This window comes from Odontesthes bonariensis, chromosome 9 (assembly GCF_027942865.1).
Source record: "Odontesthes bonariensis isolate fOdoBon6 chromosome 9, fOdoBon6.hap1, whole genome shotgun sequence".
In the NCBI taxonomy this organism is placed as follows: Eukaryota; Metazoa; Chordata; class Actinopteri; order Atheriniformes; family Atherinopsidae; genus Odontesthes; species Odontesthes bonariensis.
The window spans coordinates 26,382,133-26,670,490 of NC_134514.1; the positions used below are offsets into that span (position 1 = coordinate 26,382,133).

Consider the following 288,358-nt stretch of genomic DNA (forward strand, 5'->3'; position numbering starts at 1 on the left):
AATCACCGGAGAGACCAGACAGCAATTCTAGCTGGATATGTGTGTAGACCGAAGAGCAAAGCAAGCAGTCCCCTGCTTCCGAGCAGCAATTCAGGTGCAGCTATCGGCAGGCAGCAGCACGCTGTGATACGATCCACCGTGCTCTCAGCCAATAGCAGTGGTCGACACTTGCCTCTCAGAAGCGAACAGTAAGCGAACATTATTATATATAAAAAAAACAAGTCCAGTAATGTCCGATCTGGAAATTTCAGACTCACCTGTCTTCGCGCCCGAGCAGTAGTTCGAGCAGGGACAGTCTCCGTCGGCACACCAGGTCCAGCGATGTCAATAGTTGGAACAGCTTCAGCTAAAAGACGTCTCCTATTCCCAACCATTCCCACATTCTCCACATTTTTAGTGAAACCGTTGTGATGGAAATGTACGGAGCACAACACGGATGTTGAGGACACTTCAAAATCACGACGATGCCTCCGTACAAACTGTATCCACCGTGCTCTCGTCTTTGCCTTCTCCTTGTCAGCCTCAGTTCCTGTAGTTTTTGGTTTGGGAAACATGTGCAGAGAGATCCCTTCAGTGAAGCTGCTATTTTTGCAACTAACACCATTTGGCCCTCCAGCAACACAATATTTTCTGCCGTGCTTTGATGTCTTAGCCATAGACGCCGCCATTACAGTTAGACTACGAGAACTTCTGTGTCAACCCTATGACGTCACGCATTAAAAAAAGAATTCGCACAAAAAGACAAAATGTGGCTCCTTTTGAGCCCGTTTTAACATGACTTCCCGGATAAATTATTATCCAGACAATATCTCATTTTAATCGCAAGGCTTGGAACCTTTAGAATCAGCAGCAAAAACTGTGAAATTCCAACAATTAAAATTCGTTTCATAAGCACTTTAAGTTGTAGTCCACTGTTGCTGTGGAGCAACAGTGGACTTGAAAAGTGCTTGATTAATATCGCTCACCGTCTGGAAAACCTATCCATAAAGTTGTCTTTGATGATAAATGGGAGCAGTGTAAACAGGAGATGTGGGGTATGTAAATTAGTTTGTGAAAACCAGGCTTAGAAACCAGTGTGGGCAAGAACGGCTGTCCGACCTCCTTCAAAGAAATAACTGCAAAAAATGTTTGCGTGCTCGCATCATATTTCTGTGCCCCTGTTGTGCCCCTGTATACTATTGGGTCAGCTGACGCCCCTGACTCCCCATATTCCCAGCATGGAATAAGTAGCTAGCTAACATAACCAATGTTAAAAAACAACTTAACTGTGTCAGTTAAACTTTTTTGTGGTCTGCTGAAATTTTCTTTGATTTTTCACACCTCTGTTTGGCTTGTTGTCTGTGTCTGTGCTGTGGTGTTGTAGCGTTTACTACTACTATGCTGCAATGTTTCATCAATGCTTTACACAGTCCACACTTTCATTTGTTTGAGAAATAAATGAACAAATTTAAAAAAAAAAAAAAAGGTTTTCTTTGCCGGTAGGTATTTTTTTTTTTATAAATGGTCTTAAAAAGGTCTTAAAAAGACTTAAATTTGACTTGAAGAAACCTGTAGGAACCCTGTGGTATTAGCCTGGAGGCACGGCTCGGCCTGGATGGTTCACATTCACATCTATAGATGCACTGGGATAAATCAGCCAGGAGGCAGCTTGTCAGAATTATTAATATCCCCAAGCTATCAGACTGACAGAAAGCTCCAATTAAGATTTACTTTGTCAAAATTAGAACATAAAGTTCTCTCTTTGTTATTGGCCCTGAAAGCCCGGTCTAAGTGGGCAGCCTGTTATGAATGGGTACACTGGAAAAAATCTAAGTCTTACCAAGTATATTTGTCTCATTTCCAGTCAAAATATCTCATTACACTTAATATAAGACACACCTGCCTAACAAGTACTGTTTCAGCAAGATATAGGGACTTGTTTGAAGACAATACATCTTGAATATCTTGTTAAATGAAAAAGTCTTGAAAACAAATTGTTTTGAGTCACATATCATATGAAACAAGCTTTTTTTGACATTTGAAGAGTTTTTTAAGCTAATTTCCAGATCACTTTTATCTCAAAAGTCCTAAATATCACATCTTATTTCAAAAAATCTTGACAAGCCGATTTTCACTGGTTCCACTGGCAGATTGTTTTTGCTTATTTCAAGCAAAAAACGTCTTGTATTTGCTGTTTTTTTAACTTATTTTTGGAGGGGCATTTTTTCCAGTGTATTTAAAGTTTCGTAAAAGCACACGCCATATTTCTCTGTGGCTGATGCAGCAAATAACTCCCCCTTGTGATGTGAAGCAAGAAAGGCTCGTTGTTCACTGTGTGGACACCATAAACACACTCCCAGTTTTGGAAACGCACTAAGAAGTCTAATAAAGTCTCTGCAGCTTAAATTCCCTTCAGATCAATGCATGATGTGACAAGAGGGTCTGTGAAGTGACTTCAGTCAATAGCAGCAGTGTTTTTTCCCATGTCGAGCCTCTCGGACTTCAACATATTTAATCAATTACGATCGCAGCGAATGCCACTGTAGCTTTCATCTCTGGTCTGCATCTCCTCCAGTGGAACAGAAGTCCCAGCGGGGTCGTACAAAGACAGCTTTCCTTCTTGTGAGCTGACTCCATGTCGACATCCGCCATAGCTGCCCGAGTTGTCGGCAAGTTTCATCTCGTTTTTAACCAGGTTCTCCAGGTCTGGGAAGGAAAATGAAAAGAAGAAAAAAGAACATTAAAGGAGAACTGCGGTATTTTCAACATTAAGCCTCTTTTCTGAGTCGTCTGCAATGTTTTAGAACCCCCCTCACCGCTTTTTTGATGTTTACTGCTGTCTCCGGTATTTGCCTAATTTTGATTCTTCTCAACCTGCTTCAGAATGGCAAGTCATGTGCATGACTAGAAAGGTCCGTAAAAGCACAATAAACGTCCGTTTTCAAAATAATCAACTCACTGGAGTGGTTACTGGTGTGCACTGGTAATCCATATCAAATTTCGTTGCGAAAAGTTGCTTCTGTCGTGTTTTATTTGGCAGCTCGTTCATGCTTGCACTATTTTCTTAGCGGTGGCGGAGTAATATCAACGAACATCCAGTACAAAATGTCAAATAAAACACGACAGAAGCAACTTTTCGCCACGAAATTTGATATGGATTACCAGTGCACACCAGTAACCACTCCGGTGAGTTGATTATTTTGAAAACGGACGTTTATGGTGCTTTTACGGACCTTTCTAGTAGTGCTGGGCGGTATACCGGTTCACACCGAATACCGGTTTATAATTTCATTATGATATGAATTTTTAATATACCGCCATACAGGTGTATTTGATTACACAACGGGGGGAACGCTGCGTTGCGCGACACTGTCTATTTTTAACGCTATTTAAAAAAGTACTCATATTCGTTAAGCTGCATTTCCTTTCCCTGCTCTCCCTCCGTCTCTGTCAGTCACTCGTCTCTCTCACATAGCCTACACACACACACACACACACACACAGCCCCTCCCCTCCGTGCATACCGCGTGTCTCCTTAATCTTAATCTTTTGACTACTGGTGTTTTATTTTTTGTGGGAACTGGTCAAAGCTAATAAATGCTTGTTGGTAATGCTAAGTAGTCATCTCCTACATTTTTCAAAAATTGTACATTTCCACTTTTATTGTTCACACTTTTCACACTTATCTTTGCAGTGTGCACTTTCAAAACTTCATCAGTTAATATTTTATACAAAATGCACTACAACTGCAGCACCCAAACTTTCAGAAACACATGTAATAGTAAAACATCTTACTGTGGCAATGTCTGCCTGGGCCTGTGATAATGTTGAAGTCACCAGAAACTTGAGTGACTTGCATAAAAAAAATCAATTCTCAATCTTGCCATTATGGTGCTAGAGTGGTATAGAGTGCTGTGAATCAGATGGGATTTGCCATTATTCACCACAGAATTGGTTAAAATGCAGGAAATTGCATCTAAGAAATACAAAATTTTCTGGGGGAGGACCCCCAGACCCCCCACACAAATGAGGTGTACCTCAACCTTAGGTGGTGGTGGAGTGGCAAATTATGTCCCCACCAATGTCAACACCATTATTACGCCTTGCAGCAGATTGTCTGATCCCTCTCTGGTTGTTGATTCGCTGGAAACGGCCTGTCATTAAGTCAGTCGGTACGTCAGTCGATACGTCAGTCGGTACATCAGTGACGACGGTATGCCAAGGCGAAATCTGATTGGTAACGCAGCGCTGTCTCACAACACAGCAATGTAGTGTTATTCGTTTCAAGTGAATTTAGGATTTGCCATGTCTAACTAGTGACCCTAAAATCGACTAGAATGGAAGAAATTGCATTTAAGAAATGCAAAATTTTCTTGAGGAAGGCCCCACACTCTGGACTATTGCATATTCATAAAATGTATACATGTATCTACATCATATCTACACAGATATATATATATATATATCTGTACTGTGCAACTTCTGAGAGGCGTGTTGTGAACCGACCCGCTGAAATCTCACTCCAAGGTTTTTAGAAAAGTTGGCAACCCTGGTTGTCGAGGTCTAAACACTAGCAGCTGTGAATCAAATAAAGTAGGTTTTTTTAAACTCTTACACTGAATGTTTGCTGCTTCAATCCAGATGAGTATTGAAAAATATTTTCCACGATTGAAAAAGAGACGTGCGTGTTGAGGATGAGGACCAGCCTGAACCGGAGGTATCAGTCTGAAACAGAGCTGAACAGTCCGACCAGTGTAATTAGCCATGTTATTAATTTGTTTACAATGAAGATGTGAACATTAATACAATAAAGTTCTGTGTGACCAATTATTAACGAAGGAATTATTTTGAAGAATTTTTATTTTTATTTTTAATTCTGTTCTCAATCTGTAGAAAATGCTGTGAACACCTAATTATGCATGAAAAAAATGATAGCGTGAAAGTGATACCGTGAAAAAATACCCTGATATGTATTTTTGGTCATACCGCCCAGCACTACTTTCTAGACATGCGCATGACTTGCCATTCTGAAGCAGGTTGAGAAGAATCAAAATTAGGCAAATACCGGAGACAGCAGTAAACATCAAAAAAGCGGTGAGGGGGGTTCTAAAACATTGCAGACGACTCAGAAAAGAGGCTTAATGTTGAAAATACCGCAGTTCCCCTTTAAAGATGGGGTTTTTTCCCTCCAAAAATGTTTTGAGTCATTCCATACGGTCCCCTTATTTTCTGAAGCTTAAGATTCAAGATTCAAGAAGCTTTATGTATCCCGAGGGAAATAGCTGTGCAACAGCAAAGGGAACCAAATATGAATCAATGCAGATTTCAACATGTTTCATAGTTGTAGGACTGCACATGCAATGTTTTCAGTTACTTACACCTGAGCACAGTCTTGCTGACAACACTGTAGCCATGGTCTGGGTTCTTGCTCAGATCAATGTAGTAGTAGAACTTCAGTTCGTGAGGGTACTGCGAGTGCGACAGATTCTGAAGCATGGGAATCATCCTGTTGGACATGGGCCCCTCTGCCAGAGCCTGGTGCATCATGTAATTGCACCAATCATCATGCACAAAGCTGGGAGTGATAAGCAGAGCCCGTATGTGGCTGTTCTGCACAGCCTCGCAAAACTCTGTAGAAATAGCACCTCCCGGACAAGTGTCCCTCTGCCATAGAAAACACCTGAAACTGTGGGGCGCAGCTTCAAGGAACAAGACCAGACGCGTGGCCTCTTCGATGTCTCTGTGGGCAGAGCTGTGGCACACAAACACGTCATATTTTCTTTTCCATCTCAGCTGAGAACTCAATGCAGTCTGTATCTGCTGGGGTTTCGGCGGGGTTGTCCCGGATGACGATGAACTCAGCTGCGACGCAGGTGAAGACGACGATCCACTGCTGACCGATGCCACAGAGTTCTGGGTTACTCTGCCTTCTCTCTCACATTGCGTTGAGGACGTTCTTCGTGATTTCAAAAGCTTCCAGAGCCTTGCTGAAAGATAAAGGACAAGCGGAATATAACTCTGACTTGGCCGCACATTTTCAGAGGCAGAGGGAGTGTATCGTCCCTGCAGGAAAATGACACAAGAATGTGGAAGTTGTAAAATGATAAAAATAAGTTTCTAGCTCTGCAGAAGGAGGAGCATTTAGACATAATTTCCTTCTCTTACTTCCCAAAATGCTGTGTAGAGAGTTTTAGAATCTGTTCATTATTAGAGGCCACAGGTTCTAGTGATCCAGGACTTGGCCGGCCTTTTGAATAGGTTTGTCCTTTTGTACTTCATTCAGCTTTTGTCCCAGCACACTAAAGTATCAAAATTGGGCATTGTCTGTCTGGCCAATAAAACATCCACAGATTGGTGACCCCATACATAAATGGACATAACTCTCCAAAGGAAGAAGATCTGACTCTGGCCCTTCCTGTGGACAGCAGTGGAATTTCAAGTGCAGTTTGCCTTTCACGTGAACTCCCGGTTATCAATATTTATGAATCTCTCCAAGCCCAGCTAAAAGCAGCGATCTGAGCAGTGGAATCAGGATTCACATTGTGTCAAGCTGACTTGTGTCGTTCTGATCAGTTCACATCCGGCCCAAGAAAAAGCTAACGAACGAGTGAGGGATCATGCACTTGTTACAGATATGACGCAACTCAAATATATTAAAAAAAAAAACATCCTGGTAAGGTTTACCACCTTGACTTACCATGCATGTTGTTAATACCACCATGTCTGTTCACCTCCTCTCCAGAATGCCTCCAGTAAATGCGTAGTTAATGCTCCATTAGCAAGATTTTCTCTTGCTACAGACACATCCCTCACAGACAGCAGCTCAACAGACAGCAGAAAAGTCTCTGACATCACAATCAGAAAAGGGGGAAGTTGCAGAAAGGGACGCCCATGCATGTGCAATCAACTTTAAAATGCAAACTCCCTCAGAATTTATGCCTCGCTGAGCAAACATGTGACCCATCGGTCAAAACAATTATAAGGAAAAATAAATACAACTAAAATATATTCAGTATATACCAGATTATCTGGGTGATGTTCACTTTTTTTTTTAAAAGGCATTTCTTTTTTCCCTTGAATACTTTTCTCTCTAAATGTCGCTCTACTTTGAAGAAGTGGTTACAGAAAGGAGAAGGGGATCTTCCACTGCTAATGTAAATCTTAAGGTATACTTATCCTGAGTATAAAATGGTGTTCAGTCAACCTCATCGAGAGTGTCTTCCTGTTACGCAAAATTAGACACTGACTTGTCTTCCGTTTGTAAGCAGTCATTAAAATTTAAACGTCTAAAAGAATCTATGAAATTTAGACATTTCTATTCTATATATTTGTCTAACTTTAATTAGATGCGTATCAAACCTTTTTCCCCCTTAAAATCCAGAGATGCTGCCTTCTCTTGGCCTTAGTGCGTTTAATTTTGGACTGAGGTGGAGAGAATAACAGTCCTTTGGTTTGATTGGTCGAAATTTCATATTCATATTACATATTCTTTTAACAATAAGTTTTATTATGTTACCATCCAGACAACCCTTTCCTTTTTTTCAAAACGACAGCGCCAGACCACAGTCAACCCTGAACTCTGTGGGCGGTCTAGACGTGTCACCCATTTATAACAGTTTGGTGGTTTACAGTACCATATATGGGCCTATTTAGCTTTAGCTGATCAGCTAATAGCTTTCAAATCCACTGCAAGTGTTGGCCATAGTTCCCAGACACAAACATGTTGCATCAAATTAAGAATATAAGGCATTTTTTTATTTATTATAATGTTGGATTTTTATCACTTTTCAAAATAATTGAAGACTTAAGTCATTTTTAAATCACTGCATCCTGTTTCTATTTAAATTTGTACAGTTGGCAGACATCCCAAGTCTCCCGGAAGTTCCGGGAGTCTCCCTGATATTGATAGTTAATCACGGATGCCCGCGAGTCGGATAAAATATTTTAGACTATTCGAGGGAGTGTTTTTTTGTTTTTTTTTCAACGCGAGTGAGTGCGTGCAGGCGGGGGGAACCTGTGCGTATCTGTCCAAAGCGATGCTCTGTTCAACCAGCGTTCAGGGCGACTGCTTGTCAGAGGGCGCGCTGATTGGTTTAGTCAGCTAAATTATGGCGTGATCTTTGTGCCACCAGGTTGAGCGTGCAGTGACACTGATTTGAGGGCACAGATCTATCTGAAGGAACAATCATTTTAAGCGTGTGCATATGAATCTCACACACGCTCGTTCATAGGTGCTCGGACACGCGCTCAACTCTGAAAAACTGCTCGCTCGAACGGCTTATGGCTCTAGCATGGTTGCCGCGTCTGCTAGCGCGAGCGGTGTTGATGACGTCACGAGTTTGTGCCCGCCAAATATAGTGGCGCAAGTCGTTGCGCCAGTAGTTGCAATTTTCTCCGTCACAGAGGTGGCGCTGCTACGTGAAGGTTACCGCTACTCTACAACCACGAAAGTGGAGAAGAAAACAATGAAGAGCAGGAACACTGTCATTAATGATACTGCTGCAGTATTCGGATTATTTAAATTTTTTAATTCAGTTAAAAGAGGTGACGGTCTGAAACCCCTGGCATCACCACTTTTTGAGTCTCTGCCCTCTTCTTTCCTTCACGCATCTGTCCCGAAGCTTCTTCCACACATTCTTACAGAACTCTCCCTCTTTCCCCAAAGTTCTGCCCATCTCTGTGCAGCAGTTTTGAGAGTTTACATGCTCCCTGTGCTGTTTCACTGCAGTTTCGTACAGCTGCCTGTACAAACGCACCTCCTCACTGAGCCGGTCTCACAACGGTCCATCCGGTTTTTCCTTGGTGGCGCCGCCAAGTTACAAAAATCTACTGGTGCACGACAACGCGCTGCGCCGTCTTTTCAAGGGAAGCGCCATGCCTGATACGTCATTTTGACGTCACGGTCCGCCACCGCCGTGACAGACGCGTCAACCATGCTAGCACCTTCACTCTGCTCGCTCGCGGCTCTGTCTCTGCGCTCGCAACTCTAAGTTGTATGTGCCACACCACCAGCCAATCACTGCAGAGTCTGCAGTGCAGACTCAATTGAACTTCTACCATCACCCTAAAGGAATTAAACAAGATGTTATATTTTTTTGTCAAACCAGTAACCGTTACAGATTAAACCAATAACACAATTGATCAGTTTAAAGTTTAAAAGTTTAAAAAAACCCACTGTGGGTCAGCTGCTATAGTTCATAACTTACAAGGTAAAAACAACCACTTCAATACTTCAAACATTTAATTTCCTAAGCTGGTGTAGTTTTATTTTTCTACCGTTTTAGATTTTGATCAAATCAAAATCAAATCATATTTATTTGTATAGCACATTTCATGTACAAAACAATTCAAAGTGCTTTACATCAAATAAAAGCATTGCAGCAGGGAGTGGAAGAAGCATTAAAAATACATAGAATAGAATAGAATAGAATAGAATAGAACTACTTTATTCATCCCAGCTGGGAAATTATTTTGCAGTAGCAGCGTACAGACAGTAAGAATAAGAATAGAAATAAAATAAATAAAATAAAATATAATAAAAATAAAATAAATAAATAAAAATATATGTACATCAAAGTGCATAGGGTTATGCAGTTATGGTATTGAGATACCATAATGACACTTAACTGTTATTGTACAGGGTGATGCCATGTGGCAGGAAAGATTTCCTGTATCTGTCCCTTCGACAGCGGAGCTGAAGCAGTCTGTGTGAGAAGGTGCTCCGCTGTCTGTCCACTGTGTGGTGGAGAGGGTGCTGTATGTTATCCATGATAGATAACAGCTTCTTCCGTATCCTCCTCTCCACCACGGTTTCCAGTGACTCTAATTTTTGTCCCAGTACAGAGCCAGCTTTCCTGATGATTTTGTCCAGCCTGTTAGAGTCGCTGGCTCTGATGCTGCTTCCCCAACACACAGCAGCAAAGAAAATGGCACCGGCAACAACACTGTGGTAGAAGGTCTCCAACATCCTGCTGCACACATTGAAGGATCTCAGCTTCCTTAGGAAATAAAGTCTGCTCATCCCCTTCTTGCACACAGCGTCAGTGTTGGATGCCCAGTCCAGTCTGTTGCCGATCACCACTCCCAGGTATTTGTAGTCATCCACCTCCTCCACCACCTCCCCCTTGATCTTCAGTGGCTGTGAAGGCGTCTTCTTCTTCCTCCTGAAGTCGATCACCATCTCTCTGGTCTTGCTGACGTTCAGCCTCAGGTGATTCTGTTCAGACCACTCCACAAAGTTGTCCACCAGTGTCCTGTATATAAAACAAATAAAAAAGTTGATGTTAGGTTTCTTTCTCTAAAATATTTGTGACCTATCCCTGACACTAGGGCTGGGCGGTATGGCCTAAAATGTATACCCCGGTAAAATTTGAGCCACTGACGGTATACGGTATATATCACGGTATGGTACTTTTGTATATAAATTACAACAGAACAGTTTCTCAGTGGTTACCATAGCACCAAATAAACACTTTCAATCAGGATGTTTGCAGCAATATTAAATTAAATGTATTGTGCAAAACAGAAAACACAGGAAACATAAAAAATATATACATTATATTTATATTTAAAAAAATAAGAAAGGGTACATTTCTTCAAATAAACTCTGTGAGAGAAAAGCCGCTGCCTCTTGGATAACGTAACTTTCATAGGCGCCATCCACTTATTCAACATGCTCAAATATGCGTCATGTTTCAGACACCCCATTTGTGCATGTTAAGCTAACTGCTTGTTAATACGATAAGTGTTTTATTACTTTGCATGTCTTCCAAAAGAGAAAATAATCAGGATTTTGAGGATGTTACCGTTACACACCAGCTGAGACGCAGGGTAGCAAAACATTATGGGCGTGAAAACGAAACTTAGAAAATCGGCTCGGCGCATGCGCAAAACCACAAAGTAGCAAATCTCGACAAGTAGGAGAAGTCGACAGAACACCGGCTTTGACTCGTTTCATATTCCGGAGCATGGTTAGCCCGCAGGTGGTAAAACAAATTACTCGTGTTACCTTGTCTTGCGATTACTGTCGCCCGGCATATCCAAGCGGATGTTCAAAACTTTGCATTACTGCCATCTACAGGACTCATGAGCTATTGCGGTATAAGGTATGGCAAAAAAATCCCTACCGTTGGTGAAAAATACCGCATAAGGTATGATACCGTGCATACCGCCCACCCCTACCTGACACCCTACAACAGTAATCAGTAACTAGCTAGCACCCAACTAACATGATTATTACAATTCTTCCTCTTTATTTTTTTTATTATTTATCACACAAATACCAGTCTGTGAAAACTACCAGTCTGTGATTGGCTGGTGGCGTGGCTCATTTACATACAACTAAAGGCTCTAGCATGGTTGCCGCGTCTGCTCGCGCGAGCGGTGTTGATGACGTCACGAGTTCGTGCCCGCCATAGGACCCTATATAGTGGCGCAAGTCGTTGCGCGCCAGTAGTTGCAATTTTCGCCGTCACAGAGGTGGCGCTGCTACGTGAAGGTTACCTCTACTCTACAACCACGAAAGTGGAGAAGAAAACAATGCCGCTGTCAAGAGCAAGAATACTGTAATTAATGATACTGCTGCAGTTTTTGGATCATTTTAATTTTTTAATTCAGTTAATAGAGGTGAAAGTTTGAAGCCCCCGGCATCAACAGAGTCTCTGCCCTCTTCTTTGCCTTTAAGTATCTGTCCCGTAGCTTCTTCCACACATTCTTACAGAACTCTCCCTCTTTCCCGAAAGTTCTGCCAATCTCTGTGCACCAGTTTGGGGAGTTTACGTGGTCCCTGTGCTGTTTCACTGCAGTTTCGTACAGCTGCCTGTACAAACGCACCTCCTCACTGAGCCTGGTCTCACATCGGTCCATCCGGTTCGTTGTGCTCGGCGCCGCCAAGTTACAAAAATCGACTGGTGCACGACAACGCGCTGCGCCGTCTTTTCAAGGGAAGCGCCATGCCTGATACGTCATTTTGACGTCACGGTGCGATACCGCCGTGACAGACGCGGCAACCATGCTACCGCCTTTAGAGTTGCGAGCGCAGAGACAGAGCCGCGAGCGAGCAGAGCGAGCAGTTTTTCAGAGTTGAGCGCGTGTCCGAGCACCTATGAACGAGCGTGTGTGAGATTCATACGCACATGCTTAAAATTATTGTTCCTTCAGATAGATCTGTGCCCTCAAATCAGTGTCACTGCGCGCTCAACCTGGTGGCACAAAGATCACGCCATACCCCACACCCCTCTCTCCACAGCCCTTTTACAGACAGCCGTTCCACTTCCTATTCGCCCCATTATAAAAAATTTGGCTGCAGTTCAGTTGATTTTGTCTGGGGGCGCTGGCGAGCCAGTGCAGAATGACCATTTTCCATACAGTCCCTGACAAAAGTCTTGTTCACTTATCCATTTTGTAGAAACAACAGCTTATAACCTGACTTTTAATTAATCCATTGGTTTTAGAAATGGCTCATATGAAAGCTAAAACCCTCCCAAATAATGTTTAATATACTAAAATAAATTTACTTCACTGAAGAAAGATTGATCATTTAATGAACACAGAAAGGTCAGATTTTGACAAGACAAAAGTTTTGTCGCCTACAGATAGTAATGTGAAAATTGAACAAATAATTTACTTCAAATACAAAAATATGTTGCATAACATCAGTGAATTAAGTAGTGGTGCTGTGAGATCCATATTCAATATCTTGTATGACTTCCATGAGCTTGAAGGACTGCGTCCATGCGGTTCGACAAGGATTCATACAATTTATTGATGAAGTCATCAGGAATAGCAAAGAATGCAGTCTTACATGCCTCCCAGAGTTCATCAAGATTCTTTGGTTTGGTCTTCCATGCTTCTTCTTTCATTCTACCCCAGACATGCTCAATAATGTTCATGTCTGGTGACTGGGCTGGCCAGTCTTGGAGCACCTTGATCTTCTTCGCCTTGAGTAACCTTGATGTAGAGATGGAAGTATGCGATGGAGCACCATCCTGGTGCAAAATTTGACCCCTTTTATGGTTGGGAATGTAAGAGGTAGCTAGTACTTCTTGATATTTTAGGCTATTGATGTTGCCTTCCACCCTGCAAATCTCTCGCACACCCCCATACTGGATGTAACCCCAGACCATGATTTTTCCGCCACCAAACTTAACTGTTTTCTGGGTGAATCTTGGATCCATGCGGGCACCAGTAGGTTTCCTGCAATATTTGCGGCGGCTGTGATGTAATTCAACCGAAGATTCATCTGAGAAATCCACCTTCTGCCACTTTTCCAGCGTCCATCCTTTTAGCAGGCTGTGGGCCTTGGCAAAGGCCACACGTTTTTTTAATTGCCTTTTGTTTAGTGCTGGTTTCTGGACACTGACTTGACCATGGAGGCCATTTCGAGACAGAATTCTACAAACTGTTCTGGTTGACACAGGGACTTGAGGTTACCAGGCCTGGTGGAGCTCTGCTGCAGTGGAAAAGGGGCTGGCCTTGGATTTTCGAACCAACAAACGGTCCTCCCGAGCAGTTGTCTTGCGGGGTCTGCCGGAGCTGGACTTGTCAAAAACATCTCCAGTCTTTTCAAATCTTTTTCTTATTCTTTGTACTTGACGCTGAGACACATTGAAGGTGTCAGCCACCTCAGCAGTGGATCTGGTCTTCAGCCTCTTGATAATCAACGCTTTGGTCTCAGGGTGAATCTTAGGCATGTTGTCAGAGGTCAAGTTGCAGTTGATGTGAAGGTCTGGTGTGCTGGGGTTCTTTTTAAAACACACCCACTAATTGATTTATCAATTATTGATCACAGGTGTGGCTGTAATCTAGGATTGGGGACATCATATGACAAGGTGACAAGACTTTTGTCTTTGCAAAAACTGACTCAGTGGGCTTTACCAAGCTGTAAACGTTAGAATGCTTTTCAGCAGTTTCATTTGGCTCCAAAACATTATTTCAAAAGCTGTTAGGATTGAAATTAGCCATTTTTTGTAACAAAAAGTTGATTAGACATATATTTGAGGGGCACTTAAGGTCAACTTGTACCTAAGCGACAAGACTTTTGTCAGGGACTGTAGGGCTGGCGCTAATAACTCAAAAAATGTCCCCGCTAGCGGCTGAAACCTGAAAATAATACTGTGATTTCTGACAGAGGGATGTGGATTTATATCGAAAGTACAATAACCTGGGAGTTATAGCTTTCTGTTTTCTTACAGGTCTGGCATTTGCGAGTCAGTATCCGCTAGCATCTAGCTAACGGAATCTGAAGAACGCACGGCTGATTACGACCGGCTGCTTTACGGCACTCGTCCACTGTGCCAGAGTGCTAACCTGGTGCCGCTAACAACAACCAAAGCTAAACCAGAGGCTAGTCAGAGAGTATGTAAAAGGGCTGTGCTGAAATCTGTAACTATTTGAGCTAACCCCTCTCTGCTAGCTCAGCGCTAGGACTGACCATGCCGTAAAGTGATGCCACATGCGTGACGTCACTCGGGATGCAATACTGACAATAAATGTGTATTTTAAACAAATCTAGTGAGTCTAAAAAATCAAACCAAGTGCCGTTTGAAAGGATAATTTATCCTGCCTTTAGGAAAATTAAAATGAAAAAATATAAAAAATTCTATCAAAAGCAATGGCTGCATCTAAGGTGGATTTCATAGTACCACCATAGAGTTCGGCGTGCTCTGCACTGCTTCGTTGGCGCCCCTAGAGTGCAGTACCACCCGGAAATAGCCGCCAGTTTTCCCTCTCCTCATAATAGAGACTCTCGTGCCTGTGCAGTCGAAACGCGCGTGGTGCACGAGTTATTGTATTGCCTGCACGCTCTCACTCGCATTGAAAAAACAAAGGACACGCCCTCGCATAGTCTAAAATCCAGGATATTTTATCTCACTCGCGGGCATCCGTGATTAACTATCAATATCAGGGAGACTCCCGGAACTGCCGGGAGACTTGGGATGTCTGCAAACGTGAAACGTGAAAGCTAAAGGGTGTTGTATTTACGACAGTGTAACCGTACATTACCTCCAAGCCTGTAGGGGGAGCTCCATAATGGGCTTTGAAGAAATAATACATTATACATATAAGATAAAACACAATAGACAGAAGTTATATATCAGAAAAAAATAATATCTATATCTACATATATCTCAGAAGAAATAAAAATCTATATCAGGATTGATACAAATTTGTCTTTATTAGATTTCTCAGAATCTGCCGGACCCTGCAAATGTAGACCAGAGCATTTTCCACCAGAGTACCAAACTGAGTGGGAAGATGGCTCATAGACGTTCCCTCCTCAAAGCAACTTCCGACTTCTTCCTCATATCTTTGTCTTTGGGAAACCTTCAAAATAAAAACGGGAGATTCGACAAGTAAGTGGGGTGGATCTGAGACATGAGAGGTATCTTACGTTTGTTAGGATGAAAGAATTACATGTGAATAAACAGCCTGTGTCATCTGTAAAATATGCTGGTCAATGTTATACCACCAATATTTGCATTATTTCTACAATAGCATTCTTGTGTCAGTTGTAATCTAACCCTGTGTTATGGAATATATGATTCATAAAGTCTCCGTTGGCCTAATAGCCGGGTGAACACCGGCTATAAACATAGCCTAGCTTAACGTTTGCTATTCACAAAATACAACCAATAATAATGTTGAATCTTACTTGTGAAAAGTAATCCCCCGACCCTGTTCGCAATCGTCCGCCGATTTGCACAGGAATACGCCGCACAGTGCTCTGGCATGTTGAATACTCTATGGGTGTCTATGGGTAGGATGACCGGTCCAAGAATGATGTTTTTTTGCAAGCAGTCTCCGGACACTGCTCTCAGACAACCATTTCTTGCCATTTCTGTGAGATATCATGATGTGTCTCTCCATTAATGAACATATCATTGATTATATTGATGTATGGCTCGAGTGAGGCCATTATAACGTGCTTTGGACCATACCGTGGAACTTTCTGTAGCTTCCACTTTTGGTGCGAGGACCGGTCGGTTTCATCTTTCACCATGGAAACTGTCACTGAGGATCATGGGAACGCTAATACAGCCTTCATGCACGTATGCGTAGAATGTGCGCACGCAACACAAAGACACCGTGAGAAATGGGGAAACCAATAAGCCGAAAACGTAAATTAGATTTATTATTTCGTTTTCCCTGTTTATTATTTGTCCTGCTTTGAGCTGAAAATAGGAAAACAAACACCAATATTAAATTTTTTGGTTAAACAGAAAAACGAAAGATTGACTCGGTTTTTCGTTTTTCTGTTTGCCAGATGAATGGAACAATTGAATGAACAGATGATACACGGTCCATCTTTTAACATCTGTGTTGGTTTTACTTTTATAGCACACATTGGAAAGTACCAAATGGTTCTTGAGTTTGATATCATTCTGCCAGATAACACCCATTAGATAAAAAGATCCACTGTCAAAACAAAAGCTTTATTGAAAGATGGTCAACAGAAGTAACGACTGCAATGAATACAGGGACAGAGAAGCAGAAAATGAAAATGAACGACTAAACAAATGGAATCTTATTAATATTCTTCTTCTATTGTTGTTGTTGATCAAAAAAAATAATAATTATTAAAAAAAGCAATAATCTTGATAATTAGAGTTGTTTCCTTCATTCTCGCAGTGACAGAAATGTCTGCAGCATGTCTGAATAAGTGCATTTTAAAGTGTATAGTAAAAAAGGATTAAATCACGTTCTGTAACATTTGTATTTTATAGTTTTAGCAGTAAATAAAGATTGACGGAGAAAATTTGTCTGTGGGTTTCCTAGAAGGCAAAGATAAACAGTCCAAGCAGCAGATGGAGCAGGCTCAGCCTGATAGAACATCCATCACTGGTGGTTGTGGTGGTTGTGGTAGTTGGTGCAGTGGTTGTGGTGGTTGGCGCAGTGGTTGTGGTGGTGGTTGGTGCAGTGGTTGTGGTGGTTGGCGCAGTGGTTGTGGTGGTTGGCGCAGTGGTTGTGGTGGTTGGTGCAGTGGTTGGCGCAGTGGTTGTGGTGGTTGGCGCAGTGGTTGTGGTGGTTGGTGCAGTGGTTGTGGTGGTTGGCGCAGTGGTTGTGGTGGTGGTTGGTGCAGTGGTTGTAGTGGTGGTTGGTGCAGTGGTTGTGGTGGTTGGTGCAGTGGTTGTGGTGGTTGTGGTGGTTGGTGCAGTGGTTGTGGTGGTTGGCGCAGTGGTTGTGGTGGTGACTGGACTGTTACACAAACTGGTGGTACAACAGGTTGGTCCACTGCTGATGGTACCAACATTTGTCATGAAAGGTAGAGTACCGAGACTGGAAGCTGCTGCACATGTGTTCTGAGTCACACAGCCCAGTGCTGGATATGTTGTGGATCCACTTGTTACTGAGGATTAAAAAGTACAGTTTAAACATACAAGTTATCTTTCTATTAAAAAAAAAACTAAAAACAGCACAAAACAACATCAGGGTGTGGAACACTTTTCAGCTGCTGTGTTGAATTAGAAAATCAGAAACCAGATTCAAAGATTAGATTTTTAAAACTTTTCCAGATGAAAACTCACCAGTTGCTGAGAAGCAGTTGTTCTCTTGTCCTGAACACTGTATGGCAGCGCTGCATTGAGAGGTGGAGGGGTCACAGACAGCACACTGCAGACTGTTAGCTGGCTGAGGAGAAGGGACTGAAACACAGGAGATCAGAACAGGTCATTTCTGCAGGAGAGACGTGTTAAACACCCCAGAAAGCAAACACAATATCACTCTGAAGTTTTCTGGTCTGCACAGAGCAGCTCACACTGAGTGGACTTACAAGGTAGAGTTTGTGAGTTGCAGCCGTCTGTGTTGCAGCACTGAGCAGATGCTAATCCAGTTGCAAACCCCAAGCTGACTGAAAATGCCTGATTTCCTGTGATTGGACACTGGGAGGATGGAGCACAGTCCTTGAAGATCTGCTGTGCTGTAGATCCAGATGAAGTGGCTGTACAGTCAAAGTGCAGTTTGTTAATGTCGATGGAAATCACACATAAACTCGGTGTACATTTACTGTCCTTCGCTGGATATTAAAGTAGGACATGAGGATGAGAATACCTGTAATGGCCGCTGTTATACACATTGTCTCTGACTTGCACGTCTTTGGTACTGTTAGTGAACACTGCAGATTTGCACAGGCCTGACAGACCAGGGCTCCAGCTGTAATCAAGAGAATAATAGTGTTTGAAAAATCATGTCACATTTTTTATATGGATATTTATTTATTCGGGCTGGGCGAGTTAACTCGTTATTATCGCGTAAACTTGTTATTAATTTAACGCCGCTAAGAATTTTATCGCGCATTAACGCAGGTTTTATTATTTATTTCATTATTGTAAAAGTCTGCTGCGGAACAGGAAAAGAAAGTAATTGGCGGATCCACCAAACATGGAGAAGGGTACGGAACTTTTACTCGGCCATTTTCATTTTAAAGTTCTTCCAGACGGCGGAGTCGACAGAACCAAAGTCATCTGTAAACACTGCCAAGTTGAATTGTCTTCTCAGCGTAGTAGTTCCAGTTTAAAATATCACTTAAAGGCAAAACACACAACTGATAGCAGCAAGTCATTCAAGGAAACAGACAGTGGAGCGAGGCTTCTACATCAAAACTACATAAAAATGCTGATGTTAAAAGTGTGTTTGCACAACAAATGTTATGGCACTTTCATTCATATGGCAGCACATTTAAAATAAAACTAAATGCTAAAAGCTATACATTGAATTCATTTTTGGATTTTGCATTCAAATGAGATTAATCAGGGAAATCATGTGATTAATTAGATTAAACATTTTAATCGTTCCCCAGCCCTAATATATTTATACACATAACTCTTTACTTCCTGCATTAGCTGTTATAAAAACAATTTAAAGTGGAGTTACCTGTGCTGCAGAGAGCCCAGATGAGAGTCAGGGTAAGAATCAGCTTCATTGTGATGAACAGGTGAGAACTTCTGCTCCTGGATGATGATGCTACACCTCAGCAGCGCTACAATTTATATGCTGCACATGTGACCTCATCAACTGGGTGTATTCTCATCCTGATCTTTCATATAAACTCGTCCTCTTTCTACTGAAGTTAATACACCTTAACACACCTTTATTAAGTTCGTCAACAGGTTTTCATATCAGATGGTTCACACTAACAATAGAAAAATAACTTGAATACTCCCATTCATCCCTCCTGAACAGGTTTTCAAATATTTGTATCGCACTTTTGCGTCTTGCTTTAAGTCGGGTTGCACAAGATGAACAAGAAGTATTGATGACTCTACGTCAGAGTGACGCTCTTTAGATATTTCTGTGCTCTTCTTCAATCAGCCTTTAAACTTCTATAGATAAGTTTTTCCGTCCCGAAAAACATCCTGAAAGCATCTGATTGTGAAATGTCTTCATCACATTAGAGCATGTCAGAAAGAGATTTCAGTATATTTGGTGACTGGAGGTGGATTTTATGTTTAAAGAATTTTTTATGCTCACACGAAGCTCTGCTTTTTATTCCTCTTCTTAATTTAGAGTATTCAGATTAGTCCAATTCAGTGTGTCAGCGTTACATTTTTTCACTTTATCCTAAACCAATTTCCTGTTTGTATTCATCAGTATTTTTCAAACAGTCTGATGATAGAAATAATGATGTTTTCAACCTGGACTTTATTTGTATATCTCTGTTACGATGTGTGATCCTCATACAGAAATATGAAAAATCTATCAAGTATATGAATAGGTTTTCAAGTGCTTTCATAAAAACAATTGCTGAGTTCAATTTATACTTATTCATCTGAAGGATTTCACAGTTTTAAACTCAAGACAAACAAAACTGTTTCTACAGGCTTCTTATGCACGTGATTGCATAAGTATATATATATATATATATATATACACATACACATACACTCACATATACACCCTTATATCTACATTTGCCTACACATTTACATAGCCTCTACTCATATACCCTCATTTATATACTTTATATATACTAAATTCTATTATACAACCTACACTGTTTTGAATAATAAAAAATAACCTGATATCCTCTGTTTCCTGATTCTTTTTGCAATAAATCTACTATATCCAATTTCATTTTCATCCTACTAAGATTTCTAATTAAATTATTTCTCTGAGCCTGAATAATTCCTACAATATATCATAACATGTTCAATTGTTTCATCTTCCCCACACTCACATTTCCCTGATTGATGTTTTCCTATCATATATAGGTTTTTATTTAATCCATTATGTCCAGTTCTAAGTCTTGTTATAATTGTCTCTTCTCTCCTACTTCTTTCTGTTCTTAGCCACAGCTGCTACTCCAGGGCCTGCTTAATGTTTCCTGTATTTTCCTTCTACCAGCAGGAGGAGGGGATGCCATGCTGCCCTGACACACCAGTTTTCTATAGTGTCTTAATTATCTTCCATCTATAAATACTTGGTTTGCTTCCCCATTTCTTTGCCAGATTGTTAGCATTAACAGTGGTTATTCTGGTGTTCATAGTTAAACTATTGTCTTGTGTTTTTTGGATTAAGTCTTGGATTACGCTTTACATTTTGGATATATCCTTAAGTGTTTATTTGGATTACCTGTGTCCTGTGCCTGAGCTCACCTATGAGTTTGCTGCCTACCTCTTTCAGTCCACTCCACAGGTGATGTTTGTGAGTGCAAGTCCTCAATAAAGATAACTTTTTGGAATACTATCAACTTCACCCGTTTCTGTGTCTCACGCTTTCATCAAATTGTGACTCTTGCCTTTTTTAACTTTGCTTTTACAAGATTTCCTTTTCGTGGTTTATAAAGTAAACTGAAATTCAGCAACAGAGGTGCCTCGGGATGCTGTGATTAAACAATGGAATAGTTTCATCCAATTTAGATATAACTACAGGACACTGATGCCTTACAGCACATGATCTAACGTGGCCAGGTAACAGACATGTCATAAAATAAAATGCCTCTGCTTCAGAGCCATTATGAAAAAACAGCGACAGTCCTGCCTAATGAACAATCCCTTTCGTACACGCCGTACGTTAATGCGTGATAAACTGGTGAGAGTATGATGACCAAGGGGAGACTCACTCAGGACTGGGAAACACCCAATCTGTCTCCGATCTCCCTCTGAAAGGTTCCAGTAGCCAAAAATCCAAGGGTGGTGAGGACCTGGACTTGTGGTGGAATTGGGTTTGGTCGGTGTGTTTCTCTCTAGAGTTGTGGCTCCAGCAAGCTGCATATTTGCAGCAGCACAGTCCTTGGCAATCTAAATCGGGATGTCAGCCATTCGTCTGTCTGCACGGTCTCGGAACACTCGCTCTCTTCCAAGAGCCTGACGCGGTAAGGCATCCAAAAGAAGCAAGTCAGCTGCTGGTCACGCTTCCCATTGACATTGTTATATACAGAGTCAAATTAACCTTCAATTAGTGCATAATTTAAGTCAAACAGAATAATGTCAGCATCATTATGGGGTATAATGTAGATATTTATTTATGTTTGCTTCATAGTAATTAAATATACAATCCATTAGTCAAGCAAACTTGATCGGAATAACACCGGACTATTTTAGGAAACTCCTACGACAGATCTGGATCACTCATAAATTCTGTTCGTACCTGAAAGAAAACGTAAAATACGAAAAAATGGTTGAATGCGCAAATTCTCGTAAATCACTCCAACGGTTGTTGCATGATGTCACGCCATGGGACTCTTGTTTTTAGTTCTATGTTTAGGTTACGTTTTTGTGTTCAGTTCATGTCTTGGTTTTGAGTTTTAGGTTTTGCCATTGTTTTTCCCCTCACTTCCTTCACTCAGGTCATTAGTTTCATTCACGTCACCTGCCCTCATTGTCACCTGCTGTACTCACTCTCCAATCACTCCCAGCCCTCTATTTAGTCTCCTGTCTCCCCTGTTTGTTTGTTGGATCTTTACCCCCTTACCTTGTTACCCTACCTACCATGATATCGTGCCTTGATTTTGACCCCTCATGCCACGAAGCCACGGCTATATTCAGTTAAGTATTTATTTATGCCATGCCAAGTTCTTTGTTTATTTTGTCACAGTTAGTTTTTTTAATCCGGCTAAGCAACGCCTCTCGTTTGAACTTTGTTTTTGTCTTGTGTAATAAATCCAAGTTTTCCTTTTGGAAAAAGTCCGCATCCGTGTCCTACCTTCCCCACACCAAAAACCTGACACATGAGGCCCATTGCTTAAACCTGAGAAAAGCTTTTCTTGAAAGGTTGTATTTCCTCTTAAGTTGATTTATTTTTAATTTTTTTTTTTTAAAGAACAATGTATATTATTTAGCATTTACACCGGCATAATCCAAACTACCTTGTTACCAGAGCAATCACGTGCATAAGAAGCCTGTAGAAACAGTTTTGTTTGTCTTGAGTTCAAAACTGTGAAATCCTTCAGATGAATAAGTATAAATTGAACTCAGCAGAATTAATTGTTTTTATGAAAGCACTTGAAAACCTATTCATATACTTGATAGATTTTTCATATTTCTGTATGAGGATCACACATCGTAACAGAGATATACAAATAAAGTCCAGGTTGAAAACATCATTATTTCTATCATCAGACTGTTTGAAAAATACTGATGAATACAAACAGGAAATTGGTTCAGGATAAAGTGAAAAAATGTAACGCTGACACACTGAATTGGACTAATCTGAATACTCTAAATTAAGAAGAGGAATAAAAAGCAGAGCTTCGTGTGAGCATAAAAAATTCTTTAAACATAAAATCCACCTCCAGTCACCAAATATACTGAAATCTCTTTCTGACATGCTCTAATGTGATGAAGACATTTCACAATCAGATGCTTTCAGGATGTTTTTCGGGACGGAAAAACTTATCTATAGAAGTTTAAAGGCTGATGGAAGAAGAGCACAGAAATATCTAAAGAGCGTCACTCTGACGTAGAGTCATCAATACTTCTTGTTCATCTTGTGCAACACGACTCAAAGGCAAAAGAGCAATTAAAAAAATATTTGAAAACCTGTTCAGGAGGGATGAATGGGAGTATTCAAGTTATTTTTCTATTGTTAGTGTGAACCATCTGATATGAAAACCTGTTGACGAACTTAATAAAGGTGTGTTAAGGTGTGTTAGCTTCAGTAGAAAGAGGACGAGTTTATATGAAAGATCAGGATGAGAATACACCCAGTTGATGAGGTCACATGTGCAGCATATAAATTGTAGCGCTGCTGAGGTGTAGCATCATCATCCAGGAGCAGAAGTTCTCACCTATTCATCACAATGAAGCTGATTCTTACCCTGACTCTCATCTGGGCTCTCTGCAGCACAGGTAACTCCACTTTAAGTTGTTTCTATAACAGCTAATGCAGGAAGTAAAGAGTTATGTGTATATATATATTAGGGCTGGGCAACGATTAAAATGTTTAATCTAATTAATCACATGATTTCCCTGATTAATCACGATTAATCTCATTTGTATGCAAAATCCAAAAATGAATTCAATGTATAGCTTTTAGCATTTAGTTTTATTTTAAATGTGCTGCCATATGAATGAAAGTGCCATAACATTTGTTGTGCAAACACACTTTTAACATCAGCATTTTTTTGTAGTTTTGATGTAGAAGCCTCGCTCCACTGTCTGCTTCCTTGAATGACTTGCTGCTATCAGTTGTGTGTTTTGCCTTTAAGTGATATTTTAGACTAGAACTACTACGCTGAGAATACAATTCAACTTGGCAGTGTTTACAGATGACTTTGGTTCTGTCGACTCCGCCGTCTGGAAGAACTTTAAAATGAAAATGGCCGAGTAAAAGTTCCGTACCCTTCTCCATGTTTGGTGGATCCGCCAATTACTTTCTTTTCCTGTTCCGCAGCAGACTTTTACAATAATGAAATAAATAATAAAACCTGCGTTAATGCGCGATAAAATTCTTAGCGGCGTTAAATTATTAACAAGTTTACGCGATAATAACGAGTTAACTCGCCCAGCCCGAATAAATAAATATATATATAAAAAATGTGACATGATTTTTCAAACACTATTATTCTCTTGATTACAGCTGGAGCCCTGGTCTGTCAGGCCTGTGCAAATCTGCAGTGTTCACTAACAGTACCAAAGACGTGCAACTCAGAGACAATGTGTATAACAGCGTCCATTACAGGTATTCTCATCCTCATGTCCTACTTTAATATCCAGCGAAGGACAGTAAATGTACTCCGAGTTTATGTGTGATTTCCATCGACATTAACAAACTGCACTTTGACTGTACAGCCACTTCATCTGGATCTACAGCACAGCAGATCTTCAAGAACTGTGCTCCATCCTCCCAGTGTCCAATCACAGGAAATCAGGCATTTTCAGTCAGCTTGGGGTTTGCAACTGCATTAGCATCTGCTCAGTGCTGCAACACAGACGGCTGCAACTCACAAACTCTACCTTGTAAGTCCACTCAGTGTGAGCTGCTCTGTGCAGACCAGAAAACTTCAGAGTGATATTGTGTTTGCTTTCTGGGGTGTTTAACACGTCTCTCCTGCAGAAATGACCTGTTCTGATCTCCTGTGTTTCAGTCCCTTCTCCTCAGCCAGCTAACAGTCTGCAGTGTGCTGTCTGTGACCCCTCCACCTCTCAATGCAGCGCTGCCATACAGTGTTCAGGACAAGAGAACACCTGCTTCTCAGCAACTGGTGAGTTTTCATCTGGAAAAGTTTTAAAAATCTAATCTTTGAATCTGGTTTCTAATTTTCTAATTCAACACAGCAGCTGAAAAGTGTTCCACACCCTGATGTTGTTTTGTGCTGTTTTTAGTTTTTTTAATAGAAAGATAACTTGTATGTTTAAACTGTACTTTTTAATCCTCAGTAACAAGTGGATCCACAACATATCCAGCACTGGGCTGTGTGACTCAGAACACATGTGCAGCAGCTTCCAGTCTCGGTACTCTACCTTTCATGACAAATGTTGGTACCATCAGCAGTGGACCAACCTGTTGTACCACCAGTTTGTGTAACAGTCCAGTCACCACCACAACCACTGCGCCAACCACCACAACCACTGCACCAACCACCACAACCACCACAACCACTGCACCAACCACCACAACCACTGCACCAACCACCACTACAACCACTGCACCAACCACCACCACAACCACTGCGCCAACCACCACAACCACTGCACCAACCACCACAACCACTGCGCCAACCACCACAACCACTGCGCCAACCACTGCACCAACCACCACAACCACTGCGCCAACCACCACAACCACTGCGCCAACCACCACAACCACTGCACCAACCACCACCACAACCACTGCACCAACCACCACAACCACTGCACCAACCACCACCACAACCACTGCACCAACCACCACCACAACCACTGCACCAACCACTGCACCAACCACCACAACCACTGCGCCAACCACCACAACCACTGCACCAACCACCACCACAACCACTGCGCCAACCGCCACCACAACCACTGCGCCAACCACCACCACAATCACTGCGCCAACCACCACCACAACCACTGCGCCAACCACCACAACCACTGCACCAACCACCACAACCACTGCACCAACCACCACAACCACCACAACCACTGCGCCAACCACCACAACCACTGCACCAACCACCACCACAACCACTGCACCAACCACCACCACAACCACTGCACCAACCACCACCACAACCACTGCACCAACCACCACAACCACCACAACCACTGCACCAACCACTGCACCAACCACCACAACCACCAGTGATGGATGTTCTATCAGGCTGAGCCTGCTCCATCTGCTGCTTGGACTGTTTATCTTTGCCTTCTAGGAAACCCACAGAAAAATTTTCTCCGTCAATCTTTATTTACTGCTAAAACTATAAAATACAAATGTTACAGAACGTGATTTAAACCTTTTTTACTCTTTAAAATGCACTTATTCAGACATGCTGCAGACATTTCTGTCACTGCGAGAATGAAGGAAACAACTCTAATTTTCAAGATTATTGCTTTTTTTAATAATTTTTTTTTTATCAACAACAACAATAGAAGGAGAATATTAATAAGATTCCATTAGTTTAGTCGTTCATTTTCATTTTCTGCTTCTCTGTCCATGTAGTCATTGCAGTCGTTACTTCTGTTGATCATCTTTCAATAAAGCTTTTGTTTTGACAGTGGATCTTTTTATCTAATGGGTGTTATCTGGCAGAATGATATCAAACTCAAGAACCATTTGGTACTTTCCAATGTGTGCTATAAAAGTAAAACCATCATCTGGCAAACAGAAAAACGAAAAACCGAGTCAATCTTTCGTTTTTCTGTTTAACCACAAAATTTAATATTGGTGTTTGTTTTCCTATTTTCAGCTCAAAGCAGGACAAATAATAAACAGGGAAAACAAAATAATAAATCTAATTTACTTTTTCGGCTTATTGGTTTCCCCATTTCCCACGGTGTCTTTGTGTTGCGTGCGCACATTCTACGCATACGTGCATGAAGGCTGTATTAGCGTTCCCATGATCCTCAGTGACAGTTTCCATGGTGAAAGATGAAACCGACCGGTCCTCGCACCAAAAGTGGAAGCTACAGAAAGTTCCACGGTATGGTCCAAAGCACGTTAGAATGGCCTCACTCGAGCCATACATCAATATAATCAATGATATGTTCATTAATGGAGAGACACATCATGATATCTCACAGAAATGGCAAGAAATGGTTGTCTGAGAGCAGTGTCCGGAGACTGCTTGCAAAAAACATCATTCTTGGACCGGTCATCCTACCCATAGACACCCATAGAGTATTCAACATGCCAGAGCACTGTGCGGCGTATTCCTGTGCAAATCGGCGGACGATTGCGAACAGGGTCGGGGGATTACTTTTCACAAGTAAGATTCAACATTATTATTGGTTGTATTTTGTGAATAGCAAACGTTAAGCTAGGCTATGTTTATAGCCGGTGTTCACCCGGCTATTAGGCCAACGGAGACTTTATGAATCATATATTCCATAACACAGGGTTAGATTACAACTGACACAAGAATGCTATTGTAGAAATAATGCAAATATTGGTGTAACATTGACCAGCATATTTTACAGATGACACAGGCTGTTTATTCACATGTAATTCTTTCATCCTAACAAACGTAAGATACCTCTCATGTCTCAGATCCACCCCACTTACTAAGAAATACAGACAACAGAACATCTGACTGTAGAATAGTTTGCTAACAATCTGACTGACAATTTCAGCAGCTTTGGTTTATTATCAACAGTTTGTTAACCTGAACCCTCTTAAGAAATGTGAAGGAAGAAGAAGGAAGAAAATAAGCTTGACCTTTTGAATGTTTTTGTGTTGACTTTGTCGAATCTCCCGTTTTTATTTTGAAGGTTTCCCAAAGACAAAGATATGAGGAAGAAGTCGGAAGTTGCTTTGAGGAGGGAATGTCTATGAGCCATCTTCCCACTCAGTTTGGTACTCTGGTGGAAAATGCTCTGGTCTACATTTGCTGGGTCCGGCAGATTCTGAGAAATCTAATAAAGACAAATTTGTATCAATCCTGATATAGATTTTTATTTCTTCTGAGATATATGTAGATATAGATATTATTTTTTTCTGATATATAACTTCTGTCTATTGTGTTTTACCTTATATGTATAATGTATTATTTCTTCAAAGCCCATTATGGAGCTCCCCCTACAGGCTTGGAGGTAATGTACGGTTACACTGTCGTAAATACAACACCCTTTAGCTTTCACGTTTCACGTTTGGCCGGCGTTCACAAACAGAAATGCACCACTAAAATCAATCCTAGTGATTAATGCATGTGCATATTCTCTCTGAATGTAATTTGTGAACAAGTTGGAATATGATGTCCCATTATGAACATAGCGGGGCTTTTTTTCTTGACTAAGTGAAACACAAAGTGAGATGTGCTGAGGAGAAACACGCGTTTAAAGCAGTTGATGCTTCGCGTGGAATACTTTCACAAGTGTCACATTTTACAGGAAAAACCGGTTCAACGAACTGCGCAAGCGCATGATCCGGGGAAAAAAACAACTTCCGGAAGAGCGCGTCTCTTCCTGGTTCAACATCTGACGTGTCTAAAACAGTTTTCCACCGGTGTGGGGTTTGTACTCGTGGGGTATTTAATATACGTTGACTTATTTTTCTGGTAAGTTTCCATACATTTGTTTCGTTGTTCACCAGGCCATTTGTTTATTGCATTTCAACTGTTACCTCTTGTGGGTGTTCTCTTTTCAAAAACGCAGATACGTGGTGGCAAGATGCTGGATTTCTTCACCATCTTCAGCAAAGGGGGGATAGTGTTGTGGTGTTTTCAGGGAGCCGGGGTCACTGAATCTTTCACGGGGCCTGTCAACGCTTTGATCCGCTCGGTGATCCTTCAGGTGAGCCGCACAGCGGGGGTAACTTTTGGCTGCGATTGTATCGGTTTATCTTTTAGCTAAGCTATTGCTAAGCTAGCGCTAATAGGTAGCAAACACCAGCCTATTGCGTAATAATACTGAACTAAACGGACTTATTATAGGGTGAGGTTAAGTGAAATCTGCCCAGCTTGGATTTCTCAAATGAATTTTGACACTCTCTCTTCAAATGTGACTTCTTTCACGTTTTTAAGCGGACGCAGTGAGCTAGCATTAGCAACAACACATGTTCAAGTTCTCATTCACAGTCATGTTTGTTTGCTCTTACAGGAACGAAGTGGCAACAATTCGTTTACTCATGACTCCCTGAGTCTAAAATACAAGCTGGATAATGAGTTTGAGTTGATTTTTGTGGTAAGTTGCACAATAAAGTGAAGTAGTTCATCACACCACTGAGGAGCAGACGGCTAACCTTTACTACTGTCAAACTTTAACATGTGGATGAGCGTTCTCTCTGTTTTATTTTCCTCCCCCCTTGTCCAGGTGGGTTTTCAAAAAATCCTGACGCTGACCTACGTGGACAAGTTTATAGATGATGTTCAGCTTCACTTCAGGGATCGTTATAAGAATGAGCTGGAGCAAAAAGGAGCTTTGAAGCTTCTCAACAACAGCTTTCAGTTTGAGGAGGACTTCATAATGCTGCTCAGGTCTCTCAAATCTGATGTTAATGGATGTACTGTAAAACTGTTGGCACTGATGTTACTTTGTACAGGGAGCAGAGCTTTGTCTGGTGTTTCTGAATGTTCTTCACATTTTTGTGCAGGAACTTGTTCAGAACTTCGAAGGTTCCAGTTTGCATGTCTTGAATATCAGAGGGTACACGTAAAGTCTTAACGTTGCATTCATTATATAACATATTTTGTTGAAATGTGAGGTGCTGCTGTTAACGTGACTCGGGAAAAACGTAAGATGTAAACGGGTGTAAACAGGACCAGGGCCCTACTTTTGTGTTAGTGGCCAATCTTAATCAGATGTGCCTCACTTATTTTCAGGAAGCACGCACGTTTCTGTAAAGTGGGGTAAAAAAAATTTTTTGAAATCATCTGTCCCACGAAGCTGTGAGATCCCTCTAAACCAAGTTTCTTTTTGTCTCGCCCATGCTGACTTAAATCGACTGGTTACGACAAGGGAGGCGGAGGCGAGCAGTAAAGCTCGAAGCCATCATCAAATACGGTCCTTTAATGAGTCCAATAAGTCCCAAAAAACTGTGAAGTCGATGATTGAAACAAAGGGTGGGGACAAGGACAAAGAACCAGGTGGCAAGAAGAGTAAAAATGCCAAAAAGGAGGGTAAGTGTTTGTGGTGGAACTGAAGTGGCTCTGCGAAACGGCTCGCTTTGCAATCTCAGACCGCTGACAACTGATATTTTCCAGCTCCTGCAGCTGAGCCTGCCAAAGGGGATCAGGGCAAGGCCTCATCCTCTAAAGAGAAGACGGTTGAGAACGGCAACCAAGGCTTGACTCCTGAGGAGATTAAAAAGAATAGAGAGGAATTCCGCAAGCGCATGGCGGGACCGACTGAAAAACCCAGGTAAGGCCGATTGGGTCATGCTTTCATACACATGCTTAACGGACACAAATGATAGCACAAAATCGGCAAGGCCACAGTAGCTGTTCTTTTTTCCCCCCCACAACTGTGTTCTCGTGTCATTCTTCTCACAGCAAGTCCCCAAAGCCTCAAAAGCCGAGGGGGAAACAGATGCGCGTTTGGAACAACGCTGGCAGCAGCGCTAAGGAGCTGGACTACAGCAACAGGAACGGAGGCGGTTCTCCCAACGGTGGCGAACAGAACCCAGACGCACAAATCGACCTGGTATGTGCACCGCCGAGGGGCAGAAACCTCCGCGTTAGTCGCGTCGATAAAAGCTGAATTCATTTGGATACTTCTCAGGGAATGCAGCTCAGCTCCATGAAAGGAGACCTGCTGTCTGTGGACTACGAGTCCAGTGAGGACGGAGAGATGGAGGAAGACGACGAGGAGGTGGTCGTCAGCGAAACGAGCAAGACGAGGTAGCGAAGGCGTCTCTCTTCATAGTTCTGTGTCTTTAGCCCTATTCGGACGGGACTATTTCAATGGGGGGACGTATGGTAATGTTGGTTAACCAGACGATGCCAGGAAGAAAAAATGACCAATTCGGACGGGACAAGAAATCCCTGTACTATTCATCTAACATGGGAGGAGTTGTCGGTTACGCACAACTGTCACATCCTGGATGCCATGCACGTCTTCATTTCACTTCCTAAACCCCATCTGTAAACAGACATGGCGCCGACCAGGCCAAAGCAAGCCAAAGTCCGAAATTGGATGCGTGCTTGCAAGCAGCGCTTCATCCAGAACCTCCATGTTTGCAAACAGACACACCTAATTGTTTCTCTCTTTAAAAGGATGTGACGACATATTCCGTACTTATTACCGAAGGTCGCATTCGCACGGGATTAGTATTACCTATGGTAGATACTCCGGACCGTTTCACAGGAGGTAGAATTCTCGGCAAAGTTTACCGACATACTCCGCTATCTTTACTGACATGGTGCGTTCGGACGGGACTAGATTTCCCGGTTATTATTACTTTACCCCAGGTCTCCCCATTAAACTAGTCCCGTCCGAATAGGGCCTTTGTCCCAAATGTGAGTTGTACCCAGCTCTGTTCTTTTTTCCTTTTTTTTTTTAAAATCTCAGCTCCAAAAAGGGTGGCGGTTTCGGGGGGATTTTTGGGATGCTGAAGGGCCTGGTGGGCTCAAAGACCCTGTCCCGAGAGGACATGGAGCCGGTGCTGGAGAAGATGAGAGACCACCTCATTGGTCTGTCCTCACGTCCCTTTCACTCTCTCACCTTACCCTGCGGGACGCGCCGGTAGGCTGCGTGCTAATCATTGTCCTCCTCTCCCATTCTGTAGCAAAGAATGTAGCTGCTGAAATTGCCTCCCAGCTGTGTGACTCTGTGGCCAAAAAACTGGAGGGCAAAGTCATGGGCACATTCACCAGTAAGTACCCTTTCACAGCCGTCTAATCCTACCCACAGCTCGGTATCGCTCCCCACTCTTCTCATCAGATAGCTATAATGATTAATGCGCGTATTCTCTTCCGTCGCTCTGTCAGAAAGCATCGGTCTACATGTTGGGAAGAGTAATTTGATTACAGTAATGCACTTTGAATTGGTAATACAATTCCAGCGGCAAATGGAATTAAACTTGATCTTCCCCTCAGTTTCATATCCATAGGATGCATTTTTAAGTGCTGTTCAAACTAGATTAATGTATGAAACTATAAAAAAAGCCATAATGAAGTTAAGGTAATGGGGAATCTTTGTTTGAAGACCGTTCCTGCACATGTTTTATTATTTATGTTTCATGATATTTGGCCTCTTGCTCTGAACACAACTGTCCAACACGCACACACACAACCCAACCTTGTTCCTTGCTTCCAAATCCCACATATTCATGTGTACGTGTCCATGAGTACCGCTTGCATCCCTTTTTTTGAATTTATTTTTTCTGTGTGCAGCTGTGGCCTCAACAGTAAAGCAGGCCCTGCAGGACTCGCTGGTGCAGATCCTGCAACCCAAGCGCAGGGTGGACATCCTCAGAGATGTCATGGAGGCGCAGAGCCAGCGCAGGCCCTTTGTCATCACATTTTGTGGCGTCAACGGAGTTGGAAAATCCACCAACCTTGCAAAGGTCAGCTCGAATGTCAAATTGTTATACGATCGAGCCGCTGCGAGCGAGTGCTATCGTCGAGCTGAAAGCTCTGTGCCTAAAATCTCTCCCCCTTCACGACAAACAAGAAAGTGCGCCTTACTCAATGAGCTCACACCCGGTGGCGGTTGGTCTCTGCTGGTTCCGGGGGGGGTCATGCTATACCCCCGTAGATCTGTTTTTTGTACTTGTATCTTCAGACAAACGGTGCAGTGTGTTGCAATCGAAAGAAATGGGGACTTCCTTGTTCTTAAGCACCACGGATAAACCGCGCACTGACTTTAAAGGGATAGTTCGCCTCTTTTGACATGAAGCTGTATGACATCCCATATTAGCAATATCATTTATGAACATTGACTTACCCCCCGCTGTGTCATGTGAGGCGAATTCCAGCAGAGTTTTGGGGTCCACGAAGGTAGTCCGGCTAGTTGGCTGGGGTCAAAAAAATAAAGCGTTTTGCTTCTCAAAAAAATATCCGTTCAAAAGAGTAATACATTTGCATCACAAAATCGTTGTCCAGGAAAAAGTCAGACCTCACTTCGCTTGGCGCTATTTTTGCCTCCCTTGATATCAATGCGTCCAATGAAAAACTGTGCAGACCGAGCAGTCCCCTGCTTCCGAGCAGCAAACACCGTAACAGGTGCGGCTATCGCTAGGTGGCTGGGGTGACTTCAGTATTTTCTGTTTATTACTCATCCAAAGGATACACAATTTTTTATTATTTTTTTTAAATTATATTTTTCCTCTATGATCATAGTAGTGTCATAGTAGTGTTGAATGATTCTAAAACAATTTGACGCTTTCTGATGGCCGCTGTCGGGTATTACAGCGAATAGAGGCGAAGACTCCCAGGTGGAATGGCCCTTCAGCATTATTGGTTCAGAGTAACGACATACTTTTTTTTTTTTTTTTTTTTTTTTTTTTAACCACACTGAAATATTTCAAATCATGTTAAAGGGATAGTTCGCCTCTTTTGACATGAAGCTGTATGACATCCCATATTAGCAGTATCTTTTATGAACATTTTCTTACCCCCCGCTGTGTCCTGTGAGCCGAGTGCCAGCCTCGTTTTGGTGTTGACGAAGGTAGTCCAGCCGGACTACCTTAGTCAACACCAAAACATGTTGGCTGGGGCTTAAAAGATAAAGCGTCTTGCTTCTCAAAACAATATGCGTTCAAAAGAGTAATACATTTGCGTCACAAAATCGTTCAACAAAAAAAAGTCAGACCTCACAATCGCTTGGCGCTATTTCTCTCTCCCTTCGTATCACTGCGTGCTGCGTAGACCGAGCAGTCCCCTGCTTCCGAGCAGTAAACACTGTAACAGGTGCGGCTATCGCTAGGTGGCTGCACGCATTGATATGAAGGGAAAGAAAATAGCGGCAAGCGATTGTGAGGTCTGACTTTTTTTGTTGAACGATTTTATGACGCAAATGTATTACTCTTTTGAACGCATATTGTTTTGAGAAGCAAGCCGCTTTATTCTTTTAAGCCCCAGCCAACTAGCCGGACTACCTTCGTCAACGCCAAAACGAGGCTGGAACTCGGCTCACAGGCCGCAGCGGGGGGGGGAGTCAATGTTCATAAATGATATTGCTAATATGGGATGTCATACAGCTTCATGTCAAAACAGGCGAACTATCCCTTTAAACTCCGTGAAGTCCTATTACCAGTACGATAAGTGTGGTTGTTGGCAATGACGTGAGCGTGAGCTGGCGGGCGCACATGAACTTACACACGTCTTAGTTCAGAGCCTAGCTTTTTCTCAGACAACGTGCAGCTGAACTCCCGCTTGTCTCGGCCCAGATCTCCTTCTGGCTGATAGAGAACGGCTTCACCGTGCTGATCGCAGCCTGCGACACGTTTCGTGCCGGAGCCGTGGAGCAGCTGCGCACTCACCAGCGCCGCCTGAACTCTCTGCACCCTCCAGGGAAGGACGGAGGGCGGCCCGTTGTGCATCTCTATGAGAAGGGCTACGGGAAGGACGCAGCTGGAATTGCTATGGAGGCCATCGCCTATGGTAAACGCTCTCTGCTGGTACTTGCCAATGACGCTCGATTTTTGCCGTATGTCAGTTGTTCAAAAATAAAAGTGCGGCTTTTCCGAATCCCGTCGTATGTTAACTGTGCATCTTTGATCCCTCCAGCCCGCAACCAGGCCTTTGACGTGGTGCTGGTGGACACTGCTGGGCGGATGCAGGACAACGCCCCCCTAATGACAGCCCTGGCTAAGCTCATTACAGTCAACATGCCCGACCTGGTGCTGTTTGTCGGGGAGGCTCTGGTGGGCAATGAGGCCGTTGACCAGCTGGTAAGACCACTGACAAAAGCTGAGCATTCCGGCCCGTCTATTTGGGTCGTGGGGTGGGATTTATTCAGATTAAAGGATCCTATGTGGATCAACAGTAAGAAGAAGTAACTCCAGAATAATGATTTCAGTTTATTAAACTGTCCAGCAGAGGTCACCATTGCTCCGTTAATCTGCTCTTTGGTTGAATAATCGTGTTTACACAGATGTGCTCCCCCCCCCTCCCCTCTCTGCCTCTCTCCATCTAAACATTACAAGGCAGAAACCAGTTTCATGTCATGGTTTCATGCATTTAAACTCTGTCCTCATCAGTTTTAACCTGAATGATTCAGCTTTCTCTTTCCTTTGTGCTCAGGTGAAGTTCAATCGGGCTCTGGCAGACCACTCCATGTCTGACAAGCCTCGGCTCATTGATGGAATAGTTCTCACTAAGTTTGACACTATTGATGACAAGGTATCATTATATATGTATATGCATATATGTTTACACATTTTCACCATCTGTACAGACGAGCATATTGCAGACAGTGGTTTGTGAGTGGCTGGTTTCAGGCTTATAAATAATGTTCCGTTGGAAAGCTGATCGCTGTCGTGCGTCATCCTCCCTCCCCGACAGGTCGGCGCTGCCATCTCCATGACTTACATCACAGGCCAGCCCATCGTGTTCGTGGGCACGGGGCAGACCTACAACGACCTGCGCAGCCTCAACGCCCGCGCCGTGGTCGGCGCCCTGATGAAGGCTTAAGAGCAGCCGCATGTCCTGCCGTTCAAACTCAGCATCGCGAGGAAGCCACCAGTCCATCTTTGCCGCGCTGCCGTGAGATGTTCCAGCCCTGCTCGCCTGCCTTTTCACGCTCCTCTCCTGCACATCCAAACCAGGACATGAAACTGACAGAAGGGTCTTTGTTTGTTTTGTTTGTCCCCACTAAATCCAGAGGAGCCTCCCTTTGCATTCTTTTAAACTTTTGGTTGCAAAAATTAAAAAGTACCTCAGATCAGCTCGAGTTCTAAAAATGGCAACGTCGCAACTAAAAGATATTTCACCCCGGCCGAGTCGATGTTTTTTTTGTTTGTTTTTTGCTGGTCTACACAGTAAAAATTTCAAACGGTCTCTCGGTTTCCTCCTCCTCATGTGTACGAAGCCGGGTAGTTGACCTGTTCCAGAGGAAAGCTTAGTGACCGTAGTGCCTCTGTCATCTCTGTTCCTAGCTAACGCTTTAATTAAACGGATGAGTCCCGTAGCAGTTGGGGTCAGAAACCGCTTCTACACAACAGTAGAGGGTCGGTGCATCCATTAACAGTCTCGCAGAGCTCCTCACCTAACACCGCGGTCGACTCGTCTCTCTGATCCTTTAGGTTATCAGTGAAAAGTGTAAGTAAATTATTTACCTTTTTGTTTTTAGAGCTGTCAGATTGTCCATAGATTTAAGACTTCACCATATGGGGTTAAAATGAAGCTCTGTGGCCCCTCTATTCTATTTATTTTCCCCTTTTGATTCTTTTCTTTTTTCTTCATTTTCGAGAGGAAATACAAGTCTTAATGATCTCTTGCCCCCCCTCCTTCACCTTTTAAATTGTGGTAGTGCAATATGAAAGAATCGAGGGTTATACTGAAGATTTGAACTAATTTATGAGAATGTAAACATTTCTAAATAAAGCTGATATATGTTGAGACGGTCTGGAAAGTGGAACTAAGCTCTGTAAGATGTCGCAGAGGGACTGAATGGATGCAGCAAAGGCTCGTTGTTACACAACAAAAAGGACAAATGGGATACCAAAAACTTTATTTTGAAAACAGTATTTATAAATATGACACAAGAAAACACAAAAATATAAAAAAAAAAAAGAAAAACACCATTTTATTTCCAGCACAGAGTGAGAGGTTGCTACTCGCAGGAAACCGTTTCGTAATGAATGCTGCTGAAATAAAATCCAACATGAGCAACTATTAGTATGCAAATGTTCCTGGTTGCAATCCATCAACACGAAATCTCTTTCAGTTAGAAGGCATGCGGTGCTTATTGGAGCTTGCAGCCTCTACAGCGCAGCTAGTTCAAGGTTGTGCATTCCCGTTCAACTGTGTGTCACATATCCAAGCAGCAAAGTTGGTCAAGTTGTAGTAAGAACACAGCACTCTTCTGCATATGTGAAACTGGCGTTAAGCCTCTCAAACGTCGAGATTTCAGCAACATTTTAATATAAAAGGAGGAGATCTGAGGCCGAGTAGTGTGGCAGAGCTGAAGCTTACCTCCCTTTTAAATAAGAACTCCATTAAAAATAGGCATCTATTTTATTTTTTTAAGTCTGTGGTGGATTACTAAATCCGATCAATTAAACTAGACTGCATACCAGCAGAGGAAAACAACTGATTGTGTCCCTTGTCAACAATGATTGTCTGAGCCAAAAACAATAGGAAGAAGTTGAATGAAAAGAGCATCAACTGACCATACTGCAGAGTCAGCTTTGCATTTGTATGTGTGTGTGGAAGAACCAGATGAATAACAGGCCTGGATTTTCTACCTACCAGCAATGCAGTGAGGGAAAACAAAGCAGGTTTTTATTTGTTATTCTGAAAAGGTCTCTTGCAAGTGGCAACTTCTCAAAGTCAAAGAGAAGCACTCAGTCCTAACCTTGAAGAAGGCTTTTCTGTGCGTTAAAGCCATTCTGCAGTTCCTCGTTTTGTGAGGGAGATCCTGTGGATGATGATTTAACAAAAAAAAAAAAAAAAAATTATAAAAATGCGACACGTATTGAGTTCATTTCAGAAAAAAGAAGAGCGAGCAAATTAAGCAGGTAGAAAAATTTAAAAAATGAAAAAATAAAAGTCTTCCCCCTGAGCTAAATTTCGACTGACTGGCTGTCATCGTCCTTACCCCAGCCGTTGGTGGACACGTCCCGGTTGCAGATCTCATTGGCCAGCCTCTCAAAGTACTCCGGTAGGTCGGCGTACTCGTCTCCGTAGGAGATAACTTTGATGCCCTTGTCCAGCATGTTGTCACGCAGCTTCTTGAATTCGCCGACGTCCTCCCGCCGCACGAGCATGAAGTGCTCCAGGTCCGACTTGTGTTTGACCGCCTCCAGGAACAGGGCCTGGAAGGTCGTGTCGTCCACCGTGCGCCCGCAGCCCAGAAACACAAAGGATTTGGTTTCGTACAGCTTCTGGATCTCGCGCTGTGGGAAAAACAACGGTGACGTGGGATTAATGTCACGGCAACCAGGCTGACACTCCAATGAGAGGTACTCTCCTTTTCTATGAGCTGCACCTCTGGACTGTCTTGACTTACCGTATCCTTTTCAATGTTGGCAACGCACAGAAACTTACAATAGTGAACAATGGCGACACTCACCATAACCTCAGTGTTCCGTAGTACATTCTGGTAGCCAGCAGGGTGCAGCACAATCCCACTGGGGTTGGTGTAAACTCCATGGATATGCAGGACACTTAACCTCCGTTTCTCCTGAGCCCACTCCAACACCTAGACACACATGAGCGCACACACACGCGCGCACTTAACGGACCACTGCACAAAATCCTGTTCAGGCCGGGCAGGGAGTAAAATCACTGAACAGCAGTGAGAGGATATTAGCTCTGATGGAGACGAGGCATAAATACCAGCACTGAGAGGCAAAGCAACAGGTCTCTGCCAGGCCAGCCCCCCCCCACCACCACAAATATGCGCTCTATAAAAACCATCATGCTAACATTAAATTAGGCGGATCATAAATGACACGACAGGGATCTCAGGTGGAGCCTCTCTATAACATTTCCTCCACCTGCCAGAGACAAAGGGAGCTCTATCAGAGCGAAGCATTATCAGGGTTTCTCCCAACAAGCAAACAAGGAACTTTACTGACAGTAAGTGTCATAAATGTAACTGAGTTCAGACACACGCTCACGGAAATGGTGAGAGCAGATGCACTCCTCCCCCTTAAGCTGAGCTTAATTACGTTTCATTCTGATGCGAGAGAACAAAGAAAATCCAACCCGAATTCAGTGTTGATCAAGATTTTACCGCTACAGCATATGTGTCAAACTCAAGGCCCGCGGGCCAAATGTGGCCCACGAGAGCTTAAAAGGTCTGATTGAAGTGAAATACGTGCAGTGACCAAAAACTACATTTCCTACAATGCATGCCGATTATGTTACGCGCAAAGTGACGGCATCCCGCCACTGGACTGCAATGTTTCCGAATCGATGCAATTTTCCCAACAAGTGGAATTGAGAAATACAAATGATGATCCCAAAATGTCCAGGAAGAGAATAATTTTTCTTTTTCAAGAAAGATTGGAAGGCGAATACGTGTTTGTGCTTCAAGGAGAGAAAAAACTATATTTCTTTTGTGTTATGAGGCGGTAGCGGTTGTCAAAGAGTACGATCTACGTCCGCATTCTGAGACCCAGAGCTGAGTCTGCCAACATTAGGCCTCAAGAAAAACGACAAACTGCCCCGAGAATTAAAAAGGCAAACTGCGATCGAATGTGTTCGCGAAAGCCACAACCAAAAACACTGCGGCAGTAAAAGCTAGCTTTGTTTGATATTTCCAGTTTTGAACAAAGTAAATGTCATAACTTGTGTCTGATGTTATTTTTCTTTATTCACTTGGATAGTTTGATTGTTGATTGATGGAGTGATGTGGATTTCATAACCTGACAAATGAAACTGATTTCTGATAAATTAACAGAGCAACAAGCAAACATATTTTTTTTTTACATCTATGCAAATAAAAATGTAATATTTGTAACTTGAATAAGTCATAAATTAAGAGTTGTTTAACATTAAGGAGTAGTTACATTTATAAGTTACATCTGGCCCTTTGAGGGCAACGATTATGCTGATGTGGCCCTCGGTGAAAATGAGTTTGACACCCCTGCGCTACAGTATGTAACACACAGGCGTTCACATCAGTGACCTTTGCACTTGTTTGGAAGAACGAAAAGAAGAGAGAGAGAGAGAGAGAGAGAGAGAGAGAGAGAGCACACACTGCAATCAATCCCACAGCATAATCGAAGCAGCGTTTACCTTCTTTTCATCCGTCAGGTCCAGAGACTCCAGCTTGGTGCCCTGATGGGCTGCGTAGATCTCCAGCAGGTTATCGAAGTTGGTGGTGAGGACCAGTGCGCCGCTCTCCATCAACTGCAGCACCGAGCGCAGGAGGTGTTTCCCCGCGTGCTCCATCTTGCACTCCAAATCGTCGAACACTTCGTACAGGCAGTCTTTGAAGAACGTGGATCGCACGTTTCCGGTCCTCTATAAAGCGACGCAGGAAAAACACGGGTCGTTGTTAGTGGAGGAACACCAGCCGACACCAGCGCATATGGAAGGAATAGTAAGGGTGAATTTGCCTCAGAAGCCGATGTGTTTGACTTGTTTAAACGTGCATGTAATTAAAGTGGAGAGAAGAAAAAAAAAAAAAAAAAAAAAAAAAAAAGCGAAAAAAACTATAAATCTCCGGAGGCCATTTCTCAAATTGCCCCACTTGTCATATGAAGCAAACTTTCACAAAGCCACAACAAGAAGCCTTTTAAAGGAATTGGCTCATGATACCATGTGACCTGACCGCATCAGGTCTCTTAAAATAAAAACTTTGTACTTGAGCCAACAGCTGATTGTTGGCGTGTCTGCTGTGAATTTAGGCCGAGACATGCAACTACTTAAAACAGAGAAGAAATGAAGGAGTTTTAGCTGAAATGCTAACGAATGAATGGGTTTAAGTGCGGAATTATAGTCGGCCGCGCACTCTTAAGACAACCGTGCTTTGTACGAGGCTTTTCCCCTTCAATTTGCATCTTGGGTGGGGCGGGAACGTGTTCACGAGGGCAGCTTGGGATGCGACTCGGTTAAACCGTCCCGTTCCCCTCTATGATACTGTCGCCGCCTCTGCGAGCAGCGATTGTCAATCCACCTGCTGAGACCTCATCCTCACCACGCAAAAAAGAGGCAGAAAGAGGCAGGCGGCTAAGAATAGCAAAAGCTTGTGCAAAGACACAGTGACCAAGGTGATCCTAGAGCCAAGGAAATGTTCTGCCGACTTCAACAGATTACAGCTCTAATGGGCTAAACGGCAGGAGTCCTTTCCACAGGAAGAAGCTCATTATCCACATCTAGTGTCCACACACTGCGCCCATCCCGAACCTGATCACCGTGTCCTTGAGCCATCTCAGAACTTATGTAATAACCAAGTGGAATACACATAAACAACTCCGTCGCTAAACATCCAACTGGAGCTAATAAATTGCTCTTCCTCCCCGTGGCGCTCCGATGGCCTTTTTACACGGATTTATTGGTTTGCTTTTGTTACTTTACACGAAAAACAGCGTGATGACGGGCTTTAGGTGATGTGAACTTTCTATCCCATCTCAACAAATCATATGTTACACCTTAAGTATGCAGGAACCGCGTCAATATAAGCTGATGACTGAATGTTGCCCCTTTTTTTTTTTTTTTTTTTTTTTTTTTTTTAAATATGCTTGAACCTGGGAAACAACAGTCAGTTCAAGTGTAAACTGCCTCGTTTTTGCCACGGTCTGGTAAATTCATGACAAAAGCAGTTTCTCTGAGGTTTTCCCTTCAGATTACCCTCATTACTTCGACTGCACCTCATTCCAGACAAAAGCTGATACACAAATCCTGGGAAGTGGGTTAAACTCTCTCAGCCGACTTGTTCCTGGAATTAACCATTTCAGATGTTGCGGCCAACCCGGTTTTCGTGGAACGAGCAGGGTGCAGTTATTAAAATGTGGTTTGGGTGGCGGTCTGAGGCGTAGTGGGTACAGCAGACGCCCCATGTACAGAGGCTATAGTCCTCACTGCAGCTGGCCCCGGTTCGAATCCCACATCGGACGGCCCTTTGCTGCATGTTATTCCCCCTCTCTCTGCCCCCTGTTTCCTGTCTCTCTTCACTGTCCTATATAATAAAGGCATAAAAAGCCCCAAAAATAAATAAATAAAACGTGGTTTTGGCGCACCCTAGGTAGCAGCAGCTCCCGGTGATTTTTTTCACCTTTTTCTTCCTTTCTATCACTTTTTCTTAGTTGTGTGTTTCTTTCTTTTAGTATTTATTTATAAACATCCCCTACAATGGCCACTTTTTGTTTCGGGAGTTTTTTGGTTTGTTTTCTCCTCTTTTCATCACTTTTTGTCACGGTGAGCCACGCACAGAGGAGCCACGGCATTGTTTACACCCGCGACCAGCTGATAGCCCTGTGTAAACCTGCGCTACTGCCCGGAGCGAGGCAGGACATCCCGAAGGAGCTGCAGAGGAGACGCCGGGGCTGCAGAGCTGGAGTCTGGCGGAGAACCAGGAAGAGGAGATTTAAGCCTGCAGTCCCAGCAACAATAATTGGCGACGTAAGGTCACTGGGGAATAAAATGGACGAGCTCGGCGCGCTGATAAAGACCCAGCAGGAATACCGGGAGTGCAGCATTATGTGCTTTACGGAGACATGGCTGCACGCGCACGTCCCGGACCACAGCGCAGCTCTCCCCGGCTTCACGACCGTACGGGCGGACAGGGACGTTTTACTGAGCGGTAAGAAGAAGGGAGGAGGGATTGCACTGTACGTGAATGAGAGGTGGTGTAATCCCGGACATGTTACCGTGAAGGAACGTCTCTGCACCCCGGACATTGAACTGTTAGCTGTGGGATTACGTCCGTTCTATTTGCCCCGTGAGTTCTCCTACGCCATTATTGTCACTGTTTACATCCCTCCATCAGCTGATGCCGAGGCTTCTAGTGACGTCATCCTCTCCACTGTCTCCAAACGCAACATCCAAATGCGTTTGTGAGTATAAATGGTGACTTTAATCATGCAAACCTGGACTCAACTCTGCCAACATTCTTTCAATATGTTGATTGCCCTACAAGAGACAATAAAACCCTGGACCTCCTGTATGCAAATACAAAGGAGGCATACAGGGTCACCGCACTCACCCCCCTTGGCAGATCTGACCATAACCTGGTCCTCCTGGCACCAACGTATGTCCCCCTGGTTCAGAGGCAGCCTGTATGCACAAGGACTGTGAGGAAGTGGACTCATGAGGCTAATGATGCCCTACAGGACTGCTTCGAAACGACTGACTGGGACGTGCTTTGTGTGCCACATGGAGAGAACATCGATGGCATGACAGACTGCATCACGGATTACATTAAGTTCTGTGAACACAACACACTGCCGGAACGGACTGTGGGCACCCTGGAGAGGGCCAACGAGCTGAACACCTTCTTCAATAGGTTCAGCTCCCCACCCCCACCCTCAGCTGTCTCCTCCACTTCACACCTCGCCCCCACCCCCCCCACCACACATCCTGTGGACATCAACCCCCGACTGCTCTCAATACCATTGTCCTCCACTCCTCAACCCCCCCTGCTGAGTGCATTGCGCAGAGTAAGAATCAATTCCAAGAATTGATTCTTACTCTGCGCAACCTCGCTCTTAAGGCTGATTCATACTCGGCGCGACCTCGCTCATACTAGCTGGTCGCAAATGGCGCAAACGGTCACGTGTCCCAAAATTCCGCCACGCCCCCCTTCGCAAGCTAGAAAATCCTCGCGCGGCGCAAGGGCGCGCACACAACTTTTTTTCTGACTTCACGCGCGCTCAACCGGAAACAGCTGACCAAGAAAAAGAAAAAATGAACACTACAGAGACCACGGTGACCGAGAGGATGCGCCTCTACAAACATCTGTACGACACGTCTATGAAGTTACACTGGGACAACGTTTGACAAAGTTCGTCTTGTTGCAAAGGACGAACATTCCACCTTCTCTTCTGTTTTTGCCGCAGCCGCTTAGCTCTGAGATACATATACAGTTCTACACCCAGAGTAAATTCATTCCGCATCAGATGTGCCAGCCTCTGCTGACGTGACACCACAGGTGGCATTGTGTATGCTTTCTTCGTATGCTTTTCAGCTTGTTTCCTCAACAGTGACGCCCGCTGGTCTGGAGAGAACTGCAAATGTGACGCATTCTCGGCGCAAACTGCGCTTATGAGCTGAAGGAACTGTGAAGGGACTGGCGCTTTCGATGACGTCATTAATGGTTCTCGAGCCAGAACAGTTGCGCCGAGTATGAATCAGCCTTTACTAGCTGGTCGCAAATGGCGCAAACGGTCACGTGACCCAGAATTCCGCCACGCCCCCCGTCGCAAGCTAGAAAATCCTCGCGCGTCGCAAGGTCGCGCACACAACTTTTTTTCTGACTTCGCGCGCGCTCAACCGGAAACAGCTGACCAAGAAAAAGAAAAAATGAACACTGCAGAGACCGCGGTGACCGAGAGGGTGCGCCTCTACAAACATCTGTACGACACGTCTATGAAGTTACACTGGGACAACGTTTGGCAAAGTTCGTCTTGTTGCAAAGGACGAACATTCCACCTTCTCTTCTGTTTTTGCCGCAGCCGCTTAGCTCTGAGATACATATACAGTTCTACACCCAGAGTAAATTCATTCCGCATCAGATGTGCCAGCCTCTGCTGACGTGACACCACAGGTGGCATTGTGTATGCTTTCTTCGTGTGCTTTTAAGCTTGTTTCCTCAACAGTGACGCCCGCTGGTCTGGAGAGAACTGCAAATGTGACGCATACTCAGCGCAAACTGCGCTTATGAGCTGAAGGAACTGTGAAGGGGCTGGCGCTTTCGATGACGTCATTAATGGTTCTCGAGCCAGAACAGTTGCGCGTTTGCGCCGAGTAAGAATCAGGCCTCACCTCACCTCCGGACTGCTTTTACCCCACTGAGGCATCAACCCCCCTCCCCCGCCTGACTGTGAGTACTGGACAGGTGAAGAGACAGCTGGAGAGACTCCACCTAGGCAAGGCTGCAGGACCTGATGGCATCAGCCCCAGAGTTCTGAGGACCTGTGCCAGCCAGCTGTCTGTGGTGTTCCAGCACCTGTTTAACCTGAGCCTGTACCTAGAGAGGATCCCAGCACTGTGGAAGACGTCCTGCGTGGTTCCTGTCCCGAAGAAGACGACTCCTTCTGGACTCAATGATTACCGACCAGTAGCTCTCACATCTCATGTGATGATGGTGCTGGAGAGACTGGTCTTGACGCATCTCAGACCGCAGGTGGCTTCTTCCCTTGACCCTCTACAGTTTGCCTACCAGCCTCACCTGGGGGTGGATGATCCTGTTGTTTACCTGCTGCAGCGTGCTCACTCGTACCTGGATGGATCGGGTTGCACTCTGAGAATCACATTCTTTGATTTTTCGAGTGCATTCAACACGATCCGGCCAGGTCTACTGAGTGACAAACTGCAGGTCATGGGGGTCGACACATCCATCGTCTCCTGGATTGCCAACTACCTGACAGACAGACCACAGTATGTCCGGCTGGGCGGTGTTCTGTCTGATGTGGTGGTTGGCGGTACAGGAGCTCCTCAGGGGACTGTGCTGTCTCCTTTCCTGTTTACCTTGTACACCACAGACTTTAAATACAACTCAGAGTCATGCAACTTGCAGAAGTTTTCGGATGACTCTGCAGTTGTTGGGTGTATAAGGGATGGACAGGAGGGGGAGTACACAGCGCTGGTGGAGGATTTTGTGGATTGGTCTGGCAGAAATCACCTGCTTCTGAATGTGGCAAAGACCAGAGAGATGATCATTGACTTCAGAAGGAGGAGGACGGCTCCAAAGCCTCTGTGTGTTCTGGGAGAGGACGTTGCAGTGGTGGAGGATTACAAGTACCTGGGAGTGCACCTGGACAACGGACTGAACTGGAGGACCAACACCGATGCTGTTTACCAGAAGGGGATGAGCCGACTCTATTTTCTGAGGAAGCTGAGATCCTTCAACGTGTGCAGCAAGATGTTGGGGATGTTCTATCAGTCTGTTGTTGCCAGTGCACTCTTCTTCGCTGTGGTCTGCTGGGGGAACAGCATCAGAGCCGGTGACACCAGCAGGCTTAATAAACTCATTAAGAAGGCTGGTTCTGTCATTGGCTGCAAACTGGACTCATTTGAATCTGTGGTGGAGAGGAGGACACTGAACAAACTGTTATCCATCATGGATAACCCCACCCATCCTCTCCACCAGCTGCTGGTTGGACAGCGGAGCTCCTTTTCCAACAGGATCATCCAGCGCCGCTGTCACAAGGACCGATTCAGGAAATCCTTCCTACCAGCAGCCATCACCATATTCAACACCTCCCCTCTGGCTGGAAGAGAACTTCAACCTCAATAGGCTTGAAGTCTCCCCTAAAAAAACAATAACAAACAAAAAATACTGTAGATTTGTACATAGCGAATGTTTATTCACTATTTTTATTTATTTTATATTTATTTTATTATATTCTATTTGCTTGTTTTTTTTTTTACTACTTTAATTGTTTTCATATCTTCACTGTAATTTGCTGCAACAAAACAATTTCCCAAATTGGGATTAATAAAGTATTTATCTATCTATCTGAATCTGGCTCTGACAACGCTGCGATTACGTAGCTGGGTTTCCATTAACCGGCAAAGCCAATCCGACATCATCGATTTAAAAGCCGCAAAAGGAAAAGTTGCTAGTTTGACACCTTCTAGTGTTGCCGTGGTGTCAGGCCATGTTGTAATTAATGTAGGAGGGAAAAACCTCAAGCAGGAAAACGACAACAACGGCTGCGGTGGACATCCCCGAGAGAAACATGCAGAGAGCCGTTAATAAGAGAATTACTCTGGGAACACCCGAGATATCGCACCATATCTGGGAAGCTGTCGGTCAGCTCAGACCTGAAGCAGCAGGTGAGTGCTGGCGTTTTAATCTTCTCCGTTTGGAGACGAAAAGGTAAAGTTGTTTCCGGCCTTCTTAATGGAACATTTCTATCAATCTTTTTTATTATTATTTATTTATTCACAACTTCGAATCTATCAAACAGCTCCGCACTCATGTGAAACAAGGTGAAATATTTGCACATGGGTTTTGTGAATGGACCGTCTGCATGTCTGCATCCTCACTATGCTTAGATGGAGCTTTGAAACTGAATGGAAAATCTGGGCTTTGGGAGGTGGTGGTGGTGGGGGGGGGGGGGGGTTCTGGTTCACATTATTCTGTGCTTGTTTTTTGTTTTTTTTATTTTTCCCCTCAGACCTGCTGTGCTGGACCCTGCTGTGTCTGTAGCCAACGGGAGTGGGCTGTGGATCGAAATAAACACGATGGATAAAGCCATAAAAGCGCTGTTTGTTCCCTTTGTTACAACAGGCTGAGGGCTGAAACAAAGCGCGTTTTATCAATGTCAAAGGTGCGATGAGACATGACTAACACAGGAGGCAAACGGTATTAAGACTCCCATCTGCCAACCCTGCTCCAGACCAGACTGGTTCAGGAGTGAGAGGAGCTCAGTCACATGTAACCCCCCTCCCCTCTCTCTCTCTCTCTCTCTCTCTTCTCAGCGATTTCTTTGCCAACGATCAAAATGGTTTAAAGCTGCAGGCTTCAGTAAAACAAACCAGAAATTGACAACACATTTCCCTCATAGATTGTTGAAGTGTTAGTCTCTCTCCTTTGTCACATGGTGCAACAGTCTGTTGTTGATGTAGCTTCAAGGCTAAATGGAGAATGTCTGCCTTTGACTGAGCAAATCACTTTATTTAACACAAATCAATTTAAAGGAGATTGCGCGGAAGAACACCAAGCAAAGTTGCTACCATTGTTGTAAACTCACACAGAGTGTGGGAGTAGGGGATGGGATGGATCCTGGACTCGTGTATGAATCCAGAAGTCTCATAAGTCAAGTCAAACTTCTCTCGGTATCATTTCTGCGGTGCCTCGGTCTTTGAAAACCTGGGTCAGTTCAACTAATGACTTGTGACGAGACCGTTTCTAAAAGAGAGAACAGAACCACCGTCTTTGGCCGAACCACATAGTGAAGACAGTAAAACTACCAGTCGAGTAGTTTTCTATCAGCGTGACGGACGTGTGAGGCTAGTTTACCGTTTGTTCCGAGGTCAGCTGTTCGGGCTACTTGCTGTGTGCTGTCGCAAATGTTAATAACGCACTTCGAGAGTGAATAAGTGCAAAAATGAGCCGCATTGGAAAGAGCTGCAAATTCATAGTTTTAAGTGGAAGAGTTGTAACGCCTCTGTGGTATTCTTGAGCAATAAACGCCAGACGTTCATTCAAATCTGTGGAAAGTATGCCGACTAGTAAAAGAAGGGCGGAACATGTTTCATTTGGAGTTACAAATAAGGCTGCGGCTACACGAAAACGTTTTTCACTGTAAACGATACTTTTTCTTATCGTTTCGTTGTCGCGGCCACACGGAGCCGGCGTTCCCACTACCCCAAAACGATAGTTTTTGAGAACGGGTTCCAGAGTGGGAAAGTTTGAAAACGGCCTCGTTTCGTTTCCATTGTTACAGCTAAAACGTTTTTGCGTCAGTCAAACGTTGACGCTGTGAGCCAATTTTAACACTTCTCTATTGTCTCACAGCGTGGCGTGACACAGTGGCGTGTGTACTGCATCGTTTCATCGTTTTCATCCGTTTTCGTCTGGACCTGAGTCTTTACAGCAGCGCGTTGCCGTGTGGTCGCAAGAATTTTCGTACCCGTTTTCAAAAAAAACCTTGTTTCGTTTTCGTGTAGCCGTAGCCTAAGCATTATGAAAAAGGACTTTGCTTGAAGACTGTGCACGGCATGCATACGGTGTCCTCGGTGCAGGTTTGTGTCGTTTCATATGCTACGAGAATGCTGACAGCTTCATTCAAGGCAAAGCTAACCCGGCTTTGTTGGGGGATTCGTTTTTTATGAAGCACTGAATTTATCTCAATTCCAAATGTACTCGTTGCTGTTGTGAGCTGGAGGCGTTTTAATGAGACACGGTTAAGGCGACGTCACGTAAATCTGCGGAACTTGAAACAAAAGGTCTTCGGTGGTCTGTCTGCCATGTGTTTTTGCATGCGTGTGCAAGAGTGAATTAGAAAGGGAAGGGAAGGGAAAACGGCTCGGTCTTACCGGGGAAAGTTTCTGAATGAGGTCATGAGCCACATGCACCAAATTCTTGTCTTCCTGCATGTGCTTCTGGAAACGCCGACTTTCCTCCTCCTCCAGCAGGTCAAAGTCATTGGCTGCATCGAGTAAGGCCTGGATGAGGCCCTTCCAGGAGCGCAGAGCAGGGACCTGAGGGGCCACTGCAGAGCTTACCCCGGTGCCGATCACCAGGACGAGCTCGGGAGCGCGCTTAGTCTTCAGGCTGGGCAGTAGTTTCCTTTGGGGCAGGCAGAGATTGAGTGATGACGGTTCCATAGACGGTGCTTCCCAAATCCTTCCAACAGCATGAAGGTTAAACAAACAATTTTCAAGCATGCTAGCATGCAGTGTCACACTTAAAACTCACCTTTAAATAAGACTGGCAAAAATGACAAACTGTGATTGTGATTGATCCGTTGACAAAAATTGCCGAGTAAGTCATAGGCACAGTGTCTAGCTAGGTCTAAGGAAGCATCTGAGCTTACCTGGGCTTTTTGGCATTCGAGTCTGCATCCTGAGGATCAACTGCAGGTCGCTTCTCGGTTTTCACCACCTCAACAGAGGCCATTCAGCTCCTGAAACGGAAACACGACCAACCTCAAACTGTGTCTGAAGGCTTCCGTCGTTGCAGTAATTCAAACACTGACGAGCTCGATCAACACCACAACAATCCTGGATGCTTAAGGCTGCCAGTTAAAGCATCGCTGTGGACATTTGAGATGTTTCACCCTCAACACGAACACACTGAAATCTCACAAGTTTGGAAAATGAGCACCGACATGCCTGGACCAGGACAAGAGAGCACACAGTTGGGTCGAATTAGGCGTGTGTTAAACCTGGAACTGTGTTTACTACCAGCAAGAAATATTTCACTCACTTCCTTCCAGGCAACACACCTTACCTGATGAAATATGCTGATGGGCATTTAACGACACCTTTTAACAGCATACAACAATGACGCTGTTGTATCCTGAAAAATGTCAACCAAGTGACTAGTTTTTGTTCAATTTCTATAGAAATGTCCATTTATTTATGTCATTTCTACTTTCAATCGGTCCAAAGAGCCAAGTGTTGAGTATACGCGTTCATTAAACATCTTGAACCCAGATCCAACAAACATTTCTGAAGAATGATGGCACGTCTAAATTACACGTTTCCACTGTGTCACCGGAGACATTACACACAACAGTTAACGAGTTTAAACATTACTCCCCCAGTTAAAACTCACGTATAACCCAACAATTACTCTCGGCGTACTTACCTTGGCACAGGTAAGGCAATATCCAGTGTTTACTCCCCCCTTTAAGTGGATATCCTTTGATTTAAAGTCGGCGAAACTCGATCCCGTAGTCGCTTTGGGTCACTGTGAATACTTTGGAAATCGGTTAAACTTTTGGGTCTTGTAGCCTGTTTGATGGTGTCGGTGCGAACCTGATAAGTGAACGTCAGCGTCTGAACAGTGACTGACAATGAATCACCGAAGACAGACAGACAGACAGACGAAGCTCGGCTAACGCGCACACCGCTAGCTTTTTTTTTTTTTTTTTTTTTTTTAAACTTTACCTTAAGACTGTTTAAAGGAAAAGACGCCGCGGCATGTGCTGCTCATCCTTTTCGTACAGTCCCTAGCACTACGTAGCCGTTGTTAGCGAACCTTTTAAACCGACATTGCTGTGATTTAGTTTCTACTGAGAACCGTTACGCACCAGAAAGGCTCGCGACGCCTGCTGTTGTTACGTAGCCGTTCGGCACATTGTCCGCGCGTGTAGAAGTTCTGAGAGACCGTTGAAGTCGCCACCTGCAATGATTTACACCGGATTTTATGATGCCTTCAGGTACTGTACGAACAGCTGCTTTTGTCGTCCAGCACGGTACATTAGGCTTTGCAGCCTGCCACAACGGACCTATCACATAATCAATTGTTTTTATTACTATTCAGTAAAACCGAAATGACACTCGAAAAAGATACTCATACTTGTTTTAAGATCTTAAAACCAATGAAAATCCCGGAAGTGAGACTCAGATGGTTATTAAACGGTGCATTATTGTTTAACTTCACATGATAACGCACATATGGCTATCACCCCCCCCCCCCCCCCCCCTCCTCGTATGACAAACTATATCAATATAAACTTTAACTTCAAAACAACAAGGGACTTTCTCAGTATTTTAAAGCCTGGAAAGGCAGTTTTACAAAGAGCATTTGAATCAGCGGTGAGCCTGACCTTTTATGGCTGTGATACAAACTGTTATGTGCATCAAACTGATGTTTACTTCGTCAGGAATGCACGCGCCGCTGTCAACGACAATTACTGAGCAGATTGATGCATTTCAAAGAGTTGTTGTTAGTTATCATTCAGATATATTCAGGATCAAGTTATGCAATGTTCAGTAATTAACCAGTCCGTTTGTGTTCATGGTGTCACGTTAAAAGAAGTAGAACTTTTCGCAGAGTTTGGTGTTTTCGTCAGCTTTGGACTTCTCAAGTTACGTGCTTAAACTTCTGAGAATGTTTTAAAACCAAAGCGTCGAATCAATCAAAATGCAGTTTTGATAAAGCTGACAAGCACCCTGGAAAGCCCGCACTTTCCCAGATGCCCCCCCCCCAAACAACATCCACGTTGGATGTTGTCCTCTTTTAAGTTTTTCTCAACAGGAACACGTCGGCAGATCTGTCTCTGGCACCGCTACTCGACCGCCATCTTCTGTTTGAGACACCGAACTGCACTCGGGCTCATATCAAAGCTTAAAATGTGTGCCTAATAGAAGTACACATAAATCTGTAACACGTGAGTCCCAATTGATAACTGCTATGGCGGTGACATTCGTGCAGATACTCGTAAGATATTGACGTCATTATCTCCGCTCCAAACACCTTACTTCCCATTAAGGTTTGGCAGTGTAACGCAGGCTATTCAAACACTTTACTTTTAACACTGTAAACTCTAAGGGAGAGGGTTCACATTGCTCAAGGACAACCAATTTCACTGCATACAAGTCGGTATTAAATATCGCTTTAATTCATGAATGAATCACCAGATACATATTCATTCTATACACGGACGTGTAGTTGAAGATACAATCAAACAATGAAAGGCAGACCGTTTGTCAGTCGTCAACATTCAAAGAAATCTTTCGGTCAGAAAAAAAAAAAAAAATCTCATCTCAAATCATCAATTCATACAGAAAATGACAGCTCTAAGATTTCCTGAATCCGTGTAAAAGGCTTTGTGTTCATGTCAGAACAGGGAGGGGGGGGTGATACTGGTCACATCTGATAACTTAAATCAATGATCTTCCTCTCTCACGTGTGATCCAAGTCACCGGTTTGTTTGCAAAGCTTGTAAATAGCTGTTTAAAGGTCAAAAACCCTCGGAGGGACAGTCCCTAAACGGAGCGGCGGTGTCTCAACATCCACCCGTTCCCTTTCAAAATGCAGCAGCTGCTGTCTGACTACAGTATCGCAACATGAACCTGAAAGTAGCAGGAAGCACAACAAAAAGCTTTAGGTTCCAAGGCTGGCAGGTCTGGAGCTGGTATTTGTGACTTATGTACCGTGAGTGTGAGATAACCGTTACTGTGACTCGCGTACACTCCTGTGAGAGAGCAGTGGATCATAAAGTGATTTCTCTTCTTACAGTGAAGTATGGCCTTAAGGATTAGCAGGTCTGAACAGGCTGGAGCTAAACATTATTCTCTTCTTTGCTGGAATCCCTCACAGAAACTGACAGCAGAAGTATACGAAGGAAGCCGAAACTAAAGGGAAAAAGAAAACGTGGTTGGCGTGAATACGCAGCAGCTCTACACAGATATGGAGCCCTCTCTGAAGTTGGTCTTCCCAATCAGAACATTGAGAAGCGTGGATTTGCCCTGTTTGGTCTCCCTCTGAGCCTGAACGATGAGGTCGCTTAGCCGGTCCTCGTCTTCCCGTCCCACGCGGTAGCCCTTACCACCATAACCGTCTGCCACCGTGTGATAATCTGCAAAAAAATGACAAGGAGATGCACGTTTCCAGGATACGGGGGCGCGGTTTGTGTGTATTCAAACAAGAGGATGACATTGGTGGAGGAAAAGGCACCCACCTGAAAATGCGAGGCCACATGCCACGTTGCTGCCGAGCATGGGAACCTGCTCTCTGGCTATCTGACTCCAGCACGCGTCGTTTCCAACCAAGGCTATCACTGGTGTCTGGGGAACAAGTGAAAACATGTTAACAGGATTATCAGAAGATATAGAAGAAAATGACATTGATTTAAAAAAAAAAACAAACATAACATTTCTTGTATCTAGATGGAGCGGAAACCGATTTAAATTTGAGAAAAAAGACAGTTCGATACTTCCTTTGTTAGACATCAGTTTAGTTGACAAAAAAACCAAAAAAAAAAACTAAACAACTATGCTTTAAGACAAAACAACAGATTCTTACTGCTTTGGTAGACAGACTCAACGTGCACTGGTTGTGGGCACAGAGCTTAACTGCCACAGGCAAGTGGGTAGCTGTTTATGTCGAGCCCCGATACACATCAGCATGCACATTTTTAAAGGGTTCTACAACTTGACAGGTGCTTTTAGAAATGAAACTGCCAGCTCCTGTGCTTGCATACCTCTGGATAATTAGACATCCGCTCCAGGCTGAGTAATCATCTGCATCTCACAGATAACGCAAATATTCAGACTGATGTATTCACCTTGTGTCTAGTAAACGTGTCAAACTCTGCAACGCTGTACCCCAAGGAGCCGTCGCCGTAGACGATCCACACCTGAAAAGCGTGTGAAATATCATCTCACTGTTAAAAGGATTCAAAGTCATGGAAATAAAAAAAAAAAAACTTCCATCGGCAACGTCATACCTCGGATTCGGGCCGGCACAGTTTAGCCCCCAGGGCAAAACCGCCTCCGACTCCCAGAGTGCCAAAGGCTCCTGCGGGAACAAGGGCCAGTAAGAGTATGATAAAAGAAAGAATCAAGAAATCAAATAGATAAACTACCTAATGTCTGATTAGTTTGATCCAACTGGGATGTCTACAGAATTTCACCTGGATCTAGCCAACGCATCGGTCCTCTTGGTCTCATTATATAAGCCGCACTCCCGACAAAATCTCCCCCGTCTGCTACAATGATGCTGTCCTCGGCCATCAGGTCATCCACAAAATGGAGGACTTTCAGGGGATTTAAGTGGTGTTCGGTCTTCTCGTCGGCTTTGGCCCTGAGACGAAAAGTACGCTGCTTTATGTGACGGAGAGAGAGGATATTGTAGGGACGGATCGCGCTAATGCCTGCGCATTCATCAGAAATCGACCAGAAATCTCCACCCCTGCTTACCTGTTTGCATTTTCTTTGGTCAGATCTCCAGCTCTGAGGCTCTGAGGCCATTCCTCTGGACAGCGGTGGCCTTTCAGCCCTTTGGAAAGGTGCACTAAAAATGATCCAGCGTCACCTTAGAGAGTGAGAAAAAAAACAAAGAAACAATCAAGACTTTAACTGGACTTCCCAAAAAGAGCATTAAACATCTGCACGGCGTCTTTTAACTTATCTAGACTGTCGCTCGTTTTTAATCATTTTAATTATCTTATTTGTTTCTCTTTATATTCTTTTTTATTATTATTATTTTTTTGACTTATGGGTGTATTTGTTATTGTGCTCTCACTCTCATATTATATTGTATTACATACATGTATATTCCCCACACAGAAAAATGACTTTTGACCTGAAGAGTCAAACTGTCATCCAACCATAAACTTGAACGCACCCTGGATTGCTACAGCTGGTTTCCAGAACATGTCAGAGTTTTTCAGCAGCTGGGACTTGTCTCTGTTCACAGCGATGATCTTGCTGCGTCTGCTGAGAACTCTGCCGTAGCTCAGCCTGAAGTCACACACGGTGCCTGCGAAAACACAACAGGCGACGGTAACTTAGGGAATTCCGGCTTTTCTTTGACGACTCGGGCTAGTGCAGCGCTCGTCTCTCATCGTATTTGAACAGGAGTTGAGCAACTCCACTTTGCTATTCCCTGAAAACCTGAAAATATTTGAGGGGTTAATATCTTAAAAAAAGAAGAAGAAAAAAAAATCAATCATGAAACTATCCTCTGTTAATCCTTTGTCAACTTGTCATCTTCAGTCGTTCTTTTAGAAAGTTTCATTGTTAAATAATGAGTTAAGAAATAAGGAAATGCTAATGAACCTGTGAAGTTCACTGACTGCATACAAAATATGGACGGAGCCACAGTCGTGTCTCCCAATGTTTTGTGGATATGACAGAGGAAAAAGAGAAAGAAACAGTATCTGGTATGTTAAAGCCTGCTTCATCAGCTACTTCACTTCAAATGGGCGCATGCCCAAAAGTCATGCTGCATTTCAGGAGGACTTTGAACTGAGATCATCAGTTTCAACAAAAAGAGTCATCAGAAGGAAAATAAGGCCTCTTATGTGTGGAAACACAATGTCCCAGGTAAAATTGTATGCCTGACCTGCTAAGAGAACCAAGTCAGCCTCCTTTAGAGCATCCCGTCTGTTCTGTCGGATGTGGATGGGACTGTCTTTACCCAGCATGCCACGGGACATGCCCCCGAGAAAGCAGGGGATACCCAGATTCTCCAAAGCCTTCCTATAAAACAAGGAAACATTTGAGCCAAATGACCTTTACATGAGTCTTTATTGCACCGTGAAACACCATTTAAAAGCTATCTGGACACTGAAGACAAAACTAATATAAGCTGCAATACTCGGTGGCTCTTTTTTTTTTTTTTTAACCCTGTCTGGATAACTTATGGCGAACACATTAACCTGCTCCAGAACAGTTTCTGTTCAGAAATTTGGATCAAATCGTCCGTAAGAAGCAGCGATTCCTTTCCAGATGATACGCCAGAGACCAAAAGCCAGACGGGAACCACATTTAAATGTTGAAAAGAAGAAGGACTGAGTACATGTTGACGCCTGACACTGTAAGCAAACTCAAAGTGCTTGACCGGTGCTAAATTATAACTGTACCGTCAACCATCTGAAAATCAATCATTCAGCAGTAATTAGGTACATTTAGACGCCGGTGGAATTTTTCGCACTTTAATCAGTAAACGCAGAGTTGATTCGCTTCAGTTGTATCTTTCCAGCATTTAAACGAATGAAATGTTCCACCCTGGGTGTTTCAGCTTAAAAACAAAAACAGGAAACAAACCAAATTTTCGGACCAGAATTTAGTGTTAAATCAACAATTTGCGGAGTGCAGACTCTCCACTGCGGGCAAACATTAAACACCCTAACCCGCTGAGCTGTGTATTTAGCCAACAAAGACCCTTTGAATTCACAGTACAACAAACTGTAACCTAGGCGACCTGTTACCGTGGCAACCATGCAGGTGTTGGTGTGCGGAATACATGCACACATGCAAGTCTGTATACAGTACCAGAGAATATTCGATCAATGAAATTAACTTCGATTAGATTTGTGGCCGTTTCCAAATTGTTATGAGACGCATTAGAGCTAAATGTAGTTCTGGGGATATCGAGCTAAAAGTTTAATATCGAGCTAAAAATGTAATATCGAGCTAAAAATGTAATACCTCGCGTTCATGTTAGACACAAATAACCGGCAGAGGAAGTACTTTGCGCAAATAATTTCAGTCAACATTCCATTGTTGTTTTGCCGTAGCGACTTTCATATTCTTCCCTCCATTCAAACAACCTGCTATTTGCGCGAATAAAAGTGTCAGCAGGTGATCAGTGCATTTTTTTTAAAGCGAGCACACCCAGAGCCCGAAGAGGGAAGCCTGGGTTGACTGCTAGAAATTGCCTGTTGTGATGCCCATTATCTCTGAGCGGACCTTTAGGTTTTGCTAACACGAAGAAAGCCTGGCTGTGTTGAACCTGCTCGCCCCTCTGGAGTTTTATTTTTTTAACAACATTTCTAATATCAACAATCAGGGTGTAAAGATTCTGAAGCGGAGACTGAAATGTCCATGCGTTGTGTTGCGGACCCATCTTTTAGCTTCAATGTCTGTCCCCTCAAACTCCCACAGGGGACGTTACGCCTCTAATTGAGCAACGGTTAGTAAAGACTGACGGACGGAAAAAAAACAAAACAACATTTTCCTTCACCTGACATCATCGACTGGCATTGGTGGTAGGGTCGCTTGGCTGCCCAGAAGAATAACTGGCTTCTTGGCTCGACTCACCAGCTCGATGCACTTTTGTACCTGGTTTGTAACATATAAAAGGGATTTATGCATTTTCACAGTGTATCCAACAAGAGAACAGTCTAATGTACTGTAGCTATAAACTAAGTTATCACAGCATTGAGAGCATTTAGGTACCATCAGAGGTTTAACACCAGGAGCAGGACTACCTGATCATCTGTGGCCTGAGGGATGTGAACAGGAAGTGGAGAAACATCTCTGGTTTCCCAGGCTCCAGCGAAAAGGTTCAAAAGGTGGTTGTTGAGGTACCTTACGAGAAATCACACCATGAGGCTGAATAACTGTAAATCTTCTATCTGCACACAGTACAACTTCATTCTGTTCATCCTTCTATTATACATTAACAAAACAGCATTAAGCATCCTGCTGACATACCATGAGACAATACTTCCCATCAGGCCTTTGGGAGGGTTCTTAACAGCGAACTCTTTGGACACCAGATGGTACGGGTACAGTGTGTCAATGGGGAATTCTATGAAAACAGGACCGGGCGTTCCCGACTGAGCAATGGCAAGAGCCTTCCTGACCGTGGGCACGATCTCCCTGATCGTCCTGATGGAGGCACAGAACTTACACAGCGGCTTGAAGAGAGACATCTGGTCGATGTCCTGCAGCGCTCCTCTGCCCTGTGCCACAAACAGCTCAATTCAAGAAGCACCCCAAACAGCATCTGGCAAAAGCAAGACCCCCTGTTCCCAACTGGGGACTGTTTAGTTACGATTTTTTTTCTTTCTTTTTAAAAAAATAATTCTATCTGCAAATTCAAATTGTATCTACATTAGTATCTGAATACAATCCACCTGCAGTAGTGTACTAGCAGCTCCTCCCATGAGCAGCAGCGGAGATTCAGCCATCTGAGCGTTCTTCACTGCCGTCACTGTGTTAGTCAGACCGGGGCCAGCAGTCACTGCCGCTACACCAACAGTACCTGGTGGAGAAGGCAGCAAAACGTCCGTCAACTCAAAAGCTACAAAAATCATTTAGAGTCCAAACAAAGGCACACCCTCTGCCAGTGGATAGCCCTTTAATGCGGGAGACGCACCTTAACAACACATCCAAAATCCTTTATTCCCCATAACCGCTGTCAAACACGACATGTGCTAGAATAAGATAGAAAGTCACATTTCAACACATCTTTTTGCGTGCTGTGAGTTTGCACCTGAGAGCCTTGCCACGGCGTCAGCAGCGAAGACAGCAGTGGCCTCGTGTCTGGTGTCCACAATGCGGATGCCCAGCTTCTCACAGGCCACAAGAATGGGTGAGATGTGCCCACCAACAAGGGTGAAAAGGAACTTGACGCCATGTGCCCGGAGGACCTCTGCCACACTCTCACCACCATTCCGGGGGCTCTTTGTTTCAGTCTAAATTGAGTGAGGCGACATGAAGAAAGACAGATGATTATTCCAACAGTTGTTGTTGTCTCACTGGTTTAAAAGAATCAACAGTTGTGTAAACTAGAAAAGTGCTCCATCTTAGATTAGCTATACTGTGAGATGATTGCCTCTCCTGTCACACTATCTTCACTCTGCAAGCCTTTCATATCTCACAACTGTAGAATATTTTCAGGCCTGGCCTAAGGTGAGGATGTGCCCCTTGGCTTTTGTGTAATCGCTCTAACAATCAGGGTGTTTTGATGGTCTGTGTGACCTAAACAAACCGCGAGGCTGGTCTAAGTTTACGTAGACAGAGCTCAGCTTTCAGGTTAGAGACCACAGGTGAGTCTTTTGTGGTGGACACATAATGAAGGTGTATTTACACAGGGTCAACTCTGCAATGCTGCTCTGAAAGGTAACACGAAGATAGAAAGGAATAGAAAAAGCGCACAGAGGCTTTCATGTGGATGGAGACTGGTGAACACTCACCTTGTGAAACAACTGGTAGAATACGCCAAGTTTGTAGGCAGCAAGCACGAGCCCACCCACTACAATACCAACAGAGCATCCCAGAACGGTCCCGAGAACTCCAAACGACTCCATGTCGGGATGCGGAAGCAAAAGCTTACTTGTAAAACAGGTAAAAGTTAGCTACGCTTAATTTTGTAACCTACTTCCAGTTCAGTTCGGCAGCTCACTCGGTCAGGCTATGCTAAGATATTGTGGAGCTGCGCATACAACAGCTAATACGCCCATTTAAAAGTGCATTTCTTTTTCAAGCCCATTCATTACACGGCTGGTTGATGTTCAGTCAGAGGAGAAACGCTTTGAAGGGCATTCTGTCAGCTCCGAAACAAGTCCGAATGACACAGCGCTCCTTCCGCCACAGGAACATCAGCGGATACATATTATATTCACAGGTAAAGCTGGCAGAAAGCGTACGACCATTTCCGGGACATATTTTCAGAATAAAATCACAGTATAAGCGCACATATTAACAGCATGCGTGTGTGGCTTATACTGTATATTCAATCGATTTATTGTCACGAACAAAGGTCACTATAACATCATTATTATATTAAACGCGATACATTCCACGCTGAGAACCAGTAGGACAAACATTTGCCTTTAATGTGAAGGTAATATCCGTTTTCCGGCTACTTCACAGTCCTCCACAGCGTTTAAGTGTGTTCAGTGTATTTCTGGGCTATGTGCTGCACAGTTTATGTGAAGGTGGGGTATTATCTTTATACGAGAGCGTTATTCACGTAACAGACAAGCGTCTACTCCAATGAGGGACCTTTGAGGGTGTTTCAAGCCCTCAAAGGTTCAAAGTACGTCAGATCTAAGCAGAGCAAAGTTCATACTGAAATGATACAAAAAGTCAAATATGAAGGTTGAATTGTGTTGCAAGAGTTTATGGTTGAGAGGCACAAGAAAATCGAATCAGCAACAAAAACTTTTTGCCACATATGAAAAGACGGAGGATTTGGATATTAAAGTTGTTAAATTGACTTTTTTAAAAATAATTTACAGTTTATGTCAGTACCAACAAACCATCATTTCCATGTGTGTAGCTACATGTGTGTGACAGTGGGTTTCTGCACTGTTTTCACAACAGTGTACAAAAGGGAAGTTTGTAAACATCAATAGTCTTTCCATGATCGGGATCTTCGGCAAATAGTATTTTGCCGTCCAATCTTTGTTCCTCAAAAACAATGATCTGAAAGAGAGCAGGAAAAAAAAAACATGTTTAAAAAAAAAAAAACTTTACTGAAAAGATACACATGGGACTTATCATTATCACCACTACTATCATTCAGATAAATCACACCTGCAGTTTACAGATTATACCTGATTCTCTCCATTTCTGAGCCAAGGTCCTGGGAGATAGAGGAAATGCTGGGGGCCGATTAACCAGTAACGACCAAGGTTCTGCCCATTGACAAATACAACTCCTTTACCCCATCCCTGAGGACAAATACACTGTTATGAATGAACAAAGAACAAATGTCCCAGGAAGGTATAAAAAGTTTTCCAAATCCAAATGGGATGCCTTTTGGAAAAAAAAAAAAAACTATCATGTTCCACAATTATTACACTAGTTTATTACACAAGGATGTACAATGTGATAAATAAATAAAAAAAACAGTAGATTTTCTAGCCCTATTTGACGCAGTTTACCACACAAATTAACAAGCTGCTGTATTCACAGGAAGTCTGATGAAGGTGTCTTTAGGCGGGCCATCCACACAGAGTCTGGCCTGGACAAATGCAGGGACAGACAGTGACTTGAAGTCTGTTTTCCACGGACCTGTATTCGTTAATCTAAAACAAGATCAACATTTATTTCAATTAAACACTGTCATCGCACTTTCTCAGACTGCTTTTCAACTTCATCGTGCAGCCAAAGGTACGAATCCGGATGTATATAATCCATATACTCGCAAAACACAAGGTGTGTGTCAGTACTGTTAGCTATTTTGAAGTAATAGTTCTCATTATTTCACACGAGGAAAAATCCGTTGATGCTATGAATGGATGTCCTTAGATAAGATGAAAAATGTTCAATTGAAATATCAGACCTTTTGATGAAGCTTGGCTTCAGATCCAAACAGAAGATGCTGAATCCTCTCAGGGGTGCGTGATTCAATACGATGTCTCCCACGATACCTGCGATACACGCCGTGAGCCAACAGCATGCAACGCGGCAAAAAAAAGAAAAAAAGAAAAAAAGAAAAAAAAGAGCAGAGTTGTTTACAGACCAAAAGCTAGGCTAGCTCTTTGGCTGTTCTGGACCACAAAAGTCAGAAAGTTGATCCATTATTTATCAATTTGAAACAACATTGAATCTGCGGTTAGAATAGTCGTTTTATAGCTTCAACTCAAAATGACAGGGTCCTCTCTTATGCAATGCAAAGATATAACAAAAACAAAAAAAACTCATAAAAAATACACAGTGGACATTCATGGTCAAGAGTGAATGAAATGATGTAAGATAAATGCCCCAGCATATATTGTCTGATGCATGAATACCTTTGCGCTGCTCATTGAGAGCTTTCCCATAATTCACTCTTCCACAGTTCTCCACAAGTAAGGCCAATGTCCTCTCTCCCTTTGACACACAAAGAGTGTTACTCGCAGAGTCATTAGTCAAAAGCTCAAGTGGCAGTTGCTTAAAAGTGGGCTTGAATGCCCAACGAATAATATACACAAGAGGGAGGAACAGCATACTCACACAGAATGGAAAAGTAAGGAGAAGCACTGAATTTGATTTTAGAAAAGAAATAAAAACAATGAGTGTTTCAAGACTATGGCCTCTATGCTACTGTCATGAGTCCAACATTTTTAGTTCAAAAGTGTTCCTCGGGGTGTTTAGAGCAGCAGTCAGCACAGCCGAAGCTTGAAAATAGAAGCAGGAAGTACTGAATGAGCAACATGCCTGACTCCTTTTTCCTCTGTTCCTCATCTGGGAGCTTTCAGTCATGCTCAACTTCAGACTTTTGCAAAAAAAAACAAAAAAAACCTTCCCCCTGAGAAAGTGTGCTGCCTTTAGATATTTCTATGAATGAACTCAACAATAGTTTGTATCGGTAAGTCTGTAACACGTAGAACCTTTAATCACGAGGGGGATCTTTTGTTTTGACCTTGACAAAGACAGCTGCGCTTTCAGCGACTCTGTCCTCACCCGTATTGGTGTGATTCAAAGTTTTATTTTATCTGCAGCAGTGCTCCCACACCAGATTTGGTCACACAGCCGTTGGTCTCGTCTTAGATGTGCCGCTGTTGTTGGATGTTTGGAAGTTACCTAGTACTAGTGTGATCATAACTGTGTCTGTGTGACTGAAGCCTCTGCTGCCTGATGTGCTTTAATCGTCAAAAAATGATCAAATACATTGGCCGTGCGCTAAAAAAAACCATTTATTAAACACATTCATTTGTTGGACTGTGAGCTTAGTTCAGAGTTTCCCTTGTTGGAGTGTGAACATGAACATGTGTCGCTTTAATCTCTGTGAACTAAACTTTCACCCAGTTCTTGTGAAGAGTAAACTTGCACAACACAGACAATAGGTTTTCCACTTCTGACCTACGGCCTGTTGATAACACGGCAACACTTTACTTAAAGCACTTCAGTCGCTTTGTAGTTGAGTTTAGGCTCAAATGTTATTTTGTTACGGTTAGAGAAAAAAAGTTTAAAAAAAAAATGGGTAAAATCCATCTTTTCTTTAACACAACTGTTGCCCACATGGATGCTGGCTGTCTTTGTTGCTTGTGAAAAAAAATGGATTTTTAGACATTAACTTCCCCTCATGGGGCATATTTGTTAGTGGAATCTCCACCGAGTCTCTCTTTTTTCTCACATTTTTTATGCACTGTCATGTTACTATCACCTCTCCCAAAAAGACCAGGAGAAACTCATCCATGCATTCATCTCCAGTAGACTCCATCACTGTAATGCTCTTTTAACTTCCCAAAAAGAGCATTAAACATCTGCAGCTCATCCAGAACGCTGCTGCTGGAGTTTTAACCCGGACTAAGAGAACTGAACACATCACACCAGTTTTAAAATCTTTACACTGGCTTCCAGTCAGTCACAGAATAGATTTTAAAAGCTTGCCGATGGTTTACAAATCCCAGAACTGTTTAGGGTCAAAATACATCTGTGATATGTTCAGAGAATATAACCTATCAGAGCTCTTAGATCCAAGAACTCAGGTCAGCTGGTCCAGTCCAGAGTCCAGACTAAACATGGAGAAGCAGCATTTAGCTGTTATGCTGCAAACAAGTGGAACAAACTGCCAGTGGAGATTAAACTCTCACCAAATGAAGACATTTTTAAATCCAGGTTAAAAACATTTTTTTCTCATGTGTCTATGCATGAAATCTGCACGCTATCTTTTAATTTATCTGGACTGTTCCTTGTTTTTAAATTCATTTAAATTGTTTTATTTGTTTCTCTTTATATTCTTTTACGTATTTTTAATGCTTCTTACACTCCCTGCTGCAATGCTTTTATTTTATGTGAAGCACTTTGAATTGTACTTTGTACATGAATTGTACATGAAATGTGCTACACAAATAAATTTGATTTGATTTTGATTTGATTTGATAACATGATGACTATTGACCTTATTAGTTGCACAATGAAATGCTAGCTCTTTTCTTATGCATTACGTGATCGTGCAATATTTTGTCGCCTCTGCTCCAAATGATTGAACGATAATGTAGATCCCGAGGATGACATGCACAGCTAAAACTCGCCGGTATACCTTGGCATCAGGGAGGGCGACTTCGTGATTCTTGTAATCCAAACAACCAAAACACTGTCTGTCCACAAAAACCTGGAGAACATCGACAGTCACAATCACAGTATTATATATGTGTGTCTATTATGTATCGAGTATATTAAAGAGAGAAAAAAAATATGTTTTTTTTTTGATAAAAATGTCTTTTTTATAGATCCCTTTGTATGTCCTCACCAGCGCTCTGTCTCTGATGTTGTTCCTGGAGTTCAGGACCCCTCCACTGGTGATGGTGGTTTCATACAGTGTATAACCATAGGACTGCCCGTTGTTGCTGTTGACTGGGAGATTTTCCATGTTCACCGGCCCTTCTGATCTGTACGGCTGCATGGTAGACACACATAACACAGACGTCACACCCTACTCGACCTAATCTCTCGCCCCCTATATTCCTCTTCTAGGTTTGGATGTAGCCTTTTTCAGCTGTCTCGCCAGACGAGTGCTTGCCACCTGTAACCTACCTTGTCTGCGAAGTGCAAGCTGTCCCACAGCGATAGGTGCTGCTGCACAGAAACAGGCTCATAAGCTCTCCTCTCCTGAGGAGCGGGCACTTCAGGAAGAGGCTCAGCTGGAACACAAGTTGGCAAAAAACATTTCATTAAGGCTAATTATGCCTCAATTAGTTATCCAGGATAATGATAACCAAATGATTGTTAAGTGTGCATCTGCTAAGCACCCGGATGCTGAGGAGCCTCACAGTGGTATTGGTGGAATAAATTCCTCAAGAGTTGATATTTTGTGGTGCAGTCTCCGGCTTCAGATAGTGGAGCATCGTAATCTGCCGAGAAAACCATTTACAAAGCCAGCGTTAAAAAAAAAGAAAAGGGATTTGTGGCCCCAAAACACATTTATCATCTTTCCTCAACCCTCAATCTCTGAGCTTTAAGATTATTCCCATCATACCATAACTTGTGACCTGAGGTTTGTAGGTTCCAAAGTCCATTGCTCCATTCATGAAGCCAAAGTTGGTTCCACCTTGAAACATGTACAGGTTAATGGAAACGCCTCTCTCCAAGATCTCAGACACCACAGCCAGCATGTCTGTCAGGGGGACAGGAGTCGCAATTTTCATGAGAGAGTCATGAGAGTCATGACATATCACAATAATAATAATAATAATAATAATAATAATAATGACTTGGTTTTATATAGCGCCTTTCAAGTAACCCAAGGTCGCTTTACAAAAAGGAGATGGGGCTAGGGAATAGAGGAAAGAAGAGGGGAGGGGGTAGAAATGGGGATGGGGCCAAGGTGATTAAGGACCATAGGCCTCAGTGAATAAGTGGGATTTGATGTGCTTTTTTCAAGAAGGGATATTGACAAGAAGGGGTATTGACCTCTGCAGTTCCGTTCAGCCGAAAAGATCAAATTCAGACAAATTCAAATTCTGGCTGGAGGGAGAGTGGTCAAGAAATGTACCTTCTGCGTGGAAGACGTGATGATGCTCTCCCCAGACATCATACCATCCAGACCAATACTCCATCACCATTAGAGGTTTCTGAGGCTACATGGAACGGAACACACATACGAAGCGGGCAATCAATTCCTTGCACCACGGGCTCAGCAAAACACTGGTTAGGGCAGGCTGAGCAACGAATGTGGTGGCAGTGACTGACACCGGTTGAAGCGGGGGTGGTCACATTGATTTAGTTAAAGCAATAGAAGGGTCTAACGTCCAATTCTGTTGAAAAAACGGGCACAGGGTGCTATGTCCCTCAGTCGTACAGTCTTTCAAAACTTCAAGTCTTTGAAACATTTGGTCAAAAAATGCCTCCCGATGGCGCACTCCTTGAAGACAAATATATTCTCTCAGCCTATCAAACACGAGTAACAATATAACAATAGTTCAAAATGACAGTTTATACTTTGTTTTCGTTTAAGGACGTCAAAAACTGGATTGAGACGGTCCATGGTCTGCTACAGTGAATTCATGCAAGTTAAGGAGCGCTAGGAGGAGCAAAGGGAACTTCTTCTTATTGTTATCTCTTCTATTTACTTTTAAAGATTGTCTTACTCACAGTCTTTATAGAGGTTAAAAAAAAACTCAAATCAGTACTTGTAGATCCTAAGACGCAGTGTTGGTGATTACCGTGTCCCGGGTGTCTGAGAAAATCAACATATTCATGCTTACAGGTAAGAGGTAAGCAACAATTGAGTGCTAATATCTGACTGCTACCATCACCAAAGACCACACGTCACCAGCACTTACCTGCATGTCAGCCAAGTGCTGTATAGCTCCAAACGACAGTCTCTGAAGGTTTATTGTTTTAAGAACTGAAATGAGCAAGAAAGCGCAATCAAAAGTAAATAGAGGAATGCCATCTTTTTTCACTTGTTATGTCTTTATTACCTCCGTCCATCCCTTCATATTTTAAGCCCTCCCAGTTGTCTGAAGTCAGCAGGAGCTCACTGATCCCTCTGGTCTGGAGACACTGCAAGAGTTAAAAGATAACGCTGAACCAATTAGATTGGTCTAGTGACAAAGACAGCCACGATGAACTTACATTCTTTATAAATGGCATGTAGTCCTCATCTTTAGCATATGATCCATACTCGTTCTCAACTTGGACCGCAAAGATCGGGCCTCCCTCTTCAAACTAAGGAGCACACGGTGTCTCAGTGAGATGTTGAACCGCTCTTTCAACGTGAAATGTAATGGAGGGAAAAAAAATACAGGGACCCCGATTTACCATCAGAGGTTTGACAACTGCGACAAGCTTGTCAAAGTACAAGTTGACGGCATTCACAAATCCAGGATAAGTTGTCCTTAACTGCATGTCTTTGTCTTGCAGCAACCAGCTGAAAACAAAAAACACGAGAACATCTTTGGTGCCACGTTGCCTGCTCAATTTAATCAAATTTAATCAACTACATTCATCCTCCAGGGTAGCCATTCCTAAGACAGACGTTGTGTGAGTCGTCACTGTTTGTGTGAATTGAAATTGTGTTTTCTCCTCCCTTTAATCAGTTTCTCATTCACTTCCTGTTTCATTTTTAAACGGATTTTGTCCCTGCGTTCTGTTACTTTTGCCTCCTGTGTTTGGCCCGCATCTGTTTTGTGTTCAGTGAATTACCCCACTGTTCTGCCATCCACAATTGGTTGTGATCAGCCATTGCTCACTCTGTATATTTACTCCCATGATTCTGTTGTACCTCCCCGGATTGTCCAGGGCCCACTGTCCACTGTTGTGGCTTCCCTGTGAGCGTATGACCTCAGCTCTCTCTCGGTTTTCGCCATTTTTCGTTACACCCAAACAAATAATACAAAACAGAGGCAAAGATGTTCTAAAAGTAACAGGCGGATGATGTTACCTTGGCAACCCGCCTAAATCCCATTCGGCGCAGATGTACGGCCCGGGGCGCAAGATCACCCAGAGACCCATCTCTGCTGCTAGACTGATATAGGCCCTGCAAGAGACACAGACATGTTCTGTTCTCTTTAAAAGAAACAATTCCTCAGGGATTTGCTCTTCAAATACTAAGTATTCCTACAGAAATAGTGACAAGGATATTGGAGTCTTACCTGAGGTCTAGCTGATCCTGAAAGTTGAACGCTCCTCTCTCAGGCTCGTGCAGGTTCCATGGCACATATCTAAGAAAAGCAATGTTTCTACTGATCTTATGCTACAATGTGGCCCAGTGGCACAAGAGAGCCTTGTATGCTGTTCATTTGTATTTCATTTTAAGGAGAACTTTTTCCTAAGGTATCGTATGTAAGCGTTTAAAGGGATAGTTGGCCTCTTTTGACATGAAGCTGTATGACATCCCATATTAGCAATATCATTTTTGAACATTGACTTACCCCCCGCTGCGTCCTGTGAGCCGAGTTCCAGGCTCGTTTTGGCGTTGACGAAGGTAGTCTGGCTAGTTTGCTAGGTTCCCGAAAATAAAGCGTCTTGCTTCTCAAAACAATATGCGTTCAAAAAGAGTAATACATTTGCATCACAAAATCGTCCCTCCAGAAAAAGTCAGACCTCACAATCGCTTGGCGCTATTTCTCTCTATCTTCATATCACTACGGACTGTGTAAACTGTGAAGACCGAAGTGCAGACCGAGCAGTCCCCTGCTTCCGAGCAGTAAACACTGTAACAGGTGCGGCTATCGCTAGGTGGCTGCACGCATTGATATGAAGGGAGGCAAAAATAGCGCCAAGCGATTGTGAGGTCTGACTTTTTCTGGAGGGACGATTTTGTGATGCAAATATATTACTCTTTTGCAAGGCCGGCCTGTGGCATAGGCGGTATAGGCAAATGCTAAGGGCGCCGCACATCCAGGGGGCGCCAAAAATTAAAAAAAAAAAAAACAACAAAATCCGCAGTTACGAGTAAAGGTTCTGACTGATACTCGGTGTGTATGTCTCGTCATTACAATTATGTCTTAATAAAAAAAGAATAAGCCCACATTAATTTAACTGCATAGCAAAGCCTACTAAGTAATAGTAGTAATAATACTAGATGGGCGCCTATATTTCACCCCTCCCGACTATTCAGACTTTAGGTGCCTACCTGTTACGTGGTTGTGTTTTTTGATGGGTCAAACGCAACTAGACTGTGAACACGTCAACATGTCGACACGTCCAAATAAAATGTCTGGGAGGAAAAAAAGAAAAGAAGAGGAGGAAAAACGCGACATCATCTCAACGTCTCACTGGACTTGCTATCATAAGCATAAACCATGTGGTCTCAAATCAGTTGTCATATGATGACGTTGTGGATGACTTTGCTGCAAGAAAAACCAGGAGAGTGAACCTGTAGAAGGTTGTGTGAGATTGAGGAGGTTGTGGTGTAGTTTAGTCATTATTTAGTAGTCATTCAAGTTAAGGCAGTAGTACCAAAAACACCACTAGAGGTCTTTGTAAGATCATTTAAAAAAAAAAAATTAAATCCTTGTTATTTTTTGTGCCTACTGGTTTCGTTCATATCTTATTTTGCACAGTGTCTTATTTATACTGTATTCTTAAGTTAATGTAATTTGTTTACACTTTTTATTTTGGGAATATTTAAATCTAATACTTGAAGTATTTTGAATGTGCAATTGCTTTATTTGAATAAAAGAATGTTCAAGACAAAGCTATTCAGTGTCTTGTGAGCATATGTACACTAGCAGTGAAATGTAATGCGATGCAAGGGGGCGCCACCTAAAATCTTGCCTAGGGCGCCAAATTGGTTAGGGCCGGGCCTGCTCTTTTGAACGCTTTGAGAAGCAAGACGCTTTATTTTCGGGACCCTAGCAAACTAGCCGGACTACTTTCGTCAACGCCAAAACAAGGCTGGAACTCGGCTCACAGGACGCAGCAGGGGGTAAGTCGATGTTCATAAATGATATTGCTAATATGGGATGTCATACAGCTTCATGTCAAAAGAGGCGAACTATCCCTTTAAATTGAGTTTTTCTCTTGTAAAAGAACCTTTAATTTGAAGCATAAAGAAAATGAAGTCAAAGCCTACGTTGTGAGAGTGTTGAGACCACAGGCCTTCATCTTCAGCAACCGGTCCTTCCAGTAGGGTCTGGGGACACGGAAGTAGTGGACAGAGCCTCCCAGGATGTGGAAAGGCTCTCCCTCAAGAGTGAACTGAGATGAGTCAGCCTTCAAACCTCCCGAGCGGTTCATTGTCCTCACTTTGAGATGAAACCTGGTGGCGCAAGAGCAGTCGCACAGCAGGAGACCGAAATAAATAAGTAAATCAAAATCTGTTGAAGTTGGCTATACAGCGTGTGTCACGATGAGATGGTCCAATTCCGAACTGTATGAAATGATGTTAGTTGTTTCAAAGTGACTCAACAGCAAGAAATTATGCGTCTGAAATGTGCAGTAATAGTAAGATAGATGCGAGACAAGACAAAGACCTTTAAAGAAAGTACACCAAAAGCAGAGCCTTACCAAGCCTTAACTAGAATGTCCCAAATGTTGGAGAAAATCCAGGTTACGTCAAAAACACTGTCACTCCTGTGCCTTGATGCTGAGCATGCCAGAGAGCAATCGGGGGTCGGATGGTGCTGGGAGGCCTCAAACACCGCGGATAAGGGAAACTATTGTTGTTTCAGAACAACAGTGCAATAGTGCTCTCTCTCTCACAGTCAGAAAATGAAGGCATTATATTGAGCACTGTTATGTTGCCTCATGATACAGTTTTCAGAAAAAAATGTACTGGTGTCCTCTGGTGGCTTTAAATGTAACCATACCGTAGAGAAAAAACGACAGCGATGTGGTCAGAAGTTACTGTCCGCAGGCATAAAGCGTGCACTTAAAAACGGTGTTTTCTCTTTAAACGTACATGTTCAGACATGTCATCAATCGTGGAAGTTAGTCTCTATATTTTTATATGCACGGTCTGCAGGGGTCATGAGATGATGAAGGAAGAAAACAAAGTTCTGATCTGTTTTCAGCCTCTGGCCTTTTCCTCTTCTCTTTGATTGAATGTAAGACATTGATTTATTTGTGCATTTGCTTAAAAAAAAAAAAAAAAGTTTAGATAGTTAAATCATGAACAAGACATTTAAAATATGACCAAATATTGTTTTTTAAAAAAAAATATGACCAAAGCCAAAAAGTCTGGAAACCACAGGCTCAATATTTGACAGTGAGCTGGATTTTAAACCATACTTGATCTTTATTGTTACATAATAAAGATCAAATGAAACAAGTCGGTATCTTCTACAGTAGGCCTACATGTGTACCGCTTAGGAGAACCGTGGAGTTTTTCAAAAGGTTAAATCATAGTAGTTTTTACATTAGGAGCTAAACGAGAAGGTGTGTCTAAACTCGGATTTTTAGAAACTCCCCATTTTTTAATAACTTTTTCTTTGTTGTCATCTGACTGAGAGTGAAATTGTGTGCCTAGGGTTGGGGTTTAAAAAGATATGTTGAATGCACGTTTTAGCTCCTATTTTTTTCTAATCAAACAACTTTTGAATATTAACGTTGGTGAAAGGAATTTGCAATGATGCCGGTGGGGGATATTTAAAATAAAAAGTAAAACTTGAAATATTTGTTTGTTTGTCTTCCGCAGTGCAGTTTTGCGACGGTCCCTACAAGGACAGTAGCTGTCGGTGGCCACAGTTCGAGCGGCAACACCTTTTGAAAACAGTGGCAGTTGAAAACAGTTAGCATCAGGGCTGAGTGGGAACTACTTTTTCTGCGACCATATTCTTTTGGTTTAATTATTCACCACAGAAGTCCGAATCCGAATCGTGCTGTAAACTGCCAATGGAAAAGTCGTCAGTGTTTGGCGTCCGTCTGTCCTTAAAACAACGATACGTTTTGCTGCTTTGCGTCACTGGCGCATTAATAATTGCTTATCAGTTTACAAGGTAAGAGGAACGCTGACAGTCGAATCAGTCGTTCGCCATTAAAGCCGCGCATGGGGGTGAATTTCAGGATGAAACCCGCCCACTTAAACTTGAAGTGTACGCTTTGTGGAGCTTCGAAACTCCTGCCCCCCATCCCCCCGGCTCGCATGTATTTTCATGGTTAGCTCTCAGTGTCACTACCCATGAACTTTAACCTGGCTCGTCTTGCTGACTGGTGACACGACCGCGTAACTGGTCGTGTCACCTGAGTCACTGAGGTGAGTTTCAGTTCACCAAGTCTCACCTGATGATCCCAACAGTATCATTCTGCTGAGTTATGGAGACTTGTAAGGGAGAGCTGTGTAACATTTTAAACTGACCAGTTCTTTAATATGTATTTGACCTCAAAGGCCCCGCATTAACCCAAGGGTGTGGTTTTCCTTTAATGACTGATACAAAGGGAAAGATAACACACACAATACAGCACATAAGACAAGAGCCACCTTTTTTCCCCACAGTGATTCTGAGGAAACCTTCTGAACAGATAGCAGTCTTTAATAATCAGAGCTCAGAGAAATGGAGTATGTGATGTCTCAAACCCCCTTTTAAAGCTTTTAATCCAGTTGCACTTGTTTGACAGTGAGTACTTTTTAAAGCTTTTTTTTTTTAAACTGTGTTTTGCCCCCACAGGAATTGTCCTGAAGAAAGAAGAATGAGCCGTGTGGAGGGTCTGAGAGCTGACTCGTCTCAGTTCACTTTGGAGAGAAAACCTTTTCGCATCCTGGGAGGCTCTGTCCATTACTTCCGAATCCCCAGAGCATACTGGGAGGACCGACTGCTGAAGATGAAGGCCTGTGGCCTCAACACTTTGACAACGTACGCTCCCAATGTAACACGCTGCTGGGTGAATGAACATCTGAGCACAAGAGTGTGAAGTGTCAGATAGCTGGCTGAAAAAAAAAAAAAAGGGGGTTCAAATCCGAGCAAAGCAAAGCAGAACGGGCAAATATTATGAATCTCATTCATGAGAAGATTGAAGGATAAAGGAAACGAATAAACCATTGAAAGTAACCGCGGTTGAAGATCTGAAGGCAAACAAAATAATCTGTCACGTTTTTTTCTTTTCAGCTATGTACCGTGGAACCTGCATGAGCCAGAGCAAGGGGTGTTTGACTTTGAGCATCAGCTGGATTTAGAGTAAGAATCAAAAAGGTTTCACACAGAGTCTCAGTTGCACAGCAGAGCCCGTCCTCCAGGGGGCACTATTGCATTGCAAAATGTTCGTTCTCTTTGAGGAAACGTTTTGGTCGGTCGTTCTTGTTCAGAGCAGTGATTGTGACTTTCGTGATTATGATGTGTTGCTTGCTGTCAAAAGTAATATGACAAGCTGTCGCTATCCCACACTGCAAAGAAAATGATTAAAAAAAACAAATTGAGTGAAACATTAAATAATTAATTCTATTTGCTTTGCAGTTGAACATTGGATTTATTTTCAGTTAAGAACAATTATCTGTCCCCATGTTGTATTGGCTGTAGTAGACATTTTAAATAATTACTCCTGAAAAATAGACTTCACCAAATGCAGCTTTTACACTGATATTGTATCCTCTCCTAGAGCCTACCTTCGTCTTGCAGCCAGCTTGGACCTCTGGGTGATTCTGCGTCCGGGGCCGTACATCTGCGCTGAATGGGATTTAGGTGGACTACCCAGGTAAAAAAAAAACAAAAACCCCATAACAAACAAAAACCAAAAAACATGGAGTTGTAATCAGAAATAACCTCATATTTAGAAGAAATTTGCATTTGCCTTATAATCTTTGTAACAATGTCATGCGCAGTGATAAAGCAGCAAGCGGGATCCTAAAGTGATCCTTGTTATTGAAATGGAAATAGATTGTTTAGTCAGGTAATTTTTTAGCAGTGTCTTTGCTGCAAGCTAAATCCAATAAAATAATTTAATCTAAGAGCCATGTGAATAAAGAGGAAGTTTTAGCAGCCATGTTCCTAATGGTGAGGAATTTCTTTTGATGGCCCACCTGACAGGATGTTACCCACAGTACCACACACACACCAATCAAGGCATGTCAAGATTAGAGATCAACGGTATGTTCCCCCGGAAAAAGTCACAAATGACTTTAAGTGAAGGCTGTAATTAAATCTGACAGGCCCGTATCCCTTTTAGGAATGAATCCATTTTCCTCTGTAATGAAAACAAATTAAGACAGATAATCAGGTAATTATCTGCAGAGAAACGAAAAAAAAAAGGACTGGTGGAAGGTATATTTGGAGGGGCCTCGCTCTTGAGGTGGTGTTTGCTTAATGATCATCAAAATGGAGTGGTTGAAGGACCACACAGTGGAAGCACTGCTTCCTCTCAGGTTTGAAGCTATGCCGAGGTCGGTGCTTTTGCCTTTCGAAATGTGCTGTGTAGAGGGTTCCCAACAGTGTTCTTATTAACTCTGTTTGATTTTCAGCTGGCTTCTGCGAGACCGCAACATGAAGCTGAGAACGACCTACCCAGGATTCACTAAAGCAGTCAATTCCTTCTTTGATCAGGTCATCAAGAAAGTTGCTCCACATCAGGTACTATTCACACTAGTTTGATTTTAGAATTTAAAAGGGGGAATGATGGTGCCTCATATTCCTCATTATTTTGGCTCTGTATGATGGATGAGGACTTGGGGAATCTGTCAGATGTGCAGCGAGCAGACTATAACTGCTAACTTCAAATGCCAGCATAAATTCTGTGGGGCAGAAGAGCCACATTATCATATGATATCCATGTGTCCACACCGGTTTATTTACAGGCCAATTCTGACTTTCTGTCAGAACTCCATAGTGACATACAGCGGTGAAACGTTACGAGGTTGATAGTCGTCATCCCTGTTTGATGGTTGGTCGTATTTATTCGGACTGTTGACGCAGTAAATGGTGGCGTAAAGACGACTGGGACCAGGCTGACAGATCATGTCCTTCAGGAACCTGCCGTTGTTCCTGTGGTCGCTGCTTTCCTGCCGAACGAGGGGGAAACCTTTGACACAGACGGTGTGACCTAATACAGGTTGCGCAAGACTTTCTCTGGACAAGATTGTAAAAAAATCTTGTCAATATTTATCGCCACCTGTCGTTCTAAGTTGCGTCACTTTAATCGCCACGCGCTGATTAACCATCCATTAAGCTTTGGACTTTTTGGGATTGCTCATATTTGCTTTTTCCGCCGGTACTGCAGAACATTTAGTCATTTTCTATCTCAGCCACGGGCCGCACTGCTCCCGATGAATCCGTTAATCCCTCTTGACCTCCTTGGTGCCACTTGCTTGCCCTATAATGAATTGCTCCTGGCTGATAAACTTTATCAGTCCTTCCCTGTCCTTTATCCTCCACGGCACCAGTCTCTCTCTTTTTTTCCAGCGAACTAAAGAAACCGCCGGCACTCAGCTGCTGTGTTATTTGACGATGGCTGTGACAAGCTTTTGCCAAACAGTCGCGCAGTTGAATCCTGACAAACAATGTGGCAATAGATTTGAGATTAAAGTTGAGCCTAAACAGACGCTAATAGATAACGCACACTCTTCCCCCAACCGGTTGAGGGGCGGGTGTTGTACTTCAATAACGTTATTTCTTTGAATGACATAACTGTGAGTTACATTATCATCATACTTTAGTCTGACTAAAGCATTCAGATTTCTCTGTTATTGTCATTTAAAAAAGGAAAGAAAAGGTTAGGGAGATGATGGTTTCAGACTTGCGTCACCAGTCAATGGAAACTCGGCCACTGTTGTCCCGGACACGTTGTTTTCCTATATTCAAATGGAAAACAAAACCGAGGGTGGTTATATCTCGTCATCTTTCAGTGTAAAAATGTGTGCACTGCATCTAGGGGAGCTAATTTAGGCATTTTTTTGTTCTGTCAAGCCGCGCTGGAAGCTACGGCTGTCTGTGGCCATGAAACAGACTGAGGCGTCGTTACCGAATTTGCCCGACTTCTCCTATTTCATGCTTTGACAAGTCAAATTGTGTGATCCGAGAAAGGTCCCATTGCTCTGCAAGATGACACTGGATCCATCTTTTTTGCTTGCCAGGCATCGCAGTATTAAACAGATGACAAAACAATTTTCCTTATAGAGTGCTGACCTCAATAACTCCAGTGTAGCCGACGCGCATAAGCAGATTTCGTGGAGAAAAATGACTAAGTAATAAGACCAGAAGACTTCTACGTGTTCTTGCAAATTAAAATGCGTCCGAGTGGCTCCTGAATGGAGTGCACAGGAAGCGGAATGTAATCCAAAAAAGTATGCTGTGGAAATTGCAGGGTTTGAGGATCCCAAATGATGCTCCCTACTTATCTGTAACGAGGGTGTTTTTGTGTTGATATCCATCATGTCCTGAGTTGGATTTTTCCACAACATTGACAAGTGAATGGGAAACAACATAGAGGCCCAGCAGAAAAGCCTATGATGCAGACACAGCGTGTATCATTTTCCATCCGCAGTACCAGGGAGCTGGTTAGGTGAGCTCCATAGGTAGTCTGTAGGAAAACTTGTGGACATTAGCACCTACAGTCCCTATATAAATTTTCAGGGCCGTGGTGCATGTGTGAAAATGGTGAAAGTGTCGCCTGCAGTGGCTGCCATCAGAGCCTTATTTGATTTGTATTCGACTCCACTGTAATGGTGTTATTTTTAAAGCTTATTGCTCTGAGAGTAGGAAAGGTCACGGATGGTTGCCAAGCCTCCTAATCTGTGTCCTCTTTTTATTGGCCAACTAATGTGCAGTACTCCCACGGCGGCCCAATCATAGCAGTTCAAGTGGAGAATGAATACGGCTCCTATGCCAAAGATGAGGAGTACATGCCTTTCATCAAGGAGGTAAAACGACACATTTCTTTAGAGCGGTTCAAAAGAATTCAAACTTTCCGAAGGGGCGCAGCTTCACTGTTTTCTTTGCTCCTCTCCCTCTCGAGGCGTTACTGTCGAGGGGCATCGCAGAGCTGCTGCTGACCTCTGACAATAAGGACGGGCTAAAGCTTGGAGGAGTGAAAGGAGGTATTGTCGGATCAGCTGACAGACCAACAAGTCTGCGCATAGACACAGTTGAACACACACACACACACACACACACTGTATGCTTGTTGGTGTGTTGTTTTCACGCACAGTGGTTGGAGGCCTTATCCGAGGGCAGCGCGGTGTCACGCAGCTTCAGTTCTGAACCAATTTGTAGACAAAGGATTGAGTGTAATGCCTTTTTACACAAACTTTCTTTTCTTTCTGACACTTACTATTTCAACACGAATATGTGAGTAACTGTGGTTTTTCAGGCCAATAGAAGGTTGTTGTTTTTTTTAATTTTTATTTTCCTGCTATTGCATTTTCATCACAAACAGTACATTAACACTATACATATGATATAATGGACAGGATCCCTAAGGGCATTTCATGGTAAAACCCTCTTCTGGGAAATTCATGAAATATTTGATTTGTATCTTTTTTTTCCAATTGTTAGCTGGGATTTGCACGTTGTATATGAAGCAATGTGAGCAGATTAAATCCAGGGGTCATTAGAACATTCTTCTGTCTTTAATCTTTGTGAATTAAAACACACCTTGGATTATACGAACACCACCGATGTGTTTATTTGGACCTCCAAATAATCCTTGATGATATTGTCCTTTTTCTTTTTTTTTTTTCTTTTTTTCCCCAAAGCACTGGAAACTCTAAATTTTCAGAAACTGGATCCGAGTGAAGTCAAGTATCTGGAGGGGATTCAGGTAAGTCGCGTTTGCGTCGCGCACGCCTTAAACTGCCGGCTATGCATTAATTTCAGCATCGTTTCATAAATTTCGTGAAACTTGGCGAAAAAGTCTGAGCACGGGCAAGGAAAGAACCATCGCAAGACATCATCAGAATCAGAATAATAGAGTAAACAAACAAGGAATTTGACTCCGGTTAAACATGGGCGAAAGCCGCCATCGGTGTTCTGGTTGAGGACTTCTGCTTTGAATATGCAGAGCGCCACCTACAGTCTCATTAAGGCGAGATCAGGCAGCTCAGTAAATTTCGTGAAGAGCATTGGATGGAAGCAATCCTGACTACTTGCACGGTTTGGGCTGCGCGGCTAAGGCTGGAGCAGTCGAGGTATAAAAGCTGCTGGGTGAGTCTCACTGGGCTGCTTTTCAGTCTAATTTTTCGGACTCGTTTCGTCATCTGACACGAGCACCGCAAAAACATGTCAATGAGAGCAGCTTTATTGGTTAGATTTTACTGTTTATACAAAGATGCACTTTCCCAGGTGGTTATTCAGACCGCCTGGACTGTTTTGAGTCTAGTTGAGCTTATGCATTCAGGAGTGACTCGACTCCCTGCTGCATTATATGGGTGTGTTCGTCCAGCTTTGAGAAAATTTGATATCCTACTTCGTAGTCAACACCCCATGCAATATTTAGGCCCTGAGAGTTTTTTTTCAACACAGATGAGTCTTTTTTTTTTTTTTTGGGTGGCCCTTGGTGTGATAGACACATTGCATGGCGCAACAGTAAGAGTTGGAAACTTGTGAGACTTTATTTATTTAATATTTAAATACTTTATTTAAATAGATACTGTATTTATTTAATACAGTTTGAGCGGGGACAGAGATTTGGAAATACCAAACAAACAAATTAACACTAAACCGTTTGACCCTGCAGCCTCAGAAACCCAAGATGGTGATGGAGTACTGGTCTGGCTGGTTTGATCTATGGGGCGGACTTCACCACGTGTACAGTGCTGAAGGTAAGATGTGCTTTATTTTTTTTCCAAAGATCATTAGCACTCATGACAGGATGACAGTTTTTCTTTAGTTTGTGTGGAGTTGCCGAGAGTCACACGAGAGCGAGACAGGATATTTGCTGACCGATTCTTTGTTGAGGGGTGAAACGGCTCGCCTCTTTATGGAGGGTCGATAGCACTGGCTACTCTGAAACAAGGGCAAAGAGAACTATTGTGCTGCAAGCCACTACAGAATTTCTGAAGGTAAAACAGACCGTGTTGAAGGTAAAACAAAGACTCTGTGCCCTAGGGGGGAAAAAGGCTTTAGACAAACCTTTTTTAGCTGTGAATAAAATAATCTATGTACCAAGGGAAAGTGTGGGTCAGGGCAAAACCCCCATTGGGGAGGCTGTGTAAGATAAATTCCTAAGGCTGAGCGTAAGACAGTCCTTAGTATCAGGGCTCATTCACAAAAGGCCCAGAGCCCACTTAATGCAGCCAGGAAGTATGCCTCAGCATATGAGTCGTTCTTACTCATTTTGTGGCTTTGTTAGAGATTTATATGTTTGCTATGCAAGGTGGGTTATGAGCCAAGTCCCACAAACCAATGGTGGGGATAAATAATATTAAATTGTCTGGCACCACCCGATGAGCCAGGAACTAATAACTGAATCCCAGTATTAGTCTGGTCTGTAGATCTGTATAAATCTGGGGCCGACATGACGCAAATGGAGCTGATTTCTTTTGAAAAATGTTTTGAATGTACTATGGTATGTACAAAACATCCAAGCTACTACGACCCACTACATATACACTAATATCCTGCTTTGCTGGATATTTCTTTATTTATTTTCATGGCTTGAATGTTGCAGGGTAAGCATACTTTATGTCAGTGCCTCAGTCGGGCACTGACATAAATAGCTGTTTTATCTTAATTGAAACTCCTGTCGATTGTCTGTGTTGTTTAATTGAAAATGGCAAAAATGCCACCGTCCCAACTTTTCATTTTGGATGTTATTACACGCAGAAAATCTGTTCATCTTTCAGTTCTCGGCAGGTCCATCTTATTATTTTTCACGCCATAAGTATGATGAACAGTTCTGGGTTTAGAAGTGTTGGTTTTATTTTCTGTTAATAGACACGTGTGCCGGTGGCTTTAAAGCTGGGGTCACCGCGTTGTGGTTGTGGGAACCGGCATCTGAAAGTATCAGAAGGTAGAAAGAGTCACTTTCCAATACAGTATGTGTCTACTCTACACTTTGCCTCGTATTTCAGCTGTGGTCCAAATGCCCATTCGATAACTGACGGCACTTTGGCACTACTACCTTAAGAGATCTATGAAATATCCTATTCCAAACACAGTGCAGAGCTTCATGCCTTCGTTTTCAAAAATGGTTCTAAGAAAAGATGTAGAAAGGAGCCGTTTTGCTTCCTTTTGGGTTTTCTCCTCAGTGGGAAAAAAAGGCAACGGGGAAAGTGTCACCATGCAGAAAGCGTCACAGCAATGACATGAATATTCAGAGTGGATTCGTGTCCTTGACAGTTCAGTGCTCTGCAGAATGCAGCCTGCCCAGCAGTTGGTCACAGCTAGTGCCACCACCACGGGGGCGAGTCCGGCTCTGTCACTCACCCTCCCCAATTGTTATTCAACAGGGATGCTGCCCTTGATTCAAGCCATTAAACTCTGTCCAATTTTACCACTAAAGTTCCATTTGAATGCGTAATTACTTGCCCCCTCCGATGTTCGCCGCAAAATGTAGGTAACTCATTGGTGTGAAGAGGTTGGCCACTTTAATTGGTGGAAGAATTGCCCCCCGTGATGAATTATAGGTCCCCATCACAGGGCGTGTGGTTGACGTCCACATATGTTTCAGATTAGTTGGAATTAACATAATAAGATCTGACTTGTTAAAACCTTTTTTTTTTTAATTTTTTAAAGCTTTTTTTCTGGTCATACAACAACATTCCGTAAATAACGCCATTTTCAATATTTTTTTTTTATTCCTTTCTGTTTTTCACAGACATGATATCTGTCGTCACGGAAGTTCTTAAGATGGACATGTCCATCAATCTCTACATGTTCCACGGAGGGACCAATTTTGGCTTCATGAGTGGCGCGTTCGCCGTTGGAATACCAGCACCTAAACCCATGGTAACCAGCTACGGTACGTGTAATGGATCAATTTTTCCTTTCCACTTGTAACAAACCGTGCTGTCAGTGCCAACGGGAGAGTTGGCTTTTACAGACTAACGAACCAAGGTTTAACAAGGTTCTTCCTTTAAGAGTCTGATTCAGAACAAACAAATCTCTTACGAATGAAGCCGGAGCCAAACGTACAATTACTCGCACAATTACTCGCACTTGTACTCACGGTTAAAAAAAAAAAGAAAAAGGGTTTCCGTCAGCATTTTGATACACAGCATGCAAATCCAAGCATGCAGAACTGACACATATTAACACAATAGAGATCTAGAAGTCGGTGCCTGTCACAATATTGTGTTTGTCACCAGAGGATATAGCCACTCAGTGTAAAGTGTAGCTGAGATTTGATATTTTCGGCTGTTTATCTCGTTAAGATAGCTGCTGTTGTGGAGACTTCTGTGCCTGTTCCACCATTCATTTAATAAGCACACGCCTCCAAGTCTGTGAAAAGATTACATTTATTACAAATATGATTATTTGAGTGTTTGACACACAGAAGAATTCATTACCTAAAGGAATGCATGGGAATGTTAGATTAAAGATGGCACATTGGGTTTTGTATTCTCGTCCAGGGGGCTTAACATTGTAATGACTTCATTTCTTCAGAAAGGAGGAGAATTCTTCCAGCACCACCTCTGACCTTCAGCGGTCTTTCTATTTGTGTTTGCTCCTCTGAATGTCTTTTACCCCTTTTGCCTCCGAAAGGCTCCGTTTTCTGTCGAGATAAAGCGGAATGTGTTTCAGGCCGCTGCCGTATCAAGATGTTTGATAGGGGAGCGCAGAGAAAGCATCTGCCACGGTAAGAGGCATCCCTGCCTCTCTCTAGCTCCCGAGCCTGCTGTTCTGATAGCGCATTATCTTTCAGATTATGATGCTCCATTATCCGAGGCTGGGGATTACACCACCAAGTATCATCTTCTGAGGAATTTATTCAGCCACTACCACAGTGAGTGTTGTATCTTGTTGCCGAGTTGGTTCCTTGCATCTTCTGTCTCTCTTTCTCCCCCTTCCCTTTCATCTCCCCACTTAAAGCTAATTCTCCTTGTAGAACCTGTTCTCTGTTGGCTAATGTAGTATAACTTTGCATATGATTACGAGCACGGATTAGATTTTGGTGTGGGTTTTTGCATGTGCGTGATATTTCTGCCTTGATCAAAGACCCTCAATTAATGCAAATGTGGAGATACCCTGCAAGCCTTGTATGGTGTTTATTGTTTTTGCAGTTTCCTGTTTGTAAAGCCATATTTTTTTTGTGGGGGGGGTTCTCAAGTGTTTTGTGGCCAGGAATGACTTTTGGCTGGGTGGGAATAAATCCAGCCTAACAGAGTGATTTAATAATTTGCCTTCTTTTGCACTGTGGTGATTGAAGATGGCTTGAGAGGCTGGCTGAGCGTGATTCGTCCTTCTGTTTCGTAGTCTGCAGAACAATGAGCAGTGGCCTGAATTCGAGAGCGAGTCTTGAGAATGCTTTGTGTTCCTTCTCACCAACCACAAGCACGTGACCTAATTCTTTAATTTGATCAGCTTGACGGTTTTATTACTGTTTGGTTGTTGAATCGTGTCCACTTTTTTCCGTTGGTCTTACCCCCGTGCTGTTGTTTTTTTACGCATCGTTTGGCATGAATTTAGGCCGGAAAAAAAAAAAGTCTTAAAACTTAGACCTTTAACACGCACAGAACGAGCCACACGTGCTTGCCTGTGCATTTCTTCATACTACTCGTTTACCTGTTGGCTTGACATTTATGTATTTATTTCTTACAAGAAAGGTCCGTCGGCCATACTGAGCGCACGGCGGTCTGAATGAGAAACAAAGGGCTACAGTTGCGGGAAGTCGTTTACGTGCATGTTGTTTGGCAAGACAGCACAGTGGACAGCGGATGACAGACCTCGACTGTTACCGTGACAGAATGTTTCGCCGTTTTCACCAATGTAAACGAGTTGATAGAGCCAAGCGCCACAATAGCCGCTTTCGGACTGTAGGAGCCTTTGGCAGTTCCTATAACCTTTTCAAGAACGGGGCCGTTTTTTCCTGCATTCGCACATACATGAACTCGGGACCATGGCCCTCAGTTCCTATAACCATTTTAGATCCTTCTCCAAGGCTGGGTCTTTTCTGGATTCTATAGGAACACATCTGACGTAGGTGTTTAATAAGTTAAACGTACACGTTGTCTCCTTTGTCTGCGGCGCTCTGCTCTCCTTCCTTCATGAAACGAAGAAGTATCATCTGCAGCTCGATCCTGACTCTGTGTGCTCTTCCAGCCTCGATGTTAGACGCCCGATCTGATCGTCCATGATTAATATCACCATCATGCAGACCATGAACACGGTGGCCTTCCCGCTCTCCATATTAGCTTCTTGGTGGTGTTTTTTTCTTCTCTCCTTACTTTTCGCGGGTTTTGTTTTGTTGTTGAATGGGGCGCTAAAGTAACACGTCACTGTCGCAGATGGTTGCGTCGCAGTAGTCCCGACTCATGTGCGAATGCAAACTGAAACAGTTCCGCTGGGGAAGGATAGTTATCAGAACGAAATTCGATAAGGACCGTTTTTAGACCGTTCTTAGAACTGCTTTGTCTGAATGCGGCTATTAACAGCATAAGGTACATGTAGAAATTTACCCATCACACATTCTTGCTGTGGTAAATGTGACACATTCAACTGAAGCCTCCAGCTTGTGAGCGTTGGAGAGGGCTATTTAGAGGCATTGGCCATTTTCCTCAAAGCTTCTCTTAACCCATTGGCGCCTAAAGCACCTGCAAAAAAGGCTGCTCAATGCCTAAGCCAGTTTTTAGAAAAGGTCCCCAATGCCTGAGGGTTTTTTGAACTAAAAACAATTCATTGAAAACACCTAAGAAAAATTCAATATCTCAGCCTCTGAAACGCATAAAGACATGAAATAAGTTGCATTTTAAAGGTTCAATTCTCTGCTTTTATTCCGTCATGTTCATTCAGCATTAACACCAACCCATTTTCATTAAAAAAATGAAAAAGATGAGTCAATACACACACAAACACACACACAGACACACACACCCATTTTATTCACACACACTGACACAAACACACACACACACACGCCCACTACTACACAACACTACTTTCTCAGAGCGTGGTGCATGAAGCACTCGCGGTGCAGGGGGATATTGCACTGCCTGCATCCCATCAGTGTAGTCCCTGGGCGCTTGGTGTTCTCTTTGGCACACTCCCTGCAGGTCTTTCTCTTTTCACTGATCTTGGCCAGATCATGCCCAGCTGAAGCTGTAGATGTAGATGGGCTGGTGGGGAGCAGCTGGTGGGGAGCACTTCTTTTGGTCACGGGGACGCACAGCTCCATCGTCAAGTCCTCCAACCAGGCTTTGTAGCCAACCTTCCTGTATTTCCAGGCATCTCCTCCAGCAGATCTGGCTGCCACAAAGGAATTGTAGCATGTGACGGACAAAAAATAAAAAAACAGCCTCCTCCACCACTTCAAAGACCTGTGTTCCAGTGTGTAGTACCCTGCCATCTGGTCGAGCAGGTCTACACCCTTCATATGTAGCTGGTAGTCAGCAAGGCAGGCTGGCACCTCAACCTCCACCTGACGCTGATCCTCGACCCTCCTTTTCACAGTCCCCAAAGCCATGGGGTCATGGTGGTTGGACAGGACCATCACTGCCTTGGTGTCCTGCCACACACACAAGGTCAGCTTATCCTGTTGAGCCACCCGATACTGACGCCTAGCCATGCCAGCGTGCTTGCTGAGCTCTTTGTTTTTTGGTAGGCCCCTTCTGTTTGCACGAACCGTGCCACAAGCCTCAACCCCCCTTACGTTCAGGTCATCGAGCAAGGGCACACTGGTGTAAAAGTTGTCCATGTAAACAGACAGGTGTGATCCATAGTATGGGCTGACCAGGTCGGTGACGATACGGTGCGCCAGGTTGAGCTCCGCCTTGCCCTCTATGGCCCCCGTATAGACCTGAAAGCTGGTGACGTAGCCAGTTGTACTATCTGCCATGACCCATACCTTCACTCCCCATTTGACTGGCTTCATGGGGAGGTACTGCCGGAAGGCCAGCCGCCCTTTGTACTTTACCATGGACTCATCCACGGTCACAATATCATTCACCTCATAAAGGGCCTGGTATTGGTTCAAGAGGAGGTCCAAGAAGCACCGCAGTTTCCATAGCCTGTCTGACTTGTCCACTGCAGGATCAGTGTTGTCTTGGAGATGTAGATATCTAAAAATATATGAGTGAAGATTCAAAATTCAATTTTTTTTTCGCTGGCTGGATTGTATTACTTTTTTTTTTATTAATGTTGGACATTTGGTTAGTTTTGCTTCATGATTCAGGATAATACCCAATGCTGCTATTTATTATACTACTATTACTATACTGTTACTATACTATAACTAAATCATAATCATCATTACTATTATTATCATCATTATTATTAGTAGTAGTAGTAGTAGGCACCACTTCAGCTACATTAGTGGCCATGATAGAGACGTCATTGCAAAATAATAATATCAGCAATAATAATGAATGATAAAAAAACCCTGCAATATATCTTGCATTGTATACTTCAGTGACATGACTTCTAAAACATCATAGTTGTCATACTGCAGTTATTCGCACCGGGCTCTCTTTTTTTTTTTACATAAGGGCAACGCCACTCAAATAAGAATGAGAAGTCGTCAGAATGAAGCGCAAGAATAAATAATTACCTCCAGATCATGTCGAAACGATCTCGTGCCATCACTCGGGCGACATTTGTCTGATACAGCCACTTGCTCTGCTTCCAGTAATCCCGGCGAGTTGGTAATTTGATTATTCCAAAAGTTAGGCAGAGACCGATGAAAGATTTCATCTCCTGCTTTGACACAGGGCTCCCCTTCTAGTTGGATGGTGTGTGGCCGCGCGCCTGATCCGCATATAAGTTTGTCTGTGTCACCAACATATCCCAAACTTCATCAGTGAAAATATGTGAGAACACATCTAAAGGACTTGCATCTTCAGATATTGGCACCTTCAGCCCCGGTGTACGAGTAAACTTTTGTTGACGTCGGGTGCGAAATCCAGCGGACTGCCAGTCTACTTGAAAGCCAACAAATTCCTCGTCCTCGTCCTCTCCAAACAAATTCCACTCCTGCTCTCTATCTAAGGGATCTTCCGGCACATCTCCTACTATCTCTTCCTCTAATAAATTCTGTTGATCATTCCCTTCCAACTCCACATCACTTCCATCGCTGTCACAGTATGTCTCGTTAACCGCAGCCATTGTAGCCGAGCTGTCAAATTAGCTACAAACGCACTATTGCAGAACAGGCTATGACATTGTTTGACGTGTTATTGTCGACGAATCGCATAACATATTTTTGGTCACATGGTCTTAAAAAAATCGAAAACACCCACCTCGTGTATTTGAACCAATTATTGTGCATTACATGCTGCATGCGTCTTGAAAATAATGATAAATGAACAATGTTGCGTTATGCAGCTACCGGCGTTAGGGGCAATGTTGCGCTACGCAACATCCGGCGTCAATGGGTTAAGCGAGCCAGCTTTTACCACTTGGTGATGAGGAAATGCTGTCAGGCCTTTTCCAGAGGGACTCCTGGTGTCCCTGCGAGCTCCTAATACCTTTAAGAGCAGTTTGCAGGGCTAGGGCAGCCCTTCTTAATGGCTGTAAAGAGACTGTTCTGTAAGGCGGAACATGGACTGGATGCTGACCCAAAGAGACTCAAAAGCACGAACGGGTTATTTTTCTGATTAACACTGAGTGATAGGCTGGAAAATAGAAAGAGTTGTGTTTTATGTAAAGAAGTGCTTTTGCACCGAATCGAATGGCTGAATTTTTCTTACAAACGGATAAAATGCAAGCGGCACTCATTTCTTTTGTCTTTGCCTTTCAGCCGAGCCTCTCCCTGATCTGCCCCCGTCTCACGAGAGGAGGTCACACCAGCCTGTTGTCGTCCAGAAGCACCTGTCTCTGTGGGACACTCTGCATTTCGCTGACAAGGTGAGCAGCAGCTGCCCAGAGAATGACAAAAAATAACACACAGTGGCATGATCTCCTGAAGGAATAATCATCTGTTTGGAGCAGCAAAGCTAAAAGCCGTTCGCAGACACTTAATACATCCAAGTAATCCGGCTTCACCACAGAACCAAATCAAAACGAAAAAATTAAAAAAATAAAAAGGATTGTTGCGGTAATTTTCTATCAAGTTCTGATATAAGAGGGTCACACGCGTCAGACTGAACGAGTGGCCCTCTTAATATTTAGCAAGACATTTCCTCTCGCTACATTAGCAGCCTTCGCAGGGAGCAGCTTGACTATAAAGCAGCTTGCTGTTGAAATAAAGCCTTCAAAAGAGGGTGGAGACGAAAAAAAAACAAAAAACCCAATTGGTTTAACAGCCTGTTTGGAGTTGTCACAATGCCCTCTCACGTTCACGTCCACTCGTCGAGTTCACACCATGCTCCTCTGAGGCATTTATATTCGACCCGGGTGTCTCACGTCTGGCGGTTGCTTTACAACATTAATTATTCTCTCCCAGTCGCAATAATTTGCTTCCTTCTGAGACGACAATTACTTTACCGCCCTGACCAGCCACACACCCTTCTTTAAAAAGAAAGCGTTCACTCTTCAGTGACTGAGTGGGTTGTCTTGATTCGATATTTTATCTTTGTTTTTTTTCGTAGGTATGTGCTAAATTGTGTTGTAACTGATAGCGCTTGTATGGTGTTGCGGAAAGTGCGTCATTTATCTCCAAAGGGTGTGAAAGATTCTTTTAAAATCTTTAGTTGGCTCCTCCGAAACATTTAATCTCCTCTTGACGGGCGCTTTGTATGTCGTATGTTCAATAGTCTGTCTGGAGTTCTCCTTTTGCACTCTGTGCAGCCGTTGAAGTCGGCGAGGCCGGTGAACATGGAGAACCTCCCCGTGAACAGGAACAGCGGTCAGTCGTACGGCTACACGCTGTATGAGACGACCATCACCAGTGGCGGCGCCCTCAAGTCGAAGAACAACGTCAGAGACAGAGCGCTGGTGAGGACAGGACAACACGCTCACTCAGCGCACCCACAATCACACGTTTGAACTTGTTTTGCGAGAACATTTGTGTTGAGAAAGCTGCAGTCTGCTCGTTAGAAGTCACACCCCAGTGATCGGTGTACTTGTGGAGTACTTTGGGCAAACTGAGGCTGTGACCAGTTGCACTGCTGTTCATGGAAAGGCCTTAAACTTCAGAGAAAGGCATACAGTGCCCCCCATAATGTTTGGGATAAAGTCACATTTTTCTTAAGACAAGATGATTTTATACACTTTAGGATTCATCGTGCAGCTGCCATCAGCAGTTCCATCATCAGTAAAGATAAGCGTGCCAGTACCTGTGGCAGCCATACGGGCCCAAACCATAACACCCCCACCACCATGTTTAACAGATGAGCGGATATGCTTTGGATCTTGGGCAGCTTCTTTTCGTCTCCACACGTTCCTCTTTCCATCACTCTGGTACAGGTTAATCTTGGTCTCATCTATCCAGAACTCCTTTTTTCTAGAATTCTGCAGCTCCTTTAAGGACTCTTTGGAAAACTGTAATCTGACCATCCTGTTTTTGTATCAAACTATTGGTTTGCATCTTGCAGTGTAGCCTCTGTGTTTCTGTTTCTAAAGTCTCTGACAAAGGCACGCCTGCCTCCTGAAGACTGTTTCTGATCTGTTGGACAGGTGTTTGAGGGTTTTTCTTCCCCATAGTGAGGATTCTTCTGTCATCAGCAGTGGAGGTCATCCTTGGACTACCAGTCCCTTTGTGATTACAGAGCTCACCAGTGCATTCTTTCTTCTTAATTACCTTCCGGGCGGTTGATTTTGGTAATCCTAAGGTTTGACCGAGGTCTCTAATGCTTTTATTCTTGTTTTTCAGCCTCATTATATCTTCCTTGACTTTCATTGGCACAGCCTCTCTCCTCATATTGAACAATGTCACCTACAGAGTCCAAATTGTAGAAGCAAGCCGAGGTGTCTTATCCCTGAACTTATGAAGCAATTAAACACAAATCACAAACACCTGGGAGGTCAATTATCCCAAACATTATGGTGTCCTGAAATGAGGGGGATTATGTATAAAAAGGGTTTGTAATTGTCAGAAATGTGTGGCAATGACTTTGAATTAAAGTCTGACAGAGGGGGAACTCCAAGAAAAATGTGACTATGTCCCAAACATTATGGACGGCACCTGTTATATTTCATCTTAGTGCAGTTTGTTGGTCATCCATAAACTTGGAATAAATACGGTGCCATCAAACGGTGCTTATGAGCTTTTCCCTTGTTATATCTTCCGTGTAACGTCACATTAACAGCATGTTTGGAACGTTTACGACGGGTCTCTGATGTGGCTGTTTTGATTTCTCAGAAAGTTCTCTTTGCATTCAATTTTTTATCTCCCTCTAGGTTTTCGTGGACAAACATTTTGTTGGCGTTTTGGACTACGAGGTGCAAGAACTTGCAATATCTGAAGGGAAGGTACGGAGCGTTTGTGTCCTCCGGAAATTATTTTATACCCAGGCTGCCGTTTCAAAGGGATAAAGGTGTTGATATTTAACAACTCGCAGCATGTGAAAGCTTCAGGGGACGCTAAAGGATGATTCTGGCACCAAGGGCCCAGCGTGAGGCAAATCTTCAAACAAGTGTTTATCCTGATAAATCACAATAGTCAACTTCAGCCTCACAGAAGAGTGCAGACACAGATCGGTCACTTAAATCTGACCGCCTGAGATGAACTTTGTGTTCATTTCTGTTGTTCTTTAATGCAGCTCATGTTTCATGCATTTTTGTGCCGAAGGGAAGAAGAACTCTAGGTCTACTTGTGGAGAACTGTGGAAGAGTGAACTATGGGGAAACTCTGGATGAGCAGCGCAAAGGTACAAGTAGTTTACAAACCGACAGCTCGATGCGTAGATGCTCCAGTGAGCGGAAGTCTTACCGAAAGATCCACATCTGCTGGTCATTAGAGATGTGGGGAGAAGCTGATTAACGGTATCTTAAGATTCATAAAGGAACTAAAAGCAGCTTTGACTCACCTTTCAGGTCTTGTTGGAGATATTCAGTTAAACACGGACCTCCTACGAGACTTCATTATTCACAGTCTGGATATGAAACCAGGCTTTGTAAACAGGTTTGTGTCTCAATTATTCTCCTTTTTTCTTCCCATGTTTGTGCTCCTCTGTCATTACACCGGTCTGCTTCGGATTTGATCTAGCTGATTATCTCCCCGCTTAATACAATTACAATGGGAACATGATGGCAGAATTCAGACAGCAAGACCCACCCTCCTAATTCAGTGTCTTGTGTCAAATTCTAGGAAGTGCAGTGGGCTCATTAAATGTCCGTCCTGACTAAAATCCAGGCGGGAGCGTGCAGAACGAATAAGGGCTTTTCTCTGTATCCTCTGGTGTTTAGTTGTTTGTTTTTTTTGTCCAAGAAGAGCGGCACGACAATGCTCTTATCTTTAACTTCACAATGATAGAATTGAAAGCACAATTTAAAGTTAGGAAAAAATAGTTTCAGCTTCTTTGTAGCTGCTTAAAGGGATAGTTCGCCTCTTTTGACATGAAGCTGTATGACATCCCATACTAGCAATATCGTTTATGAACATTTTCTTACCCCCTGCATGCTGGATTAAGCGGGTGTAGAAGATGGATGGATGGACGGAATAATTTCTCCGTATATGTCACATGAACTGAAAGTTGTCAATAAGGAAGTCGTGAAAAGCAGTGCAGCATTATGTCACACTGGCTCTGTCCGCAGGGATCCTACATGTTTGGTTAGAAAGGAAATCATTATCGGGGCAGGCAGTAAAGCGTGCGGTGTTTGGTGCTTTCTGCACAGTGTGCAAACTTCATCCGATGCCTCACTTTTAAGGCCAGACGAGATGAATGAGGGATTTACACTGAAACGAGTGGATGTGCGTTTGATGGCAAAGATTCTCTGCGAAGCTGTTTTCTCCACGTTGTTAAGCATGGGGTGGGGAGGGGGTCCTTAATGCACCAGTCATCCCATATTAGTCAATAGGTATTGCAGTTTCAATACATGAAATCATGAGGGGAAGCATTCGAGTAATTTTGCAGGAGGCAGTGTCCCCCAAAGCACAAGCTATTTCCCCTCATCACATCTCCATGATAAGATTAGAATAGTCTCCCGTACGTTGCTGTTGACATCAACACAAATGTTTTGCCATGTGATTTATCTTTCTTTTAATAGATAATACATGTCCGTTTGTTCAGAGGTATATATTTGAGCTCAGTAGACTATCTGCCGCAGCTTTATGTATTTTGAAGACTTTTGGAGCCTGCCAAACTAAATTGTTTTGCTTCCGCACCCTTCTGAAAATGTCGAGGCCCGAAGCCCTTTATGACTGAGTGCTTAAAAATTCATACCTGAGGAATGAATGTTGGTCTTATGTCACGGGCAACCTTTTGAATTTACTTGGAGGCAAGATGTAACCTATAATGTGAGAGAATATTAATATTTCCCCTGCTCTCCATGTCCAAACCTTTACTTGGCATTTACTGCAGGCGGATAAATATTGAATGAAGGACATGATATAATGCTGCCTAACTAATGGCTCTCTCAAAAGTCCGGTTTTATATTTATAAATATTTGTGGTTTTTTTTCTCCTTCCTTCTACAGACTTGAGAGCTCAGGCCACTGGATGCCCATGCGCCAGCGGCCCTCCTTCCCAGCCTTTTTCCAGGCCAGTCTCCATCTCAACGGCTCTCCTAAAGACACCTTCATCAAACTCCCCGTAAGTAGGAGTTTACAGCCTCAGAGACGGCCACGAAGACGGAGTTACAGTTGAGGCGTCTGTCACGGCTGGCGCATCGATTTGCGCCACTATACATTGCGGGCACGAAATCGTGACGTCATCAACACCGCTCGCGCTAGCAGACGCGGCAACCATGCTAGAGCCTTTACAGCCCCAAAATGTAACCATCCGAGTTAACCAAAGCCATGGAAATTAGATGTTTTTTGCTTACAAAAGAGTTCCTTTTGAGTGGTTGGAAACATTGTCTACATCATCTGCATAAAGCATTGATTATAAAAGAGCAGTCAAAAGCTGACGAAAGACCTGAGGATCGCGCCTTCAGTGCATCTATTAGCAATTTTGGCAACAACCTAGAAGTTCTGTTTAGAAAGAGTTTTTTTTTTTTCCAAGCTCAGTGCTTTACATTCATTGTTGTAATAGCCCCCATCAGGAACCAAGGAGTCTGACTTTACTTCTGAGTATTGTTGTTATTATTATGATTATCATTAAGGTCAGAAATGTTGATTTCAGCGGTCTTTGCCAGAGAAACGGCTCCCGCTCTTCATTGAGTTCTGACTCACTTCTAACTCACTGGATTTATTCAGATAGTTGCGTTTTCCCCTGTTAGTACATTCAAAGGATTTCTTCCAAGATTCTTTACCGAAAATTATTCAGATGTTCTGTTTCTTATGTGCGCTTCTGCATAATGCAGTTATTGACCGAAAACGACAAGAGCCTGTTTAACATTTCCCTCGTGCTGTGCAGCATCCGCATCTCTAAAAAAAATAGTTAAAGGGGAACTCCGGGGCATTTAAAACATGTTTCCATTGCTAGAGGTTGTCAAATACTGATAGTAGGACACAGAGAGGTGCAAATCTGCGCTCCCTGTGTGGAGATTGCGCTGTTCGCACAGCGTGTCATGCGAGGCTAATACGTGGTGGCTAAGGGGCAAGCGCTAACCCTTCCACGTAAAACAACAACTTGCACACTGCAGAAACGTCACACCACTTTATAACCCATCCGACAATAAAGTCACAAGCCTTACCATCAAAACCATATGCATGGTTCTCACATTACTGGCATGGGGACGTTACAAAACAACTTTATAAACAGCATGTCACTCACCGGCTGGTTGTAGGCTCGCACATGTGAAAGCCCAGAAGAGTCGATGGAGAATAATCCCATATACAAAACAATTATCTTCTCTAGAAAAACTGCGTTCAAGTATTTAAAACATTACAACAATATTACTGGGCATGTATTGTTGTAATGTTTTAAATACTTGAACGCAGTTTTTTTGCTGCGTATATGGGATTATCGTCCATCGACTCTTTTGGGCTTTCACATGCGCGAGCGTACAACTAACCGGTAAGTGACATGCTGTTTATAAAGTTGTTTTGTAACGTCCCCATGCCAGTAATGTGAGAACCATGCATATGGTTTTGATGGTAAGGCTTGTGACTTTATTGTCGGATGGGTTATAAAGTGGTGTGACGTTTCTGCAGTGTGCAAGTTGTTGTTTTACGTGGAAGGGTTAGCGCTTGCCCCTTAGCCACCACGTATTAGCCTCGCATGACAGGCTGAGCGAACAGCGCGATCTCCACACAGGGAGCGCAGATTTGCACCAGTCTGTGTCCTACTATCAGTATTTGACAACCTATAGCAATGGAAACGCGCTTCAAATGCCCCGGAGTTCCCCTTTAAGACTGGGGTGGTGGGGGGGTTATTTTTATGGTACACTGATTTTCTCCTTCGTTGTGAGCAGTAAGCGGTTGTGTTTTACAGGGCTGGAGTAAAGGCGTTGTGTTTGTCAATGGCAAGAATTTGGGCCGCTACTGGTCTATTGGTCCCCAGCAAACACTCTACGTCCCCGGTCCTTTGCTTCGCAGAGGGGACAACCAGGTACTGCACACGAGCTTTACCCATATCCACATTTATTGCTTTTTTATTCTTAAGGCGGCTTGCCTCTGATGGACAGATTCTGTGTTGGGAACACAGCTTGTGCACGTCCCATGCATGCAGATTGTGTCCCCCGTGCTCACACCTGCGCTGCTCTATTAAGCATTCACTCTCTTTTTTTTCTTTTCATCCGAATCTGGTACATGACATTTTAGATGACCGTATCTCAAAATGTCCCTCAAATAGAAACAAAATAAACACGCTCATTTTTAGAGGTTTTTTTTTTTTTTTTCTCCAAACTCCAAAATATTCAGTTAACAATGATCTACAAACGCCGCAAGAGATGGAACTGATTCATTTTTTTCCCCTTTTGGATGATCATGATCTCAATTCCTTCTGCAGCCATTCCCATTATGTTCTCAAATTTGAGGTGCTCTTTAAAAAAAAAAAATTCTACCTATGGAATTCATAGTTTTATATTTTCAAAACATTTATCATGTCTAATACTATTCAGCCTCACAGGTATATTACAGGTCAAGAGTCACCGTGCACAGATATGTCTTCATCACCCTTTAGCTTTGATGAGGTTGAACTCCTCAACAGCTTCTGCTTAAGGTCTTAAGCTACATGTACCAGATCCCAGTGTTTGGCCCTTTTGCCTTCTCCCTCTGTGCTTTTCAGAGTGTACATATATTGCAATTAATGCTCAACCACCCACTCTCGCTGTCCTACCGTGACCTCGACTGAGATGCTGTTTTTTTTTTTTTTTTTGTGGTCTCAGGTCACAGTGTTCGAAGAGCAGGAAACAGATGGCAAGATCCAGTTCTCCAGCAGCCCTGACTACGGCATGACTGTCGATGTCCAGTGAAGGCAAGAGTGGGGTGGGGGAGCGTGGGAGGCCGGGACTTGAGACGACCGGCGTGAGCTGCGTTTCCACAGGATCGGCCGCCTCATAAAGATGAGCAGCGCTCAGAAGTGACAGACATCGGAGGAAACGGGGTTTCGCTCGTACAACAGTTTAATCGACTTTCTCACTGCAAGTTGTCTTCATGAATTTGTGTTGAATCCTAAAGCACGTCTTTAACCTGCCTGCGTCTACTAGATAATTGTTAAGCGAAAGACAGTGAAAGATAATTCTGTTGATTTTGTTAAACTTTCTATTTCGGGAACTACTTATTTATCGGTTACATCACTGTCTGTGTAAAAAGAGTGTGAATAAAGCCTTGCTCGACCACAGAGGTTTACTCTTTGCACTGCTTTCCCAATTCTCTGATGATGCCTTTGCAAAGAAATCAAACTCATTCTTTTTATTTATTTATTTTTTTTTATTTTACAAAACTCTTCCGGATCCCATCCCAACTCTATCACATAAGATATTTTTTTTTTCTATTGGACCGTGTGATGCAGAAAATTCCAGTTGTTCCTAAACAATACCCAGTGGCACCGATCAAATGTATAAAGTTGGAGTTTGGTTAAAAACCCACAGAGGACATCACATCAGTTTACAGTGAATAATGCCGTCTTGCACAGCTTACATTTCAAATAGTAGATGAACATCGATCGGTTTAAAACTCTGGCCTCGAGTAGGAAAAGTCCCTGACTGGGTTTCAGGGGTTGTGAAGGTTCCACATTCTGCCAGACATTTTCAAAGCCTGTAAACAGCTGTCGGTCCCGGAGTAGAAAGGCTTCCCGATGCATGTGTTTCGTTTCGACCACGCGTATCCACGGAGCACAGAACACACAGGAAGTTTCCTGTCGAGAGCATTTCATTTACATCTCGGACACGCATCACAGGAATGAAGACGGCCCCTTGGTTTCGACTTTACTTGATCCCGGTGACAGTGACACAAAGCGCTGACACTGGGCCACTCGAGGCAGAAAAACAACACTCGGAGCCGGATAAGATTCTTCTCGTTTATTTATTTCTCTTGAATTCCGCTAAGATTTTCTCTGAGACATAATTGCTGTGGCAAATAAACAACCCTTAGAGTCACATGCATAAAATATGAATCACATGAGGCTGGAAGATGACAGTGGAGATGAGGAAAAAGGAAGGACTTGGTGTGTAAAGTGTATTGTGCCTTAAAGAAGCCCCCAGAGGGTGATGCTCATTAAACATGTGCTGCAGGAAGGTTGGCTCTAGTAGTCTTTGCGAGTATTGGATATTGCTTTATGTGTCATCAAATCCTATGTGGGGCAAAGTTGTGACGACGTGTTGGAGGTGAAAGCCCTTTGACTCGTTCCGCCGCTTCAGGACGCGTCACAGGAGTGACGTCGCACAATCTTACTCAAGCAATCCAACCACAAGCTGATCTGGGCATGACCACCACAGGGCATTAGTTTGCCTGCACCGAGACTAAAGTAGCATTTAGAAGATGAGAGCGGAATTCTGCTCACTTGGAAAGTATACAACAGGTTGAAAACGGGTGAGCGCTTTTCAAATGATAAGTCTTTTTTTTTTTTAATCCAAGCTGGCACGCCCCTTGGTTTGTTTCAGTGCTGCGTCAATTTTTTTTTTTTCAGGTGGATTCTTCCGTTGAGATGGAAAAACTTCAAGGACGTAACAGCAGGCTGGCGGCACTGAGCTGTTATGGAGCGACATGACAATCCATGTGCGCAGTGAGGTGTTTGTGAGCATGCCGGAGGGGTTTTTTGTGGGGTTTTTTTTGGTTTTTTTTAGAGAGCAGCTGCGAGACTGCAGCTGTTGCAATTAGATTGCACATCCAAACTTGAAATAAATATATAAATAAATATATTACATTTGAATTAATTTTTGAATAAATAAGGGGAGGGGGGGTGGCCGGTGATGTGGGCGGCAGATCCCCACGCAGTGTAATATCATGCGGTCAATGAAAACGGCCCATGTGGTGAGAGATATGAAGCAGCCACTGTCTGCGCGTGTATCTGATCGTTCTCCGAGGGAAATTCTGTAATAACGGGGGCTCTCTGGCTTATGAGCCTGAGATGATCTTGGTGAGTTTTCATTGTGCAGGAGTTCATATTGAGATGTGTGTGTGTTTGTGTGTGTTTAGGGGAGGGTGCACTGAGATTCTGGCAACAACACAAAGACTGTGTTTGAATGATCTCCAGTTACTCCTGCTGGACAGTGTTGGATAAGAATCACCACTGTGTATTACAGATGGATGATTTGTCAAACAAACAATTATGCTGTGAGATGTGGAATACGTTTGTAAAAGCGTTCAGCCTGATGTCTTCCGTCGGAGGCGGGGGACTCTTCTTCTTCCTTTGTTCTTATACAAAAAGAAAGCATCAGATCCCATCAGCACTGAAGATGTCAACACCGCTACCAAAGCATTAGTAAAAAATAAAGTGTATTTTCATTGTGCTTTTGCTGTAGTCTGCTCTCACTCTGGAGCTGCAGGGGTGATTAGTCTGATCTATGTGGAAGCTATCCTTGAAAAGGATAAAAAAAACAAAACCATTTTCAGAGCCATGCATTGAAGTTGATCCTTTTTTTTTAGTGCTTGTAAAACTGCTTCATCCCTCATGTTTTTATAGAGATATACTGCACTCATTTCACAGGGAAACCTGGAGCAGACTGTTTGAGTGTGCATAGAATGTTTGCTTTCTAAAACTCTGTTTTTCTGCTTTTTAAAACTTCCATTCTACACGAAAGCCAGCACGAGGGATCGGGTCAGCATCTGTGAATCTGTGGGTTGTGGTAGTTGTTTCATGAACTATGTCGAGCCTCAGAGTTTTGAGTGTCACGTAGGTGGGCTCGTGTTAAATTGTCTGTGAGGGGGGTAAAAAAAAACAACAAAAAACATGATCCTCTCACTGATTAATTGCTTGATGATATCCCTGCCAACAAAAGCCAGACTGAAACAACACTTACATGTCGTCATGCAGAGCTATTGAATCTGTGCTGCTGCCTGACCTTACAACCACACGGAAAGCACTGGGTAGATGTCGAATACAAGTCAAATTGCCAAATAAAAGACAGAAAATCAAAAACTCTAACGGCCATCTTATAAATCCTCCAAATGTTGACATTCTCATTGCCAAATTTAATCAGAATACAATGACATCTGAGCATTTATCCTATGAAATAGATGATAACCCCTTTGACCAGAGCTCTGTGTCGAATCAAAAACTTGAGGGAATATGTTATATGTGAAAGCTATGGAGAACCATGCATTCAGCTGGTGAATCAGAATGGGCTATACAAGTTTTTTTATATTCTTGTTTGCCGTCAAGTCCATTTCATCCTTCTGGTTTGAATTTAAAAATGTAGTTCTTCGCTGGAGCTAAACGCACGTCTCGAGTATGAAGTTAAAAGTTTGAGCTTTCATGTGCAGCTAGGCAGAAACGACAGGCTTGCTACTTTGCACAAAAACTAGCAACTTGATGATTGCAGTCGCCTCTTTGTCTTAATTGCAGCAACGTTGTTGCGCTTTTGCCCTGATTATTTTTTTTATGCATTCATAACAGCTGGCCATTCGCACACAACCTGCTCTTCTTATGATTGAAGTGCCCTAGTCGGTGTGTTGGTAGAAAATACACTTGGAAAATGCCTCTTATAATGTGAGCGGATGCAGTGCCTGAGGAGGAACGCCTGGGTTAACAAGGAAAGAACAGAACTTATCTCTGAGTGGGGGGGTTCAGGTTTTGTCAGGCAGGCCAGCACAAAGAAAGCCCCTCAGATCACAAGTTGCTGTTTTTGTGTGTGTGTGTGTGTTCTGAATGTGTCACAAACTGGACTTTCTCCTGGTGAAATCACAAATGTACGACTATTCTTTCTACGTGTTGAACTTACAGTAAACCTGTGCCTCGTGGTGCATCATTCAGAGGAACTTCACTGGAGGCAAACAGAAGGGCAGTAAATACAGTAGCTACAGTGCGTTTGTCAAAATTTGCATTCATTTCTCTGATTGTAGTTATATTCAGTCGCTTCAGTTTCATAGGTGTTGCCACAAAGGAACATTTGTGTGGTCTTTCAAGTGCTCAAGAAGATCAAGAATCTGATGTTTACATGTATGTTTCGTACAACCTCCTAAGCACAAGGGACAGTTTCACTTTAAATGCATGGATGGCTGACAGTAAATGCATGAGTTTTAATGACACTATAAAATGGACAATGACAACCCAACAGTAAATAAAGGTAAGAGTCAGTAGTATCGAACTAGCAGGTCGTGTTCGCAAAACGCCTAAACCAGTTAAATTAAATTAAAGCAAACATTTCGTACTTATCAAAAGAACATCCCATCCTTTTGTTATGTTTTGCTTAAAGGAGGATCCACACGAGACATCCTTGTCCTTGGATTTGTGTTTTTTTTTTATCCAGGGCTGACGATGTAGACAACGTCCTCGAATCCGAGTGGAATTGCTCCTGTGTGCCGTGTGCAGGTCCAGGCCCGTTGGAGTTTTATTTCCTTCAGTTTTATTAATTCAAGGTGAAGGTGTTTTTTTTTTTTTTTTATAAACCTGCCTGTTTGCTCGAATCTGCTGGCTGTAACGCTTTTCATATTGTGCTGTCTCCTTTCTCAGGTTGTCCTCAGCGGGTCATTTGTCATTCAGGGGAAATGCAGGTCGAGACAGTCCAAAATAAACCCTGTGAGGGATACTTTGATGTTTTCTCTTTTGCACTTCAGGTAGACCTGAAGAGTGCTGCCTCTTACTCATCTGTGCTTTAATATATATATATATATATATATATATATATATATATATATATATATATATATATGTCCTGTTTTGGTCCATATTTAAAAAATGTCAGACTCAGTCAAGAAGGTTAATTCCCCCTTAAAAGACCCCGCGCTTCTTTTTTTAAACTTCATTTCATTTTTTTCCTGATGATTAAGACATCAGCACTGGTTGCACTTTCTAAGAAACTCGACTGTTTTTTTTTCCCCATCAGAGGTCCACGGCCAACCACCTGCAGGAGAAAGGATTAAGATAGGCTGAAAAAGAGCATTAAAAGGCTAAAGTAAGTTCATTAAACCTGCTTATGATGTGATGATATCTAATTATGGACAACAGCTGCTTTAATGGTGTCTCGACAAAAGGACTTTAAAAAATAACCATTCGTGTGAGAGGAAAAATTGAAAACATCTGCTGTTTTTGTTATCGAATTGGGCTCGGCAGAGTGACAATAATCCTCACATTTCCATTTCACTCAACTCATAAATTACATTTGTTGATGGGTGAAGAGGTTCAGCTCAAAAACAGTAATTAGTTCAGTATCATTAATTACCGTGGATGGAGGGTGGGTTGGGGGGGCGGTCAAATCTCCACATTAGGGTCTGTGAATCCTTTTTTCCCCTCGTTTACCAGGACCGGCTTCTCTGTTCTTGTGTGCCAGACGAGTATCTGGAGAGAAAGCAGCGTGGAAACACAAACAAACGGCAACATTAGTGACACGCTGCTCCCTTAATGCACTCGTTCGCTCTCCGCTCCCTGTCAGCTCCCACCGTCTGCCTCATGTTCTTCAAAACAGTCGGACTTCGGCGGTACATGCGGCACCCGGGGCCCGTCTTTGTGCGTAAAGAGCTACTTGAGCGCGGACCCTGCATTAGAGGAGAGCAAAGAGGGACCGCAGGAGTGCGTTTTCCAACAAATGTGACACAACCCTCTTCTGCTTGCTCTTTGTTCAGTCCTCTCCTGACCATACGATAATGGCAAGATGTTTGGAGTATGTGTAAGGTTTTGCCTTTGAGGTAGAGCTACTTTCCTTTGCGCTGTGTGTGTCATTGTTCTATAATATTGCTCTCTGGAGCCTTCATGTTGGTGATATGGCCCGAGAGACGGGACGGAAAACCAGAACTATAGCAAGGGGTACCAGGGAAAGAAGCTAAAAGAGTCGAGCTCATTTCTTCCTCTCTTGTGTGCCGGTACCCTCCCTCCTTTCATCTCGCCTTGGCAGCATCATGAATTATGCATGAGCTGTGCCAGGAGCCCCTCCCCACTTTGCCCAGGTGTAGTGGGGGAGGTTAACAGTCACGCTCGCATTTGAAGTGGTAGATTATGAGGAAGAGAGATGCACATGCACGGCTTTCAATTTTTTTTCTCTCTCCCTCCTGCCCTTCTGTCCGTCCCCGAGCTCATCAGTAATCAGTGTGACGTCTCTGCCTCCCCCACCGAGTCCAATTCCGCTCCGTGAGCCGTCGCCTGAATCCGCTCTTTTCATTTAGCCCTGTGAATGGCAGGGGGAGAGCAGGAGAAAAAGCTGGCTGAAAGTACCTCTCTTTCCTTTCCCTTTCTTGTCTCTCTTTTGTCTGTGTGTGTCAGGGAGGTTGTGGTGAGGATATTGGCTGCTGAAGCCCTTTGGCTGACTCTTCCTCGCCCAGAGAGAGGCTCAGCGAGGTGACCCCGACCAACAGCCACAAACAGGACTGATGGAAGCGGTGTGGAGAAGATTGTTGCTTACGTTCAGTCTCCCTTGCATTCAAATCTCAGAGAGGTTTAATCAGCAAGTTTGGGTGTCCAGCAGCGATAGAGCCGGTTTATTAGTGATAAGTGAAAATGAGTTATTTCTTTTGCGAACGAAGATCAATTATGCCATTATGATCCTTTATTTATTTATTTTTTTCAAATAACAGATCTCTCAATATAATAAGAGAAAATCAATATGGTTGGACATCATTGTGTCTTCTTTTAAAGAAATAGTCCGACATTTTGTGACATTTTGTGCCTATTTGCTTTTCTTGCCAAGAGTTAGAAGAGAAGGTCAGCGGTTATGCTTCCGTGAAATTGTCAAATTAATTTTTAGTGAACCTTTTTGAAATTATGCAAAACAGAGAAAAGGCAAATTAGGTGTTCCAACAACTGGTTTGGAGGTGATTAAGTGGGCTGTGTTGAGTTGCCAGAGGGAGATGGTGTCGGTTACATCATGCGTGGCTGTAATACACTGGCTACAAATGGAAACCTCAGAAACCAACAAAACCAGTCACCTTAGCCACAATATGAGTAGAGAATTGAGACCTTTTTTAAAAATTTGACAGTATTGCTTTTTTTATCAACTTTCCATGATACTGTAATATATAGACTGTTGACGAAGTTCACTCGTATTACAAAAATAAACAACCAACATTCATAAAGGCAGGTTGAGGCATGTTGAGGCCTGATCCCACGACCACTTGGCCCTTCCTCTCTGGTAAGGTACCCTTTTTCTTTTAGGGATCAAGGAGTAGTTGGTGTCCCACCAAAGTCTCAGCTAAATAGGCTCGCTCCTTAATCTCTTAAATAAATGGGCACCTTACCTCTGCAAAAAGGTGGAATTTGCATGGGGCCTGAACGGAAAATACAGCTAGCAGTCAGTTAGCTTAGCACATGCGCAGTAAATAGAACAACTGTTCTAAAAACAGCACTTCTAAACGGATTATGTTTAAGTTTTCCTTTTTGATAATTAACAGTTCTTTGTCTTGGATTTGATTTGTTCTATATGAATTGTTCAATTTGTTGCCAATAGATTCTACTGCCTGTAATGATGTTAGTGGCATAAAGCTGCAAAGTTTACCATTCCATAAGTTGTTCATACTGGTGGGCTACAGTAAGTGTTGGGAAGTTCTTTTGCATCATTTTTGACTATATTTCAATGGTACTTTTCTCATTAGCTTAAGATTTTGTAATATTTCATAGATGAATGCATTGAGCATGTGAAATAAAATGTTTTACTGAAGAGGAACCAACCTGTCCGGTTTGTGACTCTTTACGGAAAGCAGTGTGTAGGTTAGGGTTTCTTTGATCTCCAGATTTGACACAGATTTTCACATCCTCACAAACAGTCCAGCAGATCGCATCATGTAAACTGCTTCAAATCCACGACTCTTAAAAAAAACGGCTGTTACCTTAGTGCAATTGGCTGCTTTTGGCTCCAGGTCGTTGAGGGTTACGAGTTCTCGGAGCAAACTACTCTCCTGGTAGCCTCCCTTCACCCCCCGGAGCTTAAAATACGCCTGTGGCTTGAAGAGGATGAGCCTCAGGTTGATGGCAAAGCCAGCCATGTCAATGGCGAAGGGCCGATGGGGGTCGAACACTGTCTTCCAGCCGTAGACCTTTCCGGCTGCATTTACCTTGGGGGACTCGTAGCGCAGGCCGCCCACAAAGGCCACAGGCCACACTGAAACTTTCCGAGTTGATCTCATCTGGCGAGAGGAGAGTAGACAAGAGAAATGGAGGGAAGTGAGCAAATTATGGATCTGAAAAAGCTTACATGACAGCGAGACAGTAGTGGTGCCTCAGCAGGCAGCATTGCAGCAGAGCATGGACAGAGGCTTCTTAGGGCTGCTGCTATGATTTATTCTGAAAGATGGTGAATATTGACCGCGCTGCTGTATCCTGTGCAGCTGACACACTGTTAGATGAAGGCAGATGACACATGCTGTTCAACAGCTGCCATACAATGAGATAATGAGGCACAGCCATCTTTAAAGAGAGTAAACACGGACGGAGCCAAGAGGGTTTGAAGAAGCTAAGCCATTAGAGCAAGTGGCCATGGTTGCTGGTTGGCTGAGAAGATTCTTTAAGGTAGAGAAGCACTATCCTCTTTTCTTCCCCCCCCCCCCCCCCCCCTTTTTTGTCCTTTAATCTTCTTGGATCAAACGATTATGCCGCCCTCTCTTTTGTCTGATGCTTGGTGAGTTTTTGCCACTCTGGCAAGAGAAACCGGCAGTCATAAAAAGTGCGTTTTTCTAATGAGGGAAGGAGAGGGTTTAGAAACAGCAGAGTCGTTTAATCAAACTCAGTGGAGCAGAAATAATGATGCCTCTCAAGTGAAGGGTCTGTTCAAAATAAAGGTGCGTGCCAGAGTCTCTATAGTGTCCGGTAAGACGATGGAACAAGTAAGCAGCATGTAAAAAATATCGATATATATATAACCTTATGTCTGCTGAGTGGTCAGGTCAGGTAATCGGGGAGGGGAAAATATATTTTTCAACCGGCATCACGGAACTCATCGTTTTTCTGTCTGCTCTATTTCCCACATGCTTTGTTAGCCAATGCCCAGTTTCTCCGCTCCCCTTTTCTCACATCAACGCCTCCTACGTGAACATTCTTTTGCAGTCTGGCCCAAAGTAAATCTAGCCATCGCCAAGCCAAGATGTCACCTGCACTGCATCCCTCAGAGATGCAACTTCAAACAAGGGGGAAAGAAGCAAATCTGTGTTTTTGCAGGCAGAGTCAAGAGGTGTGTTGCTCTCCAATCCCCACTGAAAATGTGAAAATGAGCATTCTGCCCGCTGCTTCTGGAGGGAATATCAGCCGGAGTGAAACAACACAAATCCCTCTTTTTCTGGCAGTCAAGCAAATGAAAACGCAACCAACTTTCCTCAGCTCCATTCTGAGTGGGATGTTTTTGTACACAGTGGCTTGTACACAGTTGCTACAGTTTGGGAATAGCAAGCCAACGTGTGCAGTTAAGCTCTGTTTCCTGTTCCAGTTAGTGAGAGGCCTACAGAGACATAGTCCCATGTTTGAGTGTTGAAGCAGTGACAACTGGAATTAAACAACAACAACAAAAAAGGAGACCCAAATTGGAACGGAAAAAGAAGGCAAGCGTTCGTGTACAGTAAGCAGCCCTTGAGGGTACAGAGGAGACAAAAGAACCGGGAGTCTGTCACTCTCGTTGCTAAGCATCCTTAAAGTCATGGATGATGACACAGTCCAGATAGTATTATATGTTCTTATTAAGTTATTGGTATGTCCAATCCACACGCTCAGGTGTTCTTTGACATGTTACTAAACCTCTAATTGTCCATGTGGTACGATCAGTGTGTCTATGAGTGGGCGACAGAAAAAAGCACAGAATGTGTAGCATCAAAAAATGCTGTATAAATTTGGCATGCGTAAAGGTAGTCAGTTTCCTGTAAAATAACCAAATGTGTACATGTATTCATACAATTCACAACATATTTGTATTATTTCTTTTGTGATTTACTTCAAATCAACGTTACATTTTCAAATGCATTGAAAGGAGTCAGACATTTCTTAAAAATAAATACATTTTCAAATAATGGAAAAATAACGACTGTAATACTGACACATTTGGAGAGAGAAAACTGACTCCTTCAATTCGTTTTTGGAAGAAAAGCTAAACATTCCATATGAGGCCTAGTCTAGATAATTAATGCAGATCTTTACAGATATGTACTCTGACTGTATGATTGTCAAACCTGGGCACCTGTGAAGGTATTATAATGAAGCTATTCCTCCAGTCATACCAAAAACACTATAGATTTATATGTAGTTACTCTATTGGTCAGAGGGGGAAATTGTTTAGCAGTGTAGCACAAGTTAGTAAGCAAGATGTGCTAGTAAACAATGTTTTCTCATCAACCGCGGCGCATTGCACATGTACCATTAATAAATGCATTTAAACATGTTGTATATATCAACGTCATTAAACAACTGTACATGGAGATCTACATCTTTGTCAGAAACATGCCAATATTGTAACGTTGGTGTTCAATGAAGCAAACGAGTGAGGAGAGGACTGGTGTTGTGATGAAAACACACCTGCAGGTTGTCCAAATGACAGAAAGTAGTCATTCAACTAGAAAGCTTTCAATTAGCAAAGTTACGTCGTAACAAAAATGGTAATCTTTCAAAAAGTAACAGCAATAACTCCCTCAGAGATCTTCATGACATAAGCTGTTAGCATTACCGAGTACTAAACGGAAAAAATGAATAGGGGCCCAAAACAAAGTGCCAGGGTTGACTTATTTCTGTCTTTTGGGGTTGGTAGTGACTTCAGACACCCAAACACAGCACTCAAGCACAAAAAAAAGTTGATTTTTTTTCATATTAGTCCCCTGCAAGAGGCTATATTATGTTTTTTGTGTTTTACCGTCATTCTTTGTGTCATACATCGCATTTCTATCTGCATGAAAAAGACGATCAAAGACAAATTCTGAAGTATACACTAAAGGGAGTGATTTCATGATCGACACTGGCCCTGAACAACCTGAAATCCCTCATTTATAGCTGAATCTTTCCATCTATTACCTACTAAGCTGCTTCAGAATGAAACAAGGCTTGCTTGCTTAGTGTGGAACACCTTGAACAAAGATCAAGCATTTCCCTGTGCTCTGCTATTTTTAACCAATCAGCTGACCAATCAAAGCTCAGCCTGACGGTAGAGGCACCTTCAATGGCATTTTTTTTGTGTCTTAAATTGCGATGTGTGAAGTACTCACGAGTAGTCAATGTTTTACCTTCAGTAGACAGCAGTGAGAAGGCTCACAGTTTGGAGAACCTGATGGACCAGCTAAGTCAAAAGCTACTCGAAGGGTTTCGCCACATAAAACAACTTAAATCTCCTAAATTTCATGGCGTTTTGAGTGAACTATTGTGCATCAGACAGTTTCAAGGATCGGGTGTGCGCAATATAGTGATAAAGGAAACAACAAAGCCAAGTGCTTCGATCTCACATATTAAATATTTTCGTCTCCCTCCAGCTGTGGACTAAGTTACCAGCACTGTTAAACTGGGAAACTTTAACGGTTTAATCAGCGGTAAAGTCCTTTACTGCTGATTGTTAAGCAGACATTACCTCGGTGCAGCGAGAGCACACCTGTGAGGGAGGATAGATTCAGTTCACATGGCATTCTCTCCAAAGATGCGCTGTCCTTGTAGCTCTGCAATGGGCTGCAGGCACTATTGGTGTGTTGCCAGGTCTGCTGCAGTGGTGCCACATTTCAGCTTTACAGACAGTTTTCCCTATTCCTTTCCATTTTAGGTAGACAGCCCAAGTTCTGCAAATTCTCTCTCACCAATATGCACATTTCATCCATCATGAATTTCTTATTTCTAATCTGCCCGAACACACCTGAAAATGGAAAATGGATGAAAAACTGTTGAACAGTTTAACTTCACAATTAAATAAAACACAATTCTTGGGATTTTAAGCTGTATTACGCCGCTACTGTTACATAACACATGAACCTTCTCATTAGCTTTACACTGGCTTCAACTAATCCGTTGTCAAAAGGAGCCATTGTTGACCGTCGTTACATCTAAAAACCCAGACATAGCTGTCAGTATAGAAAGGGGCAGAACTTTTCTGTTTTGGCAACAGCTGGAGAGGTAAGAGGTTGGCAAGATTGAGTCTTGTGCTATTTTAATCTCTAGAATTTTAATAACTAAAATAGGTTTCTGTCTGATGTGAGCCCACACACGAGGAGTCGCCTATTCCTACATTTGGAGACGTGCGGCATATTAACCTAACATCTACTACTGTTTTTGTCTATCAGGCTGTCACCTTCTCTTTTTCTCTCATTCTTTTTCCATCTCCATCTCTCTTTCTCCTCAACTCACTCTCTCTGCCCCTCAGTGCTGTTACTCTGGCCCATAAATAGGCATGTTGGAGTTGATGGAGGGCCTCTGAGGGAGACGGAGCACTTTGGCCGATTCCCAGAGAAAAGTAATGACAGGCCCCGTCAATACAAGGTGCACCATTTACCACATACCCCGTCTGCACTACTAACAAGACTTGAGGCTAATACTCGGAGGACCTAGACCGTGTCCGCTCAGGTAATTCGACTGATGTCAAGATGGATGGCCTGAGATGCACTGATTACGTGCCCAAACTTCTCTCCACCAGCTCCAGGTCCCTGACTGTGAGAGCTAAGAAACTGGCTTTATGAAAATAAGAATTTATAGTTACGACTTAAACAACCTTGTCTTTTAAACAATTTGCTGAATGTACTTGAAATTGAAGTTAATACCAAAGGTGCGTGAGCCGCAAGAAAACATTTACATTCCTGTGGCAACATCCTTGAGTGGATGATATGATTGACCCTCCAATTGTCACGGTTATATTTAGGCTAGAAAGGTTAATGTCGCATTTTTCGAATAAGCAAAAAGATAATCATGTATAAAATTTGTAAATAGTTCAGTGGGCAGGTTAAGCTTCAATATCTGCAAATGTTGCATCTCTTTTGTGGAAAGGCTCACCTGAATGTTTCAACGCTCCAAAGATTTGTTTGTTGGCAAGATATTTGACATAAAATCTTAAATCTTAAATGTTTAATTTTCTTTTTAAATATTTTTTGGGGGCTTTTAATGCCTTTAATGATAGGACAGTTGGAGAGAGACAGGAATGCAAGGGGCAGAGAGAGGGGAGACATGCAGCAAAGGGCTGCTCGGTGCGGGATTCGTACCAGGGCCAGCTGCAGCGAGGACTGTAGCCTCTGTACATGGGGCGGCTGCTTAACCCACTACGCCACCAACCGCCCCAATGTTTCATTTTCAAACAGAAATGTACCAAAAACCCAAAAGCCTATGCAATGAGAATTAAATGAGACGTATTATTAATTTCCTCTTCAGTTGACACAGTTTTTGAAGTCATAATGAAATGTCTGTGACATCCTTTGCACTCTTCTCAAGCTTGTTTTGCCACCTCTGTTGACATCAGGCAGTTTTTGGAGACAGAGTGAGCCACGCCACACCTTTCCATCCCTCCCTTCTGTGGGGAGGGCCTAATTTAGGATTGTTGCACAGATTTGGCTAACATGCAAATATATGGATACAATGCTTTGGATACAAATATATTGAATAATATATATTGGATGATATAATAATAATATATAATATATAATATAATATATTGGATACAAATTACTGTTATACTAATACACTCGAAGGAAAAGGGTACAGAACCTAACCTGAGAGCTCACACTGGCACACAAAGCAAACTGACATCATACACAAAATGAATAAATTATGAAAGTATGTGAAAGCCGATTTTTATAAGCAATTGCATTTCTTAAAGGATAAAACCATCATCTCCAAGGTCACTTCAGCAGTGACAGGCACACTGAAGTATATAAGATATCCAAACACTGCAAAGCATCTGTTGGCCATATTACAAAAAGGTACATTTTCAGCTAACATGCTAACTTTGCTAATACCCAATAAATCACAGAGCCAAAATATTTCTTGGACACTTATATATCCTTCATCAGCCATTCAACCACAGACAGTTTATACTGATCCCTCATTTAGGCACAATCTCCTTGCCACAGTCCATCACAATCCCCCTTCTGAGTAACGTTTGACATAACTATGCCTTTGAAGGTCCCCCTACCATCAGGCCCAGCTTTGATTGGTCAGATGATCGGTTACAAATGGTAGCCTGCAGGCAGCTGCTTGTTCTTTATTCACAATAAAGTCACGTGTTGAACTTGCCACGCTGTTTAAAACAGTTTCACAAAAATTGGTTGCACTCAATAGCAGTTTTTTTTTGCTAATGCTTGAACGCTGTCCCGAAAAGAATTAAGGCTCTCAGCTTGGCCCTTACATCCTCTGAGGCTGGGGGTTGATTCAACAATGTTATCTGCTCTGTGCAAATGAGAACAGATCAGTTAATGTGTGAAGCTCAGTGCATGGTTTTAGCTTGACAAAGAAGTCTGAGCCCCCTGCAAATCGATACGGACTGATATATTTTCAGACCTAGGTGGCCCAAAAACAAAGGGGCATGCTTGTGCTATACCAGAGCTTTTGAGTTTCTAGTGTCCTTACATATGGGCTCAGGCAAAGGAAAAAAAAAAAATTTTTTTTTTTCATAATATGCACTCTATAAAGTAATACAGTGTTATTCATTATGCAAAAATATGCAACATTTTTCACAGACAAGGACATTTAATTTTAACTATGCACTGTGCTCTACCAGCACTGTTAGTAAGACAGTGGCTCGCGACCATATGATGGGCTTACACATAACTATGCAGATGTCAAAAGAAGAAAAAAAAGCCAACTGTCCAAAATAATTTTCAACCTCCAAAATTTCAAGTGCATTATCATAAACCTACCATGAGTTTTACATATGACCTTTAAACTGGAATAACTTCCACATCTTCCTTCTGTGACCTGTATGCAGCCTTGTGCTTTATGTCTGCATGGTACGTCAGACCAGCAACATGAGTAATTGTCATGTTCTTATTGAAACATCAAAGCCCCAGAAACTGTGTCTGGGACATTCTAAGTGTGTGCTCGGTCTCTCCCACCCCCTCTAGTCTTTGTGTATTTGTGCAAAAGCATAAAAGCAATTTGGCTGAGCAGCAGCGATGACACTGTATTCCGGCACTAACCTCCTCAAACAGCTCCAGGCTGTATGTGTTATCATCATCGGCGAAGTAGACAATTCCGGCTTGGCTGCTGTTGGCATTGAAGGTCTCCCTCAGCCACCGCAGGGCCAAATTTCGCTGCATGGTCCCTCTGGGGATTCTGGGGTCCCGAGTGTCACCCCGCAGCTTATAGTTCCTGGGCGTCTCCACGTTGAGGTGGGTGTAGTTTAACCCCGTCTCTCGGAGGAGCCGCGTGACGAGAGGCGTTCTCCTTTGGGAGTCCTCCACCAGGATCCAGTGCAGGTTGGGAACATGGAGGAAAGTGTTTGCTAACCGTGTCAGCTCCGCCTTCTGCACGGGTCGACTATATGTGGGGGTGATGATGTGGATTGTTGGCAGCACATCAGACCAGGGTGGAGGCCGCGTATACACATACTCTGTCCTCACCACCTCCACAATGTCCTTATCCGAGGCACAGTATTCTTTGGAGTCCTGGGCTTGGCCACCTGCCTCCCTCTTGCCCTCTGCACCTTCATCTGCAGAACATGGGATAAGAAGACATGTAAGGCATTAGTGCAACCTTGAGCTGCTCTTTGTATATTTGCCTCAGGTGACTTAAACCCAATGGGGGTAAAGTGTACCTGAGAGTCGGTGGTGGTGAACTGCAAGCCTCTCTGGAATGATAAAGATCTCTTTTACTAGGTGGTGACAGGCTGCAAAAAGTGAAAGCAGGCACCGTGAGAGGATAACACAGCTGACGGACAGAGAGACAGCGCAAGACGAGGGAGGGAAAAGCTGAGCGCTGCTATTCCCAAAGCATTGTCTTCAGGCTGTATGTCAACATGTCTTCTTTTTATGTCCAGACTCCGCCACAGAGTCCCTCATCCTCTGCCCTTACCCCTCAATTTTTCCAGCACGCTACTGTGATACGAACCCAATATTGAGTTACTCTTTATTGCTAAATTACGTGAGTTTTCAGAAAGGTCCCTCAGAAATTTCCTTTGTTGTTGTTGTTTTTGTCCCAAGTCTGCAGTGTGTGCTTTTTTTCCGGTAAAGGTTATTCTACAAAACTCCCAATGTTTATCTGTCTGTGTTTAAGAAAATACAGCTCATTTTGAAGGCTGTCACAGGTCTGCTAGTCAAGGCTTGCACACACTTAAGAGTGTATTCCAGTGGTTATTGCTGTGACAGCTTGTCAGAAAAAAGTTTGGTTATGATGAACAGCATAATTATAGAAGCATCAAGGTTGTTAATTCCTTTTCACTGTGCCACGGCTAATGACGGTCTTTGTCAGTGCTCTGCTCATGCTCCGTTCGCACCTCCAATGTGGAGAGGATTTTTCAGCAGCTCAAAGATTAACGCAATCTGCTGATAGCCAGATGTTCAGCAGAGGATGCCAGGCAGCACGCTGCCAAAAGTAATCTCTAGCTTCTCTTCACACAAAAGGAAGCCTGTGGGCAGAGTTTGGTCAGATAGTATAGGCCAAAAGCTATTCTTTCAGACGATTTTCTAGTTAATTGTGTCTCCTGTATATCCCATGAGATAATAACACAACTCAGCTGCTCTTAATTGTCAACACCTTTATCACTAGGTTTGGTATTTGTCGAGGGGGATCAGACTACTGCTATCTGAGTATGTTTAGATTACTTGCAAAAGCAAATGGCTTCAAACAATGTGTGTATCATCATTACCAGCTGCCTTGGGTCATTTCAATAAGCCTGGTTTGTTTGTTAACCCCTGTGTGCCCTCATGACACTGCATGAAATGAGCAAACAGCTTCATCGATTTGGTTACGCTCTAATTTGGCTGTGTTTACTCTGCAGCATACTTGACATTTTAAACTGTTGGTTTGTGGTCTCTGGAGATGATCGGTGGACCTCTAAGTTTGTATTCATGGCTCAGACTGGTGTGCAAACATGATATTACACATGGACACAGGGTACTCCATTAAGCTGATCAAGGAGGCACATTTTTTATTTATGGATGGATGTGCAGAGGCATGTGGGTGGTTAAGTTGGGATAGGACATGTTTTTGTACTGCAGTGGGCATGTTGTTATTAACACCGGAAAAAAAAAAATACATGCAAATTAGATATAGTTACAAAATTCAAGTGACTGAGTATATGAAATCAAAATGATTTATCAGTGTGGTTGTGTGATGGTAACTTCTAAGTCTTCATTGTGCACATGAACAATCCACTCTGATGAGGTTTGCAATGACTGGACAAGTGTTATTGAGGTTTGATGAAGCTGGTGGTCATGGCTCACGAGTGCCTCTACATAAACAGCCTGTTGTCTAAAACTAAAGGGCTGTGTTTGATTCAAGGACCTGCTTGAAGTCTGATATTGCAAGTGGAGTGCGTACCCTTGCGGATGGCGAGGAGTGGGGCTATAGCGCTTTGGTGCCAAACAGTGATGAGCAGAGTCCAGGGTAACACAATCAACACGATGGCAAGAATATCTCTTCTCTTCGGCATCTCCAGGATTGGTTGTTTGGCTCGGCATTACCTGGAGAAAAAGATGGTGTGAATATGTATTTTACAACACAAAAGATTTAAGCAAAATGCACAGTGAGAACCTTGCAGGAGATATACAAAGTCAGTTTCTGTGTATATTTGCATAAATGGATGAATAACCTGCATTAAGATTCTGCAAACACAAATGGGAAGACCATTTATTACTTTAGTAACGGCATATGATGAACCGGACTTTTATGAAACTGAAAATAACTGAATAGGACAGTTTATTTCTGCCTTCAAATTTAAAAGCAAAAATAATATTTGCCCCATATGTATGCCGGTAGTACAAGAAGTACAATGAGATGATGGAGCAGCTGAATGCTATAACATCCAAACAGAATCTAACTTAAGAAAAAACAACAACTAACTGAAGCAAGGTCAAAGCCACTGAAGGAGGCCTTTGATCAGGACCTCTGCCAATACGAAGAGCTCATCAGTGTCACTGAAGTCATGGTGACAAAATGCCCGGTAATGAAACTATTCAATGGCCAAATGGCAGGTAGCGATGTTAGCAGACTGCAGGTTGACAGTGTGGCAGATGTGCTTCTCCTTCTCACTCCAAAACAGTTCACCTTTGCAAAAATATAATTGCAGTGCAGTGAATCAGATATTAATGAGACAGTCCCAGCAGTAATACATTGCTGGATGGTAACATTGCATATACTCAAGGTTTCTCTTTATGGAATGGTGCTCATGATAAAAGCAGTCAGATCATTTTCTGGTGTTTTGAAATAAAGGGTAATTTGACCTGCCACGCAGGTTGGTTTGGGGTATGTACAGTCTTGTTTAATGAAATAACTGTCAGACCAGGTGATCATGTAAAGAAGCCATGACACTAGCAACTCATTTTTGGTCTTGACATACTTAACAATATTCTAGTCATAAGATCAACGGAGCACAGATCCCTAATGTAGCAGTAGCCACTCGCTCTAAAGCCCCTCTGTGTGGTCCAGAAAGAACACAGAAACTGCCTATTTTCAGCTATCATCACTATGTCTTGAGTAGTTCTTATATGTGAGGTGGTATTGTTATTTATCCTTTTAATTAATTTGTATCTTTAATGTCTGCTATTTGCTTATTTAAGTTAGATAAATAAGCAATCAGTTAGATGTCGCTGCTGTGACACAATTCTTTCACTTGCAGGACCAAGAAAGAAGCTGTTTCTATCATGTTTTCACAGTAAAACAATTAATGGGAAAATGATAAATTGATGGCTAGTTGGAGGGTCAACTCAGGCTGGGTAGATGGGCAGAATTATATTACAATGGTAGAAATCCTGATGTAGCATCCTAATAATCAATAACTGTTAACATGAATCACTCAGCTAACCAAGTTAGCTGTTGCTAGCCTATTATCTAGATAAGATGAGTTAAGCTAGTAACATGACTTGCTGTTCCATCTGACAATGTTTCAAGCTGATTTTTTTTTTATTATAATGAAACCCGTGTATATTGAATGTTAAAACTTTAGTTTTTTTTAGTTACATCACAGCTGATTACAAAAAAGGTTAGCTAGATATGCTCCCCCCGCTAATCACTTATTTTTATGTGGTTAGCAGAAATTAAAAGTATGTTTGACAATGATTTATAGGCAGGGAAAAGGGCACAGAAATGATACACTGACATTCACAGTCCTGCATGTGAATTATTTTAGATTATTTTAGGTGCTTAGCAGGGACTCTATGCATGTGTCCCTAAAGATGAATGTTTTAGCTCAAATCCCCAGTCTTGCCTGGGATCCCTTCCAGCTTAATTTATGTGTATTTTCTTTAGATATAGGAATATACTAAAGACACAAGTCTTAAATGGTGGCTTGGAAAGCCTGCCAAACTGCCCTCCAGGAATTTACAGATTGTTTCATAACAATTCAGGAAAAGAGTTTGGTCCATAAACAAGGTATCTCCCGCTGTTAAGAAACACTGAGTCTTTGGGTGAAAATGACCCCCTTTGTTGTAGACTTTGCAACAATGCAGACTTTTTCTTTCCAGCTTGCATGGAAAAAAATAAAGCTATAAAACACATTTGAGAAAACAAACTGGTAACCTACGCCCTTTTTGAGTTTGTCATAAATTTATATTTTTACATCGACGCATTTTGCACCATTGTAATCCAGATTTCTATCTCTTTTGCCAATGATTTGTGAGCTGCGGCCAGTGAAATAGGATTGCCATTGCAAATAGTGGAAATAAACCTCTTAAGGGTGTGGTTGTACTTTTGAGACTGGGTGGGGGGCTCATTATTTTATAACTCTGTCAAATCTATCTTACTTCTGATGTGGAGAATGCATGGTAATTATTTTATGATGTTTGCGTTAAACATGCTCCTAAAGGAAATTTGAGTCAAAGGCAGCAACAATACATGGTTCATTCCTGAATGATCAAATTCCAAACACAATTTGGCATGTCTAAAGACTAGAAAAACAAATCTTATTTCAGATTGGATACTTTAAGAGAGCTACACAACTTTCAGAAACTTCCATGATTTAAATAATCCAGCGGGAAATTTTGGAAAACCGTTTGCTCAGATAATCCACCTTGGTAAATCAGCCTTTTATTTTCAGCCCAATTTAAGTATCAAAGGTGCACAAATCCTTCAAACTCTTAGGCAGTTCCAGACTGTTTTATCTTATTAACCTTTATTTAGCCTCTAACAAAATTCCCTCCAGTTTTTCCTCTTTTTAAAGGGGATGACCCCTCAGACTAAGGTTTTCATACGGTGGATCACATATTGCTGAACCCAGAGACCATGCTGAATTGAGCAAAAAGGGGCATTTAATTATGCTGCTCTGTTTGCATGGCATCAATTTTAAAACCACCTCAAATTTAAGGAGCTGATATCCTAAAATGAATTGTAAACAACGTTGTGTGACTTTAGAGGCAGACACTCAGATATACTTGTAACCTGAGATATTTGTCTTGCTGCTTTTGTTTGATTAAGGCATTCTAACTGTACTTTTAGTTATAGGGAAACTATGTATGCTTTTTTGGCATCTGTAAAGGATAGCACTCTGAAGCCTTCCAGGTCTAGGGCATACTGAAAAGAACACCTCCAGGTCCATTTGGATAAGCATGGTGAGGTGCTTGGACAGAGGTCTTGACAGGCCTGCTCAGACTGCTGCCCTCGAGACCCAGACATGGATAACCAGAAGAGTATGAATGGGTGGGTGGACATGTCTACTCCCGGTGCTCCATCGCTCAATTACACTGAATTTAAAGACGGCAGACCACTCCTTCTTTCCAAGGTGTCCGTCTCTCCTCATATTTAATAGGCTTTTGGAATTATGCCGAGCCATAACTGGAGAAGTGTAGTTATTAAGTGATCTGCTCAATTAGACAAAGGAGAAAAGGAGGAAATGTGGGCACAGGTGTTTGCCCTATTCGTTTTAGGTTTGCACATGAGAAAACAAATCGCCACGTTTCCCACAGTGCTCCTGCTTTCACTGCAGGGAAAGGTGACAGTATTTTGAGGATTAGCATAATGTCAATTATGTTTTATTGAGCGTTCAAAATAAATACACCACTGATACCTAAGCCTAAAGTGTGAATGTTTTTTTTTCTCTTTTTTCTTTGGTCTCTTTATAAATGCCAGTTGCAAATGAAAAAAAGCTATTTGGGTTTTTCCATCCTAATTTAAAATACAAGTAATTTACACATGATGCATAAATGAACAATAAAAACGTAGTGCGTTAGTGATAGCATCCTTGGAGAAACTGGACCTGTTAATACCTTGGTATGATATCATATACTGAGGTATTGACTTTATCCATATAAAACTACTTTCACTCATCCGACATCAGAACATCTGCTCAGAGAAACCATCAAAAGGCCACCAGATCAGCTCAAATGCACCTTGGTGATTATTCTGTCACTCTCTTGAACTTTTTTGGTGGTACAGAACATAATCTTTCCATAAGATATCCCCTCACAAGCTGGGTTTTCATTCACCAGCGAGGGAAGTCTTAAGCAATCTTTTGCTAAAAACTGCTATAAAGAAACATGAATCAAACAAATATTTGATTTTTATCATGATTAGTATCATTATTACTAGAATCTTTTTTATTTCCACAATTTCCTTATCTTGTTTAATTCGCCTTCATATAGTATTCGAAGAGATTATTAGGGACCGAGCAGTGAAACTGCAAGGACCCTATTGTATCTGTAAGGATTACCTGCCAGTCGACGACATGAAAGAATCTAAACTTTATATTTTTGGGAGTTGCTCATTGGCTCTGTAGCGCCCCCTACGGTGCTTAAAAATGGTCCCCGCAATGGGATTAGTTTCGCGTGGGACAACGAAATTTGGTACACTCATTCATCATGCTCAGACGCACAAAAAACTCTCAGGTCGCCATGGTCCCACGTCCACAGGAAGGCGGCCATTTTGGATGGAAAGTGAGTTTTCGTACCATTTTTGACCGATTCCACGCCTTGTATAAGATCGAACTTGTGTTACAGATTTAATGCTACAAGCTTCAAACTTGGCCAGGTTACTTTTAAGACATGGGGGCAAAAATTCATGGAGAAACGTTTCCAAACTCTGAACGGTGTGGGCGTGGCCATGCGGTGAAAATCGTGTGATGGCGTTTGTGATTTGAAAGCCTTATCATCATCTCAAGGTCATGAAACTTGGCACACACGTCCATCTTGACAACCTTGTACGTATGTAAGGGGTATCGTGTGTGGGTGGAGAAAAATGGCTCAGTGGCGCCCCCTAGAAATTGAAAAAAAAACATCCGCATTGGGGTTATGCTGTGCTTGTACGTATGCAGAGGGCATCGTGCGTGTGGGCAGAGCTGTGCGTCTACGACGTCCAGCGCATGCCCAACGTGCGCACATCCAACGTACGCACACCTCGGTCCCGCTCACAGCTGCTTGCAGCTTTCTAGTTCTTGTTTCTTTCTTTCTTTCTTTCTTTCTTTCTTTCTTTCTTTCTTTCTTTCTTTCTTTCTTTCTTTCTTTCTTTCTTATTCTTTGCAAAAGGTATGCGAAAACTCAGGAAATTTTGCGAGCGCCACCTGCCAGTCGACGACATGAAAGAATCTAAACTTTATATTTTTGGGAGTCTCTCATTGGCTCTGTAGCGCCCCCTACGATGCTTAAAAATGGTCCTCGCAATAGGATTAGTTTCGCGTGGGACGACGAAATCCGGTACACTCATTCATCATGCCCAGACGTACAAAAAAGTCTCTTGCTGCCAATGTGCCACGTCCACAGGAAGGCGGCCATTTTGGATGGAAAGTGCGTTTTTGTGCCATTTTTGACCGATTCCACGCCTAGCATATGATCGAACTCGTCCTACAGATTTAATGCTACAGACTTCAAACTTGGCCAGGTTAGTCTTAAGACATGGGGGGAAAGAATCATTGGCCAACTTTTTCAAAACTTAAAGGGCGTGGCCGTGGCGACGTCTCAAATTTATGACTCGCCTTAAAAAATGAAGTCGCTTATAACTCCCACAAACATTATCCAATCTGTCCCAAACTTCATACGGTGAATGCTGGACCCAGCCTGAACGCGGACATATAAAATAGTGACATCCACCTACAGCGCCACCTGCTGGTCGTCAGAAACATCTTTTTTTTCCCACAACTCGCATTTTATCGAACTCCTCCTACAGATTTAATGCTAAACGCTTCAAACTTGGCCAGGCTACTCTTAGGACATGGGCCGAAAAAAATCATCGGCCAACTTTTTCAAAACTTAAAGGGCGTGGCCGTGGCGACGTCTCAAATTTATGACTCGCCACAAAAAATTAAGTCGCTTATAACTCCCACAAACATTATCCAATCTGTCCCAAACTTCATACGGTGAATGCTGGACCCAGCTTGAACACGTACATAACATAGTGCAGGGGTCTTCAACGTTTTTCAGGCCAGGGACCCCCAAACTGATGGAGAGTTGGAGCAGGGACCCCCCTACTATTTATATGCCATACAATTATGTTTTATATTTAACGGGGCCTAGTGCCGTGTATAAACATAGCTACTCTGTTATTGTACTTTCAATACTAAGCTATTCAAATAATACACAGGTTAATATATTCATGTTTTTATTTTAAACATGTGCAAGGTACAGGGTGGCCGGGCCACTGCCATTTATAAACAAACATCTTGCATACAACACTGAGCTATTCAAATAATCCACAGATTTTAACTTTAAACATGCATGTAGATGGGACAAACCATCTGTGGATGTCACACGGTGGCACACAATTTGAGAAAAAACTGTTTGAAATAAAAAATAAAAAAATAAAAATAAATGTTAAAAATCATCTAATCAACCTAAGATTTTGCGACCCCCCTGCAGTACCTCCGCGGACCCCCTGGGGGTCGTGGACCCCCTGTTGAAGACCTCTGACATAGTGATATCCACCTACAGCGCCACCTAATGGTGGTCGGAAACGTCTTTTTTTTTCCACACCTCACATTTGATCAAACTCCTCCTACATATTTCATTATAAAATCTTCAAACTTGGCGGGGTTACTCTTAAGCTAGGGGGGAAGAAAACTCTTGAGAAACTTTTCAAAACTCTGAACGGTGTGGGCGTGGCCAGGTGGTGAAAATCGTGTGATGGCGTTTGTGATTTGAAAGCCTTATCATCATCGCAAAGTCATGAAACCTGGCACACACGTCCACCCTGACGACCTCGTACATATATAAAGGGTATCGTGTGTGGGCGGAGCAAAATGGCTCAGTGGCGCCACCTAGAAATTTTCAAAAACCCCTCCACATTGGGGTCATGTGCTCGTACGTACGCAGAGGGTATCGTGCGTGTGGGCAGAGATGCAGCTCCAGCATCCAGGGCATGCCCCAACGTACGCACATCCCAATGTACGCCATCTCGGTCCCGCTCACAGCTGCTTGCAGCTTTCTAGTTATTATTAGAACTAAACAGTTTTCACAGGCTGAGTAGTACTCCTCATGACCTGGAAATTAACAAGCCCATTTTCTAAAAAATTCTGCAACCTGAAAGACAGGAAGGTTTATTGAGTACAGAAGCAACAACATTCGTGAAGATTCTGAAATCAATCAGTCACAGGTGAGGGTGTCAGGATTGGGTATAAAAAGACCATGTAGTAATAGTCCTAATTCCATAAAAGGACAATTACCAAAAAGTCTGAGGATTAATACAATAATATGAATTGATAATAAGACTCCGGATGCTCACCCACAGTTAGAACTGGATCATGGCACCGCTGGGGATGCTCGACTGGGAAGGCCACACTGCATACTGGGTGGGCTACCTAACAATGGCATTTTCCATGACAGGTCGCCGCTTCCCTTTTCTCTTCCTCAGCTGTGTCACAAACAGACAGTCAACACAGAGTCCAGTCCTGAAAAATAAGAGCATTTTTGTGAGCATGAAACGGAACGTCATCCAGATTTAAAGCGCTTTGGAGAGAATCTAAGAGTCAAGAGCCTTGCAGAGATCTTTGGTCGTGGACACTTTCATGAGAAATGGGCCTATGCTTCTGCTATTTATTATTTAACATCGGACAGCTGGAGCTGAAACTGCAGCAGTAGACGAGTGCACCTGCATAAAGTGGGGAACATGAATTTAGATGCACATCTATCAAGTTCACACGTGGAATCTCTCTCCTGGTGGTGAACCCCTGCTGTGTTTCACAATGCAGCCCTCTGCTTGTGTGTGAAATCGTTAATACTTTATATATTAACACTCAATTACCTAATTCATTCCAATCTGAATTGCACAGACAAAAGCTTTGTTTTTTTTCCTGTTTTTTTTCTGTGCCTAATATGAAAACTGGAAGAGGTTTAGTCACAACTCTATTGCCTGCCAACAGTCTGTGGTGGGGGAAGTGACAAAAATAAACTGGCATCATGTCTTATTCAAATACATCTGAGGAAATGTTTCTTCCGTGGAGGCTTCACGCAGGCAGTGATGTCCTCATGCTGCATCAGCATTTGAGCTTGATGAACGCTGTATTTTTAGTCCTCTTTGTGACAGAAACTTCAAATATGTAGATATGTGACCCAGTAATGCAGAAAGGCAACTTTGTGGTTGATGTAATTAATTAAAAAAAAAAGACAATTAAAGAATTCCACAAACTATCAGATAGCCCTGACACGTTGTCCAGCTTATGCAGTATTTCCCTTGTGAGTTCTGTTCGAACAGAAACTAACTTCACAGCACACAAGCTAGTCTATTGCTGCCACATGCTGTCATGTATTTAAGCTCACAATGACACTGTGATTTCTATACCTAAAGGAAACAGTGTAAATCCAGAATCTGTCAAAACTTAGACCCAAACATTCTTGAGAGGTAATTACTTTCAATAACAAGGCAGCTTGGCAAAATCTGCCAGCTAAAAGAAGATGGAATTCATAATACCATAGTGCATACTGTTATATACCTGTTATAATATCACGTTGCCGATTAAGAGAAAATCCCCACAGGCAAGAGAGAGATATGATGTCACTATTTTATATGACGCCTTTATTGTTCATTCATTTTACAGGGACAATATCTGACAGTGTAGCACAGCTACCTGCCCTTGATGGCTGACGTTGTGGCTGGATAAGGTTACTGCTCTGTCTTTAGCAGCATTTATGGCTGAATATATGATGTTATTGATTTGTCTTTCAGTATTTCCAATGCGGTGCTTTTATGACCGATGTCTTAACTGTACATTACGAAAAGTCAGCAATACACAAGCTTCAAATGGTTAACCAGCAAATCCCAGCAAGTTCAAGCAACCCCAACATGTGCTGCTATACCCATCAGCCATTGTGTTACAAAAATATGTTGATCCACTCAGACCAACGTTTTCTTTTATTTAATATTAGACAGATTGCAACTAGATTTAGACAGTTTCAGTACCTAATGTATGAATGTGAAGAGTCATCCAGGTCATGCCAATTCTTGAAAGCTTTAATAAGGCCAACTGGACAAACTCATAGGAATCCTAATGATATTTGATCCCTGACTTCTCTAGCAACTGGATGAATTGTCCTTTTGAGGAATCAGTAATGGTTGCCATGAACTGGTTAATACATTTGCCTTCTGATTCTAATAAAATTTGAATTTCTTCAGATCAAAATTCAACTTGATCATATGCTTTGGCTTATGGCTAACTACCTCAGCTGTTAGGCTGGTGTCATGGTGTGCCATGTTAGAGGCCTACTATGCTATAATATTTAGCTGAACACAGAGGTGGAAAATGCAAAATTCTCATTTTCAGTAATGGATGTGAAATCATGACTGTGAGGTTTTTGAAACTTGTTAAAGCTGCACAGTAGCAGCAACACAGTTACCAACAACCAACCCATTTAGCTATTTGCAACATTATTTAACTCTCTTTAGCTCTGAGCTAACACTAATCCAGCTAATACTATTGTGTTTAGAACAAATTAATAAAGCTAGAATGCTAATATGATACACCAAGATGAGGACCATTGTCCCTGTAAAACATTAGCGTGATAGTACTCTTTTAATGTGTTGCTTTTTAGTTAAAAGCTCTGTTTTGCCAAGCTGGTGGCTCACAGAATGAGCTACCAGTTCCTTGTATGTCAGCCAAAAAAAGACACAGAATGTTGCAAGATTATAGCTAGACCTCTGTGACATGTTTGATCAGTTTATGAAATGAACCTTTCATCTTTAAAACTACAACTTTTTGAACCATTTCAATGACCTGTTTGATCTGCAGTAGAGAAGCAAGTTTAACGTTACACTAGTGTTTGAAGAGGATATTTGTAAAGCACAATATGTTGTTCGCATATTAACAACAGATAATTAGCATTATGATGACACCATCACCCCACATTTGCATTTTGCTTGGTTTCATCCCTTTACATCTGTTTTCTCCTTTGTTTTTCTCTGCGCTTACTTACATTGTGTATTTACATAGCCGGATTCCCAATTAAGCTGCTCTAATTCAAACATTTGTCAGTTTCTGTTGTAGCCCTATAGCATGGAAATACTGAAACTGTAACTGAAAAAAAGCCTATTAAGATTGAGTGTTTAGCCATCTGAAAGCATTGTGAGACCTCTGCTCCAATAAAATCTTCTTTTTATAAGCACAACATCATCCCACGAAACCAACATCCATTTAAAGCGATACAATGTAACTTCTCAAAAAGCCCACCCTGGAGCTTCCCCTACAGGCTTGGAGGTAATGTACGGTTACACTGTCGTAAATACAACACCCTTTCGCTTTCACTTTTCACGTTTGTTGACGAACCGGTGAGGAGTCAGAAGGTGCAAGCTATGTCGACCGAGAAGGTAAGAGTAATCAAATGTACCTGGGAGCGTGAGAGGGGTCTATTTGTTTTTGCGGTAGGTGTGCCAGAAAGCAAGTAGAAGTACTTCCGCTCAGCTCCCGGGCCGGTCCAGCAAAGTTACATAGCGCAGTTTTTCCAACTCAGACCCCCGAAGGGCATAGGAGACAGGCCAATCGTAATGTTAAAACTCATTCTAGCCGCACAATTTTTTTCAAGCTGTTATTTTAAGGTAGAAATGTTACATAGTATTGCTTTAACTTAAAGACAACTTCTGTGCAGTGATTTTGGGCTATATTTAAATGCTCTTGCAGAACATTACCGTATTAAAGCTGCAGTCTGCAGGATTTGTTGTTGTCATACGTAAAGTCCTAATTTTTGGCATTTTAAGAGTTTACATGATCTATCAGAACGCTTGAAGTTGAAAACGGTGACCTCCGTAGTCGCAAATTGCAAGAAATGCTTATTTTTTAACCGAAAAATAAAAAGTTATTCAACTTCCTGTCCCGCCCCATCAAAACACATGAGAACTCATGCACGTAGACGTGCACGCCAGATGCGCTTACACGACTCCTCATTCATCAACTCACCTGTCATTTGCGATCATGGAAGACACAGTAAGTAGACTAGCCCGTAATGAAGTTCAATAGTCTAGATAAATAAGCGTGGGGACGAGCCTACCTTGTATCACGCATGCACAATCGGTGATTGACAGGCAGCAGAGCCCAGCTCGTAACCTGATTGGTTACCTTTTACCGGTCCGGTCTGCAATTTTCTAAACAAACCTGCTGGCTTTGGAGGGACCTAGCGGGACATATAGGGGACCTAGAGAACTCTTTTTTTTTTTGTATTGGGGTATTTAATGTACTACTTTCAGAATCCCCGGACAGTTCCAGGCATTGTGCTTGAAAAAGAGTTGCAGACTGCAGCTTTAAATGTTGCCAACTTAACAGATTTTGAGGCCAGATTTAGCTACCTTTCAGGCCCCTTGGTGGCTTTTTTAAAAGTTTCTTTATTATTTTCTTTCTTCAAAAAAGCAACTAGTGACACATCTAGCAACTTATAGGGCAATCTTATCTACTTGATCGGGAAGGGAGTTGCCAGAGCTGGTAGGATAGTCTGAAGTATGAGTCAAAACACTCTTGAACTTCAGCCCTAACACACACACAAAGAAATATCAGGCTATTCAGTTGAATCTTTTTTCTGTATTTACAACAACAAAAATGTACCGATAGCATCGTAGTACAATGTGATCACATAGTTATGCGTATAAATAGTGCAACACTTTGGGTACACTTTAGTCCTATAAAAGCTTTTAAAGCTTTTCCCAACTCATTTAACACTAATGAAATAACTTGCTAAAAGGTAAAAGGTAGAATGGTAAAAATTCAGGCCATACCATCACTGTATGTAGCATGAAATGTAGCAAAAACATTAACAAAATATGCATAGCATAGTTGTAAAACGTGATGTGACTTGACATGTTATTTATGTTATTTCATGATACCAGGCTGCTGTTTATAAAGACATGAAATTAAGCCTTTAGTAAGCCACAAGCACCCAGCTGCCAATGTTTACTTCCTTGGGGCCTGAACTGTGTGATGTAGTAAGATTACGGAAAGTCAGTACCACAATGCAGGCTTCTGCAGCCAATGACAGACAGCGAAGCTTGACAGCCTTTCACATTGGTACGAGCTAACCAGCTGTGAAGGGTACACATGCCACTGATTTATAAAGGATTACAGCAACAGTGCTGCACGTGAAAGTTGTTGAACTGATTGTTATTGTAACACCATTAACTTCAGATGGTTAAACACTGAGGTGAAACAGTACATTTCTCGAGTGGGTTTAAGTGTCAGAGAAAATTATACGTGCTGATACTATTGAAAGGTGTCTATTGTCCTTTTCATGATCAGTAATTTTAGACTGGGGGAAGAGTCATGGATCATTTTTGAATATTGCTCCAGTAAAAAAAAAAAAGGCATCTATTCAATTCAAAGTCATGGTGAAATGTGTTTAAATATGTCACTGTTGGACTGTAAAAGCACTTTAATAGGGATCAGCTAGGATCTTTGATAATTCATCTCTCAAACTCTCACAGTTAGAAATAAATCACATCCATCAGGTCAGCTCTGATAACTCATACGTTCCCCCTCCTTCTTTTCCTTTTTCTCTCTTTCCCTGAGATTTGTAAAGCTGAGGCTTCTAAGACGATGCAGGGGCAAGTCTCCAAGTTTGTAATCAGTCTGCCTGACTTCCGAGCTCCCGTGGCTCTGCACATCTCCTATATCCCGAGGACCAATAATGACATAATCTTTTCCATACTTGCTTTGCTGTGGCAGTTTTTTGATGTACTCTCCAATCAGCGGGATGGAGAGACTCTCAGGGGATGGTACATTCCGCAGTGTCCAATTTCTTGCTTTCATTTGTGTATTCATTGGCCTATGACCAACTTGCTAAAGCCCAGAACAGTTTTCAGGGATATCTGGGGAGCCTTAGAAGACAAGTTGCTACAATACATCATTATTGATGTTACTGTCCCGGCCCAAAAAAGCGGCGTCGCCTAAAGGTGTCATTAAATGTGAATTTTAAATCTGCATTGATTCAAACAGACTAAATTGCTTTTGAAGGACAGTAAGCCAGGAGTAGGTGATATGTCTGGGTTTTCTCTGTTGTTCCTCCTATGTTTATGGATTCAACAGTGCAGTGAGCCAAAGTTCTAGGTTACTGCTTGTAAACTCAACATTCTAACCACAGATTTATGAAAGATGGACCTGTGCAGCCAATGCCAATTCTCCCATTAAATATATCTACAAAGGCAACACAGTTTGTTCAAGTCATTATCATGTAATTAACCAAAGTCACTCTTTCTGGCTCTTTTAATACTAATTTAACCATTATTTAGTTATTAGTATTATTAGCGTATTAGATGTTACATGATCATTACAAACTTTACTCAAATTGAATCAATGTACATACTTCTGACTTTGTGATACAGGAAAATTTAGACTTAAACTTTCAATGTTGACACAATTGAATGCTTTCAAAAAAGGCAAGCTAAAAGATAGAGACAATAAACAAATATGAATATACATGGGTTTGTTTGCCTCACATGCGTGGTTGAGAACAACATTGATCTTTTGCTTTCAGGACCACAGTGAGGCTTGTGGTTTTTTTCTTTTCTTTTGCTTGTCTTTTCTTCACAAACTAATTAAACTTATTTTTAAACAGAGTACAGCAATTTGAGACATTCAGTAGAGTTGGCAATTATTTTATCTCATTACTCAAACGGTTATGGTGAGAGCTTTTAAAGTTGGAAATGATTTTACAGTACCTGAGAAGTCACGTATTATCATACTGTATATATCTTTGACATTGGAAGATACAATTCAACGGATTTATATAGGGCCAATGCACAACGAAACTCATCTCAGGACACTTTGCAGAGGACGTAAACCTTAATTCAAGTCCCATCAAATACAATTAAATCTAATCAAATTCTATCTCATTCAACCCAGTTAATTGTCTTTTAGATTTTCCTTTTCTCTGATTGATATCATTCCTATTCAGGCTTTTGGTGCAACAGTTGGTCACCGTCATGCTAGTTTAGTCACCCCAATCAATATGTTTCACACCAGTCATAGAGTTAGTCTCTTTAAAATTTGATCCACTCCACATGAAACAAGAGTCTGGATTGAGTGGAGCTAATAATAGCAATGGAGGGTTGACAGCTATTTTATGATTAGCCTATTGTGGGGCACCTGTGACAGCTACCTTGTTTATGACTGGGCCTTTTAAATCTAACAGCCTGAAACTGTTTTCTTGCTTCACAAGACCACCAAGCCTAGTCACTTCAAACGCAGTTTGATACAAAAATTAGCCAGAGTGTCAGCAGATGCTGCTTCTCATGCTTGATTTAGTGTTGCTTTATTTTCCGGAAAACTTGAATAACCCATTAGCTGTAAGCATTGGCCTTGATTGATGGCCCCAGTCCATGTGTGGATCTGCCTGCCTCAGCACTCGTAAAAGATTTAAGAGCACAAACCCTCTGGCAGGTTCTTCTCTGCTGATAACCACAGGGGGTTATCCTTGCACAGTCTGCCCTCAAGTTATCTTAACTAATTTATGGTCCGGCTCACCCAGGGCACTTTTCCAATGCTGGACCTGGGAGCAAAATGAGGCATCTCAGAGGTGGCTGACTGGGCAGAACGAGCTCTGCCAGGATTGCAGAAACTGCCACTGAGACCTGGACCTGCCGCGTTGGGCCAGCACAGCTTGGCTCTGATCAGGCTGGAGTCAGTCGAGATGTGGTCTTAGGCAGGCACGTGGCAAGAGCAATAACAGCACTGTCTAATGGTTTCATCGCACAGTAATGAGAAGACATTGTGCTGATTGATGATGTATTGATTTTAGATTTTAAAAGTCTATAATTGATCAAATCAAAGCCTATCTCAGACTTATTCCATTGCAAGTTTAACATACATTAACTGTTTCCTCACTGGGAGAGAATTAGATAAGATGATTGATACCAGCAGCAAACTAACTTTAGCTCTAAAAACAGCTGGCGATGGTAAATATAAAGCTGTAGTCAATTATCTTTCGTTAGCATAAACAGCCTGCTCTATCTGAAAGTAATGAAGAATGCCAATAGGAATCTTATAACTCCTTATAAATACATACAATATAGGCTGTTTTTATAATAATAATAATAATAATAATAATAATAATAATAATACATTTAATTTAAAAAAAGCGCCTTTGTCAACGCTCAAGGACACTTTACAAAACATTAAAAACACAATAAATACAATAACACAAGTTAAAAAAGAGGCTAGAGGGAGAATGCAGCATGAAACAGATGGGTTTTGAGTTTTGATTTGAAGAGGGGTAAAGAGTCAATGTTCCGGATGTCTGGTGGGAGTGAGTTCCAGAGTTGGGGAGCAGAGCGACTGAAAGCTCTGCTCCCCATGGTGCTGAGACCAAAAAGATGGAACTTTGGAGCGCCAAAGGCCTGTTTGAGTCAAGTTGAGGGTATATATGCAGGAGGGATTCGATCCCCAATCTCATTATATGAGTGCGTTAGTGTGGGTTTGAGAAGCTCGATTTCGTACTCTTTCGATTAAACTTTTAGAAAGTCTGATTGTAATCGGACTTTTTTGTATAACATCCTTTAAATGTGCCAAATGCAACAAATTAAAGTTGAAATGTTATTCAACTTCAGTGATGCTTGTAGTCAGATTTAATCAGCCAGCTGACTGCATGTTGAGGCAACAACTACAAGCTAATGATGTCAGCTAATGGTGTTTGTAAATGAACTTTTTGCTGCTCTTGAAAAACGCTGACCAGATTTAATAAATTGCAACCCTTAATTGCTAATTTTTTATTTTAAACTATCGGTACTGGTCATCAGAGGCCCTTTTACTTTGCAGCTGCTGTGGATGGACTCTTATTGCTGCAGTGGTTATACTGTAAATAAAAAAATTTCCCAGATTTATTTTTAGTGTGATAATATCAGTCTCAAAAGAATTTTGTTTTCACAAAGTCTATACTCCAAAGGTTTTGACAAGTTATTTACCATTCATAGTCTGATTTATTGAGATTTTACCATTAAAGCATGCTTTTTTGTTGGATTTTGTTCACTTTGTAAAACCCTTTGAGTCTCATACAGTATGCTAACAAATTCAAGGCTATTAAACCTGATTTATCCAATCGTATTTCTATGGATAAGAAAAAAATAGCATATTTAAACATGAATTTTAAGAAAACTTGTAATACAATAAGTAACTGTCACAAGGTAGGTATCATAATAATATTTATCCATTGATATTTTTCATCTTATTCTTTCATTGCCTGCAGCTGCTCTGAACAGTGAAAGGGACTGAGCTTAAAATCAGTTTTGGTATGGAGGGCAAGGCATTGATTTAAACTGCATCTGACATGTCACACACTGTGAACAGGCTTATTATACTTTAGCATAAGGTCAGAGGTTGGCAGGGGGAGCTCCTGGATTCATTAGCTAATTAAAGCCAGCTTCCTCGGAGGGAGTATAGGTGTTCAACCCTCTACTGCACCTCTCAGACTTCAACATTCTCCATCTACTGAGTCCTGAGTTTCTCTTAATGGGGGTTAGACCATGGATTCCTCTGATGAAAGATTCCCCAATGTCAAAATCTCCCAATTATATGCCTGCAGGAAAAATATACATTATTATGAATCTGATCATAGCTAATTAAACCTTGGGGATTAGATTCAGTGCACCGACAGTGAAAATCAGAGTTTTGTTTGAGCTGGGAAATGATTGGTGTAAACAGAGAAGATAAATGACAAACTATATTACAACAGAGTCATTATCTGGGAAGCTTTGAATTGACAATGAATCAAAAAGATTTGGCTTTGGAAGGAGCTGGTAAATTTAAATCATGATCAAATCAACTGAGGTACTAGGAAATGTTTTGTACTTTAACTGAAAAGTCTCAGCCATGAAGGTAAAAAAAAAAAAAAGGAAAAAGATTTGTGCTAAGGATGGTGAAAAACAACAAATGGGGACACTCGATGCCTCAGGATTGAGAGACAAGCCAGTGGGGAGGACGGAGCAGCTCTGCGACTAACATGCAAGGACTGGGTGGCTCTGAAGTGTCAAAGGTATTCCTCGTGTACTGTAGCACCATGCGTGAATATGAGGTGGAGAAGTGCCTTCTTTAGGAAAACACAACTTATAAAGGTAGAGGATGTCTGATGTGGACACAGAAGAACTTGACACATAACAATTACATTATGCTCGTCTCTGCTTTTCTATTAATTATTATATTAGTCAGAGTTGCTGCATGGGATTTTTTCCTTTGACACACTATCATTAGTGTTGAACCTGCCAGTACAACACAACCCCTGGAGACAGCTAATTGACGAGTTTAATAGTTTTTGTAATGAGTGGGTTTATCATAATTGTTATTTCCCATCGTTACTGCACATTTGAATCAATCTGTTAAGGTCTTATGTATTGTAATTTTTTGAATGGTCTTGCTACAATCACAGCCGGAGCATTCATTCACCAAAAGAAGAAGATATGATATTGCAAACAGAATCATATCCAGTTGTGCGGTACTTTATATAGAAATGGCTCCCAGGAGCAGCTTTAATACATCAGTTATCATTATTTTGTCCAATTCTACATTAGAGTTTAACGTATGTTAAATTTTTTTCCCTTTTGCACAGATGGTATTTCTTGAATACCACCATAAAAGCACCGACATTTAAAGTTCGGTGGTAAAATGTCAAATAAGCAATGATGACTGCATGCTTGATGAAGCAGCAAGTCAGCATAGTTTCCATCTAAGCAGTAAAAAAACAAGGCACCTTTGACATTTCAACCTGATCCCTCATAATCTGCTCTGAGCTGGCGTCTCAAATCATTGCTTATCACTTACTATTATTGTTTGTCCTTCGACTCTGCTTCTATTCAGCAATGCGGTCGCATTCAAAGAGCACCCCGGGGCAGAGAGAAATGACACCGACAGAACAGTGTTGACACAGCAACTGTGTGTCTGCTCACTGCAGAGGTGTCACTGACTCAACAGAGCAATGACTTTGCTGAGATAAAGAGAGCGCCGGTGACTGACGGCGTGTCTTCGCCGACAATGGCGTCACCAAATCCACAGGCAATATTTCACTTCCACGTTTGCTGTGCGAGCATCCGCAAAGACATGCATGCTGCCTTATCAACAAATAAAGAATAAGAAAGAAGTCATCAGTCGACTGAGACAGGCGTTTTCTTCACAGTGATGTTTAGAGACAATTTATAATATCAGCATACGAACATGCTAAAAGGGTTTGACAGGCTACGATTGACAGGCTGACAAACCCTGTTGTGAAAAAAAACATTTGATTGACAAACGCTTCTGCTTGTAAAATGGTAACTGTAAGTATTTAGGAACCAGCCACTTATATTAACTGCAGAACAGTAAACAGGGAAACAGACTGGCCTGGTAGGAAGGAAACAAAATTAGGCAACAAACACCTCTGTAATTAGTTTCCTTTTTAGATTTGTGCAAATAAATTCATTGATAAACTAGAAGCCAATTATAGCTACAGATTCATCAGAACCATACAAACTAAAGAGTGCTGTAATGATTTGGGATTTTAGTCCATGAGCTCCTGCAACCAGAATGACATAAAGAAATGTATTCATGTGTCATGTCATTTGCTTACTGAGTTCACATGTATGTGTTTGGCTGTGTTTAGTGAGTTTGTGTTTATGTATTTGCACATGCAATTGGTTGAGCAAACTTGGAATTAAATGCAGTTACACAGAGAATTACAAGTCTTCCCACTGTTACTGTTGAAGAGAGAACATTGTGATTTTTTTTTTCTGTGTCAAGTGTTCAAATTACAGAGAAAAAAACCCCCATCCAGACAAGAAGTCAGGACACCAACAGAACAATATTGTCCGATCTGCTTATCTAGCTTCCTCTTGTTGTTCTTAGTTTTTTTTTTTTAAACTGAGAATAATTGTTCTGTCGTATGCCTGGGCCCTGCAGCTCTTTCACTTACAGACCTGTTTTGCAAAATCGCACACACACAAAGACAGAAACACGAGGTGGAATTTGGCTGTATTGAGGTACAATAAACGTGCAAAATGTGTGGATGGAAAGTGAGAAAGGCAAACAAGATGCAAAGATCTGAACGCAAGACTGCAATGCGGTTGCCCTCCGAGAAAAAAAAACATAGAACTGCTCTTATCTTAACTCCACTGAGAATTTCTAAGCACAATTACACTTGTTCTTTCTAAAATGCTTACGGTAACTCTTGTATCTTCGATGGATACTCTTATCAATAAACTATTGAACTGACCAGCTCACCATAGGAGTGTGTGCCTTTCTTTGTCTTGTTCCAAGCAGACAATCTATTCATACAATGGAACAGGGACCACACACACCTATGGATTTTTTTTTTTGTGCAAAACAGATTGATTTATATAATAACAAAAGTCTGGTGTCTTTTCAGTGATTCAATAACGTCTTGACTGTCATCAAGGCTTGAGCAGGAGATCTTCAGCTGAAAAAAGTTGGTAACCATTGGTTACAATATACCATTGATTGCGGTGCTTGAGTTCAAAACTTACAGTTTCTTCTTAACTTTTAATGTTGCTTTTAATATGTGGTTCTCAACCCAGGGTTGAGATCAGGACACAGACTTGTAGTCTTACACACTTTTCTGCAGCTTCCCACCTGCTGCTACCCCCCCCCAAAAAAAACCCATAATGACTGTGTCTGCTCCCAGATAGGTTACGCTCCCAGACAAAGTCATTATTGATATATTTTGTCTTACAGAACCCTGGCTGCAGCAGGAGGATCGTGTTAGCATTAATGAATCAACTCCCTCTGACTGTTTAAATGTTCACGTTCCTCGAACCACAGGCAGAGGAGGAGGAGTGTCAGCTATCTTCAGATCAGGGTTACTAATCTGTCCTTGACCCAAAATTAGTTTGAGCTCTTTTGAATCTCTGATTCTCAGTTTTTCCCACCCAAAGTGGAAATCACAGAAACCTCTTGTGTTTGTTGTTGTGTATCGTCCACCTGGCCCTTATTCTGACTTTCTGTCTGAATTCTCAGAGTTTTTATCCCAGTTAGTGCTGAGTACAGATAAAGTCTTTGTAGTGGGTGACTTTAATATTCATGCAGATGTTGAAAATGATAGCCTAAATACTAACTTTAATTCTATATTAGACTCTATTGGAAGTGTTCACAGACTTACTCACTATCTTAATCACACCCTTGATCTTGTGCTGACTTGTGTATTTCACCATAACCCTGTCTTAACTGACCGTTTTTTAAAATAACTTTTGAGTTTACATTACTTGACTATACAGCTTCTGAGAAGAAATGTATTTATAGTAGGTGTCTATCAGAGAATGCTGCGACCAATATTAAAAAACAATTCCATTATCATTTTCTCCACTGCCAGGTGCAAATATTACAGAGGACAGATACCTAAACTTTACTCCTGCAGAACTTGTTGACAGCACTATAATTTCAATGCGTGCAACACTGGACAATGTTGCCCCTCTGAAACTGAAGGTAATCAGTCTGAGGTTGGCTCCTTGGAATAATTCACAGCTGAGTGCTTTAAAACAGCTTGCAAGAAAGTTGGAAACAAAATGGCGTTCCTCTAATTTAGAAGAGTCTCATTTAGTCTGCAGAGATAGTCTAATAACACATAAGAAAGCCCTTTGCTAGAACTGCTTATTATTAATCATTGATAGAAGAAAATAAGAATAATCCCAGCTTTCTTTTCAGTGCTGTAGCCAGTCTGATGAGGAGTCCGAGCTCTGTTGAGCCAGGTATTCCTTTAAAAAATCAGCAGTGATAATTTCATGAGTTTATTCACGAATAGAATTTTTTCTGAGAGAGAAGATTTGTGTAATAATTCCCACTATTATCACTGTTGTATCATCAAGTACAGCAGCTTTAGAAGTATCTTTAGAACCTGATCTGTATTTAGACTGTTTTTGTCCAGTCAAACTCTCTGCACTAACAGCAGTAATAGTCTCTTCTAAACCATCAACTTGTATTTTAGACCCAATCCCAACCAGACTGTTCAAGGAGGTTTTCCCCTTAATTGACACTTCCGTATTGGATTTGATCAATCTGTCTTTCTTGACAGAATATGTGCCACAGAGTTTTAAAGTTGCTGTAATTAAACCTTTACTTAAAAAACCTACCGTACTATTGATCCAGTTAGCTTATTATCGACCTATATCCATCTTCCCTTTTATGTCTAGAGTTCTAGCAAAAAATTTTGCGGCACAACTTTGTGATAATTTACACAGAAATAATCAGTTTGAAGAGTTTCAGTCAGGATTCAGAGTGCATCATAGCACAGAAACAGCACTGGTGAACATTACCAATGATCTCCTCTTAGCCTCTGATAGCGGACTTGTGTCTGTGCTTGGAGCAACCCTTTTCCCTTTTTACATCATTCCATGGCATAATTCCATTGCTATGCTGATGATACTCTACTGTACTTGTCTTTGAAACCAGATGAAACCAATACGTTGATCAGACTAAGTGTGTCTTAAAGACATAAAGACCAGACAGCCTTCAGTTATCAGGCCCCTCTTTTGTGGAGCCTGCAGCCGATATACATCTGGGAAGCAGACACCCTCTCTACCTATTAGATTAGGCTTAAAACTTTATTTTTTGATAAAGTCAATAGTCTATTGTTATGCTGCTATAGGCCTAGATGGCTGGGGGACGTCCCATGATACACCTCTCCTCACACTGTTCTCTTTTTCTATGTACATTTGACATTATTGTTGTCATTAACTTGTGTTTCTCTTTCTCTGCAGGTATACCCAGCCTGATGTTATGGTGTTTGTTTTGCCCTCTTTCCCATCCTCTCAAACCCCAGCTGGTAGAGGCAGATGGCCACCCTTCCTGAGTCTGATTCTACCAGAGGTTTTTTCCTGTTAAAAGGGAGTTTTTTTTCTTTACACAGTCGCCTTGTGCACGCTAAGGACGGGGGATTGGATCGAAGAGAAGTTTCGGAGTAATCTGTTGGTTTCCTTAGCTAGGCTGCTTTTTATTGGATTGTAAACATGATTTGGACTAATTTGGACTGATTAGATTAGATTGGATTATGATTTTATTACAATGAATTGGATTCTAATTGTCTTGAATTGGATTGTATCTTTGAAGTACCTTGAGGTGACATTTGTTGTAATTTGGCGCTATATGAAAAAAATTGAATTGGATTTAATTGAAATTTGACCAGTCTACACGTAGCTCAGAAAATTCTGGTCCATATCACAGCTCAGTGGGGTAATCCTCCATTCACAACTGCAACAGCCATTATAACGCTCCTTTAAGTTCAGTTTTGTTGTGTGAGGAGTAAGTCATTCCTGTAGTGACACACTAAATCAGTCAAGCAGCACAGCTAGCGTGACTTTACCTCCTTCCTAATGGTGATCAATAGCCTGTAGGATGAAGGAAACCCCTACTGTATTTGTCACTGGACTGAACCATAGAACTCTGATGAGGGGGTGGCTAAAGAATGGCTGAGGTGGGTCGACTGTTTCTATAATGAGCCCTCTTGGGGCTGCCACATTATGTGTGGAAATAGCTCCAATTAGGCCAACCAGCTGGAAAGTCGGCAAGATGGGAGGATTGGATAGTAACACAGTTAGATGGGAGGTTATGGATGGGACTCGACCTCAGTAAGGTGTTAAATTAGCTGCATCCTATTGGTGGTTTCAGTGCGCTTTCCTGTTTTCTCAAACTCTTCACAGTAAACAAATCATGTCAAATCTTCTAAACTCATGTTAATAGACAGTTAAGCCCCATTTTCAGCACAAAGCTTTGTTCACTTCCCTACTGGGACAGAGATCATGGCAGATTAATAAATCTGGTGTATTTCTAATGACCTCTTGGAATTGACAAATCATTACTGGCCTGATGAATGTATCGACTAAAGTTTGACTGAACCCTCTAACCCCTTACCCTTTAAGAGGATCCCTCGCTGGATGGATGTAAAAAAAAAAAACATTCAGCAAGAGGAAAGGTCATTAGGCTTGGCACTATCATTTATCTCGCTGTAACTGTGTTATCATGCCAAATGTTTACTAGAGTAATGTGCTCCATCATATTCCTCACATTGTTTGAAAGATTTTTCACATCAATGAGCTATCTATGTTTGTAAATTAAATTTCCTAGTTTTCACTCATCAGTCTTTGTTACACAAAAATTCTTAAAATCTGTTTATTTGAAGAGAATAAAAGTACCTCAGACATGATGAGATATTCTAGGAATCAACAAAATAAACATTGTAGCAAGAGTGGTTCAACAAAACCCATAATATCATCATTTAAAAAAAATAAAATATTTGCAGACCAGACTGCGAATGGGTAGAATGGGTTGTTCTTTCCTTGCCTTTCTCATGCTCAATTTGCCACAAGGATTCAGAGGTAGCAGTTGGCAAATGAACCTTTCTCTATAATGCTGTTGCATTATGGAATAACCTCTGGTTAGGCATTGGAGAGGATTTTCACCGTCTCGCTATTGATTAGCCCCTCTTTCAATTCAGACTGGCACAGATGCAGCTCTGAGTTGAGGCAGAAGGGAGAAGTCAAGGCACGCTCAGACATGCGGCACATCCCTGCATTCAGAACTTAATCCTACATAAAGACGCTGCTTCACGCAGCTTCCCTCCGCAAAGTGCTTTTGTTCTATGTGGGTGTGTGTTTGACTTCCTCTACACCTTAACCACTTCCCAAGCCAGAAGGGACTGTCTGTGTTTGTTGGTTTTGTCACGGTTGGAAAACTCAGAACATTTAAATGTCACTGTTCGTTATCGGCCTCATTGCTTTGTTTGTGCACTGTGATAAAATCAAAGAACAACAATTAATCTTCGTTCTTTTTTGTGTGTTTCTTTGCTTGTGCATTCGCACAAAAACCTGCAGAGACTCAAATGAGAACAAAAGCGACAAAAAAAAAAAAAAAAAAAAAATCCCACATCTTGGAATTGGTTTTCAGGAATACTTTCAGAATTGCAGTGATTGATCCCAACCGAGAGCCAGCACCATTACAGACACAAAGGTGTTACTGATTGGCCCAGAAACATTGGAGATCAGGGGCTGGCTTAACAAAAAAGCTGCCTTGAATTCTCGGCAAATCAAGAGTCTTTTCAAGCTGACTATTCAACTGCATAATGTGGCTCGGCTCTCGCTCCAGCAGAAAATAGTTTCTGATTTCCAAAAGAAACTTCTCTAAGAATATATATTGATAAATTCAACAGTACAAAAAAACATTCAAGCACCAGGAAATCTTGGCACTGTGCAAACCTTTAGCAGAGTTAAGATCTTGTCTTGAAGTGCAACTTGCAGGTTAAACGCCTGCAGTGACTATGGATGTAGAAACATGTAGCAGGAACTGTTTTTTTGGACAAAAGAAATAAACAAAAAGAAAATGTGTCTATATGTGTTTTTACAGTAGCCTAATGTTTAGAATTTTTTTACTATCAAGAGTTTTGTACACTTTTAAGAAACTCACATATGCAGTTTAGTAGCATAACCCCCTTATGCCCCTTATCTATCATCAGTTTAATGATGAGAAATATGGATCCACATCAGGTAAGGACAACGATTAGGAGAAATATCCTCAGAGCGAAACTGACTTGTGGTGTGAGCACAAGTGGTGACCGTCTCAAATGGTTTTTAGCAATACTAACGAGACTGCTAACAACGTTAGCAATCTTTAAAAATCGGATGCGTTTTGTGCAGGGAAAAAAGGTTAAGGACTTCTCTCCTGCTTCTGTACAGAAACAACAAATGCAACATGTGCTACAGTCCACAATGTAAAACGTAAAAAGGAAGGCTCAAACGCAGGACTAAACATGCAAGAGGCAGGCAGGTGACGGAAGTAAAAAAAAACATGAAAGTGCTGCCACTGCGGGATATCTGAGGAACTTTGTCTCAAAGTAAAGAAGAGACAGCTGAGGAGAAAACACGAGGGAGCCATGACAATGACAGTGACGAGGATGTGACACTTGAGAAAGGAAAACTAGGCGTGTTCATGCTGAGTGATAGAACGACTTAATGCAGGGCAGGCGGGGCAAAATGAACTGGGATGAACAGAAGGGGGCATGAACTACAAAATAAAACAGGAAGTCAAGTGAACCAGAATACAAAACTTCACATGAGTGAAGCTCCAGAGGGCTGTGGCAGAATCATGTGACACTGACAACAAAGACTCCTTCAATGTCAGGCTGCCAGGACACAGTTGCTCAATACCGAGGGACCAACAGTGACAGAGCACTGAGATGCAGCCCATTTATCTTTTGATGTAGGCTGCCCCTCTGCTCTGATGTCACGGCACCCTAAAGGTGTCTTGTGCCACAAAAATGGCGTGTTGTGTTTGGTCTTTTGTCACGTGGAGCCACCAGTCTGCAGGTGTTACTAACTGTTACCATGGAAACACTACTCTTAGTTCTGAGTTAGCCATGGAGCTCGGTGGATATGTTTTCTTTCGTTTGTTTGTTTATGCTCTGTTCTTTTTCTTTTGCCTATAAAAGTCAGTCTATAGTTTTGTGTAACAGTCTTACGTGAGACAGTTAAGACTGGACTGACACTACAGACTAGTTCAAAATATTGTTGTGGAACTGGCCCAAGCATTTATGTTGCCTGCTGCCACTTAAACGCCACAAAAATCTTTCGCCAAAGATGTCTAGAGGCTTAATGGGAAAGTGCTCTCAGCGTATGGGTCACGCTGAATTTCAATGACAGACTATTTGCACTGAGTAAAGAGAACTTATCGCTTATTTGTGTCGTATTTCCCCTTATGCGTTTATTCTGGCGCGCTGATAAAAGTGAAAATGGAATGCCCGTCGGGAAATAATTGCAGCATTTAACATGCAGAGTATGTCATTTCGGTAGTCACTGTGAAAAAGTGCTTTTAGTCAGAGTGAGTTTTGCCATCAACCTGCCGGGCTCAGTGTTGCAGCACGCTGAACAACACTCACAGCAGTGAGAGAACGGAGCAGTAAGACTGCCTTGGAGGGGCGTGTTCGAGGTCGTGGAGCTGCAGGGTGAGACAGTGTTGGCGTATCCATTTTTTTGCTTTCTGACAGAGATGGTGCAAATCTAGAGGGGGTTGTGCTTTTGTTAAGGCTGTCACCTTGTTAACCAGTGGTAGCTGTGCTAGCCTGGGTCTGTCCGATGGCACACATAGACGCATTCAAACACTAATGTGGTCTGATGGCCTTCAGGGTGATTTAAGCTCTTTAAAAGCCTCCAGGATCCCCTGATTTGTTTGTAAGTGCGAGCATGTTTATATTTGTGCTTGTGTTCTTGCGCTTGTGTGCGCACGTATGGCTGCATCTTTCCTGTGTGTGTGCGTTTGTGTGTGTGGGTTTCATCAGAATACTTAACACCAACATTCACAATTCCCCGGACCCCGCTGAGTTTTGCAGTCCTAGTTATCTAATCTTGCAAGGGCTCACTGTGTGCAGGTACCATACAGCACTGCAGCCAGCTGGCTTGTGGATAAATCCTAAAATGTCTGGGAGACTGAGCCAGCTATTTGGGTCATGGTGGTTTAGGTGGAATGGAGTTGTTCAGATGCTGAACTTTTAGTGATCCACCGTGTTCAATTCTTTTGTCATCTGTGTCCACTAAGATACGTTTGTCATGATTTGGCATTCTGTCTGCAAGCGTTGTACATGTGGTGTGTTTGTTACAGTTACTGTGCCAAACAACTCTTTTGTGGGTGGTTTACACTTCAGAACCAGGTTGCTGTGCTCTGAATAATTCAGTGTTTAAGAGGAAAACAGTAAAAGACATTTCTCGTAATAAGAATGAAGTTGCAAACAGTTGCATCACGATACAACACTTGTTACTCCTTCTAACTTTACTGTACAACATTATCAAAATCTGAGAAAACTGTTTCCTTGTGCACGGCTCTACATTTTGCATCCCAACTTTGAGCTGTTGCAAGCTGCTTTTGCAATATGGATCAAAACACCTGGGACAATATTGTGTTTTGCAAACATTTTGTAAATTATGACTTCAGACGCCAGCAATGAATGTTTTTAAACTGCAAAGGTTTAAAGGTTTGCTTTAGTCTTAAAGCCAAGCAGAAATTACTCAAATAAAGAGCGTAAATGCTAACAAAGCAATTTATTGTACCATTTTTTTCTCATCACATTTTTTAGGTTAGCCATTTGTATGCTTATTTGGCTAATATGAATAACAGAAAACTGCCACAGGCAAAAAGGTAATTGTATTTTAGGTGCGAAAGCCAAGTAAATATTGATGCATTTAAGGGCTTCCTAAAACTGCCAAATGTGTGTGTTATTATCTTTGAACTGCTCATTTTCCCTCTTAGTGAGTAATCATGCACAATGATTATGTGTCATGCTTGAAAATGCATCATTAATCTGTAAATGATTCAGCAGCCAATGCCTTAAAATTGAAATGAGAAATCACTGAGAGCCGAATTTCTGCATAGCAGGTTTGTGTCATTAAGAAACAAAGAGTATGTACCATATAGGGCGGAAAGGATGCTGCACAGTATTGCGAGTGACAAGCTCACCCAGTATCATGAAGCTGAAATCTAGGCAGGAACCTCAACGATTGCTTAGTTTCCAGGAATAAGTAGAAAATACAATTGGTGCTTTTTTTGGGAGCAGAGAGGAGGTGCAAATTTTCACTTAAGAATTGATGTTCCAATTTCTTGTTCTGCATAAACCTTGGTCTCCAGTGTGTTTATCATCTAGGGTGAAGGAGAGACCTATAGGGAAGCTAGAACAGAATGGGAAATGCATTTACTGTTAATAAAAAATGCCTGGAGTTGGAGAAAAAGGGTGATCCTCTATTCTAAATATGTTCTGGAGTCTTAGGTCAGGGTGACATAGAATACATAAATAAATTCTATTTCAAGCATGTGCTGCCCTGTTCTGTATGTGCATAATTGTTTAGAGCCTGAGGTAGATAAATGCTGTGCACCTACTTTTGTTTTGTCCTTTTTGCAACGAACAGAGAGTACAGCAAAAGTTATTCCTGTTTTGCAGATGGTGCTGTGTTACCTATAAGTGATGACTGTAGTGTTCATTACCCGAATTCTGACACTCCTCTTCCAGACAGCAGGAAACAGCCCTTTGGAATTTAATACAGGGATTGAATACAGGCAAAAATACAGACTTTCTATGAGATCATTTTGCATTTCTGTCGTCAGAAATGCAAAATTATTTTAATTATTACCTAACCCTAACCCTAAGTGTCAAATCGCAAAAACTACAACGAAGAATCACTGTGTTCTCACTCTGAACTCGTCCTACTGACACCATCTCTTTTGAACATGCAGGGTTTCCTAAGCTGGTAACATAAACAGTGCAGAATGCATCGTCATGGCAATGTGGTTAATGTCAGCAAAACATTTGACAATAAAATGTGTTTTAATGCCTAACCATGATAGGTTTCTAAACCCATGGCTGTGGGTATTGAATGATGACACCTGGAAATTCACCACTAGATGGCACTGAATCCTTCACAGTGCTCCTTTAATATCATAATATTTATTTTAGAGAACATCCTTATTCAAAACAGGACAGATAGATTAGTTGACAACTTATTTCTTTTATTTCTTTATTACAAAAAAGGTGCTTCCCTGTTTTATCTATACCACTAATGGGGCTACATTACAGAACTGGATCGCTTACTCATCTCATTAATTTAAGTAATAGTTAGTTAATAGATTTTTTTTTTTATTAAAGTGTTGGCCAGTACTGAAAGATAAGGAACAGTCTGGTGGGCTTAGCCTAAAAAATCTTTCTCTCCCATCCTGTTCATCTTTTTTTCTGCCAAGCACACAAGAATACACACACACACACACTCGCACACACACACACACACACACACACACACACACACACACACACACACATGTAATTTAAACTCCCCCTCCTTCTCCATATCATCCTCCCTCTCTCTCAAAGGCAATTTCTCCCTTCCTGTTCTTTTTTTTTATTAACTTCAACTCTTCTCCACCTCCCAGCCTCCCTCCTTCCCCCCTCCTCCATCCATCTCTCGCCCTGTGTCTTTTTGACCAGCCCTCTCCGGGGGCAGATGTGTCTCTGTGGCCCTCTGCAGATCTGGAAAGGACATCCTCTCAGTTTAATTCAAGTCAACCCGAGCCTCCCAGTGCTCCTACACGCAGCATGTGTGACAGCTCTGCAGAGACAGCCAGCAGAAACAGACCAGTCTCATCTGCATATACATGTATGTGTGTGTGCTGGAGTGCTGGTGTCTAAGTGTGAGAGGGGAGAGTCTCTCAGTCAGGCGCCTTTCAACAGCTCCCTGCAGACGGAAAGAGTTAATTTCACCCTGGCAGCAATCAAGGCCATCTATAAATCTATGATGAGGAGCTGCCATGTTGATTAGTCAGTGCGAGTTCAGCTCACACCAATTAAAAGGGTGGGGAGTGCATTCTAAATTATTACATAACATATGCTTTTTGCTCCAAGCTTAGTTGAGAGGCTGTAAATAAAGCTATAATCATGGAGACCTTATGGAATGCCACCTTTTTTCCCATGTTGGAGGCTCACATGGGCAAATAGTTTGCCTGGCAGCTACCACATGCTTTAATATTGCATGAGAGAACATTAAATGCAGTGTAATAGTCGCAGTATACTGTAACAGAGTCTAATAAAACAAAGTGATTCCTCGAACGTGAAAGTTTAATTTACTCCTCTCGGCCGCTAGCTTGAAAAATAATTCTAGGATTTATTGTAGGGCTGTTACATAGGGTTTCATAAACCGATAAAGTGTTAATTGCTACAAAGCCCCTTTGTGAAAACTGCAATTCAAAGACTTTCGTGTAGAAGCAAACCTGAACAGTTGCTGCAGTTCATTCGTGGACCCGGTCCATAGCTCTTAAAGTATGAATCATGAGGGTCTCAGGCCCTGCCAACTCTACTGGAATGGGCACCCAATCACACTCTCTATATCAGAACTAAATCTAATAAATCTTTAGACATAGATATAAATAGACACAATTCTGTATAAATAACCAAAAAAAAAAAAGTTGTTCAACAGTAACAATAAAAACCTACAAGGTAACTGTCAAACATGTTGACATTCCTATTTCAGTTTCATGGTCATAAAACTGTGAAGATGCACTGAAGAAACTCAAACCTGGTGTAAATGGCAGCTAATTTTGTTGATGATAAATGATGCAGTTCTGCCACTACATTTTTGTGCTTTTATTTTGAAGAGCACCGCTCTTCTTCTGTTACTTCCTGTTAACGCTGACGCTAGATTTTCTGCTCCCGTCTCATAACGACATGTGCACGTTGCTCCAGATTTGGTAAAAAACACAAGAACAAATTAATTACTTTTTATATTCTGTTGAAAGTTGTGAAAGGTATTTTATTGTGGTTCGCTCCGTGTTTTGTGTCATTTGTATGTCACATGCAAAGACTGTCACTGAGAGATGTGGAAGATAGGCTGCTAGCAGACAGAGCTCAAACTTAGCGCCCTTGGAAGCAGAAGGAGGTAGGAGGAGACAAATGGTGTATTTATTTAATAAGTGATTTATTTAATTTAAGACAAAGGGAAATTGTCATTATTAAATTATTTTCAGTTAGAGCTGTAACTCATAAAATGTTAATTTCATGTAAAATTCATTACTTACGTTTACTACAAATGATTCATTTCAGTTTAAAATGTAAACATGGTTCTATGCATTATCTGTGAAAAATGGTACTATGGCATTTGTATTTTTTGGGTCCATTTTATAGTTTTCAAGGTGTCAAAATGTCGGTGGTGAAAAGAGGAGAGAAATAAAGTTGCACCAGTCGAAGCTCTGAGCATTTTGTGTGAACAATCCAAGTGGGCCGCTACACCTGGTAGGTGTGTATTTTAGGGAAAAAATAGTGAAGATATATCAAATGTTTCAGGCTGATCCAGAGCAATGTGGACCAGTCTTTTTTAGCCAGTACTTTATTCTGAAATCGGAACTGAGTAAAGCTCCATATAGGCTAAGGCCTGAGAGAATGCTACCAATGAAAGAAGGACATAAAAAGACAATGTTGGTAAAAACATTTCCACACAGGAGCCACTTGGAAAAATGTTCTGTGGACAAATGAAACCAAAGTAGAGCTCTTTCGGAATGCAGTGCATCAGTTTGTTTATGGATGCCCAAATGAAGCTTTTTCAGGAAAAGGAAAACTCTACCGACAGTAAAACATGGTGGAGGTTCTATCATCCTGCAGGAGGTCTTTGCTGCCCGCAGTACCGGAGGCAGTGAATGAATCAACAGAATGATGAAACTGCACTGTTCATTAACTGACAACTAAGAGAAGCTAATCACAGTAATAGCAATAGTAGTAGGAGTGACCTCATTGATGTGTGCTTAATCTTTTGGTGTTCAAAACCCTCGTTACCATATTCATAAGAAGATGAACAATACATTTGCTTGCACATTCGAGAGCTTGCATATTCCACTCTATTTGCATTCTACAATCTACTGGAGCCTTTACAGCATAATTACACACAATCCCACCCATCTATCAGAGTGCACAATCATGTGCACATACATTTTTGGGAACAGGGTACACCCACCCGCACAAGATTGCCTTTAAATGCTGGAGGATTCATGTGTGTGTGAGCATTCGCATGATTCTTAAATCAATGTGATTGCATGATAACATTGAATGGTTTTGACCGAATGGCAGTATTTGACAACCTGTAAGGGAGAATAGGCTGACAAAAGTTTATTTCAGTTCATCCTGTTGAGAGACAACAAAGGATAAATGACTAAGTTACAGATGGCCCAAGGGGAAAACTCCTCTTAAATGGTAATGATTCATACCTCATGACTGAACTAATCATGGTTTGGCAAGAGGAAACGTCAGTGATCATCTAAATCATTCGTTTTTAAGCTCGGGTGACTGTGATAGTGTGTACAAAATAAATGCACATCCAAGAACAATATTTTTGCTCTGCTATTGACCGATGCTGATATCCTGAGGCAATGTGGTTTAGTAATTCCTACAGATTTGTGTGCAAACCCATCTTGTTTTTAGCCAGGATTGTCTGCGCCAAATCTAAACGATATGGCGCTGTAAAGTTTAAATCCATCTTACCCTCCGCTTGCCACAAAGACAATCTCAATTTTCTTTCCTCTGGTGGAGTGAGGAGACAACACAGCCTAAAAGCGATTTACCCCCCCCAACCAATTTCACCCTTTCTCTCTCCCCCACCTTTCTATCTAATCATTTACTGCTCCCACACCTTTAGATTATTTCCTCAGCTTTGTCATCAGCAGTATTGGCTCTTGAATTTCACACCTTCCCTTCCCCATCATACTCCCCTCCCCATTCCTTTTCCCGCTCTCCTGCTCTGAGCCTACATATATATCAGTCTCTAATAATATCGGAGGCCAGGGGAATCGTAGGCAGCAGAGGTAAGTGGATCTGTCAGATCATTTTGCCCCTGTCGTGTGCCTAATTCCTCTGCTGGATTTCCTGGTGAAAATGGAACTTCTAATGGACAGGAAACAAGACAGGAAGAAGAGGGACAGCCGTGATAGAGTGAGACAGATAGCGGGTGGAGGCACTATCACTTTTACCATTCTACCTTTAACCACATCCTTTGACGCTCCGGAGTTTTAAAAGTAGCTTTCCTATAGGATGACAGAAAGAGCTATTGCTGCTGAATGTTTGTTCACAATATTTAAGTGACAGTGGAAAAGCAGAGGGAGATGCTGCTGTCGAGGTCAGCCTGACAGTTTACACAGATAACAACACTATCCTGATACATTTGAGAAGCATCTCTGAATAGATTTTCACTGCTCCTAACAAAGAAATCAATAGCCTCCATTCATTGTTTACTCCTCCTATGTGATCCTTTCATCTTTGGCACACTAGAAAAATCACGGCCCTGGTGAGTTGCATAGAAATGTGTTCCCCCACAACAATAAGAGCAAAACAATACTCACAAACAGCACTCCAGTGAGCACAGGGCCCTCCTCCTGTGTATTTCTTTCCTCCTGGCGTCTGTGCCGTCGGATACCGTCACCAGTCTCTGTTTAGAGGCTGCCCGTAATTGCTGCCATTTGGGGGGCAGAGATGTATGCAGCCGAAGGTGGTCAAACGCAGCAGATGATGTGTTGGTGACATCCAAACTCTCCCAGCAGTTTCACGTCCTCACTGCCGTCCCCTGGAGAAACAAAGAGCACGAGAGATGTGAGGAAGAATTGGGCCTCCTCTTCCCGATACAATGGAGGGCATTGAAGAAAGGGGGTGAGCAGGATGGCAGCTGGGAGGAGACGCTGCCATGCTATAACAGCCAGTGGGTCATTGTCAGCACTTCTGACTGTGACTGATTTTTCTGTTAGCATCTGGACAGATGTCAGGGGAGATGAGCATTGTGTGTGTGTGCTCTTTGGATAAGTTACTGCTTCACAGGGAGTTCACAGAATCTTTCCTATTTGCTTTCATGGGGTGTGACGACCATGCAGCTATCCTCAGATGGATAAATATGTGGATGTTTCACGTTATTAGTCATACCTCTATGAACTTTAAAAAGAAAAAAAAATCTCTAAAATATTGGTTGTTTTATTTGTTTTGCTCCATGGGGGAAACGATGACAGAAAAATGACTGTTGAGCTCAGAAAAATGGCGGGGCGCCCAGCCAAACAGTAGTTCCACAACGTATCCAGCCTATCAGCAATTAATTGCTGCCCTCCTCTTCTTCGTGTGTTCTCCGGGGAGGAACATCATTTTAAAATGTCCATTTGGAAGCAATGAGACAAACAGACCAGCTGCATATCTCTCTCATTCCGCCACAATTCCTCTGCATGACTCCGTCAGCTACCGCTCTCCATTATTGATGAGACTTCCTCTGTGGGTCTCATCTGCCTCTGTGATGGTTGCGCTTGCCTGTGGGCAGCTGCTCTGGGTGTAGAAGCGGGATCGGCTGATGCCGGGAGGAAACATTAAAAGGGGTTGGGCGCATAAACCGCCTATTGGCAGGATGCCGTCCAGCGGGCGTGCCGTGTTGCAGATTTGTTAATTTAAATTCAATGGGGTTGTCATAAAGGGGTTGACATAATTATCTCAAAACCTCCGGGAACGGCCTTCATATAGGTCCAGCTGACTCGCAGGCAATCGACCCGAGCTCCACGGTTTAAAACACGCTCCGCTGTGCTAAATTACAACAACAAAACCGGAAAGCATGGGAGAATAATTGTGGAGCCAAGCGAGGAAAAACAAGCTGCAAGGTCACTCATTGGAAGAAATGATTTTTTTTTCATTTTTTTTATTATTATGATCTCTTTTTTTTTCCCCTCATCATGCCGCAGGCGTAAAAGACAGAAATAAGATGAGCATTGCTGGCATGGAGGTTATCCCGAATTGAACATTTATTAAATCTAGTTGTAATGGAAATGTGTGAGAAGCTCAGGATGCATCAGACGTGTTTACACAGCTGCCTTTGATGCAGCTGAGGAGAGAACACAGCAGGACGGGAATGCCACACGACGCTCTGCCGTGACACCGCTCCTTACCGTACATCTTAATAGATACATCTGGAAACAAATGCAACTCTCTTGCTCCGTGACACACAACGTTGGGCTGTGCTTTTACACAAAAGACAGAAAACTCCCGCAAAGAACAAGAACTTTGCTACCAGTGATGTTGCCTCATGTACAAAGTGTTGTTTGCGTACAGCATCAAGGCATGGCCACAGGGAGAAATATGAGGCTTGCGACGGAAGAACCTTAAAGATATCAAACTTCAGCAATATTTAAATCAGCCAGCATTAAAAAACAAAACAAAACAAAACAAAACAAAAAAATGAAACAACATTATTGAAACAATGACTTTCTTGAATACAAGGAAATACTGCAAATACAAGACGTTCTAAAAAGTAAATAAATAAAGGATATAGGAGAAACCAAAGGAGGCCGAGGATCACAAGCTGTGCCATTGCTCATCGTGGTTTAATTTAAAACCAGGCACAATCCCAAAGTGTGTCCTTTGTGTAGCTATGGTTACTCCACTGAATATGAAGGTGGGACACGGCGAGAGCCAAAAGATAGTGATACTGTCCAAATTTAGACAAGGACAACAAAGTAATCAAAATGCTGTTTGCAGACTGATGCATTTATTATTTATATCCCCAAACTTCCACGCCAACATGTCTGCACTCTGTAGGCTACAGGAAAACATGGTGTTTGGGGCCAATCTACTCTGTGGTGTTGACCGAAGGCCCTTCAGTGAGGAAGAAAATGGCTTCTTGAAAAACAAACAAACAAATAAGCAAAACGAATCCCACACAAGCCTAACTCGTTCTGAACTCAGTGTCTATTTTATTCCCAACCATTTTAAAGCCACCCGGAACGGCTTGATCCAGCGGTTTCATGTAATAATAAAGAAGTGGGGGAAACCATTAAAAGGAAAAATAAATAATTAAAAGTCCCCTTCAAGTAACACTAAGAGGTACTCTGTGTATGATGGTGATTTGGTAATTACAGTGTGATCCGCAGACATCCAGTGTTTTCACTTTTTTTTTTTTTCAGTTTCAAACACAGCCCCCTGTTTTTGAGTTGAGATGTGACACTGATTTGTGCTGAAACATGAAAGAGTAAATTTGTCCTCCCTGATGGAAAATCGATGTGACATTCAAATCTGCAGCGCTCTCATGAGCTCCTAATGTAGTCAGTCAGAGCAGGAGCCCCAAACAACAGCAGCTGGCTCGAACACTGTTCAACCACTGTTCTGTCATGTTTCTGATCAGTGGCCAGACGCCCAACGCGTAATCGCACAAGTGTGCGCGCGTGGGCACATTCGCGCGCTTTCAGACAAGTTGGTGCTGCGCAAGCGAGCTGCGGTGGCTCTGACGTGTGCTGACCACTCTGACCATGCCAGCCGGTGCATCTGACAGTGATGGATGGTTGGATATAAAGTCTGAAAATGGAGGACTGGATGGAGGGAACACGGAGGGGGGAAACCAGTCTGGACCGTGTTGCTTATCGATCGACTTCAAACCTGCTAATGTAACTCATCAGAACAGAGGCGGGCGTGCACTCATTTTCCCACATTCTGTTTTTTTTTTCAAACTCGTGCATTGATCATCAGGGACAGTTAAATCATCCCATGGACGCTGTCCTGCTGGAAGAAATCAGACACTAACCCTTTAACACCAAAAGTGCAAAACACTCCTTTGTTTATTTATTTATTTTTTCAAAAGTGGGATGCTTGTATGTGTATACTGACAGCTGCATGGTTTTTACTATAATTCTACCCATCAGTATACGGTAACAGAGAGGGAGAAGCTCCGGGAGCCTTGCAAAGAAATTCGATGCCAATTCCGTCTCATCCAGGGAGCTATAGGCTGTGTGTAGGAGCCAAAACCGTACAGACTGTTAATGCATGTGCACACACAACAACGTATACACTCAAAATGCACGCTTAACTGCCCAAGGCAAAGAAGGCAATCACGGCACTAAGGGAAACAAGAAGAACATACAGGTTTTTCCATAAAATCATAATGGAAAATGTGTTTTTTACATATTTTTACACCATAAGCGGGTGAGATCTTTGTTCCTCGACTCCAATGCAAAAAAACCCCAGACTTTTCCTGACCATCTCCACTCACACATCACTTGCACTCACTTGTGCATGATAAGAATCATTTCTCCGAGGATCTGATGATGTGATTACTACTGTGGAAGCATGGCAGCATGTGGAACATGCCCTGCTTAGATGAGAGAGAGAAATGCAACAGCAACACATCAAACGCAGACCGCGCTCCGTTGAAATGTTGATGGCTTTCTAAGATAACGCCTGATAATGACTGAGCTGGTGGCCTTTTTCATTCAGAGGACATCTGTCATTTGAGTGAAAATGGCCTGGTTTGGCATGGAAGACAAGTCACCGTTCCTTTTGAGTATGGCTCTATGATTAATTCAGGAATGTCAGTTGGAGAGTAAATGCTCCTTTATTCTCGTGTAAGTGGTCAATATTAATAATGCACGCACGGGTCTAAGTTCAACATCCGTTTTGGCAAAGTTCGACACGGAGGGTTTCACCAGCTGTGCACGCTTGTCAACACTTCCCCTGTTACTCTTTCTTTCTCCCTCTGCCTCTTTCCGCTTCAAGCTTGCCACTCTATCCGTCCCCTCCCTGTCCATCGCCGGCTTTGAAAGGCGCCGTGTGGCCCTGACACCTCCTCTGATGGAAAGATGTGGCCCATCAGCAGTAATTGGAGGAGCTGTGGTGGTTGAGTTTCTCGAGGAGGAGGCGGTGGCGCGATCGATCCCACGGACGGTGGAGGTGGGCAGGCAGGCTGCATCCCCCGCAGCTCCTGACAGCTCAATGAAGGTAGTGCCACAGAGCACATGATGTCCTTTTACAAGAACAATCATCGAGCACGGGTCACCCTCAAGACCTCAGAGCTCCCAGTCATGCAGTTAAATCCTAATTACCCATTTAGTTGATTATCAGCTGGGTTAGAAGCACGTTGAATCTAATGTTAGCATTTCATTACACTCGCATTAGGGAATAAAAGAAATGTCAGTGGCTTAATGGCAATGACGTGATGTAATTATCTCCAAGGTGATTTATTTGAAAGATTTTACAGCGATAATCCGACACCCTCGTGCATTTGTATACAATCTAAGTGTGCACTGTGCGCACTGGCACTAAAGCATAGCAGGAGATATGAGTGGTGGGTGCAGAAGATGATCTGCATATATGTGACAATAGGGCTCCTCTATGTTTCCACACCACAGCTTTGTGGAGCAGTCTTTGTTTGTCCTTCTGCTCATGGCTTTCTCAAGACCGAAACAGAACTGTGCCGAGCTTAGCCTGACCATGGGTTGCCATGACAACAAAAGGCAGCTGGGACTGATGGCGTTTTAAAAAAGGCTTGGCACCAGGTTAAATTGAAAGTACAATTTTTCTCCCTCACACCGATGTATTATACTATATCCTAGACAAAGTCGGTGTTACTCAGGGGACTCTGTTTGCAACCACATGCCAACCAAAGTACCCTAAATGGCTTGGAAAGAGTTTCCTGTCTGAATGCATTCAATAAACACAACCAAAACAGAAAAATGAAGGATTAAAATCCCTACACATCTATACAAGGCATTACATTGTCTTTCATAATGTTATCCTTCCAGCCTAATTTTCCTTTTTTTAACCTCTTGTAAAAACTGAAAGACTTCTGGAACTTTCTCACTTTGTGCTGGTAGCTTTCAATCTGACAAATTCAGCATCACATTTTGAGTCCCTCGAGGGTCAATTTATCTTCCTCTTCTGTTCAATTTTTTACAAGCGCTCTCTGGGTTCCATAATTAGACAATACCACATGTCTTATCACTTCAGTGTCGACAACACATATCTATTCGATCTATTCGTTTTCCCAAAGAGAAACAAATCAGCCACAGAGTCATGACAACCAGCAACAAATGCAAAACGACCACAAAAAGACTACATAGCTGCAGACACATGCAAAAAAAACACAAAGTGACTACAAAGACACTGAACAACCTCACAGATACACAAGGCAAAACAACCAAAAATGATTGCACGTCAACCAACAAACGGCTGAAAACAACCACCAAGACACACTAAACCGATCAACCAAGAGACTCAGAATGACTAACAAAGGCACTGTACAACCACAAAAGCTGATTTTAAAGAAGAAACCACCTGCTAACTGACTCAAAGTGACTGTTTTTCTCTGAGATAGAAACTAGTTGATGCCTTTGGACAAACTTATTTCTGAAGTGTTTAGCGTATGCTGAACATAAGTCAAACAGCAATATTTGGCCTCTGCTTATTTGGTGAGCATGAGAATCCCTTAAGCATGAAGGGATTTAGCTAAATCAAAGGAGGCATTTTATTCCTACGCTTTCTCTGAGGAGGGGCACGCAGTCCCTGCTCCAAATCAATTCCTCCAGCCATCACAGCCCCACTCTCTAGAACTCTGTCACAAACACTCAGGTCTGCTACAATCTGTATTTAAAGTGATGTTTATGCTTCCAAACACTTAAAGATTATAATTATTTGACAACAGATAATATACTGATATTTTACAGTATCAGGCCTTGAGGCAGAATTTCAGCTCTGTGACCACTAAGATTGTAGCTGTATTGATTCATGTGGCTCCGACCGCTTCAGGACTCCTTCCTTTCCTGGCTGAAAGCCAAAATTGCTAAACTCGGCCAGGTGTTGGTACAGAGGAGACAAACTCAATGAGGGCTAAACTCAATGGCAACGCTGAAACGACCAAGCCAGGATTTATCCAACCACCAAACATGCATGGACTGCCTTCAGGAATTCATATTCATTCGATCACACTGATCATGTGTTACTCTATGGCATAACAAATGCTTGATACTTGATGCAAAAAAAAAATGACTACCATCAGCCAATGTGATTGTTTAAACACAAAGAAACAAAGCACACAAATTCCTTCTGTAATAATCCCCATACTTCCACCCAAAATCAACGCTACCTGCTGACCCCCCCCACGGATAACTTCATAGAAGGGCAGAAGATGGCTACAGATTTAAACCAGCCCCGCCGGTAATATTACCCCTCTTCCCCTTACCCCATACAGACAGACAAACACACACAGACCCACACAAACACACCCCTACAGCCTCCACAGTTTATGGAATACACTGATCCCTGCAAAGAATTGCAGTCTGAGCTGGAGCTGCGGAGCTGTACAAGAACGACGTCAGCAGCCTGAGTGCTGCTAGGTGAGTCTCATTTGCTCTCTGGGGTATCAAAAACACCAAATAGCTCCTTGTTGTGTCCTGTTGGGGCATTGAACTATGTGTCAAACACTGATGAGTGCTAATTCTGTTTAAGCATTCATGACTTGACCACAGACTCAAAACTGTATGTAAAATTGGTCCATAGCCAGTAGCTGCTGTAATTCACTGCACCCCCCCTTCTGCAGCCTTTCACCCTGCGAGTGACTGATATGACAGACCAGTGTTGATATTTTGAGCACCATTACACTAATAGCACATTCACTCCCAAAGTGGAGCAACCACAACCTTTCACAAGATGCTTTTCATCTTCACAGCTGTCGCTCAAGCTCGCAGGATCATTTCCAGCTTGCGCAGGGGCTCGATTGATCCCAGAGAGATAGTCAAGGAGGGTTCGTTTTTACTCTTGGCTAGTAGGTTGGCAACTGCTGTTGTTCACTCTAGGCAGCTTAGCCTCTCATGTCTTGTAGGAAGCATGGCAAGAGTTTAAATGGGCATCAGCAGCCACTTGAGGAAATTTTGAAGGTGATAAGGCTTCACCTGCCTGCATGTTCAGAAGCTGCAACTGTCAGAGCTGCAGAAAGACAGCGCGCCATGCATGCTGAAATATTTCTCACTTCATCTCATTTAGTTTGGCCTTTCACAGGTTTATACACCATGTGATTGTTTTTTCCCCAGCACCTCTCCTGCAGGTCAAGTCTAAGATCCATGTTATTAATAATGCACTGGAGATGTGGTGTAATGTAATCACTTTGGCATTTAACCTACCGATGATGTCAGAGGACAGGGTCAGTATAATTCTGCATTAAAGGCTCGGCTAACTGTGGGCCAGCCAAGGAAATCTCTCAATGAAACACTTTATCTTGAAGTGGTCTTCATTGTTTCTGAATAAACACAAGGTAAAAAAAAAAGAAGAAAAACATAAATTTATCTACTCGTGGTCACACTCTTTACTATCCTAGCCCAGGATCTTTTTTCCGTTTTCAGCTCAGAATCACAATGAAACCACATTAAATCAGATGTGTGTCCACATGTTCTAAACTCAATAGTGTCACAATCCATGTTCTTTTAAAAAAAAAAATTTTGGGCTCTGAAGCAGGGGGAAAGACATGCTGCAAAGGGCCATCCAATGCAGGACTCAAACCAGGGCCAGCTGCAGCGAGGACTGTAGCCTCTGTACATGGGGCGCCTGCTTAACCCACTACGCCACCGACCACCCAATCACAATCCATGTTAAAAAAAACGAGACGGGACATTGTATGTGTAGATTGCTGTTTTGGGATATTCTGCAACGTGGCCTAATGCTCCGTTAATCTATTTTCCATACCCGCTTCATCCTTCTTAGGGTCAAAGTGGGGACTGGAGTCTATCCCAGCTGCCATCGGGCAAGAGGAAAGGTGCACCCTGGACGGGTCATCAGTCTATTGCAGGGCCAGCCAGAGACAAACCACCATGCATGCTCATAATTGCTGCTCGAGGCACTTTAGAATCACCAGTTAACCTGACATGCCGGAGTATCCATGGAGAACCCACGCACACACTGGGAGAAGATATAAACTCCAGCAGAAATGTGAAGAATTCAAACCCGAAACCCATTTGCTGTGAGATGACAATGCTCAGCACCACACCAACGTGCAGGTGAACTCAACCCCGTATATTAATTCTCATCCTAGCCATGCATTTTAAACTCCTGACCTGCAATGTAGAGAACTGAAACGAGTGTTGTGTGAACACAGGTAGACGATGAACCTACACGTTATAACATGAGCTGTGTCTCTGCACAAACAAATGGAAATAAAAGTGGAGTCACGTGCAGCTGTGATACAGTTTTCTTTTTTTTTTAGCCTTTTCTGTGAGCAATGTTCTGTGCTGTCGACCAATGTAGCTATTATATATTCTGGTGAGAGACTGGGTTGTTACTGTCAGGCTGCACTTAAGCACAAAAGCAGTTTGAGCTAAATGTAAACAAAGGCACAATAACAAGCTTACAGTCACACTTGACAAAAGTCATTTGGTTTTTTTTTTGGCTCAAACTCAATCTGAGTCCAATCCCATTTTTTTTCAATCACTGCAGTATTTGCAATACGCTCAGTATATGAGGATGAGAATACACAGCAGCACACTGCAGCAGAGGATATAAGTTGATGAATGAATATATATCCGACCCACTGATGTACCTGGTGTGTTCTATCAAATCTGACTCAGAAACGCTTTTTGATGCATAAACATATTTAATCCCGGGTAATGTACTGAAATGTAAAACCACACAGAAACAATAGCAGTGAAAGGACAATAGGATGTTTTGCATTGGCGAAAAACACATTTCCTGTTCTGCTGCACATAAATTCCATTGTTAGGTTGAGGTGATTGTATATCAAAGAGATAGCTTGGTGTGATCGACGGGGGAAACTGTAGAGCTGTTTCTGTGTTACTTACCGTTTCCGCAGATGACTGAACGTTTTTCTAAAGTTCCTGTTTGGTTAGCTTTAAGCATGTAGGTTTGACTTTCATTTTTTAACGTGTGTTTAAATTGGATTTATTGTTTATTCATTATTAGCTTCAGATTTGGAGATATATTGGCTCTATGCAGATAATGCCTGTTTCACGTTTCAAATCGTTTCACTAAAAATATGGCGCTACCTGGGGAAGAGCTTGTCACCCAGGAAACCAGTTCAGTTGAGCAGAAGCTTGTTGCTTTATTCTTTCATTCTTCAGATACTCACACACAAAAGATTTTTTTATTCAATTATTAAGTTGCTACTGGATTCATGTAAAAAGCATGAGCCCGTACAGTCCTGTGTAGGTGACGCATGTACAGTATAACTGGAAAAAAACCAGAGATTATAAAAACAAGGAGGTGCTATTGAATGTTTCGCATGCTATTTTTTTTTCTTAAATACTGAAAGCACTCAAGTTTCAACTTGTATAGGCAGCAAAGATGTGTGCAGTGTGCAGTCCAGCTGTTGTTGAGCCCAGCATGAGAATTCTTGATCTTATGGCGGTAGCAGCTGAGCCTTCAGGGAACGAGAAAAATAATTCAACAGTAGAGAAACACAAGCTACTTTAGGGAAAGTAACATGTACCACTGTTCTGCCCTGCAGTAAATGCCTCTGCAGAAGAGCTGACCTGTGATCACGACTCATGTTACCTACATATTTCACTCCACAAGTGCACACACCACCCGGACAAGGCTGTGGCCACTGGTGCAGTCAGGCAAACAATAAGAAAATCCCCCTAACATGTTCTCACATTTGAATTCTGTGCGAGCTGCAATTATATTGCTCCCCGAGGAGCTCCCTTTGACACCCTAAAAAGGGAATAGCATACCTTCTGCCGAAGAACACAATCGGTATGGTTCATACTCTGTGTCTGCATAATTACAAGGGCTCGGGGAAACTTTAAGGGCTTCACTAACTAGAGGCTCAACTAATCTTTTTGTGAGGGGAGGCATTAAGACGAACACGGATGCCCAGGATGGATCAGTGCTGCTGCACAATTCACGTGACTACCTGCCAGGTTTGGATAAAGATGAGGTTAATAGTTCCCTTAACAGCATCGTCTTACAAGCAGGCAGGTGTGAGCGGCATCATGACTCACACACTAGATTTAGATATAACAATAGGCTTTATGTAATCTATCGATCGATCTATCTATCTATCGATCTATCTATCTATCTATCTATCTATCTATCTATCTATCTATCTATCTATCTATTTGTGACAAGCTATGAGACAGGATTACTTGTGGCAGATTCTACGTGAGCTGATTGTGCTGCGTGTTTCTGACAGATCAGATCAAAATAGAGGCAAATAACGACGCATTGCCCCCAATATGCCCCCAAATAGGCCTGACAGGCCTGATCACTCAGCGCTCTTTCACATCCAATTAGAACATTTTGACCTCTGCATTCCTATTACACGATGCTTCCTCCTCAGCCACAACAACACGGTGCTATGGCTGGTGACTGCAGCAGGTGTCACCAGCCAAAGCTGTTCTGAGTTATAGGCGGTATTCCATCTTGATTTGATACGGCTGTGTGGTCATTTGGCAAAGGACACACATTCTATCCATTGACCGAGGAGCGGGGAAAACATCATACTCTGCAGAAAGAGCGTGGATGAATCCACACGGATAGATTCAAAGGCACGGTACGAGTCAATTTATTTGATTTATCTGAGAGCTGATTTGACAGAATCACAAGAGGCTGCCGTCTATTTTGCAGAACTTTTTGAAATAAGGAGCTCAGCACAATTCATGCTCCCTCGAGGCTCTATCTGCTGAAAGTCTTTTTCTCTCTGCAAACACGTCAAGTAGATTGGTCCGTTTCAAAAACAAAGCTTCGGCTCTGTACCATCTTGAAACAAATCCTAAAAAATGTACCCTGCCATCATTGTTGATAATTGATTTGATACATTCCATGGACTGCTAGCCTAAGCCTCTGCTCCTGGCGTTAACATAAAGTTTTGTTTTTGTCATTTGCCAGATTTGTGGACTGATCCATTAGAGCAGAGCTCGAAGTGATCAAGGTGACAGACTATCATACGGGCTCGAAAACAACTTTCCTTTGCCAGTTTCCTGGAAAGCCTGGAAAATGACTACGTATCAGCTTCTTTGTACTTTCCCCTTAATTGCTGCCAAGCCATGATACGTCACCTCAGTTCACCAGCAAACACTGTTTCTGTCTCACATGCAGGATGGGTTCTCCCTGCCATTACGAAGATCCTCCTCTAATTGCAAGTATTTTGCGAGGCAGCCACTCCAATGAAGGCAGAGATATGCCGACCCAGCAGATCACATTACAAACACTGGAGGTAAGACTGGTGTAATTGCTGACCACAAACCTGATCTTCTTTGATGTGTTTCAAAGGTACAGAATCTACTCTGAAACTGTGGATGGGAAAAAAGACACACGCTCTCATCTGCGTATTTCACCGAACAGATTAATGGCAGGAGAGATTCCAGTTCTGATTATCTTGCAGAATGTAATGACCTGTCAGCTGTGCACTTCATGTACCTATCTCACCTTTATCCGGATCTGTGAGGATGGCTGTTCTTTGGTTCAAGCACACAGCACACTCATGCGCATGGGGTAAACTTCCAGAAGCCCACCAAGTTAATGCGCAGGTTTCTCTTCATGGGTTCAGTGATACAGGAATAACTGTGATGTGACTTGTCAAACCGAGGCCATGTACACTCATGCGTAACACTTGCCCAAGGCCAAAAAAATAAATAGATAAAAAAATAAAGTAAAAAGTTTCCTCCTGAAGTGACTGATGGGAAGCACTGCAGCGGTGAGTTTGAGACCTAGAATTCTTCACAGTGCTGGCACAGGGAAATCTGGCCTCAGCGGCAGTGACTGACATTGAACCGGGGGCCATGGAGGTCTGAAGCTTACTTTCTTATCTGATCTCAAAGGGGTGTTTGTGGTGTACGGCCTGCATTTACTAGCATTTATAAGCGGCTGAGAACATCACTCCTCCTATTAATTCAATTACAATTACATATTTGACATGAAGTCTAGCCTCAACAAAATACTGTACCTGAAACGGCCATGACCTCTTTACACTGCATTAAGTGATGAAGGCAGTCAAATTCTATGAGGGTACCCGGGATATTTTACATGCACTTGGTTCATACAACTGCAAAAATCAAGTGGTAGTATTGTTATTTCTTTGGGAAGGCAGGCCTGTCCAACCCATTTAAAATCCAAAACTTAAAGTCTTGTCCCAGCCTAATTCCAATAAGTTGCTTCAGACTGTACAGAACTCAGCTGCTCTTTCATCTTCTTGTTTATCTGGCATTTTAGTAGCATATGAACCTGTAGGGAGACAGATATTCTCGGCCAGAAAACCTTTATCTGTTCCAAAGACACGGCTGAAGGCCGGAGCCAACAGAGCATTTACGGTCAAAGCCTCTAAACCGCAGAACGAGCTGCGTGTGGAAATCAGGTCAGCGGAGTCACTGACCTCTTTTAAATCTCATCTTAAAAGATACTTTCATCAGCGAGCCTCTCTTAGTTTTATCTGACACATGATTATTCTTATTGGTTGTTTGCACCACTCGCCTGACATTCTGTGATATTTTGAATTATGTAATCGTATCTTTGTATTGATTTTGTTTTAGCTGTCTCATTTGATTTTAAAAAACACTTTCAGCTGTTGTTGCTGTTAGAACACATACGCTATATTCATAAAGTTGATTATTCTTACTAAAAAACAGGAGACAATTTTCCATCTTTCATTCATTCCCTCTTTTCTGTCAGTTTCACTCACTTGTTTCACTTGTTTTTGTCAAATTCATTATCTCTACTAATTGTTTAGGGTTAGGAAACAAAACGTACAGGCTAGGATTAGGGAAAAAGATAATGGTTTGGTCCTAAAACATTAATATCATATGACATGGTTTTTGTGGTTACCTTGGTGATGAGGCTACAGCAGATTCGCAGATGCACTTGTTCTCACTGTTGCTCGAGCTTGTATGTATATATAAACACACATATTGATAAAGGTCATCATACCTGCTAGAACAAACACCCCGCTTTGTTGGCTTTTGGCAGAGGATGGTCTCTCTCTCTCAGACTTAATTCAGATATGCAAAAGTTTAAAAAAGCTATTTCAAAGATGTGAGACAGCAGCACCGATAACAGGATGGCCTGCAAGAAACACACTTTCAGAAGAAGCAAAAAAAGCAATGTTCAATGCTCCAATTAAGTCAGACTTTTGAAAAAAAAAGCTGCTCCTAGGGACATGACAAAGCTGTAAAGTTTTCAAAACGGCACGTTTTTTTTTTTAATATGAATACTGTACGAGGTTGATCAGGCATTAGGAGGATTCAAAGCTATATCATTTAGAATCGGGCTCAGTGAGAAATTAAGGGTTGTGCCAAAATACAGTGCAGTGCTTTAAGAATGATGCAGTTTGCTAACAGGATTTCAAAGAAAATAGAGGAAAGGGATGAACACATTTCCAAAACCAAGTAAATTCCCATATGAAGCTGCTTTGAGCACTAAAACGCAGAGTGCAATTAAACAGCCCCATCTCTGTAAACAAAGCTAAACTTGCATAGAAGGCGATATATCCTCAGTGATTATTTACCACCCTGAGCACTCAGAAAAAAAAAAAATCAATAACATCTGCAAACATCAAACCGAACAAGATTCGCAAATTGGTCTTCATCAGAAAAAGTTCTGAGAAGAGAAAATAAATCCTCTAAACTTCACTGAGACGCTTCAGAGAGCCACCGGTGATAACAACTTCCCTGGCTGGTTGAAGAGTTCGATGGGTTCTTTTGCAATTGGGGCATGGATGGTTTAAGATGCAAAGTAAAAGTCAGCGTCAAAGTCAGTTCACAATTAATCTAACACAATGCATGATCATATGTGTAACTGCGCGCACCCTTGAATATGTCCTTTTCCCTGACAGACGGAGACAAAGTGTTTGCACAGCTTTCTTGAAACATTTAAATGGAGACTGACCAGCTCAGATTTTATGAAGCCAAAGAAAAACTCAACCTTCAACCCTTAGATTTGAATTTAAATCTGCATCAATCATTAGATTTACAGTAATAGGGATGTTGGGTCAACAATAGTGTAAAAAAAACTGAATTATTTTTCCAGCACCTTCATGGTGTTTTCTGGCCTCTTTTCTCTTTACTTTCTTTTTTTCTCCCTCTTTTTGGGGGATTTTAACTCTTTGCGTGGCTGAGTCTAACCTGCTCTCATAGAGACATTCACATACATACCGTACCATAACCACATACACTATCTGGCAATGTCAGCCATGATTATAGCTTGACAAGTGAATCATTTAGCTGAGCCTAATGAATTAACACACAACCTGGATTATATCCACGGAGGAGTCATTTTATGAAAGACTAGCATTGATCTAAAGTCAGCTGGTACTTATAAACACTCAATGCCATGTAACAGAATGCCTGTATGACAAATGCAACAGCATTACAATGTGCTACACGCATTAGTTGTTAGCTGTTGTTTAAATCCACTTTGAACAAGTTGAAACCAGCTCAGCCAGCCTTTGCGTACTGCAAAGTTGATTTAACTGCTCCATCCTCTGTACTCCCAACCCAGTAAGCAGTACGTAGTACATGCTGCATACATCAATTGTAACACATGCTCCACTGTTTTGTATGAATTCAATAGCAAATTACAACCAGCTAATGTTTATGGTTACAGCTGTGAACAATTGTGACGCTAAAGTTAGTTCAGACAGAGAAATTTTGAGGCCCTTCAAAAAAAAAAAAAAGATATTTTCATAGAGGACGATTTCAGCATTTGTCACACTGTGACAACACCACCACCATACAAGACTTCCACAGACACTGCTGAGCAGTTCTCCGAGCTCTGCTGTTTCTACAAAACTTGATGCTCCAACAGGAAGCAAAGGTCAAAACAGAGAGAGGGCCTATGTGTGCATCGAGGCTCTTCACGCCAAATGGGCACCTCTGCTTGCTGTTGGCCTCCTTGAAATAAGAACAGTGATAAAAGAAAAATAAACAGACTGATCCTATGTGAATTACAAACAAGGTAGATATGTTCCTGTCCCTCCACTTCGTTTTAGCTTTCAGCCCATAATCCAAATACTGACCGACAGACAAGACTCAAACTAAACAGCCTTCAGTGAGCATGGCAGATTCTTACTGACAGCAACCAAGAAGACCACCTGTCTCTAAGCTTGTCCCCCAAAGGACAAGTCACATGTTAGAAAGCACTGACGGACTATGTGCATTTGTCTCATAGAAAGCTCACCTTTTTTTTCCAAAAGGCTTTTATGTGCTCTCTGAATTTAAACGAGCGCACAGTTTCTAGGCTTAGCTATCAAGTTTTGGTGATGGTTTAAAAGCGGCTCCACAGGAGTTCAAATCTGTTAGTGTACATATATGCATTAGAAGTGAATTGAGTTGTTTAGAAAGGCCATTATTCTTCAAAGGGCTTCTGAAGGTTTTCAAAGTAAAGTGCTCGCCTCTAAAGTGTCTTTTCTCCTCTCTGACCAGCACACTTTCCTCCCATTTCAAGACTTCTGACAATATGCAGTGAAACCTCCAGATAATACCTGCCCTCGAATAGAATCACTTCTTCCTGTTGCCTGCCTCCATGTAGTTCCACACACAAACTGTGATTTACGTTGACACAAGTCTCCACAGCCTCCTTAAAGCGTAGCTGTCTCATTCTCACCTCACACTTTTAAAAACCTATTTGGGGCCTTCTGAACTCGGTTTAGCGATATATCGTGGTGTTTATTGCTCGAGACAAAACACTGAGAGGCTTTTTCAGAAGCTGTGGGCAGAGAAGGGAGCCAGAGGAGAATATCTGGTTAAGAAAAACAACAAGAAAGAAAGCATCTTTTACCTTTTGACCAAGCTAAGACTTTCTCCAAAGCTCCAACCTCTTTCAGCCTCAGGGAGGGGCACCGGTGCTCATTTGTCATCGAGGCCACCAGACTCCAAGATGTTGTCTGGTTTTGATGAATAGAGTGAGGGCCTCTGTCCTTACTCTGCCATCCATCAGCTAGTGTGGATGTATAGCATCAAAGACACACAACTCCTGCCAGGGAGCTCTGCTGCTCTGGAATGGTTCTGACACCCATTCTGAAGTCAGTAAGTCCACTTGAAAGATTCAGGTTTAGTTCTGGTTAAGTAAGGTTCAGAGGATTATTGTAGCAACTGTGTATCCTTTTTTTTTCTGTGCTGGGGTCTGCAGCACTGCTCCGAAGCTACATTTCTGTTGATTTGTCCATATGGGCTGCCATACAGAAAGTATCTCGGACCAAGTTATAGCTTTAACATTACTTAAGTGTTTACATATTCATGCTTCAGTCTGAGAAAAACCTTCATACACTGTCCCACCATACTGTATGCCACTGCTTTTTTTTTTTGTGGAACAGGCGCAAGCTGTTGGAGAAGTGGCCAAAAGCAGTGGAAGCTTAAGGATTAATGTCATGCGCTACACAAATCACGAAGCAGGAAAACAATTGGGCTGGGCACGTTTTAAATTCTCTCAGTTGGTTATTGTTGGCAGGAAGCACAGTAGACGTTTTTCATCTGCAGCACAATGGGTTTTGAGAGTATGTCACTTTTATATATAGTGTTGAATCATTGTATTTTATGACTTTGCTCAGCCTGCAGCAGCTCTGAACACATGTCGGGTTTTGAGTGGGATTGATTATCACACGGAAATGTCACTCAAAAATATCTATGAAGGCAGCACAAGCCCTCAGATTGAAAAAAAATAACCACAATCTGTCAGTCTTGAGTCCCTGGATGGAATCTCTGTGACAGTTTAGATTTGGGTATTTCAGGCCCGTGCAGAACCTCTTGCTCTTTGGACACGCCTGTCCTACACACTCAATATTTGTCAAAATACCCACACAGCGTATTAAAAGTGCTGAGCTTAGACAGAAGAGAGCCCTTTCAATGACATTCAGAAGCTCAAGATGTGTGATTGCAGAAGCTGCAGAAACACATCACAGAAGTATGCTCCCACAGGGACACGGGAGCACAAACGAAGCTCTCGTTTCTCACCTCTCTCTTTTCAAAGAGATGCTGAGCACCCCAGCTCATGTTGCTCGTGTCTCACACCTTTGGGAAATTAATGTGTGTACTGAAAATGGGATTTGGATTAATGCATCCTAATTTGTAGACAGCACGCATGGCAAAGAAAAAGTCTGTATGAATTTTTGCCATTGTTATTCTGAAACTCCTGGATGAGAGGATTACTATATAGACGACCCTTAATTTTTGAACTGAAATGCATAAGCCTTCTTTTGGATTTCATGCATCTGCAATTAGCTACAAATCCTTAGACAAATTGCCTTTTATTCTCTCTATGGCTAGAGATAGCATCTTGCCTCTGCCACCTGGATGAGACGGTGGAATAGACCCTGTCCATCTCCCTGGCATGACATTGCATTAACCTCCCACATTCTTGAGGTCCATCTGGAGATAAGCTTACCATCACGGCCTGTTCTCTACCTCTTTCCTATCTCTTTCTAACTCATCCCCTTGCCTCCCGTCTTTCTTTCCAGTTCAATTACCAGTAACAGAGTTCGGTCGTGCTGACTGTTCATTCTGACAGCACACTACCCGCTTTTGCCCCGTCTTCCAACATCAGACTGTGTCGCAACCATATTACGGACAAGTGATATCAGAGGTGCCTGTGTCAAGGTGATACCATGTGAGAAAACACATGCGCGCTCACTCTGACCTCAAACCTGTGGCAGTGTGAGCGGAGTTCCATAGCTGACACATACGCCTTCAGGCAAAACGGAGGGACACACAGACGGGTTTGGGCTGCTGGTTTCATTGGAAAGCTGCATGGAGATGTGGGCTGGTGCCCCGGAGAGAGGGAAAAAAATCAGAGGCTCAGGTGGTCTTAAGGAGCAGATCGCCTTTCAGAGAATAAAGACGTCATGCTTGGCTTGTCTTAACCTTGAGATGTTACCTGGGGCAAATAGATTTGAGATAACATTTCCTGTCATAATTCAGTAGTGAAAAAAAATTCTGTGTTTGTGTCTCTGTGAACCTACGTGCTGTGCGTGCTGATCTGAGTCAAAGGAAAATTTTCAGCTTTTTTCCTCTTTCCTCCTTCATACTGTTAGGGATTTTGATGAATGCAGATCTTCTCCTGCAGTGTTTGTACAACATGTTTGGATTCAGGCACGGCTGGCAGTTTTGAAGGCTTTTTTATTTCTATTGTTTTAACTGGGGTGTAGTTGCGCATTTCACCACATATACATTAGTTTTGTCATGATTGTTTGTGTCACTTTTATTGTACGTAGGTGTTAGTGACTCATAGTTGCACCATTATAAAATGAAAGACTGTACAAAAACATTTAGAGACATTAGAATGAGGATGTAAAACCTCAAAATGTCAAAATTTAACCTTGTATTTTGAAACCTAAACCCAACCAACTGTGAGTTAGAGCGAAGTTAAGAAGTGAAAGTACTTGAAGAATTTTGCTTCTGTGGATGTTATAAATGACTAACATGAATAATGAATGCACATCATTATTGTAAAAGGCAAACTTAGGTATGTTTAGCGAGAACATGTGACACCTATGTTGGTCTACAGTGCAAAATGTTGGAATTTTGCATAAAAAGATGAAAAATTGTACTATGACTTTGTTTTCCTTATTCATTGCGCTACACAGATGCCGCTAGCTTATCTATGGATATGTCATCACATTGGTGTTCAACACCTCTGTACATTTTGCTACGTGATCACATTCACATTCCACGTCTCCCTAGGTCATGATGTTGACACTTCCCTTTTTCTTACTTACATACGGCATCGCGTTCCCTGTCCACATCTCGCTATGAGTGAAACACAGATAATGTGTCCGCAAACGGTTCTGAAAAAGAAGTTTGGATGGTGGAAAGTGCTCATCCATGTGTTCCATGCAGCACACCATATGCGTGAGACTCATCCTGCACATTTTTACTTGTTTTTCTTTCATTTTTCTGCTTCCCTCTCTCATGATTTTCAAATTGCTTTTCTACTCGCCTCTCACTTGCGAATGGTACGGGTTGTAAATTACATTGGTATTTCAGAAACATGTACATTGTAAAGGCACATTTTATTTGTAATGGGTTGCAATTCCTGCCATACGATCTGGAATCGCCCTAAAAACAACATTAGCCAAGGGATATGTTACAATGTTGCATGTCTCCACTGATATTAAGCTGCTCGTAAAAAGTGAAATGGCCCACACTTATATTGAGCCTTTGAACCTTGTTTAGGTTCTGCAAAGGGCTTTGCAATATGTTTTTTATGCACCCATTTACACATACAGTGCTTCTTATTTTCTAAATGCACTCAATCTATATGTGCAGGGCTTTTTCTCCAAAATCTCACGAGCACGTCGAGACCATTGTGGGGTTCAGTGTCTTGCCTAAGGACAAACTGACATGAATAGAGATGCTGGAAATTGACCTGCTGACCGTCAGGTTGGAGGATGCCCACTCTACCCACTGTAATGGCACAATAATAAAAGAAGAAGATTATTGTATACATGTTTTTACTCCTTTAAGAAAGTCTGGGCAACTTTGGACAAAATGTTATGACCCAATTTGCATGACACTTAACGCACTTTGAAAAAAACGACCTCATGTTACACAGGAACAAAAGAGCACTCTGACACTGACATCGCCTCTTTAAGCAGTTTCAGCCTCATGTCTCATACACAGGATCACAAATGAATTAATGTCAGAATGTCACCCTTTGATTATTTGTGCAAGTTGACATTTGATTTTTTTTGCATTTGAAGAGGAGATGATATCATTAAGATATTTCCTATTTGAAACAAAGAAAGAATTGCAGTGCAGGAATGGGTTTTTATTACTATTCCAACGTTTTACCTCAGCTGCATTTACCACATGTTCCTTTTTCCCACGAAGATAATGGAGAAAAGCATAAAAATCAAACTACACCCCAGTTTGAGTCAAAATGAAAATGGATGAAGATGAGTAAAGAGATAAAGTGGTGGAGTGCGAAAGTCTACTTCCACTCAGAAGGTGTCTATGACAGCTTTATTTCTCCCTAAGCAAACCGTAATAGCAAATTCTCTCTTTCCCCCAAGAACCTTTAAAAGAGATAGGAAATGTGCTGAAGTGACGGTTGATGAAGTTTTGAAAGTGGAACTTTTCAATCGAGGCTAACATTTCAAAAAGCTCTGCAGATGAGATGTGACGTTAGCTACAGTGTTAGGGCCTATTTGAGTTGCCTCAACAAAGCTGATGCTGTATCTCACCACGGCGCAAAAGACACAGGTGGCAGATAATGGAGAAGACATATTCAGCCACAGTGCAGTGGCAAAGAAGCACAAATGAAAAGAACAAATGAAGAAGGCAGGGATGCATCACAAACAATGATGTGCAACCATTGTGCATACTTCTCCTATACATTTGTAAAACATTTGAACCATCAGTGCGCATATTTGCGGAAACCCTATTCGCCTGAGGGTTGCAGTTAGCATCTGACAGTCTACTATTAAGAGAGGGAAAAAAAACAAAAACGTGTCAACTCAGAATTATATGAACTTATTAAAAAGGTGTAATTCACTGCAGCAAATACAACATCCACTGTTCGAGTACATAAAAACAAGTGTGACCCGTATTTATAGTCAGCCGCGTCCTATAAACATCAGTGAGCCATTACATCTGCTACCTAAATGGAAAATATGTATGCTGGATGTCTAACATAATGAGGAACTGGTGAACAAAAAGACAGAGCCACTTCTGAATATTATAGAAGCACTAATATTTTCAAAATAATTATTACTTTAGGCTTTGGGAATTCCATTGATCAAAAATATACTCTGCTACCAGATAACAGTCTGTAAAATGCATTCAACTTAAGTTTACCTTCTTTGCACCATGGCTTGAACCATTTGCTGTCGTCCTGGTAACAACATCATAAACAGGACAATATGACACAACTCTTTCACCACAAAAATATTTAACAGAGATACAACACCGTGACCCTCACTCGCAAACACACAAAGCCACTGCCACGAAAGACGTTCATACATGGAGGCAGACCAGGAAGCCTGGAGGCAGAGGAGGGGTCTCACTAATTACAAACAATATGAGAGATCTCAAGGCTGCTATGCCGCTACGCCCAGCAGGGTAAATATTGTTATGTTGCTCTTCCTCTCTCTATTCCTCACTGCCCTTTTCCGCACAGGTGTTTGGCTTTCTCTCTGCGTCTGAGCCAACATCCAAACCGAGAGCTGGAAAGTTCATCAGCATTTTGTCTTTACCGAAACTGACCTCTGACATCTACAAATTACACAAGAGCAGCAGCAGGCAGCCCAGGCTGTGACCTGCTAAACCCTCCCTAAGATCCAGTCAAAAAAAAAGTATTTTCAAAACACACCGTCTGTCTCACGCGCTCATCAGTCAACTTTTGTAGCACCAAACATAAAGATCTGAGCACTGCAGGGGAGTGAAACATGAGTCACAGACCCAGAAATCCATATCCATTATCGTTGCATGCATGCTTTTCATTTGCTGCATGGCTTGACTGAAATCATATTGATTTCCCTCACATTTGGCAGCCCTGACCGAGGTGTAAAAGCATGTTTTCCCTCACGCTCTGTTCGAATTCATCATGATCGAGACCACATTTGGATATTGCCTTTCAGTCGTACGGTGATTATCATGAATGTCACAGGTGCACCGAACAGTCAATGAAGCGAGGAATCTGCAAGATTTTTATGTGGGAGAAATTTCATCAGATTGGTTTTAGTCGTAGTTTTGTTAGGATTTTTTTAAACTCGACATCAATAACACATGCTGTGAGGAAAAAAAAGAAGCACAACCGCAATAACAGTTTGCAGTTTTTACTTATTTTTAAACCCTCCAATAACCACAGCATAGTAAAAGAGTCCTTCGTTAAATCTTCATCACCACATTGAAATTGACTGTTTTTGCGTTATTAAAGATATTAAAAGGCTGGAGATAGATTTGATAACAGATGTTCTTAGCCTGATTAGTCTCAAATTAACCAGACTCTACATGAGCTCTGTTTTAAATGTAGAGCAGAGTAAAATTACAAGCATCAGTGCTGAATGGCTTTAATGCTTTTTGCTACATTACAACATTACACGTTCAACATTGATTAAGCTGAATTCAAAGTCAGATATCTGGCAGGTTTTTTTTCTGCATGTAAAAGTCCAAGAGGTTAATGTTACAAATGGGCTGAAACGCACATGTAGATATTAATTTTAACAAAATATTAACACTCAGCCCATGCACTTGCACACATACACACCCAAATTTGACGCAGTTAACGGAAACATCACCCCCACAGGGACAGCGTGGAATCCCTTGAAAAACCTTCTTTGGTAAATGCTCATCTGTGAAGGAGTTGTAACGACCTCGTTGCTCCACTGTTGCCGTCTTGCCCACAGGCTTGTGATCAGACACTATAACAAATTAGTCTTAATGCATTTTGACACTGATGAGATTGAGCATTTTTTTCTTAAAGCCCTCAGTAGCACATAAACAATACAGGAAACCTGCTGTTCTTTTGTCTGTTGCGTAAAAAGACAAAACACTCAACTGTTTCCAGATAATCCAGTATTGCATCTTCCCCTTCCCCCCTGTCTACGACAGATGACTCACTTCCAAGTGCCCTTTGGTGTGCAGACAGGACTTGAGTGACACAATCATAAAGCAGTCAATTAAATAAACCCCCTCTGAGTGTCCTTCCACTAGCCTGGTAATATTTCCCTCCTGTTGTGCTTATCTGAGAGCGGTTAGAGGCTCAAAATTCACCGTGTTCAATCCATTTTTCTAAAGCCTACTGTGTTAAAAACAGAGATACAATAAGATAGAATACAAACTGCATTTTGCTATGCTTTTAAATGTAACTTTAAAATTGTGACTTTGGGGGTTATGGCAAATGCCTGGAACAAGAGCACTGAGACAAAATACTTTTGTAACCTTCAACAAAAAAAAAACACGGTTGTATGTTATATTGCAATGCAGTGGTAAGATGATCATCTTAACAGGTAGCTGGTTAGAAGAAGACTACATAATGACTTCCTCTAAGCTCTGTGCTGCATCTGCACTCAATTTTGTCTGAGTCACCATGTGCAGCTCAGACAAGCTCAACATCTCCTATGGCACCCAGCCCTGCTTATCCTCTTACAGTCATCCTGGTGAGGCATAAAGGTTTTAATTAGTTAACCACAGCACCACGAAAATCTGTATGTCTGTCATTAGTCAGTGTGCCAAAGGCTGCAGGAGTTCCAGCCGATGGTTATCCACACTCACACCGTGATTTGCTTTGTCACTAACTTCAGTCAAAGGCGCTCTTCCTAACCCATTTGTTTGTCTGCCTGCTCCACAATCCCTGTCTTGTTTGTGTTTGACAAGAAAACGCTTTTCTTTGCAGTGATTGTTCAGCAGTAAGTACCTGACTTGTCAGATCCCATCACAGGCATTTGATTTGAGCAGCATCGACCCTGATTGCAGTGGTGGACGAAGCAGCTGCATTCAGCTGAAGAGGACGCTGCTTTGCTTTCAGCCTGAACCGCAGCCTCTGGTCTCTTTCATCGGCTCTTTGACTATGAACATGTCAATACGGCCATTGCACACAGCTGCATATGCCCCTGTAGCATGATTCTTGCCCGGCTGAATCGATTCAGGCTCTGTTTATCTCATTAGCTTGTAGCGTGTAATCAATCACGCAAGGGCATTTGTTTCAGGGCTCCAACCCAATGTGCAGTATAACTCAACTCCTTTCCCCACTGTTAATATTATTCTGTCAACAGTTATGGTTAGCGGTGTTGTTGTTACACTGAGTTGCATGTAACTGAGCATGACCTCACAGTATTCATTCAAATTATGCTATTTCAGTAGCACCAAGTGATTTGGTGTCTGTGCAGGGACACATGCATGCGTGCACACATTCACATCCACCAAGGCTCATGACTATAAGGCTCATGCTTGCATTGTCTGTGTTTTTACTGTTACAGCGATGTGCATTTATACTGTCTTTGATTTGAATTAATTTAGTCTCACTTGAGATAATGTTGATCTCCCTGCACTTCAAATTTAAGCAAGGCTGGTAAGAAAAGCAGTACAGTGTCAAATGTAGAGCTTACAGTGTTTGTTGTGTGCGGAGGGCATGTCAGGCAGACAGATGCAAGAGCAACTGTAACAGCTGGGCTCCACCTAAGGCCTAGCGTCAAGTTCTACATTACATAGAGCCACTTCGATCACAACCCTTAGACAGAGAGACGTCACCAAGCAGCACAAACAATTATTACACCGTCTTAGATGCAGAAATGGCATTTAATACAACTACCACTTTATCCACTCGGCAGCAGTTCACAGTGATAATTTACAGCTAGTGCGTCGGGCAATATACGTTTGCTCTGTTCCCTCTGTACTTCATAGAGATGAGGCAGATATAAACAAGACATTCCCCCGAGCCTCTCATGGGAACAAAAGGACTACAGTGCTGATTCTTTCTCACTGAAATCCTCTCAAACTGTACCAGAGTTTTTAGAAGCAACAGTATAATAGGTCCCTCAGTGCACTGTTCAGTTGATCTATTAAAAACAAAAGTAGATAAGCTATTCAAAAATCTTCTGCCTGACAGAGAAATTGCTATGCTTGAAACACTCAATGCTGGTCATGTTATTGTGTTTTGACCTGCTGACATGACTGTTGTTTTGAATGAGATCAGTGAAAAAGTTGAGCTCTTCAGCTAGCAGTCTATTCACCACCCCTTACATTACTTCAATTTTTGTTGGAAATACCAAACCCCTCAAATCCAGTATGTAATTTTATCTATTTTTTTTCCGTGACTGGAGACCTTTGCATTCACCTAACGAATTGTAAATTGTGATTTAGATTTTATTTAGCCACAAAGCACATGTGCAGCTCTTTGTAGTGATCTTCTAGAAACAGTCTGAGAATTTTTCTAGGGATTCCTTTGTTACATCATATCTTGTAAAAAGGAACATCAAGGGCATTCACGCTGAATGCACAAACTTTTGCTCAGTTTTTGCTGTGATCTCACTGTGATATGTGTAAAGTATCATATCTGTAGTCAGATGAGAAATCCTAGCAGTTTAAGAATCATTCATTAGATTGCAGGACCGCATTATGCAAACTTAATAAAACTATTTCACCTGTTAAGGTTTCTCATATTGTGAAGACATTTAACAATTAATGTTATCAAAGAGCCAATATTATGCTAATATACAGGGTTATAGTTTTTTGTCTTGGTTCACGAGAAACGCTTTATATGTTTTGAAATATACGTATTTATCAATTGCTGTGTCTTCAAGGTGCAACTTGTGAGAGGCCTTCTTCTCCTCCGATTGGTTATGGGTAAGGCAACTTCTTATTTTCTTGTTTTGTATTTGTATTAATTTGAAGAAATTAAATAAGGGTCAGTATCTTCTGTAGGAAACAAACTGCTTTGGGTGTAGACTTTGGGTTTGTAACTTTGCAGACCTTTTACATGCACAAAAAGGCATACAGCACACCAAAGGAAAAGGAAACAAATAAGGATAATATGACCTCTTCTGTGTCTCAAGACAGGCCAATTTTCTGTGGTATAGAAACCATTATGAAATAATTATGAGCATGAACAGTCTAAGCTCATTATATTGCATCTGTATTTTAGAGTTTCTTCACGGTAATTAATTCCTGTAGCTGAGAAGCTTAGCAAATTAATGCTGGTGCAAGGCAGGTCAAACTTACTGCTCACTGTTCTTATTAAACGAATAATTAAAGCCCAAAGCAGAAAGGCGTAAAATGTGCACGCTAGATACACCAACAGGTCACCCTGTCCTTCAAATATTTTAACTCTAAATCGATTTCTGATAATAAGCTAAATTTCTGACAGCTCCACACACATAATGTCAAAGAGGCTTACGCTCCTCAGGTGCTGCAGGGACCCAAAGAGAAAAAAGTATGAATAAGTGCAGTATGAATACAACAAAATTTACTGTACTGCTCTTATTGCACATTCTAATGTAGTAGCAACAGCTTCTCAGAGCTTAATGAAGGGAACAGGGAGACTTTGTGATGTGGAGATGTGACACTGTAGGTTAGATGTAATTGGCACCTTCTGCAGAGGAAAAGCCATGAAGGCAATGACAAAAACAATAACAACGAAGGCCTGTCATTTTTCACTCCTCAGCTGCATGACATTGTTTGAAAGCACCGAACCACGTCCTTTGCACATGGAATTCTTTAACACTTCTGCCAGCAACACACAGGCAAGTGTTTAGATTTCCAAGCAATTTGGTAAACCGGTTTCTATACTTGACAGGAATAAATCAGAAATGACTGAATATTGCAGTGAGCAGCAATGTAATGTAATGTAAATATACAGTATTACACCCCCCTAATTTGACACAGTTCTTTCCTTAATTGCTTCTCAATTAATTGTTGCTGTGTTGGTGTTGCTGGTCTGGTAATGTGAATAAACCACACAAGTAATCCCATTGGCTCGGTCGGGCACAGCCCGAAGAAACGACACGGGTCCCCCTTCCGACAGGCTCACCACCCGTGGGAGGGGCCATGGGGGTCGGGTGCAGTGTGAGCTGGGCGGCAGCCGAAGGGAGGGACCTTGGCGGTCTGATCCTTGGCTACGGAAGATGGCTCTTGGGACGTGGAACGTCACCTCTCTGCTGGGGAAGGAGCCTGAGCTGGTGCGCGAGGCTGAGCGATTCAGGCTAGATATAGTCGGACTCACCTCGACGCATGGCTTGGGCTCTGGAACCAGCCTCCTCGAGAGGGGTTGGACTCTCTTCCACTCTAGAGTTGCCCGCGGTGAGAGGCGTAGAGCAGGTGTGGGCATACTTATTGCCCCCTGGCTGTGCGCCTGTACATTGGGGTTCACCCCGGTAGACGAGAGGGTAGCCTCTCTCCGCCTTAGGGTGGGGGGACGGGTCCTGACTGTTGTTTGTGCTTATGCACCGAACGGCAGTTCAGAGTACCCACCCTTTTTGGAGGCCCTGGAGAAGGCACTGGAGAGTGCTCCTCCGGGAGACTCCCTCGTCCTGCTGGGGGACTTCAATGCCCTTAGGGATAGGGTGAGAAGCTCGGTCATCCGGGAGGGGCTCGGAGTAGAACCGCTGCTCCTCCGCATCGAGAGGAGTCAGATGAGGTGGCTCGGGCATCTGGTTAGGATGCCTCCTGGACGCCTCCCCGATGAGGTGTTCCGGGCCCGTCCCACTGGGAAGAGGCCCCGGGGAAGACCCAGGACACGTTGGAAAGACTATGTTTCTCGGCTGGCCTGGGAACGCCTCGGGGTCCCCCCAGAAGAGCTGGAGGAAGTGGCCAGGGACAGGGACGTCTAGGTCTCTTTGCTCAAGCTGCTGCCCCCGCGACCCGATCCCCGGACCAGCGGAAGATAATGGATGGATGGATGGATGGATGGATGGATGGTAATCCCATTTATTGATAATAGAACAATTCCCTACTGCAAATTAATTTTTATCCAGGTTACACTGTGAGAATGGTTACAACTGTTGCCTATATTACCTTTATCAGGTATAATAGGAGATAATAGGAAAACCAGACAGTCCTCTATTCACCAGTCCAATTTCTTACTGTGTAAGGGCGTTTGCGCTGTGGCAGAAAATGTGTTCAGCACGTTTGACATTGATGGATTTGATAGGCTTTGGTAGTGTTTCTGTAAGGTACATTAGAAAATCAGATTGGGCTCAGATGGAGAAATAAATTTTGAAAATAGCCATGAAGCACCGACACAAGCATTTATCCTTATTTTACACTATTGCTGGACTGAGATGCAAGGACAGAATCTCAGATCCCCAATTAGTCACACAGTTTATTGGATCTTTGAACTGGGAATTGAAGTGGAGAGGAATAGGCCAATGAACAGCATACGTCTGCCCTCTGTAGTTGGTTACACCTCTGGCTATTTGTGCCGAAAGTTTTCCACACAATACAGATTGTCTCTACACCCTTTTTAAATGGAAATAGATGCAATTTTGTCCAGCCTTTTTAAACTTCTCTGGCTGGTTCTTTCAATAATTTGCTGAAATTGTGTTAATAAACATCAGACCTTTTTAGAGGAATATGGTAGACCCCGTTATTTGACCTGAGCCTTTAAATGACAACTAATAATACAAGTGTTCCCATCCAGCCTGGAGACAAAATTCATGTCTGACAAACATCCTGTTTGTTAATAACATTGGAGATTGAGATCAGCAGAAAATGAGATTGCTTCTGTTGATGAATTCACAGGCCTGGCAGCATCATTAGCACTAACAATGGATTCCCGAAACACATCAAGGCACTGCTTAATAATGAGCAAGTTGTTTTCTGTAGATTACATAACATGTTGGCATTTACACCGTACTTCATAAAAAAAGATAAGGATGAGAGGCAACAAGGGTGCAATTTCAAACCCCTTCAAAGAGGATCACAAATTCATCAACAGAAGCCAACGCAACTTCAGCACAGTTTTCCTGCTGGAGAAATATGAGAATGACCAAAGATGACCCACAAGAAGATGCTGGAGGACATATCAGTTTGTTCTAAATATACACCAGCAGCTTTACAGGGTCAAGTTTATGGAGTCCAGTTTCATCCCAGGGCATCACGCACTGCTATTTTGTCAGGAATCTTTGATGATATAAATCAATATGGAAGGCAACCTTAAGCATCACTTTTCAACAGCCAGGGTAAACATTATGAAGTAGTTTACTTTCTTTTCCCTCCTTCTCTTAATCTAGAACAAGTACTTCTACAAATGTAGGTTTTGAGCATAGCCCCTAGTGCAAAGGAAGACAAAAACCATACTGGCTCTTTAAGAAAAATTGATTGCGTGGTCAATGAAAAACAGTGTAGCCACAGCTGCCTCATCACAGTACAGACATCTGCAAAATCGTTGTGCTTTCGTCAGAGATACCGCCTCCTTTTACAAAGAAATTGGATTGCTCTTTAATCAGGCAACATGAGAAGTACAAAAATATTAATGACGTTGGAGAGGTAGATATATTCATTATGTGACTACATTTGAAGGAAACAAAGAGGCTTAAGCATCTATTCATTTTCTTCCACCTAGCCAAGGTTTTGTCGTGGCGGCAACAGATCCAGGAGGGAAATCCAGACCTCCCTAGGAGATCTCAAGGTATTCCTAGGCCAGAAGAGCTATATGCAACCTCGAGTTTCCCAAACTAGTCATCCACCTCTCTGTTACTATGCCTCAAAATCCTGTCTGTGAGTACTACAAACAGAATAGGTGGCAAGGTACATGCTTGGCAACATGCACTGTGAATGAGCTCGACCATGTACCAAAGGATGCAAACACAACTCTTGCTTTGATTATGCAAAGACCTAATAGCCCATAGTCTCACCAATGTGCCCCCCACAAAACGTCTTAAGGTACATAGTTGTCAGCTTTCTCCAAGTGCACAAAACACACGAGTATGCACCGAAACCATACTGTTTCTCTTGAATCTGAGGTTCAGCAATTGGTTGGAACCGCCTTTCCAACATCCACAGTCCCCCTTTTTAAAAATGGTGTCCTCCACTCTGATCTGCATCTCTTCCATGTCTGCCTGTCTGCCATGCAACACTGAAGAGGCATGTCTGCCAATTCAGCTCCTCAATGTCCAAAACCTTCAGCATTTCATGATGAATCCTGTTCATAAGCTTTATAACTACCTCAGCAACGTCTGGCACGGTGACAAGCGTGTCCTCCCTCGAGTCCTCAGGCTTTGCCACCTCATTAGAGAACATGATGGTCAGAATAAGGAGATCCTCAAAGAACTCCTTCAAAGGAGATCCTCAAAGATCGAGGAGGCTGTTATTGCTGCCCTTCTGAAGCAGCAAAATCTTTGTTGTTAATTCATCCAATGCAGCAAGTCTTCCAATCGATAGGTCGTTTGTACATATCCTTAGGTGCTTTTAAAGCAACGTCTCTTCGAGCAGCAGGAGGGAAATCCAACTCATTGGTGTGTTTCCCCATTTTGTTTAAGAGGCTGCAGAAAGGTCAGTATACAATAGTGGTATTGTGTACTTAAATGCTCACGATTACATTCATTGTAATTTGCTCATTGTTTTATTCTTTTTAAGAAAAAAAGGATAAAGGATTTTTCTTTTATTGTACTACATAATGACAGGCTTTAAATATTTAACAGGGTTGTGTGAAGGGTGCAGTTATGTGCAATTTCAGAAATTCTTCTTCGTGGGACATTAAGGATTAAGACCGACGCATGACAGCTGTTTTTTTTTTTCCACTTCAGAAATATGCTCAATTAATAACATGGCAACACTTAACTAATCCACTTTTTTTAGACAATAACCTGGTTGGGGTTATGTTAGAAAACGTTCCTGATCAGGTCTAAATTACTTTTGTTGTACATCATGACCATGACTTTTTGGATGCCACTTTTAAAATTCACGTGTACATACAGATGAGGTCAAATATTTTTTTGACATAATATCTTCCTGCATGAACATATGATGATCCATGATCCATTGGTAAACTTTGGGGAGGAGGACAGTCATATCCCATGTGTCATGTGCTGACACCTTTTTCCCCTGACCGCTGTATTTATCATATTTTGTCAGTCAGTGTATGGTCTCAGGTATTAAATATACTTTCGTCTGTACATTTTGTTTTAAAATAAATGCCTATCTGTACTGATTTTGAAAAAAGTATTATAATATCAACCATGTTTCTGTTGCCCACTGTTTCAAAAAACTATACAAGATAGCTTTTAATGATTTCCACTTTACAAATTGCGTGGTCAGACGTGTTTTTTATTTTATTTAAACAGTTCAGCTTTGTCCAGTCATTCATTTATTCATCAAATTTTATATGAAGGCATATTGATTTGAACGGCTATTGTGAGGCTCATAAATGTCTGCATGTGTTTATTAAGCAACTCTAGTTAATGGCTTCTTTTTTTTTTTTTAACTCTGGCTGGTGCCGGGAAAATAATCTCCCAAAATATTTTTTAAGGTATTCTATTCTCCGGCAGAGGTGGACAGACTCTTATTCAGAATATAGCTGAGGGATTAAAGACAAAACCCTGTAGGATTTTCACAAAAGGACAATTAAGAGAGCTCGTTTGTGTCACAAACGGTGGTCTTTTTCATTACACTCTGTTGGCCATTGCTGTCGCCTGATATGTGAGTAATGGCACCAGCTACCACTGCAGGGAAGTAGATGTTCACCAGCCAGACAAAGGCATAAAAGCTACATAAGATTCACCTCGCATCAATCTTCCTACCCTGACAATACATCAGCAGTGACGGTAGCGATCTTCAGGTAGGCAGAGATAGGAAATTATTCTTTAACATCTGTTGTCAACCTAGAATTACTCAGTGGCATTGCTTTGTTTTTACAACATCACAGCAGCACACTGATGTTACACAGCAACTAACACGCCCACAGTGTTCGCCACCACTGTCAGGTCACATCATCGTCCAGTGGTTAGGGTGACGAGAAGGGAAGACCTCTGTCATCATGTGAAATTATCATCTTCATCCTCTGATCACAGACACCTTCTGTTGGGCAAAATATACAGTTTACTATCCTATAGCTTCACACTTGGTTAAATGCAACGGCTCCTCCCTCTGGGCTTATCACTCTGCCAAAGATACAAACTGTGCCATCTCTTATGCAATGATTGTAGGTTAAACTTATTTTACCATGATAGACAGAATGAGGCTCTTCCTTTTTTTTTTGTTCTCCTCCTGAGTTATGTAATTGTTATCTGAAGATAGTTGAGACAGAGGAGAGAGCTGTTTACCAGCCTATTCTTGGCCTCTTTGTGTGGCAGAACATGGTTTGACGGTGGGGGAGGTAAAGCTTGGGTGCTGGGTCAGGAGCTTCGCTTATTGTTAGTGCCTGAAGACATCGTACACTGTGTGTGTCCTTGTTTTTGTTGGTCTGTGCTATATGCGTGTGACTACACATACAGTGCACCTCCAGTGGCAATTCTGCTACATCTCCTTATCTTTAGCAAGCCTGGTGAATGTGAACAAAACAGCTGTGTTCACACTGCCAGCTGTCTAATACCTTCTCTGCCCCAAAGGACCATGGGTAACCACAAATATCCACAATGAGATTACACCCCCTAGAAATAATAATAATTAAAAAAATTGTCAAGAAAAACTTCAAATCATGCAATCAATCAATCATGCAGAATTGCCAGATGAATCGGCATTGAACTCCTTTGCAGTAAAAATCCTGAAAAACTAACAAAAACAAACCAAAAATGCTGATCCTATAGGGCAACTTATTCAGCAGATGCGAGACACATCCAGTGTGGCGGCTCTGATTGGAATAAGGATTCCTTTGTTGCTTAAAAAAGCACGTTACAGCAGCTTTCATTTGACAGTGATGATATATGTAGGCATCTGCTGACGCAGTTTATTCATAGCTGAGGAGCATGACAGCATCAACAAAGAGAACAACCAGTATAATGTCATACTTGGTCTGATTTTTGGCTTTTATCTGAATGAGTTATATTCTGATGAAACAGCACAATCTGAAGTCTTTAAAGCTATGCATTATGATCTTATTCAAGCACTTAATTTCTTGACCTTAATGCATTCTATTAAGAGCACCTTTCCCTTTTTACTATAAGAGACAGTAGCATACCATCCATCCCTTACAGTCCTCCCCTTTCAAGCCCCATTTCCCATTTTAAGTGAGTGGTGGTGGCCTACACACTGCTTTCCTGAAATTGCTGAAACAAGTTAAGATTAATTCAACAGTCCAGGCAGTTTGTAGGAGTTGAGCATCTAATTATCTGGTGTTGCTGATCTCTCTGAGCTGCTGTGATGTACCTCAGGCAAACAACTGCTGTCCCTGGAGGGGAAAAAAGTTGCTGGAGAGAAGGCAGAAAGCCTCTGCCAGCGAGAGTCTGTGGAGCACAGTTTATTCTAATTCCTCTGCAGGACATTAATGAGCCACAATAGTGGCTGTCGTAATGGGCAGTCAGACAGATTTTAAGCATCCCATGGAGCATAATCCAGGGAGGAACAGCAGCACGGCTGCAGCAGACTGTTCTTGGCTGTCATTTTGCCCTAACTCTGTGTCTTAGCTGTTTATTACAAAGGACATTACATGCATTTTCAGCACCTGCCATGCTCAGGCCTTGACACCATACAATTCTGACATCAGCTTATGGCCCTCAGTATTTTCCATTCACAGTTAAGCCAGGCTAAGGTTCTGGCTCAAGCACAGCGTTTTAACTGAAATCCATTTCTTGACCAAAACGTATCCGACCACTGCAATAAACCCATTTCAGCTCGTTAGTATTGGGCATTATCATCATATTATACGTATCATGTCAGAGATTAAAAAAACTGAAAAACAATTTAACTGGCTGAAACTTGGTACCATATTGAGTGGTGCATTGGACATCTGCTGCTGTTTTTCTCTTTTTCTTATTGCTTTCGTCTGCTATTTCTGGGTCATATCCCAGGACAAGAACTGTAGAAAATGGGCAGAGCACTTAGACCAGTTTTTGGAGACATTTTAATCACAACTCCATTCTCTGTGTTTGTAATGCCCTATTTCAGCAACCATGTGTCCATATGATCTCATTCCTATGGAAATCACCATAATATCAGACGGATGTGCAAAACGTTCTTTCTCTCTGAAATTTGCCTCAAGAACATTTAATCATTTATATGTTTTTTTTTTCTCGTAGATGTCAGAGAGAGAATGCACTATATCAGGACGTTTGACCAATAAAGTAGAAACTGGGCGAACAAGTAACTAGTTTACAGTCAATCTGATCACTTTTAAGCACATTCAACTGAAAATATCATATCATGTTGTATTTAGCCAACACTGGTATTGAAATAATGAGAGGCTATGAAATCCAGTATGCATTGCATGCACAGCGCTTCATTTACTTGAACAACTTTTAAAATAAAAACAAAACTATTATATTCAGACATTGTTTCTGTCTCGTTTTCACCTTTGCTTCGAGCTATCTGAAGGAAAATAATTGATTGTTTTTTTTCTCAATAAAATGTTTTTACAAAGTGGTTTATCATGGAATTCACCTGTGACGAAATAAAATGAAGACACAAATTATGATACCTGTTCATGACACCTTAAGAGCAAGTATGTCTTCAGTATCAAATACATATATTTGTTTACATCTACTACATCCTTACTCCTCAAACTGGTTTCTTGAATCTTAATTTATGGAATTAATGAAATGAAACAATTGCAAAAGAAGAGTATAATACATCTCTGAGTATTTGTGGTATGATTTCAGGAGTTGAGTGTGGTTCATGCATACAATAAAACACTTACATCCTACTTGTCTGCTGTGAACACAAAAGCTTGTGATCTAAACTGTGGGAAGCTAGTCTGAAAATGACTGAGGTGTTTTTTATTAATCATTTTTATGAAGATGCACCAGGCAAAGTGCACCTGTGCACCAACAGAAGTCACACACTGTACCAACTCTGTAACGCTGTGTTGTTCAGTCATGCAACGTAGCAATCTATTGTCTGTGAGAAATACAAATGTTTTTGTTTTTGTCTGATGCTTTGCGCTGCTGCTGAGGGTGGACAGTTCCATGTTCGAACACCCAGAGATAGCTCAGATACCTTCAAAGAGAAACCCATACTGCATCCACTGAACAGACATCAAACACAATTGAATTTAGCCTCGTGGAGTTTCACAATCTGCATCTCTGAGCTCTCAGTGTAGGCAGACATGCTTCACTCTCACCCAGATGCAGCCCTCCGTTTTCTAAGCCTCCACAGCCTTGTCAGTAGCTTTCAAAACATTTGTTCGGAGCCCACCCCTCCATCTTGTCAGGCTTCATATATGTTATAACACAGTGCAATGATGTGTGAAAGGCTGCTGAGCTACCCGCGATGAGCTGTACATTTGGACATTCAATACATGTGTTTACAGCGCAGTATTTTTCACCCACATAGCAGTATTGTATGGTAACACTGTCATGATTACATTAATCGTAATTTGCTCACTTCCTTATTGTTGATAAGAAAAAAGGTTACATTTACAGAATGGCAGCCTTTAAAAAATTAGCAGCATGCTGTTCTAAAGGAGACATATTGTGCCCTTTTTTCTCAAGCTAACCAAATTTCCTCAGATCTTGATGAAATGTCTGTGGCATGCATTTTCTTTCAGTTATTTGCCCCTCTATTTAAGCAGATCACTCTAGGATGTGGAGTGAGCCACTCGACTCCACTCCACCCCTCTCCTTTTTTTTTAGATCAGTAGTATAACTTGGACCATGTTATTAGGTATAAAAGAGCACAATGTAAATAGAGGTCAGACCACACACAAACCAAACTGGTTCTTGACGGGCAATTTTGTCCTCAAATAATCACATTTCCATTACGGTTCCATTTCCATTACATTTACATATCCGACAGGCATCACAGAACATACGGCTGCTGGTCGGTTATTAACACTATAATAGGGAATGCTGTTTTCTCTCCATACTGACTCTATAAACCCTGAACCTTATTGTTGCTCCATTCTTCTGTGTTTTGTTTAAGTTTTAAGTAGCTAGCATTCAGAACTGTTGCTTATATGACCAATATTTCCCTGATATTTGTTTTTGTGAGGGCTGTTATAGTGCTGTTCATAGGTGCATTCAATAACAAAGGGGAAATCAGAATTTCAACTTGGCAAAGGAACGTCAATTAGAAATGCGATTTCCATGTTGGAATATTAAACATCAAACAAATTACTGGAAGAGCATGATCAGCCAATGTAGTTTAACTTAGATTGGGTGAACACATTTACTAATGATGAGATTTGATGTCGATATCAAAGCAAAAAATAAAAGCAAATGAATTTCAATTTCAAAATAATGAAAAATCTATTGAAGTTAAATCTAGGTGGAGATAACAAAAAAATGGGCTTGATAACATTGTAAAGTGATTAAAGTTCTCTCTGCAAATCTGAAGCTCTGACTGAATAAGCAGTGGATGTGGATCAGCTGATTGAGTGGTTGTCTACCCACTGTAAGGCTGGTGGTGTAATCCCCAGTGCATCCGCATTTCAAAGTGTCCAATGGAACCCCACATTGCCCCTGATATGTTCATGGATGAGTGATTTATTAGAGAGAAAAAGCATGGCATACTATACATATGTATATATATAGAGAGAGTGCATATATATGAAAAGAAGCACAATATGTGTCTGTTTGAATGGATGAACGAGAAGCATGTGTAAAGCACTTTGGAGAAGTAAAAAAAAAAGGATCCATATTTTCAATAGTTGTTATTAGCTTGAAAGCTTTAGTAATATGGGGTATTTATTCTGGACAATTAGCCATTAACACTCTAGTTACTTAAGGTGGAGATTTAGAAAGGGTTTTCTTCCCAAATGATTGTAGAGCTTGAATTCTCTTGGAGCTCAATAAAGACAAAGCAAAATTACACTGTTAAAGCATAAATAATAAACTAAGGACAACTGTAGATTCACAACCTGACAGACAGGCTTCTTTTTTCTTTTATTTATGATTTATTATCTATGAGCGCTTATGATCAAATAAATCACATTTAGAAAAAAAAGACAAGTAATAGTTCTATCCTCGCCACTAAACCCTGAGTTACAATGGCAGAAATGCAGCTATTTTGTGTTTTTGTTTTTGGTCCCTCAGCTCTCTGTTGTAAAGAGAGGGGCAATCTTGAACACAAAATGAAATGACAAGCCGACCATCTCCATAAATGAGCTCTGGAAGCTATTTGCTGACATTACTGTATTGAGCAGAATCTAAATGTGTACGCGGTCAGAGAGTGCAAAGCTATACTGAAGCATGCTAATGTCTGTGTCTGAAACAGCTGGGAACACACAGTGTCACTGCATGGGAGCGGCGTATAGGCTGAGAAACGAGCGCCAGGTGTTGCTGCCGTCACGTTTGCAGACTGTAAAATGGAAGGAGAACAGTTAGTCAGCTCAGGTGACTGTGTGGAATGTAAACCACTCTGACATGGCTGTGATAATGACATTATTAATTGCTCAAAAAAAAAAGAAAGCGAAAGAAAAAAAAATCAGTTCGAAAGACAACATATTGCCCATAATGCCTGATGTAATGATGGGTGTCAGCATGCTTTTGCTGGACCAGTCAGAACTTCCAGGGATATGTTGATGTGTCTTGACACATGAGTAAGGATTTAGGACTGGAGCCCAAACCTACGGCACTCTACCCACACTGTGCAAGATTTTCCACTGAGATTACTAAGAGTCTCTGCTAACCTGCAATAAACTGCACGTACAAATATACAGTATGCTGCAAAAGTCTTGAGCCGCCCCTCATTTATTTATATTTTGCTTTCAAAGAGCTATACTTTCATGTAATCTTTTAAAGTGGTCCTAAGTAATAGTTCTCCAGGCTCTCTCAAGGTCTGTTAAAGATTTCTTTGACATTTGCTGCCTTTTCACTCATCTTCAGTGTATTATGTGAACCTGAAAATTTAGAGAGAGATGTGGGATTTTTTTGTGTGGTAAGCTCCCTGACACTGACCTATAAAGCATTGAAGCATATAAAGGCACCTAAAAGGGATGAAGCAGTGCTGTTTCCCCAAATATAAAAAACAACGTAGCAAAACCACAGTGATCAGTGTGTCCTTGAAAAATATTCATTCATTTTGGGATGGCTGCACCTTTTTCTAGTTACCCTGATGATACATAACAAAACGAGGGGTGGCTCAAGAGTTTTGCACAGTACCATAAGTCATTAAACACTGAACTTTGCAACAATGGTTTGCAAAGGTCACAATGGTTTAACTCCACATGTAAACACTGCAACCTTTCCACCTCATCACTAATGTTCTTTTTCTCAGCCACTATCACCTCATCCTTTTCTCAAAGAGCTGTTGTCTTCTGGGCAGGCGTCAGAAATGACACCACACACCCCATTTAACTTCAACTCCAGCCTCCTTTTTCTCGAGTCGATGTTGATTTCTTGTTCACCCCTGTGAACAAGTTGTTTTCTGTCTGGAAGGCGGCATATGCCTCTCCAGCATCGCCGGTAAAAGTCCTCAAACTGCTTTAAATTCACACGGTGCCTTTTTTCCCCCCCTACTCCTCAGTCCCTCTTCTTCAAGACTCCATGAATGATTTATTTTTGAATTTTTTTTTTCAACGCACCACGGGACATTCAATTCATACATCATGAAAAAAGTGAAATCACTATGCGTTTGTCAGCTGCAATCACGGACTCTAAATTCCCTTTGAACTCGCAGTTCTGCCGGTCAGCTCAGAGAAAATCTCTCCCTGCCCCGCTGCTATCTCGACACCCAAACGCTGATCATGAGGATTATCACCAATTCTTTTCATCAGGCTGACACAGAACTCTTCTTCTGGCACCAGCTCACGCTGCTGCTCTGCCGCATGCAACATTGCAACATGCATAGATTTCCCTCACTCACTTCCACTGCGCCGCCGCGCACAGTGACCCGGGGACAGATGGCAATCTCCCGACTACTGTTGCAAACCTGATCGGCATGAAAATTGGTTCATCTCTGTCAGACATACGTACATGCTTTTAAGTGCCTCTCACCACGCCGGCCAGGCACTGAACACAAAGGATATAATGTGGTCTCATTGTTTTTACCTCATTCAGAGACTTCAGTGGGAGGCTGCTATTCCCAGCGCATGCGACAGAATTCATTCTAGAAATCCTGTTTTTGTCCCTGCTGTGTGTTGTCCCCCCTCTTCCTCCTCCTTGTCCCTTGTCGAAAGAGAGGCAGTGTTCAAAGCATCCCTTTTTTTCACTCTGCCGTGCCAGAAGAAGCCCGCCTTTGTGCATTGGTTGATGGAGATATTAAAAAAAAAAGAGAGAAATATAAAGCAAAGAGAGGACTTGAGCTCCCAGGATTTATTTTCCTTCCTTCCCTCTCTTCTCTTCTTATGCTCACACACGCCGGAACAGCGCGAGAGGAGACGTCAGAGTGGCAGCGATGTGTGTGTTGTGCCTCTGTGGCTCTTCACCTCTTCTTTCTCTTGCTTTCCCTCCCACCCTTCCCCTGAGTACCTCTTTGTATATCTCTCTGTCTCTCTCTGCCCACCGCTCATCAGCTCACATGGAAGCGGGCTGCTCTGGCGTGGCGGTTGAAACGGCTCTGAGCGCGCAGAGACGTCTGCGAATGTGCTTATGATTGGGGACTAAAGTAGCCTCTAAGCTGAGACTGAGACCACCCTCCCCTCCTCCCTTCCAGAGATGGGCTTTCCAATGGCATGTACCACTGAAGCTCGGAGCAGGGTGGGCTGCAGCACTGAAAGAGAAAAGGGGGATTTAGAAAGTAGGAATGGGGGGGGAGTTGCTCAGAATGAGGGAGATGGTAACAGAAGATGTGGTCAAAAACGGAGAGAAAAGGAAAGTAAGTTAAGGAGTCTGTTTTCTCACTTATGTCATTCGGTAGGTGGCATACTGTGGAAGCTCTATTCCTGTTAATCAGGTTCATTTGCAGTTTTGCTCATGCACAAACGACCTCAGTTAAACAATCTCTCATTTCTTATAAAGGTGACAGCTTGGACATGGGCAGAATCACTGCAAGACAAGAGCACATATGTTGGTTTTGGCAGTGGTGAATTAATTCTGGAAGAGCTGCAACTGTGTCATAGATAAGGCATTCACTCATGCTTGACTGACTGTGCACAGTGGCACAAATGCAGAAACACACTGCGGAAATTGGCTTGAGTTCACTCAGAAATGCACGCACATAAATGAGTCATATTATTCAGATTTGTTGAAGGTCCACGCCACACATCTCCACACACTGCTGCAGACTGAGTCGCTGGCAGAGACCTGCCGACTGCCAGTTCCACCACAACCTTTCCATCCCCTTAAGAAGTCCACCATCTAATTTCAGGCGTCACTGAATAAAGAGCGAGTCTGTTGTGGAGGTGAGACAGCGTCTGGTGTGAGGATCACCTCAGCCAGCTTTACCCTCCTCTGAGCCTGGAGAGCAGACGTGGCTCTCGGAGGAGCTCAGCCAGGAGAGCTGGAACGGAAAGAGGTATCCGAGCTAAAGGGACCCACGTTGTTGGATATGACACCTGGAAAAACAAGACCTCAGAGAAACAAGAGACAGAGAGCAAAGGCAAAAGCATCACAAGAAAGACAATGAGGAAACTCATGCCGAGACATCTCTACACATTTGTTTAGAATTTCGTCTGTTATGTCATAGTTCTAAACGCACGGACATATTTGCATCTTGCCATCACAACGTAATGAAAAAGGTTGCAGCCAAGAGGGAATTCAAATCACCAAATTGCTGTTGATGAGCGCAGCCACTAATATGATGGTGTGTGTGTGTCTGAAAGCCTGGATAACCTCAGGGGGAAAAAAAAAATCTGATGATCTAGCGACTGTGTGCTACATTTCGCTGCAGAGTGCCATGCAGTATTTTGAGCTTTAGTCCGTGAGTCAGATTGAACTCTAATGACTTGAGCTGTCAGAATAAAAAAAATATGAGAGTGTGACACGAGGCGCTAGGCACAACAACTTACAGAAAGAGGGGTGAGCGTTTCGGTGGGTTCATCGTGGGAAGAAAAAGAATAAAACACTGAGTGTTTTGTTTCACATGATCAGAATCCGGGTATCGCCCAGAAGCTCAAATCAGTGCACCCGTTCATGGTGGTGAGTTGTTATTATTATTATCATTATTATTATTAAAGCATAGTAAAGCTCTTCTCAGTCTACAGAGGATTTAGAAATATTACAAAGGATTCATTGCCTTTAGCACTTTGGTTCAGCACATTAATGGGGATAAAAATGTACTCATCCTATGACCGTGTTTAGCCATTCCTTCTGTAAAGCTGGCAATTTGTATTTATGAGCAGAAAATAACCTACAGCTGAACAGCCTCTGTGCTGAAGGTCAACCTAAAGGAACAGTTCAGCATCATTTAAATGTGTCTCTTTATTTGATTTGTTTTGTGAATTAGATGAGCAGATATATTCTAATACCTTTTTCATCCCAAAATGATAAAACAGTAAAAGCCACTTAGCTTAGCATAGCTTGGCACTTCAATATAAAAAAAACAGGGCTTGGAATGTTCAGAAATTTTTTTCTTTAAAAAAAAAAAAAAAGCATGTTTAGCCTGATGGCTTGTAGAACCACATTTAGCTGCAATAACTTGAAGGAATCATTTTCTAGATGATATTTTCAGTCTCTAACATTGCTGTGGGAGAATTTTGGCCCACTCTTGTTTGTGATGCATTGAAAGTTTGCTGACATTTGTTTATGCACAGCCCTCTAAAGGTCCTGGTAGAGTGTTTCCATCAGGGTTGAGGTCTGGACTTTAACTGGGTCATTGCAACACCTTGATATTTCTCTCTTTTAGCCATTCTGTTGTAGATTTGCTGCTGTGATTTGGATGATTGATCCTGTTACATGACTGAAGTTTTAGCTGTCAGACAGACAGCCATTGGACTCTGGAATGCTTTGCTACCACCGTGCTTTCCAGTTGGTATAAGGGGTTTGTGTCAATATGCTGTAACTGGTTTCACCTGAGGTGGTGCTGTGCATTATAGACATCTCCACTTTGGTCTTGTCAGTCTAAAAGACGTTGTTCCAGAAGCTTTGTGGTTTGTTCAGATAAAAATGTGCAAAAATAACCTTTTAATAAGCTTGCTCCTGTCAACTCTTCCAAACAAGCCGTGCTTCTTTGGTGCTTTACTGTCAATTTACAATTTACTGTCATGATCTTTAGATTTCAACTGAGGCCTGTACAATCTTAGATGTCACTCTTAGCTTTTTCCATTTTCTTTGAGCATTGCATGGTCTGACCTATTGGTGAACTTGCTGGAACATCCTCTCCTTGGAAGATTGGCAACTGTTTTCCACTTGTGAATCTTTCTCACTGTAGAATGATAGACTCCAAATTGTTATGAAAGTGTCTTATAATGCATCGCAGATTGATGGGCAGCAACAATTGTTTCTCTAAGATCATTACTGATGTCTTTCCTCCTTGGCATTGTGTTAACAAACACCTGGATGTTCCAGACCAGCAAAATCAGAAAACTTCTGCTTTATGGAGTTGCTCACACCTGCTGATGATCAATTAGTCAAGTGCATTTTAAACTAATTCTTAGATAATTCCTATGGAAGCAGTAAAGTTTTTCACACTTAACCTCAGCATATTTGCTTGGTTTCTGTTCAATTAATAATGACAAAGAGTGATATGTCCCATGCTGTTGCTCATCTAAGGTTTTACTTACCTATTTTTACAACCTGGTAAGGACCAGATGATTTTTTGGGTTCATGTCTCAATATGTAAAACCTTAGAATCGAAAGAAGGTGTAATTTCTTTTTCATATCACCGAAACCTGCTGTAAAAACAAGCAGTTTGTTTCTACACTAACTGTTCAACAGAAAATTAATGAGTAAATGTCAAACAACTTTGATTGTGGAATTCAGTCTTAGATTTATAGCGCTTTATTTAAAGCTTTTATTTTGTAGTATTTGGCTCAGGTGTAAGTGAGCTGAAGACTTCGAATGACCCATCAGTGTGAACATGGGCTCAAGTGTTTTTGATATATGAATCCTCTGAAACCTGTTTCGTGTCATGTTCAACTATAAATAAACTTGACTTGACTATTGAGTTTGAGAATAGAACATATTCAGAAACACACACACACACACACGCTAACACACGGTGCCCGTGCACAAACCACGCAGTCACAAAATCAAGGTCATGTGTGCTTGGTCAGTATATCAAGGATCCATATTTAGACGCGATCTGGTGATTTATCTGCTGTTGTCAGTTTTTTCCCGACATCATGTGTCATTTGTGCAAGTCCAGCATGAAAAAATGTTGTTTTTGAGTGAGTATGTGAGTGTTTTAAAAGTGTCCCATGAATGTCTTAAATCTTTTAGAACCTAACCATGGCTGGGGGGGCTCTTGCCTTTCTTGAAGAGTGGAATTTTTTTTTTTTTCCCACAAGCCATCTGGTGTGTCTTTTCAAGCCTAATAAGAGTCGAACAGAGAGAGACTGGAGTTCAGCAGATGATAGAGATGGGAGTTGAGTGGGCCAAGGCATACATACACACACACACACACACACACACACACACACACACACACACACACACACACAGTCACACACAGGACAAGGGCAACAGATGGAAGGGAGCCCGTTATACTGCCAATGCTGGAGCCAGGCCTGGTGGGCAAGCCCCACCGGCCTCATTGGGGGTCCATTGATATGTAATGCTCTGACAGAGTTTGAGTTTGGGTATTTCAATCCAGACAATGTAGTTCTGGTTTGGCTGGCAAAATAAAACCTCGGCGGGAATTGTTACACAAATGCGTTCCTCTGTGAATTACAAGTCAAGTCATCATCTGCTACAAACACCACACACACATAAGAATCTATTTTAAAATAAAAGTATTCATCAGTCCATACAAGAGAATGCCTCATTTAAAAAGACTGTAATCAGTGGAGCACTGGTGTTACCCACTATTCGAGCAGGAACAAACGATGATGCCACGTTTTACGATCGCTCGCTTTTGTGCATCTTTATCGGGAAATTAATCTTTTCATTTTTGCTTTGACCAAAACAATCATCCATCAAAGATTTCAACTGCTAACAATGTAATACACCAAATTCATTCTGAACATCATAAAGAGGTGTGAGCTTCAAGGTATGCCGTTGTCCCTTGCGTTCAGTATTGCTCCAGATGTATGGGTGCAAAGCGAAATGGTCAACATATGTGCCATATGTGCCGCATCTCTGTAGGAAGCAGATGCAGATAATTGCGCTGAAAATGTTTTTAAGAAGTCTCTCAAGGAATCAAAGTTGTCAAAAGCTTTCTGAATTCAGTCCACGGCGCACAACACTTTTGCACAATTGTGTTTTTGGTGTCATGCAGAATGGACTAGAGGCCCACACTCATCAGGGAAGAGAAATGACAGAGTGAAAATGGAAAAGTGGAGTGTCAGGGCTGTTTCAAACACAATTATGGTGTTTCTGAGATGCATTCAAGGAAGTGTGAAAATAGGCAGGTTTGTGACCAATAAAACTGTGTGTGTAGACACACTCTGGCAGCTTGTCACTGTTTTCCAAAATGTCTGACTCTTATGCGTGTTTTGAACCGGAAACATCTAACTTTAACTGCCCTGTGTGGATGAATGACACTGGCATGTGTGTGAAGATTATAAGACTATCAAACATTCATGGGCAGTTGGTCAGCACAATAATAACCACTGTTGAAGCTTTTCTGTGTCTTGGGCCGTATCAACAATTTGAGGGGGGGGAGGGGTGCCAGGTGACCCCACAGGTAGACCCCGAGACTGATGGATAGTGAAGGTGCTCTGGCCCCATTTCTTGATAACAAATGATTGGCCTCCCTGTAGCCAAATTTAGTGTGCAGCTGCAGAATAGAGTAAATCAAAACTGTATTTTGTGTTGTTGGATTTTCCTCACTGTATTTGTCCAGACGGGCGTAGTGCCTCTGTGGGCAGCTGGGTACTCATATTATCCAACTGTCATCATATTTACCTCACCACCACGCAGGAAATTACGTCAAATGGGTGCGTGCAGTTTTAAGATTGTCCCTTGGCAGCGTTAGGTCAGGGTGAACACATGACAAACTGTGATCTGATTCCAAACATTTTGAAGAGCATCTGAGCCATTCATATGCTCACATCCATGTGAACTTTCAGATGAGAGGAACAAAAGTAAAATGCTAAAATGGGGCTGATGTTGAAAACAACTTGAATGATCTTGTCATGTTTTCATTAATGGGAGAAATGTGGTTTACAATGCTTTGAAAAGCTCAGAGGGAAGAGGAGAGAGGCCAGAGCTACCCGCTGAACAGCTGTCGCTGGCAACAGCAGGTAGGCTGAGGAGGGACTGTGTTTACAATGAATTAGGCCATCAGCTGGACAGTATCCTCGACATACAAGCAACTCAGACGGATCAACAAACAGATGTCTGATGCCTGTGATTCAAGGGCAAATCCTTAGACAGATACAAATCACAGACTGACACTGCAGCATTTGTAAGAGGGCTGAGCTCCTGACACTAACGGTGCAGGATAAAAATACTGTATTCTTACCCCTGTGCCACACCAGTCACACCGTCCTGGCTGTCAGTTTCTGCATATTAGGATCATAAATAACCGCCTTCTCCAAGGCCCACAATCAAGATGAGTGCTGAAGGCAGCCAGTTCCCAAGATAAGATGTTTTTGATCTTCTTTTGTTGGACAAAATGGCATCAAAGACAAACAAGAAAAGCTGGAAACCACTGGTCAATTTTTTTTTTAGGCTAATGAGTTCTTAACGCAGAGTCTGTGTTTCTTCTCTCCTCAGTTCTTTGAGTATTATAGTCTTTCAAAAACTTGGATTATACTGTAGGACTGAAAGCGCGCTGTAACACCAGCTGACTCCAAGCTAATCATTGCATCATGAAATACTTCTTTTTTGTTTTTCGGTTTGGGGTGGGGATCATTCAACTAACTTACCCTCCCATCCTTCCAGGGTTCAATTCCGGTGATCTCACTGGTTTATGATGACACACTCCATGAATCATTTTTAACGCCTGTTGCCTAATGTTCCTCTGAAAAACAGAATTTCAGCTTTCGGCCTATAAACAGTCATGGTGCTGACAGCACTTGACCGCACTTGTGGATTTTCTCTTTAGAATTCGATCCTTTACATACCTTTTCACAACTTTTAGTCGGGCCTTGACAAATCACACCTCTGAATGACGCGCAGGCTGCCTTTTGACCACTTTGCTGTGTTTGGCTTGACTTTCCTAAACAATTTAGAAGAGTTAATCAAAATGGCACCGGTACAAGGAAGCCTGAAAATGATAAGTCTTCTGTTGGCTGATGATGAAGTTTGCCGCGGTTTCCTCATCAACACATTTGTGAATTTTTAACACAGTCTCACATCTGTTTTAGGTAACATCATTCTGTATATTTGTGTTGCATGTGTTTGTATGTCTATGTGGGACTTGTGGTTTGGGGAATTGGATGGGTAAAGTGAGGTTTTTTGTATTTTTATTTTATAAGCTTTGTAAAGCACTTATTAAAGCATCTTTTTTGTATGAAAAAATCTTTAGAAATCATTGATTGATTGATTGCTCGTGAAACCGTCACAAAACAAAAAAAGTGTTATGTTCTTATATTACAGTATCACATAAATTTGTGCAACCTATTTGATGTTTATTGCCTTGAACATGCAACCAAGTCCATGCTCACAGTTACGTGGAAAAGAAAAGAAAATTCAATTCAAAGGGGTTACATGTTAGTATGTAATAAGAAAAAAGATCTGTTCCTCAGCAGTTCTTTGAAAAATCTAAGAAAAAACGCACCAAGGATGTGTAAAAAAACTCCATGAGATTCAAGGTAAACACAAAAAACTTGTGCTAAAGGAAAAAAAAATGGACCAGTAAATAGCTTGTAGTTTGTAGAATCACTTTTAGAAGCAATTACTTGAAGTCCTTCAATGACTTCTAATCATTTTTTGTATTATCATCCGTTTGTCAGGTCATTTTATTTCTTGAAATTCATTGTTGATTCTGGGCATTTCTTTATGTGTGTCATGCCATGGACTCATGACATGTGTTTTATGTTTTAGATCATGTTTGGTTTTTAGATAATGTCTTTAGTTCTTAGTTTAGATCATGTTTTTGGTTCAGGTCTTGATTAGTTTCATTCACGTCACCTGCACTCATTTCCTTCAGCTGCACTCCATCCTTAATCACCCTCCACAGTATTTAGTTTCCAGGTTTCCTTTCATTTCTTGTGAGATTCTTTTACGTCACCCTCCATGCCACGCCACAGTTAAGGCAAGTCTTTTGCCATGTTATGCTTAAGTGTTTTGTTAAATAGTTTTTTCCACAGTTCAGGTTTTTGTATCCGGCTCAGCCGCGCTTTCCTTTGATACTTTGTTTTTGTTAATAAATCTACTTTGCTTTTGAATAACCGTGTCCTCCCTTAAAAACCCTCAACTGACAATGTGCAGTTCTCTTAAGGTCCCACCACAGCATCTCAAGGAGGTCGAGATCTGGATTTGAATTGCAACTTTATAAAAGATCGCCTCATATTTGGCCCTAAAATACTTTGGTATACAGAGGAGTTCATAGCTGACTCAATGGCTGCAAGGTTTGCGGGTCCTGTGGCTTTAAATCGAGTCCAAATCATCCTCCACCACTGTGTGGGATGTTTGAGCTGAATGAATGATGAATTTTTTGTCATTACACCTTACAGCATAACGAAATTACAGTTCTAGTACACCCATCCGGACAGACAAACATGGAAAACAGACAGGGGAGACAGGTGGCCATGTGCTGTGTTTTGGTTTTCACCTCTGTGATGCCATGCGTTTTTACCAAACATCTCCACTTTGGTCTTGCCTTTCCAAAGGACATTGTTCCAGTAGTGCAGACCTAGGCAATGCTTCCATGTTGTTTTTAGAGAGGAGCCTTTCTCCTGGCAACCCCTCCAAACAAGCCGTGCTTTTTTAGTCTTTTACTGTCTTGAACAATAACACTTAACATGATAACTGAGGCCTGTATAATCTGAGATGTTGTTCTTGGACCTTTTGTCATTTTTCTAAGTATTACACAGTGGAGGGAAATTGCTGAGACACTCTCTCCTAGGGGGATTGACAACAGTCTTAATTGTTTTCCACTTATAAAATGACCGTATAACTTTCCCAGATTGATTAGCAGTAACAATTGTTTCTCTAAGAACATTGCTAATGTCTGTCTTCTTTGGCATTGTGTTGCCTGAGTGCTCCAGAGCACCAGACTGCCAAAACTGCTTTTACAGAGTTGCTTACAACCGCTGATGAGAAACAATTCAGGTGCATTTGATTAGCAGCACCTGGCTGCTACTTACCTTACTTACATGATGTACACATCACAGACACTTCACTGTCAGCCAGAGGATAGATGTTTGTTTTATATTTCTTGTTAATCCAAGAAAACAAAACGACTTTTCTTTTATTCCCCTTTCACAGTCTACCCTGAGACCTGGCTGGAGTAGCACTCTTCCTTCCTAATCAAATAGACCTTGACTGACTGCAGTATTGACTGAAACAGCTGAAGCTGCAGTGGCACCAAACATTGGAAACATGTAGCGGGAAGTAGCACAATTCTCTTGACAGCCTACGCTGACTAACTTAACCCCTGGCCTTTCTCTTACAGGTTGTGTGCTGGTGCTCCACAGGTTTAATGTTGCCTCTGATAAAAACAGACCCTGTGAATCATTCACCCTGTGCATGACCTCATGCCTCGAATAAAGTATTTTTGTCGCTGACACCTCTACTTTATTTGACAGGGACCGTGCACTTTAATAAACATAACTGTAAATGTGCCAGAGTTTGCTAAAAGGCTATTTTTCATCAGTTGTCGGATGACTACCCGTTCTCACTTCAGATAAGACTTTGTTTCTACTGGCAAACAATCCTTTTGATGGGCATGTTGACTAACCTACACTGACCTGTTCGAGGAGAAGCAGTGACTCGCCAATGTTTTATCAAGATTTTTACTCGCACATTAGCAACAGGAGTTGAAGTTGGGGTGGAACAGGATTTAGGAAACTGATCAATATTGCTATCCCTGCCCGTTCCAACTATCTCCGATGGAGATCTTGCTGATAAAGTAACCAGTGTGAGCAGCAATGGGTCAATATTTTGTTAACGCCCTCCTGGAAAGAACTAGAGGTTTTATTCCAAGTTAGTTACTTGTGCATGGTATGAAATCAAATAACAGAAAAACAAGTATTATGACATCTCTACGCATTTAGTTTGATTAGAGTCCAATCAAGAGTGTTTACTTGACTTTGCACTGATTATGTAAATGTTCCTTCATGCTGGTTTCTTTTCTTTTCACTCCAACTCCCATTCTATGAAGTGTCTGCAGAGAATGTTTTCACACTACATCATGAATGAGGACAGTAACATCAATATGTCTCAATCACGCTGTACACTTCCTGGAATTATGCATCGCTACACAAACAGATGTTCACTTGCAACTGTGCTCACCCAGAGCTGTGTTTTGATGTTGCAGTCTGTATTCATTTCTCTGAGCAAATACCGGTTGATGCGCGAGAGTCGCGATTTCAGGTGATGATATAGGACACAATAATGAGGAGCAGATGGAGTTTCATCATCCACAAATGTAAGGGTCCAAGACAAATGTGATCTTTTACGGCTAGTGTTGTCGAAATGGAGGCAAGCAGGCAGGATGACTTAAAGGTGAACGAGAAAACACACTTGCTGAAAATGTGCAATGATCTATTCAGTGGCCCCAGCTGTTTTCAAATCTGAAAAATCCAGCACAGATCATTCTGTTTTATCACTTTAGTATCAATATTTTTTGTATAACAACCATCCTCCCTAACGGAGGGAATCCAAAGGCAGCACTCTCGATTTGAGTTAGTCAGTGCGGACATGTTTTCATTTCATTTAAACATGAATAATGCACCCATCTCCTTTTTGAGACACAGATGGAGTAGGATTAATCCTCTCTTTTCGTTTAAGTGATGAAAGTAACTGCACGTGAACAAATGTATCTTTTTAAAAGTAATTTTATCCTGATTATGACATTCACATATCTTATTGCTTAACTGGAGAATACTCATCCCTCCAATGTTAATTCTGTCTGTATCTAATGGTTTTAATTGGGGAGTTTATTCTAACATTATATCATTAATAGCTTTATTTAAGTATGTCCTGTTTTGTGAAGTGATAGAAACAGGTATCTAAAATGCCCTCGGTAAAAGCCCTTACCTCTGATATGTAGATATAATCAAACAACTTAACAAGTAAATTCAAAGGGGACTTAATAAGAAATCAATTCTGTGTTTGAATATTGAATATTGGGTACTTGGAGTGACAACCAACTCAAAAACTCTATCCAGCCCGCTCATCTGTATCTTTCCTAATTTCAAGTTCAATACTAATGAGAAGCGAAAGTGGTGTAATAAGAAATTATTAGGAAATATATATAAATGGCTCAATGAATAAATTCATATTACAATAAATGAAAAACTGAAATAGAATTACAAAAAAAATCTTTATGCAATAATGGATGTAAAGAGTGTGGAATACATTCATATTTTGGCTTTAAATTTCAACCACATTCGTTTAACTTTGTGAAAATACTTATTGACTTTTTAAATTATATTCACTTATTTCATCATTTTTTTCGCTCTCTTTTTCGTTTTGTTTTTTTCCTGTTATTTTCCCTTTTCATTCTCTTTCTTCATAACCCCCCCAAATAATTTATTTCTGTAGTTCATTTTCAACAATTGTAACTTTTCTTTATTTATAATAGATGTATTTATTGATCTATTATTTCCCCCTTTGAATTCTCTACCTCTGCCTATCTACTAAAGCCCATTTATTGCCATGTTATCTTTTTATTTTCCCTGTCTCTGTTTGTACAACGCTGTATATATTTCCACTTCATCATGCAAATGATGGGGGCTGCCATAATTTCAGATTTCTGAGTAGCAGTTTCATACCAATTGCTCACCATACTGAATTTGTTGTACCCACAGCTATAAATACCAAATCTCATCAACAACAAAACAAGCTGATAATGTTCTTCGGCAACCTAAATTTGAATATTCTGACCATGAAAACTAACTTCTTATAATGGTTCTTTCTTTTTATTTTTTTTCCAAGTCAATAGTTGGAAATTTTCAATTGTTTTTTAATTGAGTTTTAATAGGGCTACACCAGAACCTTTCTTATAACAAAAATAAATATTGGTGTAAACAACTATTCTTAATGTTGGTCTTTAAAAGAAAATACGGAATGACGCAACAGTACATGGCACTAAAAGGATCGGATAATTGGCTAAATTACAATAAGAATGAGTTGAGCAAGGGTAATTATCCTTGGATGTTTGGTGGTGAATGAATCGAATCAGAGGCACAAACCAAGTCATACTCCGATACGAAGAGCAAGAAGGTAGGTCCCTCTACATTTTGTTGGTGATGAGCTGCTTATTGCACAAACGCGATGCAAAACGGCGCATTCTTCATCGCGTTGGTTGTTTCTTTCCAACAGTGACAACAATTGTAATATCGTCTCTTCCGACTTCCAGTTCACGACCCCGGGAAAAAAAATCTCGAGCATGCGCAGAACGCAAAGTCTAACGGTGCGTTCACACCAGACGCGGTCGCGCGACGTGATTACATACAAAGTCAATGCAAAGACGCGAATAGACGCGGATTCGAGCCGGCGGCGCAATGAGGCGCGGTGGGGCGGCGCGGTGAGGCGAATGCCGCCGCGCGAGTGAAAAGATGCGAATCCACGTGAGTTAAAAAAATCCAACTTTGGCGAAATATTCGCGTCAGACAGCCTATCAGCGTTGAGATTCTAAACTGAGGCATTTCAGTTAAACTAAATCTCTCTAGTAATAAATAAAGGGTTTTTCATCAAATGTTTTGTTTACAGAAAAAGGTCAAGGATATTCTATGTACCATACAGTACGTATAACTGTATATGAATGGTTATTTTCATTGCAACCCAGAGCAGAGACGGCACAAAAACAAAAAACAGCCCCTGCATTAGAATCGAGTTTGCACTTTTGCCTCGCCAGCACATGATTTGCTTGCATTGCAGGATTGTTTCAAATTTATGGATGAGGTGCACTTAGAGACCCGAAGAAATCTCTATGAGAAAACACAGGAAAAGGAAAAGCTTCAGTTACCTTTTTACCAGTGAGGTAATCAATGATGGCTGGCTTCAGGCAAACAAAGGCAAAAGGCTCCTATTTTAGCCATGTCTCCACCACCAACCACACACATACACACAAATAATACTTAGAAAAATTAATTCAGCACATATTCTCATTTAATCACGAGATCAAAGAACAACTCACTTCAAATCCTTAATCAATGCACTTCAGAAATACACAGTGGTCATATGAGGACTCATGTTCAGCAACAGCGGTCTGATTAGAGGACTCGAAATGACATATACTATATACCCCCATTCCAAAATCTTAACACTAATCTCGTAATCTGACACCGGCCCAGACTAGTTGGGAATTTGTGTTGTAATTTTGCATAATGACCCTGGAAGTTTGTCCTCTTTTCAAAATAGATGAAACTGCGAGGACCACAGTAACAGAAACCACTGCAATCATCAGTATACAAGGTTGAATCCCTTCGCAAACACTCAAAACAAATGAGTGGAGCTTCCAGCTCCCTCTGCTCACAGTACTGTACTGTGACATCATGTTGAAATATTAAGATTTAAATGTGTGTTAACTGCACATGTGAATCAGTGTGTTTGAGTGAGCTCCCTTTGTTCAGCAGGTTTATTGATGTCAAGGTTAAAGGCGTAATTCAATCCACTTTATTGATGCGAGGATCAATTGTTCAGAGGGCGATATCCATTTTTCAGCACTTAAATAAATTATGCATCTGTCTGAGCGTTAAACGCAATATGTTTTTGATGCCAAGCCAAGTTTCACATGAGGAAGTCTGTTAAAACCAACTGAAAAAATCAATTACTTATCAGGGAGTTTTTGGAAAATGCTCATGACTTCGGTTCTTAACATCGACCTTTAAACAAGGCAAACACTAATGCATGCTCCTTCCCTGTGCTACCTGTCTCATATTGACATTAACCTGCATACACCAAAGCGGCAGCTTGCTTGAGGTTTACCTACTGCAACTGCAGCCGGCCACTTGGCTCCTCCACCGGAGCAGAGGGCTGTTTCATGCCTTGATCAAGGGCAACTCATGAGGGAATTTTTTTTTCTACCAGTCAAACGGTGTTTCCAAGGTGGTCCAGGGATTTAAATCTGTAATTCTTTGATAAGAGTAAGTCTAGCTAATCTCTCTTTCATTTTCAGTGGCTCTGGATTTATTTTGAAATCTTACACACCAATCAGCTATGCATTTACCATTTCAAGAGATGGCAGTTTGATGTCAGTGTGGTGACAACAATGCTTTTAGCTGCGTCATCTCTTGAGTGAACACAAAATGAACACAAATCTTCTTTTATTTTCTTTCATTATTACAGTTTTGAACCACAAGCTGCTTACTGCTTGAGTGGTTATGCAGTCGAGAGTTTGCTTGTGGAAGAACCAGGGTGATTCTGCAAGTATCTCACTTAAGGTGCACACTATGTTGCATGCGGTAAAACATTTCTAACATCAAAGGATTTTATGGTCGTGGTTCTATTTGATTGGAAGTCATCAGAATGTCTGCTTTAAGGGGCTATCTTGCCAATCAAATATCAACACGGGGGGAGACATATAGCGCTATGCAGATGTATTGAGACAATCCTTTGGAAGATGGCTGCTTTTTCACTAATTTACAGTCTAGCCCTTGTACATGACCATTTTCAAAGGAACATGTTTTTTTTTTTGTCCATGAAGCCAATTTTCTAACCAGCTCAAGAATCATGAAATTAATTAACATTGCTATGAAGATTGTAATGCTACATTACCTCCACTGGAATGAGTTTATTTTCATTAACAATTAAAGTACAATGTATGAATATGTCGAAGGTGTTGAGGCCAAAGCTTATCCTGAGATGAAAAGAGGCTGAGGTCAAATCACATTTTCTCTCCAGTAAGGGAGCGAGTTGCTTGAATAAACTGTGGAAAGGAAAACCATGTCAGCCCAATATTGACTTGGTCAAAAAGTGGAGCTGCTGTTATTGTTCCATCGATTTTTCTGCTTCTTTGGTTATCACAGATCGAGTCCAAAGCACATGTGCAAAGTGTTCTACCTATTCCAGTCATCCAAAGAACCAAAATATAGCTTCAAAACCGAAAACTATTTCATTCATTAACTCGGCCAACATTCAGCCCTCGGCCTCCTGGTGAATCCAGAGGCACAGATGTATGTCATGTATACATTTTAGCATATTCTGCTTCTTCTCTGAGTTCTTTTGCCTTTTTTGAAAACTGAAATAATCAGATTTTTTAAATCAGAGATAACAGCCAGATATTTGGTTGTGATGGTAGTGCAAGAAAAACAAATCTGCCAATAGCTGTGAAAGTAGCAGTTATCTTAGAGATACGTTAGAATTTTGCTGGATTCGTGTCTCACCTGCTTCTGTTTAACATTCTGCAATAAGTAGTTAAGGTTGCTACACTAGATTCTGTTTTGATATTATCTGATTTTTTTTTTTTACTTGGCGCATTTCCACCAGTGGAGACTGAGTGCGATGCTTCAGTTGATGGAAGGATCACCAACATCACTACTCTTGTATAACTGGCCTCACAGATGGGTGATTTTCTGAGTGTGGTGCTCCTTTTGTCTGTCTGCTACACCGCTGTTGCTGTAAGGATGAAACAAATGGCATCTTGAGCCGTGGATGATATTCTATGGAATTCATTTACCCTTTCAACACTACCTCCTACCCTCTGTAAAATGTATGACTAAAGACTTCTGACAGTGGATATGCTTTTCCCTTTGTGCTCAAAATGAAAAATTAAGAGCTTGATGACGCCATAAAAGTTTCTTGGTAACTCAGTAAGTCACTGGACTTGCTCCCACGCCATTACCGTACTACACCTTTATGAGTGGTGATTATACTTTTGCTTTCCACTAATACCATCATATACAGTTCACCATATATTTTCTACCAAGTAAAGCATTCCCCTGTATGCAGGGAAATTGTGCAATAAAGTCAAATGTACCATAAATGTTCTGTAATAAAGATGACGATATCTGGGCTTTCTGCACTCTAGAGATTGTGCTGGGTGAAGTATCTTTAATGATAAATGTATTTTGTGTTGAACATTTTCTAAGATAAATGCGCTGCATTTTCACATTTGCAGAGCTTCAGGACATTACAGGATTCTCAAAGGATCCAAAGACTTTGAGACTTGTAGATCAAAAGATTTATGTCATCCAGAGAATGGTTTTCAGAAAGCGCACCAGTGCTCTGAAATCAGTCTTTTCTAGTTGTATGCTGTATTCTTCCAAATTTACAAATTTTCAACCTGATGCAGGTCAATATTGGCCCATTGTAGATAAATAAACACTGGCACTTATGTTTGCCAATATAAGAAGTTATCAAACAAACAGAACATAATGCAGAAGTATTAAGAGGTAATTTAGAAATATTGTTTTAATGTTGTTCACCTGAGCAACCATGATTCCCCTCTTTACAGTATTCTCAGCACTCTCTGCAGCACACAGAGAGTTTACATCATCAGCCCAGTTTTACTGAACAAATAATAGCTGTACAAAAATATAGTAGTACAATAAAGACTCTAAAATGACAGTTTCATAATACATATTGTTCTGTATGTAAATTTCTTCAAACTTGATTCATGAAAGTCTTATACAACTCCCTGCCAATGTGCCACCATGTTGGCAGCTGAGCAGATCATGGTGAGAGAGTCCAGCTGTGCACTGGATGAAAGCTTCAGTATCTGGGCACATGAAATCCACATTTGCTGTTGGAAGCTAGTCGTGCTCTTGAAGAAACAGGATGTGTGTTCTGGTGTATCTGGGAAATAACAACTTCCTATCCCTGTCACTCTGCTGACAGAAGGGAAACACTAGAGTAACTGGACTCGCTTGCAGCTGTCAGATCAGAGCACTGTGACAATAATCGGAAGCTCTCAGTCCCAGATACAGCAGAGCAAGCCTCTGACTTTCTACAGATTCTAAATCCTGAGGTTTTCATCTTGTGGTTGTGATGGTAAGTAACTTGCTTGTGAAATGCACTCATTAACAATGACCTCCTCACAATCCCTTTTCGATGTAAACCTGTTTTTCTATCGCTATTGCTATTGAAATGATCCACATCAGCCCCCAAAATGCACACGCAAATGTCTTATATCAGTTTAATACAAAGTCTGACATAAATTCAACACAGTACGGGCTTTCCAAGCATGCAATGCCATCTCACAAAGTAGTGTTCATTTCACGTATTCCTGTTAGACTGGGCTGAAACTTTGCAGTGCCCACTCATCTCAATGTTCTGACTGTCAGGTCCGTTCCACCACAGCTCTCAGATGAGAGTTAGCCCCCGATTTTCACTTAAAGGAGCACGCTTATAGAAACAGCTTATACGCGACCATGACATCTTCGGCGGTGCAACTGTTTATTTGACCTATGTGTACCTATTTAAATAACAGCATTCCTATCTTCAGTCACTCTTTCCTCACACCTTTTACGCAGGACTGTCAGATGGATTAAGGACAGAACAGTCCTTCGTTGAATAGGCAGAGTGGAAATGGCAGTTGTTTCTTTGACAAGAGGTTGCAGATTTTACCTTCGCCCCTTTCACCACTCAGTAAAGATTTCTGTTTCCATGTATTTTTAAACAGAGAATGCTGCTATGTTCACATGAGGCTTGTTTACTTTATACTTTACCTTTGAATCCCCCTTTATGAATTGTTTATGAATGACTTTCCTGCAGCTTTACTGGTTAACGTGAAAAACAATAGAAGTGGTTCAAGTCCGAGTGATTGCCCGTGCAAAACTTGGGCTGTCTAATAAGCTTGATGCTTTCTAATTTTGATCTGAAAGAGGGATGTTCTTTGCTCTAAAAACGGCTGACGAAAAAGAGGGAATGGTTTTCCTGTAGGCCTTTTAGTGAAATTACCAGTGAAGCGCAGTTTTGCTGCTGAACCAGAAAATATTAGCCCATGGGATGTTTTCATTGACCCTCATTTCTCCTTCGGTCCCTGCTGCATCTCTCCCCAGCACTGCCTGCCTTCACCTGGAAACTTACTGTCATTTTGCCCCCGAGGAAGCAATTTTCTATGCAAGCCCTTGGCAGGACAGTCAGTTAAACCTCCAAGCACCCCTTTAATAAAACTTCACGGTTGCCCTGAGCCTCAAAGTGCCTTCACAGAGTGTATTTAGCTACTGTTTTCAATTCACTGTCTTACCTTTATCTAAAGATATATACATAATAAATATCCCTTTAAATGGTAACTTTTGCCTTCCAAGTTGGGTTGCACTGGCAGCAAGTGACCATATTTAAGCTTGATTGGTTGACCAGTGACCAGCAGATGAGAATTTTTACCTGTCAAGTAAACCAACTGCGATACAGCCAGGAACACACTTTGGTGCGGAAGCGTTTCACTGGTAGTTAGGAAAACCCAACGATTGCAATTTGTAGTATCTATATGGTGAAAAAAGGTCATGGAGAACGGACCACCAAAATGTTTGGTACAATAAACTTAATCCGAATATCGACATGTCCAGTTTGACAGAGCCAACAGCTCTGATGACTTTTCCAAGCGTTGACGTTCATGACATGATAATGTGATAATGAATGTGATAATGATAATGCTGTTGTTCCCTTAGACTGAAAATGCCTCACTAGGAGAGATGTTGGGGAGGTTATTGGCAATAAGTCCCCAACCTTTGAGTAAAAGATTACTGGTTATAATCGTGTTCTTCACAACCTTTTTCTCAGTCTGTTTGCTTTTCAACTTTAATGATTTTCTACTTTTCTACATCACTCCAGTGCTAATGTTTATGGTAAGAAGTTAAATGGTACATGGTTAGGGTTACGAAGATATAAATTGTCAAGGACTACGAAGATCTACACTCATTGGCTGTGGTTTCCGTGGCAAAGTATTGCAGAACAAAAATGTCACAATTGTGAAGCTTGGTTTAGGAAACTACAGTGTATTGCATGTGAAGATGAATGTTCAGAATTTACCATTTGCTGGTGAGACAGTGCTGGAACTATGCTGCTGTTACTGTTAGTATAGCTACTTCTTTGTGTACATGCTAACCTTTGAGTAGAACGGTGGGGTTCAAAGCAGATGTCATTCTGTTTTTGTTTTATTCATTTAATTTGAACAATCGAATTTCAGACATTGGTTTTCTCAGGGCTGAATTACATTTAACCTTTGTTTGATAAGTTAAATAAGAAAGATAGATAGAAGACCAACGAGGAGCTGGACTTAAAGGGGTAGCTCGCGTCTTTTGACATGAAGCTGTATGACATCCCATACTAGCAATATTAGTTATGAACATTTTCTTACCCCCTGTCCTGTGAGCCGAGTTCCAGCCTCGTTTTGGCGTTGATGAAGGTAGGCCGGCTAGTTGGCTGGGGCAACAAAAATAAAGCGTTTTGCTTCTCAAAACAATATGCGTTCAAAAGAGTAAAACATTTGCATCATAAAATCGTTCATCCAGAAAAAGTCAGACCTCACAATTGCTTGGCGCTATTTTCTCTCTACCTTCGTATTTTTTTCACAAAACTTATTCAGGGAAAGACAAGAACTGAGTCATAATAATTATTCTCATGAAGGCAAAATGCAATGGAGGCATAGTGTGGCATACAGAGCCATCAGTGGGTTGATATTTATACCTACGTGATTATTATTGATGTTTAATTTGATTTCCCATTTAGGACAGCTCATGTTCAGAGTGTGGTGAAAATAGTCTGGGTGTTTTCTGATAAGGTAGGAGACTGGTTATGGAGTGTAAAATATTGGGTTACCGATCAGTATGCAGTGTCTAACCCCGACCAGCAGAGAGCTCGTTCGCTACACTGTGTGTGCAGGGACAAAGGAAGTCTCGCGGGAATACGTTCTGAGAACGAGAACACACACGTGAATGTGAAAGATGCTGTGTGTGGCGAACTGTAATAAATAATATTACATACTTTTGCACTTTGCAGGTAAGAAGGGAGAGTTAGAAGGGTGTAATTGATGGGTGAATATGTTATGTGGTACTTTATAATCCCAGTTGGACTTTATGTGATTTTGTTTATGAACGTTACTTGTTCAGCTAACGTCACGTACTGAAAATGGCCTAGCAACCTTGAGCGCGCGTGAAGCTGGATAGTAGTAGGAGTCGATCTTAAAGCGGCAGTCTGCAACTCTATTTCAAGCATAATGCCTGGAACTGTCCGGGGATTCTGAAAGTAGTACATTAAATACCCCAATACAAAAAAAAATGAGTTCTCTAGGTCCCCTATATGTCCCGCTAGGTCCCTCCAAAGCCAGTAGGTTTGTTTACAAAATTGCAGACCGGACCGGTAAAAGGTAACCAATCAGGTTACGAGCTGGGCTCTGCTGCCTGTCAATCACCGATTGTGCACGCGCGATACAAGGTAGGCTCGTCCCCACGCTTATTTATCTAGACTATTGAACTTCATTACGGGCTAGTCTACTTACTGTGTCTTCCATGATCGCAAATGACAGGTGAGTTGATGAATGAGGAGTCGTGTAGGCGCATCTGGCGTGCACGTAGACGTGCACGAGTTCTCATGTGTTTTGAAGGGGCGGGACAGGAAGTTGAATAACTATTTATTTTTCGGTTAAAAAATAAGCATTTCTTGCATTTTGCGACTACGGAGGTCACCGTTTTCAACTTCAAGCGTTCTGATAGATCATGTAAACTCTTAAAATGCCAAAAAGTAGGACTTTACGTATGACAACAACAAATCTTGCAGACTGCAGCTTTAAGAGCCTGCGCTGCTCGTGTGTAGTTCATGGTTTAAGAAATAAATAACTTAAAATAGATACATGATGATGATTTGGTTAATGTGACAATGTTTGGAAGACATGATTGGTTGACTGTGTATTTCAGAAACAAGTTGATATTGAATGTACTTGATTTAACTGGTTTTTGAATAGCGATGCAACATACATACATACATTTGTTTTGATGTTGGTGCAGATGTTATTTTTCTGTGTTAAATTATCATATAAGTTCCGAGAACAAGAACACACACGTGAATGTGAAAGAGGCTGTGTGTGGCGAGCTGTAATAAATAATATTACCTTCTTTTGCTCTTTGCAGAACAAAATAAAATACAACAAATGAAATGTGTAGTGGAGGCAGTCACTCTGCACCACGCTACAATAACATGATGAAATCGTTATTCATAAAGTAGATTAGGGGTCAGTGGTGTCATTCTACATGCTTCTAAAGTTACATAAATGTGCTGGGAAGATCAGGGAATTATGGTCTTTTTAGTGCAGATTAAATCTGATTGCTAATCTTTATACTGAGATGCTGAGTAGAAAAAGTTTTGATACACTCTTTTTTATTTGTCCATATTTTATCAATCACTTCTCTAGAACTCAGTCTTGCTAGAGCAGTTTGAAATGGGAAGGTGGGACAGAAGATGCTGGTTCGTTCTGAGCAGAACACAGCATTGTTTGTCTTTTTTTTCCACTGTCTGTTTTTTTTTATACATTTTTAAAATATTTCTTTTTTCATTCTTTCTTTCGGGGGTGAAAAAATGAAATCATCTCAATGTTAAGTTGAGGAACATCATTCTGAAATTGCTCCACAATTTGTAGACACGTTTTTTTAGCGGATTACTGAACATCTGCCTCTCCTAAATTTCTGAGAAACTCTTTCTCCCAAAGGTGCTCTTTTAGGCGTCATCATGTTACTGACCTGTTGCCAATTAACCTAATTAGTAGCATCACGTTTCTCCAACTGAGTAACACACTTACTTTTCCAGCCATTTTCTTGTCCTGTCCCAAGTCTTTCTAAATGTATTCCACCCATCAAATTCAAGATGAGCAAATATTTTTTCATGCAACATCAAAGTGTCTCGCTTTCAGCATTTTGATTTGTGTTTACTATGTTCAAATGTGAAAGAAATCGTGGTTTATGAGATTTGTAAATAATTGGATTTCATCTTTTGAACATTTTACACAGTGCCTTAACTTTTTTTGATATGAAGGTTGTACTTTTTTCCAGTACTGTGGACATGCAATTGGCCTGTTTTGATACAATATTTTTGGTTTTATTTTAGAATCACATCAGTTTTAAGATGTTTCCATCTAAAATTTTGGGAAATACGTCAGTTCAGTGTTTTGCTAACAGTCAAATCAAAAGATACCAAAGCAAATGAAAGCACTGCATGAGCATTTGAATTGTACGCATACCCAAAATTTCCACTGCAAGTTTTACAATGGGCAGGAAATAGGACAGAAATGAGATTGAACCATGACATGGAACTTCATTCCCATGAAGGGAGATAAGGTGTTGCAAACTGTTTAGGCAGATGAGTCGCTGAGGAGTCGTAGACCTGTAAACCAAAAAAGGGAAATTTCTCTCGGTGGGGTAGACTTTATCACAATTTCAATCTGACACTTAAGCAGAATCCCTACCCATCCTAAGCAAGAAATATATTATTGCTGTATTGAAAAAACTAATTAAAAGGAATTCATACAACACAAGAGATGTCTGGCATACTAAATGTCTGTGCATGGTAAAGATACAGAATAAAAAAAAGTGGATATGTGCACACACACAATACTTTTCCTTTTAACAATGCATGTCTCGTTTGGCAGCTCAGTCGTAAAAAGCATTCTAAACTTTTCTTACAGCTTCATGATTTGTTACATTTTTTCCCCTCAGACCCAACACTGCAGCTCTCCTGATATCGCTGACAAAGCTAACCTGGATCTCTTATATCTCAATTTCCTCAGTCTTCACAAAGGTCACTCTGGCCTGCCCTCTCCTCTCCTCCCATCCTTCACTGCCCCCCTCCTCCTTTCGTCCACATTCATTAGTCTAATGAGTTCAGCTACCAGCCAATGTCAGCCGACAGTCACACTTATCAGCCCTGCAGCCCTTATCCAAACAGCCACTCCCTCAGAATGTGATCCGCATCTCTGACCAGATCAATACCGTAAAGAACAAACCCTCATCATCACTTTCAAGGTGAAACTTGGGATAAAAAGTCAAGCTTGATGATTCTGATGCAAATGCTGATACTTGAACTTATGTCAGACTAAAATAATTTTTTAAATGCCTTAAATAGTTGTTTTTTTCATAACTTATATTAAGCTACTCTCCTAAGAAATCCTTTAGCACAATTCTTTTCTATTAATTATGTCCTTTTCCTCACTATGATTTCAAGGACTTTAGTGGCTGGATTTCAACAGACACCACGGTTTGGTTATGATCTGTCTGGGGAGGAGAGAAAGCTGATTGTGGGTCGCCTCTTTTGGGATTCTGTGCTCACAGATAAGATAGCCCTCGGAGACACGCTGCCTGCAAGCATATCATCTTTTATTTTCGAATCCTCTCGATCAAATCTGGGTCAGAATATTTGGCTAATTAGAGCGTAGAATAGTTATTTTTTTTCACAATTCCGCAACAGAGGGATGTGCTACAATAGGCATATTTTTCAAAAACATTAAGACTGTAACGGCAAATCCCTGATGGGCTTTTATACCTCCATTCATAACAACCTATCTTCTGCTCATCAGAACTGTAATTTCCTGCAGAAATTGCATTTAGGCACTTGATATTCAATAGAGGATGTTTATCAGATTACATGAGCCTGTGCAGTCTGATTTGCATGTTTCTGTGGGGCTGGCGTCATGACTTCAGTGTTCGCATTTGAAAGCAGGAAAGACCCAGGCAAAGATTTGATTCTGTCTTTGAGCGCTCTTAGCCTCTCACTCAAAAATTCAAGAGTTTGATGTTTAATTTCAGCATAAAACCCTCTCTTGCAAATAAGATACATTAAACTCTTACAGTCTCACAAATATATGGGCCATTCCACCAAATGGGTGCAACTTCCGTCCCCTGGAAAATATGTATATAAATACACATGAAAATTAACTTTAAAATACATTTTCTTATTCAGCAAAGTGTCCTGCACATTGATCGAATTGCAAATTTAAGATATATTGATAAAGCACAAGTCAGCCTGACTTACCCAGGTCAATGCTATTTGAAAGATGAAGATATCTTTACCATCTCATTGCGTCCCTTCAATCATTTGGCTAATTGCAGCAGAGGTTAGGCACCAGAGCCACATCATAGCCTCCGGGCTGACAGAAATGCAATCAATAAAACACTTAAGTGTTTTGGTGTCTTGGTTTTGTGTTCAACCCCTTTTTTTTTTGCTTCATTGTTATGTCATTGCTTGTTTACTACTTGCCCCCAAGATACAAAATGTCCAACTAATTTGATAAAGAGAAAAGTATCACAAGGATTTGATGTAAGTGGAGCTTTTCGTCAAGCGTTGGCATCTGTTTTTAACGATGGAGTGAATCACCTCAATGAGAAGCCTGAGGTTCCCAGATGGCAGCTGTTATAAACTGGACACCACAACACAGGAATACAATCATAAGGAGACGATGCTGTTTTTCCAAAAATAACACTCAACTGTCAGTGGGACAAACTAACCCTGAGATGCATTGTCATGTACTGACAATATTTTAAAAAGTGTGATAAATTTGCATGAATGAGATCTGTTTTCAGGTAAATATTCAGCTCACTAGAAACACACAAGAACACATGTTCGCAGTTTCATTCACGCCGGAATGCACATCATTAGAAGCTCTTTCTTTTCCTTTTTATGTGATGGTAATGCTAGAAGAAAAATAAGGTTATCATCAAGGTTATTACAATTTATCTCAAGCATCTGTCCAAAGTCTGACGCATGCCAGGAGCCTACTATCTTATTAAAATGTATAATGCATGTGCCGTTCTACAGCTCACAGGACAGTAGTAGTAGGATAAATACAGTGTTGGTTCGACTCATACCAATAAGGATATCTGGAATTTACAAATGAAATGCAACAGACTAAGCAGAGATACCCGACCACCCCCTCCAGCTCTTCCAGGGGAAATTTGAGTAGCCTAGTAAAATCAAGTATGTTTGGCTTAATCCTCTGTGTAAAATATATCAACCTATAAGGGAGTCTAACTCAACAAAGACATGTTTGGTAGCAACTCCATTGTGGCTCAGTCACCATACAGTTCAATTGTATCACAACTGTTAAACTAGAGAAGATAACATGGGTAACAAATGAAAGACCTTTGGATTTGAACTGATTCTTTGGATCATTTATCAGAATTCTAGCTGGTGAGAGGCTACTGCCAATGGAAGGAGTACTGTTGTCATGGTGGTTGCAGTCTGGTCTGCAAAAATGTGTTGGCAGGTGGTGAATATAAATAACATGAATGCCTGCAGTCAGTGTTATCTAATTCACCAGTAAGTGATTTTAATCTTTTGGCTGATACATGTAAATAAGAAGCATACTTAGCTATGCCATTACAACAAAGTTCTAGCCTTCTACATGATTAACGCAGAACCAACATGTAGTCTTTTCTTAGCATTGTCAACTGGTTTATATTGTTCCCAGCAGCAAAGCAGAGCACGTTGCTATTAGATGGTCAGATCCTGGGCCTGGTCGGTCACAGGTTCTTACTACTTCCAATGTCCAGGCCGTATACATCTAACCGAACTACACTCACATTTAAATGTATTTTTCATGTCACTGGTTCTCTAATGTTTTGTCTTAATTGTTGGAATTTGTCCGGCACACAAAATGGGTAGGGATGGTAACTTTCCGAACTTAAGGTGGGAAAAAAACTGTTACCAATCTATTGAGTTATTAAAGCTTGAAATTAGTTTAAAATGACTTAGAGATTTGAGTTTAGATTACACAGAATAAGTTGATGCAATTAAAATAATGTTGGCAACTTCATATCTAAATCAAGAGTTTCACATTTTTCTCTTTCAATCAAGTATGTTATTAAACATTGGTAACATGATCCCTGAATTATTATTTTAGAGTGAATTCAGTCAAAGCTCCTGGTCTCTGAAAAATGCTCAAAGCATCCTTCGTTACTGGTTCCTGATGCACTGGTTGCAGCAGACATCATTCTAGAGTGTTACATATGTACAGCTTGGTGGTTTGATGGATGTGGTTAAATTTACAGGACAGCAATTTCTTCCTTTCTTTAGTTTTTTTATCTCCACAATCTTCTAATGTATACTTTAATGTTTGGTTAGTTTATGCAACACAATATAAAGGATATTGTGTTAAGCTTGAGGAACCAAAACGACCTGGTTTGGTCTTGGAAAAAACAATGGCCAGGGTTGAATTACACTGCTGGAAAACACGTCGTTTAACTGCAGCTTTGAAATCTTATGCTTAAAGGCGAGCTTCTGCGCTGACGAGCACCACCAGGAGTTCTGACATGACAGCAGCATATGACACTGGTGTGGTGAAGCCAGGTTAGTTTTTGAATTTGCAAAGTGGAAGCAAGTTCACTGTCATGTGAGGTGAACAAAAGAATTTCAATGATATCATCTCAATCCAACAGGACTTATCACTTAACGCTACTAATCTAAATATCACAGTGGCACGAGAACAAACTTTCAGGAATCCTCTGGGTATCGGTTTCAATGCCGTTCTGTTACTCAATATGTTGCTCGAATGAGAAAAAATAACTTAGCTGCTATCATTAAAAACAAAATTCATGTTGGCATTGTTCAGCATTTAAGAAAGTTACAGTATCTTAAAGAATTTTATGCAGACTTAAATGCCGCCTAATAATTGGATCCCGTTTTCGGTTTGAAGGTCTTCCTGTAACCTATCTTCATACTCTGTTTCAATCTTTTGCTGCACGGCACAGTATGCACTGCTGACTGCAGACTGATGAATGACACAAATAGTCCATCCCACTCACTCTGCCCTGTCCGTGACTTCCAAGCTGTCATTCCCTTCACCTGGGAATGACCCTGGCTGACTGATCCTCCTTCATACAGTGTAATGATTGGAAACAAAATAGAAAAAATCCAACTCATGGGGGCTTGAACACATCTTCACACTGATACTGAGGAGGAATTAGGTGCTGAAGTTCAAATGATGAGCTGGTGAATGGATAGTTACAGTTGTATCACAGGTGTGCAGTGAATGAAAAGTCTTTTTCTGCAAAACTATTTTTGGACTAATTTCAGCCCCAACACAGTGACCACTTCTACCATGGTACCCCACTCTGGACAGAACTGCTGAACACAGGCTTTCATTCTGAATTATTCAAGAAGTACACAGCTTTTAGCAAACTGAACATGCATAAAGCTGCTGAAATACCCATCAATATAAGAAAAGCTGAAATTTGTCTATTTAAATTCAAGCTGGATAAGACCAGATCTCTCTTATTTGTTCTACCTGGACATGATTAAACAACCCGGACAAGAAGACCTTTTCTAAAACACAGTTTGAGATTTGTGAAATATTTGCTCACCGTTTCACCACTAAAATTAATGGGAAAACCCCAACAATTTCTCAGCCAACCCAGAGCAGACAAGGCATGGGTGGGAGGGGGGAAAAAACCTCTTTGTAGAGTAATCAAATTTGGACTGTGTCAATTTGTGCAGGGAGAGTGTAAAAATGTTTTCAAATGCAATTAAAGTCAAATTTGTGAAACTTTTTTATTCCATATTTATTTTTTATTTTCCTATCTATTTGAATTCATTTTCAATATGTTTATTTGTTACTTTCATGAATAAAACAACATTCTCAGACAGGTAAATAAAGGGTTTCAAACCAAAGGCCAATGGTTTAATTATGTCTTGACACTGTTTCTCAACAATAACTGGATTGAATAAAATCGAGATCACTGCGCTCGATATTGTTCAATTTAAGTTTCTCTGAACTTTTGAGACTGGCATCAATGTAACATCCGACTTAATCTCCAATAATGAAATAAGCTGAAATAAATAAAGGGAGTATAAATTAGAAAAATATTCATATATTCCCAATGCCAACACATTAAACCCAAGTATAAAGATGCAGCACACACATTTCACACCATAAACTCTCACCACACAAACTGTATCACTTCTTAGCTACAAATATATATACATATATATATCCTCAATATATTTAGATAACCCTAACAATAGTTGGCAAAAAAATAATAATGTAGATGGAAGAGTGATAAATCATTAACAATTACTTAAATGTAAAACTTGTTACCCCACAAGTACTTCTTTAAGTATTTTAGGGATACGTTCACAAGTGATTTCATTCAACAAAGAGAGACTGTGTCTCCATCATGATAACAAGATTCAGGGGGCATAACTTTCAACCTGTAAAGTGACATTCTACCATGCTAACGTCATCAGATCCCCGTCCTTCATCTTAGCTGCCAGCTGTTGCAGAGATTGGTTTGCTCTCAGCAAAAGATAAGAATGTCAAAATCATTTCCCAGGACAACAGTGAATTTAAGGACATTTTACCATTTGGTGCAATAAAGGGAAGCTGTTATACTGGAAGCCTTAGTCTCCTAAAATACATTTTTACAAACCATGTCATGGAATTTAGCCCTAGCCTAGTTCACTGACCACGGATAATCTTGTGGTTTCTGAGGATATGCCCGAGCAATATGCATATGCACAAATATGAATCTTATCCATTGTGCCTTTTTCTGCCTTTTCAACCAGCAAACAAAAAGATGATTTAGAGGTTGGACCTTCGAGTAAGAGATCCAGGTTTGAGTCAAGTATGTATAGCCATTGTTTTTTGTTGTTTTTTCAACTTTCACCTTGAACACAGTAGTTCCAATCTCAAGACCGCCATTTTTATACGTCGTCTGTTCTCAGTTAATGTAGGTTTAGCTTTATAAGGCAATGAAATGCTTAAAGGGGACATTACCTTAGGAGACCACTGCGTCACACCAGATAAAGCCAAAAAAAAACAAAAGAAAGCCAAAAACAGAAAGTGGAACCTAATGCGACCCCCACCACCACCACAATTATTGTCACAAAAATGAAATAAGAAATACATACAAATTAGAAGAAAAAAAAGTCTTAGTCTTAATCTTTTAGACTTAACTTCTAATCCCAAAGGGGTTAGGGTTAAACCATAACCCAAACCATAAATCTGCAGAAACAGTATGAATATTTTTAGACAGTTATGGAGCATTTTTTATCACTTCAGAGTTTCCCCTCTGTGTGCATTTACTCTCACAAGAGAAACTTATATATACATATAAAAACAAAAAAGAAATGGCAAAATGCTGCACAAAATTGCTTGGACGTGTACATGCGACCGTGAGATGCAATCTTGCTTTGTAAGCCAGCATTAGTCTGACCAACAGGCATTAACAGGGCTTCAATGTGTCTACTGTATATTGCCCCAGCACATAAAAACCTAAAGTAGCTATTTCAGAGAACACCGCACCCTCTGACCCATGAAGTGTTGCAGGTGTCAGCTCTGCAGTTGCTCTGTAGCCTCCCCTCGTCCGTTAAGAGGTAGGGAAATGTTCTTTATTTTCTGGTCCAGTAGACAGATGGTGGCTTTCTTCTGTGAAGAATAATCTCCCAGCAAAGCTGAGATAAAACGGCTTTAATGCTGTAAAATCCAAAGGTTTTATCCTTGCTCTGGTGATACCACACATATGGCTCAACATCTGGGGGAGGAAGTGGACAGCGGAAGGCCGGAGATCATGTGACATTCTAGGCAACTTCCACAATACAAAGACTGATAAAGTACTAGACTAGTTGGAATGAATGGCGCTGCACTTGTAGCAACCTGCTGCAATACGTCTGGACATGTTATGTATTCAAATCTGCGGCACAGTCTTTTACCAATCTGGGTCACTTCGGCTAAAAGAGGCATCAGTATGAATTGGCCATGACCGAAGTGCAGACGAAGGAGCTGTAAGTATTTGAGAGAGAAAGTCCATTTAGTGTGTGAAAGTGTGAGCTTGGTTTGTTGTGTGTGCTAGTGTTAGCTCTTAGTCTAGGTACTTTGTGCTCTGTATATAGTGATATAGGACCATGCTTCAAGGGTTATTATGAGTAATATGTGTCGAAATTTGTTATCACTGTAGCAAGAAGCTATTGATCCATTTCAAATAAAATTTACCGTCCCCCAAAGGAGAGGGATGGAGCGGAGATGAGAGCCTTACTCCATGTTCTAAAATCAGCTGCCATTATGGTTTGTTTAAGGATGAAGATGTTAAAAAAAAATCTTTTTAGAAGTAATGAAGACATAGTCAAAGTTCAAAGTGTTCAATTACAGCATTCAATTCCAGTTTCTTTTTTTTTTTTTTGCAAATGAATTTAATTAAATCTTAATAAGGCGCTCTCCTGTTTCCTGGTCACATTTTCTGATTTGCTCTTGTTGCTTTTTGCTATTTATAGAAACTTAAATCTCTCTCCACGTATGCTTTTGGTTGTGATAAATTCTGCAAAATGCAAGGTGCATTTTCACAGCCATAATTCCACCGGTGCTATAATGTAATTATATAATATAATAATCACACTTGACACTTTGCTGCATGAAATAGCAATTCAGTAAAAGAAGGGAAACTCTCCCTTCTTTTACTGAATTGCTATTTCATACACTTATTAGGATAAATCACACCTGCTCTCAATGTAATTAACCACCACCATCACAGGAAACTTAACACTTCTTTTTACTCAATTAACATTAAAAAAAAGCCCACAAGCCTCTATCCTGTTTTTTCAGTTGCCTTTTATTTGAAATATAAACAGGGCTTTCTATTTAAATAACAATAACAAACCTGCTATCAAACAAAAAGAAAATAAAAGAAAGGGCAATTCAAATAATGAACACACTTGTTGCATTGTGGGATTTAGCAGTACAAAAATGACATTGCAGCTCTTCATGCTTAAATCATAAAGAATATAGCACAAATACATTATAGGTGTGTGTGGGGAAAATCAAATGGCAGGGGTTGGGATAGACTTCTGCCCACATGACTCTGAACAGGACAAAGAAATGATAAAAAACAGATGGATGGAAACTTTAAAGTCCATAATTTGGAGAATTTGAACTAAAACGGGCAGCGTTAACTTTTACAACCCTTTGAAATTACTGGTGCAGAAAAATAAAAAAATAAACTAAAAATGTGATCATCCCATGTGTAGTTTGCATGGTAATACACTCAATAACTCTGCAGATGTACATTACCACAGGCAACTGGCACATACGAACGCGGCAGCATGCAGTATACATAGATGCAACAACAGCGAGCAGTAAAACACATCAAGCAGTTTACCTGATATGACCATATCACAGCCTCTCACTGTGACCAAATAACAGCCTTACATTTGCACACAAACATGGATGGTAACGTAGAAACTGAAGCCCATTTGCATGACGAACTAAAACAGGAGACACAGCAGGTTTTGAGAATTTGAATTTGAGTACACATCTTGCCTGTGATGACTGCACCCTAAGCACTAAAATTACTTTCACTGCAATCCATTTTCCTTGCTCTGAAGTTAAATTCCATGTCAAGATGCAAGAAGGATAATGAGGCCCATGAAATGCATCCAAACTGACAATGAACTAGTGCAGGCATGTTTATACTAAAGCATGTTTCAGACCAGCACACTTCTCCAGAGAGCTGAATTATAGGGAGGGATACTTCAGAGCTGGAGAGGAAAAGACATTTATTGCTCTATCATGAAAATGAGTTCCACTATTCAATACCCCAGGGACTGATGACATGACTTTTAATGTTGAATCATTGTACCATGACTTGTCCTATCCATCTTGCCTCTCAGTGCTGTAATGACAATGGGAAATTTTGGTTACAGCATCTTTGTCATACTTAATGTGCATGATTACAGTATGATGACTTATTCAGCATGAGAAAATGGGTGCAGAAAAATGAACATTCGTTAGCTGTAGAAAACCTGTCCATCTCTTTTGCTGCTGGAGCAATTTAGACCAATTCTAACCCTTATTCTCTCATGTGACTTTTAGGGAAAGGATACTGGGAGCATATACTCCGAACAATCGGCGCAGAAGAGGCAGATGGACCTGTCAGTGAATCAGACTTGGTGGTGGTAGTGATAGTGGAGTAAAGGGGAGTGCAACATCAGACAGAGGGGCACAGGGGAGAGAAAAGTGAGACATGTGAAATGGAAAAGGGTGAGAAGAAGATGTGTGGGCTGCTAGCACGGTGACACGCGACAGACTGATTCACGCGGGAAAGGGCATGTTAAATGAAAGGCAGGTCTATGACAGCACCAGGGGCGTGCACTGCACTCTTGTCAAGCTCAGCTGCACCTCTTTCTCCTCAAAGGCGCCACATACACACAGACTCACACGCATCCATATATTAGCCGGCAGTACATGCAGTACATTCCCCCGGTGCTCCTTTCAAAAGTTGTTAGTTTGTTGACAGAGAGGTTGTTGGTTTTTTTTCCCTGTTTGGAGCCATAAACTTTGTCTCCAGCCGTGGGGGTGAAATGTTCTGCTACACTGTAATGTGACTCAACTTTGTGCTTAGGTGTTCAGACAGAGCTCAGTGCTGGCAAACAGCTCCACAGGTAACATCATAGAACATTCAAACTGTTGTTTAAGTCTAATACAGTATACTGATGAGCTGCTCCCGTTTAAAACTGATTTATTGCTTAGCTCTTGTCAGAGGCCTGTGTGGATTTTTGAAAAGCACAAAGTTCTCATTCAAACATCTGCTCTTATATTGCTGTACAGGGTGCAATATTAAACTCAAGGTCACATGTCAAAAGGGCATCATTTTACAAGCGTCACCAAACCATCTGAAGTGAACCTTAAGGGCAACAGAGCGATCCAGATATATTGATGACCAACTCATTTTTCAGTCAGTTCTCATTCCTTGTGTGAAACATAGTTTATCAAATTAAACATGTAACAGCTGGCAAATTATGCCCCAATTAGACTGTAAATCACAGATGACTCTGCAGCACGACAGTGACTGCACACTGCTGTTAAATTCTTCCCCAATCACCCCGGGAGTGAGCAAGTATCCTTTCACACAACAGCCAACTTGATTTAAACTTGAAACACACACGGTTCCATCTGCAAAGCCCCACCGCATGAAATAGTACCCCTGAGCCCAGGCGTCCCTATTCCCAAGTCTATGCTTTACTCTGCTTGGCTGAGTTTTATTAATGCAACCCTTCCGCATTATCCATCATTTCTCGCTGCTAAAGTCTTGACAGTTAATTAGATGCCACATTTGCTAGAACTATATTAGGCATTAAACCAGAAAAAAAGAAGAAGCAGCCGCAGCGACCTATACAAGCAACAAAGCACTTTTATAGGGAGAAAGTGAGACACAACACAGCTAACTGTTTTAAACTCTTAAATCTAAAGAGAGGTGGAACATCAGATGGGCTCCATATATCACTGTCTGACTGTGTCCAGATTCACTGAGGTCAGACACAGATGAATAACTCCCTCTTTCAAAGCCCACAGCTTCAGGTCAGTTTACGTATCACCGCATGAACCACCCTTGTCTAATTGTGAAACTGTGAAATTCCATCTGTTATTTTGTCAAATTGTTGAGAGAAAAGATACGTATACCACTAAACCCAGGCATGAAAAATGATTCAGAAAACAAATATGGATTTAATTTCTTCTCTTTTTTTAGACCACTGCTGTTAAGGGGAAATACATTTGTAATGAAACACAGAGACCTTTTTTCCACTAGCTGACACAATTTTGTGACAAAAAGTCTTTGAAATGCTTTAGTCAAAATGGAACAAAGGTATAGTATACTTCCCTATAAACAGCTCTTGCCATCGCGCTTGGTTTCAGGGAGTGGAATGAAGCAACCGGACGACACTCCCTCTTTCCATTTGTATTCAGTGTGTATTTATTGAGATCTGTCCTACAGCTTAAAACTACTATGCACTCAATAACCCTTGAAGTAAGTTATTATCATATAAGCGAGCTACAGTTAAAAACCCTGAGAGCTAACTCTAGCACACACCAAATTGATACAAATCTAACTGTTGGCAATTTTACTCTTACATATAAAAATCTGCGAACCACAAGTACAGATCCTTCTTTAAGGCAGAATTTCATGTTGAACTTGCCAAAGGTTTTTAAACACCAAACCATACATAGGAAAGCTGAAGTCATGCCATGTGACACCACCGGTTCAAAATATTTCCAATAAATAAAGATTTTTCTTATTAATATTTTGTGCATAGTCTTGACCTGTTTCATTTTTTTTGGGCCATTTATTTGTCTGCTCCACAAATAAGCTGTGTTGGTAGCTTCAGTGGTAGAGGAGCCCTGTATATAAAACATTATGTTGCAGGATATGGTGTCCGTGTCATCTTCGGGGAATGAAGCCCAAGAGAAGACTTGCTTCTCATGTGTGATAGATTGAGCGCTAAATATATCATCCATCACTGAGCCATGCTGCTTTTAACATCCCGCTTTGATACGATAATATGAAGGTATAGTGCATGCTCACAGAGTAATACTTCTGTTTGGTTATGAAGATATATTACCCTAAGATATCAAACAGCCATTTCTCCTGGCTGCTAAACAGGTTTTGCTTAAAAGCTCCTCCCAGCTGTGATAGCTCCTGAGAGCATGATTGATGGCCGAACTTTACAGAAAAGTATAAATAGGAGACCACATGGAACAGTATTACAGTTACAGTGATATGCAGTAAAAGTTTTGAGAGTTATTAGCTTATTAACAAATCAAACAATCCACATGTACAGTCAAAAAAGAACACAAGTAGTTTATTTAAGTAAAAGCACGTCATTTGTCCATTCTTTAGCCAATCAGTTGCGTTACAAAAACTGTGAAACACAATATATGGTGGAGAATTCAGAAATCTTATTTATTGACCATTGATTTCTGTTGTTTCTTTATTATTTCCCTGTTTACCAAACCTCGGTACAAAGATCCTTACCTTTGAGAATTTGACATATTTTTTCTCAATATGTACGTGTAGATCTGCAGAGAACAAACAACCTTCAACTGTTTGCTATTGTTTGGAGGAGATCAATAGAGACGCTCGACTCAAACCTAATTAAAAGTTAATTCCTTAAAGGACCGACAGTGATGGTAATCTTTATCTCCATTGATGCCATTAAAAAGAATCTAAGTTTGTTTTCCTCCAAGAAGGCACTCAATCCTACTGTCATTAGCCAAAATGAGTCCTCTTATTATTTATTTCCTCCTCATATAAAAGTTAAATCCATTAATGCACTGCGTAATATTTTACTTATGTATTTCTCATGTTACATTCAAATTGTGAAATGTCCTTGGGAGGTCTACAGCAGCTCTACACAATGAGTGGTTTCCAAGCTACATAAAAAAAATTAAAAAAATACTTTTTTGTGAAATCTGGACAGTTGAAGGTTTCTCATGTGGTTTCTCTGTGTTTGCAGTAAAGTAATTCAAGATAGACTTCTTTTTTAGTTTAGTTTGACACTATGTGTCTCTGAAGAACACTTACTCCACCACACTAGGTTCAATTTATATACAACTTTATTCAACACACTTTTAAAATGCCACAAATTGACCCTGAAAGAGAAAAGATGATGTCTCAGATTCCAGTTTTGGTCTCTGCTTCTTCTGCGGTCATGCTGTGATGTGAACATATAAACCCAGCTGTCCCCATGCTCGACAGGACTTCTGACCATTTTTTCCCCCCCACCGCCTGCGATGTAGTTGTGTACCAATAAACGCAAAGATGTGGGGTGCAGCTTTACGAGCAGACATGAATAAGTGGCTGTGGCCAATGCTGACATTTTAGAACCCCGCAGAATCTTCATTTTTTTCTTAAGTAGAGACGGCAGCTGTATCCCAAATTTACATAGTTGCATATTTATACTCAGATTCCAAGCAATTTAAATTTCCTCGGAGGGAATTTGATGCGTAAAGCTCACCTCAGATGACAATGAGCTCCAGCTTCCTGGCTTTCTTTTTTCCAGGTCATTACCAGTTTCAAATGGTTTTCCTATACGTAGATAGGTTCTGATTATAATCGTTTTTGTCTGTTTTTGTATTTCACCTCCTCTGTCTCAAGCAGAAATGAATAAATTCACTGAGGTGGAAACCTTCTTATTCCATCCACTGCTCCACAAGAATCTCTTTTAAAATTCGTCTTCGTTTAAAATTTCTTTGAGGTATTATGGATAAAATTACTACAATTTGGTGTGTTGCACTATGCGGCCATGGATTAGAGAAGATAAAAATCCAAAGTAAGGAATTCTGTTTTATTCTTATTTATAAGCAGCAATAAAATAGGAATCTACAAATTGTAGGTATGGCAAAAAAAAAAAGTTTGAAAAATTCATCAAATCCAGATTAACATATTAATTGCCATCATTGTTTATATTATATAGGATTTATCCCGCTATTTCAAGGACATAGCAGATTACATTGGTGAGTTGCGTAGTATGCAAATACATATTGAGTCAGATTTTTTCAAAGTGAATTATCATTATTAACTAGTCAATATTCCCTGATCTGATCTAATAAGAAAACATTTTTAGTCTGTGAAATTATGCGCGCTAGACACGCAGGTTTTTACCACTGACCTTGTGAACGTGTCACACTGTAAAGAGATGTGTAAGGTGTAATATAGCTGTGTGGTTGGCACATTAGACTAAGAATTTCATCAGGGTTTAAATGTGTCCTAATGGCATGATCCAAAAAAGCAGTCTTTACTGTAAACTATCTAAGAAACCTGGAATGAAACACACCCACACGTGCACATCCAATTCCCTCCGACACTATCAGAGGTGAAACTTATGTGTGTCCCTGCCCTTACAGAAACACTCAATCTCTTAACGCGCCTTTAATGCCTGTCGTCAACTTGGAGAATGTGTTGCCATGGCAACGGTGTCTTCGGCACAGCCTCTGGTGACAGCTTCTAGGCAGTCCTTACATGCACACATATATGCAGACGCGCATACGTAGAACGAGCAAGAGGTATGAGCGGCTGAAATGCCTGCACATCAAAGAGAGAAACACAGACCTGCCTACTGCTGTTTTAAACACCAAAAAATATCCTGCTGATCTCTGTCTGCAGGTGGGGGAGAAGGGAGGGGCTTCAAATGTCTTCTCAAAGCGGCAAAAGGTGACGCTGTGTGAGGCCCACGGTGCTGCCATTTTCTGGCAGCAGCACACAATAAATCTTTGTTAGTGGCATTAAATGCCATCATATACCTCTAAAGGAGGCATCTCCTTGAGACGAGTCACTTGGCATTCGTCCCCGATTGTTGTGCTGTATATAAATTCTCTTTTCTATATTCGATTTCAGCATTTTTTTTCTTTCTTTACATGCAGTGCCTTGCAAAAAGTATTCACCGATCTCTGTGTTCTCCTTTTTCGTTGCAATGCAACCTGTAATTTCATTATATATGTCTGTATTTAATGGACAAAACAGTCGATATTGGGAAAAAAATTGAAATCAAAAGAAAAAAAACATTGCTGAAAATAATGAAAGAAAAAAATATGAAAAGTGGTTCAAATCCGCTGCTGTCAAGGGCCTAAAGTACTAGAATCGTGTCAGTCAAGTCTGCTGGTGAACGATCTCAGTGTCACATCACGTCGGCATACACCCTTTAACAGGAGGCATCACTGAGCAAGCAGCTCAAGGAAGGCCAAGAAGCACTCATCCAAAGACATCAGGAAAAAAAAAAAGAAAGAAAAGAGATAGATTCTAAATATCTGTCGGAGTATGATTAAAGCCATTCTTTTTTTTTTAAAAAGGGAAAGAATATGGCACATAGCAAACCTGCAAAGAAAGGACAGACCACCGAAACCCACCTGCCAGGCAAGAAGGACATTAATTGGAGAGGGCGTGAAAAGGCCAAAGGTATCCTTAAAGCTGCAATATTTCACAGCAGAGATTGGAGTTTCTGTCAGAAGGCACACTTTCAACTTACACTTCAAAAACCCAAGCTTATTTTCAAAGAGTGCCCTGAAAAAGTCAAAGAGCATCTGGGGGATTCACCAAACGTGTAGAAGAAGGTAAGATTAACTTTTTGGCCATCAAGGAAAATTCTGCATGTGGCACAAATTCTAGCACTCTCAGCAACAATCCATATGTTTTTCATCAAGAGGGCCGGGAAAAATCTGAAAATGTGGATAAGTACATAGGTTTGCAGGGCAGAAGATTTTACCAATTACCTACAGCTAGAGATCTTTTGGGTCTTGTGAGTTGCCGGATGGAGCCTTCGTGGTTCAAGCTTGTTCAGATCTTTCCCACAAACGCTTGATCAGATTGAAAACTGGGAAATTTGCTGACTGGGTTAATGACTTTAGATTTTTGTCACGTCCCTCAAGTCATTACTGAAGAGTTCTTGTGTTGTGCCAAGAGGGGTCGTCCTACTGCTAGGCCATATTGGATGTGCTTTGTGTCCAGAAATGATTAGAAGGGTGTGGCCTGCTAAACTAGCTTCAAAATGAATATCTTCATCCAAGGTCTGCCAGCAGAACATAGCATTCTGACAAGAGGATCAATTATATCTCCTTTATGTGTCAGTGGTTTTAATGTTAAGGCTTATTGGTGTACTACCCAGCTCCTCTGGTGCCCTATTCATCACAAATTGGCGTAGCTCTAAAATCTTGTGCAGTTGGAAGCAGTAGGAGGTCTATTGTGATCGTCTCGAGTATGATACATTTCATACTTTGAACTTGGGCCTAATTCAATGGTTATTAGTCCGACTCACCTAATCCTTCAGTCTTTCTTCAAAAGTGTGTTGAAGTCAATGCTAATTGGGGTCTATTGGAAATCAGTGAGTTAATTTGTTGATATGCAGATACTCTTCACACAATTTTTATTTTTTTTCAAAACCTCCCACTAGACACTAAGATATTCTTCCTTGCAGAGTAGCTTTCCTTTGAGGAGTGTAAATTGGTAACAAGCAACAAAGTCAAAGAGAGGGCGTACCAGCAACAATCTCTTAGATGTCTGCCATTAACTTCCTTCAGAAGGTTTCCGTTTTAGGGCGAGAAAAGGAAGGCAAAAACATAGTTTTTCAAAAGTCAAAAATTGGGCTATTTTGCTCTCATTCAACGCACTCCTATAGAGTATTGGTAAGAAAATGCTACAAATGCACCTTATTCTTTCTTTTTTTTTTTACAGAAATCTTTGCTGGGCATTTATGTGCCTCTTTTGTTTAACTTAAAGCTCCATGTTTATATCTACTACTCTTTAACTTTTTACTCTGATCACCTGTAGAACCTTGCTTAACAGCACTACCCTGACTAACGGCCCTTTGCCCACTTGTGCATGATGTAGCATAGCCTAGCAGAGAGTTAAAATGAACTCTGTAGTTGTTAGTGATTTAATCTTTTTTCCATTTATATGCTAAGTATGCCACAAAATGGTTTTGAGTCGACATCATCTTCAATGATCTTTGAAGTGAAAATGAAAATTCAGTGCCTGTGTCTCTGCTCCCAGCCCAACCACAGCAAGAAGGCAAGTGTTCAAGACCTGAGTGACACCAGGCACCTTCTCATTTTACTCCTGGAAAAACTGTAAAAACTCAGTGACAATACTCTGGAGTGGAGTACGAAAACGGATTGTCTCCTAAATGGACCACGAGGGTACGAATATTATTCCAGTCCTGTGGGATGCAGAGAGAAGTATATCAGAGACAAATGAGAGTGTCGGAATTCAACTTAAGTGTGAGTGCTCAGGCCTCAGGAGAAAACAGTCGTATATAAAAGACAGTAAGTGTCTGAGGACAAACTATGGTCCCATACCTTCTGGAGGGGGGTAGGCCCTAGGCTGGGAAACTTGACAGATGCTGAATGGGGTTTCTAGAATATTACCTTTTATTTCTTTTTGCTGGAATCGTGTTACAGAAAACTTTCTTATTTTTCCTCAAGTCGGGAACAGTACTGACATAGTTTGCTGTTTTCTGACTTCCTACTCTTCATAGAGATCTGATCACTGAAACAGTTCATTCTCAGTCAGACACTGTCAAGCCGATAACATAGCTGCCGCCGTAGAAGGTATCCTTTTCCATTACTTAAATGCTGCACCACCTTTGGCAACATTTGATGCTGACTGCAAAACAGCCTTAAGAATGAGTGATAAAGACTAGATTAAGAGATAGGAGAGGTGGTGGTGGAATTATTTGGAAGGCCATGTTTTTTTATTTAATTTTAATTTATTTTTTTAATGAGGGGCCCAATATACTTCTTGAATCCAATGTATCTTGTAGGGACCAAATGTCATGGTCTGTGGATTTTGTTGTTTGTCCTTTGGGTTCATGCCATGTTCAAATAATATTTTCCAGTTGAATTATTATTATTATTTTTAATGTTATTTGTTCTGGCATTACTCGTGTCCATCAGTTAGTTTTTACCATGTTTTGTAATCTATTTAACTTTACTTCCTTAATGCAAATGTTTACACTTTGTGCAATGCTTATATGATGCTGTTCATGCTAAGCCTATGAAGTGTCAAAGTGGCCATAGACTGACACCAGACTTGCGTTACCAAACCAGTAATGTCCAAAATCCAGGTACGATCATTTGACCATTATGTGACATTTAGTCATTGTAATCTCATTGTAGCATTGTAGCAAATTAGCATATTGTTTAGTTTGAGTGGTTTTTTTTAAATGGGGGTGTAGTGATTATGACTAGATAGTATCTTACCTGCAGTGGACAGCGGTAAGAGTGCTCTCAGAAGAATCAGAAGGTTTACCGTTAGGTAAGCTAAAGTTAAACGCTACTCAAAAAGAGCTCATCATAGAAAAACACATTTTTCACCATTTAAAACAATTAAAATGAAAATAAAAATGTTGCAGTATGAGCAGACAATATATTGTATATATTTACCATGTCACTTCGGCTGCAGATGGTTACATGGACTGGTCACTTGAATCGCTTTGAAATCTTTTAGGTTTGAGTTGTTTTAGAGTAGGTAAAAAATTCACTTTGCTTGTGGCCCCTTTTTGAGTAGCGTATAGCTTTAGCTCACCTGTCAGGAAAGCTTCTGGTTCTCAAAAGTGAGAGCACTCTGACCGCTGACTGCTGCGTCAGAATGCGCTCATGCTCATAAATATTTCATACAACCGCAACTTTGAAAATAAATAAATCAACGAAATATGGAATTCTTCCCGTATGATAACTGTCAAGTCAGTCATTCATGTTGTTGATGAACTTGACAACACGTTACTTCTGAAGTCTGAGGCATATCCTCAGAACACCACGTCAGTGCATCACAGAAACGTTTATATTATGAGAGAACGGGGGGCTGAAGTAGGTCAGCTTGCTTTCTTATTCTTTGTTTTTTATTTTTTTGTTACAACTCTAAGATTTGAAGTCGTTTGTATGATACTGATTCTGAATCAGATTACTCCAATCGTACACATTCGATCTTCATTTACATATTGAGCTTGAATGCCCTTTTCAGTGATGTTTCATGAGTTTATGAAGCAACTAATAATGTTTGAAAATGAATTCATAATGAAATTTCATGTCATACTTGTAAATGCACTTTTGTGTACTGTACTGAATTCATAAGCATTCAAAGATTTAGGGCCACCAAGTTCATTATGGCTGTACTGCGCCATGATGATGTTCTGTTATTATTCCCAGGATATCCACAGAAACCGAAGTGAAGAGGAGGAATGGAAGAGGCTTATAGGAGGTTCGACCCATTATTAGCTGCTGCATGCCAACATCGCAAACCTTAATGAAATATTCATCAATGTGCCAGGATATCTTAAGCTTCCTCCTGCCTACAAGATTACTTTAATTTATTAAGACACACCAATGGTTGAGACTGAGAAAGCAAAAGCCCATACAAGCTTCTCTCATGGGGACTCAAATCTATCAAAGTATATGTTTTTCTTAAGTGAATTCCATGTAGACATGTCCTCTGTTGATATATATTTCATATTCTGTGCTTGTGTGCTGGCTTTACAAGTTGTCTACTCAGTCCGGTGAACTTCCTGTTCATTATGCACCAATGGACATCACTAAAAAGAGAGATAGGAAATAGGAAAAGCAATGTATGCTATGGTCCCTCAACGTGGCTTTTTTGAAACTATAAATGACAACCGCAGTTCTTAGTAATTCATTCTCTATTCTTGAATTTCGAAAGTTGATGGTCCTTCAATTCTCCATTCAGGAACTCTCACACCTCATTGACTAGATGGGTTTTTGATTGAATTTCTTGTCATGTAGCCATGACATATAGCCATCTGACCTCACATTTCTATATTGGCGGTCCATCAGTACACATTTCACTGCTTTTTTCTTCTTACGAATAAAACCATCAGCATGATGTTGTTTGAAGGGACACTTATGGTTCACGAGGATCGTGTGCTTAATTTCTCCCAACTTCATATTTGTGAGAAACATCCTTGTTATGTTGGCAAGCTGAGTGGAAATAATGAAAACTAGTGTTAATAATGGAGAATTTAAGGCTTTAACATACTCCCCATGTTTAATGTTGGAAAACGCAGTGTAGAGAAAATAAGTATCTCAAAACAGTTGCTAAGTGCTGAGTATGATGAGATTATGGTGCAAATATGGTGCTAATATATGTATATATATTACATATATGTATATATAGTACATATATATATGTTAGGGCTGGGCAACGATTAAAATTTTTAATCTAATTAATCATATGATTTCACTGGTTAATCAAATCTAATCAAAATCAAATCAAAATTTGATTTGATTTAATGCGCGATAAAATATTTATCGGCGTTAAATAATTAACACGATAATATTGAGTTAACTCGCCCAGCCCTAATATATATATATATATATATTTGGTACATGATCTTTCTCTGTTAACTGTCAGTTGAAAATGCATCATATTGAGGCATCATATTGCACAGCAGAGGTTGTACTTCCTGCGGCAGCTCAGGAAGCTCAACCTACCTAAGGAGCTGCTGATCCAGTTTTACACCGCCATTGTTCAGTCTGTTCTCTGTTCATCCATCACCGTTTGGTTCGGATCAACCACCAAACAGGAAAAAAACAGACTGCAACGGACAATAAGGTCTGCAGAGAAGATTATTGGTGTCAGCCTGCCCTCCATCCAGGATCTGTACCTGTCCAGAGTCAGGAAACGGGCAGGTTACATCTCTGCAGACCCATCACACCCTGGACACAAACTGTTTAAACTCCTCCCTTCTGCAAGGCGCTACAGAACTCTGTACGCCAAAACAACAAGACACAGGAACAGTTTCTTCCCTCAGGCTGTCTCTGTGTTAAACAGCTAAAACCGGACTTCAGTGTTTCATCCTTGCACCATGCACCAATTTGCACTTCTGATTTAATCTTGTTCTATGTCTATTTTTTTGTCTATTTTTTTGTAATTGTTGCACTAAAGAGAGTGAGGTGTAACCGGAGTCAAATTCCTCGTGTGTGTCCACATACCTGGCAATAAAAAGCGATTCTGATTCTGATTCTGATTCTGATATTGCATTAAATCAGAGTAACATGATGCATATTTCTACGTTGCCCACTTTGCAATGAGGGTTTCTGTGCTTCAGTAGATCATGTCCTTATAAGGTCTTACACATGAAGCAGATACAACTTGAGTCAGGATTGAGTGCTGCAGAGGCAGAAGAAGACATAGCAGCACACTTAGAGGGACTCAGAGTAGTTCGCTCTTGGGTGTTTTTGGAACCTACATGTGGCTTTAGGCACATGCACTTCTAGGCCTGTAACAGTCTGTTATGGTCCCCTTGCCCTCTTAGGTGCTGGCCCTCCTACCTTATATTTTCCTACACTCACTCCTCCCTCTGTTTTGTTTGTCTGTGGGCGTGAGCACCAACTCAGTGTACACTCCCATAAGCAGGCGTGGCTGCTCCAGTCTCTCCTGCACACCTGATCTTCATCATTCATCTACCACAGTATTTAACCTGGACTCTCCTTCCACTCATCGCCTGATTGTTAATCTACATTCTATGGTAGTGTGATTAAGGCCTCAAACTTTGCATCTTGTTTTTGACCGAACCTTGGCTATTTTTTCATGTGTCTGATTCTCCTCTGCCACAGACCCAACTCCGGTGTGCCTGCTACATTCATGCTGACAAATCCTGCGGTGTTCTCACCTTCAAGCTTCATTAAAAGAAAAGACTCTTTGCCATATCCCATTGTGTGTGTGTCCTGCTATTGAGTCCTTTTGCAACCACCTCTTGTGACACAGTCAATTTCAAAGAGAAAAGTAGTTTTGCCCTAGTCAAGGCTTTCAGCTGTTCTGTCAAGCCCTGCAGCTGTGATTGTATGGCTAAGGCTGAATGCTCAATTAGAAATGATAAAAGAGTAAATTAGACGAAAAATGATTGCTAAAGAAACCGATGGCAAGTTTTTTTGCTCTCCTAAATGCTTAGCTACTGCATGTTTTGACTTTACCGCCCATAAACCAGACTTTAAGCTGCTTTGAGCTCTGGACGGCTGCCCTGCACATATTGCCATTTCATGAGGATTTCAGGATACGAAATAACACATTTACTCTAAGGAAAATTATTCTCATTGGCACTCTCTTGGCTCTGTCATTTAAGAAACTTAAATATTTTATGTTGCTTTTACAAAGCTGTATTGTATGAATCCCATCAGTCAGAAATGTGATAGCTGTGTCATTTTTCTTATCGCCTCTGGATGAAAACATACCCACAAAATATCGGGCAATTATGATCAGCAAAACATTTTCTAAAGTCTGAATTACGGTTTATTATTCCATAAATTTATGAATTGTTTTTTTTCTGCAAAGAGGGCAAAATTAGTCAAAATGAGCAATTAGTTTAAGATTATTAGTATTTTATTCGTCATTTAATTCTATGCAAAAAAAATATCTATCAAAAACATTCCATAAAAAGGTAATAAAACATTTGGAATTGTTTTTGTTGTGAGTCAGCTATTTTGTAGAGCTGTTCAAAATTCAAATTTAGACTTTTTTATCATAGTGCACTGCAAACTCCAGCAGTACACTAACAGTTGTGAGCAAAAACTGTACACAACACCAGTCGACATGGATCATCATGTATTGTGTCCAGAGGTTAGCATCTATGGAGCTGACGGAACATGCTAATGCTACTAGCACAAGCTTTTGACTTGTGACATTCTTACCTGTTCAGAATGTCTGGTGGTCAAATAATTCACCTTAGAGTGACTCAAGCGCGATGTGGCTACTGTCTTTTTCTGCTTGAGCCGTAGGATTTGAGAAATAATCAGTAAAATATGGAGCCAAAAGGAAGTATATTTGTTGTTAAGCATACTGTAAACAGGTTGGAGGTTAGATGTATTACTTGCTTTTGAAATATTAGCATGCAAGTAAATGTACAAGGGGCCACGGTGGCCTTAAAAAGAGTTGTTTTCTAACAGTTATTCTCATCAAACATTTTCAATTGCTTTCCATGTGTTATATTAATACAGCCTCAGTATATTGAAGATTATCACTCAGTCCATCACCTTAGATTTGGAATATAGGCCATCTGTCTCTGCTGTATGTTTACTGTAAAACATAACTGTGAATTTATGTTTGATTTACATATGATTATTCTTTTATTTATTTTTTGCTCTAAACTTTATTTTACCAAGAAATAGAAGACTGAGATTTAATATTTCATTTCCAGGAGTGTCTATGCCAATATGGGCAGCAGTTCAAGTCAGCAGCAATAAGACACTAATACACACTGTAAACAAAATAATATATACATTTCAATACAATATCAAGGAACTATTAAACAAATGACAATTTTAAATATGAAAAGCTTATATAACTAAAAGCCTTAATCTGTTTAGTGCTGTCTTTGATACAGTCGATCACAATGTTCTATTACAGAGGCCTGAACATCTTATTATGATTGAAGGAACCTCATTAGGCTGGTTTAAGTCATATTTATTTGATAGATTGTCCATGTAAATGAATGTAAACTGGTTCAGGTCCTACTTAGAAGGCCGGAGTTATTTTGTTACAATTGGCAGCTATGAATCTGAGCGAGTGGCCATGACTTGTGGAGTCCCCCAGGGGTCAATTCTTGGACCTCTTCTGTTTAACTTGTATATGCTCCCTTTGGGTCAGATATTGCATAATTTTAACATCAATTATCACAGTTATGCAGACGATACACAACTTTATGTGTCTCTGTCACCGGACGACTGCAGCCCAGCAGACGTACTGTGTCTGTGTCTGGAGGAAGTAAACACCCTGATGAGAGAGAATTTTCTACAATTAAATGGAAACAAAACTGCGATCATTATGTTTGGTAGCAAAGAGAAGAGAGTCAGCGTTGGTAAATATCTTGAGACTCGGGACCTTACAATCACTGACCAAGTTGGTAACCTCGGAGTGTTGATAGACTCAGATCTGACTTTCAGCAGCCACATCAAAGCTGTCACCAAGGCAGCTTTTTACCATCTCAGAAACATCAACAGAATTAAAGGTTTCCTCTCCCAAAAAGACCAGGAGAAACTAATCCATGCATTCATCTCCAGTAGACTCGATTACTGTAATGCTCTTTTAACTGGACTTCCCAAAAAGAGCATTAAACATCTGCAGCTCATCCAGAATGCTGCTGCTAGAGTTTTAACCCGGACTAAGAGATCTGAACACATCACACCAGTTTTAAAATCTTTACACTGGCTTCCAGTAAGTCACAGAATAGATTTTAAAAGCCTGCTGATGGTTTACAAATCCCAGAACGGTTTAGGCCCAAAATACATCTGTGATATGTTCATAGAATATAAACCCAGCAGAGCTCTTAGATCCAAGGACTCAGGTCAGCTGGTCCAGTCCAGAGTCCAGACTAAACATGGAGAAGCAGCATTTAGCTGTTATGCTGCCAACAAGTGGAACAAACTGCCAGTGGAGATTAAACTTTCACCAAATGTAGACATTTTTAAATCCAGGTTAAAGACATTTCTGTTCTCATGTGTCTATGCATGAAATCTGCACGCTATCTTTTAACTTATCTAGACTGTTGCCTGTTTTTAAATTCATTTAAATGATTTTATTTGTTTCTCTTTATATTCTTTTATGTATTTTTAATGCTTATTGCACTCCCTGCTGCAATGCTTTTATTTTATGTAAAGCACTTTGAACTGTTTGTACATGAAATGTGCTATATAAATAAATTTGATTTGATTTGATTAAATGAAGAATCTTCCTTGTGTCATGTCCATGGGGTTTTCCCCATGTTTTTAGTTTTATGTTTTATCATGTTTTAGGTTGTGTCATGTCTTGGTTTTGCCATTGTTTTTCCCCTCACTTCCCATGCCAGGTCATTAGTTTCACTCACGTCACCTGTTTTCATTGTCCCTAGCTGCATTCATTCACCAATCACTCTCAGTTCACTATTTAGTTTCCAAGCTCCCCTTTCAGTTTATGATTTCTTTCCCAGATCTCACCATTCCCTTGCTACGCCACGTCATGTTAAACTAAGTTAAGTATTTTCTTGTCATGCTAAGTCTTTTTGTTTTTTGTCTCAGCCATAATCATGTTTTATTTTTCCACAGTCTAGTTTTGTCTTCCGGCTCAGCTACGCTTTTTGTTAATCCCCGTTTTTGTGAATAAACCAAGTTTTGCTTTTACCTCTGAAGTCCGCATCCGTGTCCTGCCACCCAACCCTGACACCTCGCATACCAGAGTAACTTATGGAGTTCTGCAGGGTTTTGTGCTTGTACAGATTATTTGGATTTTATACATGCTTCCATTAAGTAATATTATTAGACAGCATGGCATCAATTTCCATTACCATGCTGACTATACTCAGCTGTACGTATCTATGAAACCAGATAAAAACCAGCCAGTTGGTTTTATCACAAGGATGTCTCAAAGACATAAAGACCTGGATGACTCTGAATTTTCAGCTTCTAAATTCAGACAAAACTGAAATCGTTATCTTTGGTCATGAGTGCTTCAGGGAGAAACTGTCTGGCTATATAGTTACTCTGGATGGCATTTCCTTGGCTTCTAGTGCTGTAGTGGGGAATCTCTGAGATGTGTTTTTTTTTTTTTTTTTTTTTTTACCTGGATCTGTCCTTTGCCTTCTTTCTCATTTGTAATATTTTCAAAATTAGGAACATTCTGTTTCCGAGTGATGAAGAAAAACCAGTCCATGCATTTGTTACTTCAAGATTTGACTGCCGCAATTCTTTATTATTGGACTGTCCCACAAATTCCCTGAAAAGTCTCCAGCTGCTCCTAAATGCTGCAACCAGAGTTCTGATGAGAACTCGCTGTGGAGATCATATTTCTCCAGTTTTAGCTTCTCTTCATTGGCTCCCTGTTAAGTTCGGAAAATAATTTTAAATTCTTCTCCTGACATATAAAGCTCCTAATGAACAAGCTACACATTCCCCGAAAGATCTCATAGTGCGCTATTTCCCAAACAGAGCACTTTGCTCTCAGACTGCAGTTTTACTTGTTTTTAATTCTAGGTTCCAGAGTTTCTGAAATTAGAATGTTAGGCAGAGCTTTGAGTTATCAGGCCACTCTCTTGTGTACGTCCGGGAAGCAGACACCCTCTCTACCTTTAAGATCAGCCTTATAACTTCCCTGAAACATCCCATAGTTATGCTGCCATAGGCCTAGACTGCTGGGGGATCCATCTGATGGTTTCCTTAGCTAGGCAACTTTTTTTTAATTGGCTCTGGGGGAATTGGACTCATTTGGAATTCAATTAATTGGATTTTACTATTTTACAATGAATTAACAGATGACATTTGTTGTGATTTCGTGCTATATGAATAAAACTGAATTAAATACTTGTTCATCACATTCGCGGCTGGCCAAACAGGGTCAGAACGCTTCTGAAGCACCACTGCATTCAACTCATGTCCAACATGCATCAGCAGCTGCCTGCACTTCTACCCTGCTGAATCATCTATGCAGTCAACACTAGTAGGTGACTGAACGCGTGGATACATTTATTATTTTTCCATTATTTTGCTTAAATCTTGTTAAATTTGTTTGTTGGACCATTACAAACCTCTCGTCATGTATCCAACAAAACAAAACTATTTTTGGTCTTACCAGCACAACCTTCTTAAAAGTATGATAAGTTCTCTTAACTCGCAGTACATGCTGTTTTTATTTATTTTTTTTATCTTTAAAGTGTGCAATTAATTGGTGGAAAAACTGTTTAAGTACATGGCTCCTACTTGGAATCAATTGAAACAACATTTGAATCAAAGGGAGCTGCTCTGGCAGGCACAGCACTGCACTTGTTATGATTATAATAGTTCTTATTACTATTCTTGTCCATTCTCTGACTTGTGGTTGTTTATTGCTGTGTTTTGTTGTGCAATCACTTCTTGAGCTGCTGCTTGTCTTTTTCCATGACATTAACCAATGACACAGGCGCAGCTTGTTTTCTCCTACAACATGGGACAGTTAAGCAGGAAATAAGGTAATCAGGTTGCCTGTTCAGGTAAGATATTGAAGATGCTGTCTTTGGCTCAGTTAAAAAAAAGAAAAAAGCCATTTTTATCAGGTCTACTTTGAAAAATCAACTACTCTTCATTATTTAGTCAAACTGCATTGCATTTTTTTTATTGTCTTTTTATGGTTCAGGATCAGACAATAGATGAGTTATTAACACCCTTAAAATTCAGCCAGCGAGCCTCGCGTTTTCTTGTACATAATTTTGCTGTGTGCATAAGTTCTGTGTAGAAATGGTTGCACATGTTACAAAGTGTAGTAAAGATATTGTGATTCAATTTATCTAAAGCATTTTATGCACAGTGACCAAAGCAGGCATTGTTTACGCCCACATCAATCGAAATAAAGATGACACCACTGAGGCAATTCACCGGTTGGTATTTCTCCCCCAAAAAAGGTCTTTTTTCAGCATCGTGAAGTCGTGCCAATCCAGTTCAGCAAAACTTTTACCTCAAAATAATATTTTTTCAAAATATCTTAACAGTTTCCAGAGCATTTTTTTCAAATTAGCTGGCAGCTGTGCTCGAAATGGTGCTTCACAGCAAGAAGTTTTGGGCTTGAAACTGTGATAGACTGCCAATTTGTCATGGGGTGCCCTGCCTCTGCAGGAACACAGCCAATTAGGAAGACACACATATGACAACTTAGTCCCACGGAACAATACAAGTGTCACAAATGCTTAATTTATTCATGTCCAGACACACATTTTCTTTACTCTTATTTTTCATGCTATTGAATTGAAAATAACTACATAGAGGAAAACAGTCAATCTGGTGTAACTGTCAGGAATGGACCATTTATCACATTAAACAGTCAAAAAGGTCATCATTTGAATGTTGGTGTAGATGAATTTTTACCACATGCTAATCAAACTGAGGAGACAAGTTTTTCTCCCCTCCCAACAAACAATGTTTTCATGTAACTTTTCTTTAAGGCAGCCTTTTTTTGTTTTCTTGCACTTTCAGTAACTGTTAACATTGTTAACGTTATGCTAACTACTCAGTGAGGAAAACATGTCAAAAAGACACTGTGATAAAACATTGCAATATGTATACCCAGTGACCATTCTCACCAGAGCAGGATGGCATGAAGATAATGCTGAATTTTGCAGCTAAACGAATCGCAAACATTCTTTGGTGTGACAAAGGAGTGACAAAGGAGATAATTATTTATTTATTCATTTTGGACACTTCCACACAGCATTGTCAGTGCAAATCAGAAGATGTTATAGTTCCTATGAAGTTATACATATATCTAAGGCTGAAAATGTAACAAAAATACATTTGGTATGTGCATGAGCTCCCATGGCAATTCAGAAACCACAGTACTTCCCCACCTAAAGAAATCCAATTTTCACCTTTGGTGGTCACTAAACTCTGAGATAATTATATTTCTAGTGGTAGCTGTCAATATACTCATTCCCAAAATGCAACCAGCTGTCTGCAGTGAACTAAGGGCTTTGGTGTTCTGTTCATCACACAGTTATGACATATGGATGAATTTGGCAGTGGGAAACTATATGCCTGAATGTGTGTACTCACTCGCTGCCAGTTGGCATCAGTTGTTTCAGTAACAGCCTTTATATCGACTGGACCTATCTGTCTCAAAAATGGCTTCATTTCCTTTCATTTCTCGCGCAAAGGTAATGTCAGATGACAGGAATGCAGTGTTGTTACAAATGATCTGTCAGCGCCACACAGTCAAGACATAATACATGCAATGTGGTGGTCCCAACATTCAGGGAAAATTGTTCTCATGCTACAGTTGCAATGCAAATAAAAACAAAATTAAAAGTCCTCAGGGGCACATATAAAGACACCATTTTTGATCAGATTACACAATATAATGAAGTAGTTTGGGTACCATTATTCATTTCTTTCTTTTCATAAACCACTGTAATCTTTTGTGTAACTGCGTATCCAATTCACTTCAATGTTACAGTTTATTGTAATTCCATCACTGTGGATAATCCATTGGAGAATGAAACCCCTTCAGTCTGTTTGTAAAGCCAGCTGTGGTGCTCTTCTCACTTCACTGCTTTGTCTTATTGGAATCAATGGGAGACCAAGGTGGTTCACTCACTCCATTAATTTGATATCATGAAACTGCCACTTTGTGCAAACCCAAGCACAATATGTTGTACATCAGACTGTCCCCACACTTGTTTGCCTTTTTGCCATAGGAGACTAACATCCACAGTAATGTTCCGTCCTCTGTGGATAGATGAGCTTTTTTTTTTTTTTTTTTTTGTCATTCATCCAAATGTCAAATTTTTCGTAAAACTGTCAAATTGTTGACCTTCACTGCCTCCCAAAAGAAATCCATTGCAGCTGTCCTCAGTTCATTGTAGTTTGAATTCATGATAAGGCCTAAGCCATTTGGGCATTCTCCAGTGTTATTGTAATACTATGTTGTTAAGCAGAAATGAAACAGGCAGGCTGCAAAACAATGTTAACTCGTGTGTGCTGCAGTTTCATGTGCATTGAATGGTTCCAAAAAGGTTATTGTCCAACTTTTGTTTTGTTTTCAATATTTTTGAGTGTTGGTCCACTTACAGGAAGAAAAAAGTGTCTCTGAGGACAAGACAATTTGTTACAATCTGATAGTTAAACCAAATCAGCACATCTCTATAACTAATAGTTAATAGGTCCTCCTTATCTTGATAAAGTACTACTACTATTCAGAGCATTGACAAAGATCATCTGGTGTGTCTGGAACTGGAATGTTAACAATAAATATTTTGACTTTTGTGAGTTCTGGGGTGGGGTGCTTGTGGATTGGTCATGCTTCCCACAGAAGCCATCAGATCTCATCTGTTTGGTATCTGGAAGCTTTGAGTTCAGATGAACCCCTCAGGCTCGAAGTCGCATTCTTTGAGATCCTTTTTATGGGTCCCGTTGCTTCCCAGCTGGGGGAGTCTGCTACTAAAGAGGGGTGCTGTTGCTCATTGGGATGTGATTGGCTAACAAATGCATTTTGGTATTTGCAATTGTCAAAGTGACATCCATTTATATAGGGGGTTAAAGGCTGCCCAAGTAGAGGTTTGCACTGCAACAAGATGAGCAGAGTGAAAGAGGTCTGACATAATACACCAGATTTCAGGGATGGCAGAGAGGTCTGACTGAGGCATTTTGCACAAGATGGATCTGATCTATAGCTTTTAAAATACAGTATTTACCATATTATTAGGTTTTTTTTTTATACTTCTGACTTTTTTTGTTTGTTTTTATTTTTTTACTATTTTTTTTTCTGGACAGATTTTATATACATATATAATTAGGGTGGGTACCTAGAAGTAGTGTCCTCAATTCCAACTAAGGGTTAGATTTACTAAACAGGACAAAGCAGTACAAAAAGCAAAGCTCCATGAAGCACCAATAAGATTGCACATTTGTGCGGTACATCTACTGTCAAAAGAACATTTTATGAAAAGCAGAAAGATGTAGAATTGAACCTTTCACCAATTTCTCTGAACACATTGACCCTGGGCATAAATGACACTTTCCTTGCAAAGCAGCTGGATTCCCATCTATGATCTCACAATCATGAGAAAATCAGTTCTCCAAAGTCTTTGTCTTTTGGGTGGGTTTAAAGGTGTGTTCACATTTGCTAAAGGTGGCTCATTAATTCATTTATTGGTTCTGAATTTTATGGCAGTTCATGTTGATTGTTTGGAATTTCCTCTTAACTTTGAAATGCAGACGCTTCATCCAGTCATCTATGATATTTTTATCATATTATGATTATTATTATTATTATTATTATGATATTATGATATGATACCTGACTTTAAGTCAGGTTGGCATGAGTTAGACTTATATGCTGCTGTACTATTACAGCATTATATTACAGTTCACCATAAAGTCATTTTAACTTTTACATTTTTTTTTTTTTATTAATGTTTTCCTTCTGTTTCTATTTTATTTAGTTTTTCTTACTTTTATGGTGGTCTTTCTGTTATTTGCATGTACACTCATGTTGCTGGAACATTTCCCTTTTGTTAAATTGCATCTGTCCTAAACATGCCTGCCACATTAGACTGCACAGGAACACAAGTAATAGGTTGAATTTGTATGGACTAGATGCACAGCTTGGAACAAAGTGGATAAAAAAAAAACAATGAGCTCAGTAATCTAAGCCTGCCTCTACCTCACCAGTACATTTGCATTTTGGAAACTACACGACAGGCTTGAAAATTGCATGAGCAGAAAGTTAGCCCCCTAATGAAATTCAAGGGTTTCACAGCAGCACTCGACTCGCATCCCTTGATGGAGAAACAGACTCTGATGGGAAAGTGAAATAATGAACTCGGATGCCTGAGAGGTACCCCCTAATTGGGATGGGCATATTCAATCAAAACACACTTCCATTCAATTTCCGTTCTTGCAAGCTTACCTCGCATGTAATTGCTTTGATTGGCAGTGGTCAGCAGAGGTTCTGAGTGCAGACTACCTTCCCCCATCAAGGAGGTATGGTCAGTATGTATCAGCTTTGAACACAATTAGTCAAATCTCTCTAGGCACCTCTGCAAGTCTCAAAGTGATTTCATGTTTGGACATGATGTGACTGGCTGGAAATGACATGTGCTCTCATCGCCACGGCGATCATTTTATGCCTTTTATGGCTGTTAAAGTCCATAGCTTCTGTTAAATTGAAAAAGAATTAGTAAAATTGAAGTAGGTGGTGCAGTCTGGTACATTTAATGAATATTGGATTGCATTTAAACTAACTACAAATTTTTGCTGTTTGCAAATGTAACCACAAGGTTAGAATAAAGCATGGATGTGACATATGGCTATTGTTTGTCCCACTCCCCATTATCCGACATTTCTGGACAGTGACACACATCGTTTACATCTGCCTTTCATACAGTCATCTTACATATGACGGTCATTAAAACTGCCTTAAGAACATGAAAAGAAACATTTCCTATATACAATAATCTATTAAAAACTGTGTCTTTAATACAGAGGGGCCTCATGTTGTGACTGAGATGCAGGATGGTGACAAAGTGAAGACTATAGAGCTGGATATAATAGACAGTAGGTCCCATCAATTTAAAGAGTTTATCTAAAATAAATTTAAAAAAATATATCATAAATATAAATCATTTGCTAAGAGCGCCAACCTCAGCTCAGATCAGGTATCTGAACTTGACCTTTGTCTAAACACCACCAACTGCCCTTCAAACACAATGGTTATTTCCACAGCTACAGCACATCAGAACACTCAGTTGTGGTTTAAATTTAGGAGGTGGAAAGAAGAGCCTTTCGTCCATCCCACTGAATAGCATCTATGCGAGTTCGTGGACATAAGCAGAGAAGTGGACGGCGTCAAAGAATGCCCTGAAAAGGAGACGCCGTCTGAAGGTCAATAAATAAATAAACACAAAAGTCAGACAGTATACGGTTTTATTAACGGGCTGAGGGAGATCATTTAAGTCCACCAAAACCTACTATGTCAGTGTCAAACCTTGGATTTAATGCTATCTAACAAAGAGGTGTTTGAGTGTGTTGACTGCAGTAAAATGGCAACTGTGATCTGCCTTACTGATAATCCCTAAATCAGTAATAAAAGTGACACAGAAACAAAAAACAACGATTAAATAAAGTAACACAACCACTGTGAGAAAAAAGATGCAGAATGCTACTTTATCATTAACTGGGTTGCTATTAAAATTGACAGTTAAACTATGAGCACTAAGCAGAAAACGTGCATCAGGTATATTTTTCTTGACTGGTCTGGAGTCAGTAAGTTAGGCAGTGGGGTTTACAGATGATAATATGGAGCGCTAAGCACGACTGTGATAAACAGAGTAAATGTCCCTAACTGGAATAAAAATCCTTGAAGAAGGCCAAGTTATTTACCCCCTGCTGTAACGTTGGGAGGTGAACCGCAATAAAACCTAACCCTCAGAGTCCTGCTTTTTTCTTTGAACAACTGTTTCACAGAAATAAGCTTGTTTTTCCCCTTCAACCAGCTTAAATATATGAGGTTCTCACTATTTTACCTTCATAAAGAGTAGATCTTCTTACTACAGAGACAAAACAGTCCTCTGTTTCAAGGGAGATGACACTCAGGAAAGAGGATAATTATTTATAGGTTATGCTATTTTGAATTGCCGATATTTCATTCGGTGCTAGCTAGTGGTGGTGGGTCTCTTGGGTGGTGCTGTATGAGGCTGTTTGGTTACCATGGTAAAGAATATTTCCTTTCATTTCTTCCCAGGTTACTAAATTGACTGCTTTAAAGTAAACAGACACAGAACATACCCTGAAAGAGTGCTGTTTGATCACCTTTATAAACTGTGTGATAGAACAGCATTTGTCTTGCTGATCGGTGACACAAATGTCCCTATTGCTAGAGGAAATAAAATCTCCACATAATGGGAGGGGGTTTGGAAACGACTCTTATCATTGGAAAGATAAACTTAGATTTGGTAAAAACATCTTATTATTAAAGACATTTTCAATAGGTGTCTCATTTTAGAAACAGTTCAAAGATTAAAAGAAAAACAAGTTAAAATACCGAAGTAACTGAAGTGTAGATATACAAGGTAAAACACGCTGGTAAGATTATATTCATGAATCATGTCAAGTGATGGCAGAACCTAACGCAGCTGGCAGAGAAGCACAACCTGAAAGGAATTGGGCTGGGCCTGCTCTGAAACCATCTTTATCAAAGCTTTGGTCTGTAGTTTGTCCACTTTAAAAGTCTCGGTGCAAATGCCTACATCTTCACTGTAAACTTACAGTGCAGCTAGTGTTTAAAACAATAAGGTTTTTAGAACAATGGAAAAAAATGCTTTGATTCCAGAAAAAAACAAACAATGTCTATGAGGAGGATGCACTATTTCATTGGGCCTGGAGAGTTGTCAGTAAGCAGAGTCTTGAAGGTTTATGATTTTGTCTGGTTGAAATTCCAACTTTTGAAACATCAAAAACCCGCCATGTTCATTACTCTTCAGAATTTCATGTTTCTCGGTGAAGTTGTCGAGCTTCATAATAAGGTGTTGCATTGGCCACACTGCAACACTACAAGTTCACATTTGGACTAAATTTTTGCTTAGATAACCATGCACTGGTGTTACGGGGATATTGCTCCCATTCACTACCATCACAGTGCTCCGGTCTGTTTCTGAGATTCTAGTATCCCCAACGTATGCGTTTCATCTTTGCAGATTGGAGCAGGGGTACCCTGTTACTGCAGCTGCAACTTGACCACCTGAGGGTGGAAATGGGATCACTGTTTGAAACTCCCACATGTTAATGGTTAAGTATGCTTGAAACAAACAGGAACTGTGTGAGAAATCATCCTGTTGTTCATCTCTTTTTCCTCTTTCATATACTATAAAGTATTCCTCAAATACGAACATTCAGGGGTTCCCTCAGTGAGTTATAAGTCGAGACGCCTACTGTCATAGCTGTTGAGTTTTAAATCTCTTAGTTTGGCACCTTTAAATGTGATGCATCATAGAGAAATGTTAGAAAATCAAAGATGTGCATTGTCCATTGCCGAATTTTGAAGAAAACTAATTAACAGGCATAACAGGAAGTTTGAGTTTCCTGTTGGGCAGTCATGATAGGGCTGGATTTTTTAATTTTATTATTATTATTTTTATTTTCTTTCACTCAACCACAGGGTCTAAAGACTACATGTAAACCATTTTTAAACATTAAAGATGTAATTACATCAGTACTCAGACCCCTGACTCTGAAAAAGATTGGAGATAGATGGATCGAAGACTCACTTCTACGTTCAAAATCTGGTTGACAAATATTATACTGCAGAGTGAGTTTTCATCAGAATAAACATCAGAGACCAGATGAACCATAAGTATGATGGCGCATGTGGGCAGAAAGCTCGGTGAGTTGAGTATAGCTGATTTCACTTCAAAGAAGTTGTCTAACTTGTTGGTGATTTGATCTGTGCTATACCTATAAAACAAGTTTTTTTGTTATTGTTGGGCCAAATATCATTAAATTGGGGGTGTATAGCACAAGACATGAAATTAGAAAACACTTGTATTTTTTCATTTTTTAAATCTAATAGCTATTTTGAATGGAAAACGTAAAAGTATTCACTGTGGCTGACAGTGCTGTCCCATATATGCCAGTTATATGCCAGTTATATGTCCCAGTTAAAAGTCCCTTTTTCATGTCACGGCAGTGGCAATGCACTTCTGTGTGTGTGTGTTAGCACCATAATGTTTTATGTTGTTTTTGTTTATAATGTTTACTCTCTGAGAAAGACATTGTGCTCTAATTACTCAATTACGCTGTCCACATGAATGCTTTCTCTCACAACACAAACCAGCTGTCACGTATGTAGCCGTCCAGTCCCGGGATCTTCTGAAAACATCGTACAGCAAATTAATGAGTTTTGCTAGCCAGTCAGCACTTTGTGAATGTGCTATCACTGCACATTAGATTGATCCAAACAAGCACTTAATACATTGCTTTCTGGTCGGAGGTACACAGAGTGGATCCAGAGGAAATCAATTGGCCTGAGAGGAAACAGACAGAAGGGAAAGAGAGGAGGATTGGGATGCTGGAAGAATCCAATCACACTAGATGATGATTGCTTGTGTGGTAATCAAGTTTTTATATATGAAGGAGCACAGGAAATTGGTGAGTGAGTCAATATCCAATCTAATCAATACTTTGATCCAAGGTATCAATTTCTTAAAGAGCTGCTCACCGGGCGAATCTGTGTTTATCAAAAATGTCAGACGAAGAGCATGATGTGAAGAGCATTTCCACCTTTGTCGGCACAGTATGCTTTATTCATGTTTTGTTGCGCAGCTTTGCTTTGCTTCAGAGAGGAGAGCGAGATGAATGAGTTTCAAACTAGAGACAGTTTTTGTGCTTTGAGTTTGCTGTACGAAAATGGTTACTTACAGCATACTTCTGTCTCTCTGCACAACGGCACAAACTAAATATGCTGTACCAGAATTAGTTCCGATTGAACGTTTCATAGAAAAAAAGTTGAAGAATAGAATAGAATAGAAAAATACTTTATTTAATAAACTCCATATCAACACATAGTAAGGCTATTTTGTTTCACTGTTGCCCGAAGAAAAAGTATCAAAGCAGATTGTTAAAGGTTCTTATGTAGAATATATAACAATATTCAAATGTATCCATTTAAAACCCAAATTCCTCGTTCATCTGTACAAAAATAACCAAAATATTAGTTAGAATCGAATTTTAAAATTAAAGATGTAATTACACTGGTACACAGACTGGTCAGCTGAATTATGACAAAGAGCCAGAACTACATGTATTGTTGACTTAGGTAATAAAAATGATGCTCTTCTCAATGGCAGGTTGGTTTGTGAACCTTATCGTGAACCTTTGTGGAACAGGTTTATTGAGAAGCATCCCGTGGAGGCTCAATTGGATTTAGACCTCGGGAGGTTTGAGGTCTTTTGCTCTTTGCTCTGTTCTGTTCCTTGAACCATTTCTGAGCAGTGTTTGCAGTAGGGTAGGGTGCAGTGTTCTGCTGAGGAGGCCGCTGCCAAAAATGTGGAAATGCCGTTGTTCTGGGGAAGGTGTTTGGGCTGCTTCAGAGTTTTTGTTGCGTGGTACAACTCAAAATGACGGCAAAATGCAGCATGACAGCCTGGACCTGAGGTTTAAGTAGAAAATTATGACTAGATAATCAGTCTTATTCACTTCACCTGTCAGCGTACGTTTGACAGTATGAACAATAACAATCCGAACTCTTTCTGGATTTGCTAATATGCAAACACAAGTAACTCACATGAGTATCTTACCAGCAGTAGACCACAGCATATTCTCAGTTTGGAGAATCAGAGAAGATATCCGACATGCGAGCCAAGCAAACTGCTGCTCAGAAAAGGGACAACAAAGCATTTTGTGTCAGTTTTTTTACTTTGTCAGAATATTTTCTTTTTACCAACCTGATCCACAGACAGTGTGAACAAAAATCAATATTGCAACACATGTAAAAGTCCCCACTGTAATTTTCACTTGAGCTACTAGCTCTTTTAAATGTGTGTTGTTTTTTTTTAAAGATGACAAAAAGTTGCACCTCTTTTATTTCCCTTTTGAGCAACAGTGAACTTTGTTCACCTACCAGGAATCTTCCCAGAATTCTTCAAATCGAGGATGCTTTCTGCTCTCACATCCCCTTAATATTTTGAACACACACGTGTAAAAGTGCATGCAGTGTTTCACTGAGAGTTTGGTATCCTGACATAGGAAGCCTGCAAGTGGAGCATGTATAATCCCATTTTCCCCATGACTTCTTTCATAATTGCTTATCAATGGTTGATTAGTATTAGATGCTGTCGCTGGAGTCATTGAAGGGAGCGCAAAAGACAGAAAATGTTTTAATTAATTTGGGGGCACTGGGATATGACAATATTTTTGTCTGTTACTCTGTCAGAATGTTCTGTACAAATAGTATGGTTGAGTGTTTTACAAATGAAAAGCATGTTACATATTTAATTGATTTGACCCAACACCGAGGAAAGGATAATTGTTTTGCCACAGCCTGTTCCCACCTGTTACAGCCTCTAAATGTTGACTTGCGAGCGCCTCTTTCACTCATGTATTTTCATTGGTTGCTCTAAATATGGCACATAACTTAAACATTTGATAGAAAATCATTCTTCATCCTGTCATTTAGTAAACACATTTTTGTTAAACAACAATCACTACTTTAGGTCTCCTAAATCTCTTATTGAGGATAAAACAATCTGGCTATACCGAGTCATGCAGTCAGCTACAGTGTGAAAGAATAACTATACATTAAAGTATGCACCATAGTTTCTTGCTTTGCTTTGCAAATATCTGACATTTATCCTGATATACTGTATTTGACAGCACGCCTGCAATGATTCATGAATCATCCCATAAATGTTAAAACAGTCACTCTGTCCAAATACCACATGGTCCATGAATTTGTGACTTCGAGATTGAACTACTATGTTACTTATTATTAGGCTATCCAAAAATTCTCTGCAAAGACTCCAGCTGATACAAAATGCTGCTGCAAGGGTTCTGATGAGAATCAGCAGGATAGGTCATATTTCTCCCATTCTAGCTGCACTTTATTGCCTACGTGTAGAATTTAAATTTCATTCCCTCACATATAAACCTCAATTGGATGTTAAAGACCTCATAGTTTCATATTTTCCCAACAGAGCCCTTTGCTCTCAGACGGGAGGCCTACTCTGTGGTTATAAGAGTTTCTGAAGGTAAAATGGGAGGCAGAGCCTTCAGTTATCAGGACCCTCTCTTGTGGCAGTTAACAGGACTGGTTTGGCAAGCAGTCACCCTCTCCACCTTAAATTAAGATTACGCTTAAAACTGTTGTTTTTGATAAAGCTTATAGTTGGGAATGGCTCTGGTGACCCTGAAACATCCCTTTAGTTATGCTGCTATGGGCCTAGACTACTAGGGCACCTGCCAAAATGCACCTTCCCTTACCCTTCTCTTGCTACTGAATCAAAGTAAAGATCTGTGATCTGATGGTCCTTAGGACATTTTTGATGATTTGACATAATATTAAACTATAATGAACTTGTTTTGAAATGGACATTAATTAAATCAATTCAACTGGATTCTAGTTTCATAATTAATTGGATTGTAGGTGAAATTATTTGGAACTTGTTCATTGTGCTGAAGGTGCTTTGAGATGTCATTTAAAATGGGAATTGGTGTTATATCCATTAAATCAATTGATTTGTGCAGTGATATGCGTGCCAGTTGTGTGTGCATGTAAGTCATTGCCTTCCAGTCTGGAGAAGGTAAGCTTCCAGAGATTCCTCCACTTACTAGTCTATGTTTTTCATGAAGCATCCCACTGAAAAAGGTACAATACCATACTCATCTTGGCTCTGCTTTTTCTGATAAAGATAAGTCTTTTACCTGTTTGAAGAGTGCAGAATTAGGCTCCATTTTAGACTGGCGCAGCAAAATGGTGTGTTGGCCAGCAATGTCGCCACACAGCAAGAACATTCCTGGTGCAATTTTTGTCTGAATTTTAGTTCAAATTTTCTGTGCTGACATGGCATGTTTGTCCTGTGATTGTGTTGGTCTTCTCCAAATATTCTTGGTTAAACTGACCATTGCTGTGTGTGAGCATGCAGGGTTGTTTGTTTCTGACTTTGTGATGAGCTGACGACCGGTCCAGAGTGTACTCTGCCTCTAAAGCTCTATGACAGCTGGGATGGGTCCAGCTCACCCACGACCCACAAGAGGTTAAAGCAGGAATAGAAAATGAATTGATGGCTCTTTTGGACTGAGATCCTGCCACTCTGGTGAGACAGCCAGTGATTTCTCTAATATAGTAAATTTGATATTTAAAGAACAGGCATGGACAGCAGCAGCGGTAAAGAAAAAAAAAAGCTAAGAAAAAAAGAAAGGTTTTGAACTCATCTCAGCCTACTCAGCCTGACTGGGATGCTCCTTTCATTTTCATATTCAATATATTACTGACCTGTTGCCAAAAAACCCCATTAACTATAAGATGTTCTAGTGGCTGCCCCCATGAAATCAAATTCAACGTAGAAGTCTTTTTATATAATATGGATTGTACTTAGAGGCACTCAAATGCTGAAGTTGCTTTTAAGTTACTTGAATGGTGATTTCATCAGAGGATGCAGCCGTTATAAAAATTAAATTTTATTAGAACAGGGCGGCAGTCTGGAAATGCTTTAAGTGAGCACAAGTTGACACAAAGTCTTAATGGGCTGCCTTATATATATATATATATATATAAAAATCTGTAAATACATCTATATTGATACTTAGTACTCTGCACCAACTACACCAAGTCAAATTCCTTGTAAGTGCAAACCTACTTGGCAATAAACTTGATTTGGATTCTAAAGCACAATTTCTGATGCGTTTAGCCATCTGACAAAAGGAACACATGTGTGAATGGAGTAGTTTTGTTGTTTTTAGTGGAGCACCTACGCCCATTTAAGTCAAGTTGAGATTATACATGCAGGAGTTATCTGAACCCTAATAGTATCATCTTGGTGTAAATCCAGTTTTTAGAAGCTCTATTAGGTCCACTTTTGGTCACACTAACGCATTATTTGTTGTTGTTTTCTCCTTGTACTTAGTAGGAAAAAAAAGAAGATATAAAAGGAATATACTTTGAGACGGATTTCTTTGGTTGATTCAATTCAAACAGAAATCACTGTCCAAGAAATCAACTACCAACATTGGTAATCATCAAAAAAATTTTATATGATAACCTTTATTTCCAATTAACTTAACATGCATGTTTTTGGGCGGCGGGAGGAAGCTGGAGTACCTGGAAAGAACATGCACTCCACACAGAACCAAGAACCCTCTTCCTGTTAGGTGACGGTGCAAGCCACCACACTACCGTTCAGCCCTGTATAAGGTAATCTGCATTACTAGGATTGCTATATTAATATGTATGTTTCTCCCTGACTTTTGGATAACCATAAGACAAGTTCAAGCAGCCTTTGCCTGTTGCAGTCAACATTTTGTATGCAGGGTCCAAACATTAGCAGCCATTCAGGGCTAAATGCAGGTCATTTTTGGGATTGGCAGATAGATAAAATAAGGTTACAGCCTGGGGCCAGTAACCAATTTGAAATCACAGAATCTATGGTGCAGTTACCTGCAGCCCTTTTTGTCATTTGTGCTTTTTTCTGTTTCTTCCCATCTGAGTTAGAGATACATATCAAAACTACTTGGTTAGGGCTAGAAAATGAATGAGGTTCAGCTGAAATACTTTACTTTTATAACAGCCACCCTCATGTACGCATTTTCTTGCCTTCTTTACATGTAAACACAAAAGGTTTCTTCGAAAGTTTGTCAGTTTCTGGTTGGGTTTAGGAAATGAGTTAGTTGGTTTGGATAAGCTATAAAAACCACTGGGTTAGAAGTAGTAAATGATTATAGTTAGGGCTTATATACATCTTTATACAATGCACCCGTTACCTTTATGGCCATCATTTTTACAATTCCTATGCCAGTGCTTTAAAGACCACTTGAGATCACTTAGTTGTCATTTTGGGCTGCATGGGCACAGATGTGGGGACATATTAAATCAAATTTAAGCATATTTCTATTATTTGGTGCTTGCTCTACTATGTCTATTGATGACTTTAGGAATAGAAAAATACGATCCTGTTTGTAGTTTGTAACAGTTTGTAGCAGTTTGCAAGTTTGCAAATTGCAACCTGCTAAATACTCCTCACTTACCTCCAAACTGCAGTGGCTGTGATAAATCACCCTAAGTATACCTGCTGTTTGGACTAAAGTGAATATCACCCACATAGAACACAATGCTTAAAGTAGATCCGGCTTCCTGCTTCTGTGTGTGTTTTGTGAAAACGAAGCACCCAGCTAGAAAATGAAACGATTTTCCTTATTTACCAGATGGGTGCACAGCCAGTCGGTCAGAGCTCTGAATTAAACACAAAATCTTCAGTTGTGTTTCTGAGCACATGAGCTGCTCTCTACCGAAACTGGAAGTCTATTTTTTATTTTTTTCAAACTTAGAAAACAGCAGCACAACCTTGTCGCACAGTAAAGTAAAACTCTCCCAGTGGCCTTACCCTCTTGTTCACTGCAGCATTGTGTCCCGATCACTGCAACATTTTCTCAGAGACTGGAAAAGTTACAGCCCCAAACCTTGCTCTCTCTGTAGAGGATTTTGAGTGGCCACACACACGCACTCGAAAAAAAAAAAAAAAAAAAAAAAAAAAAAAAATCAGGACATTTTGTAGCATGGAGGAGTTTTCTTTAATTTTCTAGGTGCTTTGCTCATGAAAATCTCCACATGAAAAGTTCATACTTGCGCATGGAGATAATAATTTGGGCTAATCCAAAAAAAAATTAATTAATTGAAAAAAAAAAAAAGCTTTAATCTCTGAAAATCTTTCACCAAATCCTGCCATTGAAGCCAAAGCAGGTGAGCACTTAAACAGCTTTCAGCTTAACGGACTGCATGATGGCATCACAGGGGATACATAATCAACTCTCTCAGCATCTGTCTCACTGCATGGATTAAAAGACTCATTACGGTAGAAGCACAGTTGAGTTGAGCTACGGTTACGGCTTGACTTGGCCATTTAATTGGACAACCATCTTTGTCCCATTACATAAGCTCCAAAGGGAAATTGAGATATCAAACAAAGTATGTCCGACACCACAACACTGTGGATTGTGTGAGTAAATCCTCAAGACATTTTGCCCCTCGAACATTCTGTCGGAGATTGTTGTTACATTTACAACAATCTCCGAATTGCCTAAATTCACTGCCCAGACCTTATCTTTAAGTTACTTGAATGGTGATTTTGTCAGATGATGCAGGGGATTATAGAATCAGAATTTTATTCAAGTGGAGCAGCAGTCTGGAAAGATTTAAAGGGAGTTGAAAAATAGTCTTAATAGAATGATTTTCAGTCACAATTTCTGGTGCTTTTAGACTCCTCCAGGAGTCTAGATACTAGTGGTGGATGAGCAAAGATAAGAGGTGGCAGAAACGTCTGATGAGGTTCCTCTTATCAGGAAGAGGTGGAGATGAGGAGGAGGCGGGTTGCACAAAAGCTAGCCTAGAGGAGATTGGCAGAACAGAAGAAAATCTTAAAGAATGGATGTCAGACTGATTGGCTCAAGAAACAGCAGACAGGCAAGACCATTGGACCAGAGTTGTGATTGCAGGCGAGTTTGAAATTGTGGGAAAACAGAATTACAAAGTAGGGGAAACAAAGCATTGCTGGATGAAAAGCCCAAACACCAGAGAATGAGGGCATGCAAGAATGGGGAAAAGGATTTATTGTCTTTATTGAACTGATGCACGTGTTTAATTTCAATCAGGGCCAGTAAAACAGCTAGGAGATACTAACATAAAGCACAATATTGTCCTTCAACTTGTAAGAAGCGTCTAATTAATACAGCATGCGCATAATTCTACAACTTACATGATGTAGAACATATAAATGTGACAAGCTACCATTTGCTGGATTAACAACATGGATGTGAGCAGCTGGCTCTTGGATCAGAAACACAACTTGTAAAATGATCATTGCTTCAATCTTCCTTTGCAAGTGTCTGTGTGGGTTGGTGCTTGTAAATTTGTCGCCGGCCCCATTCACATTATGAAATTACTACAAAAACAATTTTCTCAGAGCATTTTAAGTGCACCTGATTAAAACTGACTGTATTTCAAAGAAAATAGAAAAGATCAACCAATATTTAGTGGCTAATACGACTCGGCAAGGATAGTAGTGTGCTGTTAAAGGAAAAATCAACTTATCTATTTTTTAAGTTTTCTCAACATCAGTATTCTTTGATTATAATTGTGAATGATATTCCATGTACATTCGGCATTCGTATTGCTTCCAGTGCCGTTTAGCGCACAGATAGGTATGTCCACTACGAAAATGAGTCTGAATAGGAGTTTACCTGTACAGTTTTCGAACTAAGGTAACAATTGCAGCCATTTTATGACTTTGTAAAACTTATGATGCTACCATTAAAAGTCCATTATCAGATGACGTGTTGGAACATAGGAGGGGTTTTGCTGACCCCCAGAGTATCGAAAACATATGCTTAAGAGGTAAACAATCTGGTATAAATCAAACCAGCAAGGCATGAATTAACATATTGCTCACGATGGTTGCATTTTGCATGGGATAAAAATGCCAGTGGTCAAAATTTTGACCACTGGCAGAAGGGATTTCTTGACTTGAACCACTTTTAAGATATGAATGATTTAAACAACAGCTGTCAGCCACATGCATCTCCAAAACCTGCAAAGACACCCGAGAGAGAAATGAAAACGCACAAGTGTTGACAAGGGAGCTTGCAGGCAACACAACTGGTTCACAAATTTCCTGCTTCCAAACTCATTACAGTGACAAATAAGCCTATCAACACATTAAACTCAATGTCCCTGTACTAATTTTATCATGGACAAGCCCAGGGACTGGTTGATGATGAGATAAGATGTATGTCTGTGTCTCCAGCATCTGGACCTAAGCAATGCCTGTCAGCACGTTGTTTAGTTATCAAGTAATGCAGTTTGTTCTGAGTTAATCACCTGACTGTGCTGTCCTCTTGAGTGTGCAGCTGAGTGACGGGCAGATCAGATGTTCTCTGTGAGCGGATATACTGAAGATGGCTGCAAAACGAACAAACAGGTTTGGATGGAAAAAACAGGCAGTTTATTGGAATATAGTGTGCCTGAATAGGTGTTAATGGTTTATTTTTCATTTGCCTTTTAAAGAGGGCTTAAAGGACAGGGGTCAACATGCTGTATGGTCCTTCAAGGAATCAAAGAACAAACTTGCATGTTAAGAACTCTCGATTATTTTTTTCTGTGTGTGTGTAATATTTTTTCTTGTGTCTTAAATAAAACACTTCCCCACTGCATTGCCATTTCAGTCTGGAGTTACATTAATTATTGTGAGCATGCCATGCTATCTCGTCTGTGCAGGAACACATTTATCTTTTGTTATTGTCTTCGTTCATTTCGAGGAATGTCACTCGCTTCTAAAATTGTGGTGTTCAAGGCAGAAGGTAGAACTTTTTTTTTTTTTTTTTCCCCACTGTCTGTGTATCACAAAGCTGGGCTCATTTGTCAAAAAGACGGTGATCTGAGGACCCGGCCCCAACGCTGTTTGTCTTGTATTGATCGCTTCTTGTCACGCCTGCCATTCTTGAAGGTGAAAGGCACTTTCTCCTTTCTCTCAAGCTTGAGGTGTTTGCTTTTTAGAAGCTCTTCGAGGACAATTGTGTTGATGTTTCTTAAGTTCACTAAACACAGCTTGATTTATACCTAATTTCTAATCATTATCTGATATTTATAAATAAACTCACACTTAAGTTTCATTTTCAAAATCAAGATGAGTGTTTGTGTCAGGAGAGAATCGATTGATTTTCACATTGCACATTAACTTGAATTAGCAGAGGCATTTTGTTAAGATCAGTTATCTTGACTTTTAGGAAATAAAACACAATGATGCCTCATTGCACTCTTATTTCCACCTCATGCAATCACAATTAGAATTTCTTTTAAAAACCTGTAAGAAACCAAATTATGATAATTCATGTCCAAACATTAAGCTTTCTCCTGGAAAAATCTTACAGAGCAATCTGGTTTCTGTAAGCCTTTACATTAGTTAAGATGGCTAGTTTTCCATGATGTTTGTAAATCTTCATGTCTCAAACGTAATCCAATTACTTAAGTGTATGTAAATGCTCTTTTTGAGTGATTGGTGGGCACCACTGTGAAGTGATGTATTATAAAAAACATAGACTCCATGAAATAATCATTACACAGTTGCTAAATGAAGTGTTACACTGCCTTAAACAGAATTATTCTATAAAGCACTGCATTAAAGAAGAGTTTGAGGACCAAAGGATGAATTCAAAGAAGGGACTGGATCACTGGCAGATAGAAAGATTGGAAATAAAATTGCATCAAAACAGCACCAGGCACCATTATTTGTATTTGGATAATGATTGTTTTTTTTTTTAAATCATGTCAAATCGCATGTAATCAGTGAGCTTTAGCAGAGTGGGATTCCTCCATCTGCCTTCAGTTTTCAGCCAGTGAAATTCAGCTCAATTTGCTCCATTTCAGACTGTCACCTTCTTAATAAAATTTATTTAGCTAAATAATTGTCACTTTTTCAACATGAACTAAATAATAGTAAAATATATATATATAATTTATATATATTTTTTATTTTGGGGCTGCACAGTGGTGTGGTGGTTAGCACATGTTCTCCTACTCCAGCTTCCTCCCACCACCCAAAAACATGCATGTCAGGTGTATTGGTGACCTGACTCTAAATTGACTCTTGCAGTGAGTGTGAATGTGGCTGGCTGTGGGTCTCGTTTGTCTTGGTGTGGCCCTGTGACGGACTGGCGACCCACACTGCCTCTTGCCCAATGACAGCTGGGACAGGCTACAGCCCCCTCGTGACCCAAAGTTGGATTAAGCGGGTATAGAAAATGGATGGATGGATGGATTTATTTTTGCAATTTACCTTTGGGTCATAGTCCATTTGTGATTCATTGTCCAATTAGTTGCATGAGGTGGAATTTTAGCAGACATATTCTTTAACACTTCAGAATTCAGGGCTGCATGGTGGTGTGGTGGTTAGCAATGTGGTAGTTCCAGGTTTGAAAGGCTGGGCCATTCTGTGAGGAGTTTGCATGTTCTCCCCATGTATGCGTGTGTTCTCTCTGGCTACTCCAGCATTCCTCTAAAAGAATGCATGTTAGGTTAAATGGTGACTATGAATTGTCCCTAGGAGTGAGCGTGCATGGTTGTGTGTCTCGTTTGTCCCCGTCTGGCTGAGATGACCTCGCGACCCTGAATTGGTTTAAGCGGTTATAGAAAATAGATGGATTGATGGACTTCAGAATTCATCCAACTGCTTCCATCTTATCATTTATAAACATTAAGGATTCAGTGCCCCAGGAAGCCATGGATGTCCATGCTATGTTTTAGAATTGCAGAGGGGCCTCATCAGATGTATTTGCCATCTCCAATCTCCGCTCAACCACCACAGATCTCAACCCAGATGATGGGTCCATTGCTAATCCTTTCCTTCATCCATCTCACCGCTCCACTGAAATGATGCAGTAGTGATGAGTCTAATCACCAAACTCCATTGTCTCAATTCAGCTCTTGTATAGCAATATATTTAGTTCCATCTAACATGATATTTCTTTGCCTCATTCCACCTCAAGGTGACAAAATAACATGCTTGAATTCTTGACAAAGGATCCTCGACAAAGTTAATGAGAAACTGATTTGAAAAGCCATCTTCGAAATTCAACACACTGTCATTTGTGTTTGCAACTTTGATTTCACTCAGTAAGACATAAGGCTTCATGTGCCTTCTATAATCTGAGATGTTTTCTGGAAGACTTAAAGTATGAAACATGAAATAAAAACGTTTTAAACGTTTTTGCTGTAAGCGACCAATTTTATGTGAAATAGTCACAAAGCAGAGACTGTATTCATGCTGGGAGAGACAAAAATTCAGTTTTTTCTTTTAAATCCAGCATGAATTTTGTAGTAATGCATCTCAGGCGCACGTCTTAATCATGGTCAATACATTTCAAAGACTTATATGGTTTAAAATATGAGCGGTTGGGGAAGGAGCTGAATTCTATTATTCAGCTTCACAGTGTGCCAGACCACCAAATGTTTTTTTTTTTTTTCCACAATATCTTTGTTTTAAATATCACAGCAGAAAGTATGTCCATGAACACAAATGAATAAATTATTAGTATTAAGGAAGTAACTTGAAAGTGTGATGCATTGTGCTGAACGCATATTGTTGCTCAGTGGGATGCTAAAAAAAACACAACAGATACACTGACGCACTGCAGGGAACCTGTCAAGTTTTGCATCATCATCTAGCAGTGAACTGCAAGCCTTCTGTCCAACCTCACCTGAGGAAGGATGATGTAATTCCATGTCAGTGAGGGCAAAAAAAAAAAAAAAAAAAAGGAGAGAAAATCATGTCCCAGAAATTGTATCAGTAACTAACATTTGAGAATCATCTTCATAGGAAAACTAAAGGCCCAAAAGCATGACGGAAAGGCAGAGGGAATGGTAGAACAAGATTTTTTTTTTTTTTAATGGCTGAAAGGGCATCAACAATCAATCAATATAGGGGTTGTCTGCCAAAGTAAGTGGTTGGAAAATGCTCCTTAATGCAGGTGCTTCCTAAGTGCGTGCCAGCAAAATTGTTAACACACCGATGCAAAGGCCATTGATTGTTTATCATAGCAATGCAGTGGCTTGGCCAGAGCTATTCTCATTTAGATTAGCTTTTTTTAATTTTTATTTCATCATCAGCTTAAATATTTTTAACAGTTGCCTGGTTTTCTTCCCAGGAGGAAGTCAAAATGCAAAAGCCAGTTGGAAAAAACCTAAAGAGGCAACCCTCTCATTTGTTGTAGCATCAAAATGACATCACTATGGTGACCCTGCATCACCACAGACGCCAGAAAAGCCCCGGTCAGACACAATAAGGTGAGGACATGACCCCCATTAAATTCTCACAACACACATATAAACATTCACCCTTCCTACGCACCTCTGCTGGTGCAGCCTCATGCTGCTGTAGAGGGATCAGCTGGCACCCAGCAGCACTAGCACAGTTAAAACCGTTAAAACCCTCTAAATGTCCTGAAATGACTTGCAAAGAAGGGTTTAATAGACGCGATATGTGAAAAGGTCAACTGCCATCAGACCCGGCAGCAGTAAAGACCGTCAACAAGACCTGGGTCACATCAGACCTGCAAGTAATCCGCTGCATTTGATTAATCCTGCTATTACTGGAGAGATCAGATGTGTGGCATTTAAACATGCGGAATAACCCACATAAATGGTGTCGGTTATAGAACAATTTAACATTAGGCAAGAGAAATGTGTTTGACTGGAAATCTATGATAAAGTGGTGACAGAATTTCTGCAACGAAAACTGGATTATTTCCAATTTGATGGTCAGACATCAAGATATTCAATGTTGATATACTTTGTGTGAAATGAAAAATAAAAACATAGGTGGGCAATTGTGAGTCAGGTCTGGAGGGGAATGCGAGGGCTTGATAATCAGTCACGTAAACCAATTTTTGCATGTCAAAAACATCCAAAGCACACTATGTGCACACAATTTGTTTTGTCTGTCTCTTTGCTGCAACTCTGCATTAATTAATCTGATGGAACATCTAAACCAAAAATTCTTTGCAATCCATCAAAAGGTTACTAAGCTATTTCAGTCCTGATCAAAGTCACAGAGAGACCTACTTTAAATAAAAAGTTCTTTTTTTTTTTTAAGCAGCGTAAATCAATGAACATTTGTGATTTTCAGCTAATGATAAAAAACAACAAAAGACTAAATTTTTCAACCGGTGTTCCGAGTGGCTTGTTTTAGCAATTATTATTATATTCATTTATCCAGTAGTCTTAAACTCTCATTCACAAAACCTTTTTTCAGCAACATAGCCACCATCACATCATAGTTCTCTAGATTTCCTTGTATGGTGGAGAGAGTGCACCTCAGCTAGAGCATGCACGTTATCCACTGAGACCATTTTAAAAGCAGAAGTTCTTGCACCACGAGGAAAGAGTGGCCTGCTTATCAGAGCAAAACAAAACCGCTTTTGTTTCTGAGACGTCTCCAAGAAATTTAGTTTTTTGTTGCAAGAACAAATTGACCCTTTTCAGCTTCCCTTCAGACCCAACGATCTTGGATCAATTTGTTTTCCCTGGCCGGCGATACAGTCAAAAGACAGCTAAATAAAGTTAAGTTTATTTAAGTTTAAATTAAGTTTTAATCTCCTCTTGGCCTCCAATAGTGGACTAGTATCTGTGCTTGTTCCGTTGGATCTCGGTGCTGCATTTGACAAGCATTCTATTACAGAGACGTGTTATTGGGATTAAATGAACGTCATTAGGCTGGTTTAAATCATACTTATCTAAGTTTATTCATGTAAACAACAGATCTTCCTCACATACAAGAGCATCTCATGCAGGGATCGATTATTTTCACTTCATAGAGGCTTCCATTAGGTAACATTACACAACATGGCATAAAGTTCCATTGCTATGCTGCTATATTTATCTATAAACCAGATGAAACCAGTCAGTTGGTTAAACTACAAGCATGTCTTAAAAACAAAGAACTGGATGACTGCATTTTGTTGCTTCTAAATTCTGAAGTTGTCGTCTTTGGAGCTGAGCACCTCAAGATGAAACCATCTAGCTATAGAATTATTCTAAATGGCATTTCCTTGTGTGACGGGAGGGGGGCTATGACAAAGGGGATTTGTGTTTTCTTTAAGCTACAAATGGTACCGTTTAAAAGTGAAGATTGTCCAACAACGTAACCTGGAGGTTATGTTTCTACCCCTCCAAAGAAATTAAAGTATAAAGCACCTTGGTTCCGAAGCACACGAACAGACGCGATTCCCGTATATAGTCTTTATTTACATAAAATCTTTTACTCCAACTCTTCGTTAAAAATGGCCGTTCCCTGTAATAAAATGCAAAAGCGGTTACAAAACTTTATGCAGGACCGTCATTCAAAGAGCATCTGGTCAGAATTTTTTGAGTTGAGCTGACAACACAGCACATGAGTCTTGAATTGGGTTAAATTAATAAAACATGCTGATTCTCATCAGCATCAGCACCTCCAAATCCGAGACCATGGTCCTCGGCCGGAAAAGGGTGGAATGCCCTCTCCGGGTCGGGAATGAGATCCTTCCCCAAGTGGAGGAGTTCAAGTATCTCGGGGTCTTGTTCACGAGTGAGGGACGAATGGAACAGGAGATTGACAGACGGATCGGTGCGGCGTCTGCAGTGTTGCGGGCTCTGCACCGGCCCGTCGTGGTGAAGAAGGAGCTGAGCCAGAAGGCGAAGCTCTCGATTTACCGGTCAATCTATGTTCCTACCCTCACCTATGGTCACGAGCTGTGGGTAGTGACCGAAAGAACGAGATCGCGAATACAAGCGGCCGAAATGAGTTTCCTCCGCAGGGTGTCTGGGCTCTCCCTTAGAGATAGGGTGAGAAGCTCGGTCATCCGGGAGGGGCTCGGAGTAGAACCGCTGCTCCTCCGCATCGAGAGGAGTCAGATGAGGTGGCTCGGGCATCTAGTGAGAATGCCTCCTGGACGCCTCCCCGGTGAGGTGTTCCGGGCCCGTCCCACTGGGAGGAGGCCCCGGGAAAGACCCAGGACACGTTGGAGAGACTATGTTTCTCGGCTGGCCTGGGAACGCCTCGGGGTCCCCCCGGAAGAGCTGGAGGAAGTGGCCGGGGACAGGGACGTCTGGGTCTCTTTGCTCAAGCTGCTGCCCCCGCGACCCGATCCCCGGACCAGCGGAAGATGATGGATGGATGGATGGATAATAAAACATCTAAACGTGCAACACAAATTCTAATAATAAAGTTAAACAAATAAACCCAAATACAAGTGGACACCAATTCAGGCCTTCAGTACTGAGCAGTCCAAGTAAAGCTCCTCTGATCCTGTTCATAGCATATGGTTAGGTGTTAAGCCCTATTCGGACGGGACTAGTTCAATGGGGGGGGACGTATGGTAATGTTGGTTAACCAGACGACGCCAGGGAGAAGAAATGACCAATTCGGACGGGACAAGAAATCCCTGTACTATTCATCTAACATGGGAGGAGTTGTTGGTTACGCACAACCGTCACATCCTGGATGCCATGCACGTCTTCATTTCACTTCCGTAAACAGACATGGCGCCGACCAGGTCGAAGCATGCGTGCTTGCAAGCAGCGCTTCATCCAGAACCTCCATGTTTGCAAACAGACACACATAATTGTTTCTCTCTTTAAAAGGATGTGACGACATATTCCGTACTTATTACCGAAGGTCGCATTCGCACGGGATTAGTATTACCTATGGTAGATACTCCGGACCGTTTCACAGGAGGTAGAATTCTTGGCAAAGTTTACCGACATACTCCGCTATCTTTACTGACATGGCGTGTTCGGACGGGACTAGATTTCCCGGTTATTATTACTTTACCCCAGGTCCCCCCATTAAACTAGTCCCGTCCGAATAGGGCTTTAGACGTGGACCAAGTTGTATGAAGTGCCTGGACACAACACCTAAACCCACATTTCAAGCCTGCAGCACAGCACTCACAGATACAGTTTGGGTGGAGACACTCCAAAACAAGAGAGAAAGATGCACAGAGACAAGACAACGGCAGCTGGGACCACCGGCGCCACAACACGCCTGGGAGAATACAAGCAAACCACGGTACACTTGCCCACAATACAAATAACGTTCCCTGTATGGGCACATACGTGGGAGGAAGGTGAAGAAGTGAGCCAAGTCCCTACCACTAAAAGAGCCAATAAGCTACAATTAGTGGCAAGACAAATTAGAACTGCATGCAAATTTAAAAGAGACATACCACAGAAGGTGAAGCTGCACAAAAACACTCCCGCCCAAATGCCACAGCCAACACACAGCCTGCTATAAGGCAAAGGAACAGAATGGCTTAATGCCTGCACACGACCTGATGCTCAACTGAAAAAGGTTCTGAAAGCACTACTTACAGTTTCAGATGGACAGAGGAGCCAAGACAAGGCATGCAAGGGTCAGTGTATCAGCAGGCTTGTGTCGAACTTAATTTTTTGAAAGATCTATTTCATCTGATTCAGGTGTGTTGAAGCAGGGAAACATCTAAAACCTGCAGGACAGCAGTCCTTGAGGACCGGATTTGGACATCGCTGTACTGAGGAACCATGGAGTTATTTTTGACCAGGATCTATCCTTTGACTCACACATAAAACAGGTTTCTAGGACTGCCTTCTTTCACTTTGGTAATATTGCCAAATTAGGAGCATTCTGCTTCAGAGTTGTTAGATCGGGTTCTTTTAGTAGGAGGCTCAAGAACGGACCGGAGTAAATTCAAGTGAAAATGAAGTCTTTATTGGTATGGCAACAAGTGCAGTATTTCAGCGCTGGTCTCAGTCTGACAGACCTCGCAAGAATCCGTCAGACCGAGCCCCGTATCCCCGGTTACACCTCGTATATATGTCTCCTAGTTTCCCGAGGTGGATCCCTTGTTGATCAAATGTGATTGGATATGAATTGTCTAACTCAAATAATGTCTCTGAGGAATTCAAATAATGTGTGTGTATCAATCTGCCCTTGGTTTCCCAGACTTTCCTGACTGTTTTGTCTGTCTACTCCTGCATCACTTAAGGTCATATGGAAAAGTACTGAGTCTTATTTTATTCCTAATGTCTAAGAACAAAGCCAATTATAACAGAGTGATGCAGAAAAAGTGGTCCATGCATTTGTTACTTCAAGATTGGACTACTGTAATATGGAAGCAAATCGTAATCAAAATTCAAATTCAAATGCATTATCAGAAATGCTTTTTCATTTTAAGAATGTGGCTGCATTATTTGACTCATAAATATAATTACTAATCAAACATCCTATTTGCATTTCAATTTTCTTCTTCAAGACTGCTCATTCTTTCATTTAATTCAAATGAAAAGGACAAAGACATTTGAAATTTAATTTTCAAAATATGCCTCAGCAAATAGATACCAAAATTCAATTTGAAATGTAAAAGTTGAAAATTCAAATGCATTATCAGAAATGCTTTTGCATTTTAAGAATGTGGCTGCATTATTTGACTCATAAATAAAATTACTAATCAATCATCCTATTGCATTTCAATTTTCTTCTTCAAGACTGCACATTCTATGCCATAATCAAAAAGAAAACTAAGCGGACATTGCTTTTTCGTTTTAGTGGTCTGCATGCAAAATACTGCCCACAATTCGATAATGAAAAAGCAATCTGAGCGGCGCAGGAGAGTGACGTCACGCCTGCTGACCGTGCTACCCATCATGTAGGCTACGGTAGGGGGCGGTGTGCACATTTGCTGTACAGTTTAGCTGCCCAGGTGGAGTCAAACAATATATCCGATTCTGATGCCGGTGACCGGGTTGAACGGGTCACAGAGAGCTTGGCTGCATACTCTGCCGTCACAGATTCAGAGGTTAGTGCAGCAAGGGCTAGCGCGTCGCGGCTACGACCGGTCGGGCCGCGGCCATCGCTGAGGGAGCAGCCATTAATGAGGCTGAGACAGACTTTGCGAACAGGAGTCGGGGGATTACCTTTCACAGGTAGTATTCAACATTATTATTGGTTGCATTTTGTCAATAGAATATTATTGTACTGTATTTGTGTCTGCCGGCGAAATCGTAGCCAGCAAACGTTAAACTAGGATATGTTTATAGCCGGTGTTATGCCGAGAAGTGCCCCCCCTGCTGGTCGTACTTTAAGGAGAGTCTGTGATGGAATGATATGATAAAACTACATCATAATTTGTTTACCTAATTGAATTAACGGATGCAAATCTCAATCAGTCCAAATTTGTATATAAAATTAAAATAACCAAATTTCATAGTTTCAGGTTCATTTTTATATCATTTCATCTGGGCTATAATGAGTTGAGATTGTTAATAGAAAATGTATCCAACAGTCTTTCGTGTTGACTACAAAAGTATTAGTCACGGCCCTTACTTTTGAATATATGTCCAATAATATAAAAATAGTTAGGAATAGGAATCCTCTAAACTCTACAATTGTCGGATTATCATAATTGTACACGTATTATTAATTTATATGAAGAGATGTGAAAAAAAGATGCACGAATGAAACACCATTGTCAGCTCAATATTATTTTTTTTGGATAAATGTAATAATCCACACCTGAAACGGTTTACGCGGGCTCCGTGGATGGGAATGCACTTCTCGGCAGAACACCTCTGTTCACACGGCTATTAGGCCAACGGAGACTTCATAAATCATATATTCCATAACACAGGCTTAGATTACAACTAACACAAGAATGCTACTTTTGAAATAATGCAAATATTACTGTTATTACATTGACCATCACATTTTACTCAGGTTTATTAATGATGTTTATTATGCCTGTATTATTCACATGTAATTCTTTCATCCTAACAAAAGTATTTACCTCATGTCTCATACCCACCCCTCAGATTGTCCGACCGAGAGTTGGTGTTATTCCCTCCATCTTGGGCTTACAGGTTCACCTAATAAGAGTAGGTGTATCATCATAAGGCTATTAGCATTCATAAATTGAAATATTATCAATAACAGGGCGGGGTGAAATACTTATCCCTGTGTGTGTGTGTGTGTGTGTATTTTTATATATTTTAATATTATGCTTCTTCATTTTAGCCAGAAAAGGGCAGGACTACATGTTCTTCCAGAAAAGCTGAAGAGAGCCTGTCTGTGACCACTCAGGATGACAGCAAGGGCTCGCACATTTTCTGGTGGGGGGGGGGGACTCACACTAGGGCCAGAACACCACCTACAGGTACCGTACATTAACAGCAGAATGACAGTGTGTGATAGACTGGTCAGTAGGCTATATTTATAAGACACCGATGCCCGTTGTCAGCTGCCGCTGTTTTGGCAGCTCGAGCCTTGTCGTAATTTTGTACTTTGGAACGGATGGAATGAGAATCCAGCTTTGTTATATACATATGTATGTGTATATATATATTTCTAGTGTAAGGTAGAGGATGTTTGTTTTGTATGTGTATTTATTTGACGATTGCCTATGGTGCCCTACGAATGAATGAGTACGTATGTATACACACTGCTTGAAGATCATTCAAGCTGTTGACCAAACGAATTTTCCAATCACGTACTACAAGTACGTACTTTGTATCATTGAAGAGGAATAAAGACACTATACAGCTGTTATGATTTTTATGTAACATCTTTATCAAATCTGTAATAAAGTATTTCACAAGGCCAAAACAATGTAAGAAAATATCTTTGATTTTTGCTTTTTTGGCTTCACAGCATAACTTTGTTATGACCATAGCATCAAGGTTCAAGGTTTTTTAAATTGCCAATTGTGCATGAACCGCAGTCAAGACACATGCACTACTTGTTCAGGGATCTCTCTGAGTTAGTCTAGAAATATAGAAATACTATAATAAAATATAAAGAATATAAAAAACACTGTACAAGAAGGTAGTTGTATATACACAAGTTTTAATATTTTGAATGGTATCAACCTAAAGCAAAACAAAATGAGCTAAAAGCCCTTGTTATAAATAGGCTTTATTCTTAGACTTTATGTATTCATATTCTGTAGTTCTCTAGATAATCTATGTTCCTAGTTTGTACGTTACACTCTGCTCATACAACGCAAATGTATGTCCAACACTTTAAGATGACGTAGCGGGATAAAATAACTGGGTCAGATAAAGCGGCTCTTAGGACAGATAGGTCTGGTGCAGTAGATGCACGCCTGAAACAACACGCACACACACACATCGCTTATCACATCCAAAGAACATGATGAAGACGGTGGATGGCCTGCTCACAGCATGAGTAAATATTCAATGATGCGTCGTCAAATGTAGGTACAACCTCTGAGATAAGGGTGAACATAAATATGAAATGTTTCCAGATCTCGGGACTTGGTCGGACGGATTTCATGCGAGAACTCTGTCTCTCCAAGTCCAGCGCTGATACTTGACCTGTGACCTCTAATAAATACTTTGTTTAACTTAAGACTGCTCCAACTGGTTCTTGGGCTTCCAATATAAAGAATCGGGTCTAACACCCTGAAAGAGGAGTGTTTTGCAGAGCTTGTTTTTGTCTCATGCTCCCTTTTATGCAGGTCAAGAGAGGTCAGTTTGCCAATGTGGTGGGGCCTTATTTTCAGAAACACAGACACAAACAATGACAACAAGTTGGAATAATGGTTGTTGATGCCAAACTTTGTCTCCTCAATGTGTTCCCCAAGTTGAAAAACATCCTCTGTTCTCCTCCCGGATGATGTACGTGACTGTCGTCGTCTTTACAACTTTGCTGAAGCTTGGCGAATCACCCACTCTGCAGCTCTCAGCACCTTCACTGTGCCACATGATGGAATCACTGGTACACCGTTGTTTTTCAGGGCTAGAAAGTGGTAGCTATCATGAAATGATGAAGGTACAGCATCTCTGACCAAGCTTGCATGGCACACACCACAGGACAGCTTTTGCAGAATCTGGTGGACTACAAACCATGCGATGTAGTACAAAGCATTGTCCACAACATCCACCAGTATAAATATTGAGAAGTAGCTATTTAACATATTTAGAACAGTAATTTTGGTATGATGTTTAAAAAAGAAATACTCAAATCATTAGGCTGAGTTAGTGAGTTTGAGGTTGAAGCTTCTGGGTCATCCTGAGTGGTCACAGACAGGCTCTCTTCAGCTTTTCTGGAAGAACATGTAGTCCTGGCCTTTTCTGGCTAAAAGGAAGAAGCATAATATTAAAATATATAAAAATACACACACACAGAGGGATAAGTATTTCACACCACCCTGTTATTGATAATATTTCAATTTATGAATGCTAATAGCCTTATGATGATACACCTACTCTTATTAGGTGAACCTGTAAGCCGAAGATGGAGGGAATAACACCAACTCTCGGTCGGACAATCTGAGGGGTGGGTATGAGACATGAGGTAAATACTTTTGTTAGGATGAAAGAATTACATGTGAATAATACAGGCATAATAAACGTCATTAATAAACCTGAGTAAAATGTGATGGTCAATGTAATAACAGTAATATTTGCATTATTTCAAAAGTAGCATTCTTGTGTTAGTTGTAATCTAAGCCTGTGTTATGGAATATATGATTTATGAAGTTTCCGTTGGCCTAATAGCCGTGTGAACAGAGGTGTTATGCCGAGAAGTGCATTCCCATCCACGGAGCGCGCGTAAACCGTTTCAGGTGTGGATTATTACATTTATCCAAAAAAAATAATATTGAGCTGACAATGGTGTTTCATTCGTGCATCTTTTTTCACATCTCTTCATGTAAATTAATAATACGTGTACAATTATGATAATCCGACAATTGTAGAGTTTAGAGTATTCCTATTCCTAACTATTTTTATATTATTGGACATATATTCAAAAGTAAGGGCCGTGACTAATACTATTGTAGTCAACACGAAAGACGGTTGGATACATTTTCTATTAACAATCTCAACTCATTATAGCCCAGATGAAATGATATAAAAATGAACCTGAAACTATGAAATTTGGTTATTTTAATTTATATACAAATTTGGACTTGTTGAGATTTGCATCCGTTAATTCAATTAGGTAAACAAATTATGATGTAGTTTTATCATATCATTCCATCACAGACTCTCCTTAAAGTACGACCAGCAGGGGGTGCACTTCTCGGCATAACACCGGCTATAAACATATCCTAGTTTAACGTTTGCTGGCTACGATTTCGCCGGCAGACACAAATACAGTATAATAATATTCTATTGACAAAATGCAACCAATAATAATGTTGAATCCTACCTGTGAAAGGTAATCCCCCGACTCCTGTTCGCAAAGTCTGTCTCAGCCTCATTAATGGCTGCTCCCTCAGCGATGGCCGCGGCCCGACCGGTCGTAGCCGCGACGCGCTAGCCCTTGCTGCACTAACCTCTGAATCTGTGACGGCAGAGTATGCAGCCAAGCTCTCTGTGACCCGTTCAACCCGGTCACCGGCATCAGAATCGGATATATTGTTTGACTCCACCTGGGCAGGTAAACTGTACAGCAAATATGCACACCGCCCCCTACCGTAGCCTACATGATGGGTAGCACGGTCAGCAGGCGTGACGTCACTCTCCTGCGCCGCTCAGATTGCTTTTTCATTATCGAATTGTGGGCAGTATTTTGCATGCAGACCACTAAAACGAAAAAGCAATGTCCGCTTAGTTTTCTTTTTGATTATGGCATAGAATGTGCAGTCTTGAAGAAGAAAATTGAAATGCAATAGGATGATTGATTAGTAATTTTATTTATGAGTCAAATAATGCAGCCACATTCTTAAAATGCAAAAGCATTTCTGATAATGCATTTGAATTTTCAACTTTTACATTTCAAATTGAATTTTGGTATCTATTTGCTGAGGCATATTTTGAAAATTAAATTTCAAATGTCTTTGTCCTTTTCATTTGAATTAAATGAAAGAATGAGCAGTCTTGAAGAAGATAATTGAAATGCAAATAGGATGTTTGATTAGTAATTATATTTATGAGTCAAATAATGCAGCCACATTCTTAAAATGAAAAAGCATTTCTGATAATGCATTTGAATTTGAATTTTGATTACGATTTGCTTCCATACTGTAATTCTTTATTATTGGGCTTTCCAAAAAACTCCAGCCTCCAGCTGATCCAAAATTCTGCAGCCAGAGTTCTGATGAAAAACTAACAGGAGAGATCACATTTCTCCAGTTTTAGCTTCTCTTCAATGGCTCCCTGTTAAATTCAGAATAGAAATTAAAATGATTCTCCTCATATAAAGCTCTTAATAACCAAGCTCTATCATATCCTAAAGCTCTCATAGTGCAATATTTTCCTAACAGAGCCCTTTGCTCTCAGACTGCAGGTTTACTTGTGGTTCCTAGAGTTTCTAAAGGTAGAATGGGAGGCAGAGTTATCAGGCCCCTCTCTTGTGAAACCAGCTGCTAGTACAGATCCAGGAAGCAGACACCCTCTCTACCTTTTAAGATTAGGCTTAAAACCTTCCCTTTTTTTTTTTACAAAGCTTATAGTTTTGGGTGGCTCAGGTGATCCTGAAACCTCCCATAGTTAAGCTGCTGTAGGCCCAGACAGCTGGGGGACTCCTCATGATACACCTCTCCTCACTCTGCTCTCGTTTACTCTTCATGTTGCCTACACATAACCTTATTGTTGTCATTAACTAGTGTTTTTCTTTCTGAGCAGGTGTCCCTGGTCTGGTGTTATGGAGCTTTTTGTTCCCTCCTTCCTGTCCTCTCAACCCCCTGCCAGTCGAGGTAGATGTGCTCCTCTTCCTGAGTCTGGTTCTGCCAGAGGTTTCTTCCTGTTAAAAGGGAGTTTTATCTTTCCACAGTCACGCTCAGTATGGGAGATTGGATCGCAGAGAAGTTTCGGTACAATCTGTTGCTTTCCATGGCTAGGCAATTTTTTTAATTGGCTCTGTATGAATTTGAAATTTAATTAATTTGATTGGATTAGATCTAATTGGCTTCAGTTGGATTGTATCTTTGAAGTGCATTGAGATGGTAATGTTGTGATTTGGCGCTATATAAATGAACTGAATTTAAATTTAACTGAAATTACCCTGTAAGATTAGACCAAATGTAGAGCTCCCAAGACAACCAGGAGAATAACATGCCTGCAGCAAAAGGCCTGGGAGAGCATCATCAGGAAGATAAACCAGCTGCTGGTTGAAAACCATCATCCAGTCATAGACTGCAAAGTATTTTTTGGCAAGATGATAACATAATTTTGGATTCTCAATATGATTTCCTTTTCAGGATAAATAAAATATGGTATTCACTTCACTCAATTCAATTTGAGTTTTTTGTTTACTGATGAACGTCCAAACTTTGGGTGCTATTTGTCTAAAGTTAGTTCAGTTACTGCCGAGTATGAGGATTTTCCTCTTCCCTACTTTTTAAAAACAAGTTAGCATCAAAGTTCCAATGTGAAAGACCTTCAGGCAAACTATTGGCAGAGACCTAATATAGCATTCACAACCATGTCTTGTCTCTTTTCCCTAACCAGTCGAGGCAGATGGCCACCTTGCTTGAGTCGGGTTCTGTTGAGGGTTTCTCCCTCTTCAACGGAAGTTTTTTTCTCCAAAGATGCTGGGCATCTTTATGTTAATACTTCAGAGAAGACTCGCATAAAAAATAAGAATTGCTGTGCTTTATTTTTTTTTATACAATGATCAATATCAATATCATCCCATATCATCATCCTTCTCACTCCTCTGCCCAGTCACTATAGTAACCTGGAGGGACAAACCAAACACTGCATCTAAAACAGGCCTGTTCACTTAAGCTACTAAATTTCACCACCTGGACCTTTAGAAATTCAGGACAGCAATGATATATGTCTCTGTGACTTTTGTCATGCAATGATATTTTGCTTGACTGGAGCAGCAACATTAATGATCACACATCATCCCCGTCATGTTTTTGAAAATGTTGAAAGAGATTACACGAAAAATATTAGCTTGTCTTGAATTTGATTTTTTTTTTAAAGTTGAGATGGGGATGACAAAAAGCTGGAAAAGAATTACTACGAAGAACGAGCTGCAGAAATGTGTTGCAACAAATTAGTTCAAGTGGCCACAGGTCAGTCACATGGCTGAGCACCATCTTTGAAAGCAAGGGACACAGCCAAAGATCAGTTCTGGATACAGCCCGTGATCTTCTATCCCTTTAAGCACCACTGCATTAAAAACAGACATAATTCTGTCATGGAAATCACTGCATGGGCTTAGGAACACTTGCAGAAATCATCATGTCTGTGGTGCCATCCACAAATGCAGGTGAAAGCTCTATCACGAAAGAAGAAGCAACAATGTGAACATGATCCAAAATCACCTTCAAAACAGACTCAGCCAAAATGCAAAAATATTTTGTGGTGAGAGGAATTGCTTGAGTTAGCGCTTATTTCAAAAGCCTACATCCGTGATGGTGTGGGGGTGCATTATTGCACACTAAACTGGAAATGCACCATTAATACTGAAAAATACATAAAGATTTTAAAACAACATATGCTCCCATCCAGGCGGCATCTTTACAGAGAAGGCCTTGCATATTTCAGTAAGGAAATGTTAAGCCACATGCTGCATCTATCATAACAGTGTGGCTTCGTAGTAAAAGCGTCCAGGTGCTGGACTGGGCTGTCTGCAGTCCAGACCTTTCACCAAAGGAAACATCTGGCACATCATCAAACAGATATTACAACAAAGAAGATCCAGGACCGTTGAGCAGCAAAAAAATTCTATATTAAACGAGAATGTGACAACATCCTCTTCCAAAGGTTCCAGCAACTGGTGTCCTCAGTTCCCAGACATTTACAGAGGTGTTTTTAAAAGAAGAGGGGATGCTACATGACGGCAAACACAGCCCTGCCCCATCTTTTTTTTAGATGTGTTGCTGCCATCAAATTCAAGAAGAGCTCAAGATGAGTTTTTTTTTTTTTTTTCACGAAACAGCAAAGTATCTCACTTTCAACACTTTATTTGTTTTTTCTATTTTATTGTGAATAGAATATTGGTTTGTGGGTTTTAAAAATGACTGGATTCCAATTATATTCACATTCACACACAATCCCAACATTTTTTGAATTGGTTTTAAATATCATGAATGAACATGGACTGTTCTCTCAGGAGACTTTTATCTGGCAGTATTCCACAGCTGTGAAATCAGGTATGCTAATCAACAAAGTTGGGTAGGGAAGTCCTTCAGGCTTCTTATTGATACTTGTCATCAGTTTATGTAATGCAGTAATTTATTGTATGCACCACCATTAGGAGTTATTAGGTTAAAGGGGCACTGCATCTGGCACTGCACCCTTCATTTCACACTCATTAGCAGCTCATTAGGATGGTGGCGATGCTTAATCTGAGCATACCAAAATATTATGAAAATGCTGAACAGGTGATGCATCTGAATCAAATCTCACTACAGCTGGGCTTATTTATATGTAGCCATTTGCTAAAAGAAAAACATAATGGTAATTGAGGGATGATAGTGGTTTTTTCTGTGTCAAATAACAGCCTGAACAGACCCTTGTGTCCAACTGTTTCAATGTCTGCACTAAAAAAAACTGATGAGTTTACCTGAGTCACAAAAGTCTAATCCTACCAATGTGGCACAACAGGCCTGTCGAGGTTCGGATCTGTCCATATGGTGTGGTGGTGACTGCAGTAATGATGACAGTCCAGACAGTGTGAGAGTTACACTTACACTATTACATTCTACTTGAAGTTTCAACTTGATAAAGAAAATGATTTATAAAGAATGCAGGGATACATACTGGGAGAAAAACTCCTGAACATATAGTATCCAAACTCTCTCTCAGACAGACTGTTGAAGGTTTCTTCCTGTTCAAAGAAAGTTGTTTTTCTCCCCACTGATGCTGAAGTGCTTGCTCAAATGGAATTCTTAGATTGTTGGGGTTTCTTTCTTTTCAATACTTCAGAGAATAATCGCATGAAAATAAGAATTTTATTTCAGTTTTTTCATATGATGAGCAGTTTACATTCCATTTCTCTGTTAATCTCCTCACTCCTCTGCCCAGTCACTATAGTAGCCCAGAGGGGACCAACCAAACACTGCATCTGCAGCAGGCTTGACATATCTCATGGCATCTGGAGTTGGTATTTTGGGGACATTCATTTGGTTACATATTGCAATTTGAGCCACTAGACGTCACCACCTCCTCCGTGCATCCACTTTCTTAATCCAATTCAGGGTCTGGAGCCTATTCCAGCTGCCATTGGGTGAGAGTGATTATTTATATATACCGGTATATATATATACACACACACACAAACACACACATATTATATATGTATATATGTAAATGATCACCCAATAACACTTTACTTTTATCACATGGTTATTTGCATGATTTCTTCTGGACTTAAACTGAAGGGCCAGCCTAAAAACCTGAAACACGTAAGAATTATGTCTAGAGGGTCTTTTTTTAAGCTTGAACTCCTGGTGCTCTCACTAGAGCTCACTAGGACATTCCATGTTTAACTGAAAGTGCATTTGAGTGAGTCAGTGTGGTTCAGCTACTTTGTGTTCTCTGCGTCTCTATTACCATACTGATGACTCAGTTCTGTTCTCTCCCACTCTGTTCTTTCCAATCCTGTCTCAGCCCTTCCTTTTTCATGCCCTCTCTTCTCCTCTGCTACCTCTCCTTCCACCGTCCTGTCTTTCATCCGCTTGTCGTGTCATCATCTATTCTTAGACTGCTCTGTCATCCCCTGACCACTTCTCTCCTGTTTCCAACATTTACTTACCTGCGTGCTGACACAGTCCTGGGCTGCTGACTGTTATGCAATTTTTATTTCCTTTACAGTCAGGTAAGAGAAATAATAATAGCTGTGTTGTATAAAGGAAGAACAATGTCATCCGTCCTCCTGAGGTGGCACAGATTAGTTAAACAAAGTTGATGGGTATTGTGCAAATGTATAACCAAGTCCTTCTACTTCAACAGGCTCTGTTTCCTCACCCTTCGAAGCACTCAGAGCCCATGTCCTGAGGATGAAAATAGAATCAGCTGCATCATATTCTCATGGAGAAGTATCAAAAAAAATTATATCTGTTTTGCTTTAAATGAGTTTGGATACATCTCTGTGTCTGTCCGTCCATCCATCCATCCAGATTTACACACTGCAGGTTTTTTTTTTTACAAGTGCAAAAGTATCATAAGGCTAAAAGCAGTTTGATATGTACCCTAAACCTGGCACCCAACGGGAAAATTGTTTGAGCGTTTGAGCAGTTGATTGAACTTTCAAAAGCCCAAATAATGCCTGGAATAAGATCCCAAAACCAGACTGGCTGAGGAGGAGATGCTGTGGATGCAGAGCACGATCAAAGTGGAGGAAGTTTGAACCAGTTCTCCCCTTAATCATCATGTGAAGTGTGACATCATTGGCAGATAAAAATGACATGCTTGGAGTACTGACAACGATGCAGCAGGAACATAAGAAGGTCACTGTTTCGAGAACTGGCCACAGGAATAACTCTGACGCCTCTTTACACAGCTTTAGGACTATAAGTGCAGAGAGAGACTGCAGACAGGGTTAACATTGAAGGAGGGTTAGATTGTGGTGCATGTTCACAACTGATGGCGCAATGCTGGACGTGTCACTAAGAAGCACCTCTGCAACCCATATGTTGAGCTGTTGGCCGTGTCCATGTTGTCTGTGGAGAGAGTTCACCTGTGTTACCAGCCAGCAGTGTGTGTGACATCATCACCTAAGTTGTTTCCCAGCTACAAAAACAACACCTCAGTCCAGCCATTGCAGTCTCTGAAGATTTCTCTCACACCTCTCTCTGCTACACTTTCTCAGTGTTTTTCAGCTAATTTTTGTTATGTTTTCTCATCAGTTTGTGAATTTTCTAAACCCATTCAGAATGCTAGAAAAACTGTTACTAAATCTATATTTTAGTAAATGATGTTAACTTTTATTCTGCAGAAGCAAGTAGTAAGGAAAGGAAGAAAGGATACCAGTTGTTGCAGTTTTTTCTGAAGAAGCTGTGTCCACATTTGCTGGATACAAGAGTTCAGCTGCTCAACAGTCCATGATGTGTTTTTGTCTGATGCATCCCCTCATAGAGCACCTCACAGTTTCAGTAGGGGACGGATTAGGATTGCAATCGGATGAGTCAAGCACACGCACTCTGTCCATGAAGCCATGCTATTTTAAGTTGTGCAGAATGAAGTTTGAGATTGTCCTGCTCACATAACCACTTGCCTTCCAATATAAAAATGTCTTGATGGCCACATATCTCTCTCCAAAAATGACATATATGCAGTACAAGCATCAATAGCACTCTGAAGCCCATGTGGCTATATAGTGGTGTACATACTGTGCTGTGACGGTTTCTCATGAAGTGCCAAATAAGGGGTTTGATGGTCACTCACATACAACAGTAGTTTCCAGCCGATGGTCGATGCTCCTTTAATACCCAATACTGACATCCTTAATAATATGACACCCATAAATCTATATGTGTGTGTGTTGAAAAAGGCAGGTATTTTGTAACATAGCAGAATCCTTCCCAATTTTTCTGGAAGTCAGCTTTGCTTTAAGTAAGATAAAATGCAGAAAAACTGATGGATAATTAATTATCCTAACGTTCTGTAATCCTCCAGCCAGTGTCTAAATATTGCCAAGGTGTTTACTGTGAAAGAATTTTTTCAGTGTTATTCAAACGTTCACCACACGAGACTCTGAGCCTGCTAGAATGAAAGAATAATAGGTAAAACCAGCAAGCCCCAAAGCAAGCGTGGATTTGATAGATTAATTTAATACTGCCATTCATTCTTTTCTCATGATTCTGTGATAAACTCATTTATGACAAATTCACAAATGAAACTTTGGGAAGCTTTGCCAGTAACCAATTCTTCAGATAATGAGCTGTAAAATGTTTTCATGGTCATAACAAAGACTGAAAGTTGCTGAATCCTGTGCAGGTGTTTTTCAAAAAAATATTACCAGCAAATAATTCATTGAACACTAAATCAAGAACACACATAAATAATTCAGCAGCAATTACTCGATGATAAAAATCCACTTATTTGGCTGATTAAACATTTAAATATCTCTCGTGAGCTAGAAGTGAGTCTGTTCTTGTCATAATTTTTCTATTTTGAACAGAATATTTATTCACATCTTTGGGTGTTGTGCACACTAAGCAATTTTCTGGAACACAAATGCTGCCATATCCATGTCAGTTAGAGGCTAAAGCTGTAAGTTGTCTCTTAAAGTTGTATTTTATGTGTTTTCTGCTGTCAACAGCTGCTTAAAACAAAGTCAATCTCACTAAGAAGACACCACTTGAAAAGGAATTATATATTTGAAATACATGACAATTCCTCCTTTTTGTAAATTACAATTGAAGGTAGTACTTTGAACATTAGGTAATTCTTTTTTTTCAGTATTTCCAAGCAAGGTCAATAATAAAGGTGAAAACACTGCAGATAAGGGATTGGTCAGAGAAAATTACACCTGAAACACCAAACGCTTTTTTCTTTGAGGAAAGAAGAAATAAATCAACATCCATCTTTTGAAATGGATTGCAAAGCATATGAGCATGCATGGCAGATATTTGAGACAGAATTACTAACTCAAAGGTTTTTGAATATGTCATTTGGATTTACAAAATAAACTTTTCTTCCAGTGACTTGAACTCTTTAGTACACAGTCGTGGTCACTCTGATAGGATTCAACCTCCACCGAAAATAAAGAAGTGTAAAGCTGAACAAATACATGCAAAGACGAAAAGGTATAGTGGTGAGCACCGTTGCCTCACACAAAAAGGGTTCCAGGTTCAAATCCTGGGGCCTTTCTGTGTGGAGTTTGCATGTTCCCCCTGTGGGTTTTCTCCAGGTACTGCCCAAAAACATGCATGTTAAGTTAACTTGTCCTTTGGCATAAGTGCGTGCATGGATGGTGGTTTGTCTCATTTGTCTCTGTGTGGCCCTGTGATGGACTGGCAACCTGTCCAGAGTGTGCCCTGCCTCTTGCCCAATGACAGCAGCAATAGTCTCCCGTGACCCTGAGTTGGATTAAGCGGGTATTGAAAATGGATGTGATACTTCTGAGAAGTTTTAGGGGACTTCTCATGTTTTTCATCAGACACTGCACGAAAAGAGGGATTTGTGTCACTGTGGACGGCAGTGAACTTCCGCGAATTTGCCTAATTTTCGGACGCACCTGGGCGCTTGCAGGCAGACAAACTTTAAGTTTGTTGAGCGACAAAATCGTCGGAAACGAACCCGACTCGCGGCGGGCTCTCACAGCGGGGTGCTAATGGCCCAGCGATTAGCACCCCGCTGTGAGAGTGCCTGGACCTCTCACTGGCCTCGCTGGTATTGGACAAAAAAGGCACGTGATTACATAAAAAAAGCTCCTGTAAAGCTGTCCGCCCATTGGCCAATAAGGTTAATATATGCATACTTTATATGGGCATATCATTCAGTAATTATGATTAATAATTGTGATTATGATTACTAATATTCCTGGGATGTTTGTGTACTTCATATATTCACGTCATTCTTATAAGCTGCACTATGACTAGGCTAATGCAGGCATGAATGACGTGAATCTATTGAGAATGAAAAAGAAAACTTTTTTTTTTTTTAAAGCGCTTTTATTGCCACACCACACAATGTACATAGCTTACATTGTAATAAGAACCATGTTGATAATAAAGAATTGAAAACTATATACACACACTGCTGTAGCCTACAATATACACAATAAGCCTAAACGCCGCCGTTTGGAATCCGCATTCTTCGCATTACTCCGGTCCCTGCAGGGTCTGCAGGAGTTGTCAGACGTCCTCATCCTGGATCAGAAGCTGGCTTCTGGGAGCTGTTGGAATAACCAATAAATAATCCATGCACAGCATATTGACAACTTGTCTATAAAGTAACGAAAGTCATATTGACAGCGTATATGTTCTTACTCTCTTTCACTCTTCTGTGGTGAGACTGTGAGTATTTCGGGTTGGCTTCAAGACGCGCCTGTAGCACAGCACACAGGTCCGTCACGCAGCTGAAAAAAACAAACAAGAGGAATGAATAAAATGACCGGTGCTTAAAAGTATCAGTGCCAGCCGGGGTAAAAGTCAGCGCCGCTCACCCTCGATAGTGTCCCCGTCTGCCTCTCTGAAGTTCGGACTGTTTGACACCGCCTCCTTCAAGCGACTCGTTACATCCATATTGTGAGGTGACAGTAGCCTGTAAAAACAACAGGCCTATGGTTAATAAAAAAAAACTGCATTAACGTAACGTAACATAGGGTCCAACTCAACTAGATATTGGGAGAACATTCACTTATTCTTACCCTTGACCTGGATTATAATGCCACGGTGAGTTATGCAGGCGGCGAGCTGCTTCCTATAAATTGAAAACACGAAATTCATTTTTTTTAAATAAAGCAACTCACACTGGTTTTCACGTGATGGACACAATTAAGTTGAGTTTAGCCTAAAGCCACAGTCAATAACCTACTCTTACCGCGATTTTCGGATTCTGTATCCGCCTTCTCTTGGGGGTGCGCTCTTCAACTTCTCTGGAATGTAACTCCAGTCCGTTCTCGACGGCCATCTTACCTCCAACCTAGCGAATCTCTGGTCGATTCCCTCCAGAACCCTCTGGCCACCATACGAGACATCCCGGTCATAGCATTCAACAGGACTTTCATTTTATCTGCCTGTAAGCAAGTGAGTAAGTAAGTTTAATATACAGCACATTTAAAATCAGCGAGAACTGTCCCAAGTGCTGTACAGTGTCAACAAGACTAAAATTAAACAATCAAATGGTCATGTGCAAGTAGAAAAAAACACACAAACCTGTAGACCCGCAGAGAGTTGCTGGGGAGTTGAAAGCTAGTCGTCTTCCAGCCACAAACCAGGGCAGTTTTCACAGTACGGGACTCTGTCTGCCTTTCTGCCGCCAGATCTGCTCCTTAAACTTTTTGTTTACACTGCACGACACAATGTTTCTCATACGTGATTGAACGAGAGCTTATGCGAGCCGTTAAGCTCCACCAATCATCTGCGTATACGTCATTACACGGAATACTCGCGAGACAACCTCCCGTCCTTTTGCTATTTAATGTTGTCTGACCACAGCTGGCAATTTGCACTGTTTTGACACAAAAATGGACTCTGCAAGGACAAAGAAAAGACCTCGGCGATATCGTGACCATTGTGACACCGAATTAAGCCATACACAATAAAACATTGAGCGCACTACTGCACATTATGTATACAGGCCAGATTTCTATATTTTTATTTCTATATTTCTATTTTATTTAAGAAACCTTTTAGAATATTGCTGTTGCATGCTTATTTTATCTTTATCTTATCTTTATTATTATACATTTGGACATCCAGTGCGGGCAACAAAGAAAATAATTTCATTGTTCAGGGAAACACGTTTCTAACTGCACACATGACAATAAACCTTTGAAACCTTGAATCCTTGAATTTTGCCCACAAAAAGCGGTTACAAAAGAGGTGTTTGGGAGAAAAAAAACCAGATATGCATCACCTGTCACCAGCAGACAGCGTGCACCTCTTCTTTTTCAAGACAACACAGCAACAAACTTGGCTGGAGTTGGAGGTGATGGGTATGAACATAGAAACAGGCCTGCCCACCCCCCACCTCACCTCACCCCACCCCACTTGAAAATGACTGTGGCAGCTCCTGACCTGATCACTGGCATTTACATATTAAAGGCTCTCCTAAGTAGGGGAGGGGAGGGGGGCATGGGGGAGCAGTTGCCAGGTCAATTTGCGACAATTTGGGCCAAGTTTTCACTTTTACCACCGCAAATGCAGGGGCTCAACGTATGCGGACATGTAAGGGGCCACATACATCCGCAAATCCCTCTTTTCATGCAGTGAGAGGAACTGCTCTATGGAGATGAAATTAAATGAAGACTCAAGGACACAATCCAGCAGTGAGTGAATCCTACAATGTACAATGTTCTACTACACGGCTGAAAAAGTTACACTGTTACATCACTGTTGCAAGGTGGTCTACTTTTTTAGTTGAAGCAACCCACTGATCTACTTTAAGTGTGTGACAGCAATTACAAAGCTGTCTCTGTATGCTGATCTTTGATCTCACAGTCTAAAAGAATTACCACAATATCAAAGAGAATTTTTAGAGCTGGGTATCAGCTGCAGCAATCCCAGATTCTTGCCCGACAACTGTGGATTTTGTTAAAAAAAAAACAACACACTTGAGATGAGCCACGCAACTAAGTTCATATCTCCCCGCTGTGAGGCTCCAAGTTTCATCTGCTCATGGTCTGACCTGTGCAATCCTATTATGATCAAAGCATCTGAGAGTTAACTTTCATCTGGGCTTCATCCTTTCCGGCGTTGTTCAAGAGACCCTTGTAGATTTACATCCACTGTGGCTCAGGAGAATTGGGTTGTCCACTAATGGGAAGGTTGGTGATTCAGTCCCTGTGTACTTCAGCGAGACACCAAACCCCAAATTGCCCACAAGGTGTCAGTGTGTTTGGGTTTATCAGAATAAGATCTGTATAGATGGGTGAATTTGTCTTACACTGAGAACTTAGATTAACATACATGTTTCAAGGCTGTGGACAATATGAGGTAACATCACTAATCTGATTTTTTCTGGTAATGTTCAGCAGCCTGGTCCTTGCACTCAGAGTCCTTGCAGAGTGATCTCTCCTTCTGGTGGAAACAGACAACTGAAAACAGTTAGGATCATGACCTCTGGTATGCAAAAGTTTCATTTAAATGTTTTATGTTGAAAAAAAACAGAAATATAAAGTATCACTTTTAATTTAATACATTTTTAGGAGAGAACCTGTCAACATTTGCATATCGTAGGGATAACTGGATAGGTGCCAAAAATCCATCTTGTTCTGACAGCTTCAAAGATTTTCTTTTTGTAGGGTAAAAACTGAATGACAAACAGAGGGGTAACGCATTTTATGACCAGTGAATTTGAGAACCAGTGAGAAAAGAGGGGCAGCATTTTGGTGAACTGATAAAAACCCTCTCAGAGAGCTCGAGGGTAGATTATAACAACTGTGTAAAAGAAACCAGGTACATTATGGCTAGGACTAAACGCTAGCAGAAACAAGAAGAAATAGTGTACAGGAAATCTACCGAGACAGTGGAGGCTGTATGTAAGCCTTGAACTCTCATTTGTGAGACTGCTGTAACGACATACCAACATCCACCTTTGATAGCCGATGCTGCCAAGAATAGTATGGTGTTTCTGTGCAGAACTCAGCTACCGCCACCCGAGTCTCTGAAGGAAGAATGGTCAATGGAACCCTACAGACTGCGTGGAAGGTGGGGCTATGTGTCCAAGTACGAAACAGGTGATCTTTGTCTGTATCAATGGGATGAGGAAGATGAAAAATTGGCACCTCTGACCACCGTGGGTACACTGACTCCAATGACTGGGGAGTGTTGAAACTTGCAATTCCACAAGATCCAGGAAGAAGAGAGTTGAAGTCGACTGGAGAAGTAGGCACAGTAAAAGAAGAGGAAGACGAACGTTTTTGCCTAGTGCCAAATGTTGAAGACTGAAATTTTCCCTGAAGGACATCGAGCTACCCAGAAGAAGGATAGTTTTCAGCCCTGAGTGGCAACCGAAAACAAGCATTACTGGTTTCTGGTTCTTCCGTGCAAGCTGCCCAACATCTGCGGAGAAGACATCCGGGGATCTTTTTGTCTGTGATTGTGAGGTGTTTAGGACCTGCCTTTTGCTGCTTGGGTAGAGAAGAGGAATAAAATAGTAGATCGGATTTTGACACTCTTCCGCAGCAGCCAGAACAGAGCTGAAATACAGGTGGTCAAGAAAATCACTGGCTTTTTTAGACCCACCTCCAATGGGGTTCCCCCTCCTCCTTTCGACATTAACCACACCCCTTCAGGTTTACAAGTGCGACCCCATTCACCAATCAACATTAGGAATGAGACAAGAACTGACAACCAAAAGACAACAAACATCACCGCAACTCGGGAGCCCAGATAGCGACAGATACATCCTGGCTCCATACCATCCTTCTTCACTACCGAAGGGGAGAAGGACGAGGATGAATTTGATGAATTTTTTCTGACCAACTAAATTGTAATAACAAAATATGAATACATTTTAAAATGTATGCCTTCAAAACACACACAAAAAAAAAAAATTGGGAAAGAAGAAGACAGTAAAGTTTGTTCACGACAGGTGTATGGCACCTCTATCCCAACCTTTCTGAGTGCGCTGCTGGCATCAAATTCTTTATCATTTATATTTTCTTGACACAGTGAAGGTAGTCTGGAAAACTTTTTTTTCCTTTTTGTTAAAACTTGTGGATTTAAATGTTTTTTTCGGTGCAAAGTCTATTTTTTCCCATTGCCTGTTGTTCATGAATTTGTCTGCACTACAGGTTTAAAAACATAATTCTAAGCACAGTTTTCTATACATCAACGACTTTAATGGAAAACTAAACTGAGACTGGCTCACTGTCCTCCAGAGACATTTCACTACTGGCCCATTGTATAAATTTGACCTCCTACACCATTAATATCCTTGTATTAAAGACACATATTTGTGCTGGAGGCAGAATTTTCACAGAGATCCATTTCCATACAAATATAATTGGGTTAGGAAAAAAAGGACCATTTGTGGCACATTTCTCTCGGTGGACAAGCAAATTGTTCTTCTGACTTTTATTTTCAAAATGATTAAATGAGCCATGCTTCCCTCTCTCTGCATGGGGTAATTTAAATTTCCAACATCTTAGACAGCAGCATATGTCAAGCTGTCAAAATGTCAAATATAACCCTCTGAGGAAACCAAACAAATTTAGACTTGCTGCCCGAGACGACAGATGACGCGAGTGGGTCATCATCAGCTATTCAAAGTTTAACTGTGTGATGGGTTTCATTAGTGATGAAGAAAACCAAAACCAAAAGAAGATCTGAGACAAAACTGTCTTGTATTTACTATCAATCATGGACTGTATATCCACTGCATGGAAAATGCACAGATACATAGACAGACAGAACGCTCATGGAACATCTCCAGATAACCTGTAGCAACAAAGAGTTGCACACATGCAGATAAGGGGAATAATATTTCATAGGGAAACCTTTAATTTTTCAACATGGGAATGACACAAAAGCCATGAATTTGTCATTTCTCACTGTGCTGGAATTTGGTTAAATATGCAAAGTGTTACAAAGTGATACAACAGAATGGCTTCCAAGCTGTGTTAGCCACTGAAGCATGTTTGAAATTGTTCCTTGAAAGATTAATGTCCCCAGTTTTTACAAATGTAAGACAAAGACATAAAGATGACGGAGACATTTATCTGAGAACTCTTTGTTGGTCCTCTTTGTCTAAAAACTAGGTGTTGAGTGAATGTTCTCACTTGACACCTTGTCTTGTTTTTTTTGGTTGTTGCTTATTTTTTTTTTTGGCACAGCAGGAAATGCAAATGCACCCCAAAAGATTTCTTCTTGTCACATGTATTGAAAAACAGAATTTACTTAATTTTCCGTACTCCTTATCTACCTGTCGTGGCAGATGAATGTCTGAGTTTGCTGAATTGTGTGAGCTGCTCTGTAGCTGAGACAGTGACTCATAATTTTAACCTTTTTTGTTTTTTTTTTACAATGCATTTCAATATTTGGAAACCAAAAAAATAAGGATGGAGAGACAAGATTTACACTTGGACATCTGTTTCATTTCAATCAATTAAGCCAAAGACCTTTGAGGAAAATAAATTAAATTAGATCCTTCCATTGCCTGTCACACACTTGTGCTGGATGTCATGCAGAGGATAACTAAACTAATATTTGAAATGTTCCTCATCAAAAGTATTTGAAATGATAACTAATAACAACACTTTTACTCGTTAACATGGCACGTGTAGCAGTCACAGTGCCGTGTGGATTAAGAGTTTTCAAACTTTGACAAAACCAACATTCCTGTGGGGGATGTTTACGTATGTGGATATAAACCAGATCTTCATTTTCTTTCCACAAAGGAAAAAGAGACAGAAACTGCCTAATTTACGTTAACCTTCTACCCTCTTAAGAGCTTTTGGGAGTGAAAAATAAGCAACAGACACTTGCCATAAAAATTGGAAAACTCGAATGAACAAAGGACCTTTCTGTTGGAGATGTTGGAGACCTCACTATCTTATCTTCACCATGAATCGAATTGACATGTTAACACCCTCTTCCCCCAGAGAAAGAGACCAGATGGCTACATACGAACTGAGAAGACTTCACTAAGGCTCACTTTTAGTCGAATCTTAAAACTATATTAAATGTGTTTGATAACCGTATACAATTTCTTTCAGGTTTCCAGCTTGATCACAAGACGCATATAGAGACAATTTGTACGATTCTGGCTTAAATATTGACAAAGAACTGATTTTGGTGGAAAATGCCCAACCTGCCTGATGGAACCACATTGCCCCCTAGTGGTCTGCAGTGTTGATTAGTTGAACATTTAAATCCCAGAGGACTCAGTAAAATGGACAAGATATATGCAACAATTAACTTTTAACGATGTCCCTTCGGTATCTATTTGGTATTTGTTTGGTATCCCCATTGTTAACACAGAAAATTAACATTGTGTGGTTCACTATTCATATGTCACGATTTCATAGATATTCATCTGAATTTTGAAAGTCATAATCATCAATTACGTTGTGTGTTATTCTGATGTCTTTATATTGCAAGTCTATGTTATATCTTTAATCTGCATATCTTAACAAGATGTGGTGTTTTCAGAATCACCGAGACAAATGTTCTATGAGACAGAGTTTCTTTGTCTCATCCAGAAATCCCCATATAGCACAGATCATCTTACACAGACACCCAGGCAGACATGCACACAGTTCAAGCATATCATTGGCTGAAAGAGTAGTGTAAGCTTACGTCATGCCCCGCCTCCGAGAGTCAAAACCCGGAGCCCGCGAAAAACACTGGCTCTCTCGCTCTCGTTCTCTCGGCTCTTGCTTCTAGTTTTTGTTCCAGAAGAGTTCCAACCCAGAGTTTCAGAAGGAGATTTGAGCAGAGAACAGCTGCTCAGAGAGTTTTGGAGATGGTTTGAGCAGAAGAGAAGAGCTCACCAGAGTTTGGGAGTTTTCCCATAATCTCAGGAGAGAGCGGAAGGCCGTGAGGATGACCGGAGGAAACCCTCCAGTGAGACGAGAAAGAAAGACCCGAACAAAGATAAGAACAGAATGAAGTTTTCCTACCCAGAAAGCCAACTCCAAGCAACCTTTTATTAATCTTCTGTGAACTTAAGTTCACTTCATCAGAGAAGCAACGGACCCACTGACACTCGGAAGATTCGATCATCTAACCACAGCCCTCGGCACCATCGCTCCCGTTTCCCAGTGAAAGAAGCAACTGAGAAGTCCGCTAAAGTCAGCCACCACAACCAGGAAGGCCCAGAGAGCGGAAGAGAAATCCCCTCGGACCCCGCGTGGCCGCTGCCGTGTTCCAAGCTGACTAAGCAGAACTTCAGCACAGTAAGACCGACCCGTTTTCACCTTAAAGTGGGTTTGATGGATGTCTCGAGGCTTTCACAGAATGATACATTAATCCGAAATGTCAGTATTTAGCGTCAAATAGTCAGCCAACTTAAACTATTTGAATACATCCAGTATCTCCCCATTCCCCATATTTTATTTTCCATTCACTAAGTGTTTTATATAATCACCCATATTCAATGCATCTCCTGTTTGTTTTAAAGGTTCATGTTTTGGTCATATCATTTTAATAAACAGTTCATATATCTATATATATATATGTTATAATCACAGATTGTGTCGTATGCTTTCTTTATGTAATGTCTGTCCAACCAAACGAGAACTTCACGAAAGTAGCGAGATATGAGACTGATTATTAATTGATTATTAATTGATTATTAACTGATTATTAATTTAACATACCAGGATCGTAAGATTTTAACAGTTTCCTACCTGACTGTAACGTAAAGTTAAAATATAGGTAGGTGGTGCCCTTAATTCGAGGTTTAAGATAAATCCTTATATTTGATAACCAATAACGCTACACACGCTCACTTCTAAAGACCAAATAACAATATAAATTGCTTTTTGTGACCAATCTGACATGCAGGCAAAAAATGTAAAAGATCCAGCTTGTTTAGAAAATAACATATAGAATACATAATTTAGGCTTTCAAAATAAATTTAAAAAACTATTGCCTGATGAGCAAAGTTTGTCTTCTGAGTGTCAGAAAACTGTCAAGTAGGGCTTAGTCATCACCCATTCTCATTTACACAGAAAGCCACAGTAATGGCCTTAATTTGGCTTTTACTGCCCTCTCCTAAATGTGCCCAAATCTGTAAATTGATTAGGAATCTTTTGGTTTGTAGCTCCCTTTCATTATCAGCCTCAGCAGTTCGCACTGCTAAGAGACGCTGGTGCATTACCCAGGCAAGCACTTTCCCCCACACCTCCGCTGATCTACTTATCAGTCACTGATAGCAGGAGCTTGAATTGGCTTCGCTAATGGCAGCTACTTAAATAATGGTCTTTTCTGAACAGTAACACTCTGTATGCTGCTCTGAATGGAGCATGTGCAGTGCATAGATCTGCCTTGTGGATTTAGGAAAATAACTGCTCTTACAAATTCGTCCAGTTTGATGAGTGGGAGGCAAAAAGCACAGAGTGCTCCCAACACAAGGAAGGGTGCCAAAGCAAGAACAGGAATCTTACAGGAACATCACAGCCCAAAAACTGAAGGCATCTCTCACAAGCTGATAATTATTATTACACTGTTACATCTTGGTACACTATGGTATGACAAAATTGTTCAGTGCATATATCAGGACTTGATCTTTACTGAATTTCATCACACTAAGAACTAGTTAGATCGAATGGATGGTCAGACTATGTGACTCATAAAGATGGAACAACATTTGATACTTTCTTACCTGAGATAAAACAAACCTTCTGATGAGGCCACAAACCTCTGTTGGTGAAAACTGGCAGCAAATTGGTAGTTTTATTTTGAAAAGTAAATTTACACTTAAAGATCTAGATCACTGTTTTTTTCAAACTTTCTGTCCTCCAATCAGATATTTGTAATAGACTGTGCGTTCATACCCTTAAAGGAGAACTCCGGGGCATTTGAAGCGCATTTCCATTGCTAGAGGTTGTCAAATACTGATAGTAGGACACAGACAGGTGCAAATCTGTGCTCCCTGTGTGGAGATCGCGCTGTTCGCACACCCTGTCATGCGAGGCTAATACGTGGTGGCTAGGGGCAAGAGCTAACCCTTCCACGTAAAACAACAACTTGCACACTGCAGAAACGTCACACCACTTTATAAACCATCCGACAATAAAGTCACAAGCCTTACCATCAAAACCATATGCATGGTTCTCACATTACTGGCATGGGGACGTTACCAAACAACTTTATAAACAGCATGTAACTCACCGGTTAGTTGTACGCTCGCGCATGTGAAAGCCCAAAAGAGTCAATGGACGATAATCCCATATACAAAACAATTATCTTCTCTAGAAAAACTGCGTTCAAGTATTTAAAACATTACAACAATACATGCCCAGTAATATTGTTGTAATGTTTTAAATACTTGAACGCAGTTTTTCTCCAGGGTCGGTCAGTGTGAGCATAAATCCTGGATAGTAAAAATATTTTTGTAATATTTGGATACTATGCAATGATCATAAGTAGAATTTACCAAGTTGTAAATGTATTTGTCACTGTTACGGTAGAGAAGAGAGCCATAACACAGACAAAAGACTCCAGAGGCAGGCAAACAGGAGATAAATCAACTTTAATTAAACCTAATGAAAGATGCTGTGGATGCAGGTAATCCCAAACAGTAATCCATCAGGTATCACAGTGCAAGACAGAGCGGAGTGTGGCAGGAGCAAGACTAGGCAAATACAGGAAAATTAGTGTCTACCACTGTACCTCTGCCTACCACTCTGGTGCTTAAGAAGCACCAATTGGTTTCTTCTAAATTTGATCAAGTTTTAAAAGGACATTTCAATGTATTGGACTCTAACACCACTGAGCTGCTGTCTACCAGACCATCAGCTACTCAGCCTTTAATCTATAGAACTCTTTGACTGGTGGCTCAAGTTTTTCTCCAGACAACAAAACACAAGAACATGTGCATGTGTGCGCAAATCTTTCACTCTGAGATGCCATCTTAAGACAATCACAAAGCTGCTATTTTGAGTGTGAAATTCACATGAGGCATTTAAATATTAAACACCCTGTTCTCTCAGTTGGAGCGCAGTGAGATTTCACTCCTCCAAACTCAATTAAATCAGCGTCTGAGAGATTTTCTTTTTTTGTCGCTCTGCCTAATTTCTGAGGCAAGAGGAAAATGATATTTAAGTCTAAATAGAGGCTAATCCATTAATTATCGCAGGTGGCACATTTCATCATCCAAGTAGACAATTAGCATGTTAGCAGGCATGGTGGTCATCCATCCATTAATCTCAGTTTTCATTTGTGAATTTGACAGTTTTGTTTGAAAGAAAAAATCTGAACATCAAACCTTGCCAACATGAAATTTAAGTCTCTGAGTGATCAGATGCTTTCACAAGCGGTGCGGCCCAAAGGCGATGTCTTAGATAAAGTTATTAGAACCTCAGCTGTCTGTCTTGCACTCATTTAATTTCAGCCACAATGGGTATGCGACAAAATTAATCTGCATGCTAGAGGTGATTCTTTTACGTTTTAAACCAAAGGAGACTGGATTCTAGGAGGATGCTTTATGAATGTGTGCGTCTCCTTGCTCCAAAGTATCTCATTTAAAATCACAATCGAAAACATGTATTTCTCAATGTATTTCTGCATGTTGTCATTCTGGCGCTATACACCATGCGAGTGTGACACAGTCTTAAAAAGAGATTTTGGCTCATTAAAAGGCTTCATGTTCACAGCTTTTATTCATCCTGAGAGGTGTCAAAGCAAGAAAACGCAGAGCGTGTTTTCTCTCTTTCTGCAACACTGTTAACGCCTCTCACACCTCTTTGATTGAATATGAAGGAATTTGCTCCACTTGGTTCTTAAGCATTCAACGGAGACGAAACTGCTGAGGGGTCAGGAGTATAGACGACCCTGAGTCTTAACACAAGGAGTTTAGGTCCAAGGTAAAATTGGAAATACTCGGTGAATTTAATCCGGTACGTGACCTCTGCCATTCTGCAGCTTTATTGCCTTTAATTCATCAAGGGTTTGACTTGGGTGTAATTACTCCTGCTGATCTAAGTTCTTTGCAGGCCTACGGCAGTATGTTGGGGACAGAGGTATAATTTTATTTTCCCTGTGAACTGCAAACCGTGCCCACCTGAAAGGCCAATAAGCTGCAACAGCTCCCTATCTTTGCCTGTGCTACACAGAAGGATTAAAAAAAAAAAAAAAACGACAACTCAATTTTGATTTTCTCATCCTGACTGGAATGGACTGTAACCTTTTGAAGCATGCAGCTTGTGCTGAAAGTGATTCATTCAGTAGTACTGTACTTAATATTTACTGTAACAAAGGAAAGCAACAGCAGAGGCTGCAGCTGTGGTTTAGCTATAAATATCCACTTAAGGACAAGGCAGTCTCATAATGTAGGACATGTAACGACTTCATTATTTCATATTGTGTCAAGCTGTCACACTTTGATTAGGAATACAGGCCTAAACCCTGGTAAATCTGGTAGAAGCTGCCTCATAAACACTGTTAGGGCCAATAATGAGCTGTATAACAATTATGTCAAATGCAGCATTTATTAAAAAACTTTGAGTGTACGGAATGTGTTTATATCCACATATTTATCAGACACCAGACAGTCTCATTTAAATGTTTTAATCAAAATATGAATTCCTTTGAGGGAGCAAAGATCAAAGGAAACTGAGTTTACTGTAACGTATTTATCTCCACAGGAGCTGAGATAAAAGTATTGTAATGCATACATCACAGCACATTAACATCAGATAGCCATGGTGAAGAGATTTCTCATATTTAAGCATGGCCCTATCCAAGCTATTATTATAAAGTAGAGTAAATTATTTATATCCCCCAATTCTTAAACACACTTGACAATAAAATAACAATCCCATGCCATTTGTCCGTTGAATGAAAAAAGCACAATCCCTCTGTGTTGGCCAGATGTGGCTTATCTTTGAAATGCGATTGTTACAATCCCAGCGACTGAAGTTGTCCTCTCTGGAAGGCTTAAGATAAACTGAAAACTGAAAGGCAAACACATCAGCTGCCTCGGAGCAGCACACTTCCTCCACCAGCTGGCTTGGCTGTTATGAGAGTGCCACCTGCTGATCTGAGCCACGTTCAGCATCCATATGTCAAAATGAAAAAGCAGAAAATTGTTATAGGTAAACAGCAGCTTCAGCTGGTTTTACAACAATTTATTATGATAATGCTCCAGGTCTGCTAGCTGGTTATTATTAAAAGTTCTAAATCATCCCAGACCATGCAAACTGTGATATCAAAGGAGAACAGCACAGCTGAATGCACCAAGTGGGTAATTGCTGGTGTCTTTGATGCAGACTGTTAATGATGAAGGAGCAGAAGAAACGTTCCATTTTTTATAAGAAAAATCCATCCCGGCTTGTTGGGCCAACAGCCGCCACATCTAAACTCAGATAAGGAGACAAGGACTGAAATTGGCCATAAAATCACAGATAAAATTAACATGCTGAGTTTCAAAGGATCTGCAAAAAGATGTAGATGCTGGGCTTTTTTTACAGGCACATAAACGAGGGGAAATGATCCCAGGAGGCTCACCTTTACACTTGTATGAAGCAAAATACATGAGGTTACATGCTCAGAAAAGAAAAACACCAATAAGGTTAAAGAGCATTTTTACAGAAACTCTTTTGTCTTTACACGCTGAGAAGAAAACGGGAAGTATTTAAGTGAGGAGATCATTTTTATGTAGATAATTGTTCGATTAAATAACTGTAGATGTGTATACTGTCTCTGTATGCTATTGTCTAATGGTCTTTGTTTCCATGATGAGAGGAGAGCTGGTTGCCTGGCAACACAGAATCCATATAGACTTTTTGGTATTTCTTTAAATCAGTTCTCTGATTATCTTCCTATTGTTACAGTATATTCCTGATGCATCATAAAATATATGGTCTCACACTGCTCATTAGGTACATTTCAGTTCATTTATTTTCATTAACTGAAAATGTATGAAAGCTACAGTTTGTAAGTAGCAACTCTATCAATATAACAATATTTGGAAACTACAATCTTCTTCACTTCTGCTTGAAAAAATATTCTGATATGTATTGACTTGAATTATTTACCTCAAAACAAGAGACTCAGGAAAGCTGATGAACCAGATACGTCCATTTATTAAGCTGATGCTCAGTCTAGATTGTTCCTCCAGGGCTTGTATCACTGCGGGCTTCCTTTTATGATCAAATGGCTTGTCACTGAAACGGAAAAGGTCATTAATAATGTTGTAGTGTTTGCATCTTGCTTCGCCGCCATATTTATATTGTCCCTCATATTGTTTGTGCTACGACAGTAAGTTCACTTCTGTGCAAGCACTAAATTGAATTAATTCTAAGATAGGAAATTGTTTTGTTTTTTTTACAGCATAAAGAATGAAAACAGTGATTTGTCATTGTTAAGAGTTATTGCTGTGAGCAGGAAGGATTTTCTGTAACGTTTTCTGTTGCCACGGTGCTGAAGAAACCTCTGACTGAACACATTTATATGATATTTGATGTGATTGATAGGAATTTTGATCACTACGTTTTGTTATGCTAAGATTTTTGATAAATACTGTATGTTATGTATGTTGTGTTCGACTGTTTATTCTTGTAAGCATGTTCAAAATGGCTTTTGTCTACAATTTTCTGGCATGAGCTAAATAATTAGTGTGTCAACTGTTTACCAAATGTTCTCTCCATCTTCATCAAGCTGTTTCTCATTACAAAACATTGATTTAATGCTACCCTGTCACTCTCCTTATAGCTTAATATTTCTCATTCAAAGAGACGTTTATGTTTACATGATAATTCAAAGTCAACTCAGAGTAAGATTATCCTGACGACTGATTTAATCTCTGCCCAACTCTAAATTCAAATAGTGCTAAATTAACCATAGCTTGGAAATTGGAGATCGAAACTGTTTTCCTTAGTCTTTTTATTTTCCTGTTAAAGACATTATCTTATCAGCAGTAACATGATTAACATATGGAGAAGAAAAAAACAAGCAATCTTCTACAGGTACTTTTTTAACAAAATATTTTAAATCCCAACCAGGAAAGCCTAGGGTCTGTTGAACATTGATGTGATGTAGAAATAAGGAGGCTTCTCTCAGGGCTGGCTGTTACATTACTTCATTGTTCCTATCTGTGCTTTAACAACCTGGATCTGTTCAACACATGAGGGAAAGTGGGATCAGTGGGCTGAACAGCCGATGAAGTAAATCTATATATTTAGGATTTAAATTTCCTTCTAAGTATTTTCTTATCAGTTTGGTGAGTGGTCGTGTAACCATGGTTTATGTAACCATAGCTCTCAGGCTAACCGTTGTTTGCTTTGTCATACAGCAATAACATTCTACAAGCTCTGTTATTCATTCATTCGTTCATTTTCTATACCCGCTTATTCCAATTCAGGGTCGCTGGAGCCTATCCCAATTGTCATTGGGCGAGAAGCAGGGTACACCCTGGACAGGTCGCCAGTCCATCAAAGTTCCACACAGAGACAAACGAGACAAAAAAAACAACCATGTACGCTGACACTCACTCCGAGGGACAATTTAGAGACACCAATTAACCTAACATGCATCATTATGGACGGTGGGAGGAAGCCGAAGTACCCGGAGAGAACCCACACACACATGGGGAGAACATGCAAACTCCACACAGAAGGGCCATAGCCGGGAATCGAACCTGGAACCCTCTTGTTGTACAAGCGCTGTTAATTAAGTATAATTTGTGTCCACTTTTACGTTTGCTTAGAATCACGAAACTGTCGTTCTAGTTCCAAAAGATGCACATCCCGTGGAAGAAAAGGGTGGAGTGGAGTCGAGTGGCTCACTTCAACCCGTAAAACCAGCTGGCATAAAGAGAGCCGTAAAGACAGATCTAAGAATAGAGCAGAGTTTCTTTAAACTTGTGGTATTTTGACCAAAGCATGTCACAGACATTTCATGCAGACCTCAGGAAATTGCATCAACTGACGAAAGAAAGGGCATTATATTCCTACTTTAACCTCATGTTAGATTTGGTATCAAACATATTACTCTCTGATCCAGAAACGTACATTTATCCTCCGGTATAAAGCAAAACATTTTTCCTTTTCATTTTATTGTTAAGTGAAGCTGCAGCATCTTAACCTAACATCTGTGTAGGATGTTTGCAGCTGGTGAGGTGAGACTAAATGTGACAGTGGGTGTTACATGTAAGAGTGCAGACAACAGAGAAACTAATTACCCTGTGTTACATTTCTAATTTAATTTCTTGACACATTGTAAGACTAAAACACAGGGGATCCGAGAAATAAACCATTTCTATGTGCTTTAACTAGTGTGCAGACTTATAATAAGTGTACAATAGGTAATTGTTGTTTTGTTCTTAGGTTTTTCCCTGAAGTTTACGTTCTCAGATAAGTCTATAATTTACTAAATTTACTATGAACTGAAATTAAATCCTTTGTGATTGCAACACAGTTAAAAAAAAAAAAGGAACACCTCTCGTGAAAAATCATACAAGCACAGCAGTTTCCTGATTACAAAAGAGTGATCTTTTTTGTTTTTCAAATTTTTCATCTCATAGGTATCCTCTAACTATTCCCCCTGTGAGGAAAAGGGGAAAGTGCCGTTATAAAGGATTCAGTATGGCAAATATGCCAAATCTGCTCCCTCTACGTCAGACAGCCTAATTTCCTCATCGGCTCAAGCATTTTCATCAGACAAAGAAATCTCCTCAGGTTGCCTGGCAAGATATGATTACAATATTTCAGGTGGTTACTGCATTAGCTGTGAACCCCCCCTATCCACACCAATGCAAAATATTTAGGACAGGCTGCATTAGCAAAGCTGGTAGCAAGCTCATGCCCTTGTTTCCTATCTCTGTGGTAAGGTAGCGGAGATACTGGTGGTGACAGAAGTTGAAGACCTCCCGGACAGGGACCTCCGCCAGACG

The 288,358-nt window shown here is 41.1% G+C and overlaps 9 protein-coding genes and 2 long non-coding RNA genes across 14 annotated transcripts; 4 read left to right on the top strand and 7 right to left on the bottom strand.

Annotated features, from left to right (window-relative positions):
• Nucleotides 1–2,045: 2,045 nt before the first annotated feature.
• On the bottom strand, nt 2,046–6,792 carry tirap (toll-interleukin 1 receptor (TIR) domain containing adaptor protein). The gene is made up of 3 exons (XM_075474466.1): nt 6,677–6,792; nt 5,358–5,966; nt 2,046–2,685 (listed from the first exon to the last, which is right to left on the bottom strand). The coding sequence occupies exons 1-3, from the start codon at nt 6,681–6,683 to the stop codon at nt 2,495–2,497; spliced, it is 807 nt and encodes a 268-aa protein (XP_075330581.1). The 5' UTR covers nt 6,684–6,792; the 3' UTR covers nt 2,046–2,494.
• A 9,682-nt stretch (nt 6,793–16,474) lies between these two features.
• On the bottom strand, nt 16,475–18,924 carry LOC142388895 (uncharacterized). The gene is made up of 5 exons (XM_075474467.1): nt 18,850–18,924; nt 18,028–18,129; nt 17,750–17,917; nt 17,505–17,621; nt 16,475–17,326 (listed from the first exon to the last, which is right to left on the bottom strand). Exons 1-5 carry the CDS (start codon nt 18,896–18,898, stop codon nt 16,752–16,754), a joined length of 1,011 nt encoding a protein of 336 aa, XP_075330582.1. The 5' UTR covers nt 18,899–18,924; the 3' UTR covers nt 16,475–16,751.
• Nucleotides 18,925–23,184: 4,260 nt separating this feature from the next.
• Nucleotides 23,185–26,017, top strand: LOC142388896 (uncharacterized). The gene is made up of 5 exons (XM_075474468.1): nt 23,185–23,264; nt 23,995–24,096; nt 24,207–24,374; nt 24,503–24,619; nt 24,795–26,017. The coding sequence occupies exons 1-5, from the start codon at nt 23,216–23,218 to the stop codon at nt 25,763–25,765; spliced, it is 1,407 nt and encodes a 468-aa protein (XP_075330583.1). The 5' UTR covers nt 23,185–23,215; the 3' UTR covers nt 25,766–26,017.
• Nucleotides 26,018–27,996: 1,979 nt separating this feature from the next.
• Nucleotides 27,997–36,052, top strand: srpra (SRP receptor subunit alpha). Its single transcript, XM_075473857.1, has 15 exons — nt 27,997–28,108; nt 28,206–28,343; nt 28,650–28,733; nt 28,863–29,026; nt 29,508–29,668; nt 29,753–29,909; nt 30,041–30,191; nt 30,270–30,388; nt 31,059–31,180; nt 31,276–31,362; nt 31,883–32,055; nt 33,880–34,093; nt 34,220–34,383; nt 34,736–34,834; nt 34,997–36,052. The coding sequence occupies exons 2-15, from the start codon at nt 28,221–28,223 to the stop codon at nt 35,123–35,125; spliced, it is 1,947 nt and encodes a 648-aa protein (XP_075329972.1). The 5' UTR covers nt 27,997–28,108; nt 28,206–28,220; the 3' UTR covers nt 35,126–36,052.
• A 107-nt stretch (nt 36,053–36,159) lies between these two features.
• fam118b (family with sequence similarity 118 member B) lies at nt 36,160–50,139 on the bottom strand. Of its 3 annotated transcripts, none has more exons than XM_075473858.1 (8): nt 50,035–50,139; nt 49,590–49,691; nt 48,814–48,903; nt 48,314–48,623; nt 39,401–39,628; nt 37,728–37,856; nt 37,254–37,551; nt 36,160–37,073 (listed from the first exon to the last, which is right to left on the bottom strand). In XM_075473858.1, exons 3-8 carry the CDS (start codon nt 48,894–48,896, stop codon nt 37,006–37,008), a joined length of 1,116 nt encoding a protein of 371 aa, XP_075329973.1. In that variant the 5' UTR covers nt 48,897–48,903; nt 49,590–49,691; nt 50,035–50,139; the 3' UTR covers nt 36,160–37,005. The 3 variants fall into 3 exon arrangements, with proteins under 3 accessions (XP_075329973.1, XP_075329974.1, XP_075329975.1); XM_075473859.1 differs by having other exon boundaries at nt 49,892–50,139; XM_075473860.1 differs by lacking the exon at nt 50,035–50,139 and having other exon boundaries at nt 48,314–48,566; nt 49,590–49,876.
• Nucleotides 50,140–51,325: 1,186 nt separating this feature from the next.
• On the bottom strand, nt 51,326–58,810 carry ilvbl (ilvB (bacterial acetolactate synthase)-like). Its single transcript, XM_075473861.1, has 14 exons — nt 58,381–58,810; nt 57,678–57,879; nt 57,319–57,446; nt 56,894–57,144; nt 56,668–56,767; nt 56,421–56,518; nt 54,798–54,934; nt 54,078–54,212; nt 53,651–53,765; nt 53,365–53,534; nt 53,179–53,249; nt 53,017–53,088; nt 52,411–52,516; nt 51,326–52,308 (listed from the first exon to the last, which is right to left on the bottom strand). Exons 1-14 carry the CDS (start codon nt 58,492–58,494, stop codon nt 52,130–52,132), a joined length of 1,878 nt encoding a protein of 625 aa, XP_075329976.1. The 5' UTR covers nt 58,495–58,810; the 3' UTR covers nt 51,326–52,129.
• Nucleotides 58,811–58,952: 142 nt separating this feature from the next.
• Nucleotides 58,953–69,153, bottom strand: LOC142388509 (beta-galactosidase-1-like protein 2). The gene is made up of 19 exons (XM_075473863.1): nt 69,077–69,153; nt 68,643–68,828; nt 66,718–66,786; nt 66,507–66,602; nt 65,885–65,993; nt 65,699–65,791; nt 65,545–65,626; nt 65,404–65,468; nt 64,614–64,698; nt 64,098–64,235; nt 63,892–63,972; nt 63,656–63,762; nt 63,372–63,518; nt 63,162–63,233; nt 60,928–61,006; nt 60,477–60,564; nt 60,105–60,219; nt 59,746–59,862; nt 58,953–59,614 (listed from the first exon to the last, which is right to left on the bottom strand). The coding sequence occupies exons 2-19, from the start codon at nt 68,804–68,806 to the stop codon at nt 59,504–59,506; spliced, it is 1,818 nt and encodes a 605-aa protein (XP_075329978.1). The 5' UTR covers nt 68,807–68,828; nt 69,077–69,153; the 3' UTR covers nt 58,953–59,503.
• Nucleotides 69,154–70,254: 1,101 nt separating this feature from the next.
• LOC142388507 (beta-galactosidase-1-like protein 2) lies at nt 70,255–93,352 on the top strand. The gene is made up of 19 exons (XM_075473862.1): nt 70,255–70,506; nt 71,176–71,361; nt 71,614–71,682; nt 72,101–72,196; nt 72,960–73,068; nt 75,261–75,353; nt 75,449–75,530; nt 76,188–76,252; nt 77,168–77,252; nt 79,250–79,393; nt 80,297–80,377; nt 85,325–85,431; nt 86,314–86,460; nt 87,865–87,936; nt 88,256–88,334; nt 88,501–88,588; nt 90,103–90,217; nt 92,003–92,119; nt 92,898–93,352. Exons 1-19 carry the CDS (start codon nt 70,403–70,405, stop codon nt 92,982–92,984), a joined length of 1,926 nt encoding a protein of 641 aa, XP_075329977.1. The 5' UTR covers nt 70,255–70,402; the 3' UTR covers nt 92,985–93,352.
• Nucleotides 93,353–94,781: 1,429 nt separating this feature from the next.
• LOC142388510 (galactosylgalactosylxylosylprotein 3-beta-glucuronosyltransferase 1) lies at nt 94,782–182,807 on the bottom strand. Of its 2 annotated transcripts, XM_075473864.1 has the most exons (9): nt 182,276–182,807; nt 143,385–143,605; nt 117,827–117,992; nt 110,507–110,649; nt 108,783–108,854; nt 108,166–108,677; nt 100,927–101,223; nt 98,334–98,449; nt 94,782–98,015 (listed from the first exon to the last, which is right to left on the bottom strand). In XM_075473864.1, exons 4-8 carry the CDS (start codon nt 110,616–110,618, stop codon nt 98,363–98,365), a joined length of 1,080 nt encoding a protein of 359 aa, XP_075329979.1. In that variant the 5' UTR covers nt 110,619–110,649; nt 117,827–117,992; nt 143,385–143,605; nt 182,276–182,807; the 3' UTR covers nt 94,782–98,015; nt 98,334–98,362. The 2 variants fall into 2 exon arrangements, with proteins under 2 accessions (XP_075329979.1, XP_075329980.1); XM_075473865.1 differs by lacking the exon at nt 108,783–108,854.
• Nucleotides 182,808–257,584: 74,777 nt separating this feature from the next.
• On the top strand, nt 257,585–259,940 carry LOC142388512 (uncharacterized). Its single transcript, XR_012770310.1, has 3 exons — nt 257,585–258,189; nt 259,075–259,137; nt 259,277–259,940. It is a non-coding gene; the product is annotated as an uncharacterized LOC142388512 (long non-coding RNA).
• An 846-nt stretch (nt 259,941–260,786) lies between these two features.
• Nucleotides 260,787–262,732, bottom strand: LOC142388511 (uncharacterized). Its single transcript, XR_012770309.1, has 3 exons — nt 262,436–262,732; nt 261,490–261,552; nt 260,787–261,358 (listed from the first exon to the last, which is right to left on the bottom strand). It is a non-coding gene; the product is annotated as an uncharacterized LOC142388511 (long non-coding RNA).
• Between the last annotated feature and the right edge of the window lie 25,626 nt (nt 262,733–288,358).

Excerpts from the sequence above, each read along its gene's own strand:
- fam118b (XM_075473858.1), bottom strand. The coding sequence starts at position 48,896 with ATGGCCTCTGTTGAGGTGGTGAAAACCGAGAAGCGACCTGCAGTTGAT. Across the intron at positions 48,624-48,813 it reads TCGAATGCCAAAAAGCCCAG|GATTTGGGAAGCACCGTCTA; the intron begins GTAAGCTCAGAT and ends TGCTGTTGGAAG. Across the intron at positions 37,074-37,253 it reads CGTGTCCACCAACGGCTGGG|GATCTCCCTCACAAAACGAG; the intron begins GTAAGGACGATG and ends CATCATCCACAG.
- LOC142388509 (XM_075473863.1), bottom strand. The coding sequence starts at position 68,806 with ATGAACCGCTCGGGAGGTTTGAAGGCTGACTCATCTCAGTTCACTCTT. Across the intron at positions 66,787-68,642 it reads GGTCTCAACACTCTCACAAC|ATATGTGCCATGGAACCTGC; the intron begins GTAGGCTTTGAC and ends TGCTTTTCTTAG. Across the intron at positions 65,469-65,544 it reads ATATGAAGGGATGGACGGAG|TTCTTAAAACAATAAACCTT; the intron begins GTAATAAAGACA and ends TGCTCATTTCAG.
- LOC142388510 (XM_075473864.1), bottom strand. The coding sequence starts at position 110,618 with ATGCCGAAGAGAAGAGATATTCTTGCCATCGTGTTGATTGTGTTACCC. Across the intron at positions 101,224-108,165 it reads GCCTGGAGCTGTTTGAGGAG|ATGAGATCAACTCGGAAAGT; the intron begins GTTAGTGCCGGA and ends TCCTCTCGCCAG. Across the intron at positions 98,450-100,926 it reads AAGCAGCCAATTGCACTAAG|ATACTCGTCTGGCACACAAG; the intron begins GTAACAGCCGTT and ends CTTTCTCTCCAG.
- LOC142388895 (XM_075474467.1), bottom strand. The coding sequence starts at position 18,898 with ATGAAGCTGATTCTTACCCTGACTCTCATCTGGGCTCTCTGCAGCACA. Across the intron at positions 18,130-18,849 it reads CTGGGCTCTCTGCAGCACAG|CTGGAGCCCTGGTCTGTCAG; the intron begins GTAACTCCACTT and ends TCTTGATTACAG. Across the intron at positions 17,622-17,749 it reads CAACTCACAAACTCTACCTT|TCCCTTCTCCTCAGCCAGCT; the intron begins GTAAGTCCACTC and ends CCTGTGTTTCAG.
- LOC142388896 (XM_075474468.1), top strand. The coding sequence starts at position 23,216 with ATGAAGCTGATTCTTACCCTGACTCTCATCTGGGCTCTCTGCAGCACA. Across the intron at positions 23,265-23,994 it reads CTGGGCTCTCTGCAGCACAG|CTGGAGCCCTGGTCTGTCAG; the intron begins GTAACTCCACTT and ends TCTTGATTACAG. Across the intron at positions 24,375-24,502 it reads CAACTCACAAACTCTACCTT|TCCCTTCTCCTCAGCCAGCT; the intron begins GTAAGTCCACTC and ends CCTGTGTTTCAG.
- srpra (XM_075473857.1), top strand. The coding sequence starts at position 28,221 with ATGCTGGATTTCTTCACCATCTTCAGCAAAGGGGGGATAGTGTTGTGG. Across the intron at positions 28,344-28,649 it reads TCCGCTCGGTGATCCTTCAG|GAACGAAGTGGCAACAATTC; the intron begins GTGAGCCGCACA and ends TTGCTCTTACAG. Across the intron at positions 34,384-34,735 it reads ATGAGGCCGTTGACCAGCTG|GTGAAGTTCAATCGGGCTCT; the intron begins GTAAGACCACTG and ends CTTTGTGCTCAG.
- ilvbl (XM_075473861.1), bottom strand. The coding sequence starts at position 58,494 with ATGGAGTCGTTTGGAGTTCTCGGGACCGTTCTGGGATGCTCTGTTGGT. Across the intron at positions 57,447-57,677 it reads CGCCGTGGCAAGGCTCTCAG|GTACTGTTGGTGTAGCGGCA; the intron begins GTGCAAACTCAC and ends CTTCTCCACCAG. Across the intron at positions 52,517-53,016 it reads ACACGTTTACTAGACACAAG|ACACCAGTGATAGCCTTGGT; the intron begins GTGAATACATCA and ends CTTGTTCCCCAG.
- LOC142388507 (XM_075473862.1), top strand. The coding sequence starts at position 70,403 with ATGGAAAAGTCGTCAGTGTTTGGCGTCCGTCTGTCCTTAAAACAACGA. Across the intron at positions 72,197-72,959 it reads GATTTAGGTGGACTACCCAG|CTGGCTTCTGCGAGACCGCA; the intron begins GTAAAAAAAAAA and ends TTTGATTTTCAG. Across the intron at positions 88,589-90,102 it reads AAACCAGGCTTTGTAAACAG|ACTTGAGAGCTCAGGCCACT; the intron begins GTTTGTGTCTCA and ends TTCCTTCTACAG.
- tirap (XM_075474466.1), bottom strand. Across the intron at positions 2,686-5,357 it reads CAGCAAGACTGTGCTCAGGT|ACCTGGAGAACCTGGTTAAA; the intron begins GTAAGTAACTGA and ends TTTCCTTCCCAG.